Source organism: Rhinopithecus roxellana, chromosome 12 (assembly GCF_007565055.1).
Source record: "Rhinopithecus roxellana isolate Shanxi Qingling chromosome 12, ASM756505v1, whole genome shotgun sequence".
In the NCBI taxonomy this organism is placed as follows: Eukaryota; Metazoa; Chordata; class Mammalia; order Primates; family Cercopithecidae; genus Rhinopithecus; species Rhinopithecus roxellana.
Genome location: NC_044560.1, coordinates 74,965,854 through 75,254,211, shown reverse-complemented (window position 1 = coordinate 75,254,211; position 288,358 = coordinate 74,965,854). Strand labels below are relative to the sequence as shown.

The window sequence follows — 288,358 nt, the reverse complement described above, 5'->3', positions numbered from 1 at the left end:
TTCCACCTCCTGGGTTCAAGCGATTCTCCTGCTTGAGCCTCCTGAGTAGTTGGGATTACAGGTGCCCGCAGCCATGCCCAGCTAATTTTGTATTTTTAGTATAGACAGGATTTCATCATTTTGGCCAGGCTGGTCTCAAACTCCTGACCTCAGGTGATCCACACGCTTCGGCCTCCCAAAGTGCTGGAATTACAGGTGTGAGCCAACGCATCTGGCCAAAAAAATTTTTTTAATTAACATCTGAATTAAATGGAAGATTCAAACTAAGATTATTTTTATGAATTCAGGGAAGTGCTAATAAAAAAGCATGATGATTAAAGCCAAAAATCTGAATTCAGGTCAATAATTTTGCCAATATTACTTTAGTAATATAGAAAAACATAATTCTGGTCATATATAGGTATTATTCTCTACAGTTATGTGCTTTTACTTCAGAAATGTATATATAGAATCAATTTCTTAGTAATAGAAATTATATTTTACAAATTATTATTACTTTATGGTATATTAAGGAAAGGATATGTTCTAACTGATGTAACTTTAGGTTTCTCATTAGATGTCATTGTGTGTCACACAAAAAAAACTAAAATTTTTTTCAGAAACATATTTGTGCATTTTAGAAAGAGATTATGCATTCTAAATCTTTATAAAATATTTTATATGCTAAAATCTTGAGAAAGTTACAGAAACCTTTAAAATGCTGAAAAACTACATATATTATTTATTTATTTATTTATTTTCTAGACAGTCTTGCTCTGTCACCCAGGCTGGAGTGCAGTGACAGATCTCAGCCCACTGTAACCTACGCCTCCTGAGTTCAAGCAATTCTCCTGCCTCAGCCTCCCACGTAGCTGTGATTACAGCTGCCCGCCAGTGCGCCTGGCTAATTTTTGTATTTTTAGTAGAGACGGGGTTTCACCATGTTGGCCAGGCTGGTCTCGAACTCCTGACTTCAGCTGATCTCCCCACCTCGTCCTCCCAAAGAGCTGGGATTACAGACGTGAGCCACCGTGCCTGGCCTGAGTAGAAATATATATTTTTTAGACAAGCTACTCAAGCACTCTTTATTATAAAATGAGAATACTAATAACACCTTGCTAGGTTGTTTAAGGATCAGAGAAAACATGCACAAAGCACCTGGAACACAGGAGGCACTCTTTAAATGGTAATACTTCTTATTACAACTTAAAATGTCACACAACAAATAGGGTACTTGTCACAGACATACATTCAAATGTTAATGTTATGCAGTAATAGTAATATTGAATAAGCAATTTTATTTCCATGATCTATTTACACTGTACAAATACTGTTGAAAAGCACCCTACAAGTTCACAGGACATTATAATATATTTACTTTAAAAATATATTCCTTTATAATAGGTTTATGGAACATTGGCATGTCAACATGTGACAAAACTCTCAAAAGCATGTCACCAATTCTGTGAGAGCAAGAATGCATCCAAGTGTTATCAATTTCACAATCACAAGTCACCAGTTGAGTTTTAAATACATACATGTTTTAAAAGAAAAAGAATTCTACAGTGGAAAGTTCTTGAGGCAATACTTATTAGTTCATTAACATATGCACTTTCATGGAGATGTGGTATAATAACCCACAATATAAACTTAATCTGTCCAAAGAAACATTTCAACAGGTTTAGCAGTCCAGAAATTCTGGTCATTTGTTTCTACTTTTTCTTCTTTGCTGGTTCTCCTGACTCTACTTTGCGCTTTTTAGAAGTATGCTCATCTTTTTCATCATCTGATTCCAACGTCTCCTCCCCTTCGGTAGAAGCCTAGCTTTCTTAGCATTCTGTGGGGCATCATCACCATTGTCCTCATATATGTTAGACCATTTTACTGCCATGTCAAGCTCTGGAGGAGGAGGTTTCTTCTCAGTGGTGTAGGCCTCAGGAGGTGGTACATAATTTGACTTCCGTATTTTGCATTCCTTTGGAGGCTCCTCAGGCGCCTTGACGACGTGCCTCTCCCAGTCTATCTACTTGTTGAGTGGATTGTAGAGAAAGGCCAGGCGAGTCACGCTCCTAAACAGCTCGTCGGGTCCCGGGAGCCGCTTCTCTGCCTTGTTCCTACAGCCACCAGCTGACTTCGCCGGATCCGGGGTTCTGCTACTCGTCTCCTCCGGCTCGATGTTATCCTCCTCATCCGAGGAGCCTGAGCTGCTGCTCCCGTATGCCGCGAAATAGCTCAAAGGGTCCTTCTCCTCCGCTGCCATGACGGCTGCGAGCGATGACCCAGTACTCTGCCAGAAGCCCTAGAAATATTTTTTAAAAGTGAAAATTTTCAGGCCGGGTGCGGTGGCTTATGCCTGTAACCCCAGCACTTTGGGAGGCCAAGGCGGGCGGATCACGAGGTCAGGAGATCCAGACTAGCCAAGACCATCCTGGCTAACACGGTGAAACCCCGTCTCTACTAAAAATACAAAAACAAAAAATGAGCCGGGCGTGGTGGCGGGCGCCTGTAGTCCCAGCTACTCCAGAGGCTGAGGTGGGAGAATGGCGTGAACCCTGAAGGCGCAGTTTGCAGTCAGCCCGAATCACGCCACTGCACTCCAGCCTGGGCGACAGAGCGAGGCTCCAAAAAAAAGAAATTTCAGCCGGGAATGGTGACTCACGCTTGTAATCCCAGCACTTGGGAGGCCGAAGCGGCTGGATCACGAGGTCAAGAGATGGAAACCATCCTGGCCAACATGGTGAAACCCCCTCTCTACTAAAAAATGCAAAAAATTAGCTGGGCGTGGTGGCACACGCCTGTAATCCCAGCTACTCCGGAGGCAGAGGCAGGAGAATTGCTTGAACGGGTTGGGCAGCGAGGGGGAGGGGAGGGAGGTTGCAGGGAGCCCAGATCCTGCCATTGCACTCAAGCTTGGGCAACAAGAGAGAAACTCCATCTCAAAAAAAAATTAAAAAGAAAAAACAAAAAAAGAGAATTTTCTAGGTACAGAAGAAAACCAAAGGAAGAATGCAGGATGTAATTAAACTAAGAAGGAAATGCTCTTCTTAGATATGAGTGAACAAATAAAAAATTTCCGGCCGGGCACGGTGGCTCAAGCCTGTAATCCCAGCACTTTGGGAGGCCGAGGTGGGCGGATCACGAGGTCAGGAGATCGAGACCATCCTGGCTAACACGGTGAAACCCCGTCTCTACTAAAAAAATACAAAAAACTAGCCGGGCGAGGTGGCGGGCGCCTGTAGTCCCAGCTACTCGGGAGGCTGAGGCAGGAGAATGGCGTGAACCCGGGAGGCGGAGCTTGCAGTGAGCTGAGATCTGGCCACTGCACTCCAGCCTGGGTGACAGAGCGAGACTCCTTCTCAAAAAAAAAAAAAAAAAAAAATTTCCATGGGTTGTCCAACTTTTCATAAAAATAATGAAAAAAAGACAACAAATTAACTGCAGACATTTCAAATGTGGTATCTTTCGTAAGTGAAAAGAAAATTGCAACTCATGTTACCCTCAGTTATAGGACTTAAGTTTAAAATGTTTAACCCAAGACAATGGGAAAAATAGAAAATATACTAATAATGTGGAATGAATAAGAAGCTATAAGGATGACAAGGCTGGGCACAGTGGCTCACACCTGTAATCCCAGCACTTTGGGAGGCCAAGGTAGGTGGATCATGAGGTCAAGAAATCGAGACCATCCTGGCTAACATGGTGAAACCCCGTCTTTACTAAAAATACAAAAATTAGCTGGGTGTGGTGGTGCACGCCTGTAGTCCCAGCTACTCGGGAGGCTGAGACAGAAGAATAATAGCCTGAACCCAGGAGGCAGAGGTTGCCATGAGCCCAGATCGCTCCATTTCACTCCAGCCTGGGTGACAAGAGCAAAACTCTAAAAAAAAAAAAAAGAAGAAGAAGAAAATAAAAGAACAAAGTGTAAATTGAAATATTTTCAAAAGAAAACCCACTAATTTGAATATGAACAGAATCCTCTTATATGCATACCTCGAAAAAATATTTTACATACCTAAAAAAAAAAAAAAAAGAAAGATTTTAAGACCTGATTTGGGAACTGACATGTCCTTTCCTCAGGGATTTCAGTAACTGGCCATCTTTCACTCACATACAACACTACAGAATTTACAAAATATTCCTGTACCCATCTTTTCTTTTGATCTCTATACCCTATGAGGCTGTGCAAAATAGGTGCTTGGTTCCCATTTTGCAGATGAAAAGGCTGAGGCTCAGACAAAGGTCACACAGAAAGTTTGGGATAGAATTAGAGCTAGAACCCATGTGGGCGAAGAAGAATGGAAGGTTACAATGGCTGGGCCCCAGCCAAGGCTTTGACGTCACATTACTATGAGGATGAACTAGGTGGATAGTGTGCCCTACTCCTTTCAATCCTGGGAGGCAGGGTACGATTCTGCAGTCAAAAGATAGGAGAATGCTGCTGGAGGATTCTGGACCCTGGCATTTCAGAGTCCAGAATTTCAGTATCTTTTCTTTTTTTGTTTTGAGAGGAAGTCTCGCTGCAACGCCCAGGCTAGAGTGCAAAGCCGTGAAGCTATCTCGGCTCACTGCAGCCTCCACCTCCTGGGTTCAAGTGATTCTCCTCCTTCAGCCTCCCAAGCAGCTGGGATTACAGGTGCCCGCCACCACACCTGGCTAATTTTTGTATTTTTAGTAGAGATGGGGTTTCACCATATTGGTCAGGCTAGTCTTGAACTCCTGACCTTAAGTGATCCACCTGCTTTGGCCTCTTAAAGTGCTGGGATTACAGGTAGGAGCCACTGCACCTGGCCTAATTTCAGAATCTTAAGAAACATGTCCATCTAGAGTTCAGACATAGTAGACTGTATTTACTAGACGGTAACCATGTGCATGGTGCTGTTTAAACATGTTGCAGCTATTAACTCATTTAAGGAATTCCACAGGTGGGTACTACTATCCCCACTTTACAGGGGACATTGAGCACAGAAAAGTAACTTTCCCACAGTCACACAGCTGGAAATAGCAGAGCAGCTGAGATGTGAACCCTAAGTTAGTGTACCTAGCCACAGTAGAATCCTGCTTCAGTGCAGTATGCAGTTATGACTTTAAGCTCTGATGGTGAGGCAGGCTGCCTGAATTTGAATCCTGGCTCCTCTACTCTGGGATAGTATAATCGTAAACAAGTTACTTGCCTTTTTTTTTTCCAGTTTACTCCAATGTAGAATGAACATAATAATAGTACGTTCAGGGATTAAAGCTGTCTCCAGACCCAGGCTCCCTGGTTTCCTCTGTCCCCTTTATACGCTGTGCACCATCCAGACCTGCTTATAATGAGCTCCTTTCATTCTTCACCAAGGCTCTGGTGAATTAATGTCCCTTCAGTGTGTGAATGACTGATAGCAACTTTCTCAATATCCTTGTAGCCTATTCCAGGAAGATTCCATTATAAGAATGGCAATCAACTGTGTGATTTTATTCCTGGGGACAGACTGATGGGAGAAATCAGATTCTTTCACAAGATTACTGAAAAATGAGAACTACCAGTATCTTTTTTTTTTTTTTTTTTTTTTTTTTTGAGACATAGTCTAACTCTCTCACCCAGTCTGGAGTGCATGTGATCTTGGCTCTTTGAAACCTCCGACTCCCAGGTTCAAGCAATTCTCCTGCCTCAGTCTCCCAAGTAGCTGGGATTATAGGCACCCACCACCATGCCTAGCTAATTTTTGTATTTTTAGTAGAGACAAGGTTTCACCATGTTGGCCGGGTTGGTCTCGAACTCCTGACCTCAGGTGATCCACCTGCCTCCACCTCCCAAAGTGCTGAGATTACAGGTGTGAGCCAGTATCCTTAAAAGAGAATGTTCTCTTGGAGTGTTCATGAAGTTAAATGGCGAGTGCAGGACAAAAGACTTTTATTTAGCGCCTTGACTTGCTGGGTTTGCAAATTTTTCTGTTCATGGTCATCACCTTCTCTCTTCTGCCCAGCATGGCTGTCCTTTCTTCCTAACTCTACACTGTTCTTATACTAGAACCTCTGCCTGGTAGTTCTGCCCACAGGCCTTTTTTTTTTTTTTTTTCCTTTAGACAATTAAGCTCAGAGTGACTTTTTTTTTTTTTTTTGAGATGGAGTTTCACTCTTGTTGCCCAGGTTGAAGTGCATTGGCAGGATCTTGGCTCACCGCAACCTCCGCCTCCTGGATTCAAGCAACTCTCCTGCTTCAGCCTCCCGAGTAGCTGGGATTACAGGCATGCGCTGCCATGCCCAACTAATTTTGTACTTTTAGTAGAGACGGGGTTTCTCCATGTTGGTCAGGCTGGTCTCGAACTCCCAACCTCAGGTGATCAGCTCACCTGACCTCCCAAAGTGCTGGATTATAGGTGTGAGGCACCGTGACCGGCTAGAGTGACTTTTAATATGACAATCAGTGTTAATCAAACAGAAGTGAAAGACAGGTGCAAACACCTTCTAGATGAAAATTAATGATAAAAAAAAAATCTACCATCATAATCCAAAACTTTCCCTGGACCCCTCCTCTCTTCAACATTGTACATCTCTTATTATAAATTCTATGAACATAGTGAAAGACAGTGAAAATATTTATTCACCGAGTTTTGTTTTGTTTTATTTTTTGAGACACTCTGTTGTCCAGGCTGGAGCCTTGCAGCTTGTCACCTGAGCTCAGGTGCCCACCTCCTGAGCCAGCCATGCTGGAGCATCTGAGCTTGCCACCCACACAGATGGATTACAAGGGCCAGAAGAGCTGAACAGATGTTTCAGGGAATTAATCTTTTTTCTGCAAGAGTTGGATTTATCTATGTGTACATGGCTCAACAGTTCGGGTGGACTGTCTATATAGTTATGGCCAGATTTGCTTTTTCATGTTTGCTGACACTTCCACCATGGCCCATCTATCCCTGACATCCTCTTAAATGGTTACCTGTTCAAGACTCAAGCATAGAAGACAAGAAACCAGAGGAACGAAAAATTAAGAGGCATGCTAAAAATAATTGAGGTTTTCATGATTTAGCTCCTGTCTTTGTTTCCTGTGAGATGAGCTAAATTGCTTTCAGACCCCAAATATGAGCTAACACCATGTAATGCTCTTATGGCACAGTTGTTTATATATTTAGTTCTTTTTATATTTCATTTCTAGCCAAGTTGGGTTTTGATTTATATAAGTAGTTTAGATCTTCTCTTCATAGTCTTCCTCTGAAATGGGGAACAGAACACACAAGTATGCAGTTTCTTTCAGGTGTAAATAATGAAGAATAAATGCCTCATAAATGATAGTACAATGTAACTACCAAGTTTCATAATTCATTATGAATTGTTAAATCATTTTATTGTTTCCAATTAAAATTCAGAGGAAAAAAAAAAAACTGGTACCAACTCTACTGAAACTATTCCAAAAAATAGAGAAAGAGGGAATTCTTCCTAAATCATTTCATGGAGCTATTATCACCCTAATACCAAAACGAGGAAAGAACATGACAACAACAAAAAACTACACATCAATATTCCTGATGAACATAGATGCAAAAATTCTCAACAAAATACTAGCTAACCAAATACAATAGCATATCAACAAGAGAATACACAATGATCAAATGCATCTCATGCCAGAGAAGCAGGAATGGTTTAACATACATAAGTAAATAAATGTGATATACCACATAAACAGAATTTAAAACAAAAATCACAAGATTTTCTCAATAGATGCAGAAAAAGCATTTGAAAAATGCTCAATAGATTTTCTCAATAGATGCAGAAAAAAGCATTGCTTTTTGATTAAAACCCTCAGCAAAACAGTGTTAGGGTCAACCCAACTAGACTGTTCCCCTCTTTTCCTGTAAGTTTCCCAGTACAGTCCTTTGTGACCCCCATGCAGCTCCCCCGAGGCTAGAAGTAGATCACTCTACCACTGACCCTTCCAGTAACTGTTTGATCAAAAGACTTCAGCTGAACTGGCAGACGGCTGAGGATGCTGTCAGAACACCTGTCCACCTTGCAAAACAAAGCTGGCAAAAAACATCTCCAGGATGCGGTTAGGACACCTGTACCCCTGACTCAGTCTCCACACCCCAACCCAGTTCCTTGCTCTACAAAGCCCTGCTGTAGTCTATAAGTGGGTCTGCCTCCTCTGCCTGTCAAGGAGCAGCCTGGCAGGACAATAAAACTTGCTTGCCTGACTTTGGGTCTACTCATTCTTTCTCTCAGCTAACCTTACATTTTGGTGCCAAAACCCAAGAAGATGGTAGAGTTTGGCCTCACTTTCTCCGTCTCTTCTTCCCTCTGCCCCCTTCCCCTGGCTGAACTCCCCCTTCCAGAACTTGCAGAGACCCAGGGGATTTCCTACTCCTCTCCATTGCTGGCAAACACATCCAACATCAGGGCTGCCTCAGGAGTGAGTAAAGGAGACTTCTGCCTTTTGCCTGGAACCGTTGTCCACTCTTCCTTTCCCAAAAGACCCAGCACTGGGCCAAGGATTTCCTTCTCCCGGCTTCCAGGCCCTCTATATCTCCCTTTCAGGGATGGCTGAATGGGGGATTATTGCTCCTCTCCAACTTGAATCATGAGATGGGGGACGCCTTCTCCCACAATTCTAGTCTCTGGCCATGTCTCCCGTTTCTACCCCTCCCTCACTCATTCCACCATGGGAGTCTCTCAGTCCACTCCCTCAAAGACATCCCCCCTCGGATGTCTCCTCTGCAACCATAACACCGTTGGCTTCCATTCCAAAATTTATCCAAAAAGGCTCATCTTTTATTGTAACACAGCCTGGCTTCAATATAAACTGGACAATGGCTCCCAATGGCCTGAAAATGGCACTTTCGATTCTAACATCCTCAGGGACCTAGACAACTTCTGCCATTGCAATGGAGAGTGGTCATAGATCCCTTATATTCAGGCTTTTTTATTGTTTTTGCCCTCTGTAGCCATCCCTCTCTCTGTCAGTCCTGTTCTGCTTTCCAGATCCTCCTTGCCTGTTCCAAGTCTGACCCACCCTCAGCCACCCCCCTCACTGCTCCTTCTGACAATTCCTCTTCCTTTGACCCTGTCAACTTTCCTCCTCACTGACAACATCATAATCCTCTGCTAGATCATCATGATCCTCCACCATATGTTCCCGCTCCTGCCTTACCTCTTTCCCCCCCGGCTCTCCAACCACCCAGCTTCTGATTCTGATTTCTCCCCATCTCCACCTCATACACGCTCTCCAACTCAGCACCCTCAACAACTAGCCCGCATACTTCCCCCACCAAGAGGTGGCCAGGGCTGAAGGAATTGTTCACATCCATGTTCCCTTCTCCCTCTCCCACTTTTCCCAAATTGAAAAACATCTCGGGTCCTTTTCCTCTGATCCCGACACTTGTATTAAGGAGTTCAAATACCTTACCCAATCTTACGAATTCACTTGGCTTGATCTCTATATTATCCTCTCTTGTACTCTCCTCCCAGAAGAGAAGGAAAGAGTGTAGCTCACAGCTGAGGTGTATGCTGACAATCTTCATCGGCAAGACCCTACTAAGCTGGTAGGAGCTGCTGCAGTTCCCCGGGAAGAACCCCGCTAGGAGTACCAACCCACAGATCCTGGCAAGGCATCTCATAATCATATGATCACTTGCCTCATCACAGGCCTTAACAAAGCTGCCCATAAGGCCGTAAATTTTGAAAAACTCAAAGAAATTTTCCAAAGAGCTGACGAAAACCCTGCCAAATTTCTTTCCTGCCTTACAGAGGCCCTCCAAAAATATACCCACGTTGGCTGGGCGCAGTGGCTCAAGCCTGTAATCCCAGCACTTTGGGAGGCCGAGACGGGCGGATCACGAGGTCAGGAGATTGAGACCATCCTGGCTAACACGGTGAAACCTCGTCTCTACTTAAAAAATACAAAAAACTAGCCGGATGAGGTGGCGGGTGCCTGTAGTCCCAGCTACTCAGGAGGCTGAGGCAGGAGAATAGCGTGAACCCAGGAGGCAGAGCTTGCAGTGAGCTGAGATCCGGCCACTGCACTCCAGCCTGGGTGACAGAGTGAGACTCCATCTCAAAAAAAAAAAAAAAAAAAAAAAAAAAAAAAAAAAAATATATATATATATATATATATATATATACACACACACACACACACACACACACACACACACACCCACGTTGACCCCACCTCCCGGGAAGGAACTATTGTTCTTAATACCCATTTCATCTCTCAATCTGCTCCTGACATACAGTGCAAACTAAAAAAGGTGGAAGACAGCCCTCAGACCCCACAAGACCTCCTTAACCTGGCTTTCAAAGTCTTCAATAACACAGATGAGCTAAATAAATTAGTTAAAGCCCAAAGAGGTCGTGCTAAATACCAGCTTCTAGCAGCAGCTATCTGCCAACCTAGCCATAGCACCCAACGGTACAAAAGACCCGAGAGCAGTAATCCCCCGGGCCTTGTTTTAAGTGTGGCAAAGAAGGCCATCGGGGTGGGCATGTCCTAACCCATGAGTTCCAAAAACTCCTTTCCCAGCCTGCCAACAAAATGGCCACTGGAAATCTGATTGTCCTCTTAAGCAGACTAACAGGTCGACTCCTCAAAGCCCTGGCAAAGCAAAGAGTGAAGAATCACTCACACTCCCACAGTTCCTTGGCCTGGCTGCTGAAGACGGATGGAGCCCAGGGCCCCTGGCCCCATCTGCCATCACTGTATTGGAGCCCAGGGTAACTCTGCTAGTAGCAGGTAAGCCGATCTCCTTTTTAGTCGATACCAGGGCCACCTACTTGGCTTTGCCTGAATTTTCAGGACACACTCGTCCCTCCCAGGTTTCTGTCGTGGGGGTTGATGGACTCATCTCACATCCACGTGCCACTGAATCCCTTACTTGTTCCCTGTTTAATACTATTTTTTCACACTCCCTCCTTATCATGCCTCACTGCCCTAACCCCATTCTAGGCCAGGATCTTTTAGCCAAATTTAAGGCTTCTATCACCTTTTCCTGCCTCCCTCAACCAGAGTCCCTCCTGCTCCCAGCCCCTGACCCCACTCCCCCGTAGCCACTTCCCACCTCTCTGGTTAACCCAGTAGTGTGGGATACCGCCACCCTTTCCACAGCTGCTTACCATGACCCCATCAAAACCAAATTAAAAGACCCCTCCAAGGCCAAGCGTGGTGGCTCAAGCCTATAATCCTAGCACTTTGGGAGGTTAAGGTGTGCAGATCACTTGAGGTCAGGGGTTTGAAACCAGCCTGACCAACATGGTGAAACCCCGTTTCTACTAAAAATACAAAATTAGCCAGGCATGATGGTGCACGCCTGTGATCCCAGCTACTTGGGAGGCTCAGGCAGGAGAATTGCTTGAACTCAGGAGGCGGAGTTTGCAGTGAGCTGAGATCATGCCATTGCAGTCCAGCCTGGGCAACAAGAGCAAAACTCGGTCAAAGAAAAAAAAAAAATCCAAATTTCCCAAATTCTCCAATATCCCATCTCCCTAACCCACCAAAAGGGCCTCCAGCCCATCATAAACAAGCTCTGCTCACACGGTCTTCTTAGACCAACACATTCTCCATATAACACCCCCATCCTCCCTGTTAAAAAATCTGATGGCTTATACTGACTTGTTCAAGACCTCCAAGCCATCGATCAGGCTGTCCTCCCTATCCATCCTGTAGTCCCTAGCCCCTATACACTTCTCTCTCTTGTCCCCTCAAACACCACCCACTACATTGCAATTGACCTAAAACATGCCTTCTTCACCATTCTTCTACATCCTGATTCCCAAAACCTCTTTGCTTTCACCAGGACTGACCCCAACACCCTCCAGTCACAACAACTCATATAGACTATTCTCCCTTAAGTCTTCAGGGATAGCCCTCATTTCTTCAGGCAAGCCCTAGCTCAAGACCTCACCTCCTTAAACCTTTCCCCCAGCCATCTTCTTCAATATGTAGGTGATCTCCTCCTCTGTAGCCCCTCCCTAAAAGACTCCCAAACCCACACTACCAACCTTCTCAATTTCCTTGCTGATAAAAGCTATAGACTCTTTCCCTCCAAAGCACAGCTTTCCACCCCTAGAAATCACCCACAGGTTTCTACACCTAAGGTAGGAACCCTTAGGTGACCTACCTAAGAGTTCAACTCTCCTCCAGGTCCTGAGTCATGACCCTGGCATGGGCAGCCTTAATAGACAACCTATCTTCACCTTCCTCAAAAAGTGAAAGTCTTTCATTCCTAAGGCTAGCAGACTTTTTCAGAATATGGATCCCCAACTTCACCCTCTTAGCCCACTCCCTCTATGAAGCAGCCAAAGGCACCCTAATGAGCCCCTAAATCCCTCCCACAACATAGTCCTTAGCTTCCACAAACTTAAAACTGCTCCAGCCCTATGTTTGACTAATATTTCCTGGCCTTTCACCTTCTACACAACTGAAAACCAAGGAATAGCCCTTGGTGTCCTTGGCCAACTAAAAGGAAGTCCTCCATCCTTTGCCCCCATAGCCTACCTCTCCAAACAGCTAGACAATACTTCTGAAGGATGGCCAACCTGCCTCAGAGCTCTAGCGGCAGCTGCCACCCTGGCCTTAGAAAGTAAAAAGCTAACATTTGGTCAAGACATCACCATCCACAGTCCATATAACCTACAGGACCTCCTTTCCTCCCCAGTGTTAAGCGTTCTCTCCCCGTCCCTCATCCAGCTTCTTCATGCCCGATTTCTCAACAACCCCGAGTTCCATCTTGCCAAAAGTTCCCCCCGAACCCTGCATCTCTAATTCCAATATCTTCCTTGCCTCCCTCCCACTCCTGTACTGAAATTCTAGACCACCTGCAACCACACTTCCCTAACATCTCCTCCAGGCCTCTCACTAATCCAGATGACAAACTATTCATAGATGGCTCCTCTTCCGGAGCTGCCAACTCTCTCAAAATTGCTGGGTATGCAGTAGTTACCTTAAACCAAGTAATTGAGGTTAAGCCCCTACCCTTAAGCCCCTACCCTCAGGAACCTCCTCCCAAAAAGCAGAACTCATAGCTCTCACCAGAGCCCTAACCCTCTCCAAAGGCAAACAAGTCAACATTTACACAGACTCCAAATATGCCTATCACATTCTTCATTCCCATTCTGCCATCTGACAAGAGAGAGGATTCCTTCCTGCCAAAGGAACCCCCATCACTAACGGCCCCCAACTCCTTCAGGCCACACACCTCCCAAGTAAAGCAGGAGTTATACACTGTCAAGGACGTCAAACAGGATCAAGACAAAATCTCAAAAGGGAACAGAAAGGCCGATGAGGCAGCAAAATAAACCTCCCTTTCTTCTGTCCTTGCCTCTCTCCTCCTTGTTACGCCAGCAGTCCAACCCAAGTACTCTCCCACCAAAAAGTCTTCACTACTACAGCAAGGAGCCTCCCTTCAAGGGGACTGGATAATCAAAAATCAAAAGCTTGTCCTCCCCCAAGAGCAAACTAAGGAAATTCTGACATCTTTTCACCAATCCTTCCATATCAGTGCATGCCCCCTGTACCTGCTCCTTTGCTCTTATTTCTCCTCCCCCCATCTATTCACCTCACTAAAAGACATAACCTCAAACTCTCATATATGATCTATTACTTCCTCCCAATGGGCCCTCCACTGTCTCCTCATCCCTACACAGTAGCTCAGAGGAACACTCCCAAGGGAGAACTGGCAAGTAGACTTCACCCACATGCCTCCCATCAAAAAAGCTAAATATCTTCTTACCCTCATAGACACCTTCTCAGGTGGGGTAGAAGCACTTCCTACCCTTCAGAAAAAGCTGCAGAAGTCTCTCAAATTCTTTTTTTTTTTTTTTTTTTTTTTTTGAGACGGAGTCTTGCTCTGTCACCCAGGCTGGAGTGCAGTGGCCAGATCTCAGCTCACTGCAAGCTCCGCCTCCCGGGTTCACGCCATTCTCCTGCCTCAGCCTCCGGGTAGCTGGGACTACAGGCGCCCGCCACCGCGCCCGGCTAGTTTTTTGTATTTTTTTTTTTTTCTTTTTTTTCTTTTTTTTTTTGAGACGGAGTCTCGCTCTGTCACCCGGGCTGGAGTGCTGTGGCCGGATCTCAGCTCACTGCAAGCTCCGCCTCCCGGGTTCACGCCATTCTCCTGCCTCAGCCTCCTGGGTAGCTGGGACTACAGGCGCCGCTACCTCGCCCGGCTAGTTTTTTTTTTGTAGTTTTTAGTGGAGACGGGGTTTCACCGTGTTAGCCAGGATGGTCTCGATCTACTGACCTCGTGATCCGCCCGCCTCGGCCTCCCAAAGTGCTGGGATTACAGGCTTGAGCCACCGCGCCCGGCAGTTTTTTGTATTTTTTAGTAGAGACGGGGTTTCACCCTGTTAGCCAGGATGGTCTCGATCTCCTGACCTCGTGATCCGCCCATCTCGGCCTCCCAAAGTGCTGGGATTACAGGCTTGAGCCACCGCGCCCGGCCTCAAATTCTTATAACAGAAGTCATCCCTAGATTTTGTCTCCCTCACTCCATACAATCAGACAATGGCCCTAGCTTCATCTCCCAAATCACCCAACAAGTCTCTCTCTCCCTTGGTGTTCAGTGGCACCTCCATATCCCATACCAGCCCCAGTCATCTGGAAAAGTCAAAACGGCAAATGAGATTCTCAAGACTCAGTTAACCAAACTCACTGTTGAAGTCAAAAAACCATGGACCTCCCTTTTACCTATAGCACTGGCCCGCATCAGAGCCAGTTCAAAAGCCCCTCCTTCCTCAGTCCATTCAAGTTAATGTATGGACGCCCTTTCCTCTTACAAAACAGACCCCCTCCTAACTCTCATTTAGGAGAATACCTCCCAACACTCTCCCTCATCTGTCATCTCCTCTGCGAACAAGCAGACCAGGCCCTCCCAAAACCCCACCAAGGCCCCGCCGCCCAAACCCTTTTTCCAGAAGAGTATGTCTTCCTAAAAACCCTCACTCCAATGAGCCTTAAACCAAAGTGGGAAGCCCCTTTCCAAGTTCTTCTCATTACTCCCCTGCAGCCAAACTTTCAGGACAACTCCTGGTACCATCTTTCCAGATTAAAAAGGGCCCCTGCAACTGACCTGCCACCAACTAACCAACCAGCTGTTCCCTGCAAATACTCCAGCACTCTCCTCGGACCAACCCAATTCCGCCTTAAACCCATCCCAGAAGACCCCACTCTCCCCGCCATGAATCATAACAGATAAGTTACCACCCTTTACTGTTAAATATCCGAACCCTCATTAATGGAAATCATTTACTGCACTGCCCTTACAGGAATTGCCTTACTTACTCTGCTCTTTGCCACAGGAATATATCTGTAACACCCCCAGGGTGGAACTTCAAACAGAAAATCTCAATTTCTATAGCCTTTTGCCTCATAATCTTCCTTATTATAGGAATAAAGACCACCAACAAGTAACTATCCCTCCTAAATGTCCTGCCTTTGCCTGTCCTGCCATTTCACCCTCTTCCTTCACTGCCTCATAGAAGACATTTCATGGTTTTACCCAGAACAACCTAACCTCCCTGCATTCCTTGACTGGATAACTGACCTCACCTTCCAAGGTAACTTGTGTAACTTTATCCAAGATGAAACCCATTTCTTCACTTTCATAGTTACCCTTTGCCTGTTTACTCCTCCCGCCCCTCCTGCTCCCTCACACTGTAGCTCTCCTTCCTCCACCAATACCTAACTACCTTCACAAAACCCTCAATCTTACACACTCTCTATTAAAAGAAGCTAACCCCACTCTAGCAGGCAACTGCTAGCTTTGTTTTTACCTATCAACTACAGCTTACACCACAATTCCTGCTTCAGCTCAGGACTGGGTTTTTACCCAAGTAGCCTTCCACCCCCATTATGAACTAGGTGCCCCCCTCCAATTCCCAGACTTAAAAGCCTGAATAGACCATTCTAACTCCTTTTCTAGCTCAAACAAGCCTCTCACTGCAACAGGACAAGCAGCTCTATTATTATGTACCTATTTCAATTATCTGGCCCCCTATACTAACCATACAAAGCCCATCCTAGGTCCCATAACCACTAATACCTTTCTAACTCTTCAAGTCCCTTTATACATTCAATGCCACCTATCCTCTGGACAACCACCTACCTTCAAGCCACTCTACTTTTACCCTACGACTCCAGGGCCCAGTTGACCATACCAATCCCCAGATCTTCAGGGTTACCTTATGCTTTTTAGGCACTACCCTCCCCTTGCCCCACCACCAAATTAACATCACCCTCCTACAGAACATAAACTTTGGATACTGTAAGGGAAGACACCCTGCCTACCCCTCCAAACCTGGACCCCATCCCCCGTGAAGCTCATCCCCCCACTACAGATGAATACCTCCTCATCCCATGCTTTAAAGACAACCCCTCTAACCAGCTCTTAACAGACACAAAATGCTTCCTCTTCTGCTGGGAAAGTAAAGGCAAAAACTCTGCCCAAAAAACTCCAAACACACCCTTACAACCACTCACCTCAGCTGCCTTAGCTAGCACCCTAGGGGCATGGATGTACAAAGACAACAAACTTACACATCTTTTTAACATACACAACCAATTCTGCTTACCTAGCCAAGGCATATTCTTCCTATGTGGCACCTCAATTTATCTCTGCCTCCCCACCAATTGGACCGGCACCTGCACCCTGGTATTTCTTAGTCCCAAAATTGACATTGCACCAGGAAACCAATCCCTGCCTATCCCAATTCAGGACTCAGTTCGGCATCGTTGAGCCATACAACTCATACGCTTACTTGCCTGACTAGGAATTGCCACTCCCGCAGGAACTGGAGTAGGAGGACTATTCACTTCCCTCACCTACTATCACTCACTCTCGAAAGACCTTACATACAATACAGAGGACATAGCTAACACCATCTCAAACCTCCAATCACAATTAGATTCATTGCAGTAGTAGTCCTCCAAAACCGCAGAGGTCTTGACTTAATGCCAAAAAAGGAGGTCTCTGCATTGTCTTAGATAAGCTGTTCTGTTTGTATCTCAGCCAATCAGGTTTGGTACAAGATGCAGTTAAAAAACTCAAAGATCAAGCCCAAAAAATAAAAGAAAACAGCTTCTCTGCCTGGCTGTCTTGGCCCCCTTTTTCTCTCAGTTCTTGAGATCTTGGGACCCCTGGCTACTCCCCCTCTTTGGCCCTGTTATAACTATCCTCCTTCTCCTGGCCTTTGGGCCCTGCCCCTTGCGCCTGTTCCTCAGTTTTTACAGAACCGCTTCCGGGCCTTCACCCACGGAACCATACAGGACATGATGTCACTCCAAGAACACTAACAATTTCAAAACCAGAACCAAAACCAATCCCTACCTTCCAGCCTCTTCTAACCACTGCTCCCACTCAGCTTGAAGCAACCTGACAAGAACAATGCCCCTTTTCCATCATCTATTAAAAGGCTAGAATGTTAGGGTCAACCCAACTAGACTGTTCCCCTCCTTTCCCATAAGTCTTCCAATACAATCCTTTGTGACCCCCATGCAGCTCCCCTGAGGCTAGAAGTAGACCCCCCCACCACTGACACTTCCAGTAACTTTGTGATCAAAGGACTTCAGCTGAACTGGCCAATGCGTTCAGGATGCGTTCAGAACACCTGTCCACTTTGCATAACAAAGCTGGCAAAAAACATCTCCAGGATGTGGTTAGGACACCTGTACCCCAGACTCAGTCCCCACACCCCAACCCAGTTCCTTGCCCTATAAAGCCCCGCTGTAGTCTGTAAGCGGGGTTGCCTCCTCTGCCTGTCAAGGAGCAGCCTGGCAGGACAATAAAACTTGCTTGCCTGACTTTGGGTCTACTCATCCTTTCTCTCAGCTATCCTTACAATCAGCATAAAGGGGACATACCTTAAGGTAATAAAATCCATCTATGACACACCCACAGCCAGCAATATTCTGAACAGGGAAAAGTTGAAAACGTTTCCTCTGAGAAGTGGAACAAGACGAGAATGGGCACTTTCACCACTTGTATTCAACATAGTACTGGAAGTCCTAGCCAGAACAAGCACACGAGAGAAAGAAATAAAGGGCATCGGCCGGGCACGGTGGCTCAAGCCTGTAATCCCAGCACTTTGGGAGGCCGAGACGGGCGGATCACGAGGTCAGGAGATCGAGACCATCCTGGCTAACACGGTGAAACCCCGTCTCTACTAAAAAATACCAAAAAAAAAAAAAAAAAAACTAGCCGGGTGAGGTGGCGGGCGCCTGTAGTCCCAGCTACTCGGGAGGCTGAGGCAGGAGAATGGCATGAACCTGGGAGGCGGAGCTTGTAGTGAGCTGAGATCTGGCCACTGCACTCCAGCCTGGGCGACAGAGCAAGACTCCGTCTCAAAAAAAAAAAAAAAAAAAAAAAAAAAAGAAATAAAGGGCATCTAAATTGGTAAAGAGGAAGTCAAAATGTCACTGTTCACTGATGATAAAATCAAATATGTAGAAAACCCTAAGGACTCACCCAAAAGCTTATAGATCTGATAAATGAATTCAGTAAAGTTTCATGATGCAAAATCAATTTACACAAATCAGTAGCACTGCTACACACCAACAGCCACCAAGCTGGGAATCAAATCAAGAACTCAACTTCTTTAACAACAGCTGCGAAAACAAAATATTTAGAAATATAGCTAACCAAGGAAGTGAAAGATCTCTAAAAGAAAATCTACAAAACACTGCTGAAAGAAATCATAGATAACACAAAGGGAAAAACATCCATGTTCATGGATAGGTAGAGACAATATTGTGAAAGTAACCATACTGCCAGAAGCAATCTACAAATTCAAGGTAATTCTTACCTGAATAAAATTATTATTTTTCATAGAACTTGAATAAACAATCCTAAAATTTAGATGGAACCAAAAATGAGCACGCATAGCCAAAGCAAAACTAATCAGAAAGAATAAATCTAGAAGCATCACATTACCCAACTTAAAACTATACTACAAGGCTATAGCTACCAAAACAGCATGGTACTGGTATAAAAATAGGCACATGGACCAATGGAACAGAATAGGAAACCCAGAAATAAAGCCAAATACTAACAGCCAATTGATCTTTGAAAAAGTAAACAAAAACATAAAGTAGAGACAGGGTTTCACCATGTTGGCCAGGATAGTCTCGATCTCTTGACCTCGTGATCCACCTGCCTCGGCCTCCCAAAGTGTTGGGATTACAGGTGTGAGCCACCACGCCTGGCCACTAAATTGTTTAGTTATGCCATTTGAATAAACTTTGTTGTGCAAGTCAAATTACCTGTGATAGCCCCTCAGTTATGAGTGCTATGCTCCCAAATTGGAGAAAGAAACCTGATATTTAAGACGACATAAATTTAATGTTAAGTGTGGACTCATGGAGAACATAGACAGCCAAGAGCCACTTGTTCATTCCTGAGTTCTTAAATCTTCCATTATTAAAAGTGCTGTGTTCCATTCTTAATCAAAGAAGAGATAAAATAATCTAATTTAAATATATATTAAATGTGTGTGTTTGTATGTGTGTGGTGACTACTCTAAATTACTAGAATAGATTACGACAATTTGTGTGTCAAACATACAATCATCAGAAGACAAGCAAAACTTCATGTTTTCTGCTACCTGATGGGCCATTTAAACATTTATACAGAAATTTTATTCATTTGTCATTTATAATGCATGTTTGCTGGTAGCATAAAAGCTTTCTTGGCTGGGCACGGTGGCTCACACCTGTAATCCCAGCATTTTGGGAGGCTGAGGTGGGAGGATCACCTGAAGTTGGAAGTAAGACCAGCCTGATCAACATGGAAAAGCCTTATCTCTACTAAAAATACAAAATTAGCTGGGTGTGGTGGCACATGCGTGTAATCCCAGCTACTGGGGAGGCTGAGGCAGGAGAATCGCTTGAACCCGGGAGGTGGAGGTTGCAGTGAACCAAGATCGCACCATTGCACTCCAGCCTGGGCAACAAGAGCGTAACTCCGTTTCAAACAAACAAACAAACAAACAAACAAACAACTTTCTTATGTAAGAAGGCTGATGTTAAAAGATATTAGGAAACAGGTTTTCCTCATGGGACATTTCTGAAAAAGTCTCCAAAGATAAAGATACTTATTTCATTAGACAAGTTGTGAAACTGTTAAATAAGGTGTTACAGATAAAATAGTATTGAGAAAAGCTAGCTAAAGTGACTGGATTGCTTTTGTAATTGCAGATTGATGAAAATCAGATCTACTTAGAGTGAAAAAAAATGTGTTGATCCTTATAAAATAGTCATTGGAGGCCCAAAGCATCTCATAATAGAACCTCACGTATCCTCTGCTACTGAAGTCTAATATTACTAAATGCAGCAAGGCTTTAATGTATTATGGCAAAGCATATTTTCACCAGGTAAAGAATGCTTTTAGTTGTCTACTGACTGAGTATGGTAAAACCCTTTATAATCTAGAACCCAGAGATTGAGTCTGCCTGCCATCTCTACTGCAGCAAGACTTCAGGACCTTAAATCCTGGGTTCATAATCTCACAACTCAGAAGGGTACCCTCAAACTCTTGCAATTTTAAACACATAGGCGATCTTAAAGTAAAGCTAACCAGGGATGTTTCTCCTCAAAAGCAGATGGCAACTTTGTTGTAGATAGTTTTTTTCCCCACAAGATAAAAAAATAAGACATCTCTGCTATCATGACACCCTAGTTCACCATTATTTTCTTATGGCTCTCCAAATGACAGAAATAAAAAAGGGGTCTCTTGTGTGCACTCATGGGATATAATTTTATATGTGGAAGATTTTGCAGCGAACCTTATATATGAAAATACTTGTATCTTGATAGGTAAAAGATGAAAGGCTCATGTGGGTGATAATTTCTAAAAGGACATTTGTTGCCTCATAATATCAGAAAGAGAATATTAGTCCATTTCTCCTAACCTACTTTATAAATTAAATGGAATTTATCCAGGGTAGGTTTTGGATCATTGCCAGGAGGCCATTACTCTTCTAAATGAGCCTGATTTGTTAGGTCTTTTTTTCCTGTGGTTTAGAGTAAATGAGGCAATGGTTAGAAATTTATCTCCCATAATAGGTTCTATAGCAGATTCTACAGTGATTTTTTTTTTTTTTTTTTTTTTTTTTTGAGACAAAGTTTTGTTCTTGATGTCCAGGTTGGAGTACAATGGCATGATCTCAGCTCACTGCAACCTCTGCCTCCTGGGTTCAAGCGATTCTCCCGCCTCAGCCTCCCAAGTAGCTGGGATTACAGGCATGCGCCACCATGCCGAGCTACTTTTGTATTTTTAGTAGATGGGGTTTCTCCATGTTGGTCAGCCTGGTCTCGAACTCCTGACCTCAGGTGATCTGCCTGCCTCAGCCCCCCAAAGTGCTGGGATTACAGGTGTGAGCCACTGCACCTGGCCAGCAGATTCTATTGTAAAATCTATGGTTACACTACAGACTTTAAATTTTCTTACTAAAGTTATGCTAAATAATAGAATTTCTCCAAATTACTTACCAGGTGGACAGAGAAGTGTCTGTGTAGTTGCTAATACTTGTAGTTGCACGTGGAGAAATACATCAGTTATGATCAGAGATTCAGTTGTAGGGGATTAATGAACAGGCTCCTGGGTTGAAATGAGCAGACTATTTATCTAACTAATTATTTGATCTACTTAATTTTAGTTGATTGGTTCATGGGGACCCTGGCTTATAAGCATACTTGAAACTTTTGGTATTATCCTCTTGAAAGTCAAAAGAGTGTCTCTCTACTGCACTGTATTCTTTCAAAAGTTATGTGTTCACATCTAGTCATCTCTAGAATATCAACTGGTTTCTCTTTAACTGGAATGAGAAAAACTCAAAGATTTATGTGACCATCGGAACACCATAACCTATGAATAACCTAATAGGACAAAAACTCAAAATAATAAAAATTGAGAGTGGCACTAAGACCCTGAATTTTGGTCACACTGTGACCTATGTGAGAACTTAACCAAAAGGGAGGAATTTTTATTTTTATTTTTTATTTTTTTGAGACGGAGTCTCACTCTGTCACCAGGCTGGAGTGCAGTGGCATGATCTTGGCTCACTACAACCTCTGCCTCCCAGGTTCGAGCAATTCTCCTGCTTCAGCCTCCCGGGTATCTGGGACTAGAGGCGCACACCACCATGCCCGGCTAATTTTCTTTTGTATTTTTAGTAGAGACGGGGTTTCACCATGTTGGCCAGGATGGTCTTGATCTCTTGACCTCGTGATCCGCCCACCTCGGCCTCCCAAAGTGCTGGGATTACAGGCATGAGCCACCACGCCTGGCCGAAGAAGGAATTTTTAAAACAAAATTATTGGAGGCCATTGTTCTGGACTGAGCTCGTGCACTAGGCCCAAACAGACCCAACTCAACCAAAATGGAGTCACTCATGCTAAATGTGACATAATCAAGCTGAAAATTCAATTCCTGACCTCAAGTGATTGCCCGCCTTGGCCTCCCAAAGTGCTAGGATTACAGGCGTGAGCCACTGCACCCGGCCTACAGTGTGTAATTTTTTTTTTTTTTTTTGAGATAGAGTTTTGCTCTTGTTGCCCAGGCTGGAGTGCAATGGCACAATCTCAGCTTACCGTCATCTCCACCATCTCTGCCTCCCGGGTTCAAGCAATTCTCCTTCCTCAGCCTCCCAAGTAGCTGGGATTATAGGCATGTGCCACCACGCCTGGCTAATTTTGTATTTTGAGTAGAGACGGGGTTTCTCCATGTTGGTCAGGCTGGTCTTGAACTCCTGACCTCAGATGATCTGCCTGCCTTGGTCTCCCAAAATGCTGGCATTGCAGGCATGAGCCACTGAGCCCAGCAAGCTTGTTTTTTTTTTTTTCCTTTTTTTTTTTTAACAATATAGATGAGAGGTTTCTGTGTTCCCCAGCCTGGCCTCGAACACTTAGCCTTGCTTCCTTAGGCACCAGGACAACAGGCCTGACCAACACAGCTCCCTAATTTTGATCAATAGGTTGTTTCTTTTTTTGTACATGGTAAACTCAAACCTAACTAGATATGTAAATACAGTGTAACCTATTCCTGTACCAATCACTGCGTTTTTGCCAATAAAAGGATATCAGCTGTTCAAACCATGTTCAAATGAGGCAAATTCCAGGCTGTAATCAATATGGCTATTTTTGTACCTCACTTTCATTTTCTGTATGTCACTTTGCTTTTTCTGTTCATTAATCTTCCACCATAGGATTGTGCTGGAGTCCCTCTGGGCCTACTCTGAATTCACAGGGTACCTGATTTGCAGGTCAGTCTTTGCTTGATTAAACTCTGTTAAATTTGATTTCTCTAAAGTTTTTTTTTTTCCTTTTTCTTTTTTGTTTTTGTTTTTGTTTTTGTTTTTTTTGAGACGGAGTCTCGCTCTGTCACCCAGACTGGAGTGCAATGGCGCAATCTTGGCTCACCGCCATCTCTGCCTCCCAGGTTCAAGCGATTCTTCTGCCTCAGCCTCCTGAGTAGCTGGGACTACAGGTGCCTGCCACCACGCCAGGCTAATTTTTGTATTTTTAGTAGAGACGGGGTTTCTCGTGTTGGTCAGGCTGGTCTTGAACTCCTGACCTCAGGTGATCCACCCGCCTTGGCCTCTCAAAGTGCTGGGATTAGAGGCGTGAGCCACCATGACCCGCAAGTTTTTTTTCTTTTAAAAGTTTTCATTTTTTTTTTCTGTGATTAAAAATACATAATGTGTCATTGGACTTTGGTTTTGTAAACTTGTCCCTAACCTGTTTTCCCAAAGTATTCTATGTCTTTTAAAATTGTGTCTGCAATTTCTTTTCTTTTTTTTTCTTTTTTTTGAGACAGAGTCTCATTCTATCAACCTGACTGGAGTGCAGTGGTATAACTCCTCATGGCTCACTGCAGCCTCCACCTTCCAGGGCCCAGCAATCCTCCTGTTCCATTCACCTGAGTAACTGGAACTACAGTAATGCACTATTATGTCTGGCTAATTTTTAAATTTTTTTTCGTGGAGACAGGATCTTACTATGTTGTGCAGGCTGCACTTGAACTCCTGAGCTCATGTGATTTTCCTATCTCAACCTCCCGAAGTGTTAGGATTACAGGTGTGAGCCACCGTGTGCTTCTGCAATTTCTTAGGAGGATTATTCCCAATAATAAACAGTATTATATAGTCACAAATCTTAAGGGATCTTGATTCTATTATTAAAGTGTCACTATTCAGGATTTCAAGGATCTGTGGCAGCTACTTTAGCATTGTAGTGTGATCTATGGAGGTGAATGCGCTTTGGAGTCAGACACAGTTGATCCTGAGTCTCAGCCCAGCCACTTAGTAACTGTGGGTCTTTGGACAAGTTTCTTGATGTGGAAGAGTTCTATAAACAACATACACAAAAAAGGGCAGAATGATACTGATTGCAAAAATGGTAGCAATTTTTCATTTCTCCTATATCCATGTCTATTGCCAGGTGCTTTTACAGCTGTTCCCATCGAGGTCCAGAACCTGTTTTCTGAACACTGGAGCTGGCTGGCCTTGTTTACTCAGGACAGTGGAAACTTGTGAACATGACGGTGGGCTAGTTTGGGGCCTAGACTCAAATGGTCTTGAATGCTTCTATTTTTATTTCATAATGCTGTCATCTCCATAAAAAAAGCCCATGTTAGCCAACTGGAGGATAAGGTGCCATGGGGTGGAGAAACAAGTTGCCCCTGTTGACAGTCACAGAATCAGAAGTGCACTCCCAGAAACACAGCTGCCCAGTCAACAAGCAGCTGATGATACATGTGTGAAGGAGCTCAGCTGAGACCAGAAGGATGGCCCCGTTGAGACCAGCCTAAATGACTATCTCAATTATGACCTACTAAGTTTGGATGTTTTGTTATGCTGCAGTAGCTAACTAATACATGCACCCAGTGCAGTTAGGATGCTGGGATTTAATGACAGGTTGATTACCAGTTACCTTCTAATAGTAGACAGCCTAAAGCTACTGAGTTTTCCCTGATTTGAAGTTGGATGTCTTGTAAGACAATACTGAATAATGCAGGAGTACATGTGGGCATGTATATATGTGGTTGGCACTTATACTCACAAGCATCTCACATCACAGGAGAAAACAGATAACCACAGCCTGACCATTAGGGCCAAGGTCACGTAGCAGAATAAGTTTGCCTTTAATCTATTTTCTTCATATCTAATAATTGGAGGTCAAGACTGTGGACAGATCTGAAGACAGAGGTTTTTCGCCTGTGGGCCCATCAGCCTTTGTTCACTGTCTGATCTCTGGAAGAGGGGTGGCAACAGATGGCAAACAGTGGTTATTTTATTCCTGCTGCCCTCTGCTTTTTCTATGGTCACTCTTTTCTGTTTCATCCTCGGAATTAAAAAGAGATGTTGGTAAAGAGAGGCTGTCACCTTACCTCTGGCAGAAAGGGGATGTTCAGGCCCTTCAGCCCGCTGATGTCAGAGCTTCACTTCAATGTGACAGCTACTAGCCATGTGTGGCTGCTGGGTGTCTAAAATGTGACTGGTCTGAATTGCGATGTGCTAGAAAGGTACAATACAGAGTTAGTTTCAGTGATTTCGCTCCAAATATATGTACTTACTTCATTCATAATTACACATTGTTCACATATTAAAATTATAATATTTTGGATATATTGTGTTACTTAAATTATTACAACCGAGTCCACCTGCTTCTTGTTTCTTTTTAAAGTTTGGTTACTAGGAAACTTAAAATTCACATGTGGTTTACATTTTATTTATTTTACATTTTATTTATTTTATTTCAGAGGATTGCCTCCTTTTTAAAAACTCAAGCTCCCTGCTCAAAGGACCAGAAGCCAGGAAGGTCATAAAAGTTGAAATTTAAAAATAATTATTATATCCTTTTCATTTGTGACTAGCCATACAATAAATTATTTATAAATGCATATAACCTTACGCACAAGTTTAAATGCAAATACCCTCTGGGATGGACCCGGCTCAGCTCAGGGAGGAACCCCTGCCGGAAAAAGGTGCAGCCTAACCTGGCGCTCAGCCTAGATCATTTAGCCCAGCATCTTCAGGGCCTGAGGGGGCGGGTCTTAAACATTATCCAATCAGAAACGCTGGGCTGGAACGGCTTCCGGGTGCGCTGCGGCGTTTGTTTCTCGCTGCAGCGGGAGCTCCAGGTCTCGTCTTGACTTCCGTGTATCCTCTGCTCCTACAGGTCAAGCCTCTGTGGCCCTGTGACCTGCAGATATTGGGAGATCCACAGCTAAGACGCCAGGAGTCCCTGGAAGCCTAGAAATGGTGAGAGTGCTGGGTCCGACATCCCAAGAGGGGAAGAAGCTGGTTGGAACCGGTGGGAAGTGACTGTGGCGGGACTCAGGTCTCACCTCAGTCAGCTCCACAATCTGCCCCCCGAGTTCTCCTTGCCCAGCTCGGCCTCAGTCCCCTTCGGCCATAGGATGGCGGCTACGCTGACAGCCGGGCCCCGGGAGTTCTGTCTTCTCCCTGCGTAGTGACTGTGCCCGGGCCTAGAACCTCTGCATCAGCAGCGCCTCGTCTCTCCCAGATTGTGCGGGGACCAGGGAGGGGCGTCAGGGGAGAATCCTGACTCAGGATGCAGGTTCATGAATGGGAAGAGCTTTGGTCTGTGGAGTTCCCAATTCCTGTTTTCTCCTATTGAAAATGTTTGGGAGTCACCGCAAAAATATTAAAGATTAATCAAAGAGCGATTCAAAAGTTATAAAGCACCCAGCTATGGTTTGTAGTTTGTGGTTCGTGGGAGGGGCTTGAAGGAAAGACTTTTATAAGGTGCGTGATGAAGAAAACCAAATCTAATAATTGGTTAGGTACAGTTACATACTTTCTTAATTTGTACAATCAAGGTGGAAATTTCCTGGTTATGTAATCAGAGGTTAATTGGTTAAGCCTGGATTTTGTTTCTTTCAATGTAGTAGTTTACAAAAAAATGCATTTGAGTAAGATTTTTTAAAAAGTAGGAACCCTGGGACTACAGCCACCTCAGTCCAATTGCCTGCCACTTAATTATTCTCACACTCCACAGGGAACTGCTTTTCCCCTGGATTTTTCACGTGTTCCGAGCCTACCCCCATGTGTCTCAAGCCTACCCTCTACCCCTCATTCCTTCAGCCTAACTCTGGCTTGCAGTAAAGTACCAGATTTCCAGTTTCTTCTGACAGTCCCGATGACAACTTTCCTTTCCTGATTCACATTGTCAACTATTTTTCCTTTGGTGTACATTTCTGATACTGTATTTTGATTAATCATTTTTTGACAAAGCATTGGATGGCACTTTAAAAAAAATTGTTTTGTTTGGAAATATTTCCCATGAGAATAAAGCAAAGAATAATTCCCTGACACTATTGTAAAAACTCTTTTTGCCTTTTCTTTCTTTTAATCTGCCCTAGGCACAGAGATCTTATCAGAAAGTTTTCAGATCAAGGTTTTCCTTTGGAAACTTTATGGAGTGATGTGTCCTCAGCCAACCTTCAGTTTTTTTCTGGTCCTGGGTTTCAGTACTGTCTGGAGATAAACCAAGATGCCCACCATGGCTTTGTCTACTAGAGTGTCTAGTGAATATCAGCTCCCGGGTTATTTTCTCCCTGAGGACAACCTGAGGTATAGAGTGTATCCTCAAGGGAGTAGGTGGATGCCCCGGGGCTGAGAGGGATCTCCTGGCATACTCTTCCTTTGAAAAGCTAACCCCTTCAGACATTAAGATTGTCTTCACCCAATCCAGCTTCCCTTTCTTGGAGACACATTGCTGGTCAGCCAATCAGTTGCTGAAATCGAGGGGGAAACACAGAAATCATTTTTGCCCCTTGGATTCTCTAAGTTTTGTGAAAAAAATAGTATCCCAAAGACAAAAAAAAACAACTTATGTAAGCGAGATGGTGCAAGAACTTACAAAGTAAAATGCACGTGGGACAGTACTGGGGCATAATGCATTGTCTCCTGAGTGAGTGGTTATCGAGCACAGGAGCAGGATTCGGTGGATGAATCTCTGAAGTGATTGGCTGGCCTGACTTGACAAATGAGTCAGACACATCTGTTTCCTAATCAGCACTGACACTCCCTTGGTTTGTCGCCTGGAAAAGATTTGTTTTCACTTATTTTGACTGCCTTTTTTTTTTTTTTTTTTAAGTAGAGACGGGGTTTCTTCATGTTGGTCAGGCTGGTCTCGAACTCCTGACCTCAGGTGATCCACCCGCCTCGGCCACCTAAAGTGCTGGGATTATAGGCGTGAGCCACCACACCCGGCCTTCGACTTCCATTTTTTAATGGTAAATTGCATTTTATTAGTAGGACTTGAAAGGCAAGAAAATATATATAAAGGGCATAAAAGCTGGGTTTCAGAAAAAAATTAGTGTCTAATAATATATTTCATTTGTTAAAAATTCTCATTTACCTATTTCATTCTTAGAGTGAGTTTAGGAATTTTCTCAGGTGTATTTTTTTTTTTTTTTTTTTGAGAGGGAGTCTCACTCTGTCCCCCAGGCTGGAGTGCAGTGGCTCGATCTGGGCTCACTGCAAGCTCCGCCTCCTGGGTTTACGCCATTCTCCTGCCTCAGCCTCCCAAGTAGCTGGGACTACAGGCGCGCGCCACCACGCCCGGCTAATTTTTGTATTTTTAATAGAGACGGTGTTTTGCCATGTTGGTCAGGCTGGTCTCGAACTCCTGACCTCGTGATCTGCCCACCTCGGCCCCCCCAAAGTGCTGGGATTACAGGCGTGAGCCACCGCGCCTGGCCCTTTTAACTTCTATTTTTGGTCTCAGAGTACATGTGCAGGTTTGTTACATAGGTAAAATTGTGTCATGAGGGTTTGGTGTGCAGATTATTATTTCACTGAAGTACTAAGCATAGCACCAGACAGGTATTTTTTCTGATTGTCTTTTTTTTTTTTTTTCCTTGACAGTATCTCACTGTGTTGCCCTGGTTAAAGTGCATTGGCACACTCTCAGCTCACTGCAACCTCTACTTCCTGAGGTCAAGCGCTTCTTGTGCCTCAGCCTCCCATGTAGCTGGTACTATTGGCATAGGCCATTATGCCCAGCTAATTTCTGTATTTTTAGTAGAGACGAGGTTTCACCATGTTGGCCAGGCTTGTCTTGAACTACTGACCTCAGGTGATCCACCCGGCTTTACCTCCCAATGTGGTGGGATTACAGGCATGAGCCACCACTTCTGGCTCCTTTTTGTCTTTTCATCTTCCCCCCTCAACTAGGCCTCAGTGCTTCTTTTCCCTTCTTTGTGTCCATGTGTTCTTAACATTTAACTTATAAATGAGAACATGCAATTGTTTTTCTGTTTCTGCATTAGTTTTCTAAGGATAATAGTTGTCAGCTCCCTCCATGCTGTTGCACAGAGCATGATCCTGTTCTTTTTTTTATGGCGACATAGTATCCTGTGATTTATATGTGCCATATTTTGTTTTTATTAAATGTTTTATTTTGTTTAATTATTTTTCAGTGACAGGTCTCATTCTGTCACTCAGACTGGAGTGCAGTGGTGTTATGTCTCCTCACTGCAGTCTCAACCTGGGCTTGAGCAATCGTCCTACCTCAGCCCCCCAAGTAGCTGAGACTACAGGTGTGCACCACCATGCCCAGCTAATTTTTCTTTTTGTATTTTTTGGAGAGACGAAGTTTTACCATTTTGCCCAGGCTGGTCTTGAACTCCTGAGCTCTGGCAGTCTACCTGCTTTGGCCTCCCAAAGTGTTGGATTACAGGCATGAGCCACCATTCCTGCCCATACCATATTTTCTTTATCCAGTTGTCCACTGATAGGCATTTAAGTTGGTTCCATGTCTTTGCTATTGCGAACAGTGCTGCAATTAGCATGCATGTGCATCATGTGTTTTTTGATAGAATAGCTTATATTTCTTTGGGTATATACCCAATTGTGAGGTTGCTAAATGGCAAATTCTGTTTTTAGTTCTGTGAGGAATCACCACACTGCTTTTCACAATGGTTGAATTAATTTACACTTTGACCAGCAGGGTATAAGCATTTTCTTTTCTCTGCAACCTTGCCAGCATCTGTTACTGACTTTTTAAACATACCCCTTCTGACTGGTGTGAGATGGTATCTCTTTGTGATTTTTGAAAACATTTCTCTAATGATTAGTATGGAGCATTTTAAAACTATGGTTGTTAGCCACATGTAAGTCTTGTTTTGAAAAGCATCTGGGCTGGGCATGGTGGCTCACGCCTGTAATCCCAGCACTTTGGGAGGCCGAAGTGGACAGATCACCTGAGGTCAGGAGTTCGAGACTTGCCTGACCAACATGGAGAAACCCCATCCCTACTAAAAATACAAAAAAATTAGCCGTGTGTGGGGGCACATGCCTGTAATCCCAGCTACTTGGGAGACTGAGGCAGGAGAATCACTTGAACCCAGAAGGTGGAGGTTGTAGTGTGCTGAGATCGTACCACACTGCACTCCAGCCTGGGCAACAAGAGTGAAACTTTGTCTCGAAAGAAAGAAAGAAAAAGAGGAAAAAGCAAGCAAGCAAGCAAGACAGAAAGAAAAGAAAAGAAAGAAGAGGAGGAGGAGGGGGGAGGAGAAGGGGGGAAGAGGAGGGGGAAGGAGAGGGGGGAGGGAGGAAGGAAGAAGGGAAGGAAGGGAAGGAAGGAAAAGCAAGAAAAGCATCTGTTTGGCCAGGTGCAGTGGATCACGGCGTAATCCCAGAATTTTGGGAGGCTGAGGGAGGTGGATCATTTGAGGTCAGCTCTAGACCAGCCTAATCAACATGGCAAAATTCTGTCTCTACTGAAAATACAAAAATTAGCTGAGTGTGGTGCTGCACACCTGTAGTCCTAGCTACTCTGAGGCACGAGAATTGCTTGAACCTTGAGCCAGAGGTTGCAGTGAGCTGAGATCATTCCACTGCACTCCAGCCTGGGCAACAGAGCGAGACTCATTCTCCAAAGGAACAAAACAAACAAAAAGCATCTATTTATATCCTTTGCCTACTTTTTAGTGAGGTTGTTTTTTTCTTGTAAACTTAAGTTCCTAATGGATTCTGGATATTAGACCTTTGTCAGAAGCATGGTTTGCAAATATTTTCTTTTTTCGGTAGGTTGTCTGTTTACTATGTTAATAGTTTCCTTTGCTGTAAAGAGCTCTTTAGTTAGGTCTCATTTGTCAATTTTTGCTTTTGTTGCAATTGCTTTTGGTGTCTTCATTATAAAATATTTGCCAGTTCCTACGTCTAGTTCCTATTTCTTAGGTTATTTATCTTCCAGGGTTTAAAAAAATACTAATTTTGGCCGGGCGCAGTGGCTCATGCCTGTAATTCCAGCACTTTGGGAGGTTGAGGCAGGTGGATCATCTGAGGTCAGGAGTTCGAGACCAACTTGACCAACATGGTGGTCAACACCATCTCTACTAAAAATACAAAATTAGCCAGGCATGGTGACGCATGCCTGTGATTCCAGCTACTCGGGAGGCTGAAGCAGGAGAATTGCTTGAACCCAGGAGGCGGAGGTTGCAGTGAGCCGAGACTGTGCCATTGCACTCCAGCCTGGGCAACAGAGTGAAACTCCATCTCAAAAAAGAATAATAATAATAATAATTTTAAGTTTTACATTTAAGTCTTTAATTCATCTTGAGTTGATTTTTATATATGGTTTAAGGAAGGGGTCCAGTTTCTGTCTCCTACATAGTCCTCGCTAGTTATTCCAGCACCATCTATTAAATAAAAAATTCTTCCCACTTTCCTCTTGTCAGCTTTGTTGAAGTTCAGATGGTTGTAGATGTGTGGCATAAGGAAGGGGTCCAGGTTCAGTCTTCTACGTAGGGGTAGCTAGTTACACCAGCACCATTTATGGAATTCTTCCCACATTCCTCTTGTCAGTTTTGTCGAAGATCAGATAGTTGTAATGTTATGACATTATTTCTGGGCTCTCTGTTTTGTTGCATTTGTCTATCAATCTGTTTTTGTATTAATATCATGGTGCTTTGGTTACTGTAGCCCTGTTGTATAGTTTGAAGTGGGGTAATGTAATGCCTCCCGCTTTGTTCTTTTTGGTTAGGATTGCCTTGGCTATTTGGGTTCTTTTTCAGTTTCGTATAAATTGTAAACTAGTGTTTTTTGTTTTTTGTTTTTTTTTTAGAATGTTATTTTGTAGTTTGATAGAAATAGTAACAAATTGTTAAATTTATTTTGGCAGTATGGCCACTTTAATGATACTGATCTTTTCTATCCATGAGCATAAAATGGTTTTTTATTTGCTTGTGTCACCTCTGACTTTTTTTTTTTTTGGATGGAGTCTCACTCTGTCACCCAAGGCTGGAGTGCAGTGGCGCGATCTCGGATCACTGCATCCTTCACCTCCTGGGTTCCAGCAATTCTCTGCCTCAGCCTCCCGAGTAGCTGGGATTACAGGCGCCCACCACCATGCCCGGCTAATTTTTGTATTTTTAGTAGAGATAGGGTTTTGCCATATTGGCCAGGCTGGTCTTGAACTCCTGACCTCAGGTGATCTGCCTGCCTCGGCCTCTTAAAACTGAAAATCGTGTTTAGTATGTTGGGAGGCAGTACTTATGAACACCAGTCACATTGCCCTTTTGAGTATATGGTTGAAGGACATGTTTAAAGAAAAATTATTACAGCATGCCAGTTTTTAATTTTTCCAAGGAATTATAATCCCAGAATGTTCAGTATTGGTCTTCTATCTTTTCTAGCTTGTAGGATTTCTGTTTAGAGTTCCACTGTTAGTCTGATGGGCTTCTCTTTGTAGATTACCTGGCCTTTCTCTCCAGCTGCCCTTATCATTTTTTCCTGAATTTCAGCCTTGAAGAATCTGATGATTCTGTGTCTTGGGGTTGGTTTTCTCATGGAGTATCTTACTGGGTTCTCTGGACTTTCTGAATTTAAATGTTGGACTCTCTTGTTAGGTTAGAAAAGTTCTTCTGGGTGATATCCTAAAGTATATTTTTCAAGTTGGTTCCATTCTCCCCATCTCTTTAAGGTATCCCAGTCAGATGTAGGTTGTCTTTTTACATAATCACATAGTTCTCAGAGATTTTTTTCATTTCTTTTTATTCTTTTTGCTTCAGCCTTGTCTGCATGTCTCATTTCAGCAAGATAGTCTTCAAGCTCTGAATTCTTTCGTCTGCTTGGTCTGCTCAATTATTGAGGAACCAAAAAACACAGTTCAGTTCATTTATGTTCCTCTCTAAACTGGTTATTCAGGTTAACAGCTCCTGTAATGTTTTTCATGGTTCTTAGTATCTTTTCATTGGGTTAGGACATGCTGTCTTAGCTCAGCAAAGTTCATTGTTACCCACCTTCTGAAGCCTACTTCTGTTAATTCATCTATCTCAGCTTCTGCCAGTTCTGTTTCATTACTGGAGAGGTGTTGCAATCATTTGGAAAAGAAGAGACATGCTGGCTTTTTAAGTCTTCAGCATTCTTGTGTGGATTCTTTCTCATCTTTGTGAGTTTACCTAGCTTCAATCTTTGAGAATGCTGAAATTCGGATAAGGTTTTTTGGGAACTTTTTTTGTTGATGCTGTTGTTGTTATTGCTTTCTGTTTGTTTTTCTTTTAACAGTCAGGGCCATCGTCTGTAGGGCTGCTGAAATTTGCTTGGGGTTTACTCCAGACCGTATTTGCCTGAGTTCATCCCACACCTGGAGATGTCACCAGTGGAGGCTGCAGAACAGCAGAGATGACTAGTCGCCTGCTTCTTCCTCTGGAATCTTTGTTGCAGAGAAGCACCGACCTGATGACAGTGGGAACACTCCTGTATATGTTGTCTGATGATGTCTGTTGGGAGGTCTCCCTGTCAGGATGCATGGGATCGGGGAACCACTTAGCAGAGCACTCTGGCTGCCCTTTGGTGGAAAGGGTTTGAAAAACTGGGAAGAATTCCACACATCAAAAGTGCCTAGATTCCTCAGAGTCAGCTTGGGAAAAGACTAAGTCCTCAGAAACCATCTCATTTTTACTGTTTTATGTGTTTCTTGTAGATATGTTTTTTTCTCATTTCCTGTTTCACTGCCTTAATTTTTGTTTATTGTAATTTTTTTGTGATATGCTTTATTTTTTCATTTTGTTTTCCTTACTATCCATAAATATAATGTAATCATCTTGACATCTAATGTAACCATGTTGAAAAATGGAGATTAAATATCTTAAAGTTAAAACAATATATTTTAATCTCATACACCTTCAGTTAAATACAAAACCTATACTGTTATGTTTTCCAGTTTGTTATTAATATTACAAATCATATTATCTTACATCGTGTGCCCATTAACAGATTTATGATGATTCATATTTTGTTTTTTATATCTAGAAGAACTTTTAAGGATTTTATCTAGCATCATTATAATAGTAAAAAATTCTATGTCTGTGTATTTAAATTTAATAGAGAGCTTTATATTTATTTATGTTTTCATGATACTATTCAGCATGATTTTATTTTTCAGCATAATGGACTCATTTTAGTATTTCTGTGTGTTTATATGCAGTCGCACTATGTTTCTCAGGCTGATCTTGAACTACTGGTCTCAGGTGATCTGACTGCCTTGGCTTCCTAAAGCTGTAGAATTTCAGGCGCGAGCCACTGTGCCTGGCCACCATGTAACAATTTTTTTTTAGGACTATGCTAGTTTTAATGAACACCCACAATTTTTATTTTGGAAAGTCTTTATTTTTATCTTGTTTTTGAAGTAAAATAATTTTGAATTAAGTATTATTGTTTAGAATTTTTTTGTTACATAAAATTTGGGAAGTCCTCAGCCCTTTTTGGCTTTAAGTAACCTTTGTGTTACTTTTTCCCTATATTGTTTGTCTAAGATACCTTTCATGAATATGTTGATATACTTGATGGTGTCCGATAAGTTTTACAATCCATATTTTAATTTTGTTTTGCAATTTTTTTGTGTGTGTTACATATTTTAGGGCATGCCCCTTCACACCAGTTACTTGTGTTTTGATATTTTCATTTATATTATAATTGTATATGGCAGTGTTTAACTGTACATTTTTAGTGTGAAGCAAAATCACATATGGATCAGTCATATGTCTACAGCCAGTATAGTTACCTCTATGCTTGTCTGCCTTTATAAATATTATTTCTGTATTTTTTAATAACTTGTATATTTATTATGTAGGTTTGTTGTGAATGGTTGTTTAATCTTGTCTAGGTAAGCAATCATAAAAATTCTCCTGATTTCAATATCTATTGTGAATCTGTATTATTTTTGTGTGGGAGAAATGCTTTTGGATTTGAAAATAATACTAAAACTATCTGTATCTTTTAAAGATATTATTGTTTATTTTTACTTGTCAAAAACACATAAAATTTATTAAATATTTTTAAATATTCTATTTAGTCATATTAATTATATTGATAGTGCTATGCAACATATCCCTAGAATGTTTTTATCTTGCAAAGCTAAATCTCAATATAAATTAAACAACGATCAATTTTTCTGATTTTCTGGCTCTTTGCAGACACCACCGTGTGTGTGTGTGTGTTTTTTAACTGATTCATGTATCTCATACAACCTCTGTCTTTTTGTGGCTGGCTCATTTCATTTTGCATAATATCATCAAGCTTTATATTTATAGTTAGAATATTTCCTCTCTTTAAAATCCTGGCTTATATTTCAGTATTTTTATATTTCAAATTATATCTACTGAATGATTTGGTGACAGAAATTTTCATTGCTCTACTGACCGGCTTTCAGTAACAATGCTGCAATAGTTATGGGTATGCAAATAACTCTTTATGTGACTATATATGTGAAAGTTTATAAATATGCAGCATTCCATTTTGTTAGTCCACTTTTTAGCCATTATTCTCGTGCCAAATTGTTTTAAATCTGTAGCTTTATAATATGTTTTGAAATCAGGAACTGTAATGCCTTCAACAGTGTATTTTTTTTTTTTTTTTAAGACTGGAACTTCATTGTCTCTTGAGATTTTATATACTTTTGGGGTTGCTGTTTCTATTTCTTCAAAAGTGCAATGAGAAATTATAAAAAACATAACATTAAATCTGTAGATTTCATTAAGCAGTATGGACATCTTCAACATATTAATTATTTCAACCTTTGAACAGGAGCTTGCTCAATTGTGTATTTAATTTCCATATATGTAAATTTTAAATTTTTGTCTATACTCAGTTTGGTAGTAGAATATAATCCATAAAATTTCAGTTTTAACAAATTTAAAAAAAATAATTAACAAATAATTCTTTTTTGGCCTAACAGGTGGTCTATCAAGGAGAATATTGTATTAGCTATTGAGAAGGTTGTGTATCCTGATATTTTTGCGGAGTCTTCTCTAAACCTGTTTTAGAAATAATGGTTTTACACTGCCTTCAAGTCTTCTTTTCACTTAGTAATATTCTGTCTTGTTTTATACAGAAAGTGAAGCATTAAAATGTCCTACTATACTTTTACTGTTGTGTAGGTGTTTCTTCCATTCTGTCAAATATTTGCTTTATATACTTGGAAACTTCATGTGAGATACAAACACACACACACACACACACACACACACACACATCTGTCGTAAGTTCCCAGTAAATAAATCTATTATTGTTTAATGTCCTTCTTTGTGTCCTTGCACTTTTGACTTAAAGTACGTTTTATAAAATATGACTATCTTTGACTTAAGATGTAGCTTGTGTGCTCTTCTGGCCCAGACTGGAGTGCAATGGCATGATCACGGCTGACTGCAACCTGTGTCTCCTGGGTTCAAGCAGTTCTCCTGACTCAGCCTCCCGAGTATCTGGGATTATAGGCACATGCCACCATGCCCGGCTAATTTTTGTATTTTTTAGTAGAGATGGGGTTTCCACATGTTGGTCACACTGGTTTCAATCTTCTGACCTCAACTGATCTGTCTGCCTCGGCCTCCCAAAGTACTGTGATTACAGGCATGAGCCACCACACCTGGTCATTTTAAAAATTTTTTATATTGATATACTTTTAGTTCCTTCTTATTTTGTTTTGTGTATCTACACTGATATATTCTTTGTGGTACCTTGGGGATTACATAAAACCTCTAAAAGATACAATACTATATTTAAATCTGGTAAAAAAGGAACTGCAGTTGCATGCAAAAAAAAATTTCTCATTATATGTCTGCCCTAAAATTTGTGATTGATATTGCTAATTATATCTTTTTATATGGTATATTTATTAACAGGTGTATATAATGATTTTTGTGATTTTCTCTTTCAAATTTTAGAGAATAATTAGAAATGTTTTCTGCACCATTATGATAATATTATGAAATTCAGTTTTTGCATATGCGTATATCTTTCCCAGAAAATAATGTATTTAATGTGATTATTGTTTTGTTGAATTTTGTTATTTTCAGTAGAAGCAGCTGCTTTTAGCGTATGTAGGGCATATGGAATGCCAATATACTTTTTCAGAATTTGGTTATTTTTGAAGGTTTTTATCTTTCTATTTGGCAGAGAGATGTGCTGATGGTATTGTACTTACTTGATTACTGTTTTTTTCAGGACTTTGACTATATTACACAGTTCCTTTCTGGCCTGAAAAATTTTTGTTGACAATTTACTGGCTATCTAATAAGACTATGCTTGCAAATGACACATCACTTTTATCTTGCAGCTCCTGAGAGTCTCTTCTTGTCTGTGACTTTGAAATTGTGCTTTTATATCTGTTTGTTATAAATATATCTTTGTGTGTATCTTAGTGTTTTTGTTGAGCTTCTTCATTTCTATATCAATTTTTCTTTCAAGAGTTTTCAGTTATTCTTTTTTTTTTTTTTTTTTTTTCCCGAGACGGAGTCTCGCTGTGTCGCCCAGGCTGGAGTGCAGTGGCCGGATCTCAGCTCACTGCAAGCTCCGCCTCCCGGGTTCACGCCATTCTCCTGCCTCAGCCTCCCGAGTAGCTGGGACTACAGGCGCCTGCCACGTCGCCCGGCTAGTTTTTTGTATTTTTTTTTTTAGTAGAGACGGGGTTTCACCGTGTTAGCCAGGATGGTCTCGATCTCCTGACCTCGTGATCCACCCGTCTCGGCCTCCCAAAGTGCTGGGATTACAGGCTTGAGCCACCGCGCCCGGCCTTCAGTTATTCTTTGTTGTATTTTTTTTTACATCCAGTTCCCATTTTTTTGATATTTTAAATATTTTTGTTCTTCCCATGTTTTGATTTTTATGGTTCTCATTGTTTCTCTTTCACCCATTGAGTATTATTCAATTTATTTTCCTTTTTTAACATAAATGTATACATTTCTTTTATGAGGTTTTTCTGAAAATGTTGTAATTTTTTGGTGGAACCACATTGCCCTATTTTTTAATACATTGTAGTCTTCAAATGAAATTTGTACATTAGAAAAAGTTACCTGTCACAATCTTTATAAGGTAGCTCTGTCCTGGTATAGTCTGAAAAGCGTTGTCTTGGTTAGAGATTGTGGGAGTCTCTCAAACGTGTTCTTAGAATGAGTCTTGTCAATAATTTTGTGTTTATTTTTTAGTTAAAGGCATTTATTCATGTTTCTTCTTAATAGTAATCACTTGCTACACTTCTTTTCTGTCTGTGGTACTGCAGTCTCTCTGCTGCTTTAAAATTTAACTGTAGTTTCAGCAGACTTAAACTGTCATTCCAAAGTATACCACCATTTCTTTCAGCACTATGTGTTATAGAAAACAGAAACCAGTGTCTGAAAAGGCCTCTAAAAGCAAGTAATGAAGATATATGAGCCGGTATTTATCTTTATTAAAAAAGCCAAAAGTTGGCAGTTTTCTTCTAAGGGCACTGTGTTATATTGGGGACCAGAAAGAGCAGTTTTAGGTAAACTTAAGAGACTTTTCTTTTTCTTCTATGTCACTCTTTGCACTGTACTCACCTGGGTCACTTCACAAACTTAACTCATTTATAAAATTTCCTCAGACGTATTTTGGTTAGTGTTTTTGTTACATTTATATGTCTATAAAGAAATTAGAGCTTTTAGTATTTTGCTTTGCCATCTTGTTTATTTAGTTTGTATAATTTTATAGGTGAGATTTGTAAACTGTGTTAATCTGAGTCTAGTAAGTGATTTGTCATTTTTATTTCTTTCAGTTATATGTTCTCATTTTGCTCAAGACCTTAGGCCAGAACGAGACATAAAAAATTCTTTCCAAAAAGTGATACTGAGAAGATATGGAAAATGTGGACATGAGAATTTACAATTAACAAGAGGCCGTAAGAGTGCAGATGAGTGTAATGTGCACAAAGAAGGTTGTGATAGACTAAAGCAGTGTTTGACAACTACCAAGAGCAACATATTTCAATGTCCTAAATATGTGAAAGTCATTCATAAATTTTCAAACTCATATGGAAATAAGACATACTGGAAAGAAACCTTTCAAATGTAAAAAATGTGACAAATCATTTTGTATGCTTTTACACCTAACTCAACATAGAAGATTTTTCTAGTAGAGAGAATTCCTACCAATGTGAAGAATGTGGCAAAGGCTTTAACTGGTTCTCACCCCTTACTAGACACAGGGGAATTCATACTGGAGAGAAACCCTTCAAATGTGAAGAATGTGGCAAAGCTTTCAAGCAGTCCTCAACCCTTACTACACATGAGATAGTTTATACAAGAGAGAAACGCTACAGATGTGAAGAATGTGGCAAAGCCTTTCACTGGTCCTCACACCTTACTACACATAAGGAGAATTCATACTGGAGAGAAACCCTACAGATGTGAAGAATGTGGCAGAGCTTTTAACCAGTCTTCAACCCTTACTACACATAAGTTCATTCATGCTGGAGAGAAACCCTACAAATGTGAAGAATGTGGCAAAGGCTTTAACTGTTCTTCAATTCTTACTAAACATAAGAGAATTCATACTGGAGATAAACCCTACAGATGTGAATAATGTGGCAAAAGCTGTAACTGGTCCTCAACTCTTACTAAACATAAGAAAATTCATACTGGAGAGAAATTCGTCAAATGTGAAGAATGTGGCAAAGCTTTTAGTAAGTCCTCAACTCTTGCTAAACATAAGATAATTCATACTAAAGAGAAACCCTTCAAATATGAAGAATGTGGCAAAGCTTTTAACCAATCTTCAACCCTCACTACACATAAAATCATGCTGGAGAGAAACCCTACAAATGTGAAAAATATGGCAAAGGCTTTAACTGGTCCTCAACCCTTACTAAATAGAATTCATACCAGAGAGAAACCCTACAAATGTGGCCAAGCATTTAATAAGTCCTCAAATCTTACTATGAATAATATAATTCATACTAAAGAGAAACCCTTCAAATGTGAAGAATGTGGCAAAGCCTTTAACCAGTCCTTACAACTTAACTGCACATAAGGCAATTCATACTGGAGAGAAACCTCGCAAATGTGAAAAATGTGGCAACACTTTTAGCTGAACCTCAATCCTTACTACTAATAAGAAAATTCATACTGGAGAGAAACCCTACAAGTGTGAAGAATGTGGCAAAGCCTTTTAACAAGTCCTCAATTCTTCATATACATAAGATAATTCATACTGGATTGAAACTACAAACAAGAAAAAGGTGACAATGCTTTTGACAACACCTCAAACTTTTCTAAACCAGAAAGTTCATACGGGATAGAAACCATACAAATGTGCAGAATGTGGAAAAGCCTTTAACCAGTCCTCAATTCTTTTTTTTTTTTTTGAGACATAGTCTTGCTCTGTTATCCAGGCTGGAGTGCAGTGGCGCAATCTCGGCCCACTGCAACCTCTGCCTTCTGGGTTCTGGCGATTCTCCTGCCTCAGCCTCCTGAGTAGCTGGGATTACAGGTGCCTGCCACCACACCCAGGTAATTTTTTTGTATTTTTAGTAGAGACGGAGTTTCACCTTGTTGACCAGGATGGTCTCAATCTCTTGACCTTGTGATCTGCCTGTCTCAGCCTGCCAAAGTGCTGGGATTAAAGGCATGAGCCACCGTGCCTGGCCCCCTTTAGGTTCCTTTGGTGTACCCATTCTGTCTCCAGTTAGAACAGTACTGAGGAGATTTTAAGTCTGGAAGTTAATTGGAACCATTTTCTAAGGTGAAATGTTTTAGCATGGGTCATAATAGCAGGATATAGAGCTCCAACCAGCACATTTCCTCCATTAACAAGGAAGATGTAATCATTGCCCACATGCTACCATTACAGTTTTTCCAGAGATCCATTCTTTGGGAGCCAGGCAGGTCACACAAGTTTAGAAAGTCAAAGTGGAGTCGCAAGTAGCTAACTAAGGCTGTGTGGGTAATTGTGGTTAAATCCCATCACTTCGTTTATCCAGTTCCATGGCTTGGACGGCTGCACCTACAACTGTGGGTGCCACATTTAACATGCTGCTGGGAGCCAGGAACAAAGGAGAAAAAACAGTTGAGGAGATGCTTCAGCTGTTTTTTCCTCCACCCTGGGTCACACTGAAAGGAGGGAGACTAAAAAGACGCTTTTATTATCACTACTTTTGCTTTCTTTTTTTTTTTTTTTTTTTTTTTTTTTCTGTGATGGTGTCTCACTCTGTTGCCTAGGCTGGGGTGCAGTAGCATGATCTCAGCTCTCTGCAGCTACTGCCTCCTTCAAGCGATTCTCCTGCCTCAGCCTCCCAAGTAGCTGGGATTACAGGCACGTGCCACCACACCTGGCTAATTCTTGTATTTTTAGTAAAGATGGGGTTTTGCCATGTTGGCCAGGCTGGTCTTGAACTCCTAACCTCAGGTGATCCACCCTCCTTGGCCTCCCAAAGTACTGGGATTACAGGTGTGAGCTGCTGAGCCTGACCTATTTTCACTTCTTTTTCTAGGTTGGTAACAGATCAACTTCAGCAGCCCTCTAAAGTGCACTCTGAAACACTGGAACTCCTTTAACTTCAGGACTTTTAAAAGTGACTTTTCTTTTTTTTTTTTTTTAATAAGGGGATGACATTTATAGTAAACTTTTTTAAGTGTTGTAAGACCCACCCAGCTTTTTTTGTTTTTCTTTTTCTTTTTTTTTAAGACTAAGTTTCACTCTTGTTGCCCAGGCTGCAGTGTAATGGTGTAACCTCACCTCACTTCAACTTCTGCCTCCCAGGTTGAAGTTTTGCCTCGGTCTCCCCAGTAGCTGGGATTACAGGCACCCATCACCACGCCCAACTAATTTTTCTATTTTTTCATAGAGACAGGGTTTCATCATGTTGACCAGGCTCTCTTGAACTTGTGACCTCAGGTGATCCACCCACCTTGGTCTCCCAAAGTGCTGGGATTACAGGCGTGAGCCGCTGTGCCTGACCCAACCCAGCCTTTTTAACAGTCATATCAGGAAGGCCTATAGAGAATAACTCCCCAAAATTAGAAAGCAACTTCTGGTGGAACCATCCAATAATCCCCCTTATTTGGGGCCACCTCAATTTCCCTTCTCATTACAAGACCTTAGGCAAGTAAAAGAAGACAGGCTGATTTTCTGACAACCCCAATAGGTATATAGAAGCATTCCTGAATTTAACTCAGGTGGTTTACCTCCCATGAGAGGATGTTATGCTGCTTCTAAAACAAACCCTAACCACAGCTGAAAAGTAGGCAGCTCTGCAGACAGCAGAGGATTTTGGAGATGAGCAACATATCTCCTATTATACACCAAAAAGGAAAAAAGGAGATAGGGAAAGTGAAGAAATAGCAGAAACACCATTCCAAATAGGAAGCAAAGCAAAGCAGGAACTGTTTTTTTGTTTGTTTGTTTGTTTGTTTGTTTTTGAGGTGGAGTCTAGATTGGTCCCCAGGTTGGAGTGCAGTGGCGCGATCTCATCTCACTGCAACCTCTGCCTCCCAGGTTCAAGCAATTATCCTGCCTCAGCCTCCCGAGTAGCTGGGATTATAGGCATGCCCCACCACACCCAGCTAATTTTGTATTTTTAGTAGAGATGAGGTTTCTCTATGTTGGTCAGGCTGGTGTTGAACTCCCAACCTCAGGTGATCCACCTGCCTCAGCCTCCCAAAGTGCTAAGATTACAGACATGAGCCACCATGCCTGGCCAGAAGCAGTTCCTCTTAACAACCCTGATTGGAACTCCAATACCTCTGCAGAGGAATAAAAAAAAAAAAAAAAAAAACACTTCTTGATATGCATATTAGAGGGCCTACATAAAACTAAGGCCAAACCTCTCAATTTTTCTAAATTGCCTATAATAGATGAAAAGCCAGTTGAGAATCCTGCAATCTTTATGGAAAGGCTGAGAGAGGCACTAATTCTGGCCAGGAGCGGTGGCTCACGCCTGTAATCCCAGCACTTTGGGAGGCTGACGTGGGTGCATCACCTGAGGTCAGGAGTTCAAGACAAGCCCGGCCAACGTGGTGAAACCCTGTCTCTACTAAACATATACAAGAATTAGCCAGGCATAGTGGTGGCACTTGTAATCCCAGCTACTCAGGAGGCTGAGGCAGGAGAATCGCTTGAACCCAGAAGGTGGAGGTTGCAGTGAGTCAAAATCGTGCTACTGCACTTCAGCCTGGGTGACAAGAGCAAAACTATGTCTAAACAAACAAACAAAAAATAGAGCACACCTCCTTATCCCCTGATTGAGTCATCCAACAGCTTATTCTAAAGAACAAGTTTCTTACACAGACAGCTCCCGATATAGAAGGAAACTACAGAAACAAGCTATAGGACCAGATAGCACCTTATAGAGAACCTTCTGAAGGTGGCCACTTTGGTCTTTTATAATAGGTACCAGGAGGTGGCTCAAGAGAAAGAGAGAAAGCTCAGGAGAAGGACAAAGGCTCTAGTAGCTGCTTTGCAAGCTTGCAAAGTCCAGGATCCCTAAGGTACATCTGCTAGTTGCCATTGGTTGGTAAATCAGGGCATTTTAAGAAGGCATGCCCAAACAGCAAGAAGAAGCCACCTTGACTCTGTCCAACCTGTGATGAAGACCACTGGAAATCAAACTGCCCCCAGAGACAAAGGTTGCTGGGTTTGTGACTAGTCTCACAGATGGTCCAGCATGACTGATGGGTCCCAGGGTTCAAACCCCTGTCTCCAGCAGCTCAAACTGCCATTACAGCCCAGAAGCCCTGGGTGGTTCTGGAAATTGAAGGAAAGAAAATAGACCTCCTTTTAAACACTACAGCCAGTCTGTCTTTCTTTACCTTTCAAATCTAGGCCTCCCCTCTTCCCGTAGCATGACTGTAAAGGGGCATCTCAGGAAAACCTTAATATTTTTCTCAACCTCTTAGTTGCAGTTAGGAGCATGTGTTATTTACACATGCCTCTAAGGCATTGCTACAGTAGTTCTAGTCAGAAAAGCCTCTAAATTAACCCTAGGAAATAACTGTTTACAGCCCATGTAACATGGCAGAATTACTGTCTTCTAGGTGGAGCCCTTAGCTAACAACCAGTATAGCAAGAAATAAATAAGCCAGGTTAAGCTATAGTCACTCTAAATAATGTGTCTCTCCAGACATAAGTGCTCAGCTAACTGGACTAATAACTCTTACAAGAATACTTGAATTAAGCAAGGGAAAGGTAGCTAACATTTCCACTGACTCCAAGCATGCTTTCTTAGTTCTCCATGCTCATGCTGCCATTTAAAGGGAAAGACATTTTCTTACCACCAATGGATCTTCTATAAAATAGCACCAGGAAATTAACAGGTTATTATCCTTGGTTTTCATTCCATGAGAAATGGCAGTGATGCATTGTAGGGGACATCAAAAGGAACAAATAAATAGCCAAAGGAAATAGGTAGCTAAGTCAGTGGAAAGGAAGCTCCTCCAAGGCATCAACACACTTCAAGCCCTTCTAATCTAGGAAGGCCCTGTAAGAGAAATTAAACCTCAGTACTTTTCTGCAGAAATAAAATAGGCCACTTCTCAAGGGCATACATTCCAGTTCTCGGGATGGCTACAGTCAGAGGATGGCAAACTCTATTTGCCAGCCTCCAGCCCATGGAAAGTCATTAAAATCCTTCGCCAAGCTTTTCATTTGGAACTTCCAACAGTAATTAACACAACTAGAAAAAGCCCAACCCCAGGAAATAGAACCACCTCTTTTTAACCCAGATTTGGTATTGCTGAAAACTCTCCCCTCTCTCCTTCTCTAAGCCAAGCTAGGAAGGACCCTACACTGTTCTCCCTCAGCAGTAAAAGTTACAGGTATCAACTTCTGACTAAATGACACAAAGCCTGAAGAGCTGAGGGAGCAACACTTGATGGCCCAGAGGAGTGTCCTAAATATCAGTGTGAAAAAATAGAGGAACTTAAACTGAAAACCATAAAGGATAAGTGAGAGCTACTCATCTTACTCAATCTCACTTCCACCTCACCAAATAATTTTTTAAATTTCTACCCTTTTCTCTCAAAATTTACTGCCAAATATTAGAACTTTTAAAAACGCATATATGCAGGGAGATTTTAATTATACATGAGATTGTATTTGTAATTTCATAGATCCCCAAAGGAAAATGTTGTATCTTGGCAAGTAAAATTTTAAACAAAAATTATTGCTAGGTGCAGTGGCTCGGGCCTGTAATCCCAGCACTTTGGGAGGCTGAGGCAGGTGGATCAACTGAGGTCGGGAGTTTGAGACCAGCCTGACCAACATGGAGAAACCCTGTCTTTACTAAAAATACAAAATTAGCTGAGCGTGGTGGCACATGTCTGTAATTCCAACTCTTCAGGAGACTGAGGGGAGAGAATCGCTTGAACCCGGGAGGCTGAGGTGGTGGTGAGCTGAGATTGCACTTTTGCACTCCAGCCTGGGCAACAAGAGCAAAACTTCATCTCTAAAACAACAAAAATTATCTATTACGCAGCTGTTGCAGGAAATGTTATACTCACTCTACTGTTGGCAATAGAACTATACACTTTGGCACCTTTAATGTGTAATTCTGGTTGCAACATTCTAATTGCTATGATACTTTGCCTAATTACCTCCTTAAAACAGTGTTAATAGTTGCAGGAAAGATTTAGTCAAGGTTGTTTTGCTTAATTATCCTTGTATCAGGGGCAATAGTTACAGACAAGAAGTAAACATGAAAGTTTTATTTCACTGAGTTTGGTGGGATTTTTAATTAAAAACTGGTAATATGGTGCACTCTAAACTATAGAAAGTTACAAAGAGATTTTATATAGGGAAGAATCTTGTATGGTAAATTCTTGTTCTAAAAGGAAATGACTGGTTGTTTAAAGAATGGATGTTGGCCGGGCGCGGTGGCTCAAGCCTGTAATCCTAGCACTTTGGGAGGCCGAGACGGGTGGATCATGAGGTCAGGAGATCGAGACCATCCTGGCTAACACGGTGAAACCCCCTCTCTACTAAAAAAAAAAAAATACAAAAAACTAGCCGGGCGACGTGGCAGGCGCCTGTAGTCCCAGAGGCTGAGGCAGGAGAATGGCGTGAACCTGGGAGGCGGAGCTTGCGGTGAGCTGAGATCCGGCCACTGCACTCCAGCCTGGACGACAGAGTGAGACTCCGTCTCAAAAAAAAAAAAAAAAAAAAAAAAAAAAAAAAAAAAAGAATGGATGTTTAGGACAAATCAGAAAGTTTAAGTATGTTATAAGATGGTCTGTGGAAATAAAGAGTTTAATAATTAAAGGAAAGGCGTTGCCAAGATTAACACTAAAGTTACTTTAGCCCTCAGATGATGTGTTTCTCCCAATCATATTGAAAGTTATAAAAATGGCCTAAACCTAAAAGTTTTCCCTAATGGCAAGTCAAGGGGAAATGTATATTTTTCTTAAATAAAATGTTACTTTTATATTAACGTTTCTGGTAATGTACAGCAACATCTAGCGGAGGCACACCAGTGTTGCAATTCATTGGGACAACTGACAGGTATAAAACTCTACTATTATACTATAAGATTATATTACCTAACTAACAGCGGTCATCTTAATATGCATATTCTAATCCTATATTTTAACCCTTCTGGTAAAAATTATCTTATTTTACCTAGAAGCAATCAAACACCAAATGGTGTTGCAAACAGAGCCACACATGGACACACCATTCTTTTGTTTGTTTGTTTTGCGATGAAGTCTCTGGCACCCAGGCTAGAGTGCAGTGGTGCGATCTTGACTGACTGCAACTTCCGCCTCCTGGGGTTCAAGCAGTTATCTTGCCTCAGCCTCCCTGGTAGCTTGGATTACAGGCACACAACACCACGCCTGGCTAATTTTTGTATTTTTATAAGAGACTAGGTTTCACCATGTTGGCTAGGCTAGTCTTGAACTCCTGACCTCAGGTAATTCACCTGCCTCGGCCTCCCAAGGTGCTGGGATTACAGGTATGAGCCTGTACACACAGGTGGCCTGGACCCACCATTCTTTCAAGAACTCTTAGATCAACCTCAGCAGGAGCCCCACTGCTGTTTGCCAACATGATGCCCCTTTTCAGCAGGAAGTATCCAGAAAGATGCATCATCTGACACCCCATGACAGCAATTAGGGATACTTCTCCTGAGGAGGGAATAATACAGGAGTTATTAAGAAATTGTTTTAGGCATTTAGAGAGGGTAAAGACGCTCTCTCACTGGAATTTTTCTTTACTAAAAAGCAGCCCCCAAACCATTTCTTTTCTAACAGAAAACAGCCTGAAAAGTCAAGCTGCAAGCTGGTAAGCAAGCTGGAGGCTTGCATATGTAAACGCAGGTGGCTTATTAAAAAGCAGGTACATTTTAACAGAGGTGAATTCCTCCTCTTTTCTTTGACACCACGTGTGCAGGTGGATCACAAGGTCAAGAGATCGAGACCATCCTGGCCAACATGGTGTCACCCCGTCTCTACTAAAATACAAAAATTACCTGGGCGTGGTGGCGCATGCCTATAACCACAGCTACTTGGGAGTCTGAGGCAGGAGAATGACTTGAACCTGGGAGGCGGAGGTTGCAGTGAGCCAAGATTGCGCCATTGCACTCCAGCCTGATGACAGAGCCAGACTCCATCTCAATAAATAAATAAATAAATAAATAGCTGGAAATACTATGGCTTGACCTTGGTAGGAAGGAGTCTCTGGACTTACAAACGGTTGTGCAAAAAGGATTGAACCAGAATGACATGTATCTAAGGATTATTAAGGAGGAATGTTTATAAGCATATAAGTATTTGTTCCAAAACTTATTACAGCAGCAGTATCCTTTTCTGTAATTAAAGTTTTTGCACGGTAGGGTTGCCATAGACAAAGTAAGACAACAGACTAATGTGTTGAAGGCAATTAGTTTCTAATTTTTAAAAACTTGCAATAATTTTTTTTTTATTTTTTTTGAGATCTGACCTCAGGTGATCCACCTGCCTCAGGCTCCCAGAGTGCTGGGATTACAGGCATGCGCCACTGAGCCTGGCCAAAAAAGCTTGCAATAACTTTATAAATTTTATTGAACTCTGTTTCATGTATAAATCACAGAAAGGCACTATCCAGTAACTATTTCCCTCAGCCTTTTCTGGGAATTTCTGTTGCTTGATTCCAAATCAACCTTATTTGAATCCTAGTCATTTTTAAAGCACCAGATATAAAAAAAAGAAAGAGGGCAGAAATGAAGCCAAGTTTCCCCAGTCAAGGTCAAATACATTTTGTTCCCCAAAATGACCCCAAAAACCACACAGTGGATTTGAAATTTAACCTAAATCTGACAATAGCAGTCAAAACCATATGTGAAAATTAGCAAAGTCATAACTTAGAAACAGTCTATTATTCCACACACACACAAATTATTATTTTGGCATTTTTTAAAAAAGAAAAAATACACTAAATATGACAAAATATACCAACTCACATATATTTGAAAAATGAATGACTTTCTTTCTCTTAAATGTTTAATATTTGGACAAGACTTTCATGTATTCTAGCTACCATGCATGAATTAAAATAGTCTTGGGGAAAAATAATTTTTATTAATATTGAGGCTCCAAAAATGTGAAATAATTTCTCTTGGATACACAGCTAGTGACCCAAATCAAGCTCAAATATATTTGATTTAAAATTTTTAATTTTCGGCTGGGCGTGGTGGCTCAAGCCTGTAATCCCAGCACTTTGGGAGGCCGAGACGTGCGGATCACGAGGTCAGGAGATCGAGACCATCCTGGCTAACACGGTGAAACCCCGTCTCTACTAAAAAATACAAAAAACTAGCCGGGCAAGGTGGTGGGCGCCTGTAGTCCCAGCTACTTGGGAGGCTGAGGCAGGAGAATGGCGTAAACCCGGGAGGCAGAGCTTGCAGTGAGCTGAGATCTGGCCACTGCACTCCAGCCTGGGAGACAGAGCGAGACTCTGTCTCAAAAAAAAAAAAAAAAAAAATTTAATTTTCCCCCTGTTGACAGTGTTGACAGAACAGCTTAATCTGAGTCTCAGAGTTGATAGATGGGAATAAATCAAGACAAATACTATTGGGTCAGACTAGGTAGTCAAGAGAGTGGCTGTGTTTTGGGGATGCAGCAACCATGGCAATTGCATGACGACTGCAGACTGCCAACACAATAAGCACCGGCATTTACATTGGATTTCAGCTCATTCAAGAAAATCTCTCTCCAGTAGGGAAATTCCCCTGCAGAGAGCACATTTTGATTTTACTTGTCCTCTAACTGACCTTTTACTCATTATAATAGTAAAAAAAAAACACGTGTGTGGAGATTTAAGATGCTAATGAGATGTGACATATAAAGAAACATGTACAGGTACTGTGTCTGTGTACCAAGAGGACCACCCAGAACATGCTTATTAGTAACATCTCTTCCCACCTCCTTATGAATAATTATGTAAGACTCCCATAAATGGAATGTCCCTAGTTCCAGTCTTTGCTGTCTTATTCTTTCTTTCTTTTTCTTTTTTTTTTTTTAAATTTGAGATGAAGTTTTGGTCTTGTTGCCCAGGCTGGAGTGCAATGGTGTAATCTTGGCTCACTGCAACCTCTGCCACCTGGGTTCAAGCAGTTCTCCTGCCTCAGCCTCCCGAGTAGCTGGGATTACAGGTGCCTGCCACGAAGCCAGCTAATTTTGTGTATTTTTAGTGGAGACAGTGTTTTACCATGTTGGCCAGGCTGGTCTCGAATTCCTGACCTCAGGTGATCCTCCCACCTCAGCCTCTCAAAGTGCTGGGATTACAGGTGTGAGCCACCACGCGCGGCCTGCTGTCTCATGCTACCCTGAATCTTTTTTTCTCTCAGGGAGTACTGGCTATTCTTCACCCTGTTTTTTTCTTTTTTCTTCTTCTTCATTTTTTTTTGTTTTTTAACAGAGTCTCTGTTGCCAGACTGCAGTGCAGTGGCATGACCTCTGCTCACTGCAACCTCCAACTACCTGGTTCAACTGATTCTCCTGCCTCAGTCTCCCGAGTAGCTGGTATTACAGGCACGTGCCACCATGCCCAGCTAATTTTTGTATTTTTAGTAGATACAGGGTTTCACCATGTTGACCAGGATGGTCTCAATCTCTTGACCTCATGATCCACCTGCCTCAGCCTCTCAAAGTGCTGGGATTACAGGCATGAGCCACCATGCCTGGCCTCTTCACCTAACTTTTAAAATAGCATTTCTACTTTGCAATAAATTACTCCATGTTGCATCTTCTTTGTTTTGTGTCTCTTGTTTAAATGTTTTAAAACTAAGAAGACAAGAACCAAGGTCTCATAACAGCCATCAACATTATCACGCTTTGTTTTGTATTTTTTATTATCAACATTTTTTTTTGAGTTCGAGTCTTAACTCCTTTTCCTGGAAGGCAGTGATTCATCTTTTATTTTATTACAACTATTCCACATTGCTGTGATAATGCTATTAAAGTGCACCCTCTTTCACCAGAAGATTACTTGCGCGAATTTCTATAGCTTGACACTTGTGTAAGTTTCAACAGATTGTGCAGCTTGGCACACTCACTTGAACTGTCCTTTTGCTTTTCAGGCAGCTAAAATGCCTTTGAAGAGTGAAATAAAGTGTCTTAAGTAGAGAGTTTGACATGGAAAAAGGTTGGTCAATTGTTTGAAAATTACATTGCATGGACTACAACTTTTAAAATGTGAAATGCATAACATAGATACTACACAACAAAATAGGGTACAAATGACAGTTGGCCACAAAGGACAGCCAAAGCTCCATTATAGCAATATTGAAAAATACATATCTACTGTCAGAGGAAGGTAACTTGAAGTATTTGAGAGATGTTCTCTAAAAATTTGGAATTATTTTCAGTTTTAGTTTCTACAAAAATGTGTCTTAAGCATTTTTAATTTTCAAAAAAGTTAAATGTTTGCTTTGTCAGTTTAGTTTTTCTAAAAATTTAAATAGAATAGCATAACATAATACATATCAAAAGATCAACTTCTCTGGTAATAGATTAATTCTCAGACCAAATATGTTAAATTTTACAAAATTTTATGCTGATCAATTTGCTCAGAAACCTCTTTCTTAGAAGTGGGAGAGATGACACCAAGATGCTGCTTTCATGTTGGTGGGAGAGGAAATGATTCCCAGGGGCTAGATCATAGTTGCTTCACTAATCGATGTTGATTTTCATTGCTATTTTGTCTCAAATTATGTTAATGATGAAGTAATGGCCTTGATCCAAAACAGTTTTTAAGAACTTATGTTTTCAATTAGTCAAATTATTAACCAAAAAAGGTATAGAAATGAAGGTATTTAACAGTCATAATTTATATATTAAAATTAAAATACATCTAGAAATAAAAAAGGAAGGAATGAAGAGATATAAAAACAAATGAAAGAAAAGAAAGTGGATTATGCACAATAGCTAAGGTGTGAAATCAACCTAAGTGTCCATCAACATGTGAATGGATAAAGAAAATGCAACAACATTAATAAACCTGGAAGAATTATTCTAAGTAAAATAAACCAGCACAGAAAAAAAATACCACGTATTCATTTCTACATAGAATATAAAAAAATCAAACTCATAATAGCAGAGAGTGGAATGATGATTGTCTGGGGCTGGGGGTGAAGAAGTTGATCAAAAGTAATGGGTCTTTTCTACATCTATTACCTTAAGGAGTTATTCTCCTTTCAATTTTGATTCACTAGGGAATTGAATCATCTTCTGAAGAATCAAAACTAAAGGAATAATATATTTATTATAGCAATGCAGGTTGTATACTGAAATTTATTCCCCAAAGATTAGAGTAACAAATTAACTCTATAGTCTAATGTACAGATAATAAATAAAAAACAAATATTTAGAGTCATTTATTTTGGCTGCATACACGGGAAGAAAACACTTCTTGGGCAATAGATCAAGAGCTTTCAGAGATGTTAGCTCATAAAATGTGGGGAGACCTGGCATAGAAACATTCACCACGTGCCCAAAGGAAACATACTTCTGTGTCTTTCACCCCAAATTCCAACTATTAACCAAGAACTAGAAAAATGTAACATGTTATTATAGCACAAAGCATTTTATGATTTTTATTTAGATTCGGGGGTACATGTGCTGAGTTGTATCACAGGTATACTCCATGACGCTGACATTTAGGCACTTAATAATCCCATTGCCCAAATAATGTACGTTATACCTAACAAGTAGTTTTTCAATGCTTGTCTCTCTTTTTTTAAGAATTCCCAGTGTTCATTGTTTGTCTCTTTGTTTCCATGTGCCCCCAATGTTTACGTTCCACATGTATGTGAGAACATGTGGCATTTGTTTTACTGATCAGGGTTAATTTGCTTATAATAATGGCCTTCTGCTGCATTCACGTTGCTGCAAAAAACATCATTCTTTTCTGTGGCTGAATAGTATTACATAGTATAAGTACCTCATTTTCCTTCTTCAGTCTAAGATTCAGAGGTACCTTGTTTAACTCTGTCTTTGCTCCTGTGAATAATGCTGCAATAAACATGTAACTGCAGGGTTTTTTGGCAAAATAGAAGAAATTTTTCAATGTCAAGTATTATCATCGAAAGGCAAGCTAAAAAAACTATCAGTTATACACTCACTCCTGATAGAATGACTTATTAAAAAGAAAAAATGTTGGTAAAGATGTGAAGAATAAAGAATGCTTGCACACTGTTGGTTTGAATGTAAATGAGGACAGCCATTATGAAAGGTAGATTTCTTTAAAAACTTAAACTACCATGTAAAACAGCAATTGTACTATTGGATATATATCCACAACAAATGAAATCAGAATGAAGAAATATTTTTACTTCTATGTTGTTTGCAGCACTCTTCACAATAGCCAAAATACAGAATCTTCACTTCAACATCTAATGAGTAAATAAAGACAATGTGGTATATATACACAATGGAATGCTATTTATTATTTTAAAAAGAATTTTTGTTGTTGTTTTTGAAACCAAGTCTCTCTCTGTCTCCCAGGCCACAGTGCAGTGGCACGATCTTGTCTCATTGCTACCTTGGCATTCTTGGTTCAAGAGATGCCCATTTCTCAACCTCCAAAGTAGCTGGAATTACAGGTGTGCACCACCATGCCCAGCTGACTTTTTTATTTTTTCGTATTTTTTTCTAGAGATGAGATTTCACCACGTTACCCAGGCTAGTCTGAAACTCTTTGGCTGAAGCAATTCACCTGCCTCAGACTCCCAGAGTACTGAGATTACAGGTGTAAGCCACCACTCCTGGCCTAAAAAAAAATAAAATTCTATTATTTTCAATAGCATGGATTAAGCTGGAGGACATTACATTAGTTGAGATAAACCAGGCACAGAAAGATTAATATCTCATTATTTTACTTACATATGGATTTCAAATAATTTAAATCTCAAGGATGTAGAGAGTAAAATGGTGACTATCAGGTGACAAGGTATTTAGAAGAAATGGAGGGCTGGAAATATGTTTGTCAAAAATAGATGATTATAGTTGGATAGGAGGAAAAGTTCAAGAGATTTCTTGTACAACATGGTGACTATAGTTCATAATGTGTTTGTTTTTTTGAAAAATAATAAGACAATGTCATATGGTCTCACCATAAAAATGTTCACTATGGAGGTAAAGCATTACTTAGAACTAATCATTTGACAATATATATACTTCCAAATATTATGTGCTACAGAAAACATACACATTTTATCTGTCAAAGAATATATTTTTAAAACATCATAGAAGGATGACAGTGTGTGAAATATTGTCAGTGCCTTTGTCAGAATCTTGGCTGAATATTATCAAAAATATGTAATTTTGGGGTGTTTTTGTCATTTATTTTGTCAGTCATAACCTATTGGGGGAACCAGCCCCCAATATTTTAATGTAGGTTATTTTCTATTTTCCCTAAGTGTCAGCTGGTCTGAGAAATAAAGAGTACAAAAGAGAGAAATTTTACAGCTGGGTCTCTGGGGGTTGCATCACATCAGCAGGTTCCATGATGCCCCACTGAGCCACAAAACCAGTCAGTTTTTATTAGGGATTTCAAAAGGGGAGGCAGGTATGAATAGGGAGTGGGTCACAGAGATCATATGCTTCAGAGATCAATAAAAGATCACAAGGGCAGGGAGGCAGAGTGAGATCACAAGGCCAGGGTGAAACTAGAATTACTGATGAAGGTCCATGTCCCACTGGGCACACATTGTCATTGATAAACATCTTAACAGGAAACAGGGTTTGAGAGCAGACAACTGGTCTGACTAGAATTCACCAGGCTGGAATTTCCTAATCCTTGCAAGCCTGAGGGCACTACAGGAGACCAGGGTGTATTTCATCCCTTATCTTCAACTGCATAAGACAGACACTCTTAGAGTGACCGTTTTCGAGACCTCCCCCTGGGAATGCATTCTTTTCCCAGGGCTATTCCTTGCTGAGGAAAAGAATTCAGCGATATTTCTCCTATTCGCTTTTTGTAAGAAGAGAAATATGACTCTGTTCTGCCCGGCCTCGCAGACTGTCAGACCTTATGGTTATCTCCCTTGTTCCCTGAAAATCACTGTTATTCTGTTCTTTTCAAGGTGCCCAGATTTCTTATTGTTCAAACACATGCTTTACAAACAATTTGTGCAGATAACGCAATCATCACAGGGTCCTGAGACGACATACATCCTCAGCTTATGAAGATGACAGGATTGCAAGATTAAAGTAAAGACAGGCATAGGAAATTATAAGAGTATTGATTGGGGAAGTGATAAATGTCCATGAAGTCTTCACAATTTACGTTCAGAGATTGCAATAAAGACAGGCATAAGAAATTATAAAAGTCTTAATTTGGGGAACTAACCAATGTCCATGAAATCTTCACAATTTATGTTCTTCTGCCATGGCTTCAGCAGGTCCCTCCGTTCGGGGTCCCTGACTTCCCACAACAATAACCATACAAACTCTGATATTTGACAGCATGTTCTGGACCCAGCACATTGCAAGGGAGGAGCCAATGTACTTTAGGATTTTTACTTTAAGATTGGGGCACCTGGAGTTTCTGGTGCTCATAGTAATGGTATGAAAGACATGAAGGGGGCAGGTGTTGCTTATAGTCCGATGACTGGCCACTCTGTGAACACAGTAAACTAGTTTGCATACAAAATAACAGGAAATGTTTTAATCCAAAAGCTGTCATAATCTCTGAAGCTTTTCCAGAGAAAATGACCAAGAAGTTGGCTACAGTTTGGTGACTAAAAACTGTAGACTGAACTTGTAACACTAAAAAAAATTATATAAAATGAGAGTGAGACATTCCTCCAAATTATAATATCAATATGGAAAAGAAACATGTTTCTATATTTCAAATCACAGAAGTTATTTCATTATTCTCCAGCATTTCATATTCAAACTTAAAAATAGAAGATCCTGCATGGAAATGTACATTGTGCTATAAGTATATCATAGAAAATTAAATTTAAAATTATTCACTTACCATTAGCTCTCTTAAAATTATTTCTAAGGTACATTTTCTAGCACATGGCTGGAGTGCAATTGTGTGATCTTGGCTCACCACAACATCTGCCTCCCAGGCTCAAGTGATTCTCCTGCCTCAGCCTCCCAAGTAGCTGGGAATATAGGCATGTGCCACCAGGCATGCTTAATTTTGTATTTTTAGTAGAGACAGGGTTTCTCCATGTTGATCAAACTGGTCATGAACTGCTGATCTCAGGTATCTGCTCAGCTTGGCATCCCAAAGTGTTGGGATTTACAGGCTTGAGCCACCATGCCCAGCCAAGATTTTTCTTTTACAAAGAAAAACAATGTTGATTTAATCCTGTTACCTGTGGATAGTGTATGCTTTTCATCTTAATTAAATGATCTGAAATTTATATTGATAAGCAAACTCATCAGTTAAAAATACTTTTTCAGTGTATTAAAAATAGCAACTTACTCATCAAAACCTACAAAGTACCATTTGAAATGACATGGCATGAAGACAACAGTGAATAAACTGTAGCTATAACACAGAAAAGAAGAAGCGCTGTGATGCATACATAGTTAGAATACACATAATGAGACAAACAAAACTGAAGATAATTAGGAAATAATACATGCAGAATTTCTCCATTATCCATTTATGCCTAGTGTTCCATTATTGGATCGCTAAGCATGTGGGAGTTATTTATATCCTATGGCTCAAGGTCATCACCAAAAATCTGATCGCAAAAATTCAAAAAATTGTAACCTCAGGCATAAATGGGTTGAATTCAGCAAGATTCAGCCTTGCAGCCTGGAAATAATGTCCTCTCCCCATGAAGAATCAGTTTTATTTCTTCACCATTGATATTTTCCATCACTGACTTGAAATTACAAACTAACTTTAGCAGAAATATTTGTGACTTATTATGGAGCATCTGTTACATAGCAAAAACTGACAGGTGTGTTTCCTACATTTATATATAAAAACATTCTCATAACTTACTAAGCTTCCCTAATACTTACCTAAACATTGCTCAATATATCAATTATAAAAACAGAAAGGAGCAATAAAGAAAAGTAAGCTTATATAGGATTCTCCAATTAAAAGAACCAAGCGGGCCGGGCGCGGTGGCTCAAGCCTGTAATCCCAGCACTTTGGGAGGCCGAGACGGGTGGATCACGAGGTCAGGAGATCGAGACCATCCTGGCTAACACGGTGAAACCCCGTCTCTACTAAAAAATACAAAAAAATAGCCGGGCGAGGTGGCAGGCGCCTGTAGTCCCAGCTACTCGGGAGGCTGAGGCAGGAGAATGGCGTGAACCCGGGAGGCGGAGCTTGCAGTGAGCCGAGATCCAGCCACTGCACTCCAGCCTGGGCGACAGAGCAAGACTCCGTCTCAAAAAAAAAAAAAAAAAAAAAAAAAAAAAAAAGAACCAAGCGGAGTGTTGTAACTAAATAAAATGTAATTTAATACACTAATTATGGAATTACATCAAAATTATTTTGTCTGCACTACTAAATTTTATAAAATTCTTTTAATTACAGGCTAGCTCATGTCATGAATAATTTATTAACTAAAATATATACATACATGTATGTATATATTTATATATAATGAATTATTCACATAATGAATAATTCATTAACTATAATATATACATACGTGTGTGTGTGTGTGTGTGTGTGTGTGTGTGTATAAATAAAATATGGTTTGGCTCTGTGTCTTCACCCAAATCTTGAATTGTACTCCCATAATTCCCACTTGTGGGAGGGACCCAGTGGGAGATAATTTGAATTCTGGTGGCAGTTTCCCCCATACTGTTCTCGTGGTAGTGAATAAGTCTCATGAGACCTGATGGTTTTAGGGGTTTCTGCTTTTGCATCTTTCTCCTCTTCTCTTGCTGCTGCCATGTAAGATGTGCCTTTTGCCTCTCACTATGATTCTGAGGCCTCCCCAGCCATGTAAAACTATAAGTCCAATTAAACCTCTTTGTCTTCCCAGTCTCGAGTAGTCTTTATCAGCAGTGTGAAAACAGACTAATGCAGTAAATTGGTACCAGTAGAGTGGGGTGTTGCTGTAAAGATACCCAAAATGTGGAAGCGCCTTTGGAATTGGGTAACAGGCAGAGGTTGAAATGGATGTTCTGAGAGATTCAAGACAGCTGCTGCAGAAATTTGCAAAAGTAACAAGGGACCAAATGTTAATTCCCAAGACAATGGGGAAAATGCTTCTGGGGCACATCAGAGGTCTTCGCAGCAATCTCTCCCATCACAGGCCTGCAGGCCTAGGAGAAAATGATGCCCTGCATCCCAGCCACTCCAGCTGTGGTTGAAAGAGGCCAATGTAGAGGTTAGGCCACGGCTTTAGAGGGTGCAAGCCTCAAGCCTTAGCAGCTTCCATGTGGTGTTAAGCCTGTGAGTGCACAGAAGTCGAGAATTAAAGTGTGGGAACCTCTACTTAGATTTCAGAAGATGCATGATATGCCTGGATACCCAGGCAGAAGTTTGCTGCAGGGGTGGGGTGTTCATGGAGAACCTCTGTTAGGGCAGTGCAGAAGGGAAATGTGGGGTCAGAGTCTCCACACAGAGTCCCTGCTGGGGCACCACTTAGTAAAACTATGAGGACAGGGTCACTGTCCTCCAGACCCCAGAATGGTAGAGGCACCAACAACCCACAGACACTCAATGCCAGCCCATGAATGCAGCTGGAAGGGAGGTTGTACCCTGCAAAGCCACAGGGGCAAAGGTGCCCAAGACCATGGGAACCCACCTCTTGCATCAGCTTGACACAGATGTGAGACTTGTCATCAAAGATCATTTTGGAGTTTTGACTGCACTGCTTGATTTTGAACTTGCATAGGGCCAGTAGCCCCTTTGTTTTGGCCAATTGTCCCCATTTGGAATGGCTGTATTTACCAAATGCCTTTACCTCCATTGTATCTAGGAGGTAACTAACTTTCTTTTGATTATACAGGCTCATAGGTGGAAGGGACTTGCCTTGTCTTAGATAAGACTTTGGACTGTGGACCTTTGAGTTAGTGCTGAAATGAGTTAAGACTTTGGAGGACTGTTGGGAAGGCAGGATTGGTTTGGAAATGTGCAGACATGAGATTTGGAGGGAGCAGAGGCAGAATGATATGGTTTGGCTCTGTCTCCACCCAAATCTGAACTTGAATTATACTCCCATAAATCCCACATGTTGTGGGAGGGACTCGATGGGAAATAACTTGAACTATGGGGGTGGTTTCTCCCATACTATTCTCATGGTAGTATGTCTAACAAGATCTGATGGTTTTGTCAGGGGTTTCCACTTTTGCATCTTTTTCCTTTTCCTTGCCACTGCCATGTAAGAAGTGCATTTTGGCTCCCACCATGATTGTGAGGCCTCGCCAGTCTTGTGGAATTGTAAGTCCAGTTAAATTTCTTTTTCTTCCCAATCTTGGATATGTCTTCATCAGCAGCATGAAAATGGACTAATATATACAAACAAAAATATTAGGGGTGTAGGATGAGTGTCAGGCAAGTAAATACAGAGAATTTGCATGGGGAGATTCAGAACTATAAGCCACAGATTGTATAGTAATCAATTCAATACAAGGCAGACAGTATACATTTGGTTTAGGCATTTTTGAAGTTTTAAATTTTCTGGTAGTCACCATGTTAAAATTATTTGTTTTGTTCCAATATTGCCCTTTTCTTCTGAAAATAAGTACAAACTCATACACAAACACACTTAATTACTTCATAATTTTCTTTCAGCAAATGCTCATATTTAGACTAACCTATTTAACTGTATGTAAATCAAAACTAAAAGTCTGTATGTGTTTGCAGGCAGACAGGCCACATGTTCAAAGAGAAATACATAAGAAATTTTAAAAATATGGCCGAGACGGGCGGATCACGAGGTCAGGAGATCGAGACCATCCTGGCTAACACGGTGAAACCCCGTCTCTACTAAAAATACAAAAACTAGCCGGGCGAAGTGGCGGGTGCCTGTAGTCCCAGCTACTTGGGAGGCTGAGGCAGGAGAATGGCGTAAACCCGGGAGGCGGAGCTTGCAGTGAGCTGAGATCCGGCCACTGCACTCCAGCCCCGGCGACAGAGTGAGACTCTGCCTCAAAAAAAAAAAAAAAAAAAAAAAAAAAAAAATATATATATATATATATATATATATATACATTTATTCAGGACTCAAAAATATATGGATTTATACAGGTATATATTTTTTATTAGTACCACAAAAATAGGCCTGTAATCAATAACAATTTAATTGTTATTTTAAAATAACTAAAAGTGTAGAACTGGATTGTTTGTAATACAAAAGATAAATGCTACAGGTGACAGATACCTTATTTACCCGGATGTGAGTATGCTATATTGTATTCTTGTATCAAAATATACCATATATGCTTGGGCGCAGTGACTCACACCTGTAATCCCAGCACTTTGGGGGGCCGAGGCAAGTGGATCACCTGAGGTCGCGAGTTCGAGACCAGCCTAACCAACATGGAGAAACACCGTCTCTACTAAAAATGCAAAATTAGCCAGGCATGGTGGTACATGCCTGTAATCCCAGCTACTCAGGAGGCTGAGGCAGGAGAATTGCTTGAACCTGGGAGATGGAGGTTGTGGTGAGCTGAGATCATACCATTGCACTCTTGTTGTCTGGGCAACAAGAGCAAAACTCTGTCTCAAAAAAAAAATTTATGTACCAAAATAATTAAGAAAAATAAAGATAAATAATATAAAAAATAATAAAGATTTAACCTATAGAAACAATATTTTAAAACTTATTTGCAGTTTAAAGCCACTGTCAAAATAGATTACTAGAGATATTATTCCATTATATTACCAAATACAATATTTTTACCAACTTTTACCTATACTGTTGAATAAGGTGGACTAGATTTAAGTTAGTGATGTAACACTTCATTGAATGCACAACAGTATTTAACATGTTAAAAATATTGAATTGAAGTATTAACTTCATACATAATCTAACATTATTATATGTACTGTATTTTATTATACAGAAGTATAGTTAGTAAAATACACTACCCATTTATTTAATTTTAAAGAAAATTAAAAACATTTTCTTCTAATGATAATGCAGAATACTACCCAGAACACTTACCTCAACAAAATAAAGAAAAAATAAAAAGAAACAGAACACCTACCTCATGCATCACTCAATATTATAAGTCAACCACAAAGAACCTCTCCACTTAGATTTTCATCATGCATCTTACATTTTAATGTCCTTATTCTTTCATGAAAAAGGTCATAACAATGCCCACCTAGTAAATAAGACTCTCTCATATCTTTGATGCAGCAACAGTTGATCACAGCCTTTTACATGTGAATCCAATAGCAATGAAGAAACAGCAGAAAATAATTTGAGAGTTGTATTATGGAATTAATCACTTTTCAGAAAATATAATTTTTTCAAGGAATGAAGTATACTTTGAATGTAATTTTAACTCTGCAAAAACCTCTCCTTTTAAAGTTATATAAAAAATTTTTCCACTAACTTTAGTTTTATTTTCTGTACTTAACATTTTGATTTAGTGTAATATCTGAAATGCCAGTGACATATGTTTCTATAGTGAATTCTCTAATATTTACAAAGACATAATTTTGGATTAAGTATGTTTTAACTTTTACTGGATCTGCAAAACTATATATTAGCATAACTCTCTGGTGTTTTCTAAGCTGTAGATTTTTAAAGTCTTTTTTCAAAGTTATTACATTTGCAAGTTTTTTTTTCCAATATAAATTCCCTGATGTTGAATGAAGTTTGAACAACTGCTTCAGAGGTTTCCTCTAGTACAAAATGTATACAGTAAGATCTGTGATACAAGTAAAGGTACTACAACCCTCTTTACATTTGTAATGTTCATCTTCACAATAAATATTATTCTTCATTGTACAGGCTTATATTTTTTGAAAGATCCTTTGACATTAATAAATACAATGCTTTTATTAAGTACGAACTCTCTGATGTTGAGTAATACGTGAGCAGATATTAGTGGCTTTCAGAGTCTTCATATTTGTACAGTTTTTCTCAGGTATAAATGTTTTCCTATGCAATATAAGGTGTTAGTGTTGGTTAAAAGTTCTTCCACATTGTTCACAAATGTCGTTTTCTCCAGTATAAATTACCTACCATCCTGTCACACTTACCTACAATCAAGTGTGACAACTATTTAGAGGTTTATCACATTCTTCACATTTCTAGGATTTCTCACCACCATGATTTCTTTTATGTTTAGAAAATTTTGAGGTTTTCTCAAAAGTATGGTCAAATATTTCTGGTTTGTAGAGTTTATCCACAGTATGAATTATCTTAGGTTTGTTAAAAATGGAGGACTGGTTAAAGGCTTTGCCATATTTTTCACATTCATAGGGTTTTTCTCCAGTATGAATTTTCTTATGTTTAGTAAGAGTTGAGGACTGGTTAAAGGCTTTTCCACAGTCTGCACATTTATATGGTTTCTCTCCAGTATGAATTTCTTTGCTTAGAAAAATTTGAGGTGTTGTCAAAAGCACTGTCACCTTTTTCTGTTTTGTAGACTTTCAATCCAGTATGAATTATTTTATGTCTGTGAAGAATTGAGGACTTGTTAAAAGACTTTCCCACATTCTTCACACTTGTAGGGTTTCTCTCCAGTATAGATTTTCTTATGTTTAGTAAGGTTTGATGATCAGTTAAAGGCTTTGCCACATTCTTCATATTTGTAGGGTTTCTCTCCAGCATGAATTATCTTATTTGTAGTAAGGATTGAGGATCAGCTAAAAGCATTGCCACATTTTTCACATTTGTAGTGTTTCTCTCCAATATGAATTACCTTATGTGTAGGAAGTTGTAAGGACTGGCTAAAGGCTTTGCCACATTCTTCACATTTGAAGGGTTTCTCTTTAGTATGAATTAACTTATTCATAGTAAGATTTGAGGATTCATTAAATGCTTTGCCACATTTGTAGGGTTTCTCTCTGGTATGAATTCTCTGAGGTTTGTAAGAGTTGAGGACCAGTTAAAGCCTTTGCCACATTCTTCACATTTGTAGGGCTTCTCTCCAGTATGAATTCTCCTGTGTGTAGTAAGGGTTAAGGAACACTTAAAAGCTTTGCCACATTCTTTACATATGTAGGGTTTCTCTCCAGCATGATTTTATGTATAGTAAGGGTTGAGGATTGGTTAAAAGCTTTGCCACATTCTTCATATTTGAAGGGTTTCTCTCCAGTATGAATTCTCTTTATGTGTAGTAAGGTGTGAGGACCAGTGAAAGGCTTTGCCACATTCTTCACATCTGTAGGGTTTCTCTCTTGTATAAACTATCTCATGTGTAGTAAGGGTTGAAGACTGCTTGAAAGCTTTGCCACATTCTTCACATTTGTAGGATTTCTCTCCAGTATGAATTCCCCTGTGTCTAGTAAGGGGTGAGAACCAGTTAAAGCCTTTGCCACATTCTTCACATTGGTAGGAATTCTCTCTACTAGAAAAATCTTCTATGCTGAGTTAGGTGTAAAAGCATACAAAATGATTTGTCACATTTTTTACATTTGAAAGGTTTCTTTCCAGTATGTCTTATTTCTATTTGAATTTGAAAATTTATGAATGACTTTCACATATTTAGGACATTGAAATATGTTGCTCTTGGTAGTTGTCAAACACTGCTTTAGTCTATCACAACCTTCTTTGTGCACATTACACTCATCTATGCTCTTATGGCTTTTTGTTAATTGTAAATTCTCATGTCCACATTTTCCATGTCTTCTCAGTACCACTTTTTGGAAAGAATTTTTTATGTCTTGCTCTGGCCTAAGGTCTTGGGCAAAATGAGAACATATAACTGAAAGAAATAAAAACAGATTACTTCACTTACTAGACTCAGATGAATATAGTTTACAAATGTCACCTATAAAATTATACAAACTACAAACAAGATGGCAAAGCAAAATACCAAAAGCCCTAATTTCTTTATAGACATACAAATGTAACAAAAACACTAACCAAAATACGTCTGAGGAAATTTTATAAATAAGTTAAGTTTGTGAAGTGACCCAGGTGAGCACAATGCAAAGAGTGACATAGAAGTTTGCCTAACACAGCTCTTTCTGGTCCCCAATATAACATATGGCCTTTAGAAGAAAATTGCCAACTTTTGACTTTTTTTATAAAAGGAAAATACTGATTCATGCATCTTCATTACTTGCTTCTAGAAACCTTTTCAGACACTGGTTTCTGCCTATTATAATACATAGTGCTGAAAGAAATGGTGGCATACTTTGGAATGACGATTTAAGTCTGCTGGAACTACAGTTAAATTTTAAAGCATCAGAGAGACTGCAGTACCACAGACAGAAAGCAATTGTAGCAAGTGATTACTATTAAGAAGAAACATGACTAAATGCCTTTAACTAAAAAATAAACACAAAATTACTGACAGGACACATTCTAAGGACATGTTTGAGAGACTCCCAGAATCTCTAACCAAGACAATGGTTTTCAGACTATGCCAGGACAAAGCTATCTTATAAAGATTATGACAAGTAACATTTTTTAATGTCCAAATTTCAATCAAAGACTACAATGTATAAAAATTAGGACAATATAGTGCCACCAAAAATATTACAACATTTTCAGAAACACATCATAAAAGAGACGTATACATTTATTTTAGAAAAGAAAAAGAAATTGAATAATGCTCAGTGGGTGAAATAGAAACACAGGGAACCATAGAAAACCAAAAAAATGGGAACAAGAAAAAAATATTTAAAAATATCAAAAAAACAGAAACTGGATGAAAAATACAACAAAGAATAACTGAAAACTCTTGAAAGAGAAGTTGACATAGAAATGAAGAAGCTCAGGCCGGGTGCAGTGGCTCACATCTGTAATCCCAGCACTTTGGGAGGCCGAGGCGGGCGAATCACGAGGTCAGGAGTTTGAGACCATCCTAGCTAACATGGTGAAACCCTGTCTCTACTAAAAATACAAAAAAATTAGCCGGGTGTGGCGGCGTGCACCTGTAATCCCAGCTACTTGGGAGGCTGAGGCAGGAGAATGGCGGGAACCCAGGAGGCTGAGCTTGCAGTGAGCCGAGATTGTGCCACTGCACTCCAGCCTGGGAGACAGACCAAGACTCCGTCTCAAAAAAAAAAAAAAAAGAAAAGAAAAGAAATGAAGAAGCTCAACAAAAAAACTAAGATACAAAGATATATTTATAACAAACATATATAAAAGCACCATTTCAAAGTCACAGACGAGAAGAGAATCTTGGAAACTGCAAGATGAAAGTGATGTGTCATTTGCAAGCATAGTCTTATGAGATGGCCAGTAAATTGTCAACAAAACTTTTGCAGGCCAGAAGGGAACTGTGTAATATAGTCAAAGTCCTGAAAAAAAACAGCAATCCAGTAAGTATAATACCATCAGCACGTCTGTCCTGCCAAATAGATAAAAACCTTCAAAAATAACCAAATTCTGACAAAGTATATTGGCATTCCATACGCCCTACATATGCTGAAAGCAGCTGCTTCTACTGAAAATAACACGATTCAACAAAACAACAAATAATCATATTAAATACATTATTTTCTGGGAAAGATATGCACATATGCAAAAATTGAATTTCGTAGCATTATAATGTACAAAAAACATTTCTAATTATTCTCTAAAATTTGAAAGAGAAAATCACAGAAGTCATTATATATACCTATTAATAAATATACCACATAAAAAGATACAATTAGCATTATCAATCAGGCCGGGTGCGGTGGCTCATGCCTGTAATCCCAGAACTTTGGGAGGCTGAGATGGGCGGATCACGAGGTCAGAAGAATGAGACCATCCTGGCTAACACGATGAAACCCTGTCTCTACTAAAAATACAAAAAATCAGCCCGGTGAGGTGGTGATGGGTGCTTGTAGTCCCAGCTCCTCAGGAGGCTGAGGCAGGAGAATGGTGTGAACCCGGGAGGCAGAGCTTGCAGTGAGCTGTGATCGTACCACTGCACTCCAGCCTGGGTGGGTGACAGAATGGGATTCAATCTCAAAAAAAAAAAAAAAAAAAAAAAAAGCAATATCAATCACAAATTTAAGGGCAGATGTAATAAGAATTTTTTTTTTTTGAATGCATGCATGCAACTCAAGTTCCTTTTTTAACAGATTTATATATATTATTGTATCTTTTAGAGGTTTTATGTAATTCCTAAGGTACCACAAAGAACATGGCAGTGTAGATACACAAAGCAAAATACGAGGAACTAAAAGCATATCAATATAAAAATAAACAAGACGACCAGGTGCAGTGGCTCATGCCTGCAATCCCAGCATTTTGGGAGACTGAGGCAGACAGATCACCTGAGGTCAGGAGTTCGAGACCAGCGTGACTAACATGCGGAAACCCCATCTTCACTAAAAATACAAAAATTAGCTGGGCGTGCTGTTGGGTGCCTGTAATCCCAGCTACTTGGGATGCTGAAGCAGGAGAATCACTTGCACCTGGGAGGCAGTTTGCAGTGAACCAAGATCATGCCATTGCACTCCAGCCTGGGTGACAAGAGTAAGACTCCATCTCAAAAAAAAATTAAAAATTAAAAAGACACAAAAAATAGAAAAAGAGAAAATAAGGGACAAAGATAAAATAATGAAATAAAACAATATAGTAACATCAGCATGTCTTTCTGCTTTAAAAATTATATAGAATTTTCTAATAAAGAGACTTTCAATAAAGGGATTGATTTAAAAAATTTAAAAAGTGATATCCAACTTACCTTTATACAAGGGTAATCTGAGATCTAGTGATTAAAAAAAGACTAAAACTGACAAGATGGATGTAGAAATTGCATGCAAGTATTAATTAAATGAGAGCAAAAGAGGTCCAAGTGTATTACACAAGCTACATCTTAAATAAAAAATGGTCATATTTTATAAAATGTACTCTAAGTTAAAACTGCAAGAAGACAAAGAAGGACATTAATCAATAATATATTTATTTACTGGGAACCTATGACAAATTTATGTGTGTGTGTGTGTGTATCTCACACGAAGTTTCCAAATATATAAAGCAAATATTTGACAGAATGGAAGAAACACCTAGATACCAGTAAAAGTACAGTAGGACATTTTGATGTTCCACTTTCTGTATAAAAATAAAACAAAACAGCATATTAGTAAGTGAAGAGAAGACTTGAAAGCAGTGTAAAACCATTATTTCTAAGAGAGGTATAGGGAAGACTCCTCAACAATATCAGGATACACAACCTTCTCAATAGCTCATACAACATTCTCCTTGATAGACCACCTGTTAGGCCAAAAAAGTTTACAAATTTGTTAAAACTGAAATTTTAAGGATTCTATTGCCAAAATAAAATGAGTATAGAGAAAAATTAAAATTTTACATATATGGAAATTAAGCAACACACACCAGTATGCTCCTGTTCAAAAGTTGAAATGATTAATATTTTGAGGATATCCATACTGCTTAATGTAGTCTACAGATTTAATGTTATATTTTTTCTAATTTTTATTGCATTTTTGAAGAAATAGAAACAGCAGCCCCAAAAGTATATAAAATCTCAAGAGACAATAAAGTTCAAAACAATATTCAAAAAAAAAAAAAAAATACAATGTGGAAAGCATTACAGTTCCTGATTTCAAAACACATTATAAAGCTAAAGAATTAAAACAATTTGGCATGAGAATAATGGCTAAAAAGTGGACTAATAAAATGGAATTTTGCATATATATAAACTTTCACATATATAGTCACATAAAGAGTTATTTGTATACCATTACTATTGCAGCATTGTTACTGAAAGCCGGTAGGCAGAGCAATGAAAATTTCTGTCACCAAATCATTCAGTAGATACAATTTGAAATAGAAAAATACTGAAATATAAGCCAGGATTTTAAAGAGAGGAAATATTCTAACAACTATAAATATAAAGCTTGATGATATTATGCAAAATGAAATGAGCCAGCCACAAAAAGACAGAGGTTGTATGAGATATATGAATCAATTATACTCTTTTTTTTTTTTTCTTTATTATACTTTAAGTTCTAGGGTACATGTGCACAACATGCAGGTTTGTTACATATGTATACATGTGCCATCTTGGTGTGCTGCACCCCAGTTATACTCTTAAAAATAAAACAAACAGTGGTGTTTGCAAAGTGCCAGGAAATCAGAAAAATTGGTAGTTGTTTAATTTATATTGAGATTTAGCCTTGCAAAACAAAAACATTCTAGGGATATGTTGCATAACATTGTCAATATAATTAATATGTCTAAACAAAATATTTTAAAATATTTGAAATTTTGTTATGTGTTTTTTTGACAAGTAAAAATAAACAATAATACCTTAAAAGATGCAGATAGTTTTAGTATTATTTTCAAATCCAAAAGCATCTCTTCCACACAAAAATAATATAGATTCACAATAGATATTGAAATTATGAGAATTTTTATGATTGCTCACCTAGACAAGATTGAACAACCATTCACAACAAACCTACGTAACAAATATACAAATCATAAAAAATACAGAAATAATATTTATACAGGCAGACAAGCATAGAGGTAATTATATTGGCAGAAGACATTTGGCTGATTCACATTTGATTTTGCTTGACACTATCTTAAATTTTACAGAGTCAAACATTGTCATATACAATCATAATATCAACTAAAACATCAAAACACAAGTAACTGGTGTGAAGGGACATGCTCTAAAATACATAACATACAAAAAAAATTGCAAAACAAAATTAAAATATGGATTACAAAACTTATCAGACACCATCAAGTAGACTGATATATTCATGAAAGGCATCTTAGATGACCAATATAGGGAAAAAAGTAATACAAAGGTTATTTGAAGCCAAAAAAGGCTGACGACTTCCCCAATGTTTATGTAATAAAAAAATTCTAACCAATAATACTTAATTCAAAATTATTTTATGTCAAAAACAAGATAAAAATAAAGACTTTCCAAAATAAAAATTCAAGGTGTTCATTAAAACTAGCACAGTCCTAAGAAAAATTGTTACGTGGTGGCCAGGCACAGTGACTCATGCCTGTAATTCTACAGCTTTAGGAAGAAGTCAAGACAATCAGATCACTTGAGACCAGTAGTTAAAGATCTCCCTGAGAAACATAGTGAGACTCTGCATATAAACAGACAGAAATGCTAAAATGAGTCCATTATGTTGAAAAACAAAATGATGCTTAATGGCATCATGAAGCCACATATAAATATAAAGCTCTCTATGAAATGTAAATATACAGACACATATAGAAATTTTTCCTATCATAACGATGCTACAAAAAAATCCTTAAAATTCTTCTAGATATAAAAAACAAGATATAAATCTCCACAAATCAGTTAATAGACACACAATGTAAGATATTATGAACTGTAATATCAACAAACTGGAAAATAGAGCAGTATAGGTTTTGTATTTAACCGAAGGTGTATAAGATTAAAATATATTGTTTTAACTTTAAGATACTTACTGTAATCTCCATTTTTCAACATGGTTACATTAGATGTCAAGATGATCACATTATATTTGTGGATAGTATGCAAAACAAAATGAAAAAATAATTGAAGCATGTCACAACAAAATTAAACAAAAATTAAGGCAGTGAAACAGGAAATGAGAAACAAACACATAAAACAGTAACAATGAGGTGGTTTCTGCAGACTTAGTCTTTCCCCAAGCTGGCTCTGAGGAATCTAGGCACTTTAGATGGGTGGAATTCTTCCCAGTGAAGCACACTCTTTCCACCAAGGGGCGCCAGAGTGCTTTGTTAAGTGGTTCCCTGATCTCATGCATCCTGAGAGGTGGAGACCTCCCAAGAGACATCATCAGACAACATATACAGGAGTGTTCCCACTGTCATCAGGCCGGTGCTTTTCTGCAACAAAGATTCCAGAGGAAAAAGCAGATGACTAGTCATCTCTGCTGTTCTGCAGCCTCCACTGGTGACATCGCCAGGTGTGGGATGGACCCAGGCTAATACTGTCTGGAGCAAACCCCAGGCAAATTGCAGAAGTCCTACAGAAGAGGGCCCTGACTATTAAAAGAAAAACAAACAAACAGAAAGCAATAACAACAACAGCATCAACAAAAAGGTTCCCAAAAAAACCTTATCCAAATTTTGACATTCTCAAAGACTAGGTATACTCACAAAGGTGAGAAAGAGTCCACAAAAGAATGCTGAAGACTTAAAAAGGCAGAATGTCTCTTCTTTTCCAAATGATTGCAACACCTCTCCAGCAATGAAACAGAACTGGGCAGAAGCTGAGATAGATGAATTAACAGAAGTAGGCTTTAGAAGGTGGGTAACAATGAACTTTGCTGAGCTAAGATAGCATGTCCTAATCCAATGAAAAGATGCTAAGAACCATGAAAAACATTACAGGAGCTGTTAACCTGATTTACCAGTTTAGAGGGAACATAAATGAACTGAATTGTGTTTTTTGGTTCCTCAATAATTGAGTAGACCAAGCAGAGGAAAGAATTTCAGAGCTTGAAGACCACCTTGCTGAAATGAGACATGCAGACAAGATTTAAGTAAAAAGAATAAAAGAAATGAAAAAATCTCTGAGAACTATGTGATTACGTAAAAAGACAACCTACATCTGACTGGGATACCTTAAAGAGATGGGAAGAATGGAACCAAGTTGAAAAATATACTTCAGGATATCATCCAGAAGAACTTTTCACCTAACAAGAGAGTCCAACATTTAAATTCAGAAAGTCCAGAGAACCCAGTAAGATAGTCCATGAGAAAACCAATCCCAAGACATGGAATCATCAGATTCTTCAAGGTTGAAATTCAGGAGGATAGGAAGAATCAATATTGTGAAAATGGCCATACTGCCCAAGGTAATTTATAGATTCAATGCCATCCCCATTAAGCTACCAATGGCTTTCTTCACAGAATTGGAAAAAACTGCTTTAAAGTTCATATGGAACCAAAAAAGACCCTGCATTGCCAAGACAATCCTAAGCCAAAAGAACAAAGCTGGAGGCCTCACGCTACCTGACTTCAAACTATACTACAATGCTACAGTAACCAAAACAGCATGGTACTGGTACCAAAACAAAGATATAGACCAATGGAATAGAACAGAGCCCTCAGAAATAATACCACACATCTACAGCCATCTGATCTTTGACAAACCTGACAAAAGCAAGAAATGGGAAAAGGATTCCCTATTTAATAAATGGTGCTGGGAAAATTGGCTAGCCATAAGTAGAAAGCTGAAACTGGATCCTTTCCTTACTCCTTATACGAAGATTAATTCAAGATGGATTAGAGACTTAAATGTTAGACCTAAAATCATAAAAACCCTAGAAGAAAACCTAGGTAATACCTTTCAGGATAGAGGCATAGGCAAGGACTTCATGTCTAAGACACCAAAAGCAATGGCAACAAAAGCCAAAATTGACAAATGGGATCTAATTAAACTAAGGAGCTTCTGCCACAGCAAAAGAAACTACCATCAGAGTGAACAGGCAACCTACAGAATGGGAGAAAACTTGCAGTCTACTCATCTGACAAAGGGCTAATATCCAGAACCTACAAAGAACTCAAACAAATTTACAAGAAAAAAAAAAAAAACAACCCCATCAAAAAGTGGGCAAAGGATATGAACAGACACTTCTCAAAAGAAGACATTCATACAGCCAACAGACACATGAAAAAATGCTCATCATCACTCACCATCAGAGAAATGCAAATCAAAACCACAGTAAGATACCATCTCACACCAGTTAGAATGGCAATCATTAAAAAATCAGGAAACAACAGGTGCTGGAGAGGATGTGGAGAAATAGGAACACTTTTACACTGTTGGTAGGATTGTAAACTAGTTCAACAATTGTGGAAAACAGTGGACGATTCCTCAAGGATCTAGAACTAGAAATACCATTTGACCCAGCAACCCCATTACTGGGTACATACCCAAAGGATTATAAGTCATGCTGCTATAAAGACACATGCACACATATGTTTATTGCAGCACTATTCACAATAGCAAAGACTTGGAATCAACCCAAATGTCCATCAGTGACAGACTGGATTAAGAAAATGCAGCAGATATACACCATGGAATACTATGCAGCCATAAAAAAGTATGAGTTCTTGTCATTTGTAGGGACACGGATGCAGCTGGAAACCATCACTCTCAGCAAACTATTGCAAGAACAGAAAACCAAACACCACATGTTCTCACTCATAGGTGGGAATTGAACAATGAGATCACTTGGACACAGGAAGGGGAACATCACACACTGGGGCCTATTGTAGGGAGGGGGGAGGGGGGAGGGATAGCATTAGGAGATATACCTAATGTAAATGATGAGTTAATGGGTGCAGCACACCAACATGGCACATGCATACATATGTAACAAACCTGCACGTTGTGCACATGTACCCTAGAACTTAAAGTATAATAATAATAATAATAAAGAAATTCAGGAAAAAATGATAAGGGCAGCCAGAGAGAAAGGCCAGGTAATCTACAAAGAGAAGCTCATCAGACTAACAGTGGAACTTCAAGCAGAAACTCTACAAGCCAGAAAAGATAGAAGGCCAATATTCAACATTCTTATAGAAAAGAATTTCCAACCCAGAATTATATATCCACCAAAACTAAACTTTATATGTGAAAGAGAAGTAAAATATTTTTCAGACAAGCAAATGCTGAAGGAAGTCATCATCATCAGGCTCACCTTGCAAGAGCTCCTGAAAAAAATCACTAAATATGGAAATGAAAAACTATTATCAGACACTGCAAAAACACACTGAAGTATGAACACCAATGACATTTTCAAACAACTACATCAACAAGTCTGCAAAACACCCAGCTAGCACTATGAGGAAAGGATCAAATTTACACACAACAATATTAAACTAACATGTAAATGGGCTAAATGCCTCAATTTAAAGACACAGAATGGCAAGCTGGATAAAGAGTCAAGACTTATTTGTCTGCTGTATTTAAAAGACTCATCTTACATGCAAAGACACATGTAGGCTCAAAATAAAGGAATAGGGGGAAATTTAGCAAACAAATGAAAGCAGAAAAAACCAAAGGTTGTAATAATAGTTTCTGACAAAACAGACTTTAAACCAGTAAAGATCAAAAAGGACAAAGAAGGGCATTACATCATGGTAAAGGGATCAATTCAAAGAGCACCCAGATTCATAAAACACATTCTTAGATACCTTAAAAGAGACTTAGAGTCCCACAAAATAATAGTGGGAGACTTTAAGATCCACTGTCAATACTAGACAGATCACTGAGACAGAAAACTAACAAGTCTACTTAGGACTTAAACTGAACTCTGGGTCAAGTGGACCTGATAGATATCTACAGAACTCTCCAGCTAAAACCAACACAGTACACATTCTTCTAAGTGCCACATGGCACTTACTCTAAAACTGATGACAAAACTGAAAGTAAAACACTCCTCAGCAAATGCAAAAGAAATAAAATTATAACAAAGTCTCTCAGGCCACAGTGCAATCAAATTAGAACTAAAAAGCAAGAAACTCACTTAAAACCACACAATTACATGGAAATTGAACAACTGCTCCTGAATGACTTCTAGGTAAATAATTAAATTAAAGCAGAAATCAAGAAATTCTTTGAAACCAATGACAACAAAGAGACAACATACCAGAATATCTGGGATGCAGCTAAAGCAGTGTTAAGGGGGACATTTGTAACACTAAATACCCACATCAAAAAGCTAGAAAGATCTTAAGTTGATACCCTAACATCACAATTAAAAGAATGAGAGCACCAAGAGCAAACAAACCCCAAAGTCAGCAGAAGACAAGAAATAACCAAGATCAGAGTGAAACTGAAGGAATGAGAGACACAAGAAAACTCTTCAAAAAGTCAATAAATCCAGGAGCTGGTTTTTTGACAAAATTAATAAAATAGATGGACTGCTAGCTATACTAATAAAAAAGAAAATAGAGAAGAAAAAAATGGACACAATAAAAAATAATAAAGGAAATATCATCACTGACCCCCACAGAAATACAAAAAACCATCAGCAGGTACTATAAACACCTCTATGCACATAAACTGGAAAATCTAGAAAAAACAGATAAAATCCTGGACACATCTACCCTTTCAAGACTGAACCAAAAAGAAGCTGAATTCCTGAATAAACCAATAACAAGTTCTGAAATTGAGGCAGTAATAATTAGCCTATCCACCAAGAAAAGCCCAGGACCAGATGGATTTACAGCTGAATTCTACTAGAGGGACAAAGAGAAGCTGGTATTATTTCTTCTGAAGCTATTCCAAATGATAGAAAAAGAGGGACTTCTCCTTAACTCATTCTATGAGGCAGCATCATCCTGATACCAAAACCTGGCAGAGATATAACAACAACAACAATAAAACTTCAAGCCAATATTCCCGAAAAACGTCAATGCAAAAATTCTCTATAAAATACTGGCAAACCAAATCCAGCAGCACATCAAAAAGCTTATCCACCATGATCAGGTGGGCTTCATCCCTGGGAATCAAGACTGGTTCAACATACACAAATCAAAAAACTGTAATTCATCACATAAACAGATCTAAAGGAAAAAATCACATGATTATTTCAATAGATGCAGAATAGGCATTCAATCAAATTCAACATCCCTTCATGTTAAAAAAAAAAAAAAAAGAAAAACTCTCAATAAACTAGGTATTCATGGAACATACCTCAAAATAATAAGAGCCATTTATGACAAACCCACAGCTAATATCATACTAAAAGGGCAAAAGCTTGAAAACTGGTACAAGACAAGAATACCTTCTCTCAACACTCCTATTTAACATAGTTTTGGAAGTTCTGCCCAGGGAAATTAGGCAAGATAAATAAATAAAAGGTATTCAAATAGGAAGAGAGGAAGTCAAATTTTCTGTTTGCAGATGACATAATCCTATACTCAGAAAGTCCCACTGTCTCAGCCCAAAAGCTTCTTTAGCTGATAAGCAACTTCAGCAGTTTCAGGATATAAAATCAATGTGCAAAAATCACAAGCATTTCAATACACCAACAATAGACAAGCAGATAACCAAATTATGAATGAAATCCCATTCACAATTGCTACAAAGAGAATAAAATACCTAGTAATAGGAATGCAGCTAACATGGGAAGTGAAGGACCTCTTCAAGAAGAACTACAAACCACCACTCAAGGAAATCAGAGGACATAAACAAATGGAAAAACATTCCATGCTCATGGATAGAATCAATATTGTGAAAATGGCCATCCTGCCCAATGTAATTTATAGATTCAATGCTATTCCAACTAAACTACTATTGACATTATTCACAGAATTAGAAAAAACTATTTAAGAATTCGTATGGAATCCCAAGAGACCTCATATAGCCAAGATAATCCCAGCCAAAAAGAACAAAGCTGGAGACATCATGATATCTGACTTCAAGCCATATTACAAGGCTGTAGTAACCAAAACAGCCAGGTACTGGTATAAAAACAGACACAGAGACCAATGGAATAGAACAGAGAACTCAGAAATAAGACTGCATGTCTACAACCATCTGATCTTAAAAAAAAAAAAAAAAAAAAAAAAAAAAAAACTAACCAAAACAAGCAACGGGGAAAGGATTCCCTATTTAATACATGGTGCTGGGGACCAGGTGCGGTGGATCGCCTGAGGTCAGGAGTTCAAGAACAGCCTGACCAGTATGGTGAAACCCCATCTCTACTGAAAATACAAAAATTAGCTGAGAGCTGGCATCATGGCTCAAGCCTATAATCCCAGCATTTTGGGAGACTGAGGTGAGTGGATTACCTGAAGTCAGGAGTTCAAGACCAGCCTGCCCGACATGGTGAAACCTTGTCTCTACTAAAAATACAAAAATTAGCTAAATGACATGGCAGGCACCTGTAATCCCAGCTATTCATGACACTAAGGCAGGAGAATCGCTAGAACCTGGGAGGCGGAGGTTGCAGTGAGCCCAGATTGCCCCATTGCACTCCAGCCTGGGGGACAGAGCGAGACTCCATCTCAAAAAAAAAATTAGCCGGGTGTGGTGGCATGTACCTCTAGTCCCAGCTACTTGGGAGACTGAGGCAGGAGAATTGCTTGAACCCAGGTGGCAGAGGTTGCAGTGAGCTGAGCTTGCACCACTGTACTCCAGCCTGGGTGACAGAGTGACCCTCCATCTCAAAATAAATAAATAAATAATAAATGGTGCTGGGAAAACTGGCTAACCATATGCAAAAAATTGAAAACTGGACCCCTTCCTTACAGCTATACAAAAATTAACTCAGGATGGATTAAAGACTTAAATGTGAAACCCAGAACTGTAAAAACCCTAGAAGAAAACCTAGGCAATACCATTTAGAACATTGGCACATGCAAAGATTTCATGATGAAAATGTCAAAAGCAATGGCAACAAAAGCAAAAATTGACAACTGGGATGTAATTAAACTAAAGAGCTTCTGAACAGCAAAAGAAACTATCATTAGAGTGAACAGGCAACCTAAAAAATGGGAATAAATTTGCAATATATCCATCTGACAAAAGTTAATATCCACAGTCTACAAGGAGCTTAAACTAATTAACAAGAACAGAATGAACAACCCCATTAAAAAGTGGGCAAAGAACACGAACAGGAACTTCTCAAAAGAAGACATTCAGGTGGCCAACAAACAAACAAAAGCTCAACTTCAGTGACAATTAGAGAAACGCAAATCAAAACCACAATGGGATATCATTTCATGGCAGTCAGAACGGTGTTTATTAAAGGGCCAAAAAAACAACAGATGCTGGTGAGAGTGTGAAGAAATAAAAATGCTTTTTCACTGTTGGTGGAAATGTAAATTAGTTTAACCATTATGGAAGATGGTATGGTGATTCCTCAAATCCCTAGAACCAGAAATACCATTTGACCCAGCAATCACATTACTGGGTATATACCCAAAAGAATATGAATCATTCTATTTTAAAGATTCATGGGTGTGTATGTTCACCACAGCACTATGCACAATAGCAAAGTCATGGAATTGACTCACAAGACCATCAATGATAGGCTGGATAAAGAAAATGTGGTACATATGCACCATGAAATGCTATGCAGTCACAAAAATGAATAAGATCATGTACTTTGCAAAGACAGGGATGGAGCTGGAAGCCATTATCCTCAGCAAAGTAACACTGGAACAGAAAACCAAACACCACATGTTTTCACTTATAAGGGGGAGCTGAACAATAAGAACACATGGACACATAGAGGTGAACAACACACACTGGGGCCTGTTTTGTGGGGGGAAGGTGAGCATCAGGATAAATACCTACTGCATGTAGGGCTTAATACGTAGGTGATGAGTTGATAGGCGCACCAAACCACCATGGCACAAGTTTACCTATGTAACAAACCTGTACGTTCTGCACATGTATCCCAGAACATAAAACAAAATAAAAAATTTTAAAAACCAGTAGCAATGAAACTGGTAATAGTTACTTCATATCTTTAAGCAATCATTTTAAATATAAATTAATTAAACTACTAAAAAAATGTAATTCTAGGACTTTGAGAGGCCGGGGATGCTGATCACTTTAACCCAAGAGTTTGAGACCAACCTGGACAACATGGCAAAACCTTGTTCTACAAAAAATATATATATATAATTTTGGGCATGATGGTACATATTTGCAACCCAGCTACTTGAGAAGCTGATATTATATCTGAGTTTGGGAGGTTGAGGTTGCAGTGAACTGTGATTACACCACTGCAAACCAGCCTCATGGACAGAGTGATACTCTATCTCAAAAATAAATAAATTCATAAAAAATATATAAGATGCCTGAGTGGCTTAAGTAAAAATGCATACAATATGCTGTCTATAAGAGACTCATTTTATCATTGAGCCAAATAGGCTGAAAGCAACAGAATGGAAAGAATCCATATTCCATGCTAGTAGTAACCACAATTGGGTGAGGTGGTAATAACTATATTGGATATAATATACTTTAAGTCAGGTACTAGAATAAGACAAACACAATATTATATAATGGTCAAATGGGTTGATTTATCAGAAATCTATAATTGTCATATCTATTTACATGTATATGTATATGTGACATCAAGGACCTAAAATATACAAAGCAAATTTTGACAAAGGTGATGTAAGAAACACATAGGCATGTAATTGTAGACATCAAGACCCTGTTTGCAATAACAAAGCAAAAATTCAGATTAAAGATCAATAATTGAACAGAAAACAGACAATATTATATACTGTATTAACTATTTTGCATATAGAGGAACATCTGGGAGTGAATAACTCATGAAGAAAAAAGGTTTATTTGGTTCAAAGTTCCACAGACTGTACAAGAAGGGTGTGAAAGCATCTGCTTTTGGTGAGGGTCTCAGGAAACTTACAATCATGGTGGAAGGCAAAGAATAATTAGACATATTACAGGGTAAGAGACAGAGCAAGTATGAGGTGAAGAAGCCAGTTTCTTTCAATGAACCAGCTCTCATTTGAATTAATGGATAGTAAACTTTCTGATTATCAAAAGGATGGTGCCAAGGCATTTGTGAGGAATTTGCCCCATGACACAAACACCTCCTATCAGGTTCCACATCCAACATTGAGGCTTACGTTGCAGCATGAGGTTTGCAGAACATGGACATCCAAACCATACCATAGACCAACTAGGCTTAACAGACATGTGCAATATTTTCCAGTTAAAAGCAAAATAATACACAATATTCTTATTTGCACCTGATTTATTCTGTTAGAACACATAACAAGTCTTATTAAAGAATACCAGCTGGGTGTAGGGGCTGATACATATAATTTCAACAATTCGGAAGACAAAAGTGAGAGGATCACTTGTGACCACAAGTATAAGTCAGTAACATAGTGTCAGTAACATAGTGAGACTCTGTCACTAAAAATAATTTTAAAAATTAGCCAGGCATAGTAGTGCATCTCTGTAGTCTCAGCTACTCACCAGGCTGAGGTGAAAAGATTACTTGAGTCAAGGAGACTGAGGCTGCAGTGACCCAAAATTATACCACTATACTTTAGCATGGGTGACAGAGTATGATCCTGTCTCAAAATGACAAAAATGAATAAATTTTAAAAGACCAAAATCACACACTGTATGTTATCTGACCAAAACGGAATGAAATTAGGAATTAAAAGCAAAACTGGCAAATTCAAGGATACATAAAAATAAAACACACAGGCCCAGTGCAGTGGCTTACGCCTGTAATACTAACATTTTGGAAGGCTGCAGCAGAAGCATTCCTTGAGCCTAGGAATTCAAAACTACCATGGGCGATATAGGAAGACCCTGTCTCTAAAAAAAAAAAAAAAAATACAATGAAATAAAAATAAAACACACTCTTCAACATATTCTTGCTCAAGGGTCAAAAATTTAATTTTGTTAAGATGTCAGCAAAACCTACAGTGAACAAATTCAATATAATCTCTATAAGAATCCCAATAGCACAGTTTTATTACAGAAAAAATGTTGAAAATTTTTAAATTTGATTATAAAATATAACTAGCCAAATACCCATGAAAAAACACAAAGAAGCATTATACTTCCTGATTTCAAAAGACATATTAAGGTACAATAATGAAAACAGTATGGTATTGACACAAAGGCAGATAACACACACTGATAAAATAAAATTGGATCATTTCTTTGAACCATATACAAAAAATATTTTCAATAAAATACTTAGACATAAAAAAAATCTAACAAACCTGTTAGAACAAAACAAAAAAAAAACATGACACGGATTTTGGCACCATTTTCTTAGATACAACATCAAATGCATAAGCAACAAAAAGAAGAACAGAAAAGCTTAACTACACTATACTTGCAACTTTATGCACATTAAAAAAAACATTCAATAGAGTAAAAATGCCTGCTAAAAAACAGGTGAAAATACTTGCAAATTGAATGTGATACAGAAGTTAATATTCAGACTACATAAACAACTCTTAGAACAATAAAGTTGAATGACTTGATTTAGAACAGCACAAATAATTGAACTAAACTTTCATCAAAAAAGACATACAGCAGGACATGGTGGCTCATGCCTGTAATCCCAGCACTTTGGGAGGCCAAGGCAGGTGGATTACTTGAGGTCAGGAGTTCAAGACCAGCCTGGCCAACATGATGAAACCCCATATCTACTAAAAATACGTTAAGTTGGCCTGGTGTGGTGGCAGGCTCCTGTAGTCACAGCTACTTGGGAGGGTGAGGCATGAATATCACTTGAACCCAGGAGGCAGAGGTTGCAGTGAGCCAAGATTCTGCCACTGCATTCCAGTCTAGGTGACAGAGTGAGATCCTGCCTCAAAAAAAAAAAAAAAAAAAAAAAGGCTGGGCGGGGTGGCTCACATCTGTAATCCTAGCACTTTGGGAGGCTGAGGTGGGCAGATCACAAGGTCAGGAGATCGAGACCATCCTCGCTAACATGGTGAAACTCCGTTTCTACTAAAAACACAAAAAAATTAGCTGGGCATGGCGGCGGGCGCCTGTAGTCCCAGCTACATGGGAAGCTGAGGCAGGAGAATGATGTGAACCCAGGAGGCGGAGCTTGCAGTGAGCTGAGATCGCGCCGCTGCACTCCAGCCTGGGTGACAGAGCAAGACTCCATCTCAAAAATTAATTAATTAATTTAATTAAATAAAAATATATACAAATGGAAGAAAGCATTTGAAATGATATGCAATATTAATAATTTGTAGAGAAACACAAATAAAAAATGAAATCATCTCACACTCATTACAATGGCCACTATAAATTTTTTTAAAACAACAAATCTGTTTATAATGCAATGAAAATGAAACCTCTCTTGATTGTTGGTAGAAAACAAGAATGCATTAATTTAAAAATGTTATGTTTCTCAAATAATTATAAATGGAATTATCATGAAATACAGCAATCCGATTTATAAATCTATATCCAAACTATACAACACAAGACCTAAAAGACATATTTGAATATCCATGTCTGTTGTACCAGTATTCAAAAAAGCCAAAAGACTGAAGCAACCTAGATTTCTTCTTGATTTATAAACACATCAAAAGTCTAACATATACGTAAAATGCCTGTAATCCCAGCTACTCAGGAATCTGAGGCAGGAGAACTGCTTGAACCAGGGACAAGGAGGTTGTAGTGAGCCAAGATCACGCTACTACAGTTCAGCCTGGGCAACAAGAGTGAAACTCCATCTATACACCAAGAACAGATGAACAGAGAGCCAGGTCATGGGTGAACTCCCATTTGCAATTATTACAAAGGGAATAAAATGCCTAGGAATCCAACTTACAGGGGATGTTGGGGACCTCTTCAGGGAGGGCTACAACCTACTGCTCAACGAGGTGGAAGAGGACACAAGCAGGTGGGAGAAGTTCCATGCTCATGAATGGGAGGAGTCGGTGTCATGGAGGTGGCCATGCTGTCCAGGGTAGTTTGTGGGTTCAACGCTGTCCCCATCATGCTGCTGTTGATTTTCTTCACAGAATTGGAAAAAAAACTACTTTAAATTTCATATGGAACCAAAGAAGAGCCCATATAACCAAGATAATCCTAAGCCAAAAGAACAAAGCTGGAGGCATCACATTACCTGACTTCAAACTGTACTACAAGGCTACAGTAACCAAAACAGCATGGTGCTGGTACCAAAACAGAGATATAGACCAATGGAACGGAACTGAGTCCTCAGAAATAATACCACACATCTACAGCCATCAGATCTTTGACAAACCTGACAAAAACAAGCAATGGGGAAAGGATTCTCAATTTAATAAATGGTGCTGGAAAACTGGCTAGCCATATGTAGAAAGCTGAAACTGGATCCTTCCTTACACCTTACACAAAAATTAACTCATGATGGATTAAAGACTTAAATGTTAGACCTAAAACCATAAAAACCCTAGAAGAAAACCTAGGCAATGCCATTCAGGACATAGGCATGGGCAAAGACTTCATGACTAAAACATCAAAACAGTAGCAACAAAAGCCAAAATAGACAAATGGGATCTAATTAAACTAAAGAGCTTCTACACAGCAAAAGAAACTATCAGCAGAGTGAACAGGCAACCTACAGAATGGGAGAAAATTTTTGCAATCTATCCAAAGGCTAGTATCCAGGATCTACAAAGAACTTAAATTTACAAGAAAAAAAAAACCACCCCATCAAAAAGTGGGCAAAGGATTTGAACAGACACTTCTCAAAAGAAGACATTTATGCAGCCAACAGACACATGAAAAAATGCTCATCATCACTAGTCATCAGAGAAATGCAAATCAAAACCACAATGAGATACCGTCTCATGACAGTTAGAATGGCAATCATTAAAAAGTCAGGAAACAACAAATGCTGGAGGGGATGTGGAGAAATAGGAATGCTTTTACACTGTTGGTGGGAGTGTAAACTACTTCAACCACCGTGGAAGACAGTGTGGCGATTCCTAAAGGATCTAGAACTCGAAATACTATTTGACCCAGCAATCCCACTACTGGGTATATACCCAAAGGATTATAAATCATACTGCTATAAAGACACATGCACATGTATATTTATTGAGGCACTATTCACAATAGCAAAGACTTGGGACCAACCCAAATGTCCATCAATACTAGACTTGATAAAGAAAATGTGGCACATATACACCATGGAATGCCATGCAGCCATAAAAAAGGATGAGTTCATGGGACATGGATGAAACTGGAAACCATCATTCTCAGCAAACTATCACAAGGATAGAAAACCGAACACCACGTGTTCTCACTCATAAGCGGGAGCTGAACAATGAGAACACATGGACACAGGGAGGGGAACATCACACACCAGGGCCTATTGGGGGGTGGGAGGGATGGGGGAGGGAGAGTGTTAGGAGAAATACCTAATGTAAATGACAAGTTGATGGGTGCAGCAAGTCAACATGGTACATGTATACCTACGTAACAAACCTGCACATTGTGCACATGTACCCTAGAACTTAAAGTATAGTATAATTAAATAAAGAAATAAATATGGAGTGTCTACCAATTATCTAATTTACTTCAGGCATAACATGTAAATTCTAGCATACTGTCCTACGTGTCTGAATCTAAAATTACAGATGTTTGAAATGAAAAATAGAAAGTAAAAATGTATAGAGAGAGTAATATCAGTAAGATAAATAAATGAAACATGCAGTATTTGCTTATCCCCATCCACAGCAAAAGAATTTGTCAGTCATCCCTTACCTGCCTTTATGAGAACTAGACATCACAACTCACACTTCTAATGACAGCTACCTGGCATATTGAGGTTGGGGAACTGTTTCAGGCCAGGATTTCAAGACTGGTCTGAGTTATGTAACAAGACCCCCTCTTCAAAATAAGTGCTTTTAAGAGAGCTATGAGATCCAGGTGGGGAAGCTGTGAAACTCTGCTAAAGCCCAAGATTGAGGAGTGTTCCTTTTCAGAGGGCAGGTCTTCATTCAAGTGGGAAACTACAGGACCCCTGTTATTGGTTACAGACCAAGAAATGGCCCACCCAACTTGGTCCCACTGAGAATTCTGAAATTACTCTGTAGCCATCCCAAACTCCCACTCACAGTCTGGGAGAGGTCCTGACCTTCCAGAGACCTAGAGGAAGACACCCATTTGTAGAAATGCAGGCAGGTCTGCAAACCTTGGCCTTTACTATGGCCCCTGAAATAGTTCAATGACTCAGTTCCAACTCCATAAGCCACAGTTCATGACCAGTTTTTCCTACATAGAAACCCACAGTGACCTGTGAAAATCCTCTCTGGTACTCAGTGAAAGCCATGCTCATTTATATCCTGATATAAGGACCATTATGTATGAAGCCGACTGCAGGCACCTGTCCTAGAGTCTGCTCTACAGATCAAAGTCCTGAAAAATATTCAATCTTTCCAAAAATAAAATGGGAATTTCAATTGCTCAAGCCTCTTGTAACAAGACAGCTAAAGGTTGCCGAGACCAGCTCGATCAGGGAGACCCTAACTCAGTGGCGCTAGAGGAATTAAAGACACATACACACAAATATAGAGGTGTGTAGTGGGGAATCAGGGGTCTCACAGCCTTCAGAGCTGAGAGCCCCAAACAGAGATTTACCCACATATTTATTAACAGCAAATCAGCCGTTAGCATTGTCCAAGTTCATCTCCAGCTCCAGAAGAACCTGGGAGATGCCTTACTCCAACTCGTCCGGCTTTTCGCTACTGGCCTTCACGATCTTGGCACTTGAACTGAATATGGCCTTCTCCTGGGAGAACTTGCTGAGCGCTGGCTTAGGTTCTACAGATACTAAATTAACTAAAAGTATCCTTTAAGGGAAATGAAGGGATGGGCCAAATTAAATGAATAGTTTGGGCTAGTTAATTGCAGCAGGACCATGCCCTTAAGACACAGTTTGCTCATGCTACTATTTGTAGTTTGAGAATGCCTTTAAGCGGTTTTCCACCCTGGGCAGGCCAGGTGTTCCTTGCCCTCATTTCTGTAAACCCAGAAACTTCCAGCTTGGGCGTTAGGGCCATTATGGACATATCGCAGTGCTGCAGAGATTTTATTTATGGCCAGTTTGGGGGCCAGTTTATGGCCAGATTTTGGGGGACTTGCTCTCAACAAAAGGTGGACCCTACTGCAGACCCAGCAGCCTTGTGACCAAGCTATAACTCCTCCACTACAAATTCAGAGAACATTCTATCACTCTGAGGACCCAACAAAAGAAGATATTTACCTCCTGGAACCAGTTTATAAAAGCTTGAGGAGTTGATTCTTTAAATTCACAGAAACCAATACAAAACTGTATTGTGTCCATTGTCAATGCTTCTGTTTTAACATTAGGACTAGAACTGTGCAGCAGAAGAATTAGTCAAAAGCATTTTTAAAAAGCCATTGAGCCTGGGCATGGTGGCTCATGCCAGTAATCCCAACACTTTGGAAGGCCAAGACAGGTGGATCACCTGAGGTCAGGAGTTTGAGACCAGCCTGGCCAACATGGTAAAACCCCATCTCTACTAAAAATACAAAATTAGCCGGGTGTGGTGGCATGCGCCTGTAATCCCAGCTACTTGGGAGGCTGAGGCAGGAGAATTCCTTAGAGCTGGGGAGGTGGAGGTTACAGTGAGCTGAGATCACACCACTGCACTCCAGCCTGGGTGACAGAGCGAGACTCTGTCATTTAAAAAAAAAAAAAAAAATTGAAACTGAAGACAAGCAAAAAGTTGCTGTTTGTGGATATGATCTTATTCTAAAAAAAAAAAAACAGTACATTAAAATTTGTCTAAACTGCCAGGTGCAGTGACTCATGCCGGTAATCCCAGCACTTTGGGAGGCCAAGGTGGGTGGATCATTTGAGGTCAGGAATTTGAGACCAGCCTGCCCAACGTGGTGAAACCCCATCTCTACAGAAAATACAAAAACTAGCTGGGTGTGGTGGTGCACACCTGTAATCCCAGCTACTCGGGAGGCTGAGATGAGAGAATCACTTGAGCCCAGGGTGAGGGATTGGGCAGAGGTTGCAGCAAACTGAGATCACACCACTGCACGACAGAGTGAGACTCTGTCCCAAAAATATGCAACTTATCTAAACTAATACAGTCAATAAATTAGCAATTATAAAATTAACATACAAGTTATGATTCCATACACTTAAACCATCTAATACAACAGAAAAAAATCTTATTTATAATAGCATTAAAATAATAAATTTCTGAGAACAAATTTAAGCAAGGAGGTAAGAAATCTGTGCAATTAAACATATAAAATATCAATGAAAGAAACTAGAGAAAACACAAATAAATTTAAAAATATTTTATGTCTATTAATCAAAAGAATAAATATTGTTAAAGTGCCATATTATCTAAAGTAATCTATGGATTTAATAAACTTCCTATCAACATTCCAGTGACATTTTTTCACAGTAATGGAAAATAAAAATTTAAAATTTACAAAAACTACAATCAACTTTGGATAGCCAAAGCAATATTGAGGAAAAAGAACAAAGCAGAGGAACATCATACATTAAGACCACAGTAATAAAAACAGTATGGAATATGCAGAAAAGTTAACCAAAAATCCAATGAAACAGAAACCACTACGCTCACACATTTCAGATATGATGCAAAAAGAGAATGATGATACTTCTCTGGATAAAAAATAGTTCAACATAGAGTCTCTCATACTTATGCAGATATTGGTATGTTCCCTAAAACAATGAAAAAGCAGTCAGATTGTGCAGTCTCATATATGCCATGAAGAGGACTTTGGTTCTCACTGTAAACTTCAAGGAAGGTTACCCAAGGAAAAGTAGAATCCTTAGAGAATTTAAAAGCATAAGACAGAAGATGCTCCTATGTGAGAGAAAAATTAGAAAACAAAAACAAAAAAAACAAAAAACCTCAGGCTTCCTGGAAACTATTTGCTCTGGAACACAGCTTTTCAAATCACATTTCAAGGACAGCCTTTCTTTTTGACCTTTGGCTGCTCATTGGTGTCATCTGTTTTATTTACTTTCACCTACCTGGGGGTTTGGCTACCATCTCAAGCCTCTTCATATTGCAGGGCTCTTTGCCTCACTCCAGACAGGTGATCAGGTCTGGGTTAGTGAGAACAATAACTGTTTTATTAAAAATAAATAACATGTATCATTCTTATATTCTCCAATTACTAATCTACTACTGTGCTCATTCAAAAGGATGTAATAGAATATCCTAGAAAATTAACCCCAAAATACTAATTAATGAAAGAAAGTTCTAGTTGGGTGTGGTGCCTCACGCCTGTAATCCCAGCACTTTCAGAGGCTGAGGCGGGTGGATCATGAGGTCATGAATTCAAAACCAGCTGGGCCAATATGGTGAAATCCCATCTCTACCAAAAATACAAAAATTAGCCAAGCATGGTGGTGCACACATGTAGTCCCAGCTACTCAGGAGGCAGAGGCAGAAGAATCGCTTGAACCCGGGAGGTGGAGGTTGCAGTGAGCTTAGATCATGCCACTGAACTTCAGCCTGGGCAAGAGAGCAAGACCCCATCTCAAAAAAATTTTTATAAATATTTAGAAAATATTTTAAATTTGTAGGTACTTAATTTTACCACCCAGTACTCATGAATCAAATATTGGTGGTGGCAAATAGATCTTATGATATGGGCAACAATATTTTACGTAACTAAATTTCTGGAATTACCACTAATCTGAGTGAGGGATACAGATCAGCTCAGAAATGTGGAAAGTTCAGGTCAAGATGAAACATCTTGAAGAAATTCTTTTCTACACAGACCAATCCTCAAGATTTCCTTGAAAATATGGATCAGAAACTCATTTATGCAAAGCATAAATTACCAAAAATTGTTCTATGAAAAAAGAGAAATGAAACTTTTAGGGTATATTAGGAATTGTGTATTAATGTTATTCTCATCCAAGAAGACCAGGTTTCTGTAGTTCTCTAACATCACTTTCCTATACAAATCCTGCTGAGCAGTGTCCAGGCATTGCCACTCCACCAGAGAGAATTCTATGGCCACATCCCTAAATGTCAGCAGCCCCTGAAGCACACACACACGCACTCAGACACACAGACACACACATACACATACACACACACACAGACACGCATATATTTACCAAGTGACCATGGGCTGAATTTATCCTTTGAATTAAAGTGAAATAAGAGAGTAAAAAGAAATGATTCTGACTTATAGGAGGGATTAAAATTATCCAATAATTTTCAACACAAACATACTCTCTAATGTATTCTCTAACTCTGAGAAAAGACAACAGCTTAAGATCCACAACATCAGTGTATATGATACTTTTCTGGATAACAAAGTATAAAATTAAGGGCATAAACAGCAACATGTACCCTTCAGAGTGCTGTATTTACATCATAAAGAATAAGACGTGTATATTTTTCAGACAAAAAAAGACATGTTGAGTTAGAAGGTACCTCTCAGATTTAAATATGTACAATAAACAGAAGATGTTGATATGCAAGTTTTTATTTATCAGAAGATCTGGAATAAAGTCTGAGCTTTTGAATTTCTAACAAGGTCACTAGTAATGCCAATGTTTTTGGGCCAAGAAGACTATTTTATCAAACATCCAGTAAGTGGAAGAGCCTGCATTTTACCCAATTTTTCTGACCTGTAAAAAAAGATAAGAGCCGTCATTTGCTTTATTGAGACAGAGTCTCGCTAAGCCACCAAGGCTGGAGTACAGTGGCACAATCTCGGCTCACTGCAACCACTGTTTCCCGGGTTCAAGTGATTCTCCCCTCTCAACCTCCCAAGTAGCTGGGATTCCAGGCACCTGACATCATGCCTGGCTAATGTTTGTATTTTAGTAGAGACACTGTTTCACCAGGTTGGCCAGACTGGTCTTGAACTCCTGACCTAGGGTGGTCAGCCTGCCTCCCAAAGTGCATGACTCACTATGTCTGGCTGTGCCTTCCTTTTGCAAAGACAGATTTATGTAAAGTAAACCAAAGAAAAAAGGGCAGCTGCCAGATTAAATATGATGCTTTATGTACATCAGCTGAATAAAGATAATAATAAAGAGAAAAATAATTAATTCCATGGATTAAAAAAAAGTCAGAGCTCTTTAACAAAGTAAATCATTAACATCAACTGCATTAGAACAAATTTTTACGATGTGCTGATGCACAGAGAAGAACATACCATCACTGCCAAAATATTGCCCCTCAAAAAGTAAATTATAGGCTGAATTTAACCATATAAAAACATCAGTTTTAAGCGAAGTTCAAGATACAGCTATATCCCATGTTCTGTAATTTTTAATGTAATTTTAAGTAGTCTTTCTTTAGCACCCTAGAGAGTGGGTGTCTCTTAATAATTTATTTCAGAACTTTCGTGGTAATAAATGCCATCCTGTTTAAATAAGCATTTTATTAATCCTGTTCTTCATAGAGCTAGTGGAGAACATAGATGGAACCTCAACATTACATGTTCTTTATCTTTACTAAAAATCCCAGCTTTCCCCCAATAGAAATCTTGAGTATCCACATCTTCCCATGTTCAACAGCTACAAAGGAAACATGTAAAATATTGCAGATAATACATTCATGGTAGGTATTCTGTAGGAAATATAAGAAGCCATGATGTAGAGAATGTAGAGAAGGCTCTGGTATATAGGAATGAAATGCAGAGATCCTTTGGCAAGCACAACACTTTTTTAAAGTAGTTAAAACAAACTCATTAGGGGAAAAGAAGCACAAGCAGAGGAGTAGAGGTTTGCAAGGACTAAACGTATGGCGCTCCAGGAGGCAGAGTGGACACAGCCCTTCATCTGAGACTTTCAGGTGAAGAATGTCATGAAATGCTAATCATGAGCCCATGGGGAGCAACATCAGCATTGACAGGGGACTTGTTTAAAATACTTATTCATGGACCATTCCCAAACGTTCAGATTCACATTACATAGAGCGGGACCGACATTACCAAGTGATTCCTGAGTTCATTAAAGCTTGAGAGTCAGTGCCTAACTTTGAATCTGAAGAAGAAAAAAAAAAAAAGGCATTTCCCCTCTTTCTCTCTTTCTCCTCCTCTGGGAATCCTTTTCAGAGGACTTTCTCTGGACAAGTTACAGCTGCATCTTGAGAAAAAGTTTTTAAAGGTGTCGGCACCACCTGTTTACCTGTGAGCCTCAAACACACAGAAAAAAGAACTAAGTCCTGCAAAAAAAAAGCCCACCCATTTCTATCCTTTATAACAGAGGAGATTCAGAAGCAGTGAGCTGCTCCTTAGATATAAAAATACATTTCTCTTCTTCTGTCCTCAATTTCCCTTCCCTGCCACAAAAAGCAGCCATTTCTGCTACAGTAATGGAAATAAATGCCACACTGACCTCTTCCTATCAAACCCAAACAGAACAGGCCGTGTGACCACATTTCAGTGCAAAGGTGGAACTTAACTCTCATGAATGTATTCTGAACCCCCCCACTTAATTCTGGCCCCACCTTACAGTCACATGAGGCACTTCATTACAACATGAATGCTTTCACCTAGACCAATAAACGGAACCTGTGGAAAGGGCACAAGTAAAATGATTTCTGCAAAGTGGCCATGGAATCCTAATGAGAAGTCTGGGCTGATAACCACTTAGCTAGACACTGACTCTCAAGCTTTAATGAGCTCAGAAATCACGTGGTAATGTCAGTCCTGCTCTATGTAATGTGAATCTGAACGTTTGGAAAGGGTTCATGAATGAGTGTTTTAAACAAGTCCCCTGTCAATGCTGATGTTGTTTCCCCTGGGCTCATGATTAGCATTAGAGAAAGCAGGCACAGCACAGTGTCCCTTACACTCCACACTCTTGTCAGAAAACACATACTTCTCATACAAATGAATACAACAAATCTCTATCTTAACGTTTTACATTATTTGCTGGCTCTTTAAAGTTTACAGAGGAAACAGAAGGGAGCAATGTTGGAATAAGTCTGTATTTGGAAAACAACATGTACACATGTACTAATGCAATGTTTATTGAGCAGGTACTATGTGCTCAAGAGGATGTTATAGAGCCCTGTGCTGGGAACAACACATTATGTAATATAATCCTCATAACACCTTTGAAGTTGATACTCAGTGTTCAATAATTCTCAGGATTTAGATGAAGGGTCCAGCATTATGATTTCTTCCTCTGCTTCTCTGTCATTAATTTTCTTTTTTTGAGATGGAATTTGGCCCTTGTTGCCCAGGTTGGAGTGCAATGGCGCCATCTCAGCTCATAGCAACATCCACCTCCCTGGTTTAAGTGATTCTCCTGCCTCAGCCTCCTGAGTAGCTGGGATTACAGGCATGGGCAAACACACATGGCTAATTTTGTATTTTTAGTAGAGATGGGGTTTCTCCATGTTGGTCAGGCTGGTCACGAACTCCTGACCTCAAGTGGTCCGCCTGCCTCGGCCTCCCAAATTGCTGGGATTACAGGCATGAGCCACCATGCCTGGCCCTCTGTCACTGATTTTTTGTTGTTGTTGTTGAGATGGGGTCTCACTCTGTTGCCCAGGCTGGAGTGCAGTGGCCGGATCTCAGCTCACTGCAAGCTCCACCTCCCGGGTTTATGCCACTCTCCTGCCTCAGCCTCCCCAGGAGCTGGGACTACAGGTGCCCGCCACCTCGCCTGCCTAGTTTTTTGTATTTTTTTTTTTAGTAGAGATGGGGTTCCACTGTGTTAGCCAGGATGGTCTCAATCTCCTGACCTCGTGATCCACCCGTCTCGGCCTCCCAAAGTGCTGGGATTGCAGGCTTGAATACAGACAGATAAGAGGGACATAAGAGTTTAATGTAGTTTATTTTTTGTGTTTATATTTACTTGTTTGGCTGGCCCTCTGTCATTGATTTTTTAAAAATATATAGGATACAAACTAAATATAGACAGGTAAGAGGGACATAAGAGTTTAATGTAGTTTATTTTTTGTGTTTATATTTACTTGTTTGGAACTTGGGGAACTACTGGATCTGCAGGAATAGAAAACAAATTGCTAAATAGAATGTTTCTGTAAGCACTTGTTTTAATACAAAATTTAAAAATTATGATCTTAAAATCTATACAATATAAAACCATACAATATAAAGATGTATAGTTTATTTTTTCTTATTTATCTGCTTTTCAGTTTCAGGAAATTGTGAGCACCAGCTCTGGAAAGGCAGCAGGATTTACCAGCTAAAACTCTGATCTTTATAATTCAGTTTTGTAAGACAAGACTCTAGAGTGTGTCCAGACCTAAATAAGGCCTCCAAAAAGAGTGAATCTGAACAGAACTGGGGCAGTGAGAGGACCCTATGTAGAATTCTGTTCACCGTGTCACTGGGGTATTTCTAGTTCTGTTTTTCCTAAGCTTACCTAAGAAAAACTTAAATTCCAGAGTTTATGTAACTTTAATCTATTTTTGCCATGACTCTGTCAATTTTGTAACTTATACTAATTAGTTTTTTAAATGAATCTTTTAAAGTTTTCTGGAATAATTTTTTTTTTTTTTTTTTTTTTGAGGCAGAGTCTCGCTCTCTCGCCCGGACTGGAGTGCAGTGACCGGATCTCAGCTCACTGCAAGCTCCGCCTCCTGGGTTTACGCCATTCTCCTGCCTCAGCCTCCCGAGTAGCTGGGACTACAGGCGCCCGCCACCTCGCCCGGCTAGTTTTTTTTGTATTTTTAGTAGAGACGGGGTTTCACTGTGTTAGCCAGGATGGTCTCGATCTCCTGACCTCGTGATCCGCCCGTCTCGGCCTCCCAAAGTGCTGGGATTACAGGCTTGAGCCACCGCGCCCGGCCTCTGGAATAATTTTATTAGAAGATATATATATATATTCTTAGCAAAGTAAAAGGAATGCAAATAATAAAAGCAACTCTTCAATCCATAAATATTTCTTCAGGTGATAACATCAGAAGCCACACCCAAGTTTTTTTTTTTTTTTGGCACACATCTATTCACTGTACCAACTATATGATGTTTAATTCAACCTTGTATCCGGGTGCTAGTCTAGACTAAAAGTTTCTGGATGGTAAGGACTGTAACTGCTTCATCTATTTTGTGAATGACCATATAAAATGAAAGCAATTAGTTTATCTTTTGAGTCACCAGACCTCCTCTTTGTCTTTCACCAAAGTACCAGGAAACTACAGAAACTCTCATCTGGGTATGAACCAAATTTATCTCTTGTATGAGGGGAAAACCCCACAGGATGACTCCTTTCTCTTACACTGAGACAGAAGCAGAATTAGCCACTCTTGTCAGCCTGACACAGTTCTGACCTGGACATCCTCAAAGATGTCTAGGTGACTAAGAAAGGGTTCTTAGTGTCCCTGGGCTGATGGCCCAATGATAATCCAGGCTAGAGAGATTCATCCAGATTCTAGACAGAAAATGGAACTGCCTCAGTGAAGCTCCACAACCAGGATCACCTGTCTGGATCTGCCAGCTTTTCAGTAAGAATAAAGACAAGAATACTCCAGTATCACATTTAACAGGTAGGTATAGTTGTGATCATGGCTCTGGATACTTTGTGGCCTCAATCTCTCACTCCTAAGATGCTTGTTTATACTTACAGATTCTGTCATGAGATTCTATTTGCTCCTGGAGCCTCTCACATTAACTGTAGCAGGTCACTAAACAAGATCTAAAAAGCTTAAAGAGCCACACTCTCAAAGGGGGGCTTTAAGATTTCTATGTTGACATCTCACAATGCAGAAAATGCCTCCTGTTGGTTCTCTGTACATTCTCAATCCAAAGTTTGGCACTGTCTTGTATATCCCAGGCAGAGGCCAGACCTTATGCTCAGATTCCAGGTGGGATTAACCTGACTCTGCATCCTTGAGTGTTATAGCAAGTGGAGTACAATCAAAGTAGAGACCCCTTCATAGAGGCTGCTGTAGCACATTCTAACTAATATGTCTACCTAAACGGAAAAAAATGAGGCAACATGAATATAAGCAGAGAGTTCATCTGGGCCAAGCTTGAGAACTGTAACCTTGGAGCAAAGATACATCCACCAAAGACTGAACAAATAAGAAAACAAATCCCTGAAGAGACCAATAATAAGCTCCAAAATTGAGTTAGTAATAAATAGCCTACCAATTAAAGGACCAGACAAATTTATAGCTGAATTCTACTAGATGTACAAAGAAGAGCTGGTACCATTTCTACTAAAATTATTTCAAAATATTGAATAAAAAGGGACTTCTTTCCAACTCATTATATAAAAATAGCATCATTCTGATACAAAAACTTGGCAAAGATAAAACAAAAAATAGAAAACTTCAGGCCAATATCCTTGATGAACATTGATGAAAATATCCTCAACAAAATACTGGCAAATGAAATCCAGGAGAATATCAAAAAACCAATCAACTATGATCAAGTAGGCTGTATCTCTGAGGTAAAAAGCTGGTTCAACATACAATTAATAAATGTTACTCATCACATGAATAGAACTAGAGACAAAACCACAAGATTATTTCAGTAGATGCTAAAAAAGGTTTCTGTCCCGACCTGCAGGACAGTCGAACGGACCCTGGAAGGGGGAGTGGGAATGGAGGAGACAAGAAAACAGGAGAAATGGAGACAAGAAAAATAGCCTGATCAAGTCTCGTTTAATGGTGGCAGTGCAATGCCTTATATAGGCTGGCAGAGGAAGAGGTTGGGCCAGGGCGGTGACAGGAGGCTGGGCTTACTCAAATTACAATTGTGCATGCGCCATGGGTTTGTAATTTTCCCGGGCGCGGGATCGCGCCTGCGCCATAGGCTGCATATCTTCCTGGGCGGGAAAAAGTTTGCACGCACGCGGGAAAGGCTTGCCCGCGCGGGAACAGTTTAGGTGCGCGCGGGAAAGGTTAGCGCACGCGCGGGAAAGTTAGTAATGGAGAACCCAGAAATGTGCCATCTTGTCTCCGCTTTGCGGAGATCAAGCAACAGAGGTCGGCTAATTCCGGGCCTCATGGCTCTGGACAGGTCCCCCTTTTTTATATATAATTACGGCTAGAAGATTGTCCCTCGGGAACTGCGCCTGTCTTAGGTTGGAGTAATGCATCTCATCACTGGTACCCGTCATGGGATTAGGCAGTAGCTTATGACGGCCCTCCTGTCTTAGGTTAGTGAGAGATGACACTCTCTTACCCGTCATTGGCTGTCCAGTTCAGCGCATAGGGAAGGTGGTCATAATGGGTGTGAGTATGAACCACCGCGATCTTCTTGTTCTAGGCGATGATAATGGACCTGTATAGGCTTCGCTTGGATAGCCTCGACTTGTTGCTTAATGAATGTCATGAGCTTATTGAAGACCAAAGGTCCTACAGAGAGTAAGAGCAATAGGCAAAGCAGGGGGCCCAGGAATGGCATAAGATAGGGAAGGAGTCCATGGAACCCAGTCCAAAACGGGTTATCGGTTGTTTCTTTTCATCGTTTTTCTAGGTCTTCTTGTAGACGCCTGATTTTATCTCTGACGATCCCGGATTTGTTGGCATAGAAACAGCACTTTTCCTGTAAAGCCAAGCAGATGCCTCCCTGTTCTGCAGTTAGTAAATCTAGGCCTCTTCTATTTTGGGGTACTACTTCTGCCAGAGAATCTACCTGATCTTATAAATCTTGTATAGTACTTGAGATGGCCTGCATATCTGAGATTAATTGGTGAGACAATTTGGTGTATTGAGTAACAGAAACCCCTAGGCCTGTAGCCCCAGTTGCTACGGCAGTAGTTATGCCTAATCCTGCAAGTAAGGGGATAAATTGTATTGCCCTTTTGTTTCTTCCTAAAAAGTGATCTATAGCTGGGATAGGTACAGGTTCATCTCCAGGGATAATGTCTATGTCTGGCAAAAGTGTGGCTAAGACACAGCGTCCTGTCCAGTTAGTAGGTAAATAGGTATAAGCCCTATTATTGCCACATATAAAAACTGAGCTGTTTGGGGCACACAGCGATTGGGAAATATTTACTATGGTGGAACAATTATTGAACTCATTGAATCCTACATCAAGGTCGTAAGTGTTATTAAGGGGAGGGGAGTAGATGCAAGAGGAACTAGGAAATTCTAAAGGTTGTACTTTAAGGGGAGGAATTATGGTGCAAAGGGTATTGGATGTATAATTTAAGTCATTGCTGGGTATAGCAAGAGGAACGGGATCTCCTGATTGCAGACACAGCCAACAGTCATTAGCTAGACTAGAGTTGGAATTGTTAAGCAGGTTATGAGTAGCAGTGAGGAGGTCAAAGGTCTGGGCATCAATTTTCTCTTTCCCTCGGGCTTTAGGCAAGGCCAAGGGGTGGTAGTGAATTTCTGGGTACAGGGACCTTTGCAACTCCTCAAGTTTTTTGTATACCATAATTTCTCGGACCTTGTCTTGTGGTCCTCCTCTGTCAGAGATATGAAGAGGGGGGCGAATATTCCAGCAGACAGGCTGTCCTACAATTCCAGTACAGCCAGCTGATATAAGGTTATTGGTATTTCCTAAAACTGTAGGGACATTGCTGGCCCCTATAGTGGGATTTCTAGTTCTTGTTAAGATAGCAGTATAGTATGTTTTACCGCCAGAGGTACATTCTTGATAAGTAGTGTAGCAGGAACTATGCATAGCAGCCTTAAATGCGTCACAAGGGCAGGTTGTGGTACCCCCTCTGCTAGATATTCTTGGGGTTGACACACACCTCCACTTAAGGGAGTTACAAGGCAGGTATGCTGTGTAAGCAGAGCAGGACACAGTTGAGAGGTACTTAATTGGAGGGGAGGTCACATATCCCCCATAACAATCATAGGGCTTACCGTATCATTGTTGTATATATGTACGGGCCTCATGGGCATTACCAAAGCTGGCATGAACCTGGAATGCTTGGCAGATCAGCACCATGGTCCAGGGGGGCTTGTAGTTGGAGTTCATCTCTGCAATAGAGGAAAAGAGTACTCTCAGGGAGAAAATTACTCCCTGGATTGGCTATTGTTAGGTACCTGTCTCACCAGTCACTCTGGTAGCCATCTGGATGCATCATGAGTTTGAGAAAAAACACAAACTGAGCCTCTTCCCCAGATTAACACTGGGTCTGGACCATGCCATGTGTTGTCTAAGGGGTCTTTCCATTTAACCGTGGAAAATTGTTTTTTGGACTCGGAATGCCAAAATCGATCAGCTGCTGATCTGTTCAGGTTGTCCAAATTTAAAAAATTTAAAATAAAAAGTGTGTGATTAAGGATATTTCTAGGGGTGCCCTTAGTAGGGTACCATTCTCCCTTTTTTATTTTGTCAATGGTGGTTTTTAAGGATAGGTGTGCTCTTTCAACTATTCCTTGTCCTTGAGGGTTATATGGAATTCCAGTAATGTGTTTTATTTGTAATTTAAGACAGAAGTCTTGAAAGGCTTTGGATGTATAGCCAGGACCATTGGCTGTTTTTAGTTGTTTAGGCTTTCCAACTATGGAAAAACAGTGTAGTAAATGAGCTATAACATGTTTGGTAGCTTCTCCTGTTTGTAAGGTGGCTAGTATAAATCCACTAAATGTATCTATACATACATGGACGTATTTTAAGTTACCGAATTCTGAATAATGAGTGACATCCATTTGCCAGATCATGTTGGGAACTAGTCCTCTTGGGTTAATTCCTAAGTGAGGGACTGGCAGGTATGTTACACAGGTCTGACATTGTTTAACTATTTGTCTTGCTTGTTCTCTAGTTATTTTAAACATCAGTCTCAAAGTTTGAGCATTAAGATGGTGTAAGGCATGAGTAGCCTGTGCTTGAGCTAGGTTTGTATTTGTAGCTATGGCTACGGTCTTGGTTGCCATATCAGCCAGTTGGTTGCCCTGGCATAGAGGTCCTGGTAATCCTGAATGAGCTCTAATGTGTCCAAGAAAGAAGGGTGTTGTTCTATTATGTATTAATTGTTGGCATTGTAAAAATAACTCGGCTATATGTGACACATGCTTAATTTGTGCTACTGTCTCAAGTAGAGGTATTGAGTGAACTAAGTATGCACTGTCGGTATAAATATTAAGAGCCTGATTAGGGAAGGCTGACAGCACCGCGATTAGGGCCTGTAATTCTACTAACTGAGCCGAGGTATGGCTGGTTTTGAATTTAACAGTGGTGTCAGCAAAGGTATATGTAGCAGTTCCTGTGGATGACCCATCAGTGAATACTAATAAGGCATTGTCTAAAGGTGTTTTACTGATGACATGAGGGAAGACAAAAGCATGTAGCTTACAAAATTGGACAAGCTTGTTTGGCGAGTAATGGTTATCTAAGTTACCGGCATAAGAGGCGCAAGCAATCAGCCACGTTTCAGTGTTTTGCATTAGCCAATGGATTTGCGGCTTAGAATAAGGTTGTATGATCATAGAGGGTTCAATTCCAAAGTATTTTTTGCTATTGTCTCTCCTGAGGAAAGACAAAAGCATGTAGCTTACAAAATTGGACAAGCTTGTTTGGCGAGTAATGGTTACCTAAGTTACCGGCATAAGAGGCGCAAGCAATCGGCCACGTTTCAGTGTTTTGCATTAGCCAATGGATTTGTGGCTTAGAATAAGGTTGTGTGATCGTAAAGGGTTCAATTCCAAAATATTTTTTGCTATTGTCTCTCCCTAAAATAATTAAATCTGCTATGGCATCATAATAGGGGAGTAATACCTTTTTGGGTGATGAAGGCAAGTGGACCCACATAATAGAGTTATTTTGCCAGAATAAACCAGTAGGCGTCAGTGTTGTGTTAAATATTAAAAAGGTTAATGGCTGTGAATAGTCTATGTTAGTAACAAATTGCTCAGCAATGGCTGCCTCTACTTTATTAAGTGATAAAAGAGCTTCTTTTGATAACGACCTAAGGGACTTAGGGTTGGGGTCACCTCTCAGGGTGTCGAATAAAGGTTTTAAGTCTCCCGTGGTGAGTTTTAAGTATGGCCGGAGCCAATTTATGTCTCCAAGGAGCCTTTGGAAATCATTAAGTGTTTGTAACTGATCTTTACGGATAACGGCTTTTTGATTGGTAATTTTAGGTCCATTTATTTGAAAACCTAAATATGTATAAGGGTCTTGTAGTTGTATTTTTTCTGGAGCTATTTGTAACCCCACTGTGGTTAGTTCTTGCTTGAGTTGAGCAAAACACTGTAAAACTTGTTCTCCCATTTTTCCTGCTATGAGGATATCATCCATGTAATGTATAATGCATATTTGTTTCCATGTCTCTCTAACTGAGTGTATGGCTGTAGCCACATATTTTTGACACAAGGTGGGACTGTTGGCCATACCTTGAGGTAACACTTTCCATTGGTATCGCTTCATTGGTTCTTTAAAATTTATAGATGGTAAGCTAAAGGCGAATCGTTTTTGGTCAGTAGGATGAAGGGGAATTGTAAAAAAGTAATCTTTAAGGTCTATGATAATTTTAAAATATCCTTGAGGGATTGCTACCGGAGAGGGTAGTCCAGGCTGCAGAGCACCCATAAGTATCATGGTAGTATTTATTGCTCTTAGATCTTGTAAGAGTCTCCACTTTCCGGATTTCTTTTTTATGACAAATATGGGGGTGTTCCAAGGAGAGTTGCTTTCTATAATGTGTCCTGCCTCTAATTGTTCCTGCACTAACTGTTGGGCAGCGGCAAGCTTCTCATTGGTTAGTGGTCATTGATCAACCCAAATGGGTTCATCTGACTTCCAAGTGATTGGGTCAGCACTTTTTTGGGGTGCAGGCATGTCAATGGCCACGGTTAAAAATTTCCAAGCCCCCTTTTATCCAATTTTCCTATGGCTGGGATTGGCTGTAAAATGCCATCTTCTCTTTTTCCTAACCCTTTCCCAGGGTGGTAGCCCTGAGCCAACATTTGTGCAGTGACTATATCATTTGGGCTACACATCATGACCCTCATTTGGGAGAGAAGATCTCTACCCCAAAGGTTAACAGGCAAATCAGGGATAACAAATGGCTTAATGAGACCGGAATTACTTTCTTGATCTCTCCAGGTGAGATATTTGGAACTTTGTCTAGGGTTATTACTTTGCCCGATTCCTCGTAAATTTGTTAAGGTCTCTGAAGTGGGCCAACTGGCGGGCCAATCTTGTTGTTTAATAATTGTTACATTGGCCCCTGTGTCTATCAGTCCTGTAAATAAGTTTCCGTCTAGCCATAAGGTGAGAGAGGGTTTTTGATTAGTAATGGGCTGTACCCAGTAGATGTCTGAGGATCCGAATCCTCCCTTTCCCCTTAGGGGCGATTGGACTTTATTAGCTGTTTTTAGCAATGGTAACAGGAGTAACTGCGCTATTCTATCCCCTTGAGGAATAATAATGATGTTGTCAATAGCCTTGGCCATGATTTTGATTTCTCCTATATAATCACTATCAACTATTCCCGGAAAGACCTGTAGGCCTTTCATGGTGACGCTGCTTCTCCCTAGGATTAATCCAAACATGTTTGAGGGTAGGGGTCCATATACCCTAGTACCTAAGGCTTGGGGTCCCATTTCAGGGGTTAATACTGTGTGGGAGGCAGAACAGAGGTCCAATCCTGCACTTCCTGGGGTTGCTCTACTAAGTTGTGAAACGGATTGTTGTTGGTTGGTACAAAACTGACCACCCCATAAGCTTGTTTCGGGGCCTGGGGCCGGCCCCTCAATCCGTTTCCCTGTTGAGGTGCTAGGGGATTTCCTTGATTGTCAATTTTAGATTTACATTCGTTGGACCAATGTTTTCCTCTTTTACACCTAGGGCAGAGGCCTGGAGCTTTTGCCTCTAAGGTCTTAGCTAGCTCTCCCTTACAATCCCTAGTGAAGTGTCCCATTTTTCCACACTTGAAGCACCCCTTGCTATTCTTATTTTTACTGGCGAGGAAGTCTTTTACGGTTTGTCCACTAAAGGCAGCAGCCATAGCCAAACCCTGTTGATATGAGGGCCCTATGTCTGAACAGAGGCGGATGTAACCTGTTAAGTCTGTTTTCTTTCTATAAGTTCTGATTGCTGCCTGACAAGCTGGGTTAGCGTTTTCGTAAGCTAGCTGTTTTACATAATCCACCCCTGCCTCGGCATTTCCAAATATTCTGCTGGCCGTGGTTAAAAGTCTATGTACAAAGTCTGCAAAAGGCTCATCAGGCCCCTGTTTGACCCCCATGAGTGAGGCTCCTGGATCCCCCTTAACAGGAAGTTTTCTCCAGGCTTTGGTAACCGCTACTTGGATTTGAGAAAACAGTCCAGGATCGTACTGCATCTGAGCATCGGTTTCTGTGCAATTACCCGAGCCAGTTAGCATATCAAAATCCCAACCATTTCCGGCTTGTTGGTTTCTCTTGGCCGTAGCTCTACAATTTTCATAAAATTCTGACTTCCAAATCAGATGGTCGCCTCCGGAAAGAACTGCTCTAACTAAGGTATTCCAATCTATGGGAGTGAGCCAATTTTCAGCCACAGATTCGACTATGGCCAGGGTGTATGGGGCAGTAGCTCCGTATTGCGAGACAGCAGTTTTTAGTTCTTTTATTACAGTAAATTCAACCCATTGTGGTGTCTCCAGGCTCGGCCCTGCGCATCTGTAGTTTCCGTTACTGGAAAAACATCTCAAGGAGAGGAATCCTCACTATCCCTACTACCAAGCGACCTTCCTTTTGGGACATGCTGTCTGGGTCTCTGAGGGTGAGAGTGTTTCTCTATTCCTTTAGGGTATTGAACGCTCTCACTTCCTGTCCTTAATTTCTGCAATCTAGTGATTAAAGACTGATGTAGTTCTTTGAGCTTTATTTGCTCTTCAAGCTGTGCAATTTTTTCTCTAAGCTCCTCTTTTGGTCTATTACTGCCATAACTGTGGGGGCAGAAGCCTTATTATAGGGAGGGGGATAAGTAAGAGTTTGTGGCCAGTCAGAATTATGATATTTTGCTGCCTCTTCCTCTAAATTATCCCAGTCTACTTCTGAAGGGTTAAGGTTATTTTTACTTTTGTTTTCATTAGTTGTAGGTAAAACTGGGTATTTTTTGGCCTTTTCCTTATTTGATGTTTCTATATTTGTTATCGAGGGGACCCCAGCCTCTTCCTCATCGCTTTGTAGCAATATAAGGTCTATTTCTTTGTTAGGTATGGATTTTTCGAGGTCGGTTTGGGAACTGCCTCTTAATATTTCCTCAGTTTGAGTAACCACCGCCATTACCTCAGGATCTTTTTCTTTTTCCTTTTTATCTATTATATCTTTGATTAGATTCCAATAAGAAAAGGCTGTTATCGGAACCTTTTCTGGTCCAAAAGTACTATAGTAATCTTGAAAACAATCTCCCACCCTACGCCACCTCTTTATGTTAATGGTTCCCTCTTGTGGAAACCAAGGGCAGGTATCTTTTATGAAATCAAAAAACTTAAATAAATCATTACTTTTAACCTTTACTCCTTGTGTTTTTAAGGCCTCTTTTAATTGTCCTACATAAATTTGATGTTGGCTCAATTCTTGTCCCCTAATCAGACACTGTTACTCACCTCTGGTTCCAACGCGGCAGGCTCCCGCGACGTCCGGAGGAATTTCTTCCACTTTTACTTTCGGCCGACTTTACTGCCTTCTTCCTCACTTCTTCCCCCGTGTCCAGGTCCCTGTTCGGGCGCCAGGTGTCTCGACCTGCAGGACAGTCGAACGGACCCTGGAAGGGGGAGTGGGAATGGAGGAGACAAGAAAACAAGAGAAATGGAGACAAGACAAATAGCCTGATCAAGTCTCGTTTAATGGTGGCAGTGCAATGCCTTATATAGGCTGGCAGAGGAAGAGGTTGGGCCAGGGCGGTGACAGGAGGCTGGGCTTACTCAAATTACAATTGCACATGCGCCATGGGTTTGTAATTTTCCCGGGCGCGGGATCGCACCTGCACCGTAGGCTGCATATCTTCCTGGGTGGGAAAAGGTTTGCGCGTGCGCGGGAAAGGCTTGCGCGCACGGGAACAGTTTAGGCGAGCGCGGGAAAGGTTAGCGTGCGTGCGGGAAAGGTTAGTAATGAAGAACCCAGAAATGTGCCATCTTGTATCCGCTTTGCGGGGATCAAGCAACAGAGGTTGGCTAATTCCGGGCCTCATGGCTCTGGACAGGTTTCAATATAGTTACCATCCTTCATGTTTAAAACCCTCAACAAACTAGGTATTCAAGGTACACACATCATCTATGACAAACTTAGAGCCAACATACTAAATGGACACAAGCTGGAAGCATTCCTCCTTGAAAACTGGCACAAGACAAGAATGCCTTCCCTCAAAACTCCTATTCAACACAGAACTGGAAGTCCTGGCCAGAGCAATTAGAGGAAGTCTAACTATCCCTGTATGCAGATGACATGATTATATATCTTCAAAACCCTGCAGTCTCAGCAGAAAAGCTTTTTAAACTGGCAGACAACTTCAGCAAAGTTTCAGGATACAAAATCAGTAGCATCCCTGTACATCAGCAACATCCAAACCAAAAGCCAAATCAAAAACATAATCCCATTCTCAATTACCACAAAAAAAAAAAAAAACCAGAATATCTAGGAATACAACTAAAGAGGGAGGTGAAAGATGTCTATGACAAGAACGACAAAGCCCTGCTTAAAGAAGTCAGAGATGACACAAACAAAAGGAAAACCATCTTATGCTCATGAATAGAAAAGATTAGTATCATTAAAGCGGCCAAACTGCCCATTGAAATTTACTGATTTAATGCTATTCCTATCAAACTACCAGAAACATTAACAGACCCCCCAAAAAAACTGTTTTAAAATTTATGTAAAACTCAAATGAGCCCGAATAGCTAAGGTAATTTTAAGCAAAAAAAAAAAAAAAAAAAAATGAAGGTCTTACATTACCCGACTTCAAACTGCACTACAGGGCTACAGTAACCAAAGCAGCATGGTACTGGTACAAAAACAGAATCATAGAAGAATGCAAAAGAACAGACAACCCAGAAATAATGCCTCACAGCTCCAACTATGTGATCTTTGACAAAGCTGAAAGCTGACAAAAGGAAAGTGGGAAGCATTCCCTATTTAATAAATGGTGCTGGAATAACTAACTAGCACTATGTTGAAGATCGAAACTGGTCTCTGTCCTTACACTATATATAAAAATCTAGTCAAGATGAATTAAAGACTTAAATGCAAAACTTAAAATTAAAACAAAAAACACTGGAAGGCAAATAACCTAGAAAATACCATTCTAGGCATAAAAACTAGCAAAGATTTCATGATGAAGATACGAAAAGCAATAGCAACAAAAGCAAAAATTCACAAATGGGACCTAATTAAACTAAAGAGCTTCTTCACAACAAAGGAAACTATCGACAGACTAAACAACCTACAGATTTTTTTTAAAAAAGGAAAACTATGCTTCTGACTAAGATTTGATATCCAGAATCCATAAAAAACTTAAGCAAGTTTATGAGAAAAAAAAAAAAAACCTCATTAAAAAGTAGACAACAACCATGAACAGATGTTTTTCAAAAGACAAAAATGTGGCTAACAAGTATATTTTTAAAATGCTCAGGCTGGGTGTGGTGGCTCACACCTGTAATCCCAGCACTTTGGGAGGCCAAGGCAGGTGGATCACGAGGTCAAGAGATCGAGAACTTCCTGGCCAACATGGTGAAACCCCGTCTCTACCAAAAAATAAAAAAAAATTAGCCGGCATGGTGGCACGCACTTGTAGTCCCAGCTACTCAGGAGGCTGAGGCAGAAGAATTGCCTGAACCCAGGAGGCGGAGGTTACAGCGAGCCAAGATGACGCCATTGCAATCCAGCCTGGGCAAGAGAGACACCATCTCAAAAAAAAAAAAAAAGAAAGAAAGAAAAAAACACAACAACAAAAAATGCTCATCACTAATCATTAGAGAAATGAAAAAAAAAAATTACAGTGAGATACAATCTCACACCAGTCAGAATGGCTGTTGTTAAAAAGCGAGTAACAGGCTGGATTAGTTGGCTCAAATCTGTAATCATGACACTTTGAGTGGCTGAGGCAGGCAGATCACTTGAGGTCAGGAGTTCCAGGCCAGCCTGGCCAACATGCTAAAACTTCATTCTAATAAAATACAAGAATTAGCGGGGCATGGTGGTGCATGTCTATAGTTTCAGGCACTCAAGAGGCTGAGACATGAGAATCACTTGAACTGGGGAGGCGGAGGTGGCAATGAGTTATCACACCACTGCACTCAAGCCTGGGTGACAGAGTAACACTCTGTCTAAAAAAAAAGTCAATAACAGATGTTGGCAAGGTTGCAGAAAACATGGAATGCTTATACACTGTTGGTGGGAGTGTAAATTAGTTCAACCGTTTGTGACAAGCAGTGTGCCAATTTTTCACAGAACTAAAAACAGAATTACCATTTGACTCAGCAACCTCTGAATTGGGTATATATCCAGAGAAATATAAATTATTCTACCATTAAGACATATACACATGCATGTTCTCTGCAGCACTGTTCACAATAACAAAGACATGGAATAAACCTAAATGCCTATCAATATAGCCTAGATTGAAAAAAATATGGTATGGTTGGGTGAGGTGGCTCACCCTTGCAATCCCAGCACTTTGGGAAGCCTAAGCAGGTGGATTGCCTTAGCTCAAGAGATCAAGACAAGCCTGGGCAACATGGCAAAACCCCATCTCAACAAAAAAGAAAAATGAGTCAGGCATGGTGGTGTGTGCCTGTAGTCCCAGTTACTTAAGGGGCTGAGGTAGGAGGATTCCTTGAGTCTTGGAAGTTGAGGCTGAAGTGAGCCAAGATTACACCACTGCACTTCAGCCTGTGTGACAGAGTGAGACACTGTCTCCAAAGAAATAAGTGAATTAAATGAAAGATTTAATAAAAATAAAACATGGTACATAAACATCATGGAAGACTATGTGGCCATAAACAAAACAAAACAAGATTAAGTTCTTTGCAGCAACATGGATGGAGCTGGAGACCATTATCCTTAGAAAACTAATGCAGAAACACAAAACCAAATGCATGTCATCATTTATAAGTAAGAGCTAAAATACAGAAACACATGGACATAAAGAAGGAACAGTCACAAAGGCCTAGTTGAATATGGAGGATGACAGGACAGAGGATCAATTACAAAAAATACCTGTTTGTGGTGCTACGCTTAGTACCTCATTGACAAAATAATCTACACCAAATCCTCATGACACAATTATACCCATATAACAAACATGGGAATTATTACGAAGATGGCCGAATAGGAACAGCTCCAGTCTCCAACTCCCAGCGCCAGCGACACAGAAGACCGGTGATTTCTGCATTTTCAACTGAGGTACTGGGGTCATCTCACTAGGGAGTGCCGGACAATCAGTGCTGGTCAGCTGCTGCAGCCTGACCAGCGAGAGCTGAAGCAGGGCGAGGCATCGCCTCACCTGGGAAGCGCAAGGGGGAAGGGAATCTCTTTTCCTAGCCAGGGGAACTGAGACACACAACACCTGGAAAATTGGGTAACTCCCACCCCAATACCGCGCTTTAAGCAAACGGGCACACCAGAAGAATATATCCCTCACCTGGCCGGGAGGGTCCCACACCCACGGAGCCTCCCTCATTGTTAACACAGCAGTCTGCGGTGATCTAACCGCAAGGCAGCAGCGAGGCTGGGGGAGGGGCGCCCGCCATTGCTGAGGCTTAAGTAGGTAAACAAAGCTGCTGGGAAGCTCGAACTGGGTGGAGCTCACAGCAGCTCAAGGAAACCTGCCTGTCTCTATAGACTCCACCTCTGGGGACAGGGCACAGCTAAAAAAACAACAGGGGAAGCAGCAGAGGCCTGAGCGGACGTGAACAACTCTGTCTGACAGCTTTGAAGAGAGCAGGGGATCTCCCAACATGGAGGTTGAAATCTGAGAACGGACAGACTTCTCAAGTGGGTCCCTGACCCCTGAGTAGCCTAACTGGGAGACATCCCCCACTAGGGGCAGTCTGACACCCCACACCTCACAGGGTGGAGTACACCCCTGAGAGGAAGCTTCCAAAGTAAGAATCAGACAGGTACACTCGCTGTTCAGCAATATTCTATCTTCTGCAACCTCTGCTGCTGATACCCAGGCAAACAGGGTCTGGAGTGGACCTCAGGCAATCTCCAACAGACCTATAGCTGAGGGTCCTGACTCTCAGAAGGAAAACTATCAAACAGGAAGGACACCTATACCAAAACCCCATCAGTACGTCACCATCATCAAAGACCAGAGGCAGATAAAACCACAAAGAGGGGGAAAAAGCAGGGCAGAAAAGCTGGAAATTCCAAAAATAAGAGCGCATCTCCCCCTGCAAAGGAGCGCAGCCCATCGCCAGCAATGGATCGAAGCTGGTCAGAGAATGACTTTGACGAGATGAGAGAAGAAGGCTTCAGTCCATCAAACTTCTCAGAGCTAAAGGAGGAATTATGTACCCAGTGCAAAGAAACTAAAAATCTTGAAAAAAGAGTGGAAGAATTGACAGCTAGACTATGCAGTCAGACAATGCAGAGAAGGTCATAAACGAAATGACAGAGATGAAAACCATGACACGAGAAATATGTGACAAATGCACAAGCTTCAGTAACCAACTCGATCAACTGGAAGAAAGAGTATCAGCGATTGAGGATCAAATGAATGAAATGAAGCGAGAAGAGAAACCAAATGAAAAAAGAAGAAAAAGAAATGAACAAAGCCTGCAAGAAGTATGGGATTATGTAAAAAGACCAAATCTACGTCTGATTGGGGTGCCTGAAAGTGAGGGGGAAAATGGAACCAAGTTGGAAAACACTCTTCAGGATATCATCCAGGAGAACTTCCCCAACCTAGTAGGGCAGGCCAACATTCAAATTCAGGAAATACAGAGAAGGCCACAAAGATACTCCTCGAGAAGAGCAACTTCAAGACACATAATTGCCAGATTCACCAAAGTTGAAATGAAGGAAAAAATCTTAAGGGCAGCCAGAGAGAAAGGTCGGGTTACCCACAAAGGGAAGCCCATCAGACTAACAGCAGATCTCTCGGCAGAAACTCTACAAGCCAGAAGAGAGTGGGGGCCAATATTCAACATTCTTAAAGAAAAGAATTTTCAACCCAGAATTTCATATCCAGCCAAACTAAGTTTCATAAGTGAAGGAGAAATAAAATCCTTTACAGATAAGCAAATGCTTAGAGATTTTGTCACCACCAGGCCTGCCTTACAAGAGACCCTGAAGGAAGCCCTAAACATGGAAAGGAACAACCGGTACCAGCCATTGCAAAAACATGCCAAAATGTAAAGATCATCGAGGCTAGGAAGAAACTGCATCAACTAACGAGCAAAATAACCAATTAATATCACAATGGCAGGATCAAGTTCACACATAACAATATTAACCTTAAATGTTAATGGACTAAATGCTCCAATTCAAAGACACAGACTGGCAAACTGGATAAGGAGTCAAGACCCATCAGTCTGCTGTATTCAGGAGACCCATCTCACATGCAGAGACATACATAGGCTCAAAATAAAGGGATGGAGGAAGATCTACCAAGCAAATGGAGAACAAAAAAAAGCAGGGGTTGCAATCCTAGTCTCTGATAAAACAGACTTTAAACCATCAAAGATCAAAAGAGACAAAGAAGGCCATTACATAATGGTAAAGGGATCAATTCAACAGGAAGAGCTAACTATCCTAAATATATATGCACCCAATACAGGAGCACCCAGATGCATAAAGCAAGTCCTTAGAGACTTACAAAGAGACTTAGACTCCCATACAATAATAATGGGAGATTTCAACACTCCGCTGTCAACATTAGACAGATCAACGAGACAGAAAGTTAACAAGGATATCCAGAAATTGAACTCATCTCTGCACCAAGCAGACCTAATAGACATCTATAGAACTCTCCATCCCAAATCAACAGAATATACATTCTTCTCAGCACCACATCACACTTATTCCAAAATTGACCACATAATTGGAAGTAAAGCACTCCTCAGCAAATGTAAAAGAACAGAAATTATAACAAACTGTCTCTCAGACCACAGTGCAATCAAACTAGAACTCAGGACTAAGAAACTCAATCAAAACCGCTCAACTACATGGAAACTGAATAACCTGCTCCTGAATGACTACTGGGTACATAACGAAATGAAGGCAGAAATAAAGATGTTCTTTGAAACCAATGAGAACAAAGATACAACATACCAGAATCTCTGGGACACATTTAAAGCAGTGTGTAGAGGGAAATTTATAGCACTAAATGCCCACAAGAGAAAGCTGGAAAGATCTAAAATTGACACTCTAACATCACAATTAAAAGAACTAGAGAGGCAAGAGCAAAAACATTCAAAAGCTAGCAGAAGGCAAGAAATAACTAAGATCAGAGCAGAACTGAAGGAGTTAGAGACACAAAAAACCCTCCAAAAAATCAATGAATCCAGGAGTTGGTTTTTTGAAAAGATCAACAAAATTGACAGACTGCTAGCAAGACTAATAAAGAAGAAAAGAGAGAGGAATCAAATAGATGCAATAAAAAATGATAAAGGGGATATCACCACCGACCCCACAGAAATACAAACTACCATCAGAGAATACTATAAACACCTCTACGCAAATCAACTAGAAAATCTAGAAGAAATGGATAATTTCCTGGACACTTACACTCTTCCAAGACTAAACCAGGAAGAAGTTGAATCCCTGAATAGACCAATAGCAGGCTCTGAAATTGAGGCAACAATTAATAGCCTACCAACCAAAAAAAGTCCAGGACCAGATGGATTCACAGCTGAATTCTACCAGAGGTACAAGGAGGAGCTGGTACCATTCCTTCTGAAACTGTTCCAATCAATAGAAAAAGAGGGAATCCTCCCTAACTCATTTAATGAGGCCAACATCATCCTGATACCAAAGCCTGGCAGAGACAAAACAAAAAAAGAGAATTTTAGACCAATATCCCTGATGAACATCGATGCAAAAATCCTCAGTAAAATACTGGCAAACCGGATTCAGCAGCACATCAAAAAGCTTATCCACCATGATCAAGTGGGCTTCATCCCTGGGATGCAAGACTGGTTCAACATTCACAAATCAATAAACATAATCCAGCATATAAACAGAACCAAAGTCAAGAACCACATGATTATCTCAATAGATGCAGAAAAGGCTTTTGACAAAATTCAACAGCCCTTCATGCTAAAAACGCTCAATAAATTCGGTATTGATGGAACGTACCTCAAAATAATAAGAGCTATTTATGACAAACCCACAGCCAATATCATACTGAATGGGCAAAAACTGGAAAAATTCCCTTTGAAAACTGGCACAAGACAGGGATGCCCTCTCTCACCACTCTTATTCAACATAGTGTTGGAAGTTCTGGCTAGGGCAATCAGGCAAGAGAAAGAAATCAAGGGTATTCAGTTAGGAAAAGAAGAAGTCAAATTGTCCCTGTTTGCAGATGACATGATTGTATATTTAGAAAACCCCGTCGTCTCAGCCCAAAATCTCCTTAAGCTGATAAGCAACTTCAGCAAAGTCTCAGGATACAAAATTAATGTGCAAAAATCACAAGCATTCTTATACACCAGTAACAGACAAGCAGAGAGCCAAATCATGAATGAACTTCCATTCACAATTGCTTCAAAGAGAATAAAATACCTAGGAATCCAACTTACAAGGGATGTCAAGGACCTCTTCAAGGAGAACTACAAACCACTGCTCAGTGAAATCAAAGAGGACACAAACAAATGGAAGAACATACCATGCTCATGGATAGGAAGAATCAATATCGTGAAAATGGCCATACTGCCCAAGGTTATTTATAGATTCAATGCCATCCCCATCAAGCTACCAATGACTTTCTTCACAGAATTGGAAAAAACTGCTTTAAAGTTCATATGGAACCAAAAAAGAGCCTGCATTGCCAAGACAATCCTAAATCAAAAGGACAAAGCTGGAGGCGTCACGCTACCTGACTTCAAACTATACTACAAGGCTACAGTAACCAAAACAGCATGGTACTGGTACCAAAACAGAGCTATAGACCAATGGAACAGAACAGAGTCCTCAGAAATAATACCACACATCTACAGCCATCTGATCTTTGACAAACCTGAGAGAAACAAGAAATGGGGAAAGGATTCCCTATTTAATAAATGGTGCTGGGAAAATTGGCTAGCCATAAGTAGAGAGCTGAAACTGGATCCTTTCCTTACTCCTTATACGAAGATTAATTCAAGATGGATTAGAGACTTAAATGTTAGACCTAATACCATAAAAACCCTAGAAGAAAATCTAGGTAGTACCATTCAGGACATAGGCATGGGCAAGGACTTCATGTCTAAAACACCAAAAGCAATGGCAGCAAAAGCCAAAATTAACAAATGGGATCTAATTAAACTAAAGAGCTTCTGCACAGCAAAAGAAACTACCAGCAGAGTGAACAGGCAACCTACAGAATGGGAGAACATTTTTGCAATCTACTCATCTGACAAAGGGCTAATATCCAGAATCTACAAAGAACTCAGACAAATATACAAGAAAAAAACAAACAACCCCATCAACAAGTGGGGAAAGGATATGAACAGACATTTCTCAAAAGACGACATTCATACAGCCAACAGACACATGAAAAAATGCTCATCATCACTCGCCATCAGAGAAATGCAAATCAAAACCACAATGAGATACCATCTCACACCAGTTAGAATGGCAATCATTAAAAAATCAGGAATCAACAGTTGTTGGAGAGGATGTGGAGAAATAGGAACACTTTTACACTGTTGGTGGGATTGTAAACTAGTTCAACCATTATGGAAAACAGTATGGCAATTCCTCAAGGATCTAGAACTAGATGTACCATATGACCCAGCCATCCCACTACTGGGTATATACCCAAAGGATTATAAATTATGCTGCTATAAAGACACATGCCCACGTATGTTTATTGCGGCCCTATTCACAATAGCAAAGACTTGGAATCAACCCAAATGTCCATCTGTGACAGACTGGATTAAGAAAATGTGGCACATATACACCATGGAGTATTTTGCAGCCATAAAAAAGGATGAGTTTGCGTCCTTTGTAGGGACATGGATGCAGCTGGAAACCATCATTCTTAGCAAACTATCACAAGAACAGAAAACCAAACACCGCATGTTCTCACTCATAGGTGGGAACTGAACAATGAGATCACTTGGACTCGGGAAGGGGAACATCACACACTGGGGCCTATTATGGGGAGGGGGGAGGGGGAAGGGATTGCATTGGGAGTTATACATGATATAAATGACGAATTGATGGGTGCTGACGAGTTGATGGGTGCAGCACACCAACATGTCACAAATATACATATGTAACAAACCTGCACGTTATGCACATGTACCCTAGAACTTAAAGTATAATAAAAACAAAACAAAACAAAAAAAAAACATGGACATGTATGCCTGAACCGGAAAAAAAGTTAAAAGAAAAAAAATCCATGGGTGGGGAAGAATGCAATGTAGCTAGAAGGAATTGTTTATTGCTACAGATAGTGGCCCAGGTGGGGCTCTACTCTGATTTATTTCTGTGCTCATGCAAGCAGATGAGATTATAAACAAGAATAATGTTTATAATGGCACAGAACCCTAGGTTGTTGGAGAAAACAGGCTGCTACTATAGATGCACTGTCTGGGGGTTGGGATATGCCAGGAGACTTGCAGACACTTTTGTGGGTTTTTGGCAAGAAACACTATAATCAAAAGTGCTGTGGTGAAATTCCTGAGGGTAATGACTAGTCCCGGGAGGGGTGTGGACATGTCAATGTCTCTGGGGTGTGTTTGTGAGTGGTGGGAATCCTGTGGTGACAGCTGTGGGAAGAGGGGGTCTGCCATCAGAGTTCCTTTCCTTTAAGTTTTCATCCTCTCTTGCCCTAGGAGGAGACCTGGAATCACAGGACAAAGGACAGCGTGACAGACTGTGTACAGGAGAGCAGAGCCTCCCATTCCCAGACTGAAGAGTTCCATTCTAGGCCAGGCCTCTGTGATATCTTTCTTCTGGCAGCAAATCTGTAGTTTTCTTAACACTAAGCAATTCTCTAACACCAACTCAATGTCTAACATTTGAATTCTGACACCACCCAGGGTCAGCAAAGATCCTGATTCAGGGCTCAGTCTCACAAAACTGTTCTTACTGCAGTTGCCAGTCAGAAACCCCATAGGTCCATCTATGCTTCTGAGCTACTGTTTGAAAATTGGGGACTCCTGGGACCTTCCTCAAGTTCAATAATTTGATGGAGCTACTCATAGAACTCAACAAAACACTGGAGTTATGTTTACTGGTTTATTATAAAACATACAACTCAGGAAAAGTCAAATCGAAGAAATGTATGGAACAGAAAAAGAGGTAGGGGAAAGATGAAACATATAGATAACCCTGGTAAATAACTGTGATTAATAAAATTCTTCATACTCTGTTCTTCAGGAACAGTTTATGGAAAGAAACACCCTTCCGTTATGACTTAGACGGTGCTCTCTTTTCTTACCTGCTACAGCCAGTCACAGACTCTGTCAGAGGTGTATTGAACTAGAGCAACTCCATTTTGAACAGGCGAGGAGTAAAATAAGGCTGAGACCCACTGCTCTGCATTCCCAGATAGTTAGACATTGTAAATCACAGGATAAGAGGTAGGAGGTCAGCTCAAGATACAGGTCATAAAGAGCTGGCTAATAAAACAGCTTGCAGTAAAGAAGCAGAATAAAAGTCACCGAAACCAACATGGTGAAGAGAATGACCTCTGGTCATCCTAACTGCTACACTCCCACCAGTGCCATGACAGTTTATAAATGCCTTGACAGTTTATAAATGCCTTGGCAATGCCAGGAAGTTACAATATAATGGTCTAAAAAGGAGAGTTATAAATAATCCACCCCTTGTTTAGCATATTGTTAAGAAATAACCATAAAAACGGGCACTCAGCCTATGGAGAAAGCCATTCTTTTTTTTCTTTACTTTCTTAATAAATTTGCTTTCACTTTATTCTATAGATTCGCCCTGAATTGTTTCTTGATCAAGATCCAAGATCCAGATCCCTCTGGGGATCTGAAATCGGACTTCTTTCTGGTAACTTTTTCCTGGCAACCACAAAGGGACTATACTGAAGAGACCTCTGACCCAAAGGAAAACCATCTGTGTGCACTAATGGCTAACTCCGAGTGAGTAGGGTGCATACACCTGGGTAAAGGATGGGATTGGGTTAGGGGCCCGACTTAGGGGAATTACAGTCTCTCCTAATGCAGAGTGGGTTAAAGGCTCCTCTTTTTTTTTTTTTTTTTTTTATCTGGAATATATTTTAAAGTTAGAGTTCATGTTACCTGTTAAGGCTCCTCTTAATAAAAGGCAAGGATGCTTGACTGAACTTGGATTTGAGACCCAACTTAGGAAGACTACAGTCCTTCCTAAGATTTAGGTTAGACACCCCTCTCTGTAAAATCCCTCTCAACTAAGAACTGGGTTTGGCACTAGGGGATGTTAATTGCTATTTTTTTTTTTGGATAAATCTGTCTTGCACTCTTTGCTGGTAGATATGGGTGACAGAATTAGGCATCTACAGGACCACAGAACATGGGGAGCTTTTTCCTCTCCAAAAGGGAAAACTTGAGAGCTGACGGGACTGCTGGAAAGATCCTTTTCCTACCGACAAGCAGCCGCCTGAACTTTTCATTGTTGCTGCAATTGGTGGGTCTTTCTTTTTTTTTTTTTTTTTTTTTTTTTTATTATACTTTAAGTTCTAGGGTACATGTGCATAACGTGCAGGTTTGTTACATATGTATACTTATGCCATGTTGGTGTGCTGCACCCATCAACTCCTCAGCACCCATCAATTCATCATTTATATCTTGTATAACTCCCCAATGCAAGCCCTCCCTCCTCCCCCCTCCCCCCTCCCCATGATAGGCCCCAGTGCGTGATGTTCCCCTTCCCGAGTCCAAGTGATCTCATTGTTCAGTTCCCACCTATGAGTGAGAACATGCGGTGTTTGGTTTTCTGTTCTTGTGATAGTTTGCTAAGAATGATGGTTTCCAGCTGCATCCATGTCCCTACAAAGGACGCAAACTCATCCTTTTTTATGGCTGCATAGTATTCCATGGTGTATATGTGCCACATTTTCTTAATCCAGTCTGTCACAGATGGACATTTGGGTTGATTCCAAGTCTTTGCTATTGTGAATAGTGCCGCAATAAACATACGTGTACATGTGTCTTTGTAGTAGAATAATTTATAATCCTTTGGGTATATACCCAGTAGTGGGATGGCTGGGTCATATGGTACATCTAGTTCTAGATCCTTGAGGAATTGCCATACTGTTTTCCATAATGGTTGAATCCCCCTGAGCTCTTTGTCTTCCCTACCCCACCACAGGCAATGCGTTTTTCTCTCCTTTCCCTTTATTATCTTTTCCATTACTCAGGGTGACCGTCTTGCCCAGAGGCGACAAGTTGAAACTCCTGATTGGAGGTTGAATTAACGATAACAGGGTCCAACCGGGGCAAGTTTGAGGCTTGTCAGTTTGATATTGATTGCTAAGTAGAGAGGCTAATGTCCCCCCAAGTGGCTGAGATTACAGGTGCCTGTCACCATGCCTGGCTAATTTTTGTATTTTTAGTAGACACACGATTTTGCCATGTTGGTCAGGCTGGTTTGAACTCCTGACCTTAGGTGATCTGTCTGCCTTGGCATCTTAGAGTGCTGAGATTACAGGCATGAGCCACCATGCCCGGCCAAGAGTGTACAAATTTTAACAATCAGACTTCTGGTTTCTCTATGCAAGCTGGTTAAATAAATGGTAAAATTTACTGTTTATTTCCTCTGTGAAGTTTTTGTTTAGTTTAGTTTAGTTTAGTTTTGTTTTGTTTTGTTTGAGATGGAGCTCACCCTGTTGCCCAGGCTGGAGTGCAGTGGCGTGATCTTGGCTCACGACAACCTCCGCCTCCCAGGTTCAAGCGATTCTGCTGTCTCAGTCTCCTGGGTAGATGGGACTACAGGCATGCACCACCACAATTGGCTAATTTTTATATTTTTAGTAGAGACAGAGTTTCATTATATTGGCGAGGCTGGTCTCAAACTCCAGACCTCGTGATCTGTCTGCCTTGGCCTCCCAAAGTACTGGGTGAGATTACTAGTGTGTGTCACCACACCCAGTCTCTCTGTGAAATTTTAATTAATTGAAACATGCATTTGTGAGGCTAGTCTGAAGGTGTAATAAAGTTGTTGTACTTTGTGCTATAAATGTCTTTCCATAGTGTTCTGTCATTAAGAGTGGTAACTTAGAATAGAATGCTGGCCTAGGACCTTGTAGGCCTGCCGTTCAAGATGGCCCAGAAAACTGGTCAGGCACATCCTTGGGAGCTTCACCTTGTAACCATGTTGCAGTATTTTCTCCTGATCTCCACCATTACAGTGGTGGCCTGGATTGAGGATTCAATTGTCAGCTCACAGAATGAGTAGTTTCTTGTTTGATATTTCAGTGATATTTTGATATTGGATAATTTGTTGATTCTTTTCCCCTCCAGGAACCATCTTGAATTTTCCTTTCTCAGAAAACCTGTGAAGTTACTTTTGGTAAAGTTCAAAAGCCAGAGATACTGGCTATTTGGCCTGACTAATGTCTGGTAATAAGAAATTTAAAAGGACTTTTTAAAAAGACATTATGGTTAAAAGTCAGCTTAATTAAAAGCAGATATTCAAGCTCTAATAGCCTGGGACTCTTTGGGAAAAACAAAAGGTGGCATAGACCCTGTTTTGGGAAACACCCCTTTTTCCTAATGAAAGCCCAGGAATTGAAAGTGGATAGATACTTCTCAAAATCTAAGGTTCCATTCTGTTTTGCATTGCACTATCCAATGTTTTTGGCTTTTGGAGGTGTCAGAAATTATTCCATATTATGAAAAAAATTTGGTAAATTTTTTACCTATGAAACTAGGTAAGAAATATGCTTTTGAGGATGGCTAATAGCAGTTATGGGGAAATACTCAGCTCTTCACATTTGGATTAGAGAAACATACTCTTGACTGCCTAGGAAGTATGGAGATGTCCCCAATCCCCACTGAGAATTAAGACTTCCATGGGGAGAAACTGATTCTCTCTTTTTTAGATCCAAGATCTGATGTGAAAATGAGACCCTTAATTTTGAGGGATCTATTTTGCCTTCCAGCTGTGTTTACTCACTAGGCCATAAAAACTAAAAACTACATGCTTTCCTGGTCCTGATCTCCACCCTGAAGCTAATAATCCAATTAAGAATATTACTAAGACCAGGTGTGGTGGCTCACACCTGTAATCCCAGCACTTTCGGAGGCCAAGGTGGGCGGATTATGAGGTCAGGAGTTCAAGACCAGCTTGACCAATATGGTGAAATCATGTTTCTACTAAAAATACAAAAATTAGCCAGGTGTAGTGGCACACACCTGTAGTACCCGTTACTTGAGAGACTGAGGCAGGAGAATCACTTGAACCCAGGAGGCAGAGGCTGCAGTGAGCTGAGATTGCACCACTGTACTCCAGCCTGGGTGACAGAGTGAGACTCTGTTTCAAAAAAAAAAAAAAAAAAAAAAAAAAAAAAATAGAGGGAGGTTTAGGACAAATCAGGAAGTCCAAATATGTTGTAGATGGTCTGTATAAGTCATGATAGAATTCATAAAAAGGAATTTACACAAGAAATGTTGTATAATTTAAAGGTGACTAGGCTGGGCATGGTGGCTCATGCATGTAATCCTAGCACTTTGGGAGGCCGGGGTGGGTGGATCACCTGACGTCAAGAGCTTGGGAGCAGCCTGACCAACATGATGAAACCCCATCTGTACAAAAAATACAAAAATTAGCCAGGCATGGTGGCATGTGCCTGTAATCCCAGCTAGTTGATAGGCTGAGGCAGGAGAATCACTTGAACCCAGGGGGCAGAGGTTGCAGTGAGCTGAGATTGTGCCACTTCACTCCAGCCTGGGTGAAACAGAAAAATTCAGTCGAGTGCAGTGGCTCACACCTGAAATCCTAGCACTTTGGGAGGCCAAGGTGGCTAGATCACAAGGTCAGGAGTTCAAGACCAGCCTGGCTGAAATGATGAAAACCCATCTCGGCTGGGTGTGGTGGCTCACGCCTGTAATCCCAGCACTTTGGGAGGCCGAGGTGGGCGGATCACAAGGTCAGGAGATCGAGACCACAGTAAAACCCTGTCTCTACTAAAAATACAAAAAATTAGCCGGGCGCAGTGGTGGGCGCCTGTAGTCCCAGCTACTGGGGAGGCTGAGGCAGGAGAATGGCGTGAACCCGGGAGGTGGAGCTTGCAGTGAGCCAAGATCGTGCCACTGCACTCCAGCCTGGGCAACAGAGCGAGACTCCGTCTCAAAAAAAAAAAAAAAAAAAAGAAAAGAAAACCCATCTCTACTATAAAACTACAAAAAAATTAACCAGGCATGGTGGTGGGCACCTGTAATCCCAGCTACTCAGGAGGCTGAGGCACAAAATTGCTTGATCCCAAGAGGTGGAGGTTTCAGTGAGCCAAGATCATGCCACTGCACTCTGGCCTGGGTGATAGAGTGAAACTTGTACCAAAATTTAAAAAAAATTAAAAAATTAAAAAAAAAAAGCAAAACTCTGTTTCCAAAAAAAAAAGAAAAAAGAAAAGAAAAAGAAAAGGTGATTAGGCCTCCTAAATACTTCATAAAATGCCACTATGACTCTTTTTTTTTTTTTTTTTTTTTTGAGACGAAGTTTTGCTTTTGTCACCCCGGCTGCAGTGAGTGCAATGGCACCATCTTGACTCACTGCAACCTCTGTCTCCCAGATTCAAGTGATTCTCCTGCCTCAGCCTCCCAAGTAGCTGGGACTACAGGCACCTACCACCATGCCAAGCTAATTTTTGTATTTTTGGCACAGACAGGGTTTCACCATGTTGTCCAGGCTGGTCCCAAACTCCTGACCTCAGGTGATCCACCCACCTCAGCCTCCCAAAGTGCTGGGATCACAGACATGAGCCACTGCGCCCAGCCACTATGACTTAACCGTACAACTTGCTTGCCTTACAGCTAGGTAAGGCCTGGGACACAGAGCTAGCTACATGCCCTAATACACTGAAAAGAGTCAGGCCTTATCTACACTTGTGCCTGGGTCCTAAACTCCACACCTAGTATATAATTAAAATCCCTTATTTACCAAGGTTTACACCAAAAGTAAAAGTTGCTAAGAGTTAACATTGTAACATGTAATTTCGACCACTAACAAAGTTTTACATCCAACGTATACAAAGAAAGTGAAATGTTTTTGATAAAAGATTGTAAGAAGATATACAAATGTGGATTACTTCACCTAGATTAAAAGGTTGTTTTATATTACAATCAAATTAAAGGTTTAAATATATTTGGGGAAATTTGGGAAAATTTAATTGTGAAATAGATTCTGTGTGTGAGCATATGGACTAAAGCTAAAGGGGTATTATTCAGTTTTTCTAAAAATTTAACATTGAAAGAAAAATGACAAGCTTCTCTTAGAGCACTGTTCTACTCTTTAACAACAAAAAAGTTGTAAAGAGATAAAAGGTTTATGAGAATATTATCTTATGGTCAAACACTAAAATTAGATAAATTTGTCTGTAAAGATTTATTAAGAATTGTCTTTGAAATCAATCATACACATAATGATGAAATTTGACTAATTTAGTATAAAAATCATATAGGAAACATTGTCAAATGTGAAATCTCACACCACTGCACTCCAGCCTGCCCAACAGAGCAAGACTCCATCTCAAAAAAACAAAAAGCAAACAAAAAGAATCGTGTTTTTTTGTTGTTGTTGCTTTGTTTTGTTTTTTTGTTTTTGTTGTTGTTGTTGTTTTTGAGACAGTCTTGCTTGTCACCCAGGCGGGAGTGCAGTGGCAAGATCTCAGTTCATTGCAACCTCCGCCTTCTGGGTTGGGCCATTCTCCTGCTTCAGCCTCCCCAGTAGCTGGGATTACAGGTGCGCACCCCCATACCCCGCTAGTTTTTTTGTTGCCCAGGTTGGAGTGCAATGGCGCGATTTCAGCTCACTGCAACCTCTGCCTCCTGGGTTCAAGCAATTCTCATACCTCAGCCTCCCGAGTAGCTGGGATTACAGGCATGTGTCACCACGTCTGACTGATTTTTTGTATTTTTAGTAGATATGGGGTTTCTCCATGTTGGTCAGGCTGGTCTCGAACTCCCGACGTCAGGTGATCTGTCCACCTCAGCCTCCCAAAGTGCTGGGATTACAGGTGTGAGCCACCGCACCTGGCCTGCAGATGACATAATCTTAAGCATGGAAAAGCCTAAGACTTTACTAAGAACTACTAGAACTAATAAGCAAATTCATTAAACTTTCAGAATACAAAATCAACATAACAAAGTTAGTAACATTTCTATACACTAACAATTAACTATTTCAAAATAAAATTTAAAAAGCATCCCATCTACCATAATGTAGTAAGTATATTTTGAAATAAATTTAAGCAAAATGATGAAGTATCTTACATTATAAACTAAAGAACATAAAGTAAAAATTTAAGCAATACATGAATGGAAAAAATTACCCATGTATTAATTAGTATTACTAATATTGCTAAATATGTTACACAAAATGACCTACACATATAATGTAACCTCTATCAAAATACCAGTGACATATTTCATAGAAATTTTTTTAAAATGTACCTAAAATTTATGTGGTACCACAAAAGACCCTGAATACCCTAAGCAATCAAGCAAAAAAGAAAGACTGAAGGTATCACACTATCTGACTTTGAAATATACTATAAAGCTATAGTAAGCAAAGTAGTATGATACTTAAATAAAAACAAACACATAGGCCAATGCAGCAGAAAAGAGAGACCAGAAATATAACCATGTATTCACAGTTAACTGATTTTGAATATAGGTGACAATTTCATAGGGAAAGGACAGTGTCTTCAATAAATGGTGTTTAGAAAACCTTATGGCCACATGCAGAGCAATGAGACCCTCATTTCACACCATGTACAAAAATCACTCAAAATAAATTAGAAACTTAGAGGTAAATTAGAAACTAATAGAAAAAATAGAGTGAAAACACCATAACATTGGTCTGGGCAGTGACTTTTTAAATTTAACTTCAAAATTGCAGACAACCAATTCCAAACTCCTCCAGATGAGTCAGATTACTTCAAATTAAAAAGCTGCTGCACCCAATCTGATACAATCAACAAGGTGAGGCAACTAAAAAATGGCAGAAAATATGTGCAAATCATACATGTGACAAGGGGTTAATATAAAAATAAAGCATTCAGCATCTAATGAGTAAATAAAGACAACGTGGTAGATATACATAATGGAATACTATTCATCTAAAAAAATTCTATTATTTTCAATCACATGGATTAATCTAGAGGGCATTATATTAGTTGAAATAAGCCAGGCACAGAAAAATGAATATTTCATGATTTCACTTACACATGGATTCTAAATAACTTAATCTTATCCAAGTAGAAAGTAAAATGGTGACCACCAGATGCCAAGGTATTCAGAAACAAGGGAGGTTTGGAAAGATGTCTGTTGTCAATTTATACATAATTATAGTTATGTAGGAGGAATAAGTTCAAGATATTTTTGTACAACATGGTGATTATAGTAGTGTATTTGTATTTTTGAAAAGTGATGACAATGTTATGTGCTCTCACCACAAAAATGTTAGCTATGTGAGGTAAAGCATTAATTACCTCGAGTTAAGCATTTGACAATGTATATGTACTCCAAAATGTCATGTTTTACAGAATACACATTGTGTCTGTCAAATTAAAAAAATATCTATTTTTAGGGCCGGGCATGGTGGCTCAGACCTGCAATCCCAGCACTTTGGGAGGCCAAGACACGTGCATCACCTGAGGTCAGGAGTTCAAGACCAGCCTGACCAACATGGTGAAACCCCATCTCTACTAAAAACACAAAAAATAGCCAGGTGTGGTGATGGGCAGCTATAATCCCAGCTACTCGGGAGGCTGAGGCAGGAGAATCGCTTGAACCCGGGAGGTGGAGGTTGCAGTGAGCCAAGATCGTGCCAGTGCACTCCAGTCTGGGCCACAGAGCAAGACAAAATATATATAAATATTATATCTAAAATATATATTTATATATATATTTATATCTAAAAGATATAATTATATATAATTATATATTTTAACATATAATTTTGTATATAATTAAATATATATTTTACATATATTATAAATATATATTTAATTTTATAAAAGGATAACAATGTTTGAAATGTCTTTGTTATAAACTTGACTGAATAGTATGAAAAATATATAGTTTTGTGCTTTTTTTTCATTTTTGCAAGACCATGAACCCACCAGCAGGAACCAACTCTGGACACAGCTTGTCTTGCAGGTCTGGGTGTGACCCAATGTTCCCAAACCTCCAGTGTCTCCACCACCACCTTCTCCACATCTCACCCACAAATGCCCCATAGCAATAGGAGAAATTATGAAACATCCCCCGAAACCCCTATTCCAGGATTCTTTCCCCTCCTGGACTCTGAATAGTTAACACAAACCCAACTTCCAGGGTCTGAGACTTCAAAGTTTAGATTCCAGCTCAGGCCATACACGTGCATTCTGAGTGGATGCATCATTTGTCTGACAGTATCCTGTAATCCTTTATGAGCTTCAGGCCTTAAGGGATATTGCCTTCAATAAGGAAAAGTAGTGGAGCCTTTTAGCCTGATTTGAACCAGGCAGGCCTTTTTTGCCCTTATGAATTGTCCTTCCAATGCCCAGACTTCAGGGTTGATTCCCTCCTCAAGTAGGGGACAATAAATGGGTAACTTGTTCCCCATATTCATATAGATAGTAGCTCCAGCTTTGGCTAATGCGTCCCTCCCTAATAAGGGTGTGGGACTTTCAGGCATAACAAGAAAGGCATGTGAAAAGAGCAAAGTCTCCCAATTACAACTGAGGAGGTGGGAGAAATACCTGGTTACAGGCTGTCCCAGGATTCCTCAGAAGGTAATGAACCTTGAGGACAGCCATACAGGGCAGGAGATTAACACTGAGAAGGCCGCACCAGTGTCCAGGAGGAAGTCAATTTCCTGGCCCCCAGTGGTTAAACTTACCCGCTGCTCAATGGGGTGATGACACGAGCTGGCGCTTGCCCTGGGCACCTTCAGTCCTGTTGTTGGATCATCTGGTGGGGGCTTCTGAACCAGAGAACCTTCATCCTCTGGGCAGTGTGCCTTTCAGTGATTGCCTTGGCATAGTGGACATGGGCGAGGGGCCGGCTTGTTTCTCATTGGACAATCTTTTCTAAAGTGTCCTTGCAAACCACACTGATAACAAGCCCTACCAGATGATTGGCCTGCTCCATTTTCTGTCCTCTCTGAACCACCAAAGTTTGTCTGTCTGAGGGCCATGACTAAGACTGTGGCCTTTCTCTTATCTCACTTCTCCTTTCAGCCTGTTCCTTTTGGTCCCTGTTATAGAACATCAAGGTTTCCAGGTTTAATAATGCCTCGAAATATTGTTCAGGGCCTAGGGCTGGCTTTTGGAGCTTTTTCCTGATATCTGTGGCTGATTGGGTAATAAACTTATCTTTGAGGATCAGTTGACCCTCGAGGGAGTTGAGTGACAGGGGACTATATTTTTGTAACGTCTCCCATAGCCGCTCAAGGAAGGCACAAGGATTTTCTTCCTTTCCCTGAGTTATGGTGGACATCATTGAATAATTCATGGGCTTTTTCCTCATTTTCTTTAGTCCTTCTAGAACACAGGTCAACAGATGTTTACGACTCCAGTCCCCATGATCTGAGTCAAGGTCCCAGTGGGGAGCCATACTGGGGATGGCTTGCTGACCAGTAGGGAATTTGTCCCTTTCTTCAACTGTCATTCTATCATTTACTTGTCTAAGAAATCAGGTATCTCCAAACTCTCGGGCTGCAGCTAAAGCTGCATTCTTTTCATTAAAGGCTAGGGTTTGATCTAACAATAGTATGACATTGCTACAAGTGAGGTCGAAGGTTTACCTTAGACCCTGTAGGACATCTATATTCCTATCAGGAACATCTGAAAACTTCCCCAGGTCTAGCCTAATCTGCTTTAAATCAGAGAGGGAGAAGGGGACATTTACCTGGGTTGGGCCAAATTCCCCTCCCCCTACAGCTTGAAGGGGACATAATTGATAGCCCGGGGCAGGTTTTGTGGTCCCTTGGAGATTTTTGCTTGTTTCCATCTAGGTCAGGGAGATTAGAGGAGGCTCATCATTAATAGGAAGGGGAGCTGTAGGAAGGCTAGGATATGGAGGTAAGCTGAGAGGTTCTCCTATGGGATGTAGACTGCAAGTTTTGCATAGTTGTGGATTCTCCTTCAATGAAGAGAAAGCTTGGACATAAGATATTTCACTCCATTTGCCTTCCCTCTTACAGGAAAGGTCAAGCTGCAGGATAGTATTGTAATTTATACTTCCCTTAGGTGGCCATTTTTCCCCATCAGAGAGAAAATATTGGGGTCAAGCCGTAACGCAGAAAAAAAATGAGCCACCTCTTTTTCAGGGTTTGCAGGTCAAATTGGTCCCAATGGCTTATGATGCATTTCAAGGGTGAGTCTGTTGATGCCTGAGTGTTTCCCATCCAAAAGAAAAAAACACCCGCGTTTTTTTTTTTTTTTTTTTTTTTTTTTTCCTTCCCAAGAACCCACAATGGTCCCCGGACCCTGCTGTTCGGAACACTTTCACTCCCCACCGAAGCAGCAGCAGAAACACTAGCTTTCCTCCTAGACTACAAAGAGGACCGAGGAAGGTCGGATTTAGTGGCCCTTACTGACACATTCTCGAAAACCCACACCCTTGCCTTTATTCTTAGACAACAAAGAGAACCAAGAAAAATCAGATTTAGTGGCCCTTACCGATACATTCTCGAAAACCTGTTACTTAGAAAGCCCCGTGTTTCTGGACTCAGTTCTTCACTCTCGGGTGAGCCTCCTCAGGATCTTCTTCCTGTAATTATCACAATCTCATTCAGGGCACTAGGGTTTTGCCATTTCCCAGAAAGATTTAATTAGTACTGTTGGCTCCACATAACTTGAGACCTCCTTCAATTTTCTTTAATTATTGTCAGCTTTGAAGTTCCTTTTAAATTAACACCCTCAAAAGTATAAAACTTGGCCGGGCAAGATGGCTGACATCTGTAACCCCAGTACTTTGGGAGGCCAAGGCTGGTGGATCACCTGAGGTCAGGAGGTCGAGACCAGCCTGACCAACATGGTGAAATACCATCTCCACCAAAAAAAAAAAAAAAAAAAAAAAAAAAAATTAGCCAGGCATGGTAGTGGATGCCTGTAATCACAGCTACTTGGGAGGCTGAGGCAGGATAATGGCTTGAACCCAGAAGCTGGAGGTTGCAATGAGCCGAGATTGTGCCATTGCATTCCAGCCTGGGCAACAATAGCAAAACTCTAACCATGCTGAAATAAATAACACATTTGAATGTAACATTCCTAATTGCCTCTTAGGATTTATTTTATACTTACCAAGGTCTTCCCAATTATTCACATAAAGTTCTCAGGCTTTATTTTGGTGTTTTTATACAGTCATTTTTGCTGTATAAACAACTCTTTTATTACAGATATATTTTTAAATGCAGCATTTATTAACTGATTTGATTTTTATAACATGATATATTTTATCACTTTTTATTTTTGGACCTGTATTTTTTGTCTATTGCTATACCTAAAATTGACAGTTTTACTTTTTAAAATTGTGTCAAAATGCACATTTTATTTATTTTTAAGTGATGTTGATCATATTAATGTTGTAAAACCATTACCACCATCTATCTCTAGGATCTTTCCTATCTTGCAAAAGTAAAATGCTGTACTATTAATTAATTTTGATTAGTGGAAGCTATTAATCAAAAGCTTCTCATTGCCCCTTTCCCCAGTCCTTGGTGAACACCATTCTGCTTTCTTTATGCATTTGACTACTCTATAAATGGAATCAGAGAGTGTTTTGCATGTGTGCTGGTTTATTTCACTTGAAATAATATGGGCCGGGCTCGGCGGCTCATGCCTGTAATCCCGGCACTTTGGGAGGCTGAGGCGGGTGGATCATGAGATCAGAAGATTGAGACCATCCTGGGCCAACATGGTAAAACCCCATCTCTACTAAAATACAAAAAATTAGCCGGACGTGGTGGCACACGCCTGTAGCACCAGCCACTCGGGAGGCTGAGGCAGGAGAATCGCTTGAACACGGGAGGCAGAGGTTGCAGTGACCCGAGATCTTGCCATTGCACTCCAGCCTGGTGACAGAGCAAGACTCCATCTCAAAAATAAATAAATAAAAAATAAAAAAAAGATTCATCTATGTTGAAGCATTTGCCAGAATTTTTATATTTTTGAGGATAAATTGTATTTTGCTGTATGTATTTTTGACATTTTGTGTATCCTTTTATATTCATCAGTGGATAAATGGGTTGCTTTTGTCTTTGGGTAATGTAAATAATCCTGTTATCAGTATAACATGGGCGTATTAATTATCTCTTCCAGACCACACATTTCAATCATTTAGGGTACGCATCTGTAAGAGACACTGCTAGATTATAAGACAATTTAACTTTAAATTTTTTCTTTTTCTTTTTTTATTGAGACAGAGTTGCTCTGTCACCCAGGCTGGAGTGCAGTGGCACGATCTTGGCTCACTGCAACCTCTGCCTCCCGGATTCAAGTGATTCTCCTGCCTCAGCCTCCCAAGTAGCTGGGATTACATGTGCCTACAGCCATGCCTGGCTAATTTTTGTATTTTAGTAGAGACAGGGTTTTGTCATGTTGGTCAGGCTGGTCTCAACTCTTGACCTCAGGTGATCAGCCTGCCTCAGCCTCCCAAAGCGCTGGGATTACAGGGGTGAGCCACGGCTCCTGGTCAAAATAATTTAACTTTAATTTACTTTGAAGGAAGTGCTGTGCCGTTTTTCGTGTGGTCTGTACCATTTGACACTCCTGCTCACAGTGCACAATGTTTCCAATTTCATTACACTGTAATCAATGTTTGTTAATCTCTGATTTTAAAAATGTTTTTATATGTGTTAAGGCACATCTGACAAATATAATTTTCTAATTTTAAGGTATATTTTATGTAAATAGAAATAATGACTGTCTGTACAAATTACCATTTTAACCAGTCTTAAGTGTACACCGTTTAGTGGCACAAAGTAAAATTACATTGTTAAGCAACAGTCATCTTTACTCATACTGAATATTATACACCTTAAAATTATGTATGAGGAGACCATTTATGTAGCTAATTATTTGATCTATTTAATTTTAGTTGGTGGGTTCATGGGACCCTGGCTGAAAAGCATACTTGAAACTTTTGATATTATCCCCCAGATAGTCAAAATAGTATCTCCCTACTGCATTGTATTCTCTCAGAAGTTATTGAAGTTTGCATGCAGTTATCTCTAGAATGTCAAATGAACTCTCTTTAATTGGAACCACAAAAAGTCAAATACATAAGTGACCATGAGGACACCATAACCCATGAAGGACCTGATAAAAACAAAAACCAACAATAATGGAAACTGAGAGAGACACTAAGACCCTGAGTTTTACTCACACACTGACCTATTTGAGAACTTAACCATAAGGGGGAAATTTTTTAAACAAAAGTATTACAGGCCATTATTCTGGACTGACCTTGTGCACTAGACCCAAACAGACCAAATCAAAGTAAATGGAGTCATTCACGTTAAACGTGAAATAATCAAATTAAAAATTTAAATAAATAGGTAGATCTTAAAACAGGCCAGATTTTATTTTTGTTTTGGAAACAGCAGATTTCAATACAAGATGGTCCCCTCGACTGTAACCCTAAAAAACAAATAACGTGAAGTCCTTGTTTCCACTTTTGAAACCCACAGTTCTGCTATTTCACAATGGGATTTGAGACTAAGTAAGTACACTTTTGATGGTGACAGAGTATATCAATGTCTAAAGTTTTGGTCTGTCTCTCAAAATTGAGAACATGACCAAAAGGGAGAAATTGTTCAATTAAGATCTCTAAAGCCCCCTTTCCTGTTTAACTCCGGTCACTAGGTTTTTCGTACATAGTAAACTGAAACCTAACTGGATATATAAATGGACTGTAACCCATTATTGTACCAACCACTGTGCTTTTGCCAATAAAAGAACATCAGGTGTTTAAATTGTGATTAAATAAGGCAAATCCCAACCTGTAATCAATCTGGCTGTTTCTGTACCTCACTTACATTTTCCGTATGTCACTTTGCTTTTGCTGTCTATAAATCTGTTTTCATCAGGTGGTTGTGCTAGAGTCTGTCTGCACCTACCCTGGATCCACAGGCTACCCAGTTTGCAAATCATTCCATGCTCAATTGAACTCTGTTGCTCACGCCTGTAATCCCAGCACTTGGGGAGGACGAGGCAGGCAGATCACGAGGTCAGGAATTTAAGAGCAGCCTGACCAACATGGTAAAACCCCGTCTCTACTAAAAATACAAAAATTAGCTGGTTGTGGTGGCGCATGCCTGTAATTCAGGTACTCAGGAGGCTGAGGCAGGAAAATTGCTTGAACTGGGGAGGTGGAGGTGGCAGTGAGCTGAGATCGCACTGTTGCACTCCAGCCTGGGTGACAGAGCGAGACTCCATCTCAAAAATAAAAAATAAATTTAAAAAATTAATTTCTCTAAAGATTTTTTCTTTTAATGAATTTCAAATATTTTCTATGATGAAAAGTAAATAATGTGCCGTTGCGCTGTGATTTTCTAAACTCATCCCTCAGCTATTTCCCCAAATTATTTGATGTCTTTTCAAAATGCTTCTCCAATTTTTTTCTTTTTTTTTTTTTTTTTGAGACTGGGTCTCACTCTGTCACCCAGTCTTGATTGCAGTGGTGTAACTACTTACAGCTCACTGCAACCTTGACATTCCAGGCTTAAGCAATCCTCCTTCCTCTGCCACCTAAGTAGCTGGGACTATAGGCATGCACCACCATTGGTGGCTAATTTCTTCATTTTTGTCATGGAAATAGAATCTTATTATGTTGCTCAGGCTGCATTGGAACTCCTGAGCTCACATAAATCTCCCATCTCAGCCTCCCAAAGTGCTAAAAATACAGGTGTGATCCACCGTGTGCTTCTGCAATTTCTTGTGAGGACTATTCCCAATGATAAAAAAGTACTCTCTGAGCACAAATCTAAAAGGAATCTGACTTCTTCTATGGAAGTGTCACTCTCCAGGATTTCAAGGGTCTAGGGAAGGGCAACTACTTGAGTAGTGTGATCTGTGGAGGTGCATGGGCTTTGGAGTCAGATAAAGTTGATGCTGAGTCTCAGCCCAGCCACTTTGTAGCTGTAGGTCTTTGCACAAGTTTCTTGATGTGGAAGAGTTCTATATACCACATATGCAAAAAAGGTAGAATGATACTTATTGCAAAATGGTATTTTTTCATCCCTCTTGTATCTATGCCCATAGCCAGGTGCTTTTATAGTTGCTCCCATCAAGATCTGGAATCTGTTTTCAAAACCCTATATCTGGCTGGCCTTATTTGCTCAGGCCAATAGAAATCTGTGAACAAGACAGGCCAGTTTGGGACCTACGCTCAAATGGTATTGACTGCTTCTGTTTTTCTTTTAGAATGCTGCCATCTCCATGTATAATGCCCATATTAGCCAGCTGGAAAATAAGATACCACGGTGAGGAGAAGCAAGATGCCCCTGTTGACAGACCCAGAAGCAGAAGCTCACCCCCAGAAGCACAGCTGTCTAGTCACCGAGCAGTGATGATACATGTCTGAAGGAGCTCAGCTGAGACTAGAAGAATGGCCCCACTTGGCTTGGCCTAAATGGCTGATCATTTGAATTATAAACTAATAAGTTTTGGATGGTTTGTTATGCTGCAATAGCTAACTAATACATGTACCCAGTGCAGACAGGATGGCAGGATTCATTGACAGCTTGACTACGAGTTGGCTTCTAACAGTGGGCACCTTCTAGGTACTGATTTCTTCCCCTGATTTAAAGTTGGATGTTTTGTAAGAGAATTTTGGGTAATGCAGAAATACTTGTAGACATGTATGCATGTGATTGGTGCTTAGACTCACATAGTCCCCCACACGACAGGAGAAAACAGATAAACACAGTCTGACCATTAGGGCCAAGACCAAATAGCAAAATACGTTTGCTTTTCATCTATTTTCTCCATCTCTAAATATTGGAGTTCAAGTGTGTGGACAGAACTGAAGACATAGTTTTTTTTTTTTCTCCTGTGGCTCCATCATCCTTTGTTCACTATCTGGTCTCTAAAAGAAAGGCGGGCAACAGGTGGCCAGCAGTTGTTTACCTGTGGCTATTTTATTCCTGCTGCCCTCAACTCTTTCTGTGGGCACTATCTGGTCCACCCTCAGAACCAAAGAGAGATGTTTGTAGGGAGAGTCTCTTCTTTCACTCTGGCAGACAAGAGATGTTCAGGCCCTTCACACCGCTTACATCAGAGCTGCACTTCAGTGTGACAGCTATGGTCCATGTGTGGCTACTGGGTTCCTATGATGTGCCTGGTCTGAAATGCGATATGCTAGAAAGGTAAAATACAAAGTCAGTTTCAAAGATTTAGTTCCATATATTTATATACTTCATCAATAATTACATATTTCTCACACATTAAAATGATAATATTTTGAATATAATGGGTTAATTACATTGTTAACAATCAGTTCAACTTGTTTCTTTTTAAAGTTTGGCTACTAGAAAATTTAAAATCCGCATGTGGCTGTGGATTTTCTAAAATGAAATTTTAGAATTTCTGAAATTTTTCTAAATTTTAGAATTTCATTTTCTAAAATGAAATTTTTCTAAAGTGAAAATCATTCATTTTAGATGATTTTCTCTTTTCTACAATCTCAGGCTGCCTGCTCAAAGGGCCGGGCCAGAAACCAGGAAGGTCATAAAAGCTGAAATTTTAAAATAATTGTCATTATATTCTTTTCATTTGTGTATAGCTTTATAATGTATTATTTATTTATTCATATGACCTTAAACACAAGTTTAAAGGCAAATACTCTCTGGCATGGGCCTGGCTCAGCTCAGAGAGGAAGCCCTATCAGAAGTGGGGATAGCCTAGGCTGTCACTCTTTCTTCATTCAGTCCAGCATCTGATCACATCTTCTGTCACTCAAAGCCTGACGGGGCGGGGATTTAAGCATTATCCAACCAGGGACGCTGCGCTGGAAACCGTCCAATCAGGCATGCAGCTGGAGCGGACTGGACGGCTTCCGGGTTTGGCGGGGCCTTTGTCTCTTGCTGTAGCCGGAGCTCCAGGTTTCGTCCTCATTGCTCTGTGTCTTCTGCTCCTGGGGGCCCATCCTCTGTGGCCCTGTGACCTGCAGATATTGGGAGATCCATCGCTAAGACGCCAGGACCCCCTGGAAGCCTAGAAATGGTGAGAGTGCCCGGTCCGACCTCCCGAGAGAAGGGGAAGGGGCTGTTTGAAACTGGTGGGAAGTAGCTGTGGCAGAACTCAGGCCTCTCCGCAGTCAGCTCCACAGTCTGCGTCCCGAATTCTCCTTGCCCAGCTTGCCTCAGTGCCCTTCAGCTATAAGATGGCGGCTGCGCTGACAGCCGGGACCCCAGGCGTCTTGTCTCTTCCCTGCCCTAGTGACTGTGATCTGGCCTGGGGCCCTCTCTGGGCAGCCTGCACCCGCAGCGCCGCGTCTCTCAGATTGTGCAGGGACCACGGGAGGGTCATCAGGGGAGAATCCTGACTCGGGGTGCGGGTTCATGAATGGGAAGAGCTTTGGTCCGTGGCTTTCCCAGTTCCTCTTTCCTCTTATTAAAAATGTGTGGGAGTCACTGCAAAAATATTTAAAAAAATTTTTTTTTTTTGAGACGGAGTCTGGCTCTGTCGCCCAGGCTAGGGTTCAGTGGCGCGATCTGGGCTCACTGCAGCCTCCGCCTGCCGGGTTCTGGCGATTCTCCTGGCTCAGCCTCCCGAGTAGCTGGGATTACAGGCGCCTGTCACCGGGCCCGGCTAATTTTTTTTCTATTTTTAGTAGAGACGGGGTTTCACCTCGTTGGCCAGGCTGGTCTGAACCCCTGACCTCGTGATCTGCCCTCCTTGGCCTCCTAAAGTGGTGGGATTACTGGCGTGAGCCACCGCGCCTGGCTTAAATAATTTAATCAAACAGTGATTCAAGAATCGTAGAGCTCCCAGTTATGGTTTGTAGTTTGTTTTCTATGGGAGAGGCTTGAAGGAAAGTCATTTATAAAATGCATTATGAAGAAAACTAAATTTAGTAATTGGTAGGTACAGTAACGTAGTTTCTTAATTTGTACAATATCGGTGAAGATTTCCTGGTTGTGTAATCAGAGGTTAATTAGCAGTTTATATTTGTTTAAGCCTACGTTTTCTCTGAATGTAGTAATTAAAAAAAATGCACCTGAGTTAGATTTTTTTTTTTTTTTAAGTAGGAACCCAGGGGCTAGAGACACCTCAGTCTAATTGCCTGTCACTTAATTATTTTCACACTCCACGGGGATCTGATTTTCTGCTGCATTTTTCACCTGTGTCCCAAGCAGGGTCTTAAATCGAACCCCTGTCCCCCATTTCTCCAGCCTCACGCTGGCTTGCCGTAAGATATTAAATTTCCAATTTCTTCTGGTGTTCCCAAATGCCAACTTTTCCTCCCTAATTCACATTATCACCTATTTGTCCTTTGGTGTACTTGTTTATACCATATTTTAATTGTTTTTGACAAAGCATTAAATGGTGCTTCTAAGATTTGTTATCCGTTTGTAAATATTTCCCATGAAAAGGAAACAGAGACTAATCCTCTGACACTGTATTGTAGAAAATCTCTGTGTCTCTTTTCCTTTTATCTTCTCTAGGCACAGAGATCTTATCAGAGTGTTTTGGGTCAAGGTTTTGGTTTGGAAAAATCTATGGGGTGATGTGTCCCAGTGCAGACAGGATGCCAGGATTCAGTGACAGGTTGACTACGAGTTGGCTTCTAACAGTGGGCACCCTCTAGGTACTGATTTCTTCCCCTGATTTAAAGGGGTCCTCAGCCACCCTTTAGTTTTTTCCTGGTCCTGGGTTTCAGTACTATCTGGGGATAAACCAAGATATCCACCATGGTTCTGTCAGCTAAAGTGCCTAGTGATTGTCAGCTTCTGGTTTATTTTCTCCCGTAGGATGACCTGAGGTATGGAATGTGTCCTTTCAAGGGAGCAAGTGGATGCCCTGGGGCTGAGAGGAATCTTCTGGGGCACTCTTATTTTGAAAAGGTAACCCCTTGAGACATTAAAATTGTCTTCACCCAACTCAGCTTTCATTTCTTGGAGGCACATTGCTGGTCAGCCAATCAGATGCTGGTATTGAGGGGAAAACGCAAAAATAATTTCTGCTCCCTGGATTATCTAAGGGGGCAGAAAAATAGTGAAATAAATATAGTTAAGGAAAAATACTGGGAAAAAAAAGTGAAAATTTTGTTACTGAAAAGTATTCCAAAAGACAAACAACAACAACAGAACTAACCCCAGTGAGATGGTGTAAGAGCTTGCAAAGTAAAATGCACCTGGGGCAGTCACTGAGGCATACTGCAGTGTCTCCTGAATGGGTGGTTCTTGAGCACATAAGTGAGCAGGAGTGGGTGAAAGAGTCTCTCCCGTGATTGAATGACCTGACCTGAAACATGAGTCAGACACATCTATTATTTAATCAGCACTGCCACTACCTGGATTTGTCACCACAAAGAGATTTGTCACTTATTTTGACCTCAGTTTTTTAGCTGTAAATTGCATTATATTAGTAGGGCTTGAAAGGTAGAAAAATATTTACAAAGGACATAAAAGAGGTGGGTTTCTGAAAAAAATATCTAATTATATATTTCATTTGTTAAAAATTTGTTAAAAATTCTCATTTACCTTTATCTTTCCCAGAGTGAGTTTAGGAATTTTCTCAGATGTGTAGAAAATGAATACATTTCCACAAGAAAATGTGGTGGGTAATTGGTGAGTTACATAGATTCATTAAAACATCAGTTTCTTTTTTTTTCAGGGTAAATTTGTGACAGCGAATATCTGTGTTCAAATCCTGTTCTATTGATTTTTGAGTTTCATGCTGAATATTATGAGATGAAACTTGGTACTGTCTAGAAGTGCTCCCATATGACTAATTGTTTACGACATAATTTGAAATGGAATTAATAAAGTAGTATATTTATTGTCTGGAAGAAAGAAATAGATACTTTTGCTTTTCTTTCTTTCTTTTTTTTTTTTTTTCTTTTTGACACTGCGTCTAGTTCTGTCACCCAGGCTGGAGTGCAATGGCACCATCTTGGCTCACTGCAACCTCCGCTTCCTGGGTTCAAGTGATTCTCCTGCCTCAGCCTCCTGAGTAGCTGGGATTACAGGCATGCCTCTACACTCGGCTAATTTTTGTACTTTTAGTATGGGTGACAGAGTGCGACTCCATCTCAAAAAAAAAGAAAGAAAGAACTTCCTCTATTCTAATGTCAAATTTCTAATGTTATCAGAAACTTGCATTTAAGAACCTCTGTGAGTGTCTTATAGTTGACTACAAATCATCTTTTGAAGAGGATCGACACAAGATGATTGTCTGGATGGCAAAGTCTTAGGGCAGTTACAGGAAAAAAAGAACATGATTGACAAGGAAATTTGGTTAGCTCTGTGGCATACAATGATTTTAGGTAACAATTGTAATTATTATTATTATTATTTTTTGAGATTGAGTCTTGCTGTGTCTCCTAGGCTGGAGTATGGTGGCGCAATCTTGGCTCACTGCAATCTCTGCCTCCCGGGTTCAAGCGATTCTCCCGCCTCAGCCTCACAACTAGCTAAGATTACAGGCACCTGCTATCATGCCCAGCTAAGTTTTGTATTTTTAATAGAGACGGGTTTCACCATGTTGGACAGGCTGGTCTTGAACTCCTGACCTCAGGTGACCCGCTCGCCTCAGCCTCCCAAAGTGTAATTATTAATAACATACACTTAGTCATATTAGAATTATAGCGATTTCCCTTTTTTTTTTTTTTTTTTTTTGAGACGGAGTCTCACTCTTTTGCTCAGGCTGGAGTGTGGTGGTGCGATCTTGGCTCACTTCAACCTCTGCCTCCTGGGTTCCAGCGATTGTCCTGCCTCACCCTCCTGAGTAACTGAGACTACAGGTGCATGCTACTATGCCTGGTAATTTTTGTATTTTTAGTAGAGACGGGGGTTTCACCAAGTTGACCAGACTGGTCTTGAACTCTTGACCTCAAGCTATCTGCTCATCTTGGCATCCCAAAGTGCTGGGATTACAAACATCAGCCATGTTGCCCAGCTGTATAATTTTGAAACACATACTAATAGCATATTTATACAAATATAGTCCAAAAAGAGTAAAACATGATTTCACATTTGACAGTGTTTCCTGTATGATTTTTTACTAAATGATCCAAATTTCACCATTATATTTGTGTATTAGTGATGTCAAACCCAATGGCTTGATCTCGGCTCACTGGACCTCTGCCACCCAGGTTCAAGTGATTTTCCTGCCTGAGCCTCCTGAGTAGCTGGGATTACAGGTGCCTGCCACTGTGCCTGGCTAATTTTTGTGTTTTTAGTAGAAACGGGAGTTTCACCATCTTGGCCAGGCTGGTCTTGAACTCCTGACCTCGTGATCCACCTGCCTCGGCTTCCCAAAGTGCTGGGATTACAAATGTGAGCCACTGCGCCTGGCCTTAATGAATCTTTAGACAAATTTATCCAGTTTTAATGTTTGACCATAAGGTATTATTCTCATAAAACTTTTATAACTACACATTTTTTTTTTGTTAAAGAGTTGATCATAGCTTTAAGAGAAACTTGTCATTTTTATCACAGTGTTCAATATATATTAAAACTGGATAATACCCCTGTAACTTTAGTCAATGTGCTCACAGAATCTCTTTTACAATTAAGTGTTCAAAAATTATCCACAATTGGTTAAAACTTTCAGGTTTATTCTAATTTAAAACAACCTTTTAATCTAGACAAATCTACATTTCTATTTTTTATAAATTTTTATCAAAAACACATTTCATTTTCTTTGCGTACCTTGCATATAAAACTGTTTCATAGTAGTCAAAATTCCATGTTACAGTGTTAATTCTTAGTAACTTTTACCTATGGTGAAAACCGTGGTAAGTGGGATTTTAGTTATATACTAGGTGTGGAGTCTAGGACCCAGGCACAAGTGTAGATAAGGTCTGACTCTTTCCAGTGTGTTAATAGTTAGAGGGTATAGCTGATTCCATGTGCCCCAGGCCCTACCTAGCTGTAAAGCTGGCAAATTGTACAGTAAGAGCCTTAGTGGCATTTTATGAAGTATTCAGAAAGTCTAATTACCTTTAAATTGTATAACATTTCTTGTATAAAATCCCTTTCATGAATACTTTCATTTCTTATACAGACTATCTACAATATGTTTGGACTTTCTGATTTGTCATAAACATCCCTCTTTTTAAATAATCAGTCATTTTATTTTAGGAAAAGAATTTGCTATACAAGATTTTTTCTTTAATATAAAACCTTTTTTCTTTATATAAAACCTTTTTTCTTTATAACCTTCTTTGTATAGTAAGGGGACATGACTAATTCCATATGTCCCCAGGCCTTATTTAGAAGCTAATGGCTTCAAGATAGGAAAATTGAACAATTTTTAAAAGTCAAAGAAGCAGTTTGTGACCTTTAAGTAGTTGGTAAACCTAATATCGGACCTGTATAATTTTGATCAAATGTTTATATTTTGAAGACATTTTATTTTTCCAATAATCTTTAAAACTGTTTAATTCCCAAAAGATTATTTGTCACATCTGCTAAAAGGCATTACACTTTTTACTTTTCTGACAAAATATTTGATTTAAGCTCTTATTGTTTTTAAACCAATTAATCAGAGCTCTTTTATATCACACACACAACACAGAAATATACAGACAGAAGATTCAGTAGTTGTAAGGTTTTTCCTTTGTCAGTTTCTTAATTGAATTACTAGCTTCAGGGTAGATCCCAGGACCAGGAAAACATGTAGTTCTTACAGCCTAAAAAGTAAGGCAGCTGGAAGGTAAAACAGATCCTCCAAAAAAACTAAAGGTTGCATTTTAAAATCAGATCCATTTTTAAATGGATCCAAAAAACAATCAGTTCATTCCCATGGAAATCTTATTTCTCAGTTGGGTGTGGGGACATCCCCATACTTTTTATGTGGTCAAGGGTATGTTTCTCTGATCCAAATGTGAAGAGCTATTTCCCCATAACTGCTATTAGCCATCCTCAAAAGTATATTTCTTATCCAATTATTACATACCAAAATTCTTTCATATGTGAAATAATTTCTGATAACCCCAAAAGTAAAAAAAGGTCAGATAATGAATGCAAAACAGAACAGAACCTCAGATTTTGAGAGAGACTTATCCACTTGCAATTCATGGGGTTTCCTGAGGAGAAAAGGGTGTTTCCCAAACAGGGTCTGTGGTACCTCCTTTGTTTTTCCCAAGGAGTGTTAGGTCAGCACAATAAAATGGAAGATATTCAATCTGTTTGACATTTTACTGCATAATAAAATTATGCAGTAAAAAGGACTTTTGGGGGGTGTGCAGTTCTATGAATTCTAACATATCTCTAGGTTTGTGTAACCCACAATATAATTAGGATGCTCAACAGTTCCAACACTCCCTCAGCCATTCCCCCTCAGCCATTCCATCTTGCCATGCTCCCCCTACACACAGGCTGTTAGAGCTTGAATATCTGTTTTAAATTAAGGCTGACTTTTAAGCATAGTGCTCTTTTAAATTTCTTATTACCAGACTTTAGTCAGGTCAAACGGCCAATATCTCTGGCTTTTGAACTTTACCAAAAGCAACCTCACAGGTGTTCTGAGAAAGGAAAACTTAACACGGTTCCTAGAGGGGAAGAGAATCAAAAAATGATTAAAGGTCACCGAAATACCAAACAAGAAAGTACTCATTCCCTAAGCTGGAAATTGAACCCTGAACCTGGGCCACCATTGTGATGGTGGAGACCAAGAGAAAGTACTGTCACGTGGTTACAAGGTCACTCTTCCAAGGACATGACTGACCAGCTTGCTGGGCCATCTTGAACCTTTGAGGTCCTAGGCCAGCATTCTATCCTGAGGTACCCCCTCTTGATGACAGAACAATACAGAAAGACATTTATAGCACAAAGTACAACAGATTTGTTATATCTTAAGACTAGTATCACAAATTCATTTTCCAATTAAAACTTCACAGAGGAGATCAACAGTGATTTTTTCCATTCATTCAATGAGTTTGCATATATAGAGAGAGGCCAGAATTCTGTTTGGTAAGAAATTTGTACCCTTCTGCCAGCATGTCAAGCTTCTGGGTTCCTTTTCCCTGAGTGGCCCTAGTGACATGGCTGGCTGCCCCACAGCACTGGGGGCCAAGCCACAACACAGAGGAAAATTATCTTTTTTCATTTTGGCCAGAGCAAAATATGTGTGACAAAACACATATTTTTTGACATTGATTACCTCTCTACTTGGCAATCAATAACAAACTGGCAAGCCTCAAACTTGCCCCCAGTTGGGCCCAATTATCATTAATTCAACCTCCAATCAGGAGTTTCAACTTGTGGCCTCTGGGCAAGATGGTGACCCTGAGTAATGGAAAAGATAATAAAGGGAAAGGAGAGAAAAAAGCATTGCCTGTGGCGGAATAGGGAAGGCAAAGAGCTCAGGGAGGCTGGAGAAAGACCCACCAACTGCAGCGACAGTGAAAAGCTCAGGTGGCTGCTTGTCGGTAGGAAAAGGATCTTTCCAGCAGTCCTGTCAGCTCTCAAGTTGTCCCTTATGGAGAGGAAAAAGCTCCCCATGTTCCGTGGTCCTGTAGATGCCTCATTCTGTCACCCATATCTACCAGCAAAGGGTGCAAGACCGCTTAATCAAGAAACAATAGCAATTAACATCCCATAGTACCAAACCAGTTCTTAGCTGAGAGGGACTTTACTGAGAGTGGTGTCTAACCTTCTAAATCTTAGCAAGGACTATAACCTTCCTAAGTTGGGCCTTGAATCCAAGTTCAGCCAAGCATCCTTGCTTTTTATTAAGAGGAGCCTTTAATCCACTCTGCTTTAGGAGAGACTGTAATTCCCCTAAGTCGGGCCCCTAACCCAATCCCATGCTTTACTCAGGTATATGCACCCTACTCACTCGGAGTCAGCCATTAGTGCACACAGATGGTTTTCTTTTGGGTCAGAGGTCTCTTCAATATAGTCCCTTTGTGGTTGCCAGAAAAATGTTACCCGAAGAAGTCCTGACCCATACCCCAAGAGAGGGTTCTTGGATCTTACTCAAGAAAGAATTCAGGGCGAGTCTATAGAGTAAAGTGAAAGCAAATTTATTTATTTATTTATTTTTTGAGATGGAGGTTCGCTCTTGTTGCCCGGGCCGGAGTGCAATGGCGCGATCTCGGCTCACCGCAACCTCTGCCTCCCGAGTTCAAGTGATTCTCCTGCCTCAGCCTCCCGAGTAGCTGGGATTACAGGCATGGGCCACCACGCCCAGCTAATTTTGTATTTTTAGTAGAGACCGGGTTTCTCCATGTTGGTCAGGCTGGTCTCAAACTCCCAACCTCAGGTGATCCACCCATCTCAGCCTCCCAAAGTGCTGGGATTACAGGTGTAAGCCACTGCACCCGGCCTGTAAATTTGTTAAGAAAGTGAAGAAATAAGAGAATGGCTTTCTCCATAGGCTGGTTGCCCATTTTTATAGTTACTTCTTAGATTTATGGTAAACAAGGGGTGGAATATTTATGCCTCTCCTGTTTAGACCATTATGATGTAACTTCCTGATGTTGCCATGGCATTTGTAAACTGTCGTTGCACTGGTGGGAGTGTAGCAGTGAGGATGACCAGAGGACACTCTCGTCAACATCTTGGTTTTGGTGACTTTTATCCCACTTCTTTACTGAAGCTGTTTTATCATCTAGCTGTTTATGACCTGTATCTTGTGCTGACCTCCTATCTCATCTTGTGACTTAGAATGCCTAACCATCTGGGAATGCAGCCTGGTGGGTTGCAGCCATATTTTACTCAGCCCCTATTCAAAATCGAGTTGCTTTAGTTCAATATATCATTGACAGAGTCTGTGTCTGGCTATGCGATAAAAAAGAAAAGAGAGCACCATGTAATTCATAATGGAAGAGTGTTTCCATAAGCTGTTCCTGGAGAACACAAAGGATGAAAAATTTTATTAGTCACAGCTATTTACCAGGGTTATTGATATGTTTCATCTTTCCCCACCTCTTCTTTTTGTTCCATACATTTGTTCTATTTGGTTTTTCCTGAGTTGTATCTTTTAGAATTGGTAAACATAACTCCAGTGTTTTGCTGAGTTCTGTGAATAGTTCCATCAAATTATTAAACTTGAGGAAGGTCACAGGAGTCCTCAGTTTTTAAACAGTAGCTCAGAAGCATAGATGGGCCTATGGGGTTTGTGACTGGCAACTGCAATGAGGGCAGTGTTATGAGACTAAGCCCTGAATCAGGGTCTTTGCTGACTCTGCGTGGTGTCAGAATTCAAATGTTAGACATTGAATTGGTGCTAGAGAATTGCTTGGTGTTCAGCAAACTACAGATTTGGTGCTAGTAGAAAGATATCACGGAGACCTGGCCTGGAATGGAACTCTTGGTGTCTTGCAATGGGAGGCTCTGTTCTCTGTGTAAAGGAAGACAGAGCCTTTCATTGTCGTGTGATTCCAGGTCTCCTCGTAGGGTAAGAGAGGATGAAAACTTAGAGGAAAGGAACTCTGATGATAGACCCCCTTTTCCCACAGCTGTCACCACAGGATTCTGACCCACTCACAAACATACCCACTAGACATTGACATGTCCACACACCTCCCAGGACTAGTCATCACCCTTGGGAATTTCACCACAGCATTGCGGATCCTAGTACTTCTTGCCCAAAACCCACAAAAGTCAAGTCTCCTGGCATATCCCAACCCCCAGACAGTGAATCTGCAGCAGCAACCTGTTTTCTCCACCAGCCTAGGGTCCTGGACCACCTGTTCTTAATCTCATTTGCCTGCATGGACCCAGAAGTAAATCAGAGTACAGCCCCACCTGGGCCACTATCTGCAGAACAAACAATCCAGTTACATTGCATTCTTCCCCACCCATGGGTTTTCTTTTTCTACACATGTGCAGGGTTGTTTATGGGTAAAATTGTGTCATGGGGGTTTGGTGTAGATGATTTGGTCACTGAGGTACTAAGCATAGCAGCAAAGAGGTATTTTTTCTGATCCTCTTTGTCCTTTCATCCTCCATTCTCAACTAGGCCCCTGTGACTGTTCCTCCTTTGTGTCCATGTGTTCCTGTTATTTAGCTCTTACTTACAAATGATAACATGGATTTGGTTTTGTGTTTCTGCATTAGTTTTCTAAGGCTAATGGTCTCCAGCACCATCTATGTTGCTGCAGAGATCTTAATCTTGGTGGTATTTTATGGCCACATAATCTTCCATGATGTTTATATACCATATTTTGTTTTTATTCTTTATTTTTTTTGAAGACAGTGTCTCACTGTGTCACACAGGCTGAAGTGCAGTGGTGCAGTCGTGGCTCACTTCAGCCTCAACCTCCAAGGCTCAAGGGGTCTTCCTACCTCAGCCCATTAAGTAACTGGGATGACAGGCACACACTACCACGTCTGACTAATTTTTTTCATATTTTGTAGAGATGAGGTTTTGCCATGCTGCCCAGGCTCGTCTTGAACTCTTGAGCTAAGGTAATCCACCTGCCTCAGCCTCCCAAAGTGCTGGGATTACAAGAATGAGCTCTGTTGTCTGACCACACCATATTTTTTTCAATCTAGGCTACCACTGATAGACATTTAGGTTTATTCCATGTCTTTGTTATTGTGAACAGTGCTGAAATGAACATGCATGTGGATGTGACTTTATGGTAGAATAATTTATATTTCTTTGAATATATACCCAATTAAGAGGTTGCTGGGTCCAGTGGTAATTCTGTTTTTAGTTCTGTGAGGAATCGCCACACTGCTTTTCACAATGGTTGAACTAATTTACACTCCCACCAACAGTGTATAAGCATTCCCTTTTGTCTTCAACCTTGCCAGTATCTGTTAATGACTATTTTTTTCTTTTGAGACAGAGTCTCACTCTGTGACCCAGGCTGGAGTTCAGTGGCATGATCTTGACTCACTGCAACCTCTGCCTCATGGGTTCAAGCAATTCTCATGCCTCAGCCTCTTGAGCAGCTGAAACTACAGACATGCACCACCACGCCCTGCTAATTCTTGTATTCTCAGTAGAGATGAAGTTTTCCTGTATTGGCCAGGCTGGCCTGGAACTCCTGACCTCAAGTGGTCCACCTGCCTTGGACTCCCAAAGTGCTAGAATTACAGGCATGTGCCACCACACCCAGCTAATTTTTGTATTTTTAGTAGAGGCAGGGTTTCACCACATTGGCCAGGCTGGTATTGACCTTCTTACCTCAGGTGATCCACCCGACTCAGCCTCCCAAAATGCTGGGATTACAGATATGAGCCACCGCTCCCAGCTTATTCCAGCACCATTTATTAAATAGGGAATTCTTCCCACGTTCCTCTTGTCAGCTTTGTCAAAGATCAGATAGTTGGAGGTGTGTGGCATTATTTCTGGGCTCTCTATTCTGTTGCATTTTTGTATGCATCTCTTTTTGTATCAGTATTATGCTGCTTTGATTACTGTAGCCCTTTAGTGTAGTTTGAAGAGGGGTAATGTAATGCTTCCAGCTTTCTCCTTTTTCCTTAAAATTGCCTTGGCTATTTGGGCTCATTTTAGTTCCATATAAGTTAATTTTTAGTTCTGTTAACAATGTTTTTGGTAATTTGTTAGGAATAGCATTAAGTCAGTAAATTTCTTTGGGTAGTTTTGACATTTTAATGATACTAATCTTTTCTATCCATGAGCCTAAAATGGTTTCTCATTAGTTTGTGTCATCTCTCCCTTCTTTAAGCAGTGTTTGGTCATCTTGTCATAGAGATCTTTCACATTCCTGGTTAGCTGCATTCCTAGATATTTATGTGTGTGTATGTGGCAATTGTGAATGGCATTATGTTTTTGATTTGACTTTTGGCTTGGATGTTGATGTACAGCGATGCTACTGATTTAGTATCCTGAAACTTTGCTGAAGTTGCTTATCAGTTTAGAGAGGTTTTCTGCTGAGACTGTACCAATTCTATGTCGAATAGGAGTTTTGAGGGAAGGCATCCTTGTCTTGTGCCAGTTTTCAAGGAGGAATGCTTCCCACTTGTGTCCATTTAGTATGTTGGCTGTAAGTTTGTCAAAGATGACTCATTATTTTGAAGTATGTGCCTTCAGTGCCTAGTTTGTTGAGGGTTTGAACATGAAGGATAGTAAATTATATTGAAGGCTTTTTTAGCATCTATTGAAATAATCCTGTGGTTTTTGTCTTTAGTTTTGGTTTATGTGATGAGTAACATTTTTTTACTGTTTTAAAAAATTTCTTCTAAAAAAGCAGGGGGATACACGTGCAGAACATGCAGGTTTGTTACATAGGTATGTGTGCCATGGTGATTTGGTGTGCCTATTCACCCATCCTCTAAATTCTGTCTCCTCACCATTCACCCCTCAACAGCTCCTGGTGTGTGTAGTTTCACTCTCTGTGTCCATGTGTTCTCATTTTTCAGCTCCCACTTATGAATGAGAGCATGCAATGTTTGGTTTTCTGTTCCTGTGTTAGTTTGCTGAGGATGCTGGCTTTTAGCTTCATTCATGTTCCTGCAGAGGACATGATCTCATTCCTTTTGATGGCTGCATAGTATTCCATGGCATATATGTACCACATTTTCTTTATCCACTCTATCATTGATGGACATTTGGGTTGGTTCCATGTCTTTGTTATTGTAACTAGTGCTGCAGTAAACATGCGTGTGCATGTGTCTTTATAGTAGAATGGTTTATATTCCTTTGGGTATATACTTAGTAATGGGATTGCTGGATCAAATGGCATTTCTGGTCTCGATCCTTGAGGAATGACCATACTGTCTTCCACAATGGTTAATTTGCCTTCCCACCAACAGTGTAAATGTGTTCTATTTCTCCACAGCCTCACCAGCATCTGCTTCTCGACTTTTTATTATTTACCATTCTGACTGGTGTGAGATGTATCTCATTGTGGTTTTGATTTGCATTTCCCTGATGATCAGTGATGTTGAGATTTTTTTCTTTCTTTCTTTCTTTTTTTTTTTTTTTTTTTTTTTTTTGAGATGGAGTTTCGCTCTTTTGCCCAGGCTGGAGTGCAATAGCGTGATCTTGGCTCACTGCAACCGCCACCTCCTGGGTTCAAGTGAATCTCCTGCCTCAGCCTCCCGAGTAGCTGGGATTACAGGCATCCGCCACCACGCCTGGCTAATTTTGTATTTTTAGTAGAGACAGGTTTCTCCATGTTGGCCAAGCTGGTCTCAAACTCCTAACCTCAGGTGATCCAGCTGCCTTGGCTTCCCAAAGTACTGAGATTACAGGCATTAGCCACCATGCCCAGCTGAGTGTTTTTTCATATATTTTTTGGCCACGTAAACGTCTTCTTTTGAGAAGTGTCTTTTCACGTTTTGCCCACTTTGTGATGGAGTTCTTTTTTCTTTTAAATTTATATAAGTTTTTTTCTGGATATTAGACTTTGTCAGATGGGTAGATTGCAAAAATTTTCTCCTGTTCTCTCGGTTGCCTGTTCACTGTGATGATAGTTTCTTTTGCTGTGCAGAAGCTCTTTAGTTTAATTAGATCCCATTTGTCAAATTTTGGCTTTTGTTGCAATTGCTTTTGGTTTTTTTGTCATGAAGTCTTTCCCATGCTTTTGTCCTGAATGGTATTGCCTAGGTTTTCATTTAGGGTTTTTATGGTTAAACATTTAAGTGTTTAACCCATCTTCAGTTAATTTTTGTGTAAGTTAATTTTTGTATAATTTTATAAGGAAGGGGTCCAGTTTCAGTTTTCTGCATATGGCTAGCCAGTTTCCCCAGCACCACTTACTTAATAGAAGATCCTTTCCCCATTGCTTTTGTCAGGTTTGTCGAAGGTCAGATGGTTGTAAATGTGTGGTGTTAATTTCTGAGGTCTCTGTTCTGTTCCACTGGTTTTTAACATGAAGGGATGCTGAATTTTATCAAAGGCTTTTTTTCTATTGAGATAATTATGTTTTTTTTTTTAAATTAAAAGAGTTTATTAGCTTTTAATATAAGCATGAGAAATAAAAACCACATAAATTGTAACATTCTTTTTAAAATAAAATGGCTATTAATACTTGAATCTCCAAGCTCTGAACTCCATAAACAATGTTTCGTTTTTTGTTTTTTGTTTTTTTTGAGGTGGTAGATTGTAATATTTTTATATCATTATTTAACATGTATTTATCTGTCCTTTAAAAATGATGGAAATTGCAGCACAATATAATGTGAAGCATTGCTATAGTGGAGGAAGTAGTCCTGGCCCAGAAATGCTTTGTTTATGAGCAAGGTTCCTAGGATTAGATTTGAGAAAGTAGGAGAAATAGATTTCACATAGTTGAGAACACTAATCTCCTTTTAGTTTTTCAGATTTAGATCACATTATCAGTCTCCTAAAATTACTTTTTCCTTTCCTTTTAAAGTCTGAAATAAGTGTTCCTAAGGGTTATGTGAGTTATCTCTTAAATAGCAGGATTTAATGGCACATCTACAGCTTGGTAGCATGTAGGATGATAAAACAGCTGTTCATATCACCTTCTATCATTAGGGTCCATTTGTTTTTATCACATATTAATTAACACTGCTCTTCAAAATCTTCCTTTACATTAAAGAAACTTCAGTGATCAATGCATATAGAGCACAGCTCTGCAAGTAACTCCTTTTAAAAAGAGAAGGACATTTTATGGAGATACAAGATATTCCAAATGTTTAATGTAATTGTAAGCTTTGATACTTGTAGAAGTATAAATGCTACAAACTTTCACAAAACCTTGCCTGAATGTTTTTCTTTCCCTTCTTTTGAAATGGGATCTGGATGTCACCCAGGCTGGAGTGCAGTGGCATGACCATGGTCCACTGCAGCCTTGACCCCCGAGGCCCAAGTGATCCTCCCACCTCAGTCTCCAGAGTAGCTTGGACTACAGACACATGCCACCATATCCAGCTAATTATTTTTATTTATTATTATTAATTATTATTTTACAGACAGGATTTCACTGTGTTGAGTAGACTGTTCTCGAACTGCTGCGCTCAAGTAATCCTCCCACCTCAGCCTCCCAAAGTACTGAGATAATAGGCATGAATCACTATGCCCAGCACATTTCTTTTACATTTAATTTTGCATTTTTCTAAGAGATGGGGTCCTGATATGTTGTCCAGGTTGAAGTGCAGTAGCTATTTCTATAGGCACCATCACGGTACACTGCAGCCTCCAATACCTGACCCCAAGCAATCCTCTAGCCCCAGCCCCCAAGTAGCTGGAACCTCAGGCATGCACCACCACACCCAGCTTCATTTTGAGAATTTTGAATATAAAGCTTTTAATTTTTTGCTTCAGTCAATGTCTGCTATCTTCAAGAGTGACTGAAACAAAAAATCAAATGCCTAACATTCAGGAGACAAATGCCGGGTGCACCTGCAGTCTCAGTCACTCGTGTGGCCAAGGCTAGAGGATGGCCCGAAGCCAGGAAGTTCTAGGCTGCAGTGCACCATGACTGCACCCATGAATAGCCACTGCATTCCAGCCTGGACAACACAGCAAGACCCCCATCTCATAAAGAAAAAAAACAAAACAAAACTCTCAAACGATGTTTTTCAAAGGTTTATAGCATTTATACTCATGCTGCAGTGCCTTGGAGGGCCCAAACTATATTAAAGTTTAAAACTGCTATACTTTTTTTTCACTGTCACTGAACCACCATGTTGGTTGGCATTATGAAAATATCTTTTAATACGTTTATTTAACAAGATAAAAATTATCAGAAAATGAGAAGCACCATTTATAGTTCACAAGAAATGCAACATGGACCCCAATAGAAGTAGATATGAATAACCAATACTTCCTCTGTTTATGACCCCAAACATGCTAAAATGCTAAAGTAATGCTTGCAAAGAATATGAATGACAAATGTTATCCATCAGCTTTTTGGTTTAAAATGATTGCCAATGACTAGCAGCTTCAGTGGTAACAGTAGGGAGGAAGAACCCTTGAATCCCTAACGATGCTGCAGTCTGCTCCTAAGTGGCTTTAGTTAGAGTCCCTTGTTTTAATGGTAACACTGCATTGATTCTAAACACATATGCAGCAAAATGTGCAGGGGGAGAAAAACTGGAAAAAACATAAAAGTTATATGGTTAGTGTCTTTAAAGTCTAAAAATTTAAACTATTGTTTAAAAAAACCTTACATAGGTCACAGCTGTCGGCCCACACCGTAAGCAAATATCTGTGTGTGGGATGGGAGCCTTCACTTTGGAGTGGTTTTTTTGAAACATTAAAAAGGACAGAAGAGTGTTTTGTTGCATTGACAAGGTCCCATTCTTTTCTATGGAGTATGATCCTTGTTGTCCATGAGTCTCTTGAATTTGAGCTTTTTTTTTTTTTTTTTTTTTTTTTTGAGACGGAGTCTCGCTCTGTTGCCCAGGCTGGAGTGCAGTGGCCGGATCTCAGCTCACTGCAAGCTCCATCTCCCGGGTTTATGCCATTCTCCTGCCTCAACCTCCCGAGTAGCTGGGACTACAGGAGCCCGCCACCTCGCCCGGCTAGTTTTTTGTATTTTTTTTTTAGTAGAGACGGAGTTTCACTGTGTTAGCCAGGATGGTCTCGATCTCCTGACCTCGTGATCCGCCCGTCTCGGCCTCCCAAAGTGCTGGGATTACAGGCTTGAGCCACCGCGCCCGGCCTTTTCTTTTGATGAAAACACTAATTTTGCTGGTTTTTGAGCAGGAAAGGTGATATTTCTCCAATGTTTGTAGATGAAGGTCGCATGACATTATAACCCCTCATTTCTCCCTTTAAGAGAGGATGGCTTTAGAGTGCTGAATACCAATGAAGTTATCAGCGCTGAAAGACCTTCGTGTAGCTGCTGCACACCAGTCTTTGTCTTCACATAATCTAGAAATATCCTCTAGGTTCCGTGCTCTTTCTTTGCTAAGAGGAGAAAATAGAAAATTCAGGTTGTTGTCATCTGCTTAGGAGAGAAGGTCAAAGTAGTGTTTGGCACAAACCTGGCAGGAACATTAATATTAAACTGAAGAAGCTCCGAAAAATGCCTTTCCATTTCATTCATGTCCTCAACTGTAGTGTCCTTGAGGATCTGGCAGTAGTCCCTATTCCATACAACCTGATCATCCAAAACCTTGGAGGCAAGAAGAACGGCTCCCAGAACAATCCTTTTCCAGTTAATGGGACAAGTGTCGATTTCAGCATAAGTTAAAAACTTTTCCAAGTATACCAAAGTTACTGCTGTACATTCAGCTGTTAGCTGCGCAGCACTAAAAAGAATAGGAACAAATCTGTAAATAAATTTGTGCTCAGGATCATGCTTAAAGTATTCCTGTGGAACTTTTTCTCGTGTAAGGGGATGTGATCTCTCATCAGAAATATCCAGGGATCTATTTGCATCTCTGTTCTTTACGTGGTAATATATTTCTGAGGTCACACATTTTACTGCGGTTCTAAGATTAGGCTGGCTGACTGTTCTGTCATCTAGAAATATTGATGAGCATGAGCTATACTTTTTCGTAAGCTGCCCTGGAGATACATGATTTAAGTGGTTGCTTTTCCTCTTTTCTCGCACATCGGTTTGAGATTTGCTCAGGAAAATTGTGCTTGCCCTTGGATGGTCAGAAGGGTTTGACTCCAAAGCTAAATCTTCGGGCATCTCGCGGTGGCTGACGTGCTGCAGGTGGTGGCCCTCGCCCGCTCCCGTAATCCAACTTGGCAGGCTCCACAGCAGCCGGAGCTACCGCCACCGCATCCCCTCCCGGGATGCCCCCTCGTATATGTCGGATGCACAGTACACCTCAGACCCGGCGCACCTGCCCAGCTTGAGTCTGGTATTGGGGGACACGCAATAGGTCAGCGTGTTTCCCATGGGGCGCCTTCGCTCCTCTCCGCTGCCTCCGGCGCCTTCTCTAGCACCCTGCTCCGCGGCCCTATGCAGCACCACCCCCCCCCCCCAACAATGGCGCGGTCGGGGCTGCACCGTGCAAGCAGATGCCTCCTTGCCCTCAGTTCGCCCGCCCACCCCGCGACCTGCCCCGGGCAGGCCTTGGGCCTCCTCGCACCCTTGCGCCGCTGCGGCGGCCTCCCCAAGCTGACTCCTCTCCAGATAATTATGTGTTTTTGTCTTTTGTTCTCTTTATGTGATGGATTACATTTATTGATTTGCATATGTTGAACCAGCCCTGCATCCCAGGGATGAAGCCGACTTGATAGTGGTAGATAAGTTTTTTGATGTGCTGCTGGATTGGGTTCTCGAGTATTTTTTTGAAGTTTTTCACATCAGTGCTCCTCAGGGATATTGGCCTAAAGTTTTTGTGTATGTGTGTGTCTCTTAACGGTTTTGGTATCACAATGATGCTGTTTTTATATACTGAGTTGAAAAATAAGTCCCTTTTTCTCAATATTTTGAAATAATATTAGAGGTGGTACCAGCTTTTCTTTGTACATCTGGTAGAATTCATCTGCAAATTTGTCTGGTTCTTTTTTATTTGTGGTTGGCTGGCCATTTAAAACCAATTCAATTTTGGCACTTGTTATTGGTCTATTGAAGGATTCAATTTCTTATTTGTTCAGTCTTTGAAAGATATATTTTCGCTCCAAGGTTATAGTCCTCAAGCTTGGCCCAGATGAACTCTCTACTTATATTCATGTTGTCTCAGTTTTTTCTTTTAGTTAGACATATTATTTAGAATGTGTCAGAGCAGCCTCTATAGGGGAACTCTCCTTTGATTGTACTCTGTTTGCTGTAACACCCAAGGATGCAGAGCCAGGTTGATCCCACCTAGAATCTGCACATAAGGTCTGGCCTCTGCCTGGGATTTACAAGACAGGCCCAGACTTTGAATTGAGAATGTACCGAAAACCAACAGAAGGCATTTTCTGTATTGTGAGATGTCAGCGTAGAAATCTTAAAGCCCCCATTTGAGAGTGTGGCTCTAAGCTTTTCAGATCTTGTTCAGTGACCTGCTACAGTTATGTGAGAGACTCCAGGTGTAAATAGAATCTGATGACAGAATCTGTAAGTGTAAACAAGCATCTTAGGAGTGAGAGATCAAGGCCACAAAGTATCCAGAGCCATGACCACAACTATACCTACCTGTAAAATATGATACTGGCATAGAGTATTGTTGTTCTTACCCAAAAGCTAGCAAATCAGGATAGGTGATCCAGGTTCTGGAGCTCCACCAAGGCAGTTCCATTTTCTATTTAGAATCAGCATGAATTTCTCTCAGCCTGGCTTATCATTGAACCATCAGCCCAGGGTCACTAAGAACCTTCTCACAATCACCTAGATGTCTTTGAGACATTTGAGGATGTCCAGGGCAGAATTGTGTCAGGCTGACAAGAGTGGTTAATTCTGCTTCTGTCTCAGTGTAAGAGAAATGAATCATTCTGTGTTTTTTTTTCTCCCCTCATATAAGAGATAACTTTGGTTTGTACCCAGATGAGAGTTTCTCTAGTTTCCTGTTACTTTGGTGAAAGACAAAGAGGAGGTCTGGTGACTCAAAAGATAAACTAATTGCTTCCATTTCATAAGGTCATTCAAAAAATAGATGAAGCAGTCATGGTCCCTACCATCCAGAAACTTTTGGTCTAGACTAGCAATTGGACACATGGTTGAATTAAACAACATATGGTTGGTACGGTGAATGGATGTGTGCAGAGCAAAATAAAACTTTGGTCTCTTCAGACAGGCACGGTGGCTCATGCCTGTAATCCCAGCACTTCAGGAGGCTGAGGCGGGTGGATCACCTGAGGTCGGAAGTTCGAGATCAGCCTGAACAACATGGAGAAACCCCATCTCCGCTAAAAATACAAAAAAAAAAAGCTAGGCGTGGAGGTGCATGCCTGTAATTCCAGCTACTGAGGAGGAGAATCGCTTGAACCCAGGAGGCAGAGGTTGCGGTTAGCCAAGATCATGCTATTGCACTCCAGCCTAGGCAACAAGAACGAAACTCCGTCTCAAAAAAAAAAAAAACTTGGGCCACTTCTTTTCACATTATTGTGTCTTCTGAGGTTATCACCTGAAGGGATATTTATGGACTGAAGAGTTATTGTTATTTGTGTATCTTTTACTTTGTTGAGAATACATATTTATCTTCTAATAAAATTATTCCAGAAAACTTTTAAAAAGTCATTTAAATTGGTTGATAGTATAGTTATAAAATTGACAGCAGTGGCAAAAATAGATTAAAGTTACATAAACTCTGAGATTTAAGTTTTTCTTAGGTAAGCTTAGGAAAAACAGAACTGGAAATACCCCAGTGGCGTAGAGAACAGAATTCTACATAGGGTCCTTTCCCTGCCCCATTTCTGTTCAGATTCACCCTTTTTGAAGGCCTTCTTTAGGTCTGGCCCACTCTGGAGTCTTGCCTTTCAGAACTGTTGTATAAAGGTCAGAGTTTTGGCCGGTAAATCCTTCTGCCTTTCTAGAGCTGGTGCTTACAATTTCCTGCAACCCAAAAGCAGATAAATAAGAAAAACTATACATGTTAACATCTCATTTTTAAAAATTTTGTAATAAAACCAGTGCTTACAGAAACATTCCATTTAGCAACGTGTTTTCTATTCCTGCAGATCCAGTAGTTGCTCCACAAGTCACAGACAAGTAAATATAAATAGAAAAAAATTTCTTAAACTTTCTGTGCCCCCTCTTCTGTCTATATTTATCCTTATTCTATACATTTTTTAAAAAATCAATGACAGAGAACCAGAGGAAGAAGTAGTAATGCTGGGTCCTTTATCTAAATCCTGAGACTTATTGAACACTTAGTATCAACTTCCAATGTGTTAGGCCCAGCACAGTGCTCTGTATTATACTCTTGAGCACATAGTACCTGCTTAATAATTATTGCATTACTACATATGTACATGTTGTTTTCCAAATGCAGACTTATTCCAACATTGCTGCCTTCTGTTTCCTCTGTAAACTTTAAAGAGCCAGCAAATAATATAAAACTTCAAGATAGAGTGTAGTTGTCTTCATTTGTACCTGAAGTATTTGTGTTGTGACAAGAGTGCTGAGTGTAAGGGACAATGTGCTGTGCCCGCTTTCTCTAACTAATGCTAATGATGAGCCCGGGGGAGCAACATCAGGATTGACAGGGGACTTGTTTGAAACACCCATCCATGGACCCTTTCCAAACTGGCAGAATCACATTATGTAGAGTGGGACCAACATTACCATGTGATTTTTAGGTTCATTAAAGCTTGAGAGGCAATGCTTAGCTTAGTAGTTATCAGCCCAGGCTTCTCATTAGTATCACACGGCCAGTTGGCAGAAATCTCTTGTGCCCTCCCCACAGCTCCTGTTTATTGTGGGTGGAAGCATCCATGTTGTTTTAATGAAGGGCCTCATGTGACTCTAACGTGAGGCCAGAATCAAGTATGAGGGCTTCAAGATACATTCATGAGAGCCTTGCACTAAAGGGTGGTTACAGGACCTGTTCTGTTTGGGTTTGGTAGGGACAGGACAGTGTGGCCCATATTTTCATTACTGTAGCAGAAATTGCTGGTGTTTGTGGCAGGGGAGGGCGCCTGAGGACAGGAAAGGAGAAACATATTTTTACATCCATGGAGCAGTACATTGTTCTTGAATCTCTTCTGTTATAAAGGAAAGAAATGGGTGGACTTTTTGGTCTTGGTCCTTCTGTCTGTGGGTGTGATGCTAGCAGGTAAGAAGGTGGTGCTGACGTGTTTAAGGCAGTTTTCTCAAGATGCAAGTGTTAACTTGTTTAGAGAATTTCATCTGAAAAGGATTCCAAGAGAAGGAGGAGAAAGAGGAATTTTTTTTTTTTTTTTTTTTTTTTTTTTTTTTAGCTACACATGTCTCAGATCAAGAGTTTTGTCTACTCTTTCTTCTGGAGTCTCACGCATTTAGTATTTGCAAAGCTTTACTTCTCTACTTGTGTTTTTCCTTTACTAATGAGTTTAACTACTTTTTAAAATTCTAATGATAGTCAAAGGTCTATGCAGAATATTTCTTTCCTATGTACTAGAGCCTTCTCTACATTCTCAATATCATGGCTTCTTATATGCCATGCAGAATTCTTACCACGAATTTATGATCTGCACTATTAAAAATGTTCCCATTGTGGCTGTTGAACATGGAAGGATGTGGATACTCAAGCTTCCTATTGGGGAAAGCTGGGGTTTACATGGAGAATATGTAATGTTGAGGTTCCATCTGTGTTCTCCATTACCTCTATGCAGAATAGGATTAAGAAAATACTTATTTAAATAGGGTGGCATTTATTACCCAGAAAGTTCTGAAAAAAAACCTGAGAGATACCTGCTCTGTAGGGTGCTAAAGAAAGACTACTTAAAATCATTATTGGGGCTGGGCGTGGTGGCTCACGCCTGTAATCCCAGCACTTTGGGAGGCCGAGGCCGGCGGATCACGAAGTCAGGAGATCGAGACCATCCTGGCTAACGTGGTGAAACCAAATCTCTACTAAAAATATAAAAAATCAGCCAGGTGTTGTGGTGGGTGCCTGTAGTCCCAGCTACTTGGAAGGCTGAGGTAGAAGAATGGTGTGAACCCAGGAGGCGGAGCTTACAGTGAGATGAGATCGCGCCACTGCACTCCAGCCTGGGCGACAGAGCGAGACTCCGTCTCAAAAAAATAAATAAATAAATAAATAAATAAATAAATAAATAAATAGATAGATAAATAAAATCATTATTGAAAATTACAGAACATTGGAGATACCTGTATCTTGAACTTTGCATAAAACTGATGTTTCTGTATGATTGAATTCAGACTATAATTTACTTTTTGAGGGGCAATATCTAGACGATGATGCTGTGTTCTTCTATGTGCATCAGCACACCATAAAAGTTTGTCCTAGTGTTGTTAATATTAATAATTTACTTAGTTAAAAAGCGCTCTGATATTTCTTTCACTACAGAGTTAACTATTTTTCTTGTCATTATTAGGTGTCTTTATGCAGCTGATGTGCATAAGCCATCACATTTAATGTGGCAGGTGCCCTTTCTTCTTAGGTTTTCTTTGCATATATCTGTCTTTGGAAAATGAAGTCTCTTTGTTTACAGGCCAGAAAAATCAGGCAAAACACAGGCTCTTCCAGCTACTGGATGTTTCACAGAATTTTCTTTTGGGGCTAAAAACATTGGCATTACTAGTGAGCTCATTAGAAATTCAGAAACTCAGACTTCATTCCAGATCTTCTGAAAAACAGTCTGCACAAGATTTCCAGTTTATTGTACACATTAAAATTCAAGAGATGCCTTCTAACTCAACATCTCTTTTTTATCTTAAAAATATACACAGCTCATTCTTTATGATGTAAATATTGCACTCAAAAATGTATATGTTTGTGTTTATGCTCTTAATTTTATACTTTATTTTCTAAAAAGTATCATATATACACTGGTGTTGTGGATCTTATGCCATTCTCTTCTCTCAGAGTTAGAGGATATTTTAGAGAATATTTCTGTGTTAAAAATTACTGCAAATTTTCAGTTATTTCTGTTAATCAGAACCAATTCTCTTTACTCTGTTGTTTCATTATAATTAAAATGATAACTTCTGCTCATGGCCACTTGGTAAATATATGTGTGTCTGTGTGCTTATGTTTTTCAGGAGCCATTGACATTTAGGGATGTGGCCATAGAATTCTCTCTGGAGGAGTGGCAATGCCTGGACACTGCTCAGCAGGGTTTGTATAGGAAAGTGATGTTAGAGAACTACAGAAACCTAGTCTTCTTGGGTAAGAATACCTTTAATACACAATTTCTAATATACCCTAAAGGTTTCCTTTTTCTTTTTTTGTGGAATGATTTTTGGTAATTTATGCTTTGCATAAATGAGTTTCTGATCCATTTTTTTCAAGAAAATCTTGAGACTTTATGTGGAAAAGAATGTCTTCAAGATGTTTCATCTTGACCTGAACTTCCCACATTCCAAAGCTGATCTGTACCCTTCACGCTAGATCAGTGGTAATTCCAGAAATTTAGTGTCATAAAATATTGTTGCCCATGATTTTAGATCACTCCTGTAATCTCAGCACTTTGGGAGGCTGAGGCAGGTGGGTCATGAGGTCAGGAGTTTGAGACCAGCTTGGCCAACAAAGTGAAAATACAAAAATTAGCCAGGCATGGTGGCACGTGCCTGTAGTCCCAGCTACTCAGGAAGCTGAGGCAGGAGAATCGCTTGAACCCAGGAGAACGGAGGTTGTAGTGAGCCAAGATCATGCCACTGCACTCCAGCCTTGGCAACAGAGCGAGACTCCATCACAAAAATAAATAAATGTGTATATATATTTGCCCATATTTTAAAATCTGTTCGTCACCACCAATTGTTTGATTCATGAGTACTGGATAGTGAAATTAAGGACCTACAAGTTTTAAATATTTTCTAAATATTTAGAAATTTATCTCATTAATTAGTATTTTGGGATTATTCTAGAATATTCTATCACTTCCTCTTTACTAAGCATACTACTAGGATGGTAATTGGAGAATATGAGAAAGATTCATGTTATTTATTTCTAATAAAGCAGGTATTGCTGTCACGAAGCCAGACCTGATCACCTGTCTGGAGCAAGGAAAAGAGCCCTGGAATATAAAGAGTCATGAGATGGTAGCCAAACCCTCAGGTAGGTGAGAGTGAACACAACAGATGACACAGATGAGAATTCCAAAGGTCAAAAAGAAAACTGGTCATTAAAATGTGATTTGGGAAGCCGTGTTCCAAAGGAAATAGTTTCTGGGACGTCTGAGTGTTTTTGTTTTTTGGGTTTTTAAATTTTTTTATTTACTTTATTTTTTATTTATTTTTTTTTTGCTGTCATGTAGGGGCATCTTCTGTCTTATGCTTTTAAATTCTTTAAAGATTCTACTTTCCTTTTGGTGATCTTCCTTCAAGTTTACAGTGAGAGCCAGAGTCCTTTTCATGGAGTGTAAAAGACTGTACAGTCTGCCTGCTTTTCCATTACTTTGGGGTACACACAGATATCTGCATAATTTTGGGAAACTCCGTGTTAAACTATTTTTTAGTTCTCTTTTTTCATCATGTCTGAAACATATGAAAGTAGTGGTTTCTGTTCCATTGATTTGTTTGTTAATCTTTCTGCACATTCCATCCTGTTTTTACTACTATATTCTTGAAATACAGTTAGAAATTATAAAGTATAATACCCCTCTGCTTTGTTCTTTTGCCTCAAGATTGCTTTGGCTTTTCGAAGTTTATTGCAGTTTCTTGTAAATTTTAGAATTGTATTTTTTATTACTGTGAAAAAAATGTCACTGGAATTTTAATAGGAAGTTTATTGAAGCTGTAGACTAGATAATATGACACTTTAACAATATTTATTCCTTCAATCCATGGACATGAAATATTTTAAAATTTGTGTCTTCAATAATTTATTTCATTGGTATCTTACATCTTTTTTGTTTTGTTTTGTCTTTTGAGAAGGAGTCTCGCTCTTTTGCCAGGTTGGAGTGCAGTGGTGTGATCTTGACTCACTGCAACTTCCGCCTCCTGGGTTCAAGCAATCTTCCTGCCTCAGACTCCTGGATAGCTGGGACTACAGGCCCATGCCACCACACCCAGCTAATTTTTTGTATTTTTGGTAGAGACAGGGTTTCACCATGTTGGTCAGATTGTCTTGATCTCTTGACCTCGTGATCTGCCTGCCTCGGCCTCCCAAAGTGTTGGGATTACAGGCATGAGCCACTGTGCCGGTCTAGCTTATATCTTTTAATGTAAAGATTTTTTTTACCTTCTTGGTTAAATTTGCTCTCAGAAGTTTATTATTTTAATGCTATTGTAAATAAGATTGTTTTCTTAATTGTATCAGATGGTTTAAATTTATGGAACAATAATTTATACTTGTAGGTTAATTTTATATTTTGCTAATTTACCGAGTGTATTTATTACTTTAGACAAATTTCAATGTAGTGTTTATTTTTTATATATATAAGATCATATGATGCACAAATAGTAACTTTTACTTACTTATCTTCATTTTCAGTGGCTTTTTACACTTGATCTTAGCCAAAAGGCCGAGAAGCGATTCAGTGGCTTTTTAAAAATGTTTTTGACTCATCATTCTGCCACTTACTTCCAGTCCTACGTTAAAATAGAAGCATTGACAGTGAGCACAATACAATTTTGCGTGGGTGTCTGTGAATTTGACAGAGCAGACACCTCTTCACCTTTTTGTTTGTTTGTTTTTGTGTTTTTTTTTTTGAGACGGCGTTTGGCTGCTGTTGCCCAGGCAGGAGTGCAGTGGCGCGATCTCTGGCTCACTGCAACCTCCGCCTCCCGGGTTCAAGCAATTCTCTGTCTCAAAAAAAAAAAAAAGAAAAAAAGAAGAAAAAGAAAAATTAATGGTTTCAAAAACACGTAACATAAAATTTACCATCTTAAATCTTTTCTTTTCTTTTTTTTTTTTTTTTTTTTGAGACAGAGTCTCGCTCTGTCGCCCAGGCTGGAGTGCAATAGCGTGATCTCAGCTCACTGCAACCTCCACTTTCTGGGTTCAAGCAGTTCTTCTGCCTCAGCCTCCTGGGTAGGTGGGATTATAGGTGCCCGACACCACGCCTGGGTAATTTTTTCGATTGTTAGTAGAGACAGGGTTTCACCATGTTCACCAGGCTAGTTTTGTATTCCTGGCCTCAAGTGATCCCTCCGCCTCAGCTTTCCAAAGTGCTGGGATTACAGGCATGAACCACTGCGCCCAGCCTACCAAAAATTTCTTTAAGTGTACATTTCAGGGCCAGACGTGGTGGTGGCTCACAACTGTAGTCCCAGGATTTCGGGAGGTCAAGAAAGGAGGATCACTTGAGCCCAAAAGTTTGTGACCAGCCAGGGCAACACGGGGAGATTCCTTCTCCACAAAATTATTTTAAAAATTGCCAGGCATGGTGGTATGCACCTGTGGTTTCAGCTACTTGGGAAATTGAGAGAAGAGAATTACTTGAGCCTGGAAGTTTGAGGCTGAAGTGAGTTGTGCCACTGCACTCCAGCTTGGGTGACAGAGTGAGACTGTCTCAAAAACAAAAAAAAAGTCTTACAGGCGAGGCGTGGTGGCTCATGTCTGTAATCCCAGCACTTTGGGAGGCTGAGGCGGGCAGACTACCTGAGGTCAGGAGTTCAAGACCAGCCTGACCAGCATAGTGAAACCCCATCTCTACTAAAAATACAAAAATTAGCGGGGACTTGTGACAGGTGCCTGTAATCCCAGCTACTGGAGAGGCTGAGGCAGGAGAATTGCTTGAACCCGGGAGCCAGAGGTTGCAGTAGCCAAGATTGCCCCATTACCCTTCAGCCTGGGCAACAAGAGTGAAATATCATCTCAAAAAAATAAAATAAAATAATAATAATAATAATAATAATTACATTTTAACCATGTTAAGTAGATTCACATTGGTATGCCAAAGACTTATAGAAATTTTACATCTTATGAAACTAAAAATACCCAATAGGTAACAATAACCCATTTTGCCCTCTCCTCAGCCCTTGACAAGCACCCTTCCATTTTCTGTTTTTATGAGTGTGACTATTTAAGATCTCTCATGTAAGTGGAATAATACAGTGTCCATCATTTTGTTTCTGGCTTATTTCAGGTGACATAATATTCTCAAAGTTTATCTTAAAATGTGACAAGATTTTCTTCTTTCAGTCTGAATAATATTCCATTTTATGTATATGTTACATTTTTGATGTGTTCATAAATCAAGAGACACCTGGGTTGCCTCAGCCTTTTGACTTTTGTGAGTACTGGTACAATAATCATAGATGTTCAAATATGTCTTCTAGGTCTTCTGTTGCATATTTTGAATATAGATTCATTAATGGAGTTGCTGTATTTGATAATTCCATTTTTAATTATTTGAGAAACGTAACATTTTAAAATGATGACTGCATCTTTGTTTTCTACCAACATCAACAGAGGTTTCATTTTCATTGCATCATCAACAGATTTGGCATCTTTAAATAATTTATAGTGGCCATTGTAATGGATGTGAGGTGATTTCGTTTTTCATTTTTATTTTTATGCGTTTCTCTACAAATTATTAATTTGTAATTTGGTCAGGCTGGTCTTGAACTTGTGACCTCAGGTGATCCACCCACCTCGGCCTCCAAAGTACTAGGATTACAGGTGTGAACCACTGCGCCTGGCCTGAATATTAACTCTTATCACATGTGACTTGCAAATATTTTCACCCATTTCTTATGAGGCATTTTCACACAATTGAAGGTTTTTTTTTCTAATGTGGAGAAATTTTGAAGTAGAGTGTAGTTAAATTTTTCTGGTTTTTTTGTTATTGTTCATGCATTTAATGTTGTAGCTAAGAAAATGATGCCAAGACCCATGTCATGATTTTTTTCTATTTTGTTCTAAGAGATTTTTTTTTATGTGTGTAAGTGTTTTATTGAAAACTTTTTTTATATATGGTTCAAGGAAATGATCCAACTTTATCTTAACAGTGTTGATATTTAGTTCTTAACATTATTTTTTGAAAAAATTACATTTTCTCTATTGTATGTTCATGGCGGCTTTGTGGAAGTTCATCTAATCATATACGCAAGGGTTCATTTCTGAACTCTATTCCGCTCTTTCATCTGTTTATCTGTCTTTGTATTAGTACCATACTGTTATTGTTATTGTAGCTTTTAATGTTTTAAAATCAGGAAGTATAATGCCTCTGTTCTTTTCATGGGTGTTTGGTTAGTTATAGTTCACAATCAAATATTTTAAAGAATATTTCTGTAATAACTGTGCTATTGAGCTTTTTATAGAGATTGTACTGAATTTGTTCACCTCTGTAGGTTATGTTGGTATCTCAACAAAATTAAAATTTTTGATCCTTGGCAGGAATATGTTGAAGAATGTGTTTTAATTTTATTTTATTTTATTTATTAGAGACAGAATCTTCCTATGTTGCCTAGGATAGTTTCTAACTCATGGGCTCAAGCAGTTTTCTTGCCTCAGCCTCCCAAAATGATAGTATTACAGGTGTGAGCCATTGCACTCAGCTCATCTGTTTTATATTTAGAGATTGTTGGATTTGCCAATTTTACTTTTGCTTTTAATTCCTAGTTTTATTCAGTTCTGGTCAGTTACCATGCAGTGCATGATTTTAGTCTTCTTAAATTTATTTGTTGTCGTTTTCAGACAGGATCCTACTCTGTCACCCAGGCTGGAGTATAGTGTCATAATTTTGGCTCACTGTAACCTCAGCCTCCTTGACTCAAGTAATCTTTACACCTCAGCCTCCTGAGTAGCTGAGACTATGGACATGCACTACCATGTCTGGCCAATTTTTTGATTATTTGTAGGGACGGGGTCTCACTATGTTACTGACACTGGTCTTTTTTTTTTTTTTTTTTTTTTTTGAGACGGAGTCTCGCTCTGTTGCCCAGCCTGGAGTGCAGTGGCTGGATCTCAGCTCACTGCAAGCTCCGCCCCCTGGGTTTACGCCATTCTCCTGCCTCAGCCTCCCGCGTAGCTGGGACTACAGGCGCCCGCCACCTCGCCCAGCTAGTTTTTTTTTTTGTATTTTTTGGTAGAGACGGGGTTTCACCGGGTTAGCCAGGATGTTCTCAATCTCCTGACCTCGTGATCCGCCCGTCTCGGCCTCCCAAAGTGCTGGGATTACAGGTTTGAGCCACCGCACCCGGCCGACACTGGTCTTATACTTGTGGTCCCAAGGGATCCTCTCACTTTTGTCTTCCAAATTGTTGAAATTATACATATCTGCCACTACACCCAGCTGGTATTCTTTAATAAGACTTGTTATGTGTTCTAACAGAATACATCAAGTACAAATAAGAATATTGTGTATTATTTTGCTTTTAACTGAAAAATTTTCTACGTGTCTGTTAAGCCTAGTTTGTCTGTGATATGGTTTGGATGTCCATGTTCTGCAAACCTCATGCTGCATTGTAATCCTCCATGTTGGATGTGGAACTAGGTAGGGAGGTTTTTTGGTCATGGGGGCAAATTTCTCATAAATGCCTTAGCACCAGCCTTTTGATAATCAGAAAGTTTACACTTCATTAATTCAAATGAGAGCAGTTCATTAAAAGAAGCTGGCTTTTTTAATTTTTTCGAGACGGAGTTTCACTCTGTAGTCTAGGCTGGAGTGCAATGGCACCATCATGGCTCACTGCAACCTCTGCCTCCCTGGTTCAAGGGATTCCCTTGCTTCAGCCTCCCAAATAGCTGGGATTACAGGCACCCGCCACCATGCCTAGCTAATTTTTGTAGTTTTTTAGTAGAGATGGGATTTCACCATGTTGGTCAGGCTGGTCTCAAACTCCTGACCTCATTGACCTCCCAAAGTGCTTGGATTACAGGCGTGAGTCTCTGTGCCTGGCCTGAACCTGGCTTTTTCACCTCACACTTGTTCTTTTTCTTACCACATCCAGTTTCCATTCTCTGCATATGGCGAGTCAGTTCTCCCAGAACCATTTATTAAATAGGGAGTTCTTTCCTTATGGCTTGTTTTTGTCAGGTTTTTCAAAGATCAGGTGATTGTAGATATACAGTCTTATTTCCGAGTTCTTTATTCTGTTTCACGGGTCTATGTGTCTGTTTTTATACCAGTGCCAGGCTGTTTTGGTTACTACAACCTTGTAGCATAGTTTTAATTGGATAGCATGATGAATCCAGCTTTGTTCTTTTTGCTTAAGATTGTCTTGGCTATATGGGGCCTTTTGGGGTTCCATATTAATTTTAAAATAGTTTTCTCATTCTCCATCAATTTTTTTTTTTTTTTTTTTTGACAGAGTGTCACTCTGTCGCCCAGGCTGGAGTGCAGTGGTGCAATCTCGGCTCATTGCAACCTCCACCTCCTGGGTTCAAGCAGTTCTCCTGACTCAGTTTCCTGAGTAGCTGGGATCACAGGCGTGCACCACCACACCCAGCTAATTTTTGTATTTTTAGTAGAGATGGGGTTTCACCATGCTGGCCAGGCTGGTCTTGAACTCCTAACCTCAACTGATCTGCCTGCCTCGACCTCTCAAAGTGCTGGGATTACAGGTGAGAGCCACCATGCCCGGCCTGCATCAGTGTTTATCAGGGATATTGGTTTTAAGTTTTTGTTGTTGTTGTTTTTATATCTCTGCCAGGTTGAGTATCAGAATGATGCTGATCTTATAAAATGAGTTACGGAGGAGTTCCTCTTTTTCTTTCATTTAAAATGGTTTCAGAAGAGATAGTACCAGCTCTTCTTTGTACCTCTGGTAGAATCCAGCTGTAAATCCATCTGGTCCTGGGGTTTTTTTGGTTGGTAGCCTATTTATTACTGTCTCAATTTCAGAACTTGTTGTTGGTCTATTCAGTGATTCAACTTCTTTCTGATTCAGTCTTGGGAGGGTTATGTGTCCAGTAACTTATCCATTTCTTCTAGATTTTCCAGTTTATGTACATAGAGGTGTTGATAGTATTTTCTGATGACTGTATTTCTTTTTTCTTCTTCTTTTTTTTTTTTTTTTTTTTTTTGAGATGAAGTCTTGCTCTTGTCCCCCAGCCTGGAGTGTGATGGTGTGATCTCGGCTCACTGCAACCTCCGCCTCCTGGGTTCAAATGATTCTCCTGCCTCAGCCTCCTGAGTAGCTGAGATGATAAGCGCCAGCCACCATGCCTGGCTAATTTTTTTTTATTTTTTTTATTTTTAGTAGAGACAGGTTTCACTTTGTTGGCCAGGCCGCTCTATAACTCCTGACCTCAGGTGATCCACCCACTTTGGCCTCCCAAAGTGCTGGGATTACAGGCATGATCCACCACGCCCAGCCCTGATGATTGTATTAATGTAGGGTCACTGCTGATATCTGCTTTATCATTTTTTATTGTGTCTATTTCATTCTTCCCTCTTTTCTTTATTAATCTAGCTAGTGGTCTATCTCTTTTATTTTTTTTAAAAACAGCTCCTGGATTTATTACTTTTTTTGGAAGGGTTTTTTTTTGTGTCTCTGTCTCGTATGGTTCCACTCTGATCCTGGTTATTTTTTGTCTTCTGCTGGCTTTGGGGTTTGTTTGCTCTTGGTTCTTTTTCTTTTAGTAGTGATGTTAGGGAGTCAATTTGAGATCTTTCTAGCTTTTTGATGTGGGTACTTAGTGCTATTTTTTCCCCCTTAACACTACTTTAGCTGCATTCCAGAGATTCTGGTATATTGCCTCTTTGTTCTCATTGGTTTCAAATAATTTTTTGATTTCTGACTTAATTTTATTATTTACTCAGAAGTCATTCAGGAGTATGTTGTTAAATTTCCATGTAGTTGTGTGGTTTTGAGTGAGTTTCTTACTCTTGAGTTCTAATTTGATTGCACTGTGGTCTGAGAAACTGTTATGATTTCAGTTCTTTTGAATTTGCTAAGGAATGTTTTACTTCCAATTATATAATCAATTTTAGAGTAAGTGCCATGTGGCAATTAGAAGAATGTGTTGTGTGGTTTTTGGCTGGTGAGTTCTGTAAATATCTATCAGGTCCACTTGACCTATAGCTGAGTTCAAGTCCTGAATATCCTTGTTATTTTTCTTTCCCAAAGATCTGTCTAGTATTGGCAGTGGGGTGTTAAAGTCTCCCACTGTCATTTTTTGGGAGTCTAAGGCTCTTTGTAGGTATCTAAGTATGTTTTATAAATCTGAGTGCTGGCTGGACATGTGGCTCATGCCTGTAATGCCAGCACTTTGGGAGGCCAAGGCGGGCAGATCCCCTGAGTTCAGGAGTTTGAGACCAGCCTAGCCAACATGGTGAAACCCTGTCTCTATTAAAACAAATTAGCTGGGAATAGTGGTTGGTGCCTGTAATCCCACCTACTCAGGAAGCTGAGGCAGGAGAATCACTTGAAACTGCAAAGTGAAGGTTGCAGTGAGCCAAGATCGTGCCATTGCACTCTAGCCTGGGCAACAGAGTGAGATTCCATCTCAAAAAATAGATCAATAAGGCCTGTCATGGTGGCTCATGCCTGTAATGCCAGCACTTTTGGAGGCTGAGGCTGGCCGATCATGAGATAAGGAGATCAAGACCATCCTGGCTAACAAGGTGAAACCCTGTCTCTACTAAAAATACAAAATATTAGCCAAGCATGGTGGCGAGCGCCTGTAGTCCCAGCTACTCGGGAGGCTGAGGCAGGAGAATGGCATGAACCCGGGAGGTGGAGCTTATAGTGAGCCAAGATCATGCCACTGCACTCCAGCCTGGGTGACAGAGCGAGACTTGGTCTCAAAGAAAATCAATCAATCAGTAAAAACAAATCTGGGTGTTCCTTGAATTGACCCTTTACCATTATGTAGTGTCCTTCCTTGTCTTTTTTGATCTTTGTTGGTTTAAAGTCTGTTTTATCATAAACTACAATTGCCACCCCTGCTTATTTTCTGATTTTATTTGCTTGGTAAATTTTTCTCCCTTCATTTTCAGGCTATGTGTGTCTTTGCATGTGAGATGGGTCTCTTGAATACAGCACACCAGTGAGTCTTGACTCTTTAACCAGCTTGCCATTCTGTCTTTTTCTTTTCTTTTTTTTTTTTTTAGACAGAGTCTCACACTGTTGCCCAGGCTGGAGTCTGGAGTGCAGTGGCACGATCTTGGCTCACTGCCAGCTCTGCCCCCCAGGTTCACACCATTCTTCTGCCTCAGCCTCCCGAGTAGCTGGGATTACAGGCACCTGCCACCATGCCCGGCTAATTTTTTGTATTTTTAGTAGAGACGAGGGCTCACTGTGTTAGCTAGTGTGGTCTTGATCTCTTGACCTCATGATCCACCCGCCTTGGCCTCCAAAAGTGCTGGGATTAATTGGGGCATTTAGTCCATTAAATTTAAGGTTAATAATTGTTATGTGTGAATTTGATCCTGTTCTTGTGGTGCTAGCTGGTTATTTTGCAGACCTGTTGACGTAGTTGTTTCATAGTGTCACTGGTCTTTGTACTTCAGTGTGTTTTTCATTTGCTGGTAGTGGTTTCTTCTTTTCATATTTAGTGCTGCTTTTAGGAGCTCTTGCAAGGCAGGCCTAGTGGTGATGAATTCCCTTAGCATTTGTTTGTCTGAAAATGATTTCATTTCTCCTTCACTTATAAAGCTTAGTTTTGCTGGATATTCTGGGTTAGAAATTCATTTTTTTAAGAATGCTGAATATTGGCCCCCAATGTCTTCTGGCTTGTAGGGTGTCTTTTTAGAGGTCCAATTTTTAGTAGGCTACCTGGCCTTCCCTTTGGCTGCTCTTATCATTTTTTCCTGAAGTTTAACCTTGAAGAATCTGATAATTATGTGTCTTGAGGTTGATCTTCTCATGAAATATCTTACTGGAGTTCTCTGGATTTTCTGAATTTGATTGATGGCCTGTCTTGGAAAAGTTCTTCTGGATGATATCCTGAAGTATGTTTTCCAACTTGGTTCCATTCTTTCCATCTCTTCAGGGTACTGCAATCACTTGTAAGTTTGGTCTTTTTACATAATCCAATAGTTCTCGAAGATTTTTTTCATTCCTTTTTATTTTTTCAATCTTATCTGCCTTATTTCAGCAAGATACTCTTCAAGCTCTGAAATTCTTTTCCCTGCTTGGTCTACTCAGTTATTGATACTTGTGGTTGCATTGTGAAGTTCTCATCTTGTGTTTTTCAGTTGCATCAGGTCGGTCAAGTTCATCTCTGAACTAATTACTTGGGTTAACAGCTCCTGTAATGTTTTTCATGGTTCTTAGCTTCTTTGCATTGGGTTAGAACATGCTTCATTAGCTCATTGAAGTTCATTATTGCCCACCTTCTGAAGCCTGCTTCTCTCAATTTATCCATCTCAGCTTTCTCCCAGGTCTGTGCTCTTGTTGGAGATACGTTGTGATTATTTGGAGGAGTAGAGACACTCTGGCTTTTTGAGTTTACAGCATTTTTTTATTGATTCTTCTCATTGTCATGAGTTTATCTAGCTTTGGTCTTTGAGGCTGCTGACCTTTGGATGGGGTTTTTGTGGCGACATCTTTGTTGGTGCTGCTGTTGTTGCTTTCTGTTTTTCCTTTAACAGTCAGGCCCCTCTTCAGTAGGGCCTCTGTGATTTGCTTGGGATCTACTTCAGATCCTATTTGCCTGGGTTTCTCCCACACCTGGAGGTGTCACCAGTGGAGTCTGTAGAACAGCAGAGAGAACTGCCTGCTCCTTCATCTGTAAGCTTTATCCCAGATGGGCACTGAACTGATGACAATGGGAATGCTTCTTTATAAGTTGTCTTACAATGCCTGTTGGGGAGTCCCACCTAGTCAGGATGCACAGGATTTAGGAACCACTTAACAAAGCACTCTGGCTGCTTCTTGGTGAAGGGGGTGTGCTTCAATGGGGGAAATTCCATACATCTGGACTGTCCAGATTCCTCAGAGCAGCAGGGGGAAAGACTAAGTCTGCTGATCTGCAGAAACCACCTCATTGTTACTATTTTATGTGTTTCTTGTAGATACGTCTTTTCTCATTTCCTGTGTTACTCCCTTAATTTTTGTTTGTTTTAATTTTGTTGTGACATGTACTTTGATTATTTTTTATTTTGTTCTGCATACTTTCCATAAGTATAATGTAATCATCTTGAAATATAATGTAGCCATATTGAAAAATAGATTACATAAAACATCTTTTTTTTTTTTTTGAGACCGAGTCTCACTGTGTCGCCCAGGCTGGAGTGCAGTGGCCCGATCTTGGCTCGCTACAACCTCCGCCTCCCGGGTTCAAACGATTCTCCTGCCTCAGCCTCCCGAGCAGCTGGGACTACAGGCGTCCGCCACCACTCCCAGCTAATTTTTGTATTTTTAGTAGAGATGGAGTTTCACCATATTGGCCAGGCTGGTTTCGAACTCCTGACCTTGTGATTCGCCCACCTTGGCCTCCCAAAGTGCTGGGATTACAGGCTTGAGCCACCGCGCCCAGCCTATAAAACATCTTAAAGTTAAAACAATGTATTTTAATCTCATCACACCTTCAATTAAATACAAAACCTGTACTGTTATATTTTCCAATTTGTTATTAATATTAAAAGCCATATTATCTTACATTGTGTATCTACTAACAGATTTATGCAGATTTGTATCTTGTTTGTTATATCTAAATAAGAACTGTAAGGGTTTTATGCCCATCATTGTGATAGTAAAAAATTCTGTATGTGTCTGTTATTTACATTTAATGGACAGCTTTGTATTTATATACGGTTTTGTGATACTTCTAGTATCATTTTGTTTTTCAACATAATGGACTCATTTTAGGATTTCTTTTTGTTTGTATGCAGAGGCTCACTATGTTTCTCTGGCTGATCTTGAACTACTAGTCTCAAGTGATCTATCTGCCTTGACTTCCTAAAGCTGTAAAATTATAGGCCTAGCCACTATGCCTGGCCACCATTTAACATTTTATGTAGGACTGTGGTAATTGTAATAAATGCCCTGAACTTTTATTTTGGAAAGTCTTTGTTTTTATCTTGTTTTCGAAGTAAAATAATTTTGAATTAAGTATTGGTTAGAAATTTTTTTATTACATCAAAATTTGGGAAGTTCTCAGCCTTTTTTTCTTCAAGTAACCTCTGTATTACTTTTGCCCTATATTCTTCTAAGATTCATTTCATGAAAATATTGATCTACTTGATGGTGTCCAATATGTTTGACATTCCATATTTTAATTTTGTGTTATATATTTTATATTATATGTATTTTTTATATTTATTTTATATTTTATATTGTGTTATATATTTTAAGGTATGACACCTAACACCAGCTGCTTGTGTTTCGGTGTTTTATTTTATATTACAATTGTGTATGACAGTGTTTAACTCTGTACAATTTAAGGCAGTGTCTAGCAAAATCAAATATAAATCAGCCATATGTCTACTGCCAATATAATTACTTCTGTGTTTGTTTGCCTCTATAAATATCTCTGTTTATTTTATGACTTGTATATTTGTTGTGTAGGTTTGTTGTAAATGGTCGTTCAGTCTTGGCCAGGTGACCAGTTATAAAAATTCTAATTCCAATATCTGTTGTGAATCTATATTACTTCTGTGTGGGAGAAACACTTTGGAATTTGAAGATGATATTGAAACTATTATAATTGGATCTTTTTAGGTATTGTTCATTTTTACTTGTCAAAAACACACAAAATATTATCTTTTTTTTTTTTTTTTTTTTTTTTGAGACAGAGTCTCACTCTGTTGCCCAGGCTGAGGTGAAGTGGTGGGATCTTGGCTCACTGCAACCTCTGCCTCCTGGCTTCAACCAATTCTTTTGCCTCACTCTGTTGCCCAGGCTGGTCTCAAAGTCCTGACCTTGTGATCCGCCCACCTTGGCCTCCCAGAGTCCTGGGATTACAGATGTGAGTTAGCGCACCTGCCTCATTACCAAATATTTTTTAATATTCTGTTTAGTCCTATTAATTATATTTATAATGTTATGCAACATACCCCTAGAATGTTTTATCTTGCAAAGCTCAATCTCAATGTACAACAACAACCAGTTTTTCTGATTTTCTGGCACTTTGCAAAAACCACTTTGTTTTCTATTTCTAAGAATGTGACTGCCTCATATGTCTCATACAATCTCTGTCTTATTGTGGCTAGCTCATTTTATTTTGCATAATGTCATCAAACTTTATTTTTAGAGTTGTTAGAATATTTCCTGCTTTTTAAATCCTGGGTGATATTCCAGTATTTTTATATTGCAAATTATATCTATTGGATAATTTGGTAACAGAAATTTCCATTTCTGCTGGGTGCAGTGGCTCATTGCTGTGATCCCAGCACTTCGAGAGTCTGAGGCAGGCACATAACAAGGTCAAGAGATCAAGACCATCCTGGCCAACATGGTGAAATCCTGTCTCTACTAAAAATACAAAAAATAGCCGGGCATGGTGGCACACACCTGTAGTCCCAGCTACTCAGGAGGCTGAGGCAGGAGAATCACTTGATCATGGGAGGCTGAGGTTGCAGTAAGCTGAGATCATGCCACTGCGCTCCAGTCTAGGCAACAGTGTAAGACTCCATCTTAAAAAAAAAAGAAAAAAAAGAAATTTGCATTGCTTTTACCTATTGCCTTTCAGTAAAAATGCTACAATAATTATGGATATGAAAATAACTCTTCATATAACCATATATGTGAAAGTTTCTATAGCTGCAGCATTCTATTTTATTAGTCTACTTTTTAACCATTATACTTATACCAAATTACTTTAATTCTGTAGCTTTGTAATGTGTTTTGAAATCAGGAACTATAATGCCTTCAACATTTTCTTTTTTTGAAGACTCTTGGGTACTTTATTGTCTCTTGACATTTTATATACTTTTGGGGTTGTTGTTTCTATTTCCTCAAAAATGCAATGAGAATTTTTTAACAACATTGCATTAAATCTGTAGATTACTTTGAGAAGTATGGACGTTTTCAAAATATCAATTATTTCTACCTTTGAACAGGAGCATGCTCAAGAGTGTGTTGTTTAATTTACATGTATTTGTAAATTTTTAATCTTTTTCTATTACTGTTTTATACTCTCATTCCATTTTGTTCATATAATATAATCCACACAATTTCAGTCTTAACAAATGTGTTAAGACTTCTTTTTTAGCCTACCATGTGGTCTATTAAGCAGAATGTTTATGAGCAATTAAGAAGCATGTGTATCCCGATATTGTTGAGGAGACTTCTCTATACCTCTGTTAGAAATAATAGTTTTATACTGCCTTCAAGTCCTCTCTTCACTTACAAATATTGTTTTTTTTTTTTTTATTTTTATTATGGAAAGTAAATTATTGAAATGTTCTACTATAATATTGCTGTCTAGGTGATTCTTCCATTCTGTCAATATTCGCTTTATGTATTTGGAACCTTAATGTGAGACACACACACACATTTGACTTACGTTATCAGTAAATGAATCTATTATTGTTTAATGTCCTTCTTTGTCTCTTTGCAGTTTTGACTTGTAGTACATTTTATAAAATGTGAAAGTTTTTCGCTTAAGATGTAGCTTATGTAATATTATTTTGACCTCTTCTTTCATTTGGTTAATATTTTTATGCAATATCTATATCCATCTTGCAACTTTCAGTTTTTTTTTATCAATATATCTCAGCTTACTCTCATAGAAAGACAAGTTGGATATCAGTTTTTAAAATATTTAAATAAATCTCTTTATTGAGAGTATGTCTCTTGATTGAAAAGTTAAAGATATATATTTAATTTTCTGAAGCAGAAAGACATAGTAATGTTATTTTATTCATTGCTTTATTTGATTCTTATATCTTGGTCACTCATTTTCTCTCTGTCTTTGTGTCTTTTTATTTTTATATTGATATGCTTTTACTTCTTTCTTATTTTGTTTCATTTATCTATACACATATGTTCTTCTTGGGACCTTGGGGATTATATAAACCTCCAAAAGATACAACAGTATATTTCAATCTAGTAAAAAGGAACTTCAGTTGCATGCACAGTTTTTTTCTCATTACATCTCTCCTCAAATTTGTTGTTCATTTTGCTAATCGTATCTTTTTATGTGGTGTATTTATTAACAGATGTTTATAATGATTTCTGCGATTTTCTCTTTCAAATTTTAGGAAATAATTAAAAATGTTTTCTGCACCATTATAATAATGCTAAGAAATTCCATTTTGGTGTATGTGCATATACTTAGAAGTAAAAGTATATATGTGCATATAATCTTTCCCAGAACGTAATGTAATTTTTTGTTATTGTGGTTTTTTGTGTTTGTTTGTTTTGTTTTTATTTCATTTTTTCTTTTATTATTATACTTTTAAGTTCTAAGGTACGTGTGCACAATGTGCGGGTTTGTTACATATGTATACATGGGCCTTGTTAGTTTGCTGCACCCATTAACTTGTCATTTACATTAGGTATTTCTCCTAATGCTATCCCTCCCCACTCCCAAAAGTAATGTATTTTTATTTGACTATTTGTTGTTTTTGTTGAATCATGTTATTTTCAATAGAAGCAACTGCTTTCAGTACTTTTTATATGTAAGGTTTATGGAGTTCCAATATACTTTTCAGAATTGTATTATTTTTGAAAATTTTTTTCTTTTTATTTGGCAGGACAGATTTGCTGACGGTATTATGCTTACTTGATCACTGTATTTTTCAGGAGTTTGACTTTATCACACACCTCCCTTCTGGCCTGCAAAATTTTTGTTGACAATTCACTGGCTGTCTCATAAGACTGCTTGCAAATGACGCATCACTTTTATCTTGCAGCTCCCAAGATTCTCTTCTGGTCTGTGACTTTTGAAATTGTGCTTATATATGTGTTTGTTATAAATATCTTTGTGTGTTTCCTAGTTTGTTTGTTGAGCTTCTTCATTTGTACATCATTGTTTCTTTCAAGATTTTTCAGTTATTTTTTATATTTATTACCTCCACAATTTCTGTTTTTTTGATATTCTAAATATTTATGTTCTTCATTTTTCTGATTTTCTATAGTTCTCTGTCTTCCGATTTCACTTATTGAGTATTCAATTTATTTTCAATTTTTAAAATCAATGTATATACTCTTTTTATGGTTTCTTTTAGAAAATTATATTTTTATGGAACCATATTGCCTTATTTTATATATGTTGTAATCTTTGATTGAAATTTGGACATTAAAAAAGGCTACCTGTTACAGTGTTCATAATGTAGCTTTGTCTGGCATGGTCTGAACAATTGTCTTGGTTAGAGATTCTGGGAGTCTCTCAAACATGTTCTTAGAATGTATCTTGTCTGAAATTTTGTCTTATTTTTTAGTTAAAGGAGTTATTCATGTTTCTTCTTAATAGTAATCACGTGCTGAAAGAGTTCAAATGAAAAAAACTAAAAGGCAGAAATGAAGTCCACAGGCAAACAGCCTGGGCGGCGCCCTGACAGCCTGGGCGGCGCCCTGAGCCTAGTTAAAGATCAACCCCGGACCTAACCGATTAGGTTATCTATAGACTCCAGACATTGTAAGGACAAACGTTGTGAAAGTCTCTGTCCTGCTCTAATTACCGGTGTCTGCCACATATCTTAGTTCTGGGCCCAGTACAAACACAATCCTCTATTTTGTCCCAACTTCCTGAGCCCAACACAAACACATCCCCCCCTCACACATCTCAGAAACACCACTGAGAGAGCCCCTGATAAGGTCACAACCGTTTGTAGTTTTACTAAATGCACGGGAACAAATAGAAAACTGTTAATTGTATTAACCAATTACCAGTTGTAATGCTGCAACCAAAAGAATTCCTTTGTACCTCTGTAACCTTACATATCCTGTATGCATCGGGCTATAAAAAGCGGGCACATACATCATTCGGGGCCCTCTTGTATGTTGTAGAACGGAGGGACCAAGTTCCAACTTGCATTAAAGATCCTTGCCCCTTGGCTTTGACTCTGGACTCTGGTGGTCTTCTTCGGGGAACTAACGGTCTGGGCATAACAGTGCTATGCCTGTTTTCTCTCTGTGGTACAGCAGTCTCTCTGTTGCTGAAACATTTACCTTTGGTCTCAGCAGACTTAAACTGTCACTCCAAAGTATACCACCATTTCTTTCAGCACTATATTTCATGAGAGACACACACCAGTGTCTGGAAAGGCTGCTAGAAGCAAGTAATAAAGATAAATGTGCCAGTGTTTTACTTGTCATTAAAAAGTTGGGAATTTACTTTTTTTTTTTTTTTTTTTTTGAGACGGAGTCTCACTCTGTCACCCAAGCTGGAGTTCACTGGCCAGATCTCAGCTCACTGCAAGATCCGCCTCCCGGGTTCACGCCATTCTCCTGCCTCAGCCTCCCGAGTAGCTAGGACTACAGGCGCCCACCACCTCGCCCAGCTAGTTTTTTGTATTTTTTAGTAGAGACGGGGTTTCACTGTGTTAGCCAGGATGGTCTGGATCTCCTGATCTTGTGATCCGCCCATCTCGGCCTCCCAAAGTGCTGGGATTACAGGCTTGAGCCACCGCGCCCGGCCGGGAATTTACTTCTAAAGACACTATGTTATATTGGGGAGCAGGAAGAGCTGTGTTGGGTAAATGTAACAGACTTTTACTTCTAAGTGGCTCTTTGCATTGTTCTCACCAGGGCACTTCACACACTTAACTCATTTGTAAATTTTTTTCAGATGTAATTTGGTTGGTATGTTTTTGTTTTTGTTTTTTTTTACATTTGTATGTCTATAAAGGAATGAGGGCCTTTGGTATTTTCCTATGCCATCTTATTTATATAGTTTGTATAATATAGGTTAGACTTGTAAACTGTATTTATCTGTGTCTAGTAAGTAATTTGTTATTTTTATTTCTTTCAGTTATATGTTCTCATTTTGCCCAAGACCTTTGGCCAGAGCGGGACATTAAAGATTGTTTTCAAGAAGCGATACTGAAAAAATATGGAAATTATGAACATGACAATTTACAGTTACAAAAAGGCTGTAAAAGTGTGGATGAGTGTGAGGTGCACAAAGAAGATGATAACAAATTAAACCAGTGTTTGATAACTACCCAGAGCAACATATTTCAATGTGATCCATATGCAAAAGTCTTTCATACATTTTCAAATTCAAACAGACATAAGACAAGACAACCTGGAAAGAAACTTTTCAAATGTAAAAAATGTGAGAAATCATTTTGCATGCTCTTACACCTAAGTCAACATAAAAGATTTCATATTACAGAGAATTCCTACCAATGTAAAGATTGTGGCAAAGCCTTTAACTGGTTCTCAACCCTTACTACACACAGGAGAATTCATACTGGAGAGAAACCCTACAAATGTGAAGAATGTGGGAAAGCATTTAACCGGTCCTCACACCTTACTACACATAAGATAATTCATACTGGAGAGAAACCATACAGATGTGAAGAATGTGGAAAAGCCTTTAACCGGTCTTCACACCTCACTACACATAAAAGAATTCATACTGGAGTGAAACCCTATAAATGTACAGAATGTGGCAAAGCTTTTAACCGGTCCTCACACCTTACTACACACAGAATAATTCATACTGGAGAGAAACCCTACAAATGTGAAGAATGTGGCAAAGCCTTTAACCAATCCTCAACCCTAACTACACATAAGATAACTCATGCTGGAGAGAAACCCTACAAATGTGAAGAATGTGGCAAAGCTTTTTACCGATTCTCATACCTTACTACACATAAGATAAGTCATACTGGAGAGAAATTCTACAAATGTGAAGAATGTGGCAAAGGCTTTAACTGGTCCTCAGCCCTCACTAAACATAAGAGAATTCATACTGGAGAGAAACCCTATAAATGTGAAGAATGTGGCAAAGCCTTTAATGAGTCCTCAAACCTTACTACACATAAGATGATTCATACTGGAGAGAAACCCTACAAATGTGAAGAATGTGGCAAAGCCTTTAACCGGTCCTCACAACTAACTGTACATAAGATGATTCACACTGGAGAGAAACCTTACAAATGTGAAGAATGTGGCAAAGCCTTTAACCGGTGCTCACAACTAACTGCACATAAGATAATTCATACTGGAGAGAAGCCCTACAAATGTGAGGAATGTGGCAAAGCTTTTAACCGATCCTCAAACCTTAGTAAACATAAGATAACTCATACTGGAGAGAAATCTTACAGATGGGAAGAATGTGGTAAAGCCTTTAACCAGTCCCTAAGCCTTATTAAACAAAATAACTCATACTGGAGAGAAACCCTACAAACGTGAAGAATGTGGCAAAGCCTTTAGTCCTCAACTCGTACTAAACATAAAAAAATTCATACTGGAGTGTGAAGAACATGGCAAAGCCTTTAATAAGTTCTCAATTCCAAACAGACATAAGATAATTCATACTAGAGATAATTCATACTAGAGAGAAATTCTACAAACCAGAAAGATATGACAGTGCTTTGAAAACACCTCAAACTTTTCTAAACATAAAAGAAATCATAGTGGTGAGAAATCCTAGAAATGTGAAGAATGTGATAAAGCTTTTAAATGGTTGTCACACTTGATTGTAGGTAAGATAATTTATACTGGAGAAAACTTCTACATGTGTGAACAATGTGGCAAAACTTTTAACCAATGCTCACACCTTACTTCAAATGAAAGCATTTATACTTGAGAAAAATTGTACAAATATAAAGACTGTGAAAAAGCCATTAATACATGCTCACATCTTACTCAACATCAGAGAGTTCCTACTTAATAAAAACATTATAAGGCCAATTACTGTCAAAATATCTTTAAGAAAATATAAGCCTTTAAGGTGAAGAGTATTTTGAAGAAGAACATTGTAGTAGGATTGTAATATGTTTACTTGTATCACAGATCTCACTGTATACATTTTGTATTAGAGGAAACCTCTGAAACAGTTGCTCAAACTTTGTTCAGTATCAGGGAATTTATATTGAAAAAAAACCCTGCAAATGTAATAAATTTGGAAAAATACTTTTTCAAAAACTACAGCTTAGAAAACACGAGAGAGTTCATACTAAAACATATTTTTGCAGATACAGTAAAAATGTTAAAATTTTTTAATCAAAAATTAAATTATGTAAATATCAGAATTTACAGTAGAAATATATAAGGCACTGACACTTCAGATATTGTACTAAATCAGAGTGCTGAGTATAGAAAATAATCTAAAACAAATTTGTAAAATAATTATTTGTATATAACTTTAAAAGTAGAAGTTTTGGCCAGGCGCGGTGGCTCAAGCCTGTAATCCCAGCACTTTGGGAGGCCGAGACGGGCGGATCACGAGGTCAGGAGATCGAGACCATCCTGGCTAACACGGTGAAACCCCGTCTCTACTAAAAAATACAAAAAACTAGCTGGGCGAGGTGGCGGGCACCTGTAGTCCCAGCTACTCGGAGGCTGAGGCAGGAGAATGGCATAAACCCTTCAGGCGGAGCTTGCAGTGAGCTGAGAACCGGCCACTGCACTCCAGCCCGGGCGACAGAGCGAGACTCCGTCTCAAAAAAAAAAAAAAAAAAAAAAAGTAGAAGTTTTTTTGCAGAGTTATTACATTCAAAGTATGCTTAACTTTTTGAAAAAATATTTTGAAAAGTGAATAATGATGTAATTCAGCTCTCAAATTATTTCCTGCTGTTTCTTCATTCCTATTTACATGTGAAAGCATGTGATCAATTGTTGCTGCATCAAAGATATGAGAGATTCTTTTTTATTAGGTGAGCATTATTTATAAACTTTTATGAAAGAGTAAGGACATTGCCGGGCGCGGTGGCTCAAGCCTGTAATCCCAGCACTTTGGGAGGCCGAGACGGGCGGATCACAAGGTCAGGAGATGGAGACCATCCTGGCTAACACGGTGAAACCCCGTCTCTACTAAAAATACAAAAAACTAGCCGGGCGAGGTGGCGGCGCCTGTAGTCCCAGCTACTCGGGAGGCTGAGGCAGGAGAAGGGCGTGAACCCAGGAGGCGGAGCTTGCAGTGAGCTGAGATCTGGCCACTGCACTCCAGCCTGGGTGACAGAGCGAGACTCCGTCTCAAAAAAAAAAAAAAAAGTAAGGACATTAAAATGTGAGATGTATGATGAAAATCTAAGTGAAGAGACTTTTGTGGTTAACTTATAATATTGAGTAATGTGTGCGTTAGGCATTCAGAGTAATGTTCTGCATTATGAGAAGGAAACATTTTAAATATCATTTATAAGTAAATTAAAATTAATTTAGTATATTGTACTAATTATACTTTTATTAAAAATGCAGTATATTTTTTTAAATTTCAGATTGTATGTGATGTTAATATATTCAACCTTTTTAACATATTAAATACTATTGTGCATTCAATGAAGTGTTATGTCACAAACGTTAACCTATTCCTCCTTACTCAAGGGTGCACATAAAACATGGTAACAATACATATACTGTTTGGTAACATAATGGATTAACATCTCTAGTAATTCCTTATGCCAGTGGCTTTGACTGCAAATAAGTTAAAGAATATTACTTCTGTAGGTTAAAATTTTGTTTTTATTTTATTTATTTATTTTTTTTGAGAGGGAGTCTTGCTCTGTCGTCCAGACTGGAGTGCAGTGGCGTAATCTTGGCTCACTGCAACCTCTGCCTCCTGGGTTCAAGCAATTCTGCTGCCTCAGCCTCCCAGTAGCTGGGATTACAGGCGCCCACCACCATGCCCAGCTAATTTTTGTGTTTTGGTAGAGATGGGGTTTCATAATGTAAGTCAAGCTGGTCTCGAACTTCTGACCTCAAATGATCCCCCACCTCGGCTTCCCAAAGTTCTGGGATTACAGGCATGAGCCACTGTGCCCAGCCAAATGTTTATTTTATTTAAATTTATTTTTCTTAATTATTTGGGGTACATAAAATGAGTATATATTCATGCAATATATGGCATATTTTGATACAAGAATACAGTATATAATAATCACATCAGGGTAAATGAGGTATCCATCACCTCTAGTGTTTATCTTTTGTGTTACAAACAATCCACTTTTATACTTTTAGTTATTTTAACATGTACAATTGTCATTGATTACAGTGTTATTTTTATGGTCATAATTATGTAGAAGTATAAATAAAATCCATACATTTCTGAATCCTGAATAAATATTTTTAAAGTTTTCTAATATTTATTTTTTGAGCATGTTTCCTGTCTGCCTGCAAACACATGCAGACTTTTAGTTTTCATTTACATAGAGTTAAATATATGTTAGTCTAAAGATAAACCTTAGGTGTAAGAAAATTATTGAGTGAGTTTGTGTGTATGAATTTATACCTGTTTTCAGAAGACAAAAGCTATATTGAACAAAACAAATCATTTTAACAAGATGACTACTAGAAAACTAAAAACCTCAAAAATGCTGAAAGCAAATGGATTCTCTTTATATTGAATTTATTACTGTACAATCTATGGCTTATAGTTCTGAATCTCCCCATGAAAATTGTTTATACTTGCCTGGCACTCATTATAGACCCCTAATTATTTTGTATTTTTTTATATAAATATTTTACAGATTACAAAGTATTCATTATGTGAGCTGGTCTGTGATTATAAGAATAATTGTTACAAAATTTAGTAATGCATACAAAATTTTTAAATGTAATTCCACAATGAGTGTGTTAAGTGGCATTTTATTTAGTTAGAACACTTCATTTTGTTTTTAGTTGGAGAACTCCATAGCTCTTTAGTTATTTTTCTTTTCACTTTTTATAATTCACATAAGTAAATTTATTTATTGAATCAATTTGTCCAGATAAGTATTAGGGAAGCTTTATAAGTCGTGAGGATGTTTTTATATTTAAATGTAGAAAACGTACATAAAAGTTCTTGCTGTGTAACAGATGCTCCATAATAAGCCGTAAGTATTCCTGCTAAAGTTAATTTGTAACTTCAATTCAGAGATGGAAAACATCAGTGGTGAAGAAATAAAATTGATTCTTCATGTGGAGAGGACATATTTTCCAGGCCACAATGCTGAATCCTGCTGAATTTAAAGAGAAGTTCTGCATCTTTTATTTCTTAATTATCTTCAGATTTGTCTGTATTATGTGTATCCCAGCTATGTATGGAGCACAGTCCTTCTCCTCCTTTTTCTGTGTTATGGCTTCAGTTTTCCCACTGTTGTCTTAATGCCATTTCATTTCACATGGTGCTTTGTAAATTTTGATGAGAAGTTCGGTGTTTTTTTTTTTTTTTTTTTTTTTTTTTTTTTTTTTTTTTTTTTTTTTTGAGATGGAGTCTCGCTCTTTCACCCAGGCTGGAGTGCAGTGGTGCAACGTGGGCTCACTGCATCCTCCGCCTTCCAGGTTCAAGCAATTATCCTGTCTCAGCCTCCCAAGTAGCTGGGATTACAGGCACCTGCCACCACATCTGGCTTTTTTTTTTTTTTTTTTTTTTGGTATTTTTAGTAGAGACAGAGTTTCACTATGTTGGCCAGGCTGGTTTCAAACTCCTGACCTCATATGATCCACCTGCCTCAGCCTCCCAAAGTGCTGGGATTACAGGTGTGAGCCACCACACCCAATTGAAAGTTGGTATTCTTTAATGCACTGAATAATTGTTTTAACTGGAGAGTTCAGTTATCAATATAACTTTCAGATTAGTTAAGATAAAAGCATTGTCCACAGGTGAGAGGATTAAATCAGCATGGTTGTTCTTTGTTTTAAAAAAAAAATAGATTCTTAAAGTGTGGCAAACATAAAATTTGCAAGAAAATATAGAAATTAAATTTTTAAGAGAGTTAATGATAAGCGAACAATTTTAAATTTACTTTTTTATTTATAGCACAACTTACATTTCCATGCAGAATTTTTAAGTGTAAATGTTAAAGGCTGCAAAATAATGAGCTCTGTGAATTTGAAACTTAAAAGAATATTGCTTTTCCATACTGATATTACAATTTGGAGGAATTTCTCACTCATACAATTTTTTAAGTGGGTGAAGTTTAGTCTACAGTTTTTCTGTCCCCAAAATGCAGCCAACTCCTGGGTCATTTTTTCTGGATAAATTTTGGACATCATGACAGCGTTTTGATTAAAACATTTTCCTGTTATTTTGCATGCAAACTAGTTTACTGTGCTCACAGGGTGGCCAGTCATGGGACCATAAGCAACACCTGCTCTTTCAGTGTCTTTCACACCATTACCATCTGCACCAGAAACTCCAAGTGTCCTAAGCTTAAAGTAAAATTCCTAAAGTACATTGGCTTCTCCCATGCAATGTACTGGGTCCAGAACGTGCTGTTAAATATCAGAGTTCCTATGGTTATGACTGACAAATGATAAAATCTATATGTCTTGATACTATTCAACCAAGAACAAAAACTATATATTTTGATACTATTCAACCAAGATTATGACAAAGACACGGACAGTATTTGACACATTGTTATCCTTGTATAAAGCTTTAAAACTTTTTAACTTGACAGATAAAATGTGTGCTTTTCTGTAGAACATAATATTTTGAAGTGTATATACATTGTCAGATGATTAGTTCTAGGTAATTAATACTTCACATAGTTAACATTTTTGTGGTGAGACCACATGACATTTTCTACTTTTCAAAAATACAAAAACAGCTATAGTCACCATGCTATACAATAAATATCTTGAACTTATTTCTTCTATTCAACTCTATGTATTATTTTACAGACATCATTCCAACCCTTTTTTTCTTTCTGTTTTTTTTTTTTTTTTTTTTTTTTTTTTTTTGAGACAGTCTCACTCTGTCGCCAGCTGGAGTGCAGTGACACAATCTCGGCTCACTGCAATTTCTACCTCCCCAGTTCAAGTGATTCTCCTGCCTCAGCCTCCCAAGTAGCTGGGATTACAGGCATGTGCCACCACACTCAGCTAATTTTTGTGTTTTTAGTAGAGACAGGGTTTCACTGTACTGGCCAGGATGATCTTGATCTCCTGACCTCGTGATCGGCATCCCAAAGTGCTGGGATTACAGGTGTGAGCCACCGTGCCCAGCCCATTTTTTTTTTTTTTAAATACATTGGCCTTGATGGTCACCATTTTACTCTACATCAATGAAATTAACTTTTTTGGAATCCATGTGTAAGTGAAATCATGAACTATTAACCTTATCTCAATATCATATTCTTCAGCTTAATCCATGTGATTAAAAATAATGGAATTTTTTTTTTTTTTTTTTTTTTTTTTTTTTTTTGGCCAGGTGTGGTGGCTCACACCTGTGATCCCAGCATTCTGGAAGGTCAAGGCAAGTGCATTGCATGAGCCCAGGAGTTTGAAACGAGCCTTGGCAACATGAAGAAACCCCATCTTTACTAAAAGCATAACAAAGAATTAACTGGGTATAGTGGTGCACACCTGTAATCTCAGCTACTCTGGTTGCTGAGGCATGAGAATCCCTTGAACCAGGAATGTGGAGGTTGCAGTGAGCCGAGATTGTGCCCCTGCACTCCAGCCTGGGCAATAGAGTGAGACTCGGTCTCAAAAAAAAAAATTCTGTTTTAAATAATAATATTCCACTGTGTATATCTACCACATTGTCTTTATTTACTCATTAGATGCTGAATTGATTTTTTTTGTTTGTTTGATGTGAAGTCTCTGTCACCCCGGCTGGAGTGCAATGGAGCAATCTTGGCTCACTGCAGCCTCCACCTCCTGGGTTTAAGCAATTCTCCCAACTCAGCCTCCAGAGTGACTGGGATTACAGGTGTCCGTCACCATGCGTGGCTAATTTTTATATTTTTTGTATATATGTTGACCAGACTGGTCTCGAACTCCTGACTTCAAGTGATCCACCTGACTTGCCCTCCCAAAGTGCTGGAATTACAGGCATGAGCCACCCCGCCCAGCCTGAACTGTTGATTCTATGTTTTGGTTATTGTGAAGAGTGCTGCAAATAACATAGAAGTGTAAGTGTTTCTTCATTCTGATTTCATTTGTTTTGGATATATACCCAATAGTGCAACAGCTGTATTACATGGTAGTTTAAGTTTTTTGAGAAATCTCTATTTTGTTTTTCATAACAGCCATCTTCATTTACATTCAAACCAACAGTGTGCATGCATTGCCTTCTCATCTTTCATAACGTTTTTCTTTTTCATTTTAATAAGAGTCATTCTAACAGGAGTGAATTGATATCTCATAGTTGTTTTTGGCTTGCCTTTCCCTGATTATAATTAACATTGGGCATATTTAAATATATCTGTTGGCCGTAAGTATGTCTTTTCTTGAAAAATATTTAAGCCTTTTGTTCATTTTAATAGTTACTTGTTTTTGTTGTATAGTTAATTGAGTTTCATATATATTATACATATATATATATATATATATTTTTTTTTTTTTTTTTTCTTTGAGACTGACTCTTGTTCTGTCTCCCCAGCTGGAGTGCAGTGATGTGATCTCAGCTCACTACAACCTCCGCCTCCTGGTTCAAGCAATTCTCCTGCCTCAGCCTCCATAGTAGCTGGGATTACAGGTACGTGCCACCACGCCTGGCTAATTTTTGTATTTTTAGTAGAGACGGGGTTTCACCATGTTGGCCAGGCTGGTCTGGAACTCCTGACCTCAGGTGATCTGCCCACCTCAGCCTCCCCACATGCTGGGATTACAGGTGTGAACCACCAGGCCCAGCAGAGTTTCTTACATATTTTTTATATTAACTCCTTGTCACATGTATAATTTGCAAATATTTTCTCTCATTTTTTTTAGTTGTCTCTTCCTGTTGATTGTATCAGATTCTGTGCAGCAGCTTTTTAATATGAAGTAATCTGACTCATCTATTTTTCCTTTTATTTCCTAAGATTTTGAGGTTAAAAAAAAAAAAAAAAAAAAAAAAAAAAAAAAAAAAAACTGGCCAGGCGTGGTGGTTCATGTCTGTAATACCAGCACTTTGAGAGGCTGAAGTGGGCGGATCACCTGAGGTAAGGAGTTCGAGACCAGCCTTCCCAACATGGTGAAACCCCATCTCTACTAAAAGTACAAAAACTAGCTGGGCATGGTGGCGGGTGCCTGTAATCCCAGCTACTTGGGAGGCTGAGGCAGAAGAATCACTTGAACTTGGGAGGCGGAGGTTGCAGTGAGCCAAGATCATGCCACTGCACTGCAGCCTGGGTGACAGAGTGAGACTGTCTCAAAAAAATATAAATAAAACAAACAAAAAAACCAACTTACTGCACAGAACAATTTTATGGGGCTTTTATTCTATTTTTCTGTAGTAGTTTCAGAGTTCCAAGCCTTACATTTATTTGTTATTATTACTTTTAAGATGGAGTCTCACTCTTGCTGCCCAGGCTGGAGTGCAATGGCGCACGATCTCAGCTCACTGCAACCTTTGCCTCCCAGGTTCAAGCGATTCTTCTGCCTCATCCTCTTGAGTAGCTGGGATTACAGGCGCCTGCAACCACGCCCAGCTAATTTTGTATATTTAGTAGAAACGGAGTTCCACTACCTTGGCCACGCTGATCCCAAACAGCTGACCTCAGGTAATCTGCCTACCTCCACCTCCCAAAGTGGTGGGATTACAGGTGTGAGCCACCAGGCTCATCTCAAGCCTTACATTTAAATGTCTAATTTATTTTGAATTGATTTTTATATAGTGAGATGAGGGTCTCATTTTATTTCTCTGCCTGTGGATGTAAAGTTTTCTCAACATAATTTACTGAAGATACTGTTCTTTTGGCTCATGCCTGTAATCCTAGCCCTTTGGGAGGCCGAGGAGGATGGATCATGAGGTCAGGAGATCAAGACCATCTTGGCCAACATGGTGAAACCGCATCTCTACTAAAATACAAAAAATTAGCCAGGCGTGGTGGCCCGTGCCTATAATCCCAGCTACTCAGGAGGCTGAGGCAGGGGAATCACCTGAACCTGGGAGGCGGAGGTTGCAGTGAGCTGAGACCATGCCACTGCACTCCAGCCTAGTGACAGAACAAGAGTCCATCTCAAAAATAAAAAAAGAAATTGTCACCTTTATTCCAAATCACTTAGCTATAAATACATGGATATATTTCTGGTCTCTTTTTTAATGCTCCATTGGCCTGTGTGTCAGTTTTTATTCAAGTACCATACTGTTTTAGTTACTATTGCTTTGTAGAATATTTTAAAGGTATGATAATACCTTTACTTTTTTTTTCTTAATTGCTTTGGCTATTCAGGCTCTTTTGTGGTACCATATAAATTAAATTTTCTATGAAGTATGCCACTGGTATTTTGATAGAGGTTGCATTATATCTGTAGATCACTTTGTGTAATATAGAAATTTATTAATGCAATTCATAAATGAGTAGTATTCCATTTGTGCATTACTTTATTTATTTAATGCTATTTACAGTATAATGTAAGGTGTTTCAACTTTTTGGTTAAGTTTATTTCAAAGTATAGTTACCACAGTTTTTGTAGATGGAATTATTTTTTAATTTCATTTTGAGATACTTGTTAGTGTACATAAAACCTACTGACTTTTGGATGTTCCTTTTGTATTCTGAAAGTTTAATAAATGTGTTTATTTTAATATTTTTCAGTAAAGTCTTAGGCTGTTCTACACTTCAGATTATGTACAGAGATAAAAGATAATTATACAGGGATAATGAAATTTCCTCCTAACCTAGATGCCTTTGGTTTTATTCTCTAATTTCTTTGTCATGGACATTTAGTACTATGTTTAGTAAGACTGATTACAGTGGGCATCCTTGTCTTGTTTTAGCTTTTAGAGTAAAAGCTTACAATATATCCCTGTTTAGTATGTTGTTAGCTCTGCATTTTTTGGTTATATGTGGCATTTATTGGCTGAGGTGCATTTGTTCTATACCTAATTTTTTCAGAGATTTATCATAAGGGTATGTCAACTTTTGTCAAACTTTTATTCTGCATCTGTTTTTTGTTGTTGTTCTCTGCATCTATTTAAATATTAGAGATGTGAAATTACAACTAATCCTACATAAATGCAAAAAATTGTCAGAGACTACTATGAACACCTTTATGCACGCAAACTAGAAAACTTGGAAAACATATGTTGGGCACGGTGACTTGCACCTGTAATCCCAACACTTTGGGAGACTGAGATTGGCGGATCACCTGAAGTCAGGAGTTCAAGACCAGCCTGGCCAACATGGTGAAAACTCATCTGTACTGAAAATACAAAAAATACAATTTAAAAAATTTAGCCAGTCATGGTGTCATGCACCTGCCACGCACCCAGCCTTCCAAATAGCTGGGATTACAGGCGCCCACCTCCATACCTAGCTAATTTTTGTATTTTTAGTAGAGATAGTGTTTCTCCATGTTGTTCAGGCTGGTCTCAAACTCCCAACCTCAAGTGATCTGCCTGCCTTGGCCTCCCAAAGTGTTGGGATTACAGGTGTGAGCCACTGCACCCGGCCATATGCATGCTTTTATGACAAATCATTTTGTGATCATTTAAATTTTTAATTTAGCGTTGTCATCTGAGTTGAAAATGTGAATGGTGACAGATCAGAGAAAGAAATAATAAAGAATACAAAACAAAGCATGATAGAGTTGATGGCTGTTGTGAGACCTCAATTCTTCTCACTTTCAAAAAATTTAAACAAGAGACAAAACAATGAAGATGCAGCATAGAGTGATTTATTGCAAGGTAGAAATACTATTTTAAAAGTTAGGTGAAGAATAGCCTTGTCTGTCGCTGAGAGACAAGGAATTCAGGACAGGCTGCTTAAGAATGAGACCATCTAGGGAGACTCCATTTATGGGAGTCTTACATAATTATTTACAAGGAGGTGGGAAGAGGTGTTAGTAGTAAGCATGTTCTGGGTGGTCCTTTTGGTGCACAGACACAGTGGCTGTACATGCTTGCTTATACGTCACATATCTCATTAACATCTTAAATCTTCACACACGTGTGTATTTTTTACTATTATAATGAGTAAAAGGTCAGTTAGAGGACAGGTAAAATCAAAATGTTCATGCTCTCTGCAGGGGAATTTCCCTGCTGAAGAGAGTTTTTCTTGAATGGCTGAAATACAGTGTAAATGCTGGGGCTTATCCTGTTGACAATATGCAGTCAGCATACAATTGTTGTGGTTGTTGCATCCCGAGGACATCATCACTTTCTTGACTACCTAGCCTGCCTCAATAGTACTTGTCTTGACGTATTCCAAATTATCAACTCTGAGACTCAGATTTAGCTGTTATGTCAACATTGTCAACAGTGGGAAAATTAAAAATTTTAAATCAAACATATTTGAGGGTCACTAGCTGTGTATCCATGAGAAATTATTTTACATCCCAGGAGCTTCAATCTTCATTATTAATATAAAATACTATTTCCCCTAAGGCTACTTTAGTTCATGAATTATAGCTATAATATGTGAAAGTCTTGTCTAAATATTAAATATTAAAAGTAAAAATAAAATTGTTGGTCGGGCGCAGTGGCTCAAGCCTGTAATCCCAGCACTTTGGGAGGCCGAGACGGGCGGATCACGAGGTCAGGAGATCAAGACCATCCTGGTTAACACGGTGAAACCCCGTCTCTACTAAAAACTACAAAAAACTAGCCGGGCGAGGTGGCGGCGCCTGTAGTCCCAGCTACTCAGGAGGCTGAGGCAGGAGAATGGCGTGAACCCAGGAGGTGGATCTTGCAGTGAGCTGAGATCTGGCCACAGCACTCCAGCCTGGGTGACAGAGCGAGACTCCGTCTCAAAAAAATAAATAAATAAAAAATAAAAATAGGGGGGGGAGCAAGATGGCCGAATAGGAACAGCTCCAGTCTCCAACTCCCAGCAGGAGCGACACAGAAGACCGGTGATTTCTGCATTTTCAACTGAGGTACTGGGGTCATCTCACTAGGGAGTGCTGGACAATCGGTGCTGGTCAGCTGCTGCAGCCTGACCAGCGAGAGCTGAAGCAGGGCGAGACATCGCCTCACCTGGAAGCGCAAGGGGGAAGGGAATCCGTTTTCCTAGCCAGGGGAACTGAGACACACAACACCTGGAAAATCGGGTAACTCCCACCCCAATACTGCGCTTTAAGCAAACAGGCACACCAGGAGAATATATCCCACACCTGGCCGGGAGGGTCCCACGCCCACGGAGCCTCCCTCACTGCTAACACAGCAGTCTGCAGCCATCTATCCGCAAGGCAGCAGCGAGGCTGGGGGAGGGGCGCCCGCCATTGCTGAGGCTTAAGTAGGTAAACAAAGCCGCTGGGAAGCTCGAAGTGGGTGGAGCTCACAGCAGCTCAAGGAAGCCTGCCTGTCTCTGTAGTCTCCACCTCTGGGGACAGCGCACAGCTGAAGACCAACAGCGGAAGCAGTGGGGGCCGGTGCAGACGCGAACGACTCTGTCTGACAGCTTTGGGGAGAGCCGTGGATCTCCCAACGCGGAGGTTGAGATCTGAGAACGGACAGACTGCCTGCTCAGGTGGGTCCCTGACCCCTGAGTAGCCTAGCTGGGAGACATTCCCCACTAGGGGCAGTCTGACACCCCACACCTCACAGGGTGGAGTACACCCCTGAGAGGAAACTTCCAAAGGAAGAATCAGACAGGTACACTCGCTGTTCAGCAATATTCTATCTTCGGCAACCTCTGCTGCTGATACCCAGGCAAACAGGGTCTGGACTGGACCTCACGCAATCTCCAACAGACCAACAGACAGTTCTTCTGACTGTCAGAAGGAAAACTATCAAACAGGAAGAACACCTATACCAAAACCCCATCAGTACGTCACCATCATCAAAGACCAGAGACAGATAAAACCACAAAGATGGGGAAGAAGCAGGGCAGAAAAGCTGGAAATTCAAGAAATAAGAGCGCATCTCCCCCTGCAAAGGAGCGCAGCTCATCGCCAGCAACGGATCAAAGCTGGTCAGAGAATGACTTTGACGAGATGAGAGAAGAAGGCTTCAGTCCATCAAACTTCTCAGAGCTAAAGGAGGAATTACGTACCCAGCGCAAAGAAACTAAAACTCTTGAAAAAAGAGTGGAAGAATTGACAGCTAGACTAATTAATGCAGAGAAGATCATAAACGAAATGACAGAGATGAAAACCATGACACGAGAAATACGTGACAAATGCACAAGCTTCAGTAACCGACTCGATCAACTGGAAGAAAGAGTATCAGCGATTGAGGATCAAATTAATGAAATGAAGCGAGAAGAGAAACCATGCCTGTAATCCTAACTACTTAGCAGACTGAGGCAGCAGAATCGCTTGAACCTGGGAGGCGAGGTTGTGGTGAGCCGACATGGCACCATTGCACTCCAGCCAGGACAACAAGAGTGAAACTCCGTCTGAAAAAAAAAATAAATAAATAAAATAAAATAAAATAAAATTAATGTATTTTACCCATGAGTGCTGGGTTAATATTAAACTTTCAATAGTGCTTTCTGAATTCTACACGTCATTATTTTCTATTTGATTTTATTAACTATAGAAAATAAAAATAATAAAGGCTTGATTTGCATAGTTTCACTGTTTACAAATAATATGTATTCATTCTTTTAACCAATAAATGTGTGTTGGTCACACATGATATGCCATCCTTTTGGTAGCCTTAGAAAATAAAATAGAGAAAAGAAAGTTTTGGTATCTACTCTCTTGAAACTTTAAGTCTGACTTCACAAATCCTCGTGCATTCCTGACAAATGGATACTTCTGAAGTTTCCTGTAAACCTCCTACCCCAATCTGACTTCAGGAGAGCACAATCTAAGAGGAAAAAGCAAAAAAAAAAAAAAAAAAGGAAAGAAAAAGAATGAAAATGTGACTGGGTCAGATATGCAAGTTCTACTCCATACTTTTGTTTAGGAAATAGTTTTCATCTCTACTGGTGCAGAGGGAGGCTGGCTGGGAAGCCTGGGCTTCTCTGTCCTCCCTGCAGTGGTAGTGGCTGATCTGATCTCTGCTCAGGTGTGAGAGGCACCACCATGCACTTGGCTGGAGGCTGCCTGGCCCAGCTCATCCTCACCCCCTGGACTCTTCCATGGTGACTCGGTGCTCCTGCGTCATCCTGAGCATCCCTCTGATGGTAGTAAGGAGGTAGCAGGAAGCTGGTGGGAGGGACTGGCTCCACAAACTAAGGAGGGCCCACCTAGCTGTGGGAAATGCTCTGGATGACCTTGGATTTCTATGCAGTTAGCTGGACCTCATTCCAGGGTTACAGCCAAGGCGTCCCTGAGCTGGGTGACCCCAGGTGTGGGTGCTCGGGCTGCTGCTGTTTTTTCTGTAGAATCAGCACCCACCAGAAGTGCAAGAGCCACCTTGTGGGTGGAACGAAGTGGTAGCTATGGTTCCTGAAAACCAGACCCTGCTGACAAATCTGAGATGTCACAAACAGAAGAACTGGGAGAAACTGCCCGAGAGCTTCAGCCAAATGAACGGACTGCTGGAGCAGCTGAGAGTGAAGCCACCTGAAATTCTCAAACTGGTACAGCAAAGCAACCACCAGAGATGGACAAGAATGATACAAAGTCAAAGAAAATTAGCAGAAGTTAAAAGGCAGATGCTAAAGCAGTGCAAAATCATTCATGCCACAATAGAAATGAAGTTAAGGAGGAGTTAATGCAGGAGTTATGAAGAAAATAACTTCATGACTTCGCTAATTTTTATATATGGTTTTGACTGCTACTGTCAAATGTAGGTTGAATTTCAAACCCACTGTTTTTAACTTGTGTGGTTTTGGGGTCATTTTGGGGAACAAAATATATTAGACACTGACTGGGGAAACTTGGCTTCATGTCTGCCCTCTTTCTTTTATTACAACTGCGGCTTTAAAAATGATTAGGATTCAAATAAGGTTGATTTGAAATCAAGCAACAGAAATTCCCAAAAAAGTCTGAGGGAAATAGCTACTGGATAGTGCCTTTCTGTGAGATTTATACATGAAACAGAGTTCAATAAAATTTGTAAAATTATTGCAAGTTTTTTGGCCAGGTGCAGTGGCTCACCCCCATAATCCCAGCTCTTTGGGAGCCCCAGGTGAGTGGATCACCTGAGGTCATGAGTTCAAGACCAGCCTGGCCAACATAATGAAACTCTGTTGCTACTAAAAATGCAAAAATTAGCTGGGCATGGTGGCAGACACCTGTAATCCCAGGTACTTGGAGGGGTGAGGTAGGAGACTTGCTTGAACCCAGGAGACAGAGCTTGCAGTGAGCCGAGATCATGCCACTGCACTCCAGCCTGAGTGACAGAGCGAGACTGCATCTCAAAAAAAAAAAAAACTATTGCAAGTTTTTTCAATTTAGAAATTAATTGCCTTCAACATATTAGTCACTTGTCTTAATTTGTCTATGGCAACCCTACCTTGAGGAAGCTGAAATTACAGAAAAGGATATTGCTACTGTAATAAGTTTTGGAAGAAATACTTATGTGCTTATGAACATTCCTCCTTAATAATCCTTAGATACATGTCATTCTGGCTCAATCCTTTTGGCAAGACTGTAATTCCAGAGACTTTTCCCCACCAAAGTGAAGCCATGGAGTTTTGAGATGGAGTCTCGCTCTGTCACCAGGTTGCAGTGCAGTGGCATGATCTCGGCTCACTGCAACTTTCACTTCCCAGGTTCAAGCCATTCTTGTGCCTCAGCCTCCTGAGTAGCTGGGATTAGAGGTGTGCGCCACTATGCCCAGCTAATTTTTGTGTTTTTAGTAGAGACGGGGGTTTCACCATGTTGGCCAGGATAGTCTTGATCTCTTGACCTTGTGATCTGCTTGCCTCAGCCTCCCAAAGTGCTGGGATTACAGGCGTGAGCCGCCGCACCCATCCTCAGCCTTTTATGTTTGTATTTACCTAGTAAGCTTCATAATTGACATCATTATATTGGGGTCCCCCAGGAAACCCTGAGCCTTAGAGCTGACCATCCTACCTCATCCCTCTTGCTTCTCATGCTCTGTTGTTGAGTCTCTTTTTTTTTTTTTTTTTTTTTTTTTTTTTGAGACGGAGTCTCGCTCTGTCGCCCAGGCTGGAGTGCAGTGGCCGGATCCCAGCTCACTGCAAGCTCTGCCTCCCGGGTTCACTGCCATTCTTCTGTCTCAGCCTCCCCAGTAGCTGGGACTACATGCACCCGCCACCTCGCCTGGCTAGTTTTTTGTATTTTTTAGTAGAGACGGGGTTTCACCATGTTAGCCAGGATGGTCTGGATCTCCTGACCTTGTGATCCGTCCATCTTGGCCTCCCAAAGTGCTGGGATTACAGGCGTGAGCCACCGCGCCCGGCCTGCTCACTCCATGTTTGAGCCTTCATGAAATTTAAGTTTGGAGAAACCAGAGAGATGGGTTGCCATATTTAAACATCGATCAGGATCCTCTTAAGGATAAAGACTTTACACTTATTATTCATGTTACAAAACAGTATTTTAAGATGTGAACATGTTTCAGTCAAATTAAATAAAATGATTTTATCAGCATGCCAATGTGATCAAAATAACTGTATCAAGTTCACCAAATGTTTTGCTTTAGACGTTCCTAAAACAAAGATCAAACAAAGATCAATATGTATGCACTTGTAGATGTTAGTTTTTTTGGTGTAGCTTTTTGTTTACATTTTAAAAGATTTTTTTCTACTTTATGCTGATGTTAAGCTACACAAAACTTACCAAAATCTTAATTTTGTCACATTTTTCAAATTAAAGGAGAAATACTTTATTCATTTATTTATTTTTTTGAGGCAGAATCTCACTCTGTAATTCAGGCTGGAATGCAGTGGTTCAGTCTCAGCTCACTGCAATCTCTGTCTCCTGGGTTCAAGCGATTCTGTTGCCTCAGCCTCCCGAGTAACTGGGATTACAGGTGCTTCCCACCATGCTTGATTTTTGTATCTTTAGTAGAGATCAGTTTTACCATGTTGGCCAGGCTAGTCTCGAACTCCTGACCTCAAGTGATTCACCCGCCTCAGTCTCCCAGTGCTGGGATTACAGGCGTGAGTCACCATGCCCAACCTAAATACTTACATATTGAAATTGACATTCTGGATTTTTCTTTTCCATGTTATGTCATCTGTAATTATTAGTACTGCAATGCAGTTTTTTCATGTGCAAGGTTATAAAAATATATCCAGTTGATTTCTTAGATAAGAGAAGAATCTGTTTTCTCAGGCAGAAGCATGAGAATTCTTGATATACTATCTTTAGAGATACTGAAAGCAACTGGATAAATTTGCTGAAATGTATCTTTATTCATAAGACCACTAGAGGCTAAGTCATAGCAACACATGCTGCCATAGTTCAATTCAAATTTTTTTGTCTAAAACCTTGTTGAGCCACATCCATCTGTGTATGTAACACTAACTTGGTGACAGCTTCTTTATAATAAGCCAGAACTCATTTTACCTGGTGGTTTTAAATGTGTGAGTTGTGTTATATGACATTCAAATAACTAATCAAAATTTAATTCATAGATTATGGAGAAAAAGTCATGCAGGCACGCTAAAAATGAATTGGAATCTGGCAGCTGACACTGATTAACAGGTTGAGCAGATTAGACCTAAATCCCTGTAAACAATATTAAAAGAAAGAATTTTTATTAATAACATCTTCAACAATGTAATAGGCCTATGAGATTTGAAAATAAATTGATTCGTTTACCCATCATCAATCCGTAATCAATTAAACTATAACATTTTGAACATATCATAAAAAATAAAATTAGTAAACTATTAGAGTTAATCTGATTAAAACAACACTTCTTGGTGGTATTTGAAACCACCAAGTTATTGATGAAAAATATCCATTTTGAACAAATTCTTGATCATACCATACATATATATTATACATCATACATATATAATGATGTGTATGTAAGATGTATGATATATATGATCAAGAATTTGTTCAAAATGGACATTTTTCATCAATAATTTGGTGCCTTCAAATACCCAGAAAATATATATATTTTTAATACCTAGAATATATATATATATATTACTACTAAGTAAAATCTAATACTAATAGCTTTGATTTATAAAATATTTGTGAATTTCTATCATTGTAGTGAAAAATCAAGAAATTATTTAAATCTGCTATCTAAATTTTGATTATAATATTTGGTATTTTAATGAAGTGCAAGTATTCATATATTATGGCAAACCACCTATTTCTTTACTATTCTGCCATTTTATAAAATAAACCTGAATTTGTGGAGACATTTGTAAAAAAAATTATTTCTAAAAAAACGTTTTTAGACATAAAAATAGAGATATTAATGTCACATTATAAATATAGTTTGCTGAACCCTACAGTAATCTGTAAAGTTTGTTTGTGTACAACAGTCTTAGATTGCCTAAAACAAAAAGTTTCTTTCTTATGTTTAACATGCAAAAGTCCAAAATATATCCAGACAGATGGAAACTGTGACTGCCACCTTAAGATACAAATGTTTCAGCACAATAACACCGTTCTGTGTATATACAGATAGAAAAACCAAACTTTGAAGTTTTCAAATCATAAATTACGGGAGTGTAATTTGTGATTCTAAACCTTAAATATAGAAAACAAATACAGTTTACTCTTCTTAATTTAAAATATACTGTTCTTTGAACAATTCAAGTAATGTTAGACTATCAAAAATTTCATAAGCCATACAAGTGTCAACTGCATTTTCAAAATTGTAAGAACTTAAGAATAAACTAAACTGATACAGTTCAGTTTAAAAAAGTAAACTACTTTTTATTTGCCTTTGTGATAAGAATCACCTTTATTTATTTTGGAACAAACAAAAAATTATATGTTGGTAACTTGCTGGGTGCTGACTGTGATGGTATTTACTTTCCTAGGGATAGGAAGATCCAGTGGACCAGAATCATAAGCACCTTGCCATGTTCACTGCTGTTCTTTCTTTCTGTGACTAAGATTCATTTCCCAGACTCTGAAATGGCTGCATTGTCTGGGGTAAATACCCAGGGATTGTTGTCTCACACGAGGAAAATTTAGAACACCAACACACACGAGGAGTGATTTTGGGGTGGAAAGTTTAATAGACAAAAATAACAGAGAGAGAGAAAGCTTCCTCGTGCTGAGAAACAGGGTCACCTAAAAAATTTCCTGGTTGTTGGTAGAACACAATTGATTTTGTAGAGAAGCTTGAGGAGTCAGTGATTGATTTACATAGGGCACAGGGGATTGGTTGACCAGGTGTGCCATTTACGTAGCCCATGAAAAGGCTGGCCCTCCCACCCTAGTCTTTCATTATGCAAATGCAGCTTCTACCTGTCACTATGATACCTGCTCACGTGGTTTTACCTGGCTGGTGCCATGACACCCACACAGGTCATGTCAAAGAAAAAATAGGAATTCGCCTCTGTTGAAATGTACTTGCCTTTTAATACAGCCACCTGCCTTTACATATGCAAGCCTCCAGATGGCTTATCAGCTTGCAGCTTGACTTTTCAGGCTGTTTTCTGTTAGAAAAGAAATGGCTTGGGGGCTGCTTTTTAGTAAAGAAAAATTCGAGTGAGAGAACTCTTTTACCCTCTCTAAATGCCTAAAATAATTTCTCAATAACTCCTATGTTATTTCCTCCTCAGAAGTATCCCTAACTGCTGTTAGGGAGTGTCAGATGATGAATTTTTCTGGATACTTCCTGCTGAAAAGGGGCATCATATTGGGGAACAGCATTTGGGGCTCCTGCTGAGGTTGATCTAAGAGTTCTTGAAAGAATAGTGTGTCCAGGCCAGATGCAGTGGCTCACGCCTGTAATCCCAGCACTTTGGGAGGCTGAGGCAGGTGAATCACCTGAGGTCAGGAATTCAAGACCAGTCTGGCCAACATGGTGAAACCGCGTCTCTAATAAAAATACAAAAATTAGCCAGGCGTGGTGTTGCGTGCCTGTAATCCCAGCTACTACGGAGGCTGAGGCAGGAGAATTGCTTGAACCTGGGAGGCGGAGGTTGCAGTGAGCCGAGATCTCATCACTGCACTCCAGCTTGGGCAACAGAGCGAGATTTTTGTCTCAAAACACAAACAACAACAAAAAAAGAATGGTGTGTCCATGTGTGGCTCTGTTTGCAGCACCTAGGCAAAAAGAAGTAATTTTTACCAGAAGGTTTTAAAGATAGGATTAGAATATTCATATTAAGATGACCACTGTTAGTGGGGTAATATAACCTTATGGTATAATAGCAGAGTTTTTACACCTGTTAGTTGTCCCAATGGATGGTAACACTGGTTTGCCTCCGCTAGATGTTGCTGTACATTACCACAAACGTTAATACAAAAGTAACATTTTCTTGGAGAAAAACATACATTTCCCCCTTGACTTACCATTAGGGAATAATTTTAGGTTTAGTCCATTTTTATAACTTTCAATATGATTGGGAGAAATACATCATCTGGTGGCTAAAGTAACTTTAGTATTAATCATGGCAATGCCTTTCCTTTAATTATTCAACTCTTTATTTCCACAGACCATCTTATAACATACTTAAACTTTCTGACTTGTCCTAAACTTCCCTTCTTTAAACATCCAGTCATTTCCTTTTAGAACAAGAATTTACCATACAAGATTCTTCCACATATAAAATCTTTCTTTAGCTTAGAGTCTTTCTATAGCTTAGAGTGCACAATATTACCAATTTTATTTATTTATTTATTTATTTTGAGACAAAGTCTCGCTCTTGCTCCCCAGGCTGGAGTACAATGGCACGATCTTGTGATACCCTACCTTGTTTTTACCTGATTGTCTCTCTTAGCTGAGAGAGCCGGACAGACTCCATTTTAGTTCCTTCACTTACAGCCCCTTTATCTCCCTCCCTTAAGGGCATAACTAGTGCAAGCTGGCTCCAAGCACGTCTGGGAATCACTTACTGAAAAGATATTGAGGCAAGCTAAACCAGCAGCTCCTGGGGATGCCCTCGGTGGATGGCACCTAAAACCCCTGCACTTATCTGTTTGTGATAGTTTAAGCCCCTGCACCCGGAATGGTTTATTTTTCTGCAACTGCTTCGGTAACCAATTAATTTTTTAACTTTCTGCCTGTTCTACTGCTGTAAAAATTGCTTCAGCTAAACTCCCCCTCCCATATTTAGACCACAATATAAAAAAAAAAATCTAGCCCCTTCTTCGGGGCCGAGAGAACTTTGAGCACTAGCCATCTCTCAGTCATTGGCAATAAAAGGACTCCTGAATTAGTCTCAGAGTGTGGCGTTTCTCTACAACTGGCTCGGTTACAACAATCTCAGCTCACTGCAACCTCTGCCTCCCGGGTTCAAGTGATTCTCCTGCCTCAGCCTCCCAAGTAGCTGGGATTACAGGTGCCTGCCACCACGCCACCATGCCCAGCTAGTTTCTGTATTTTTAGTAGAGACTGGTTTTCACCATGTTGGCCAGGCTGATCTCAAACTCCTGACCTCAGGTGATCCACCCACCTTGGCCTTCCAAAGTGCTGGGATTACAGGTGGGAGCCCCCACGTGCAGCCCATATTACCAATATTTAATGAAAAGTCCTGTCAAGCTCAGTGAAGTAAAACTTTCATGCTTACTTCTTGTCTGTAACTATTACCCTCATACAAGAATAATAATTAATCAAAACAACCTTGACTAAATCATTCCTGCAATTATTAATACAGTTATAAGGATGTAATTAGGAAAAGTATTACAGCAATTAGAATTTTACAACTAGAATTACACATTATGGGTACCAAAGTGTATACTTCTATTGCAAATAGTAGAGTGAGTATAACAATTCATGCAAGAGCTGCATGATAGATAATTTTTTTTTTTTTTGAGACAGGGTTTCACTCTTGTTGCCCAGGCAGGAATGCAATGGTGCGATCTCAGCTCACTGCAACCTCCACCTCCTGGGTTCAAGCGTTTCTCCTGCCTCAGCCTCCTGAGTAGCTGGGATTACAGGCATGCATCACCATGCCTGGCTAATTTTGTATTTTTAGTAGAGAGAGGATTTCTCCATGTTGATCAGGCTGGTGTTGAACTCCCAACCTCAGGTGATCCGCCTGCCTCAGCCTCCCAAAGTGCTGGGATTACAGGTCTGAGCCACCATGCCCAGCGATAATTTTTGTTTAAAATTTTACTTGCCAAGATATAACATTTTCCTTTGGGGATCTGTGAAATTACAAATGCAATCCCATGTATAATTAAAATTGCCTTCATGTATGCATTTTAAAATGTTATAATATTTTAAAATATTAAAGTAAATTTTGAGAGAAAAGGGAAGAAATTTAAAAAATTGGAGGCGGAGCAAGATGGCCGAATAGGAACAGCTCCAGTCTCCAACTCCCAGCGTGAGCGACACAGAAGACCGGTGATTTCTGCATTTTCAACTGAGGTACTGGGCTCATCTCACTAGGGAGTGCCGGACAATCGGTGCTGGTCAGCTGCTGCAGCCCGACCAGCAAGAGCTGAAGCAGGGTGAGGCATCGCCTCACCTGGGAAGCGCAAGGGGGAAGGGAATCCCTTTTCCAAGCCAGGGGAACTGAGACACACAACACCTGGAAAATCAGGTAACTCCCACCCCAATACTGTGCTTTAAGCAAACGGGCACACCAGGAGATTATACCCACCCCTGGCCGGGAGGGTCCCACGGCCACGGAGCCTCCCTCATTGCTAGCACAGCAGTCTGCGATCTAACTGCAAGGCAGCAGCGAGGCAGGGGGGGGCGCCCGCCATTGCTGAGGCTTAAGTAGGTAAACAAAGCCGCTGGGAAGCTCGAACTGGGTGGAGCTCACAGCAGCTCAAGGAAACCTGCCTGTCTCTGTAGACTCCACCTCTGGGGACAGGGCACAGCTAAACAACAACAATAAAAAAAGCAGCAGAAACCTGCCCAGACACAAACGACTCTGTCTGACAGCTTTGAAGAGAGCAGTGGATCTCCCAACACGGAGGTTGAGATCTGAGAACGGACAGACTGCCTGCTCAAGTGGGTCCCTGACCCCTGAGTAGCCTAACTGGGAGACATCCCCCACTAGGGGCAGTCTGACACCCCACACCTCACAGGGTGGAGTACACCCCTGAGAGGAAGCTTCCAAAGTAAGAATCAGACAGGTACACTCGCTGGTCAGCAATATTCTATCTTCTGCAACCTCTGCTGCTGATACCCAGGCAAACACGGTCTGGAGTGGACCTCAAGCAATCTCCAACAGACCTATAGCTGAGGGTCCTGACTATTAGAAGGAAAACTATCAAACAGGAAGCACACCTATACCAAAACCCCATCAGTACGTCACCATCATCAAAGACCAGAGGCAGATAAAACCACAAAGATGGGGAAGAAGCAGGGCAGAAAAGCTGGAAATTCAAGAAATAAGAGCGCATCTCCCGCTGCAAAGGAGCGCAGGTCATCGCCAGCAACGGATCAAAGCTGGTCAGAGAATGACTTTGACGAGATGAGAGAAGAAGACTTCAGTCCATCAAACTTCTCAGAGCTAAAGGAGGAATTACGTACTCAGTGCAAAGAAACTAAAAATCTTGAAAAAAGAGTGGAAGAATTGATAGCTAGAATAATTAATGCAGAGAAGGTCATAAATGAAATGACAGAGATGAAAACCATGACACAAGAAATACGTGACAAATCCACAAGCTTCAGTAACCGACTCGATCAACTGGAAGAAAGAGTATCAGCGATTGAGGATCAAATGAATGAAATGAAGCGAGAAGAGAAACCAAAAGAAAAAAGAAGAAAAAGAAATGAACAAAGCCTGCAAGAAGTACGGGATTATGTAAAAAGACCAAATCTACGTCTGATTGGGGTGCCTGAAAGTGAGGGGGAAAATGGAACCAAGTTGGAAAACACTCTTCAGGATATCATCCAGGAGAACTTCCCCAACCTAGTAGGGCAGGCCAACATTCAAATTCAGGAAATACAGAGAACGCCACAAAGATACTCCTCGAGAAGAGCAACTCCAAGACACATAATTGCCAGATTCACCAAAGTTGAAATGAAGGAAAAAATCTTAAGGGCAGCCAGAGAGAAAGGTCAGGTTACCCACAAAGGGAAGCCCATCAGACTAACAGCAGACCTCGTGGCAGAAACTCTACAAGCCAGAAGAGAGTGGGGGCCAATATTCAACGTTCTTAAAGAAAAGAATTTTAAACCCAGAATTTCATATCCAGCCAAACTAAGTTTCATAAGTGAAGGAGAAATAAAATCCTTTACAGATAAGCAAATGCTTAGAGATTTTGTCACCACCAGGCCTGCCTTACAAGAGACCTTGAAGGAAGCCCTAAACATGGAAAGGAATAACCGGTACCAGCCATTGCAAAAACATGCCAAAATGTAAAGACCATCGAGGCTAGGAAGAAACTGCATCAACTAACGAGCAAAATAACCAGTTAATATCATAATGGCAGGATCAAGTTCACACATAACAATATTAACCTAAAATGTAAATGGACTAAATGCTCCAATTAAAAGACACAGACTGGCAAACTGGATAAAGAGTCAAGACCCATCAGTCTGCTGTATTCAGGAGACCCATCTCACATGCAGAGACATACATAGGCTCAAAATAAAGGGATGGAGGAAGATCTACCAAGCAAATGGAGAACAAAAAAAAGCAGGGGTTGCAATCCTAGTCTCTGATAAAACAGACTTTAAACCATCAAAGATCAAAAGAGACAAAGAAGGCCATTACATAATGGTAAAGGGATCAATTCAACAGGAAGAGCTAGCTATCCTAAATATATATGCACCCAATACAGGAGCACCCAGATTCATAAAGCAAGTCCTTAGAGACTTACAAAGAGACTTAGACTCCCATACAATAATAATGGGAGACTTCAACACTCCACTGTCAACATTAGACAGATCAACGAGACAGAAAGTTAACAAGGATATCCAGGAATTGAACTCTTCTCTGCACCAAGCGGACCTAATAGACATCTATAGAACTCTCCACCCCAAATCAACAGAATATACATTCTTCTCAGCACCACATCGCACTTACTCCAAAATTGACCACATAATTGGAAGTAAAGCACTCCTCAGCAAATGTAAAAGAACAGAAATTATAACAAACTGTCTCTCAGACCACAGTGCAATCAAACTAGAACTCAGGACTAAGAAACTCAATCAAAACCGCTCAACTACATGGAAACTGAACAACCTGCTCCTGAATGACTACTGGGTACATAACAAAATGAAAGCAGAAATAAAGATGTTCTTTGAAACCAATGAGAACAAAGATACAACATACCAGAATCTCTGGGACACATTTAAAGCAGTGTGTAGAGGGAAATTTATAGCACTAAATGCCCACAAGAGAAAGCAGGAAAGATCTAAAATTGACACTCTCACATCACAATTAAAAGAACTAGAGAGGCAAGAGCAAACACATTCAAAAGCTAGCAGAAGGCAAGAAATAACTAAGATCAGAGCAGAACTGAAGGAGATAGAGACACAAAAAACCCTTCAAAAAATCAATGAATCCAGGAGTTGGTTTTTTGAAAAGATCAACAAAATTGACAGACCGCTAGCAAGACTAATAAAGAAGAAAAGAGAGAGGAATCAAATAGATGCAATAAAAAATGATAAAGGGGATATCACCACCGACCCCACAGAAATACAAACTACCATCAGAGAATACTATAAACACCTCTACGCAAATCAACTAGAAAATCTAGAAGAAGTGGATAATTTCCTGGATATTTACACTCTTCCAAGACTAAACCAAGAAGAAGTTGAATCCCTGAATAGACCAATAGCAGGCTCTGAAATTGAGGCAATAATTAATAGCCTACCAACCAAAAAAAGTCCAGGACCAGATGGATTCACAGCTGAATTCTACCAGAGGTACAAGGAGGAGCTGGTACCATTCCTTCTGAAACTATTCCAATCAATTGAAAAAGAGGGAATCCTCCCTAACTCATTTTATGAGGCCAACATCATCCTGATACCAAAGCCTGGCAGAGACAAAACAAAAAAAGAGAATTTTAGACCAATATCCCTGATGAACATCGATGCAAAAATCCTCAATAAAATACTGGCAAACTGGATTCAGCAGCACATCAAAAAGCTTATCCACCATGATCAAGTGGGCTTCATCCCTGGGATGCAAGTCTGGTTCAACATTCACAAATCAATAAACGTAATCCAGCATATAAACAGAACCAAAGTCAAGAACCACATGATTATCTCAATAGATGCAGAAAAGGCTTTTGACAAAATTCAATGGCCCTTCATGCTAAAAACGCTCAATAAATTCGGTATTGATGGAACATACCTCAAAATAATAAGAGCTATTTATGACAAACCCACAGCCAATATCATACTGAATGGGCAAAAACTGGAAAAATTCCCTTTGAAAACTGGCAGAAGACAGGGATGCCCTCTCTCACCACTCCTATTCAACATACTGTTGGAATTTCTGGCTAGGGCAATCAGGCAAGAGAAAGAAATCAAGGGTATTCAGTTAGGAAAAGAAGAAGTCAAACTGTCCCTGTTAGCAGATGACATGATTGCATATTTAGAAAACCCCATTGTCTCAGCCCAAAATCTCCTTAAGCTGATAAGCAACTTCAGCAAAGTCTCAGGATACAAAATTAATGTGCAAAAATCACAAGCATTCTTATACACCAGTGACAGACAAACAGAGAGCCAAATCATGAATGAACTTCCATTCACAATTGCTTCAAAGAGAATAAAATACCTAGGAATCCAACTTACAAGGGATGTAAAGGACCTCTTCAAGGAGAACTACAAACCACTGCTCAGTGAAATAAAAGAGGACACTAACAAATGGAAGAACATACCATGCTCATGGATAGGAAGAATCAATATCGTGAAAATGGCCATACTGCCCAAGGTTATTTATAGATTCAATGCCATCCCCATCAAGCTACCAATGAGTTTCTTCACAGAATTGGAAAAAACTGCTTTAAAGTTCATATGGAACCAAAAAAGAGCCCGCATTGCCAAGACAATCCTAAGTCAAAAGAACAAAGCTGGAGGCATCACGCTACCTGACTTCAAACTATACTACAAGGCTACAGTAACCAAAACAGCATGGTACTGGTACCAAAACAGAGATATAGACCAATGGAACAGAACAGAGTCCTCGGAAATAATACCACACATCTACAGCCATCTGATCTTTCACAAACCTGAGAGAAACAAGAAATGGGGAAAAGATTCCCTATTTAATAAATGGTGCTGGGAAAATTGGCTAGCCATAAGTAGAAAGCTGAAACTGGATCCTTTCCTTACTCCTTATATGAAAATTAATTCAAGATGGATTAGAGACTTAAATGTTAGACCTAATACCATAAAAACCCTAGAAGAAAACCTAGGTAGTACCATTCAGGACATAGGCATGGGCAAGGACTTCATGTCTAAAACACCAAAAGCAATGGCAGCAAAAGCCAAAATTGACAAATGGGATCTAATTAAACTAAAGAGCTTCTGCACAGCAAAAGAAACTACCATCAGAGTGAACAGGCAACCTACAGAATGGGAGAAAATTTTTGCAATCTACTCATCTGACAAAGGGCTAATATCCAGAACTTACAAAGAACTCAAAGAAATTTACAAAAAAAAAAAAAAAACAACCCCATCAAAAAGTGGGCAAAGGATATGAACAGACATTTCTCAAAAGAAGACACTCATACAGCCAACAGACACATGAAAAAATGCTCATCATCACTGGCCATCAGAGAAATGCAAATCAAAACCACAATGAGATACCATCTCACACCAGTTAGAATGGCAATCATTAAAAAGTCAGGAAATAACAGGTGCTGGAGAGGATGTGGAGAAATAGGAACACTTTTACACTGTTGGTGGGATTGTGAACTAGTTCAATCATTATGGAAAACAGTCTGGCGATTCCTCAAGGATCTAGAACTAGATGTACCATATGACCCAGCCATCCCACTACTGGGTATATACCCAAAGGATTATAAATCATGCTGCTATAAAGACACATGCCCACGTATGTTTATTGCGGCCCTATTCACAATAGCAAAGACTTGGAATCAACCCAAATGTCCATCTGTGACAGACTGGATTAAGAAAATGTGGCACATATACACCATGGAATATTATGCAGCCATAAAAAAGGATGAGTTTGCGTCCTTTGTAGGGACATGGATGCAGCTGGAAACCATCATTCTTAACAAACTATCACAAGAACAGAAAACCAAACACCGCATGTTCTCACTCATAGGTGGGAACTGAACAATGAGATCACTTGGACTCGGGAAGGGGAACATCACACATCGGGGCCTATCATGGGGAGGGGGAAGGGGGGAGGGATTGCATTGGGAGTTATACCTGATATAAATGACGAATTGATGGGTGCTGATGAGTTGATGGGTGCAGCACACCAACATGGCACAAGTATACATATGTAACAAACCTGCACGTTATGCACATGTACCCTAGAACTTAAAGTATAAAAAAAAAAAAATAAAGAACATCTTTCATTCTGAAATAAAAAAAAAAAAATTATTTGGTGAGGTGGAAGTGAGATTGAGTAAGATGAGTAGCCCTCACTTATCTTTTATGGTTTTCAGCTTAAGTTCTTCTATTTTTTCACATGGATATTTAGGACAGTCCTCTGGGCCATCAGGTGTTGCTCCCTCAGCTCTTCAAGCTTTGATTTCAGTATCATGTATTCAGAAGTTGATACCTGTAACTTTTACTGCTGAGGGAGAACAGTGTAGGGCCCTTCCTAGGTTGGCTTAGGGAAGGAGAGAGGGGAGAGTTTTCACTAATACCAAATCTGGGTTAAATAGAGGTGGTTCTCTTTCCTGGGGTTGGGTTTTTTCTAGTTGTGTTAATTACTGTTGGAAGTTCCTAAGTGAAAAGTTTGGTGAAGGATTTTAACGACTTTCCATTGGCTGGAGGCTGGCAAATGGAGCTTGCCATCCTCTGACTGTAGCCATCCTGAAGGCTGGAAAGTACGCCCTCAAGAAGTGGCCTATTTTGTTTCTGCAGAAAGGTACTGAGGTGTAATTCCTCTTATAGGGCCTTCCTAGATTAGAAGGTCTTGAAGTATGTTGATGCCTTTGGGCTTCTTTGCCACTGACTTAGCTGCCTGATTAGCTAACCTATTTCCTTTGGCTACTTTATTTGTTCCTTTTAATGTCCCTTAACTGCCATTTCTCACAGAAGGAAAACTGAGGATAATAACCTGTTAATTTCCTGGTGATATTTTATAGAAGATCCATTAGTGGTAAGAAGATATCACTGGGCGCCAGGGTTCACACCTGTAATCCCAGCACTTTGGGAGGCCAAGGCAGGCAGATCACCTGAGGTTGGTAGTTCGAGACCAGCCTGACCAAATTGGAGAAACCACGTCTCTACTAAAAATACAAAATTAGCCAGACGTGGTGGTGCCTGCCTTCAGTCCCACCTACTTAGGAGGCTGAGGCAGGAAAATTGCTTGAACTCAGGAGGCAGGGGTTGTGGTGAGTCGAGATCATGCCATTGCACTCCAGCCTGAGCAATAAGAGTGAAAGTTCATCTAAAAAAAAAAAAAAAAAAAAAAAAAAAAAAAAAAAAAAAAAAAAAAAAAAAAAACCGTTAAAATGCCTTTGAAGAGTGAAAATAAAGAACTGATTAAGCAGAGAGTTTGACATGGGAAAAAGCTGGTCAACTGTTTGAAAACTACATGCTGCTGGGCACGGTGGCTCAAGCTTGTAATCCCAGCACTTTGGGAGGTCAAGGCAGGCACATCACCTAAGGTCAAGAGTTCAAGACCAGCCTGACCAAGACGGCAAAACCCTGTCTCTACTAAAAATACAAAAATTAGCTGGGTGTGGTTGTGGGCGCCTGTAATTCCAGCTACTCAGGAGGCTGAGGCAGGAGAATCACTTGAACCTGAGTGGCAGAGGCTGCAGTGAGCTGAGATTGCATCACTGCACTCCAGCCTATGCAACAGAGCAAGATTTTGTCTCAAAAACAAAACAGGTGGGGCACAGTGGCTCACACCTATAATCCCAGAACTTTGGGAGGCCGAGGCAGGTGGATCACTTGCAGTCAGGAGTTCGAGACCAGCCTGGCCAACATGGTGAAACCCTGTTTCTACTAAAAATAGAAAAATTGGCTGGGTGCAGTGGTTCACGCCTGTAATCCCAACACTTTGGGAGGCAGAGGCAGGCGGATCACAAGATCAAGAGTTTGAGACCAGCCTGACCAACATGGTGAAACCCTGTCTCTACTAAAAGTACAAAAATTAGCCGGGCATGGTGGCGCGCACGCGTAATCCCAGCTACTCAGGAGGCTGAGGCAGGAGAATCACTTGAACCTGGGAGGCAGAGGTTGCTGTAAGCCAAGATCACACCACTGCAGTCCATCTTGGGTGACAGAACAGGACTCTATCTCCAAAAATAAATAAATAAATAAATAAATAAATAAATAAATAAATAAATAAATAAATTACATTGTATGCATGGACTACAACTTTTACAATGTAAAATGCATAACATAAACACCACACAACAAAATAGAATACAAATGATAGAGCTTGCCACAAAGGACAGTCAAAGCTCTATTATAGCAATAGGGAAAAATACATATCTACCATCAGAGAAAGGTAACTTGAAGTACTTGAGAAATGTTCTCTAAAAATCTAAAATTATTTTCAGTTTTAGTTTCTATAAAAAATGTTTCTTACACATTTTTAATTTACAAAAAAGTTAAATGCATGCTTTGTCAGTTTCACTTTTCTGAAGAATTTAAATAGAATAAAATATTACATATCAAAAGATAAACTTTTCTGATAATAAATTTTTAGACTAAAAGAGTTAAATTTTACAAATTTTAATGCTGATCAATTTGATCAGAAGCCTCTTTCTTAGAACTGGGAGAGATGACACAAAGATGCTGCTTTCATGTTGGGTGAGAGAGAAAATGATTACCAGGGGCTAGATCATATTTGTTTCATTAATCAAAGCTGATTTTCATTGCTATTATGTCTCAAATTATGTTAATAATGGCCTAAATTCAAGAAATGTTCTAACAACTTATATTTTCAATTAGCCTTAATATTAGCCAAAAAAGGTGTAGAAATGAAGATATTTAACAGCCATTATTTATATTTTAAAATTAAAATACTTCTGGAAATCTGTAGTTTTCTAGATAGAGCATTATATCAGTGTAGATAATTTAACTTGCTTTTTTTTCTGTTTTGATGCTTTTTATTTATTTTATTGGATTGCTCTGACTAGGACTTCTAGAATTATGCTGAATAGGAGTGTCAGAGTAGATATTCTTGTCTTATTTTTATTCTAATGAAGAATGCATGCAGCTCTCGCCTTTTCAGTATAATGTTGCTGAGGATTTGTCATAGATGGCACTTATCATTTTGAGGTATGTTTCATCAATGCTTTGTTTGTTGAGAATATTTTCATGAATGAATATTGGATTTTCTTCAATGCTTTTTCTGCATCTATTGTGTTAATCTTATAACTTTTGTCTTTTAATTATTTTTACATGGTGAATCGCACTTATAGACTTGCATATGATGAAACATCCTTGCATATGGGGAATAGAAATCACATGACTGTGGCAAAATAACTTTCTCATTTGCTTATTAACTCAGCTTGCCAGTATTTCATGCAGGATTTTTGTTTTAATGTTTATGAAAAATGTTGACCTGTAGTTTTCTTTTTCAGTTGTGCCTTCACTAGATTTTGGTAGCTAGAGAGTTAGGGTGGAATCTCACCTTGATTTTTTGTAGTACATTCAGCAGAATTAGTACCAGCTCATCTTTGTATGTGGGGTAAAATCTGGATGTGATTTCATTTGATCCAGGGCTTTTACCATTGGTAGTTTATTACTAATTTAATTTCATTATATATTTTGTACATTGTTGTTCTGTTCAAGACCTGTTTCTTTCTGGTTCAATCTTGGAAAGTTGTTTGTATCCAGGAGTTTATTTATTTTCTCCATTTTTTAATTTTTTATTTTTTTTGAGACAGAGTCTCACCCTGTCACCTAGACTGGAGTGCAGTGGTATGATCTCAGCTCACTTTCACTGCAACTTCTGCCTCCTGAGTTCAAGTGATTCTCCTGTCTCAGCCTCCTGAGTATCTGGGATTACAGGTGTGTGACACCATTTCTGGCTACTTATTTTTACTTTTTGTACTTTTAGTAGAGATGAGTTTTCACCATGTTGGCCAGGCTAGTCTCGAACTCCTGACCTCAAGTGATCCGCCCATCTCAGCCTCCCAAAGTGCTGGGATTACAGGTGTGAGCCACCTTGCCCAGCATATTTTTTCCAAATTTTCTAGTTTGCATGCATAGAGGGGTTCATAGTAGTCTCTGACAATTTTTTGCATTTATGTAGGATTAGCTGTGATTTCACATCTCTAGTATTTAAATAGATGCAGAGAACAAAAAGATAAAAACAGATGCAGAATAAAAGTTTGACAAAAGTTGACATTCCCTTATGATAAATCTCTGAAAAAAAGTGAGTATAGAACAAATGCACCTCAGCCAATAAATGCCACATGTAACCAAAAAATGCACAGCTAACAACATACTAAACAGTGATATATGGTAAGCTTTTACTCTAAAAGCTAAAACAAGACAAGGATACCCACTCTAATCAGTCTTACTAAACACAGTACTAAAAGTCCATGGCAAAGAAATTAGAGAATAAAACCAAAGGCACCTAGGTTAGGAAGAAATTTCATTATCCCTGTATAATTATCTTTTATCAGTGTACATAATCTGAAATACAGAAAAGCCTAAGACTTCACTATAAAATGTTAGAATAAACACATTAAACTTTCAGAATACAAAAGCAACATCCAAAAGTCAGTAGCATTTATGTACACTAACAACTATCTCAAGATGAAATTAAAAAAAAAATTCCATCTCAATAACTGTAGTATACTTTGAAATAAACCTGATGAAAAAGTTGAAACACCTTACATTACACTGTAAATAACATTGAATAAATTAAGTAATGCACAAATGAAATAATATTACTCATTTATGAATTCCATTAATAAGTTTCTGTATTACACAAAATGATCTACAGATATGATGCAACCTCTATCAAAATACCAGTGGCATACTTGATAGAAAATTTAATTTATATGGTACCACTAAAGACCCTGAATAGCCAAAGCAATCAAGAAAAAAAGTAAAGGTAACTTTAAAATATTCTGCAAAGCTATAGTAACTAAAACAGTACAGTACTTGAATAAAAACAGACACATAGACCAATGGAGCAGAAAAAAAGAGACCAGAAATATATCCATGTATTTAAGGCTAACTAATTTGGAATAAAGATAACAATTTCTTTTCTTTTCTTTTCTTTTCTTTTTTTTTTTTTTTTTGAGATGGAGTCTTATTCTGTCACCAGACTGGAGTGCAGTGGTGCAACCTCCATCTCCCCAGGTTCAAGTGATTCCCCTGCCTCAGCCTCTTGAGTAGCTAGGACTACAGGCACCCACACCTGGCTAATTTTTTGTATTTTAGTAGGGATGGGGTTTCACCATGTTGGCCAGGATGGTCTTGATCTCCTGACCTCATGATCCACCCGCCTTGGCATCCCAAAGTGCTGGGATTACAGGCGTGAGCCAAAATAACAGTATCTTCAATAAATGGTGTTGAGAAAACTTTACATCCACAGGCAGATAAAATGAGACCCTCATCTCACACCATATATAAAAATCAACTAAAAGTAAATTAGACACTTAAATGTAAGGCTTGGGATGAACCTAGTGGCTCACGCCTGTAATCCCAGCATTTTGGGAGGTGGAGGCGGGCAGATTACCTGAGGTCAGTTGTTTGAGACCTGCCTGGCCAAGGTAATGAAACCCTGTTTGTACTAAAAATACAAAATTAGCTGGGCATGATTGCAGCGCCTGTAATACCAGCTACTTGGAAGGCTGAGGCAGAAGAATCGCTTGAACTCAGGAGGCTAAGGTTGCAGTGAGCCGAGATCACGCCATTGCACTCCTGCCTGGGTAACAAGAGTGAGACTCCATCTCAAAAGTAATAGTAACAAATAAATGTAAGACCTGAATCTCTGAAACTACTACAGAAAAATAGAATGAAAACCCATAAAATTGCTTAGGGCAGGAAGTTGGTTTTTTGTTTTGTTTTGTTTTGTTTTGTTTTGTTTTGTTTTGTTTTGTTTGAGATGGAGTCTCACTCTGTTACCCAGGCTGGAGTGCAGTATCATGATCTCGGCTCACTGCAACATCCACCTCCCGAGCTCAAGTGATTCTTCTGCCTCAGACTCCCAAGTAGCTGGGATTACAGGCACCTGCCACAGCACCTGGCTAATTTTTGTATTTTTAGTAGAGACGAGATTTCACCATGTTGGCCAGGCTGGTCTCAAACTCTTGACCTTAGGTGATCTGCCCACCTCAGCCTCTCAAAGTGCTGGAATTACAGATGTAAACCACCGTGCCCAGCCAGTTTTAAAAAATTTAACCTCAAAATCTTAGGAAATTATCGGGAGAACCCACTCCTGATGGTTACGTGGGTTCTTTTCTATTTCTTAGGTGTCTCAGCTGGTTTGAAAAATAAAGAGAAAGAGTACGAGAGACAAACTTAAAGCTGGGTGTCCAGGGGAGACATCACATGTCGGCAGGATCCATGATGTTCTCCGAGCATTAAAACCAGCAAGTTTTTATTAGCGATTTTCAAAAGGGGAGGGAGTGCACGAATAGGGTGTGGGTCACAGAGATCACATATTCCACAAGGTAATAACATATCACAAAGCAAGTGGAGGCAGGGGGAGATCACAGGACCACAGGATAGGGCAAAATTAAAATTGCTAATTGTCATTGATAACATCTTATCAGGAAACAGAGTTTGAGAGCAGACAACCGCAAAATTTATTAGGCGGGAATTTCCTCATCCTAATAAGCCTTGGAGCGCTACAGGAGACCGGGGCTTATTTCATCCCTTCCGCTTCGACCATAAAAGATAGCATGCTTCCAAGGGGGGGGCGTTCATAGGCCTGCCCTCAGGGGCGCATTCTCTTTCTCAGGGATGTTCCTTGCTGAGAAAAAGAATTCAGCAATATTTCTCCTATTTGCTTTTGAAAGAGAAATATGGCTCTGTTCCATCTGGCTCACCAGTGGCCAGAAATCTTATCTATGGTGTTCCCTGAACATGGCTGTTATCCTGTTCTTTTTTCAAGATGCCCAGATTTCATATTGTTCAAACACATACGCTCTACAAACATTTGTGCAGTTGATGTAATCATCACAGGATCCTGAGGTGACATTTATCCTCCTCAGCTTACAAAGAAGATGACAGGATTAAGAGATTAAAGACAGGCATAGGAAATCACAACAGTATTGATTGGGGAAGTGATAGGTGTCCATGAACGCTTCACAATTTATGTTCAGAGATTGCAGTAAAGACAGGCTTAAGAAATTATAAAAGTATTAATTTGGGGAACTAATAAATGTCCATGAAATCTTCACAATATATCTGGTCCCTCTGTTCAGGGTCCCTGACTTCCCGCAAAAGGAAATAAGAGGAAAAATAGATGAGTCAGATTACTTCATATTAAAAAGTTGCTGCACAGAATGTGATACAATCAACAGGATGAGACAACTAAAAAATGAGAGAAAACATTTGCGAATTATACATGTGACAAGGAGTTAATATCAAAAATATGTAAGAAACTCTGCCAGGTGCAGTGGCTCACACCCATAATCCCTGCAATTGGGGAGGCTGAGGTGGGCAGATCACTTGAGGTCAGGAGTTCGAGACCAGCCTGGCCAACATGGTGAAACCCCGTCTCTACTTTAAAAATACAAAAATTAGCTGAGTATGGTAGCACGTGCCTGTAATCCCAGCTAATAGAGAGACTGAGGCAGGAGAATTGCTTGAACCCAGGAGGTGGAGGTTGTAGTGAGCTGAGATCACACCACTGCACTCCAGCTGGGGTGACAGAGCAAGAGTTAGTCTCAAAGAAAAAAAATATATATGTATATGTATGTCCAATGTCAATTGTGATCAGGGAAAGCCAAGCCAAACATAACTATCAGATATCAATTCACTCCTGTTAGAATGACTCTTATTAAAACGAAAAAGAAAAAAATGTTGTGAAAAATCTAAAGGCAATGCATGCACACTGTTGGTTTGAATGCAAATGAAGATGGCCATTATGAGAAACAAAATAGAGATTTCTCAAAAATCTTAAAACCAAACTACCATGTAACACAGCTGTTGCACTATTGGGTATATATCCAAAACAAATGAAATCAGAATGAAGAAACATTTACACTTCTATTATTTAAAACAACTTTTTTGTGAGACCAAGTCTCATTCTATCACCCAGGCTGGAGTGCAGTGGCCCACAATCTCAGCTCACTGCAACCTCCCCATCCCTGGTTCATGGGATTCTCATGCCTCAGCATCCAGAGTAGCTGAGATTACAGGTGTGCACCACCATGCCCAGTTAATTTGTTGTTGTATTTTTTGTGAAAATGGAGTTTCTCCATGTTGCTCAGGCTGGTTTCAAACTCCTGGACTCAAGTAATGCACCTGCCTTGGCCTTCCAGCATGCTGGGATTACAGATATTAGCCATCACACCCGGCCTAAAAAAAAAAAAAAAAATTCCACTATTTTTAATCACATGGATTAAGCTGGAGAACATTATATTGAGATAAGCCAGGCACAGAAAGATTAATAGTTCATGATTTCACTTACACATGGATTCCAAAAAACTTAATCTCATTGATGTAGAGTAAAATGGTGACCATCAGAGGCCAATGTATTTAAAAAAAAAAATGGACTGGGCACGGTGGCTCACTCCTCTAATACCAGCACTTTGAGATGCTGATCACGCGGTCAGGAGATCAAGACCATCCTGGCCAATAAGGTGAAACCCTGTCTCTACTAAAAACACAAACATAAGCTGAGTGTGGTGGCACATGCCCATAATCCCAGCTACTTGGGAGGCTGAGGCAGGAGAATCACTTCAACTGGGGAAGTGGAGATTGCAGTGAGCTGAGATTGTGTCACTGCACTCCAGCTGGCAACAGAGTGAGACTGTCTCAAAAAAAAAAAAAAAAAAAAAAAAAGAAAGAAAGAAAGAAAGAAAAAAGGAGGATTGGAATGATGTCTGTCAAATAATACATGGAGTTGAATAGGAGAAATAAGTTCAAGAGATTTATTGTACAGCATGGTGACTATAGCTCATGTTTTTGTATTTTAAGACAATGTCATGTGGTCTCACCACAAAAATGTTAACTATGTGAGGTAAAGTATTAATTACCAAGAACTAATCATCTGACAATGTATATACACTTCAAAATATTATGTTCTACAGAAAAGTACACATTTTATCTGTCAAGTTAAAAAGTTTTAAAGCTTTATACAAGGATAACAATGTGTCAAATACTGTCCGTGTCTTTGTCATAATCTTGGTTGAAAAGTATCAAAATATATAGTTTTTGTTCTTGGTTGAATAGTATCAAGATATATAGTTTTTGTGTTTTTATCATTTATCAGTCATAACCATAGGAACTCTGATATTTAACAGCATGTTCTGAACCCAGCATAGGAGAAGCTTATGTATTTTAGGATTTTTACTTTAAGCTTTGGGTACCTGGAGTTTCTGGTGCTGATGGTAATGGTGTGAAAGACACTCAACAAGCAGGTGTTGCTTATGGTCCCACGACTGGCCACCCTGTGAGGACAGTAAACTAGTTTGCATGCAAAATAACAGGAAAATGTTTTAATCCAAACGTTGTAATGATGTCCAAAATTTATCCAGAAAAAATGACATAGGAGTTGGCTGCAGTTCGGGGACAGAAAATAAAAACTGTAGACTAAACTTCACCCACTTAAAAAATTATGTAAGCGTGAGAAATTCCTCCAAATTGTAATATCAATGTGGAAAAGCAATATTCTTTCAAGTTTCAAATTCACAGAGCTCATTATTTTCAAACTTTAACATTCACACTTAAAAACAGAAGATTCTGCATGGAAATGTAAGTTGTGCTATGTAATAAAAAAGTGTTCACTTACCATTAACTCTTTTAAAAATTTCTCTATTTCATAGCAAATTTTATATTTGCCACACTTTCTGGAAGAATCTAATTTTTGTTTTGTTTTGTTTTTACAAAGAAAAACCATGCTGATTTAATCCTCTCACCTGTGGATAGTGTATGCTTTTGTCTTAACTGATCTGAAAGTTATATTGATAACCAAACTCTTCAGTTAAAACCAATTTTTCAGTGCATTAAAAAATACCAACTTTCAGTCAGGCACAGTGGCTCACACCTGTAATCCCAGCACTTTGGGAAGCCAAGGCAGGTGGATTACATGAGGTCAGGAGTTTGAAACCAGCCTGGCCAACATGGTGAAACCCTGTCTCTACTAAAAATACAAACAACAACAACAACAACAACAACAAAACAAAACAAAAAAAAAATATATATATATCAGCCAGGTGTAGTGGCAGGCACCTGTAATCCCAGCTACTTGGGAGGCTGAGGCAGGATGATTGCTTGAACCTGGAAGGCAGAGGTTGCAGTGAGCCAACATTGTGCCACTGCACTCCAGCCTGGGCAACAGAGTGAGACTCTGTCCCAAAAAAAAAAAAAAAAAAAAAAAAAGCCAACTTTCTCATCAACATGTACAAAGTACCATGTGAAATGAAATGGCATTAAGACAACAATGAGAAAACTGAAGCCATAACACAGAAAATAGCTGGGATATACTTAATAAATACAGACAAATACACTAATTGTGGAATTATATTTAAAAATTTTGTATGATGTACTGAATTTTATAAAATTATTCTTAGAAACACAGACCAGCTCACATAATGAATACTTCATCAACTATAAAAATATATATATAGAAAAGATACAAAATAATTAGGGGTCTATCAAAAGTACCAGACAAGTATAAATAAAATTTGCATGGGGAGATTCAGAACTAAAAGCCATAGATTGTACAGTAATAAATTCAATACAAAGCAGAGAATACATTTGCTTTCAGCATTTTTAAGGTTTTTAGTTTTCTAGTAGTCATCTTGTTAAAATGATTTGCCTTGTTCAATATTTTCTTTTGAAAATAGTTATAAATTCATACTTACACAAACTCACTCTATAATTTTCTTACACCTAAGGTTTATCTTTAGACTAACATATATTTAACTCTATGTAAATCAAAACTAAATGTCTGCATGTGTTTGCAGGCAGACAGGAAACATGCTCAAAAAATAAATATCAGAAAACTTTAAAAATATTTATTCAGGACCCAGAAATGTATGGATTTTATTTATACTTCTACATAACTTTTATTATGACTATAAAAATAACCCTGTAATCAATAACAATTTAATTGTACATTTTTAAATAACTAGAAGTATACAATTGGATTGTTTGTTATACGAAGGATAAACGCTAAGCCAGGCACAGTGGCTCACACCTGTAATCCCAGCACTTTGGGAGGCTGAGGCAGGCAGATAACGAGGTCAGGAGTTCGAGACCAGCCTGACCAACATGGTGAAACCCTGTCTCTACTAAAAATGCAAAAATGAGCTGGGCGTGGTGGCACAAACCTGTAATCCCAGCTACTCGGGAGGCTGAGGGAGAATAATTTGAGCCCAGGAGGCGGAGTTTGCAGTGAGCTGAGATTGTGCCACTGCACTCCAGCCTGGGCGGCAGAGTGAGAGTCCGTCTACAAAAAAAAAAAAAAAATACTAGAGGGGATGGATACCTCATTTACCCTGATGTGATTATTATATACCGTATTCTTGTATCAAAATATGCCATATATTGCATGAATACATACTCATATTAGGTACCCCAAATAATTAAGAAAAATAAATTTAAATAAAATAAATTTGTCTGGGCACAGTGGGCTCATGCCTGTAATCCCACCGCTTTGGGAGGCCGAGACAGGCAGATCATTTGAGGTCAGGAGTTTGAGACCAGCTTGACCTGCAGAGTGAAACCCTGTCTCTATTAAAATACAAAAATTAGCTGGGTGTGGTGCCAGGTGCCTGTAATCCCAGCTACTTGGGAGACTGAGGCAGAAGAATTGCTTGAACCCAGGAGGTGAGGTTGCAGTGAGCTGAGATCACGCCACTGCACTCCAGCCTGGGTGACAGAGCAAGACTTCCTCTCAAAAAAAATAAAATAAAATAGAAAAAAATTTAATTTACAAAAATAGTATTGTTTAACTTATTTGCCATCAAGGCACTGGCAAAGGAGATTACTAGAGACGTTAATCCATTGTTACCAAATAGTATATTGTTACCATATTTTATGTACAACCTTGAGTAAGGTGGAATTAACGTTTGTGGCATAACACGTCATTGAATGCACAATAGTATTTAACATGTTAAAACTGTTGAATATATTAACATCACATATAATCTGAAATTTTCAAAATATAATGCATTTTATATAAAAGTATAATTAGTACAATATACTAAATTTTAATTTATTTATGAAATTAAAAGTTTTCTTCCCATAATGCAGAAGAATATTACTCTGAACACCTAACTCACACATTACTCAATATTATAAGTTAACCACAAAGGTCTCTTTACTTAGATTTTCATCATGCATCTTACATTTTAATGTTCTTACTTTTTCATAACAAAGTTTATAAATAATGCTCACCTAATAAAAAAGAATCTCTCATATCTTTGATGCAGCAACAATTGATCACATGCTTTCACATGTAAATAGGAATGAAGAAACAGCAGGACATAATTTGAGAGTTGAATTACATCATTATTCACTTTTCAAAAAATCTGTTTTCAAAAAGTTAAGCATACTTTGAATGTAATTATAACTCTGCCAAAAAAAAAAAACTTCTTTTAAACTTATATACAAATAATTTTTCTACCAACTTTAGTTTTAGATTATTTTCTATAACCAGCACTCTGATTTAGTATAATATCTGAAGCATCAGTGCCTTACATGTTTCTACTATAAATTATCTGATATTTGCCTAGACTTAATTCTGGATTAAAATTTCTTTAAATTTTTACTGCATCTGAGGGAAGAGAGAGAGACCCTCTCATATTGTTTTATACTCAGTACCTGTTTTAAGAAAAAAAACAAAGTAAGTAAAACCAAAAAGACAGGCAGCCTGGTGCCAGGCCCAAAACCAGGCCTGGGCCTGCCTGGCCTAAACCCAGTAGTTAAAAATCAACTCATAACCTAAAAACCAATGTTATTCATAGATTCCAGACATTGTATAGAAGAACACTGTGAAACTCCCTTCCCTGTTCTGTTTCTATCAGTGCATGAAACCTGTCACATATCCCCTAGATTGCTCAATCAATCATGACCCTTTCATGTGAAATCTTTAGTGTCATGAGCCCTTGAAAGGGACAGAAAGTGTGCACTCGGGGAGCTCAGATTTTAAGGCAGTAGCTTACCGATGCTCCCAGCTGAATAAAGCCCTTCCTTGCGTCTGAGAGGTTTTGTCTGTGGCTCGTCCGGCTACATTTCTTGGTTCCCTGACCAGGAAGCGAGGTGACTGATGGACGGATGACCGAGGCAGCCCCTTAGGTGGCTTAGGCCTGCGCTGTAGAGCATCCCTGTGAGGGACTCTGGCCAGCCTGAGTGACGGGATCCAAAGAGCGCTCCCAGGTTGGCAATTGTCCCGGTGGAATGCCTTGCCAGAGCAGCGCGTAGCAGGAGGATTAACACAGTGGCTGAACACCAGGAAGGAATTGGCACTAGGAGTACGGACATCTGAAACTTGGAAAGACTAGTCTTTGGAACTTACCCACTCCATCTGAGTGGAAGCATGACCTGATCACTCACAGTGTGCCTGTATGGTACTCTGGTTTTTGTTTTTGACTTGACTTGGATTGCTTGATACTTTGGTTTTGGTTTTGACCTGGCTTAGGTTTCTGGATACTCTGATTTTGGTTTGGTGTAAACTGCAGAAGTGTGTGTGTGCCCTTTTTACCTGTTTTTTGTTTTGTGGTGTGTGTGTGGTGTCAGCATGGTGTTTTGTCTTGAAGAAGCATGGGTCAGGCACAAATAACCCCAACCCACTAGGAACTATGCTGAAAAATTTCAAAAAAGGAAAAAAGAAAGGGGGAGGCAAAATTTATATTTAAAAAGTTATATGGTAAATTCTTGTCCTGAAATAAATTAACCAGTTGTTTAAAAAAAAAGTTATAAAAAAATTTTATGCAAAAAGGTTGTATAATTTAAAAGTAATAAGGCCTCCTGAGTACTACTGAAGAAACAGTTTATGTGCAAGGTGTATAAGAAAAGTAAAATACACCTTTGGTAAAAACATTATAAGGAGGCATAAGAATGTGGATTTACCTACACTAAAAGGTTAAAAAATTATTGTTTTGAAAGTTTAAGCAAGTTTTAAAACATTAATCATAAAGAAAATTCTGTGTGTAAACATATTAGCTAAAGTTAAAAAGGTATCATCCAGCTTTTCTGTGAACTGGACATTAAAGTAAAAATGCAACAGGTTTTTCTTAAAGCATCAACCTGCTCTTTAACAAAAATTATAAAAGGTTGAAAGAGTCTATAAAATCTTACCTTATGGTCAAACATGAAAAATTGGATATGTCTATAAGGTTTTATTAAAATTAAGTTTAACATTAATAACACACTAATATAGAGGTAAAATTTAGCTTATCTGGTACAAAAATCATACAAGAAGCATTATTAAATATACAATGGTGTTTAGCTTTCTTTGGTCCAAAAACTAATTAATAAAGATAGGTGCTAAAGGAAACATTCATTTTACTAGAGGATCACAGAAGTTAAAGACTTAAAACAAACTTTGGCAATTAAGACAACATACCAAGTTGTAAATGCCTGGTTGAAATGGATCAAATATTCCATCTGCACATTAAACAAAAGCAACTGTTATGCTTGTGCACATGGCAGGCCAGAGGCCCTGATTGTCCCCCTTCTACTAAGGTGGTCCTCCAGTCGACCAAGCATGGGCTGCATGGTAGCTCTTTTCCAGGATTCTACAGCCTGGAGTAATAAGTCACGCCAAGCTTTCTCTGCTACATCCCAAAGTCCCTGTGGGTCATCCCCCAAGGGCCATCCAGCTTCTGTCTCCCAACACTAAGTTCGCTTCATGTCTCATGGCAGGGAGGAGACTTAGCATTCTTTAGAGACCTGAAGGGACACAGTGAGCTTAAGAATTTTCAAGAGCTAATCAGTCAGCCCTTGTTCATCCCCAAGCAGATGTGTTGTGGTATTGTGGTGGACCTTTACTGGGCACTCTGCCAAATAACTAGAGTGGCACTTGTGCTTTAGTCCATTTGGCTATCCCTTTCACCCTGGCATTTCATCAACTGGAAAAAGAAAATAATAAGACATCATAAAGTGAGAGAAGTCCCTTACAGGTCTTTCAACTCTCACATCTATTTAAATGCAATTGGAGCCCCATAAGGAATACCAGATCAATTTAAAGCTTGAAATCAAATAGTTACAGGATTTAAGTCAATATTTTGGTAGATGACAGTCAATAAAGATGTAGATTAAATAAACTACGTCTATTACAACCAACAGCAATGAGCTTTTCATAAGTTAAAAAGAAAAACCCGTGTAGGCACCAGTCGTGAGGCTACCTGACTGGACAAAACTCTTTACACTGTATGTGTCAAAAAGAGAAAAAATAGCAGTTGGAGTTTTCACCCAGACTGTAAGGCCCTGGCCAAGGCCAGTGGCCTATCTCTCAAAACAAGTAGACGGGGTTTCCAAAGACTGGCCCCTACGTCCAAGGGCCCTGGCAGCAACAGCCCTGTTAGCACAAGAAGCAGATAAGCTAACTCTTAGGCAAAACCTAAACATAAAGTCCCCCATGCTGTGGTAATTTTAATAAATATCAAAGGACACCATTAACTAATGAATGCTAGACTAACTAGATACCAAAGCTTGCTCTGTGAAAATCCCCGCATAACCATTGAAGTTTGCAACACCCTAAACACTGCCACCTTGCTGCTGGTATCAGAGAGCCCAGTTAAACATAACTGGGTAAAAGTATTGAACTCAGTTTATTCTAGTGGGCACAACCTCCAAGACCATCCTTAAACATCAGTAGAGTGGGGGCTGTACATGGATGGGAGCAGCTTCGCCAGCCCCTGCAAAGTGACTCTGAAGAAAACGATAAGCCCTGCTCCAGTCACACCCGGAAGGTGAGTGGTCCACACACGGCTGAAACATGAGGAAACTCATCATGGGACTCATTTTCCTTAAAATTTGGATTTCTACAGTAAGGACTTCAACTGACCTTCCTCAGACTGAGGGCTGTTCCCAGTATATACATCAAGTCACTGAGGTAGGACAAAAGACTGCTACGGTCCTATGATTTTATGGTTACTATAAGTGTACCAGGACTCTTAAACAAAACAAAATAAAACAAAACTTGTTTGTATAATGCTATTCTATCCAAGGTATGTAGCCCAGGAAATAACCAACCAACCTGATGTGCGTTATGACCCATTTTAAGCCTCCCATGATCATAGTTTTTAAAATAAAATTAAGGACTGGTCCTTTTCTAGGCGACACAAGTAATAGCTAGGACAGAAGAAAAGAAGGTCTCCAAGCATATAACCCTAAAATTTAATGCTTGTGCCACTATCAATAGCAATCGATATAAAATAAGATGTAATTATTTATATTAAAGAAAAGTTACACAGCAAAAAATAAGCATATCTGCCATAAATTAAGCTCATGTGCAAATGTGTGTAATTACTGGTCTTGTGTCATCTAGACTTTATAAAAAGGATGAAAAAGATCCTGTTTAGCTCCAAAAATGAGAAGGCAGCCCCTCCTGTATGAGTGGAAGCTGCAACCCCTTGAAATTAATAATTACAAATCCCTTAAACCCAAGGGAGAAAAAAAGGAGAACACATATCTCTGGGCATCAATAGGAAAAGACTAGGTCCCACAGTAAATATCTTAGTAAAAGAAGAGGTTAGTAAACACTCTCCAAAACCAGTATTTCAGACTTTCTATGACAAACTAAATGTGCCAATATCAGAGACTCCAAGAAAAACCAGAAATTTGTTTTTGCAATTAGCCAAGCACGTAGCCCAGTCTCTAAACGTCACTTCATGTTATGTTTGTAGAAAAACTGTAATAGGAGATCAATGGCCATAAGAAGACTGAGAATTAGTGCCTACAGACCCAGTTTCTGATGAATTCCCAGCCCAAAAGAATCACCCTGATCATCTCTAGGTTCTAAAAGTCTCCATTATTAGACAATATTGTATAGCTAGAAAAAAAGAAAAAATTAACTCATTCTGTAAGATGACTTAGTTGTCTAGAAAAAAAAGAAAAAATTAACTCATTCTGTAAGATGACTTAGTTGTCCGGGACAAAAACTATATAATGGTACTGAAAAAAACAGTTACATGGTAGAGTTCCAATTATACTGAAAGAGATCCATTCAGTAAATTCCCAAGGTTGCAGCCTGGGGCCCACCCTGAATTCCACTGGGACTGAACTGCCCCCACCAGGTTACACTGAATATGTAGACATAGAGCGTATGCTGAACTGCCTGACCAGTGGACAGGTAGTTGTGTTATTGGCACTATTAAACCATCTTTCTTCCTACTGCCCATAAAAACAAGTGAACTCCTGAGCTTCCCTGTCTATGCTTCCTGTAAAAAACCAAGCATAGCCATAGGTGATTTAAAAGATAATAAATGACCTCCTAAAAAAATTATATAATACTATAGGCCTGCCACTTAAGACACAAGATGGTTCATGGGACACTGGGCCCCCATTTACATGCTCAACTAAATCATATGGTTGCAAGCTGTTTTAGAAATCATCACTAATAAAACCAGTCAAGCATTGACTATTCTGGACTGACAAGAAACTCAGATACAAAAAAAAATGCTATCAAAATAGATAGGTTCTCAACTACTTGTTAGCAGCTGAAAGAGAGATCTATAAGAAATTTAACCTTACTAATTACTGTCTACACATAGATAATCAAAGGCAAGTAGTTAAAGACACAGTTAAAAATACGGCAAAACTGACACATGTGCCCATACAAGTGTAGCACAAACTCGACCCTGAAGCCATGTTTAAAAATTCATTCCCAGCACTAAAAGGATTTAAAACTCTTATAATAAAAGTTATAATAGTAATAAGAACCTGCTTACTGTTCCCTTGTTTACTGTCTGTACTTCTTCAAATGATAAAAAGCTTCATCACTATCTTAGTTCACCAAAATGCTTCAGCACAAGTGCACTATATAAATCACTATCAACCTATTACACAAAAAGACATAAGTAGCAAAAATAAGAGTGAGAACTCCCACTAATAAAAAGTGAGAGTCCCAAAAGGGGGGGAAATGAGGGAAGAGAGAGAGACCCTCTCATATTGTTTTATATTGTTTTATACTCAGTACCAGTTTTTTAAGGAAAAAAACAAGGAAGTAAAACCAAAGGCAGGCAGCCAGGCGCCAGGCCTGAAACCAGGCCTGGGCCTACCTGCCTGGTCTAAACTCAGTAGTTAAAAATCAACTCATAACTTAAAAACTGATGTTACTCATAGATTCCAGACATTGTATAGAAGAACACTATGAAACTCCCTGCCCTATTCTGTTTCTATCATTGCATGAAACCCCTGTCATGTATATCCCCTAGATTGCTCAATCAATCATGACCCTTTCATGTGAAATCTTTAGTGTTGTGAGCCCTTAAAAGGGACAGAAATTGTGCACTCAGGGAGCTCAGATTTTAAGGCAGTAGCTTGCCAATGCTCCCAGCTGAAGAAAGCCCTTCCTTCTACAACTCGGTGTCTAAGAGGTTTTGTCTGCAGCTCGTCCTGCTACACATCTGCAAAAATATGTTTTAGTATGAACTCTCTGGTATTTTCTAAGCTGTAGTTTTTGAAAAAGTATTTTTCCATATTTATTACATTTGCATGGTTTTTTTTTTCAATATAAATTCCTTGATATTGAACAAAGTTTAAGCAATTGCTTCAGAGGTTTCCTCTAATACAAAATGCGTACAATAAGATCTGTGATACAAGCAAACATATTACAACCCTACTACAATCTTCTTCTTCACTTTAAAGTCTTTCATTTTCTTAAAGATATTTTGACAGTAGTTGCATGTATAATGTTTTTATTAAGTATGAACTCTCTGATGCTGAGTAAGTTGTAAGCATATATTAACGGCTTTTTCACAGTGTTTATATTTGTACAATTTTTCTCAAGTATAAATGCTTTCCTGTGAAATAAGGTGTGAGCGTTGGTTAAAAGTTTTGCGACACTGTTCACACACGTAGACGTTTTCTCCAGTATAACTTATCTTACCTACAATCAAGTGTGACAACCATTTAAAAGCTTTATCACATTCTTCACATTTCTAGGATTTCTCACCACTATGATTTCTTTTATGTTTAGAAAAGTTTGAGGTGTTTTCAAAAGTACTGTCACATCTTTCTGGTTTGTAGAATTTCTCTCCAGTATGAATTATCTTATATCTGTTAAGAATTGAGAACTTATTAAAGGCTTTGCCATATTTTTCACACTAACAGGGGTTCTCTGCAGTATGAATTTTTTTATGTTTAGAAAGAATTGAGGACTGGTTAAACGCTTTGCCACATTTTTCACATTTGTAGGGTTTCTCTCCAGTATGAATTCTCTTATGTGCAGTAAGAGTTGAGGAGTGGTTAAAGGCTTTGCCACAATCTTCACATTTGTAGGGCTTCTCTCCAGTATGAGTTATCTTATGTGCAGTCAGTTGTGAGGACAAGTTAAAGTCTTTGCCACATTCTTCACATTTGTAGGGTTTCTCTCCAGTATGATTTTTTTTTATGTTTAGTAAGAGCTGAGGACCAGTTAAAGGTTTTGCCACAATCTTCACATTTGTAGGGTTTCTCTCCAGCATGAGTTTTCTTATGGGCAGTTAGGTTTGAGGATTTGTGAAAATCTTTGCCACGTTCTTCACATTTGTAGGGTTTCTCTCCAGTATGAATTCTTTTATGTGTAGTGAGGTTTGAAGACTGGTTAAAGGCTTTCCCACATTCTTCACATCTGTACGGTTTCTCTCCAGTATGAATTATCTTATGTGTAGTAAGTTGTGAGGACCATTTAAATTCTTTCCCACATTCTTCACATTTGTAGGGTTTCTCTCCAGTATGAATTTTCTTATGTTTAGTAAGAGTTGAGGACTGGTAAAAGGCTTTGCCACAATCTTCACAGTTGTAGGGCTTCTCCCCAGTATGAATTATCTGATGTGCAATTAGGTATGAGGGCCAGTTAAAGCCTTTGCCACATTCTTCACATTTGTAGAATTTCTCTCCAGTATGACTTATCTTATGTTTCTTAAGGTATGAGAATTGGTCAAAAGCTTTGTCACATTCTTCACACTTGTAGGGTTTCTCTCCAGCATGAGTTATCTTATGGGCAGTTAGGGTTGAGGATTGATGAAAAGCTTTGTCACATTCTTCGTATTTGTAGGGTTTCTCTCCAGTATGAATTCTCCTGTGTTCAGTAAGAATTGAGAACCAGTTGAAGGCTTTGCCACAATCTTTACATTGGTAGGAATTTTCTGCAATATGAAATCTTTTATGTTGACTTAGGTGTAAGAGCATGCAAAATGATTTCTCACACTTTTTACATTTGATAGGTTTCTTTCCCATATGTCTTATCTTATATCTGTTCGAATTTGAAAGTTTATGAAAGAATTTTGCATATGGATCACATTGAAATATGTTTCTCTGGGTAGTTATCAAACACTGGTTTAATTTGTTATCATCTTCTTTGTGCACCTCACACTCACCCACAGTTTTATAGCCTTTTTGTAACTGTAAATTCTCATGTCCACATTTTCCACATTTTTTCAGTATCACTTCTTGAAAAGGATTTTTAATGTACTGCTCTGGCCAAAGGTCTTGGGCAAAATGAGAACATATAACTGAAAGAAATAAAAATAACAAATTACTTACTAGACACAGAGAAATAAAGTTTACAAATCTAACCTATAATATTACACAAACTACAAAAACAAGATGGCATAGGAAAATATCAAAGGCCCTCATTCCTTTATAGACATGTAAATGTAACAAAAACATACCAACCAAATTACATCTGAAAAAAATTTATAAATGAGCTAAGTGTGTGAAGTGCCCGTGGTGAGAACAATGCAAAGAGCCACCTAGAAGTGAAAGTCTGTTACATGTACCCAACACAGCTCTTCCTGCTCCCCAGTATAACATAGTGTCTTTAGAAGTAAATTGCCAACATTTTTTTAGCGACAAGTAAAATACTGGCACATTCATCTTATTACTTGCTTCTAGGAGCCTTTCCAGACACTGGTGTGTGTCTCTCATGAAATACAATGCTGAAAGAAACAGTGGTATACTTTGGAGTGACAGCTTCAGTTTGCTGAGACTAAAGGTAAATGTTGCAGCTCCAGAGAGACTGCAGTACCACAGAGAGAAAACAGACGTATCACGTGATTACTATTAAGAAGAAACATGAATAAACTCTTTTAACTAAAAAATAAAGACAACATTTCAGACAAGACACATCCTAAGAACATGTTTGAGAGACTCCCAGAATCTCTAACCAAGACAATTTGTTCAGATCATGCCAGGACAAAGCTACATTATGAAGACTGTAAGAGGTAGCCTTTTTTAATGTCCAAATTTCAATCAAAGATTACAAAGTATACAAAATAAGGCAATATGTTTCCATAAAAATATAAAATTTTCAAAAAGAAACCACAAAAAAGATGTATCTACGTTGATTTCAAAATCTGAAAATAAATTAAATACTCAATGAGTGAAAAATAGGAAGACAGAGAACTATAGAAAATCAGAAAAATGAAGATAAGAACATAAATATTTAGAATATCAAAAAACAGAAATTGTAGAGGTAATAAATACAAAAAAGAATAACTGAAAAATCTTGAAAGAAACGATGTAAAAATGAAGAAGCTCAACAAACTAGGAAACACACAAAGATATTTATAACAAACACATATATAAGCACAATTTCAAAAGTCACAGACAAGATGTGAATCTTTTGAGCTGCAAGATAAAAGTGATGCGTCATTTGCAAGCATAGTCTTACAAGACAGCCAGTGAATTGTCAACAAAAATTTTGCAGGCCAGAAGGGAAGTGTGTGATAAAGTCAAACTCCTGAAAAATACAGCGATCAAGTAAGACTAATACCATCAGCAAATCTGTCCTGACAAATAAAAAGAAAAAAACTTTCAAAAATAACAGAAATTCTGAAAAGTATATTGGAACTCCAGAAACCCTACATATAAAAAGTGCTGAAATCAGTTGCTTCTTTTGAAAATAATTGATTATTTTCAAAAACATGATTCAACGAAAACAACACATAATCATATAAAAATACAGTATTTTCTAGGAAAGATTATATACACATATATACTTTTAATTATAAGTCTATGCACATACACCAAAATGGAATTTCTTAGCATTATCATACTGCTGCAGAAAACATTTTTAATTATTCCCTAAAATTTGAAAGAGAAAATCACAGAAATCATTATAAACATCTGTTAATAAACATACAACAAAAAAGATATAATTAGCAAAATCAATGAAAAATTTGAGGGAAGATGTAATGAGAAAAAAATTATGCATGCAACTGCAGTTGCTTTTTACCATATTGAAATATGCTGTTGTATCTTTTACAGGTTTATGTAATCCCCAAGGTACCACAAAGAACATATGTGTATGGATACACAAAACAAATTAAGAAATAAAAATAAACAGACACAAAGACAAAAAGAAAATGAGTGACCAAGATATAAAAATCAAATAAAACAATAAAATAACATTAGTACGTCTGTTTCAGAAAATTATTTAAATATATATCTTTAACTTTCCAATCAAGAGACATATTTTTAATAAAGAGATTTACTTAAATATTTTAAAAGCTGAGATCCAATTTGCCTTTCTACCAGAGTAAGCTGAGATCTACCAATTAAAAAAAAACTGAAAGTGGCACGATGGATGTAGATATTGCATGTAAATATTAACCAAATGACAGAAGAGGTCAAAATAATATTACATAAGCTACATCTTTTTTTTTTTTTTTTTTTTTTTTGAGACGGAGTCTCACTCAGCCCAGGCTGGAGTGCAGTGGCTGGATCTCAGCTCACTGCAAGCTCCGCCTCCTGGGTTTATGCCATTCTCCTGCCTCAGCCTCCCGAGTAGCTGGGAATACAGGTGCCCGCCACCTCGCCCGGCTAGTTTTTGTATTTTTTTTCTTAGTAGAGACAGGGTTTCACCGTGTTAGCCAGGATGGTCTCAATCTCCTGACCTCGTGATCCGCCCGTCTCGGCCTCCCAAAGTGCTGGGATTACAGGCTTGAGCCACCGCGCCCGGCCATAAGCTACGTCTTACGTGAAAAACTTCCATATTTTATAAAATGTACAAGTCAAAACTGCAAAGAGACAAAGAAGAACATTAAACAATAATAGATTCATTTACTGATAACATAAATCAAATGTGTGTGTGTGTGTGTATCTCACATTAAGTTTCCAAATATATAAAGCAAATATTGACAGAGTGGAAGAAATACCAACACAGCAATATAATTATAGTAGGACATTGCAATACCGTACTTTCCGTAATAAAAGTGAAACCAAACAGAATATTAGTAAGTGAAGAGAGGACTTGAAGGCAGTATACAACTATTATTTCTAACAGAGGTATAGAGAAGACTCCTCAACAATATCGGGATACACATGCTTCTCAATTGCTCATACAACATTCTCCTTGATAGACCACATGTTAGGCCAAAAAGGAAGTCTTAACACATTCGTTAAGACTGAAATTGTGTGGATTATATTATATGAACAAAATGGAATGAGAGTATAAAACAATAATAGAAAAAGAATTTAAAATTTACAAATACATAGAAATTAAACAACACACTCTTGAGCATGCTTCTGTTCAAAGGTAGAAATAATTGATATTTTGAAAACGTCCAGACTTCTCAATGTAATCTACAGATTTAATGCAATGTTTTAAAAAATTTCTCATTGAATTTTTGAGGAAATAGAAACAACAACCCCAAAAATATATGAAGTGTCAAGAGACAATAAAGTACCCAAGAGTCTTCAAAAAAAAGAAAATGTTGAAGGGATTATATATAGTGCCTGATTTCAAAACACATTACGAAGCTACAGAATTAAAACAATTTGGTATGAATATAATGGGTAAAAAGTACACTAATAGAATGCAGCACCTATATAAACTTTCACATATATGGTTATATGAAGAGTTATTTTCATATCCATAATTATTGCAGCAATTTTACTGAAAGCCAATAGATAAAAGCAATGCAAACTTCTTTCTATTTTTTGTTTGTTTGTTTGTTTTGAGATGGAGTCTTGCACTGTTGTGCAAGCTAGAGTGCAGTGGCACTTGGCTCACTGCAACCTCCACCTCCTGGGTTCAAGCTATTCTCCTGCCTCAGCCTCCCTAGTAGCTGGGACTACCGGTGCATGCCACCATGCCCAGCTAAATTTTGTATTTTTAGTAGAGATGGGGTTTCACCATGTTGGCCAGGATGGTCTCCACCAATTGACCTTGTTATCTGCCTGCCTCAGCCTCTCAAAGTGCTGGGATTACAGGTGTGAGCCACTGCACCCCCAGCAGCAATGCAACTTTCTGTCACCAAAGTATCCAATAGATATAATTTGCAATATAAAAATACTGGAATATCACCCAGGATTTTAAAAGCAGGAAATAATCTAACAACTCTACAAATAAAGCTTGATGACATTATCCAAAATAAAACGACCTAGCCAAAATAAGGCAGAGATTGTATAAGACATATGAGGCAGTTATACTCTTAGAAAAAGAAAACAAAGTAATGTTTGCAAAGTGCCAGAAAATCAGAAAAATTGGTTGTTGTTTAATGTACACTGAGATTTAGCTTTGCAAGATAAAAACATTGTAAGGGTATGTTGCATAACATTATCACTATAATTAATATTAATATCACTAAACAGAATATTTAAAAATATTTGATAATGGGCCAGGTGCGGCGACTCACGTCTGTAATCCCAGCACTTTGGAAGGTCGAGGTGGGTGGATCATGAGATCAGGAGTTGGATACCAGCCTGGCCAACACGGTGAAACCCCGTCTCTACTAAAAATACAAAAATTAGCAGGGCGTGGAGTCATGTGCCTGTAATCAAAGCTACTCAGGAGGCTGAGGCAAAAGAATAGCTTGATCCAGGAGGTGGAGCTTGCAGTGAGCCAAGATGCCACCACTGCACCCCAGCCTGGGCAACAGAGTGAGATGCCATCTCAAGGAAAACAAAACAAAAAAAAGATAATATTTTATGTGTTTTTGACAAGTAAAAATGAACAATAATACATAAAAAGATATAGTTATAATAGTTTCAATTTTATCTTCAAATCCCAAAGTGTTTCTCCCACACAGAAGTAATGTAGATTCACAACAGATACTGAAATTAGGAGAATTTTTATAACTGGTCACCTAGCCAAGACTGAACGACCATTTACAACAAACCTACACAACAAATATACAAGTCATAAAATAAACAGAGATGATATTTATAGAGGCAAACAAACACAGAGGTAATTATATTGACAGTAGACATATGGCTGATTTATATTTGATTCTGCTAGACACTGTCTTAAATTGTACAGAGTTAAACACTGTCATACACAATTATAACATAAAACACCAAAACACAAATAAATGGTGTGAGGTGGCATACCTTAAAATATATAACACAAAAATATAATATTGCAAAACAAAATTAAAATATGGAATGTAAAATGTATTGGACATCATCAAGTAGATCAATATTTTCATGAAAGGAATCTTAGGAGAATATAGGGAAAAAGTGATACTGAGGTTACTTGAAGACAAAAAAGGCTGAGAACTTTCCAAATTTTGATGTAATAAAAAAATTTTGAGCTAATACTTAATTCAAAATTATTTTACTTCAAAAACAAGATAAAAATAAAGACTTTCCAAAATAAAAGTTCAGGGCATTTATTACAACTACCACAGTCCTACACAAAATGTTAAATGGTGGCCAGGCACAGTGGTTCAGGCCTGGAATTCTATAGCTTTAGGAAGCCAAGGCCGATAGATCACTTGAGACCAGTAGTTCAAGATCAGCCAGAGAAACATAGTGAGACTCTGCATAAAAACAAAAAGAAACGCTAAAATGAGTCCATTATGCTGAAAAACAAAATGATACTAGTTAGCATCATAAAACATATATAAATATAAAGCTCTCTATTAAATGTAAATACAGACACATGTAGAATTTTTTTACTATCATAATGATCCTGCATAAAACCCTTAAAGTTCTTTTATAGATATAAAAAACAAGATACAAATCTGCGTAAATCTGTTAATAGATACACAATGTAAGATAATATAGTTTTTAATATTAATAACAAACTGGAAAATTTAACAGTATAGGTTTTCTATTTAATTGAAGGTGTGATGAGATTAAAATGCATTGTTTTAATTTTAAGATGTTTTATGTAATCTGTTTTTCAATATGGTCACATTATATTTCAAGATGATTACATTATACTTATGGAAAGCATGCAAAACAAAATAAAAAACAATCAAAGCATGTCACAACAAAATTAAACAAAAATGAAGGCAGTAAAAAATGAGAAAAGACATATCTACAAGAAATGCATAAAATTGTAACAATGAAGTGGTTTCTGCAGATCAGCAGACTTAGTCTTTCCCCCTGCTGGCTCTGAGGAATCTGGGCAGTCCAGATATACAGAATTTCCCCCAGTGAAGCACACCCCCTTCACCAAGAAGCAACTAGAGTGCCTTGTTAAGTGGTTCCTGAATCCTGTGCATCCTGACTGGGTGAGACTCCCCAACAGGCATTGTAAGACAACTTATAAAGAAGCATTCCCATTGTCATCAGTTCAGTGCCCATCTGGGATAAAGCTTACAGATGAAGGAGCAGGCAGTTCTCTCTGCTGTTCTACACACTTCACTGGTGACACCTCCAGGTGTGGGAGAAACCCAGGCAAATAGGATCTGAAGTGGATCCCAAGCAAATCACAGTGGCCCTACAGAAGAGGGGCCTATTAAAGGAAAAACAGAAATAGGATCTGAAGTGGATCCCAAGCAAATCACAGTGGCCCTACAGAAGAGGGGCCTGACTGTTAAAGGAAAAACAGAAAGCAACAACAGCAGCACCAACAAAGATGACGCCACAAAAACCCCATCGAAAGGTCAGCAGCCTCAAAGACCAAAGCTAGATAAACTCATGACGATGAGAAGAATCAATTTAAAAATGCTGTAAACTCAAAAAGCCAGAGTGTCTCTACTCCTCCAAATAATCACAACATATCTCCAGTAAGAGCACACAGAACTGGGAGCAGGCTGAGATGGATAAATTGAGAGAAGCAGGCTTCAGAAGGTGGGTAATAATTAACTTTGGTGAGCTAATGAATCATGTTCTAACCCAAGGCAAAGAAGCTAAGAGCCATGAAAAACATTACAGGAGCTGTTAACCTGAATAACTAGTTCAGAGAGGAACATAAACGACCTGATGCAACTGAAAAACACAAGATGAGAACTTCACAATGCAACCACAAGTATCAATAACTGAGTAGACCAAGCAGGGAAAAGAATTTCAGAGCTTGAAGACTATCTTGCTGAAATAAGGCAGATAAGATTGAAAAAATAAAAATAAAAAGGAATGAAAAAAATCTTTGAGAACTATTGGGTTACGTAAAAAGACCAAACTTAAAACTGATTGCAGTACTCTAAAGAGATGGAAAGAATGGCCAGGCGCGGTGGCTCAAGCCTGTAATCCCAGCACTTTGGGAGGCCGAGGCGGGTGGATCACGAGGTCAGGAGATCAAGATCATCCTGGCTAACATGGTGAAACCCTGTCTCTACTAAAAATACAAAAAACTAGCCAGGCGAGGTGGTGGGCGCCTGTAGTCCCAGCTACGCGGAGGCTGAGGTGGGAGAATGGCGTGAACCCAGGAGGCAGAGCTTGCAGTGAGCCAAGATCGTACCACTGCACTCCAGCTGGGGCCACACAGCGAGACTCCGTCTCAAAAAAAAAAAAAAAAGAAAGAGATGGAAAGAATGGAACCAAGTTGGAAAACATACATCAGGATATCACCCAGAACTTTTCCAACCTAAAAAGACAGGCCAACATCCAAATTTGAAAAATTCAGAGAACCCCAGTAAGCTATTTCATAAGAAGATCAACCTCAAGACACATAATTATCAGATTCTTCAAGGTTAAACTTCAGGAAAAAATAAGAGCAGTCAAAGGGAAGGCCAGGTCACCTACTAAAAATTGGACCTCTACAAAGACACCCTACAAGTCAGAAGACATTGGGGGCCAATATTCAGCATTCTTAAAAAAATGAATTTCTAACCCAGAATATCCAGTGAAACTAAGCTTCATAAGTGAAGGAGAAATGAAATCACTTTCAGACAAATACTGAAGGAATTCATCAGCACTAGGCCTGCCTTGCAAGAGCTCCTAAAAGAAGCACTAAATATGAAAAGATAAAAGCACTAAAATATGAAACCACTACCAGCAAATGAAAAACACACTGAAGTACAAAGACCAGTGACACTATGAAACAACTACGTCAACAGGTCTGCAAAATAACCAGCTAGCACCACGAGAACAGGATCAAATTCACACATAACAATATTAACCTTAAATTTAAATGGGCTAAATGCCCCAATTAAAATACACAGAATGGCAAGCTGGTTAAAGAGTCAAGACCCACTGGTGTGCTGTATTCAAGAGACCCATCTCACATGCAAAGACACCCATAGCCTCAAAATAAAGAAAGGGAGAAAAATTTACCAAGCAAATAAAAGCAGGGGTTGCAATAGTAGTTTTTGACAAAACAGACTTTAAACCAACAAAGATCAAAAAAGACAAGGAAGAACACTACAAAATGGTTAAGGGATCAATTCAAGGAGCACCTAGATTTGTTTTTATTTATTGATTTATTTTTTGAGATGGAATCTCACTCTGTCACCCAGGCTAGAGTGCAATGGCGAGACCTTGACTCACTACAAACTCCACCTCACAGGTTCAAGCCTCAGATTCCTGAATAGCTGGGATTACAGGCACCCACCACTATGCCTAGCTAATTTTTGTGTTTTTAATAGAGACTGTGTTTCACCATGTTGGCTAGGCTAGTCTCAAACTCCTGACCTCAGGGTACCTGCCTACCTTGGCCTCCCAAAGTGCTGGCATTACAGGCATGAGCCACCACACCCAGCCAGCACCCAGATTTATAAAATATACTTAGTTCCTACAAAGAGACTTAGACTCCCAAACAATGACAGTGTAAGACTTTAACACCCCACTGCCAATATTAGACAGATCACTGGGAAAGAAAAATAATGAGGATATTCAGGACTTGAACTCAGCTGTAGGTCAAGTAGAACTGATAGATATTTACAGAACTCACTAGCCAAAAACAACACAATACACATTATTTTAATTGCCACATGGCACTTACTCTAAAACTGATTATATAATTGGAAGTAAAACACTCCTTAGCAAATTCCAAAGAACTGAAATCATAACAGTTTCTCAGACCACAGTGCAACCAAATTAGAACTCAAAAGAAAGAAACTCACTCAAAATCACACAACTGCATGGAAACTCACTCAAAACTACACAATTGCATGGAAAACGTACTCCTGAATAACTTCTGAGTAAATAATAAAGTCAGAAATCAAAAACTTATTTGAAACCAATGAGAACAAAGAGACAATACAGCAGAATCCCTGGAATGCAGCTAAAGCAGTGTTAAGGGGAAAAAAATAGCACTAAATACCTACATCAAAAGCTTAGAAAGACCTCAAATTGACTTCCTAACAACACAACTAAAAGAAAAAGAGAGCCAAAAGCAAACAAACCCCAAAGCCAGCAGAAGACAAAAAATAACGAGGATCAGAGTGGAACCACAGGAGATAGACACAAAAAAACCCTTCAAAAAACCCTATGAATCCAGGAGCTGTTTAAAAAAATAAAATAAAATAGATAGACCATGAGCTAGATTAATAAAGAAAAGAGAAGAATGAAATAGACACAATAAAAAATGATAAAGCAGGTATCCGCACTGACCCTATTTAAATACAATCATCAGGGCAGGGCGTGGTGGCTCATGCCTGTAATCCCAGCATCTTGGGAGGCCGAGGTGGGTGGATCACCTGAGGTCAGGAGTTCTAGACCAGCCTGACCAAAAAAGTGAAACCCTGTCTCTACTAAAAATAAAAAAAAATAAAAAAATTTAAAAAAAATTAGCCGGGCATGGTGGCAGGCACCTGTAATCCCAGCTACTCAGGGGGCCAAGGCAGGAGAATCACTTGAACCCAGGAGGCAGAGGTTGCAGTGAGCCAAGATTGTGCCATCGAACTCCAGTCTGAAGGACAAGAGCGAGACTTAGTCTCAAAAAAAAAAAAAAAAAAAACACCAGAAAATACTATAAACACCTCTGTGCACATAAACTGGAAAATCTAGAAGAAATGGATTAATTACTGAACACATACACCCTCCCAAGACTGAACCAGGAAGAAGTTGAATCCCTGAATAGACCAACAACAGGTTCTGAAATTGAGACAGTAATAAATAGGCTACCAACCAAAAAAGAGCCCAGGACCAGATGGATTTATAGCCGAATTCTACTAGAGGTACAAAGAAGAGCTGGTACCATCCCTTCTGAAACTATTTTAAGTGAAAGAAAAGGAGGAACTCCTCCCTAACTCATTTTGTAAGATCAGCATCATTCTGATACCCAACCTGGCAGAGATATAAAAAGAACAACAAAAACTTAAAACCAATATCCCTGATAAACATGGATGCAGACCAGGCACGGTGGCTCTCGCCCCTAATCCCAGCACTTTGGGAGGCCAACGCTGGCAGATCAGTTGAGGTTAGGAGTTCAAGACCAGCCTGGCCAACATGGTGAAAACCCATCTCTGCTAAAAATACAAAAATTAGCTGGGTGTGGTACTGCATCTCTGTGATCCCAGCTACTCAGGAAACTGAGTCAGGAGAATCGCTTGAACCTGGGAGGTGGAGGTTGCAGTGAGCCAAGATTGTGCCACTGTACTCCAACCTGGGAGATAGAGTGACACTCTGTCAAAAAAAAAGAAGAAAAAAAAAAAAAGCTGGATGGAGAATCAGAAAACTATTTTAAAATTAATATGGAACCCAAAAAGGCCCCATATAGCCAAGACAATCTTAAGCAAAAAGAACAAAGCTGGAGGCATCATGCTATCCAACTTCAAACTATACTACAAGGCTGTAGTAATCAAAACAGCCTGGCACTGGTAAAACAGACACATAGACCCATGAAACAAAATAGAGAACTCAGAAATAAGACTGTATATCTACAACAACCTGATCTTTGAAAAACCTGACAAAAACAAGCAATAAGGAAAGAACTCCCTATTTAATAAATGGTTCTGGGAGAACTGGCTAGGCATATGCAGAGAATGGAAACAGGACGTGGTAAGAAAAAGACTTAGTGTGAGGTGAAAAAGCCAGGTTTAGGCTGGGCATGGTGGCTCACACCTGTAATTCCAGCACTTTGGGAAGTCAATGAGGTCAGGAGTTTGAGACCAGCCTGATCAACGTGGTGAAATCCTGTCTCTAATAACAAACTGCAAAAAGTAGCTGGGCATGGTGGTGGGTGCCTGTAATACCAGCTTCTTGGGAGGCTGAGGCAGAAGAATTGCTTGAACCAGGGAGGTGGAGGTTGCAGTGAGCTGTGATTGCACCATTGCACTCCAGCCTAGACTACAGAGTGAAACTCCATCACAAAAAAGGAAAAAAAGCCACGTTATTTTAATGAACCAGCTCTCATTTGAATTAATGGAGTATAAATTTCTGATTATCAAAAGGATGGTCCCAAGACATTATGAGAAATTTAGCCCCATGATATAAACACCTCCCCACCAGCTTCCACATCCAACATTGAGAATTACATTGCAGCATGAGGTTTGCAGAACACGGACATCCAAACTATACCACAAACAAACTAGGCTTAACACACATGTACAAAACTTTTCAGTTAAAAGCAAAATAACACACAATATTCTTATTTGCACCTGATGTATTCTGTTAGAACACGTAACAAGTCTTATTAAAGAATACCAGCTGGGTGTAGTGGCTGATATGTGTAATTTCAACAATTTGGAAGACAAAAGTGAGAGGATCCCTTGGGACCACAAGTATAAGACCAGTGTCAGTAACATAGTGAGACCCTGTCCCTACAAATAATCAAAACATTAGCCAGGCATGGCAGTGCATGTCCATAGTCTCAGCTACTCAGGAGGCTGAGGTGTAAAGATCACTTGAGTCGAGGAGGCTGAGGTTGCAGTGAGCCAAAATTATGACACTATACTCCAGCCTGGGTGACAGAGTATGATCCTGTCTGAAAACAACAACAAATAAATTTAAGAAGACCAAAATCATGCACTGCATGGTAACTGATCAAAACTGAATAAAACTAGGAATTAAAGGCTGGGTGCGGTGGCTCATGCCTGTAATCCCAGTACTTTGGGAGGCTGAGTCAGGCGGATGACCTGAGCTGAGGAGTTTGAGACCAGCCTCAACATGGAGAAACCCCATCTCTACCAAAAATACCAAATTAGTCGGGTATGGTGGTGCTTGCCTGCAATCTCAGCTACTCAGGAGGCTGAGGCAGGAGAATTGCTTGAACCTGGGAGGCAGAGGTTGCGGTGAGCCGAGATTGTGCCATTACACTCCAGCCTGGGCAATAAGAACAAAGCAAAAGCAAAAAGAACAAAGCTGGGATTACAGGTCCATCTCAAAAAAAATTAAAAACTAGGAATTAAAAACAAAAGTAAAACTGGCAAATCCAACAATACCTAAAAATAAAACACATGGGCTGAGTGCAATGGTTCACACCTGTAATACTACCATTTTGGGTGACTGAGGCAAGACTGCTTGAGCCCAGGAGCTGGAAACTAGCCAAGGCAACATAGGAAGACTCTGTCTCTAATAAATTACATTACATTACATTACATTACATTACATTACATTACATCACATCACATCACATCACATCACATCACATCACATTACATTACATTACATCACATTAAAATAAAACACATTCTTCAACACATTCCTGCTCAAGGGTCAAAAATTTTATTTTTGTTAAGATGCCAATATAACTTACAGAGGTGAACAAATTCAATGCAGTCTAGATAAAAATCTCAATAGCACAGTTATTACAGAAATATTCTTTAAATTTTTTTAATTTGATCGTGAACTATAATTAAACAAACACCCACGAAAAGAACAAAGAGGCATTATACTTCCTGATTTTAAAACATTAAAAGCTACAATAACAAAACAGTATGGTACTGATACAAAGACAGATAAACAGATGAAAGAGGAGAATAGAGAGTTCAGAAATGAACCCTTGTGTATATGATTAAATGATCTTCTGCAAAGCTGCTGTGAACACACAATAGAGAAAAGATAATCTTTTCAAAAAATAATGTTAAAAACTAAATATCAACACTGATAAAGTTGGATCATTTCCTTGAACCACATACAAAAAATGTTTTCAATAAAATACACTCATAAAAAAAAAACAAGTGTCTTAAAACAAAATAGAAAAAAGTCATGAAATGGGTCTTGGCACTATTTTCTTAGATACAACATTAAATGCATGAGCAACAACAGAAAAAGAACAGGAAAATTTACACTCTACTTCAAAATTTCTCCACATTAGAAACAAAAAACATTCAATTGAGTGAAAATGCCTCATAAGAAATGGGAGAAAATATTTGCAAGTCACATGTGATAAGAGTTAATATTCGGGCCAGTCACAGTGGTTCAATCCCAGCACTTTGGAAGGCCAAGGTGGGTGGATAACCTGAGGTCAGGAGTTCAAGACAAGCCTGACCAACATGATGAAACCCCATTTCAACTAGAAAGACAATATTAGCCGGGCATGGTGGTGCACGCTTATAATCCCAGATATTTGGGAGGCTGAGGCAGGAGAATCACTTAAAATGGGGAGGTGGAGGCTGCATCAAGCCAAGGTCACACCATTGCACTCAGACTGGGCAAGAGCAAAACTCTGTCTCAAAAAAAAAAAAAAAAAAAAACCGGAATATATAGACAACTCTTAAAACGGAACAATAAACTTGAATAACTTGATTTAGAAATGAACATATAATTGAACTAAATTTTTATCAAAAAAGATACACAAGACCAGGCACAGTGCCTCATGCCTGAAATCCCAGCACTTTGGGAGGCCAAGGCGGATGGATCACCTGAAGTCAGGAGTTTGAGACCAGCCTGGCCAAGGTGGTGAAACCCTGTCTCTACTAAAAATACAAAATTGGATGGGCATGGTGGCGCACGCCTGTAATCCCAGCTACTCAGGAGTCTCAAAAAATAAAAAAATAAATAAAAGCACAAATTGGAAAAAGCATTTGAAATGGCACACAAAATTAATAATTTGTAGAGAAAACACGTAAAAATAAAAATGAAAAACGAAATCACCTCACATCCATTACAATGGCCACTATAAATTGTTTAAAGATGCCAAATCTGTTAATGATGCAATGAAAATGAAACCTCTGTTGATTGTTGGTAGAAAGCAAAGATGTAGTCATTATTTTTAAATGTTACATTTCTCAAATAATTAAAAATGGAATTATCAAATACAGCAACTCCATTAATGAATCTATATTCAAAACATGCAACAAAAGACCTAGAAGACATATTTGAACATCTATGATTATTGTACCAGTACTCACAAAAGTCAAAAGGCTGAGGCAACCCGGGTGTCTCTTGATTTATGAACACATCAAAAATGTAACATATACATACAATGGAATATTATTCAGTCTTAAAGAAGAAAATCTTGTCACATTTTAAGATAAACTTTGAGAATACTACGTCACCTGAAATAAGCCAGAGACAAAATGATGGACTTAATTCTACTTATATGAGATATCTTAAATAGTCACACTTATAATAACGGAAAGTGGAAGGGTGTTTGTCAAAGGCTAGGGAGAGGGTAAAATGGGTAGTTGTTACTTAATGGGTATTTAGTTTTAGTTTCACAAGAAAAATTTCCAGAAGTCTTTTGCATAACAATGTGAATACACTTAACATGGCTAAAATGCGATTATTTTTATTATTATTATTTTTTGAGATGGTGTTTCACTCTTGTTACCCAGGTTGGAGTGCAATGGAGCAATCTCAGCTCACTGCAACCTCTGGCTCCTAGGTTCAAGCAATTCTCCTGCCTCAGCCTCCCGAGTAGCTGGGATTATTACAGGCACCTGTCACAGGCCCAGCTAATTTTTGTATTTTTAGTAGACATAGGGTTTCACCATGTTGGTCAGGCTGGTCTTGAATTCCTGACCTCAGGTGGTCTGCCCACCTCAGCCTCCCAAAGTGCTGGAATTACAGGAATGAGCCACCGCACCTGGTCTGTAAGACTTTTTTTTTTCTTTTTTTTGAGACATTCTCATTCCGTCACCCAAGCTGGAGTGCAGTGGCACAATTATGGCTCACTTCAGCCTCAAACTTCCAGGCTCAAGTAATTCTCTTCTCTCAATTTCCCAAGTAGCTGAAACCACATGTGCATACCACCATGCCCAGCAATTTTTAAAATAATTTTGTGGAGAGGGAATCTCCCTGTGTTGCCCTGGCTGGTCTCAAACTTTTGGGCTCAAGTGATCCTCCTTTCTAGATCTCCCAAAATCCTGGGTTTACAGTTGTGAGCACCACCATGCCTGGCCCTGAAATGTACACTTAAAGAAATTTAAGATGGTAGGGTGGGCATGGTGGCTGATGCTGTAATCCCAGCACTTTGGAAGCCGAGGTGGAAGGATCACTTGAGGGTCAGGAATTCAAGACTAGTCTGGCAAACATGGGAAAATCCTGTCTCTACTAAAAATACAAAAAAATTACCCTGGCACAGTGGTGGGCACCTATAATCCCAGCTACTCGGGAGGCTGAGGCAGGAGAACTGCTTGAACCCAGGAGGAGGAGGTTGCAGTGAGCCGCGATTACGCTATTGCACTCCAGTCTGGGTGACAGAGGGAGCCTCTGTCTCAAAAAAGAAAAAAAAAAAATAGATTTAAGATGGTAAATTTTATGTTATGTGTTTTTTACAACCATTAATTTTTCTTCTCCTTTTCTTTTCTTTTCTTTTTTTTTTTTTTTTTTTGAGAGAGAGCATCGCTTGAACCCAGGAGGCAGAGGTTGCTGTGAGCCAAGATCAGGCCACTGCACTCCAACCTGGGCAACAAGAGCAAAATGCCATCTCAAAAAACAAAAACAAAACAAACAAACAAAAAAAAACTTGAAGAGATGTTTGCTCCATCAAATTCACAGACACCAATGCAAAACTATATTGTGCCCATTGTCAATGCCTCTATTTTAACATACTACTGGAAGTAAGTGGCACAATGATGAGTCAAAAACATTTTTGAAAAGCCACTGAAATTGAAGGCAAATAAGTAAAAAGTTGCTCTTTGTGGATATGATCTTATACATAAAAAAAACCATAAACACTGCATTGAAAGTTGTCTAAACTAATAAATACACTCAGTACATTAGCAAAATATTAACATACAAGTATAAATTATTGTTCCATACACTTAAACCATCTGATACAATAAAAAAAATCTTATTTACAATAGCATTAAAATAATAAATTTCTGAGAGCAAATTTAACCAAAAAGGTAAAAAGTCTTTACAATAAAACATATAAGATGGGCCAGGCATGGTGGCTTATGCCTGTTATCTCAGCACTTTGGGAGGCCAAGGCGGACAAATCACAAGGTCAAGAGATCGAGACCATCCTGGCCAACATGGTGAAACCCTGTCTCTACTAAAAACACAAAACATTAGCTTGGCATGGTGGCATGCACCTGTAGTCCCAGCTACTCAGGAGACTGAGGCAGGAAGATTGCTTGAAACCAGGAGGCGCAGGTTGCAGTGAGCCAAGATCGCGCCACTGCACTCCAACTTGGCAAAAGAGCGAGATTCCTTCTCAAAAAACAAAACAAAACAAAAAAGATGTAAGACACCAATGAAATAAATTATTGAAGACACAAATTTTAAAATATTTCATGTCCATGGATTGAAAGAATAAATATTGTTAGTGTCATATTATCTAAAGTAATCTGCAGATTCAATAAACTTCCTATTAAAATTCCAGTGACATTTTTTCACAGTAATAAAAAATACAATTCTAAAATTTACAAGAAACTGCAATAAACTTCGAAAAGCCAAAGCAATCTTGAGGCAAAAGAACAAAGCAGAGGGGTATTATACTTTATAATTTAACTATATTTCAAGAACATAGTAATTAAAAACAGATGAAATGTGCAGAAAGATTACCAAACAAAACAATGGAACAGAAACCACTACTTTCACACATTTCAGACATGACGAAAAAAGAGAACTAAAAAAACAGTTTAATACAGAGTTTCCCAAAATTATGCAGATATCTGTCTGTACCCCAAAAATAATGGAAAAGCAGGCAGATTATACAGTATTTTATATGCCATGAAAAGAACTTTGGCTCTCACTGTAAACTTGAAGGAAGATCACCAAAGAGAAAGTAGAATCTTTAAAGAATTTAAAAGCATAAGACAGAAGATACTCCTACGTAACAGCAAAAAAAAATTCCCAAAAAACAAAAAACTCAGGTGTCCCAGAAACTATTTCCTTTGGAACACGGCTTCCCAAATCACATTTTAATGACCAGCTTTCTTTTTGACCTTTGGAATTCTCATCTGTGTCATCTGTTGTGTTCACTCTCACCTACCTGGGGGTTTGGCTACCATCTCATGACTCTTTATATTCCAGGACTCTTTTCCTTGCTCCAGACAGGTGACCAGGTCTGGCTTCGTGACAGCAATACCTGCTTTATTAGAAATAAATAACTTGAATCTTTCTCATATTCTCCAATTACCAACCTAGCAGTATGCTTAGTAAAGAAGAGGTAATAGAATATTCTCAAAAATTAATCTCAAAATACTAATTAATGAGAGAAATTTCTAAATATTTAGAAAATATTTTAAATTTGTAGGTCCTTAATTTCACTACCTGGTATTCATGAATCAAAAAATTGGGGGTGAAGAATAGATTTTAAAATATGGGCAAATATATATATAGTTATATATATTTTTTGGGGGGGGGGGCGGGGGCACGGAGTTTCACTCTGTTGCCCAGGCTGGAGTGCAGTGGCAAGATCTCGGTTCACTACAACCTCTGCTTCCCGGGTTCAAGCAATTCTCCCTCAGCCTCGTGAGTAGCTGGGAATACAGGCGTGTGCCACCATGCCCAGCTAATTTTTGTATTTTTAGTAGAGACAGGGTTTCACTTTGTTGGCCAGGCTGGTCTCAAACTCCTGACCTTGTGATCTGCCCACCTCGGCCTCCCAAAGTGCTGGGATTACAGGAGTGAGCCACCACGCCTGGCCTAAAAACACGGGCTACAGTATTTTATGCCACTAAATTTCTGGAATTACCACTAATCTAGAGTGAAAGATACAGATTAGCTCAGGAATGTGGAAAGTTCAGGTCAAGATGAGACATCTTGAAGACATTCTTTTCTGCACGAAAGCTCAAGATTTTCTTGAAAAAAATGGATCAGAAACTCATTTATGCAAAGTGTAAATTACCAAAAATCATTCCACAAAAAAAGAGAAAGGAAACCTTTAGGGTATATTAGAAATTGTGCATTAACGTTATTCTTACCCAAGAAGGACAGGTTTCTGTAGTTCTCTAACATCACTTTCCTATACAAATCCCACTGAGCAGTGTCCAGGCATTGCCTCTCCTCCAGAGAGAATTCTATGGCCACATCCCTAAATGTCAATGGCCCCTGAAACACACACACACACACACACACACACACACACACACACACACACATATATTTACCAAGTGGCCATGGGCAGAAGTTATCATTTGAATTAAAATAAAATGACAGAGTAAAGATAATTGGTTCTGATTACTAGAAGTGACTGAAATTCTCCAATAATTTCTAACACAGAAATATTCTCTAAAATATTCTCTAACTCTGAGAGAAGAGAATGGAATAAGGTCCACAATACCACTATATATATATGATACTTTTTAGATAAAGTATAAAATTAAGAGCATATATATACACACATACACATTTTTTAGTGCTATATTTACATAATAAAGAATGAGCTATGTGTATTTTTCAGACAAAAAAGAGATGTTGAGTTAGAAGGCACCTCTTGAATTTTAATGTGTACAATAAACTGGAAATCTTGTGCAGACTTTTTTTCAGAAGATCTGGAATGAAGTCTGAGTTTCTGAATTTCTAATGAGCTCACTAGTAATGCCAATGTTTTTGGCCCCAAAAGAAAATTCTCTGAAAGATCCGGTAACTGGAAGAGCCTGTGTTTTACCTGATTTTTCTGTCCTATAAACAAAGAGCCTTCATTTTCCGAAGACAGATATATGCAAAGAAAACCTAAGAAAAAAGGGCACCTGCCACATTAAATGTGATGGCTTATGCACATTAGCTGCATAAAGATACCTAATAATGACAAGAAAAATAGTTAATTCTATAGTGAAAGAAATATCAGAGCGCTTTTTAACCAATTAAATTATTAATATTAACAACACTAGGACAAACTTTTATGGTGTGCTGATGCACGTAGAAGAACACAGCATCACTGCCTAGATATTGCACTTCAAAAAGTAAATTATAGTCTGAATTCAATCATACAGAAACATCAGTTTTATACAAAGTTCAAGATACAGCTATCTCCAATGTTCTGTAATTTTCAGTAATGATTTTAAGTAGTCTTTCTTCAGCATCCTATAGAGCAGTATCTCTCAATTTTTTTTCAGAACTTGCTGAGTAATAAATGCCATCCTATTTAAATAAGTATTTCCTTAATGCTGCTGTGCATAGAGCTAATGGAGGACACAGATGGAACCTCAAAATTACATATTCTCCATGTAAACCCCAGCTTTCTACAACAAGAATCTTGAGTATTCACATCCTTCATGTTCAACAGTCACAATGGGAACATTTTTAATAGTGCAGATCATAAATTCGTGGTAAGAATTCTGCATGGCATAAGAAGCCATGATATTGAGAATGTAGAGAAGGCTCTAGTACACAGGAAAGAAATATTTTGCATAGACCCTTGACTGTAATGAGAATTTTAAAAAGTAGTTAAACTCATTAGTAAAGGAAAAACACAAGTAGAGAAGTAAAGCTTTGCAAATACTAAATGCGTGAGACTCCAGAAGAAAGAGTGGACAAAACTCTTGATCTGAGACATGTGTAGCTAAAAAAAAAAAAAAAAAAAAAAAAAAACAATCCTGTTTCTCCTCCTTCTCTTGCAATCCTTTTCAGATGAAATTCTCTAAACAAGTTAACACTTGCATCTTGAGAAAACTGCCTTAAACACGTCAGCACCACATTCTTACCTGCTAGCATCACACCCACAGACAGAAGGACCAAGACCAAAAAGTCCACCCATTTCTTTCCTTTATAACAGAAGAGATTCAGGAACAACGTGCTGCTCCATGGATGTAAAAATATGTTTCTCCTTTCCTGTCCTCAGGCGCCCTCCCCTGCCACAAACACCAGCAATTTCTGCTACAGTAATGAAAATATGGGCCACACTGTCCTGTCCCTACCAAACCCAAACAGAACAGGTCCTGTAACCACCTTTGCACTTAACTCTCATGAATGTATCTTGAAGCCCTCATACTTGACTCTGGCCTCACATTAGAGTCACATGAGGCCCTTCATTTAAACAACATGGATGCTTCCACCCAAAACAATAAACAGGAGCTGTGAGGAGGGCACAAGAGGTTTCTGCCAATTGGCCATGTGATACTAATGAGAAGCCTGGGCTGATAACCACTAAGCTAAGCATTGCCTTTCAAGCTTTAATGAACTTAAAAATCACTTGGTAATGTTGGTCCCACTCTACATAATGTGATTCTGCCGGTTTGAAAAGGGTCCATGGATGGGTGTTTCAAGCAAGTCCCCTGTCAATCCTGATGTTGCTCCCTCGGGCTCATCATTAGCATTAGTTAGAGAAAGCAGGCACAGCACAGAGTCCCTTACACTCAGCACTCTTGTCACAACACAAATACTTCTGGTACAAATGAAGACAACCACACTCCATCCTGAAGTTTTATATTATTTGCTGGCTCTTTAGTTTACAGAGGAAACAGAAGGCAGCAATGTTGGAATAAGTCTGCATTTGGAAAACAACATGTACATATGTAGTAATGCATAATTATTAAGCAGGTACTATGTGCTCAAGAGTACAATACAGAGCACTATGCTGGGCCTAACACATTGGAAGTTGATACTAGTGTTCAATAAGTCTCAGGATTTAGATAAAGGACCCAGCATTATTACTTCTTCCTCTGGTTCTCTGTCATGGATTTTTTAAAAAATGTATAGAATAAGGATAAATATAGACAGAAGAGGGGGCACAGAAAGTTTAAGAAATTTTTTTCTATTTATATTTACTTGTCTGTGACTTGTGGAGCAACTACTGGATCTGCAGGAATAGAAAACACGTTGCTAAATGGAATGTTTCTGTAAGCACTGGTTTTATTACAAAATTTTTAAAAATGAGATGTTAACATGTATAGTTTATTTTTCTTATTTATCTGCTTTTGGGTTGCAGGAAATTGTAAGCACCAGCTCTAGAAAGGCAGAAGGATTTACCGGCCAAAACTCTGACCTTTATAAAACAGTTCTGAAAGGCAAGACTCCAGAGTGGGCCAGACCTAAAGAAGGCCTTCAAAAAGGGTGAATCTGAACAGAAATGGGGCAGGGAAAGGACCCTATGTAGAATTCTGTTCTCTACGCCACTGGGGTATTTCCAGTTCTGTTTTTCCTAAGCTTACCTAAGAAAAACGTAAATCCTAGAGTTTATGTAACTTTAATCTATTTTTGCCACTGCTCTGTCAATTTTATAACTATACTAACAAGCAATTTAAGTGACTCTTTTAAAGTTTTCTGGAATAATTTTATTAGAAGATAAATATGCATTCTCAACAAAGTAAAAAATACACAAATAATAATAACAACTCTTCAGTCCATAAATATCCCTTCAGGTGATAATCTCAGAAGATACAACAATATAAAAAAAAGTGGCCCAAGGTTTTTTTTTTTTTTTTTTTTTTTTTTGAGACGGAGTTTCATCTTGTTCCCCAGGCTGGAGTGCAATGGCACAATCTTGGCTCACTGCAACCTCCGCCTCCTGGGTTCAAGCAATTCTCCTGCCTCAGCCTCCTGAGTAGCTGGAATTACAGGCAGGCACCACCAGGCCTAGCTAATTTTTTTTTTGTATTTTTAGTAGACATGGGGTTTTTCTATGTTGTTCAGGCTGATCTCAAACTCCTGACCTGAGGTGATCCACCCGCCTCAGCCTCCCAAAGTGCTGGGATTACAGGTGTGAGCCACCACAGCTGGCTGAAGAGGCCAAAGTTTTGTTTTGCTTTGCACACATCTATTCACTGTACCAACCATATGATGTTTAATTCAACCATGTATCCAGTTGCTAGTCCTGACCAAAAGTTTCTGGATGGTAGGGACCATGACTGCTTCATCTATTTTTTGAATGACCTTATGAAATGGAAGCAATTAGTTTATCTTTTGAGTCACCAGACCTCCTCTTTGTCTTTCACCAAAGTAACAGGAAACTAGAGAAACTCTCATCTGGGTACAAACCAAAATTATCTCTTGTATGAGGGGAAAAAAAAAAAAAACACACACAGAATGACCCATTTCTCTTACACTGAGACAGAAGCAGAATTAACCACTCTTGTCAGCCTGACACAATTCTGCCCTGGACATCCTCAAATGTCTCAAAGACATCTAGGTGATTGTGAGAAGGTTCTTAGTGACCCTGGGCTGATGGTCCAATGATAAGCCAGGCTGAGAGAAATTCATGCTGATTCTAAATAGAAAATGGAACTGCCTTGGTGGAGCTCCAGAACCTGGATCACCTATCCTGATTTGCTAGCTTTTGGGTAAGAACAACAACAATACTCTATGCCAGTATCATATTTTACAGGTAGGTATAGTTGTGGTCATGGCTCTGGATACTTTGTGGCCTTGATCTCTCACTAAGATGCTTGTTTACACTTACAGATTCTGTCATCAGATTCTATTTACACCTGGAGTCTCTCATGTAACTGTAGCAGGTCACTGAACAAGATCTGAAAAGCTTAAAGAGCCACACTCTCAAATGGGGGCTTTAAGATTTCTACGCTGACATCTCACAATACAAAAAATGCCTTCTATTGGTTTTCGGTACATTCTCAGTCCAAAATCTTCTGGCCCTGTCTTGTAAATCCCAGGCAGAGGCCAGACCTTATGTGCAGATTCCAGGTGGGATCAACCTGACTCTGCATCCTTGGGTGTTACAGCAAACAGAGTACAATCAAAGGAGAGCTCCTCTATAGAGGCTGCTCTGACACATTCTAAACAATATGTCTAACTAAAAGAAAAAACTGAAGCAACATGAATATAAGTAGAGAGTTTATCTGGGCCAAGCTTGAGGACTATAACCTTGGAGCAAAAATACGTCTTCCAAAGACTGAACAAATAAGAAGTTGAATCCCTCAATAGACCAATAACAAGTGCCAAAACTGAATTGGTTTTAAATGGCCAAACAACCACAAATAAAAAAGAACCAGACTAATTTACAGATGAATTCTACCAGATGTACAAAGAAGAGCTGGTAGCACTTCTAGTATTATTTCAAAATATTGAGAAAAAGGGACTTCTTTTTCAACTCATTATATAGAAATAGCATCATTCTGATACCAAAACCGGGAAGAGACAAAACAAAAAAAGAAAACTTCAAGCCAATATCCCTGAGGAGCATTGACGTGGAAAACCTCAATAAAATACTGGAGAACTGAATCCAGCAGCATATCAAAAAACGTATCCACCACTATCAAGTCGGCTTCATCCCTGGGATGCAAGGCTGGTTCAACATATGCAAATCAATAAATGTAATCCATCATATGAAGAGAACAAAAGACAAAAACACATAATTATTTCGAGACCAGTCAACTTTAGGAGGGGCGGCAGCACGGCGAGGGTGCGGGGAGGCCTGAGCCCTGCCTGGGGCGGGTTGCAGGGTTGGCAGGTGAGGAGGCATCTGCTTGGGAGGTGTAGCCGGGCCGCGCCATTGTTGGCGGAGGGTCGGCTGCTGAGGACTGCGGAGTAGGTGGCTAGAGAAGGCGCCTGCAGCGGCCGAGAGGAGCTAAGGCGCCCCATGGGGACAATAGGGGACCCATGGGGACAAGCTGACCCATTGCGTGTCCCCCAATACCAGGCTCAAGTTGGGCAGGTGCGCGGGGTCTGAGGTGTACTGCGCATCCGACATCTATGAGGCGGCATCCAGGGATGCGGTGGCGGTAGCTCCGGCTGCTGTGGAGCCTGCCAAGTTGGATTTCCGAGCGGGCGAGGGCCACCACCTGCAGCACGTCAGCCACCGCGAGATGCCCGAAGATTTAGCTTTGGAGTCAAACCCTTCTGACCATCCAAGGGCAAGCACAATTTTCCTGAGCAAATCTCAAACCGATGTGCGAGAAAAGAGGAAAAGCAACCACTTAAATCATGTTATCTCCAGGGCAGCTTACGAAAAAGTATAGCTCATGCTCAATATTTCTAGATGACAGAACAGTCAGCCAGCCTAATCTTAGAACCGCAGTAAAATGTGTGACCTCAGAAATATATTACCACTTAAAGAACAGAGATGCAAATAGATCCCTGGATATTTCTGATGAGAGATCACATCCCCTTACACGAGAAAAAGTTTCACAGGAATACTTTAAGCATGATCCTGAGCACAAATTTATTTACAGATTTGTTCGTACTCTTTTTAGTGCTGCGCAGCTAACAGCTGAATGTGCAACAGTAACTTTGGTTTACTTAGAAGGGCTTTTAACTTATGCTGAAATCGACATTTGTCCCACTAACTGGAAAAGGATTGTTCTGGGAGCCGTTCTTCTTGCCTCCAAGGTTTTGGATGATCAGGCTGTATGGACTGTGGACTACTGCCAGATCCTCAAGGACATTACAGTTGAGGACATGAATGAAATGGAAAGGCATTTTTCGGAGCTTCTTCAGTTTAATATTAATGTTCCTGCCAGTGTTTATGCCAAACACTACTTTGACTCCTTAGCAGAGGACAACAACCTGAATTTTCTATTTTCTCCTCTTAGCAAAGAAAGAGCACGGAACCTAGAGGCTATTTCTAGATTATGTGAAGAGAAAGACTTGTGTGGAGCAGCTACATGAAGGTCTTTCAGCACTGATAAGTTCATTGGTATTCAGCACTCTAAAGCCATCCTCTCTTAAAGGGAGAAATGAGGGGTTATAATGTCACGGGACCTTCATCTACAAACACTGGAAAAATATCACCTTTCCTGCTCAAAAACCAGCAAAATTAGTGTTTTCATCAAAAGGAAAGATCTCAAATTCAAGAGACTCATGAACAAGGATCATACTCCATAGAAAAGAATGGGACCTTGTCAATGCAACAAAACACTCTTCTGTCCTTTTTAATGTTTCAAAAAACCACTCCAAAGTGAAGGCTCCCATCTCACACAGATATTTGCTTATGGTGTGGGCCGATAGCTGTGAACTATGTTAGGTTTTTTTAAACAATAGTTTAAATTTTTAGACATTAAAGACACTAACCACTAACTTTTATGTTTCTTGCAGTTTAAAGACACTAACCACTAACTTTTATGTTTCTTCCAGTTTTTCTCCCCCTGCTCATTTGGCTGCATATGCCTTTAGAATCAGTGCAGTGTTACATTAGAACAAGGGATTCTAACTAAAGCCACTTAGGAGCTGACTGCAGCATTGTTAGGTATTGAAGGGTTCTTCCTCCCTACTGTTACCACTGAAGCTGCTAGTCATTGGCAATCATTTTAAACCAAAAAGCTGACGGATAACATTTGTCATTCATATTCTTTGCAAGCATTACTTTAGCATTTTAGCATGTTTGGGGTCATAAACAGAGGAAGTATCAGTTATTAATATCTACTTCTATTGGGGTCCAAGTTGCATTTCTTGTGAACTATAAATGGTGCTTCTCGTTTTCTGATAATTTTTATCTTGTTAAATAAGTGTATTAAAAGATATTTTCATAATGCCAACCAACATGGTAGTTCAGTGACAGTTAAAGAAAAGTGAAGCAGTTTTAAGCTTTAATATAGTTTGGGCCCTCCAAGGCACTGCAGCATGAGTATAAATGCTATAAACCTTTAAAAAACATTGTTTGAGAGTTTTGTTTTGTTTTTTTTCTTTATGAGATGGGGGTCTTGCTGTGTTGTCCAGGCTGGAATGCAGTGGCTATTCATGGGTGCAGTCATGGTGCACTGCAGCCTAGAACTTCCTGGCTTTGGGCCATCCTCTAGCCTTGGCCACACGAGTGACTGAGACTGCAGGTGCACCCGGCATTTGCCTCCTGAATGTTAGGCATTTGATTTTTTGTTTCAGTCACTCTTGAAGATAGCAGACATTGACTGAAGCAAAAAATTAAAAGCTTTATATTCAAAATTCTCAAAATGAAGCTGGGTGTGATGGTGCATGCCTGAGGTTCCAGATACCTGGGGACTGGGGCTGGAGGATTGCTTGGGGTCAGGTACTGGAGGCTGCAGTGTACCGTGATGGTGCCTATAGAAATAGCTACTGCACTTCAACCTGGACAACATATCGGGACCCCCATCTCTTAGAAAAATGCAAAATTAAATGTAAAAGAAATGCGCTGGGCATAGTGATTCATGCCTATTGTCTCAGTACTTTGGGAGGCTGAGGTGGGAGGATTACTTGAGCGCAGCAGTTCAAGACCAGTCTAGTCAACACAGTGAGACCCTGTCTGTAAAATAATAATAAAATAAAAGTAAATAATAATAAAATAATAAATAATAATATAATAATAATATAATAAATAATAAAATAATAAAAGTAAATAAATAATAAAATAAAAATAAAAGTAATCAGCTGGGTATGGTGGCATGTGTCGGTAGTCCCAGCTACTCTGGAGACTGAGGTGGGAGGATCACTTGGGCCTGGGAGATCAATGCTGCAGTGGACCATGATCATGCCACTGCACTCCAGCCTGGGCGACATCGAGACCCTATCTCAGAAGAAGGAAAAGAAAAACATTCAGGCAAGGTTTTGTGAAGGTTTGTAGCATTTATACTTCTACAAGTATCAAAGCTTAAAATTACATTAAACATTTGGAATATCTTGTATCTCCATAAAATGCCCTTCTCTTTTTAAAAGGAGTTACTTGCAGAGCTGTGCTCTATATGCATTGATCACCAAAGTTTCTTTAATGTAAAGGAAGATTTTGAAGAGCAGTGTTAATTAACAGGTAATAAAAGGAATTGGACCCTAATGATAAAAGGCAATATGAATAGCTATTTTATCATCCTACATGCTATCAACCTGTAGGTGTCCCATTAAGTCCTGCTGCTTAAGAAGTAACTTACCAAGTATACATATGTAACAAACCTGCACGTTATGCACATGTACCCTAGAACTTAAAGTATAATAAAATAAATAAATAAATAAATAAATAAGAATTAGAATTGGCACCAAAAAAAAAAAAAAAAAGTAACTTACATAACCCTTAAGAACACTTACTTCAGGCTTTAACAGGCAAGGAACAAATAATTTTAGGAGACTGATAATGTCATCTAAATTTGAAAAACTAAAAGGAGATTAGTGTTCTCAACTATGTGAAATCCATTTCTCCTACTTTCTCAAATCTAACCCTAGGAACCTTGCTCATAAACAAAGCATTTCTGGGCCAGGACTACTTCCTCCACTATAGCAATGCTTCACATCATATTGTGCTGCAATTTCCATCATTTTTAAAGGACAGATAAATACATGATAAATAATGGAATAAAAATATCACAATCTACCACTTCAAAAAAAAATTGTTTCTGGAGTTCAGAGCTTGGAGATTCAAGTATTGATAGCCATTTTATTTTTAAAAGAATGTTACAATTTATGTGGTTATTTCTCATGTTTATATTGAATGCTAATAAATGCTTCTAATTTTTTTTAAAGAAACAAACATAATTATCTCAATAGAAAAAAGCCTTTGATAAAATTCAGCATCCCTTCATGTTAAAAACCAATGAACAGAACAGAGACCTCAGAAATACCACCACACATTTACAACCATCTGACCTTCGACAAACCTGACAAAAGCAATGGGGAAAGGATCTTCTATTAAGTAAGTGGTGCTGGGGAAACTGGCTAGCCATATGCAGAAAACTGAAACTGGACCCCTTCCTTACAAAATTATACAAAAATTAACTTACACAAAAATTAACTGAAGATGGGTTAAACACTTAAATGTTTAACCATAAAAGCCCTAAATGAAAACCTAGGCAATACCATTCAGGACAAAGGCATGGGAAAGACTTCATGACAAAAACACCAAAAGCAATTGCAACAAAAGCCAAAGTTTGACAAATGGGATCTAATTAAACTAAAGAGCCTCTGCACAGCAAAAGAAACTATCATCAGGTCCCGGCCCCCCCGGGTTCCCTCAGCCCAGCCCGGTCCAGCCCGGTTCCCGGGAGGATGAAGTTCGTGTACAAAGAAGAGCATCCGTTCGAGAAACGCCGCTCTGAGGGCGAGAAAATCCGAAAGAAATACCCGGACCGGGTGCCGGTGATAGTAGAAAAGGCTCCCAAAGCTCGGATAGGAGACCTGGACAAAAAGAAATACCTGGTGCCTTCTGATCTCACAGTTGGTCAGTTCTACTTCTTGATCCGGAAGCGAATTCATCTCCGAGCTGAGGATGCCTTGTTTTTCTTTGTCAACAATGTCATTCCACCCACCAGTGCCACAATGGGTCAGCTCTACCAGGAACACCATGAAGAAGACTTCTTTCTCTACATTGCCTACAGTGATGAAAGTGTCTACGGTCTGTGAAGCTGCTGTCCCTGAGCTGGAGGGGGGCCTTGTTCTACAAAGAGAGAGGTGGCCCCCTTTTCTTGACCTCCTCCTCCTTCAAGCTCAAACACCACCTCCATTATTCAGGACGGGCACTTCTTAATGTTTGAGGCTTTCTCTCCAGCCTCTCTTAGGAGGGGTAATGGTGGAGTTGGCATCTTGTACCTCTCCTTTCTCCTTTCTTCCCCTTTCTCTGCCTGCCTTTCCCATCCTGCTTTAGACTTCTTGATTGTCAGTCTCTGTCACATCCAGTGATTGTTTTGGTTTCTGTTCCCTTTCTGACTGCCCAGGGGGCTCAGAACCCCAGCAATCCCTTCCTTTCACTACCTTCTTTTTTGGGGGTAGTTGGAAGGGACTGAAATTGTGGGGGGAAAGGTAGGAGGCACATCAATAAAGAGGAAACCACCAAAAAAAAAAAAAAAAAAAAAAAAAAAAAACTATCATCAGAGTGAACAGGCAACTAACAGAACAGGAGAAAATGTTTGCAATCTACCCATCTGACAAAGGTCCAATATACAGAATTTATAAGGAACTTATACAAATTTAAAAGAAAAAAATAGTCGGGCGCGGTGGCTCAAGCCTGTAATCCCAGCACTTTGGGAGGCCGAGGCAGGCAGATCATGAGGTCAGGAGATCAAGACCATCCTGGCTAACATGGTGAAACCCCGTCTCTACTAAAAATACAAAAAATTAGCTGGGCGTGGTGGTGGGCACCTGTAGTCCTAGTTACTCGGAAGGCTGAGGCAGGAGAATGGCGTGAACCCGGCAGGCGGAGGTTGCAGTGAGCCGAGATCGTGCCACTGCACTCCAGCCTGGGTGACAGAGCAAGACTCCGTCTCAAAAAAATAAATAAATAAATAAACAACCCCATCAAAAAGTGGACAAAACATGAACAGATGCTTCTCAAAAGAAGACATTTACGTGGCCAAGAAATATATGAAAAAACACTCAGCCGGGCACAGAGGCTTATGCCTGTAATCTCAGGACTTTGGGAGGCCAAGGCGACTGGATCACCTGAGGTCGGGAGTTTGAGACCAGCCTGGCCAAAATGGAGAAACCTGTCTCTACTAAAAATACAAAATTAGTCAGGCGTGGTGGCGCATGCCTGTAATCCAGGCTACTTGGGAGGCTGAGGCAGAAGATTCACTTGAACCCAGGAGGTGGAGGTTGCAGTGAGCCAAGATCTCACCATTGCACTCCAGTCTGGGCAATAACAGTGAAACTCCATCTCAGAAAAAAAAAAAAGGTTCAACATCACCGACCATCAGGGAAATGCAAATCAAAACCACAATGAGATACATCTCACACCAGTCAGAATGGTAAATAATAAAAAGTCGAGAAGCAGATGCTGGTGAGGCTGTGGAGAAATAGAACACTTTTACACTGTTGGTGGGAAGGCAAATTAACCATTGTGGAAGACAGTATGGTCATTCCTCAAGGATCTAGACCAGAAACACCATTTGATCCAGCAATCCCATTACTGGGTATATACCCAAAGGAATATAAAATATTCTGCTATAAAGACACATGCACATGCATGTTTACTGCAACACTAGTTACAATAACAAAGACATGGAACCAACCCAAATGCCCATCAATGACAGACTGAATAAAGAAAATGTGGTACATATATGCCATGGAATACTATGCAGCCATCAAAAGGAATGAGATCATGTCCTCTGCAAGAACATGAATGAAGCTGGAAGCCAGCATCCTCAGCAAACTAACACAGGAACAGAAAACCAAGCATTGCATATTCTCACTCATAAGTGGGAGCTAAACAAGAAGAGCACATGGACACAGAGGCGAAACTACACACACCAGAGCCTGTTGAGGGGTGAATGGTGAGGAGACAGAACTTAAGAGGATGGGTGACTAGATGCACCAAATCACCATGGCACACATACCTACATAACAAACCTGCATGTTCTGCACGTGTATCCCCCTGCTTTTTTAGAGGAAAGAGTAAACAAATGTTACTCATCACATAAACCGAAACTTAAGACAAAAACCACAGGATTATTTCAATAGATGCTAAAAAAAGCCTTCAATATAATTTACTATCCTTCATGTTCAAACCCTCAACAAACTAGGCACTGTAGGTACATACTTCAAAATGAGTCATCTTTGACAAACTTACAGCCAACATACTAAATGGACACAAATGGGAAGCATTCCTCCTTGAAAACCGGCACAGACAAGGATGCCTTCCCTCAAAACTCCTATTCGACATAGAATTGGTACAGTCTCAGCAGAAAACCTCTCTAAACTGATAAGCAACTTCAGCAAAGTTTCAGGATACTAAATCAGTAGCATCGCTGTACATCAACATCCAAGCCAAAAGTCAAATCAAAAACATAATGCCATTCACAATTGACACACACACACACACACATAAATATCTAGGAATGCAGCTAACCAGGAATGTGAAAGTTCTCTATGACAAGATGACCAAACACTGCTTAAAGAAGGGAGAGATGACACAAACTAATGAGAAACCATTTTAGGCTCATGGATAGAAAAGATTAGTATCATTAAAATGTCAAAACTACCCAAAGAAATTTACTGACTTAATGCTATTCCTAACAAATTACCAAAAACATTGTTAACAGACCTAAAAATTAACTATTTTAAAATTTATATGGAACTAAAGTGAGCCTGAATAGCCAAGATAATTTTAAGCAAAAATAACAAAGCTGGAGGCATTACATTACCCCTCTTCAAACTACAGTACAGGGCTACAGTAACCAAAGCAGCATAATACTGATACAAAAAGAGATGTTTAATAAATGGTGCTGGAATAAGCTGGGAGCAGTGGCTCACACCTGTAATCCCAGCATTTTGGGAGGTGGAGGTGAGTGGATCACTTGAGGTAAAGAGTTTGATACCAGCCTGGCCAACATGGTGAAACCCTGTCTCCACTAAAAATACAAAAATTAGCTGGGCGTGGTGGCACATGCCTGTAATTCTAGCACTTTGGGAGCCCAAGGCAGGTGGATCACTTGAGGTCAGGAGTTCCAAGCTAGCCTGGCCAATACAGTGAAACTTCATCTCTACTAAAAATACAAGAATTAGCAGGGCGTGGTGGTGCATGTCTGCAGTTCCAGCTGCTCAAGAGGCTGAGGCATGAGAATTGCTTGAACCCATGAGGCAGAGGTTGCAGTGAGCCAAGATTGTGCCATTGAACTCCAGCCTGGGTCACAGAGTGGGACTGTCTCAAAAGAAAAAAATAGTCACTAACAGATACTGGTAAAGTTGCAGACAAAAGGGAATGCTTATACACTGTTGGTGGGAGTGTAAATTAGTTCAACCATTGTGAAAAGCAGTGTGGCGATTCCTCACAGAACTAAAAACAGAATTACCATCAACCCAGTAACCTCTTAATTGGGTATATATTCAAAGAAATACAAATTATTCTACCATAAAGTCACATCCACATGCATGTTCATTTCAGCACTGTTCACAATAACAAAGACATGGAATAAACCTAAATGCCTATCAATGGTAGCCTAGATTGGAAAAAATATGGTGTGGTCAGACAACAGAGCTCATTCTCATAATCCCAGCACTTTGGGAGGCCAAGGCAGGTGGATTACCTTAGCTCAAGAGTTCAAGATGAGCCTGGGCAGCATGGCAAAACCCCATTTCTACAAAAAATAAAAAAAATTAGTCGGACGTGGTAGTGTGTGCCTGTCGTCCCAGTTACTTAACGGGCTGAGGTAGGAGGACCCCTTGAGGCTTGAAGGTTGAGGCTGAAGTGAGCCACGACTGCACCACTGCACTTCAGCCTGTGTGACACAGTGAGACACTGTCTTCAAAAAAAATAAAGAAAAGATTTAATAAAAACAAAATATGGTACACAAACATCATGGAAGACTATATGGCCATAAAACAAACAACACCAAGATTAAGATCTCTGCAGCAACATAGATGGTGCTGGAGACCATTAGCCTTAGAAAACTAATGCAGAAACACAAAACCAAATCCATGTTATCATTTGTAAGTAAGAGCTAAATAACAGGAACACATGGACACAAAGGAGGAACAGTCACAGGGGCCTAGTTGAGAATGGAGGATGAAAGGACAAAGAGGATCAGAAAAAATACCTCTTTGCTGCTATGCTTAGTACCTCAGTGACCAAATCATCTACACCAAACCCCCATGACACAATTTTACCCATAAACAACCCTGCACATGTGTAGAAAAAGAAAACCCATGGGTGGGGAAGAATGCAATGTAACTGGATTGTTTGTTCTGCAGATAGTGGCCCAGGTGGGGCTGTACTCTGATTTATTTCTGGGTCCATGCAGGCAAATGAGATTAAGAACAGGTGGTCCAGGACCCTAGGCTGGTGGAGAAAACAGGTTGCTGCTGCAGATTCACTGTCTGGGGGTTGGGATATGCCAGGAGACTTGTAGACACTTTTGTGGGTTTTGGGCAAGAAGTACTAGGATCCGCAATGCTGTGGTGAAATTCCCAAGGGTGATGACTAGTCCTGGGAGGTGTGTGGACATGTCAATGTCTAGTGGGTATGTTTGTGAGTGGGTCAGAATCCTGTGGTGACAGCTGTGGGAAAAGGGGTTCTGTCATCAGAGTTCCTTTCCTCTAAGTTTTCATCCTCTCTTACCCTAGGAGGAGACCTGGAATCACACAACAATGAAAGGCTCTGTTCTCCTTTACACAAAGGAGAGGTCTCGGTGATATCTTTCTACTAGCACCAAATCTGTAGAGTTTGCTGAACACCAAGCAATTCCCTAGCACCAATTCAATGTCTAACATTTGAATTCTGACACCACGCAGAGTCAGCAAAGACCCTGATTCAGGGCTTAGTCTCATAACATTGCCCTCATTGCAGTTGCCAGTCACAAACCCCATAGGCCCATCTACACTTCTGAGCTACTGTTTAAAAATTAAGGACTCCTTCAATCTTCCTCAAGTTCAACAATTCAATGGAGCTACTCACAGAACTCAGCAAAACACTGGAGTTATGTTTACCGATTATAAGAGATACAACTCAGGAAAAATCAAATAGAAGAAATATATGGAACAAAAAGAAGAGGTGGGGAAAGATGGAACATATAGATAACCCTGGAAATAGCTGTGACTAATAAAATTTTTCATCCTTTGTGTTCTCCAGGAACAGCTTATGGAAAGAAACACTCTTCCATTATGAATTACATGGTGCTCTTTTTCTATCACATAACCAGACACAGACTCTGTCAGAGATATACTGAACTAGAGCAACTCGATTTTGAATAGGGGCTGAGTAAAATAAGGCTGCCACCCACTGGGCTGCATTCCCAGATGGTCAGGCATTCTAAGTCACAAGATGATTAGGAGGTCAGCACAAGATACAGGTCATAAACAGCTAGCTGATAATATAGCTTGCAGTAAAGAAGTGGGATAAAACCCAGCAAAACCAAGATGGTGATGAGTGTCCTTTGGTCATCCTCACTGCTACACTCCCACCCGTGCCACAACAGTTTACAAATGCCATGGCAACATCAGGAAGTTACACCATAATGGTCTAAACAGGAGAGGCATAAATATTTCACCCCTTGCTTACCATAAAATTAAGAAATAACCATAAAAATGGGCAACCAGCCTATGGAGAAAGCCATTCTCTTATTTCTTCACTTTCTTAATAAATTTACAGGCCGGGTGCAGTGGTTCACACCTGTAATCTCAGCAATTTGGGAGGCCGAGATGGGTGGATCACCTGAGGTAGGGAGTTCAAGACCAGCCTGACCAACATGGAGAAACCCCGTCTCTACTAAAAATACAAAATTAGCTGGGCATGGTGGCCCATGCCTGTAATGCTAGCTACTCGGGAGGCTGAGGTAGGAGAATCGCTTGAACCTGGGAGGCAGAGGTTGCAGTGAGCCGAGATCGCACCATTGCACTCCGGCCTAGGCAACAAGAGCAAAACTCCGTCTCAAAAATAAATAAATTTGCTTTCACTTTACTCTATAGACTCACCCTGAATTCTTTCTTAAGATCCAAGAACCCTCTCTTGGGGTATGGGTCAGGACTTCTTTCCGGTAACATTTTTCTGGCAACCACAAAGGGACTATATTGAAGAGACCTCTGACCCAAAGGAAAACCACCTATGCCCACTAATGGCTGACACTGAGTGAGTAGGGTACATACAGCTGGGTAAAGGATGGGATTGGGTTAGGGGCCCGACTTAGGGGAGTTACAGTCTCTCCTAAAGCAGAGTGGGTCAAAGACACCTCTTAATAAAAAGCAAGGATGCTTGACTGAACTTGGATTCGAGGCCCAACTTAGGAAGGTTATAGTCCTTCCTAAGATTTAGGTTAGACACCACTCTCAGTAAAGTCCCTCTCAGCTAAGAACTGGTTTGGTACTATGAGATGTTAATTGCAATTCTTTTATGATTAAGCTGTCTTGTACTCTTTGCTGGTAGCTATAGGTGACAGAATGAGGCATCTACAGGACCACAGAACATGGGGAGCTTTCTCCTCTCCAAAAGGGACAACTTGAGAGCTGACAGGACTGCTGGAAAGATCCTTTTCCTACCGACAAGCAGCCACCTGAGCTTTTCATTGTCACTGCAGCTGGTGGGTCTTTCTCCAGCCTCCCTGAGCTCTCTGCCTTCCGTACTCTGCCACAGGCAATGCTTTTTTCTCTCCTTTCCCTTTATTATCTTTTCTGTTACTCGGGATGACCGTCTTGCCCAGAGGCCTCAAGCTGAAATTCCTGATTGGAGGTCGAATTAATGATAATGGGCCCAACTGGGGCCGTTTGAGGCTTGCCAGTTTGATATTGATTGCTAAATAGAGAGGTAATCAATATCAAAAAATATGTGTTTTGTCACACATATTTTGCTCTGGCCAAAATGAAAAAAGATAACTTTCCTTTGTGTTGTGGCTTGGCCCCCAGTGCTGTGGGGCAGCCAGCCATGTCACTAGGACCACTCAGGGAAAAGGAACCCAGAAGCTTGGCATGCTGGCAGAAGGGTACAAATTTCTTACCAAACAGAATTCTGGCCTCTCTCTATATATGCAAACTCATTGAATGAATGGAAAAAAAATCACTGTTTATCTCCTCTGTAAAGTTTTAATTGGAAAATGCATTTGTGATACTAGTCTTAAGATATAACAAATCTGTTGTACTTTGTGCTATAAATGTCTTTCTGTATTGTTCTGTCATTAAGAGGGGGTACCTCAGGATAGAATGCTGGCCTAGGACCTCACAGGTTCAAGATGGCCCAGCAAGCTGGTCAGTCATGTCCTTGGAAGATTGACCTTGTAACCACGTGACAGTACTTTCTCTTGGTCTCCACCATCACAATGGTGGCCCAGGTTCAGGGTTCAATTTCCAGCTTAGGGGATGAGTACTTTCTTGTTTGATATTTCGGTGACCTTTACCATTTGTCGATTCTCTTTCCCTCTAGGAACCTGAAGTTTTCCTTTCTCAGAATACCTGTGAAGTTGCCTTTGGCAAAGTTCAGAAGCCAGAGATATTGGCCGTTTAACCTGACTAAAGTCTGGTAATAAGAAATTTAAAAGAGCACTTGTGGGCGGAAAGACACCCAGGTGCCGAGGCAAGAGATCGAGGGCACGAGCTGTTCCAGTATCATAAAATATATAAAATAAGAATAGTTATACTAAATATAGATAATAGATATGATTATATATGAATATCATTAATCATTAGTTTGTAGCAATTACCTTCATTCTGATGTTATAATAATCCTTGCTGTACAATCATAACCTAGCAAAAACCAGACCATACAAAGATAGGAGCTGAAGGGACACAGTGAGAAGTGACCAGAAGACGAGTGTGAGTCCTATTATACCCGGAGAGGGACACCAGAGGACTCCTTGGTCTAGCGGTGACGCCAGTGTCTGGGAAGACGCCCATTGCCAAGCAGATCGTGGTCTAGTGGTAGCATCAGTGTCAAGGAAAAGCACCCGCTATGTAACAGACTGGGAAAGAGAGTCCCCCTTTCCCAGAGGAGTTTAAAGAAGACTGTACTCCTCCACCTCTTGTGGAGGGCCTGACATCAGTCAGGCCTGCCCACAGTTATCTGGAGGCCTAACCGTCTGCCTGTGATGCTGTGCTTCAGTGGTCACACTCCTAGTCCTCTTTCATGTTCCATCCTGTACACCTGGCTCTGCCTTCTAAATAACAGTAGCAAAATTAGTGAAAGTACTAAAAACCTCTAATATGAGGAAATAATGGCATAGACTGTGACCTCTGTCTCTGTCACTCCACCTCGGCTGCCAAACAGGGAAGGGCCCCCTGTCCAGTAGACATGTGACTCATGTGACGTTGTCAATCATTGGAGATGACTCACACTACTTACTCTGCCCTTTTTACCTTGTATCCAATAAATACCAGCACAGCCAGGCATTCGGGGCCACTACAGGTCTCCACGTCTTGGTGGTAGTGGTCCCCTGGGCCCAGCTGTCTTTTATCTCTTTGTCTTGTGTCTTTATTTCTACAATCTCTCGTCTCTCCATAGAGAGAGAAAAACCCACCAACCCTGTGGGGCTGGACCCTACATCACTAAGCTTAGAAGTCAGCCTTAATTAAAAGCAGATATTCAAGCTCTAACAGCCTGTGTGCAGGGGGAGCGTGGCAAGATGGGATGGCTGAGGGGGCTGTGGGGAGTGTTGGAACTGTTGAGCATCCTGATTATATTGTGGGTTACACAAACCTGTAGATATGTCAGAATTCATAGAACTGTACACCCCCCAAAAGTCCACTTTTTACTGTAAAACGTCAAGAACATTGAATATCTTCCATTTTACTGTGTTTGACCTAACAATCCTTGAGAAAAACAGAGGAGGTACCACAGGCCCTGTCTAGGAAACACCCTTTTCTCCTCATGAAACCTCAGGAATTGAAAGTGGATAGATCTCTCTCAAAATCTGAGGTTCTGTTCTGTTTTGCATTCATTATCTGACATTTTTTACTTCTGGGTTTATCAGAAATTATTTCACATATGAAAGAATTTTGGTATGTAATAACTGAGTAAGAAATATACTTTTGAGGATGGCTAATAGCAGTTATGGGAAAATAGCTCTTCACATTTGGATCAGAGAAACATACCCTTGACCACATAAAAAGTATGGGGATGTCCCCACACCCAACTGAGAAATAAGATTACCATGGGAATGGACTGATTGTTTCTTAGATCCATGATCTGATTTTAAAATGGAACCCTTAGTTTTGGAGGATCTGTTTTGCCTTCCAGCTGTGTTTACTGTTTAGGCTGTAAGAACTACGTGTTTTCCTGGCCCTGGGATCCATCCTGAAGGTAGGAATTCAATTAAGAAACTGACAAAGGAAAAACCTTACAACTACTGAAACTTTTGTCTGTATATTTCTGTGTTGTGTGTGTGATATAAAAGAGCTCTGATTAACTGGTTTAAAAACAATAACAGCTTAAATCATATATTTTGTCAGAAAAGTAAAAAGTGTAATGCCTTTTAGTAGATGTGACAAGTAATCTTTTGGCAATTAAACAGTTGTAAAGATTATTGGAAAAATAAAATGTCTTCAAAATATAAACATTTGATCAAAATTATACAGGTCAGATATTAGGTTTACCAAATATTTTAAGGTCATAAACTGCTTCTTTGACTTTTAAAAATTGTTCAATTTTCCTACCTTGAAGCCATTAGATTCTAAATAAGGCCTGGGGACATATGGAATTCATCATGCCCCCTTACTATACAAAGAAGGTTATAAAGAAAAAGGGTTTTATATTTTAAAAAATCTTGTATAGCAAATTCTTTTCCTAAAATAAAATGACTGGTTATTTAAAAAGAGGGATGTTGAGGACAAATCAGAAAGTCCAAACATATTGTCGATAGTCTGTATAAGAAACGAAAGCATTCATGAAAGGGATTTTATACAAGAAATGTTATACAATTAAAGGTGATTAGATCTTCTGAATGCTTCATAAAATGCCACGAAGACTCTTACTGTACAACTTGCCAGCTTTACAGCTAGGTAAGGCCTGAGGCACAAGGAATTAGTTACACCCTCTAACTATTAATACACTGGAAAGAGTCAGACCTTATCTACAGTTGTGCCTGGGTCCTAGACTCCACACCTAGTACACAACTAAAATCCCACTTACCACGGTTTTCACCATAGGTAAAAGTTACTAAGAATTAACATTGTAACATGGAATTTTGACTACTATAAAACAGTTTTACATGCAAGGTATGCAAAGAAAATGAAATATGTTTTTGATAGTTTATAAAAAATAGAAATGTAGATTTGTCTAGATTAAAAGGTTGTTTCAAATTAGATAGAATAAAACTGAAAGTTTTAACAAATTGTGGATAATTTTTGAACATTTAATTGTAAAAGAGATTCTGTGAGCATATTGACTAAAGTTAAAGGGGTATTATCCAGTTTTAATATATAATGAACACTGAGATAAAAATGACAAGTTTCTCTTAAAGCTCTGATCAACTCTTTAACAACAAAAAATGTGTAAATAGTTATAAAAGTTTTATGAGAATAATACCTTATGGTCAAACATTAAAACTGGATAAATTTGTCTAAAGATTCATTAAGGCCAGGCACAGTGGCTCACATCTGTAATTCCAGCACTCTGGGAGGCCGAGGTGAGTGGATCACGAGGTCAGGAATTCAAGACCAGCCTGGCCAAGATGTTGAAACCCCATCTGTACTAAAAATACAAAAATTAGCCAGGCACAGTGGCAGGCACCTGTAATCCCAGCTACTCAGGAGGCTGAGGCAGGAGAATCACTTAAACCTCGGTGGCAGAGGTCCAGTGAGCCGAGATCAAGCCATTGGGTTTGATATCACAAATACACAAATATAATGGTGAAATCTGGATCATTTAGTATAAAAATGATACAGGAAACATTGTCAAATGTGAAATCATGTTTTACTCTTTTTGGACTATATTTGTATAAATATGCCATTGGTATGTGCTTCAAAATTATAGGGCTGGGCAACATGGCTGACATCTGTAATCCCAGCACTTTGGGATGCCAAGATGGGCGGATCGCTTGAGGTCAAGAGTTCAAGACCAACCTGGCCAACAAGGTGAAACCCCCGTCTCTACTAAAAACACAAAAATTACCAGGCCTGTAGCGTGGTAGCATGCACCCAGCTGCTCAGCTCTGGTGGCTGAGGCAGGAGAATCGCTGGAACCCAGGAGGCAGAGGTTGCAGTGAGCCAAGATCACACCACTGCACTCCAGCCTGAGCAAAAGAGTAAGACTCCAACTCAAAAAAAAAAAAAAAAAAAAAAAAAGGAAATTGTTATAATTCTAATATGACTAAGTGTATATTATTAATAATTACACTTTGGGAGGCTGAGGCGAGCGGGTCACCTGAGATCAGGAGTTCAAGACCAGCATGTCCAACATGGTGAAACCCCATCTCTACTAAAAATACAAAACTTAGCCGGGCATGATGGCAGGTGCCTGTAATCCTAGCTATTTGGAAGGCTGAGGCGGGAGAGTCGCTTGAACCTGGGAGGCAGAGATTGCAGTGAGACAAGATTGCGCCACTACACTCCAGCCTAGGGGACAGAGCAAGACTCCGTCTCAAAAAAAAATAATAATAATAATTACAATTGTTACCCAAAATCATTGTATGCCACAGAGCTAACCAAATTTCCTTGTCAATCATGTTCTTTTTCTACTGTAACTGCCCTAAGACTTGGCCATCCGGACAATCATCTTGTGTTGATCCTCTTCAAAAGATGATTTGTAGTCAACTATAAGACATTGGCAGATGTTCCTAAATGCAAGTTTTTGATAACATTAGAAATTGTGACATTAGAATAGAGGAAGAGCTTTTTCTTTTCTTTTTTTGAGATGGAGTCTCACTCTGTCACCCAGGCTGGAGTGCAGTGGCTCGATCTCAGCTCACTGCAAGCTCCACTTCCCAGGTTCACGCCATTCTCCTGCCTCAGCCTCCCAACTAGCTGGGACTACAGGTGCCTGCAAGCACGCCCAGCTGTTTCTTTTTGTATTTTTAGTAGACACGAGGTTTCTCCACGTTAGCCAGCATAGTCTCGATCTCCTGACCTCGTGATCCACCCTCTTTGGCCTCCCAAAATGCTGGGATTACAGGGGTGAGCCATTGTGCCCGGCCTGAGGAAGAACTTTCAATACTAATGGAGAACTAAAATGGTCATGACTATCAAACAGAACAGGAATTAACTGAGTGGACTAAACTAATAGAAGACTGAAGTAATATTTTTTGACTTTGCCTAAAACATCATTGATCCTTTGTTTTGTTTTTCAGAGTCAAAGAAACTATTCTTTTGAACTATTCACACCTTTTAACAATTGAGTAAAGTATACACCTGTGAAAAAAAATTGGAAAATATTTCTGAGTATTCTGAACTTATGACAATTTACTTATTTATATAAGTGCAATAAGAAACTGTTTTCTTTTACAACAGGACACAATTAAAGAAACTTGTTATTTTACCAAGGCTATGACTAGAATGACATGTTATGCTTTAATGAACTAAACTTGACTTGTAGAACCAATAAAAGCTCCATGGGAAAACTGGTATCATACCTTGTCTACACAGCCCCTGTACAGGGTTCCTGGCTTGTGGTAAATAAAAAAAAATTCTTATCTGAGATTCCTTTTATAAAACAAGGTTCCATCAAAGCCAATTTAAAAGGCCTACGTAAAAAGAAATAATCAGGCCAAGTATAAGACTAAAACTTATTTTACAAGTAAATTGGCCCTATTATAATTCATCTTTAATAAAAATGGGAAACTGGAAAGAGAAATTATATTTCAAATACTATGGTACACTTTTTGTTAGATTCTATTCTCATCAGTTGTTTTCGAGTTTCTTTCTACAATTTTAGCTAACCTTACTAATTTCTGTGAACAAACCAGTAATCTCTGGCTACAGCTCAGAAGAAACAAGCAAGAGGGATGGGTAATGTAAAAATCTGGATCACTGTTTGAATTCTGAAGACATTACAATCAGCCACCAACTTCATAACAGCTTCGTTCCAACAAATGCCCAGTTCATGAAATCTTTCTTAAGTTTACTTGGAATAATTTTGCTTATTTTGCTTTACTGTGAATATATTGATATATTGCCATTGTACTCCTTGTGTAGAAATGCAGAATAAACTTCCTGGGTGTTTTCTTAAAGTGAACACTTATTAATCTTCCAGATATCACCTATTGTTGGAACTCAGAATTAGGAATGGCCCTCATCATACTGATGCTTTCTGATTGAGCTCCTCTCTACCTCAAATACAAAAGACCCTAAAAGTTAGGCAAGAATATCATCACCTCTATTCAGCATGAAGTAGTAGCAGAAGATCGATTTTCATTCCTCTACAACCCTTAGGGTTAAGGGTTTCCTTGTTTAAAAAAAAAGGGGGGGGGGGGAATGTCAGAGGCATATTGAACCAGAGCAAATCTATTTTGAATAGGGCCTGGGTAAAATAGGGCTGACATCTACTGGCCTGCATTCCCAGATGGTTAGGCATTCTAAGTCACAGGATGAGACAAAAGGTCAGCACAAAATACAGGTCATAAAGACCTGGCTGATAAAACAACTTGCAGTAAAGAAGTGGGATAAAACCCACCAAAACCAAGATGGTGGTGAGTGTGACCTCTGGTCATCCTCACTGCTCCACTCCCACCAGTGCTATGACAGTTCACAAATGCCATGGAAACATCAGGAAGCTACCCTTTAGGATCTAAAATGGGGAGGCATATATACTCCACCGCTTGATTAGCAAATAATCAAGAAATAACCATAAAAACGGGCAACCAGCAGCCCTCAGGGCTGCTCTGCCTTATAGAGTAAGCCATTCTTTTATTTCTTATTAATAAGCTTGCTTTCACTTTACGGACTCACCTTGATTCTTGAGCGAAATCCAAGGACCCTCTTTTGGGGTTTGGATTGGGACCCTTTTCGGTAAAATCTCTGCACATATCTTTTCTTCTTTTTCTCATGAAAAAAAATCGGCTAAGGCTGGGCGTGGTGGCTCATGCCTGTAATTCCAGCACTTTGGGAGACAGAGGTGGGCAGATCATGAGAAGATTGAGACCATCCTGGCTAATATAGTGAAACCCCGCCTCTACTAAAAACACAAAAATTAGCTGGGCTTGGTGGCACGTGCCTGTACTCCCAGCTACTTGGGAGGCTGAGGCAAGAGAACCGTTTGAACCTGGGACGCACAGGTTGCAGTGAGCCGAGATCACGTCACTGCACTTCAGCCCGGCCACAGAGTGAGACTCTGTCTTACGGCGGGGGGTGGGGGAGATCAGCTACATGTGTCTTCAGTGGTCTAAATAAAATTTCACATGGGCTCATGTTTCAAGTCAGGTCATTCAATCACGGGAGAGATTCTTCCACCCACTCCTGCTCACTTATGTGCTCAAGAACCACCCACTCAGAAGACATTGCATTATGCCCCAGTGACTGCGCCAGGTGCATTTTACTTTGCAAGCTCTTACACCATGTCACTGGGGTCAATTCTGTTGTTATTGGTCTTTTGGAATACTTTTTGGTAACAAAATTTTCACTTTTTTTCCCACTATTTTTCTTTATATTTATTTCACTATTTTTCTGCCCCCTTAGATAATCCAGGGAGCAGAAATTATTTTTGTGTTTTCCCCTCAATACCAGCATCTGATTGGCTGACCAGCAATGTGTTTCCAAGAAATGAAAGCTAGGTTGGGTGAGGACAATTTTAATGTCTCCAGGGGTTACCTTTTCAAAATAAGAGTGCACCAGAAGATTCCTCTCAGCCCCAGGGCATCCACTTGCTTCCTTGAGAGGACACATTCCATACCTCAGGTCATCCTACGGAGAAAATAAACCAGAAGCTGACATTCACTAGGCACTTTAGCTGACAGAACCATGGTAGATATCTTGGTTTATTCCCAGATAGTACTGAAACCCAGGACCAGGAAGAAACTAAAAGGTGCCTGAGGACACATCACCCCATAGATTTTTCCAAACCAAAAGCTTGACCCAAAAACATTCTGATAAGATCTCTGTGTCTGGCTGGGTGCAGTGGCTCATGCCTGTAATCCCAGCACTTTGGGGGGCCGAGACGGGCGGATCATGAGGTCAGGAGATCAAGACCATCCTGGCTAACACGGTGAAACCCCATCTCTACTAAAATACAAAAAAAATTAGCCAAGCGCGGTGGCGGGCGCCTGTAGTCCCAGCTACTCAGGAGGCTGAGGCAGGAGAATTGCTTGAGCCCAGGAGGCAGAGGTTGCAGTGACCCGAGATCGTGCCATTGCACTCCAGCCTAGGTGACAGAGCAAGACTCCATCTCAAAAAAATAAAAAATAAAAGAGTATTATGACATATCTTTTATATTCATCACCTAGATGATGTGACTCTTCTTCAGTCTATGCCCTGTCAAAAAAAGAATTGTGATGGATCCCCCTGGACCCAGCACCTAGATGATGTAACTCTCACCTTTTGCCTGGACCTTGTATATTTTGGGTATTGTCACATATCACTACGTCTGACATTAGGGGATGGGAGCCTCTTGCCTCAGCCCTGCCTACAGGGGGACTTGTGACATATTTTGGCATACATCACCCGTGAAATATGACTTTCCTCACCTACATGCACCATGCCCAAAGAAAATATTGTAACATATCACTGGGATCAGCCACCAGGTATTGTATCTCACCTCTCAGGGTGCTGCTTATGGACAGCGTTATGACATATCACTGGGCCCAGCAGCCAGGTGATGTGACTTGCTGCCTTCCTGCCTGTGCCTATCTTACAGGAAGAGTTTTTTGGGTTTTTTTTTTTTTTTAAGGAATCTCGCTCTATTGCCCAGACTGGAGTACAGTGGCACAATCTTGGCTCACTGCAACCTCTGCTTCCCAGGTTCAAGTGATTCTCCTGCCTCAGCCTCCTGAGTAGCTGGGATTACAGGTGTGCACCACTATGCCCAGCTAATTTTTGTATTTTCAGTATAGATGGGGTTTCAGCATATCGGCCAGTCTGGTCTCAAACTCCTGACCTCAAGTGATCTACCTGCCTTGGCCTTTCAAAGTGCTGGGATTACAGGCATGAGCCACTGTGCCCAGCTAGGAAGAGATTTTAATGCATCCCTGGCCAAGCACCTAGGCGATGTGACTCTCCTGCCTGGTCCTTGCCCTCAAAAAAGATTGTGGCATATCTCTGGACCAGCCCCAGGTGATATGACTCTCCTGCTCACTCTCTACACACAGGTGTAATTGTGACATATATCTTGCCCCAGCTTACAATTGCTATGGTGATTCTCACACGTCGAACCAGACAACAAAAGAGATATACTCTCTCCTAGCTAGGCTTAGGTAAACAAATACAGTCCTGAGTCTCCTCTTTTTGCAAAGGTCATAGAAAATTACTAGTCTCAGGCCAGGCGCGGTGGCTCAAGCCTGTAATCCCAGCACTTTGGGAGGCCGAGGCAGGCGGATCACGAGATCAGGAGATCGAGACCATCCTGGCTAACATGGTGAAACCCCGTCTCTACTAAAAAATACAAAAAACTAGCCGGGCGAGGTGGCGGGCGCCTGTAGTCCCAGTTACTGGGGAGGCTGAGGCAGGAGAATGGCGTGAACCCGGGAGGCGGAGCTTGCAGTGAGCTGAGATCCGGCCACTGCACTCCAGCCCGGGCCACAGAGTGAGACTCCGTCTCAAAAAAAAAAAAAAAAAGAAAGAAAATTACTAGTCTCTCGAATATTGTAAAAAGCATCTCGGGTGGCACAGAGTATCATCACAAGGCAAAAACACAGATGAGACTGTGTTTCTTAAATGAACACCCTGCCAACCATTATAATTGTAACCTCACCATGGAGAGAGCCCACTGTTGAGGTCCTGACTCTCACATGCAGATGCAGTCCATAGTTGGAATTATGGCTTGTTTTTGTTTCCGTTTTTGTTTTGAGATGGAGTCTTGCTCTGTTGCCCAGGCTGGATTGTGGTGGTGTGATCTCTGCTCACTGCAACCTCTGCCTTCCAGCCTCAAGTGATCCTCCCATCTCAGCCTCCTGAGTAGCTGGGACTACAGGCATCCACCACCACACCTGACAAATTTTTGTATTTTTTAGTAGAGATGGGGTTTCACCTTGTTCGCCAGGCTGGTCTCAGACTTGAACTCCTGACCTCAGATGATCCACCCACCTCAGCCTCCCAAAGTGCTGGGATTATAGGCATGAGCCACCGTGTCCAGCCCATAGTTGGAATTTTGACTGTGATATGCAAACATCCAGTCAAAGTAGGAATAATGACTCATTTCTAAATGTAATTCATAGGCAGGCAAGGACTCTCATATATGGATCAGCCAATTGGAGAGATGTTGACTCTCATTCCTGGGCTTAGAGCCATGGGTCCAACATGGGTTCATACCACCACAAAGGTGTTAAATTGTGACTCTCATGCATATTGTATAAAGCCCTTGGGTAATACATTGAGTGCCCTTACATGGCCCAGTACACAGGTGACATTGTGACACTCATATGCACAACCATGCCAACAGTAAATACTTTCATCCTTTTACATAAACACAACTTACTTCTTTACCTAGAGGCAGTGGAAAGTTGCAAAATTGACTCTCATATGTGGATCTGGCCCATGAGTGGGTTGGTGACTCTCAGATCAAGATTCAGTACACCTGTGAGACTATGATTTTACTGAGGCGACACAGTCTGCAGGAGACATTGAGGTTCTCATGCACGGATCTATCCACATTGAGATTATGACTTGTGTAGTTAGACCCAACATTCTAATGGTGTTGACTTTTTTTCTTTAGATAGAGACAGGCTCTGTCACCCTGTAGTGGCACGATCTCAGCTCACTACAACCTCTGCTTCCCAGGTTCAAGTGATTCTCCTGCCTCAGCCTCCTAAGCAGCTGGGACTACAGGCACCTGCCACTGCACCTAATTTTTGTATTTTTAGTAGAGACCAGATTTCGTCATGTTGGCCAGGCTGGTCTCAAACTCCTGACCTCAGGTGATCGGCTCGCCTCGGCCTCCCAAAGTGCTGGGATTACAGATCTAAGTCACCGCATCTGGCATGATGTTGACTTTCATACCTAGAATGGGGACATGTGAGAAATTGTTCTTCTCATCCTTGGGACTTTCTGGAAGTGTGATTGTGATACATGCCTCTGCTCAGAACCTGAGTGATTTGACTCTCCTGCCTGGGCCCAGCACACAGATGGGATTGTGACACATCGTTGGACCCAGCATGTAGATGATGTGACCCTATGCTCTTGCCTTGGTGCTGCCAGAGAGGGCATTGTGACATATCACTGGTCCCCACACCCAGGTAATGTGTTTCTCTTTTCTGTGCCCTGCCCACATGGGATATTGTAACATATTGCTGGGTCTAACACCCAGATGATGTGAATATCTCACCTACACTGTCTATAGGGAGCATTTTGCCATATTTCTGAACCTATTGTCTATTTGATGTTACTCCCCACTTTTCCATGAGTTTTTCTCTAGGAGACATTGTAACATATCTGTGCCAAGCATCTCGGTGATGTTACTCTTCTCTCCTGCCTGGGCCCTGACCACAGAAGGGACAGTGGCTAATCCCTAGGCCCAGTACACAGGTGATGTAATTTTTCTGCCTGGTCCCTGGCCACAGGGGACATTATGGCAGCTCCCTGGGACCATAAACTAGATGATATGACTCTCCTTTCGTCTCTGAGAGCTGTCCACCGTGGGGATTGTGACATATAACTTGTCTCAGCACCTACATAATGAGACTTGATTGTGACATATAACCAGGCCCAGTTCCTAGGTTATGTTTATTTTTATTTTTATTTTTTATTTTTTATTTCTTGAGACGGAGTCTCGCTGTCGCCCAGGCTGGAGTGCAGTGGCCGGATCTCAGCTCACTGCAAGCTCCGCCTCCCGGGTTCACGCCATTCTCCTGCCTCAGCCTCCCGAGTAGTTGGGACTACAGGCGCCCGCCACCTCGCCCAGCTAGTTTTTTGTATTTTTTAGTAGAGACGGGGTTTCACCATGTTAGCCAGGATGGTCTCGATCTCCTGACCTTGTGATCCGCCCGTCTCGGCCTCCCAAAGTGCTGGGATTACAGGCTTGAGCCACCGCGCCCGGCCAGTTCCTAGGTTATGTGACTCTTCTCTTCTTCATGAGCCGTGCCCACATAGGGCATTTTGACATATCTCTGGAGCCCTCTCAGGTGATGTGACTCTGCTGCATGAGCCCCCTTTTTTTAGGGGATATTGTGCCATATCTTTTGACCTAGCATCAAGGTGATGTGACTCTCCTTTACTACTTGGACCCTGTATACATTGTGTGTATTAAAATTTGGCTCATCCAGCACCTAGGTAATGTGACTCTCCTGCATGGGCCCTGCTAATAGGGAAATTACGGTATTTTTTTAAAACTCACCTATATGATGTGACTCTCCTTTTTTACCTGAACCCTGAAAAAAGGGGGATTGTGACATATCATTGCACCTAGCATCTAGGTGATACCACTCTCCTGTTTTTTATTGTTGTTTTTCTTTTTGTTTTTTTTCGAGACCGAGTTTTGCTCTGGTCACCCAGTGCAGTGGCATAATCTCAGCTCACTGCAATCTCTGCCTCCCAGGTTCAATCGATTATCCTGCCTCAGCCTCCCAAGTAGCTGGGATTACAAGTGTGCACCACCACGCTAGGCTAATTTTTGTATTTGTTAGTGGAGACGGGGTTTCACCACGTTGGCCAGGCTGGTCTCAATCTCCTATGTTGCTGTGTCACACCAAATGGGTGAAAAGCCCTGCCCAGAGGAGCCCTTGTGACATATCTCTGCATCCATTACTTTGGAGGTGTGACTCTCATCTTCCATGTGCACCATGCCCACACAGAAGACTGGGACATATTTCTGAGTTCAGCAACCATGTGGTGTGTGTTTTGTACGCAGGCCTTGCCTGCAGAGAGAGTTATGACATATAGCTAGGCCTGGTACCCAAGGGATGTTACTTTGCTGTCTGTGCCTTGCTTTCAGGAGAGAATTGTAAAAGAACACTGGTCAGGCAATTAGGTGATATCACTCTCTTGCCTGGTCCCTGCTCTGGAAAAATTGTGACATATTCCTAACCCAGGAGTCAGGTGATGTTACTCTCCTGTTTGCTTTCTTTATATTATTATTATTATTATTATTATTATTATTATTATTATTATACTTTAAGTTTGAGGGTACATGTGAACAATGTGCAGGTTTGCTACATAGGTATACATGTGCCATGTTGGTTTCCTGAACCCATCAACTCATCATTTACACTATGTATTTCTCCTAATGCTATCCCTCCCCCAACCCCCCACCCCACAACAGGCCCCAGTGTATGATGTTCCTCACCCTGTGTCCAAGTGTTCTCATTGTTCAATTCCCACCTATGAGTGAGAACATGAAGTGTTTGGTTTTCTGTCCTTGTGATAGTTTGCTGAGAATTATGGTTTCCAGCTTCATCCATGTCCCTGCAAAGGACATAAACTCATCCTTTTTTATGGCTGCATAGTATTCCATGGTGTATATGTGCCACATTTTCTTAATCCAGTCTATCATTGATGGACATTTGGGTTGGTTCCAAGTCTTTGCTATTGCGAATAGTGCTGCAATAAACATACATGTGCATGTCTTTAGACTAGCATAATTTATAATCCTTTGGGTATATACCCGGTAATGGGATTGCTGGCTAAAGTTCTAGATCTAGTTCTAGATCACTGAGGAATCACCACACTATCTTCCACAATAGTTGAACTAATTAACAGTCCCACCAACAGTGTAAAAGCGATCCTATTTCTCCACATCCTCTCCAGCATCTGTTGTTTCCTGACTTTTTAATGATCGCCATTCTAACTGGTATGAGATGGCATCTCATTGTGGTTTTGATTTGCATTTCTCTGATGACCAGTGCTGATGAGCATTTTTTCATGTGTCTGTTGGCTGCATAAATGTCTTCTTTTGAGAAGTGTCTGTTCATATCCTTTGCCCACTTTTTGTTGGGGTTGTTTGTTTTTTTCTTGTAAATTTGTTCAAGTTCTTTGTAGATTCTAGATATTAACCCTTTGTCAGATGGGTAGATTGCAAAAATTTTCTCCCATTCTGTAGGTTGCCCGTTCACTCTGACAGTAGCTTCTTTTGCTGTGCAGAAGCTCTTTAGTTTAATTAGAACCCATTTGTCTATTTTGGATTTTGTTGCCATTGCTTCTGGTGTTTTAGTCATGAAGTCCTCGCCCATGCCTATGTCCTGAATGGTATTGCCTAGGTTTACTTCTAAGGTTTTCATAGTTTTAGGTCTAACATTTAAGTCTTCCATCCATCTTGAATTAATTTTTGTATAAGGTGTAAGGAAGGGATCCAGTTTCAGCTTTCTACATATGGCTAGCCAGTTTTTCCAGCACCATTTTTAAAATAGGGAATACTTTCCCCGTGTCTTGCTTTTATCAGGTTTGTCACAGATCAGATGGTTGTAGATGTGTGGTGTTATTTCTGAGGCCTCTGTTCTGTTCTATTGGTCTATATCTCTGTTTTGGTACCAGTATCATGCTGTTTTGGTTACTGTAGCCTTGCAGTATAGTTTGAAGTCAGGTAGTGTGATGCCTTCGGCTTTGTTCTTTTGGCTTAGTATTGTCTTGGCAATGTGGGCTCCTTTTTGGTTCCATGGGAACTTTAAAGTAGTTTTTCCAATTCTGTGAAGAAAGTCATTGGTAGCTTGATGGGGATGGCATTGAATCTATAAATTACCTTGGGCAGTATGGCCATTTTCAAGATATTGATTCTTCCATTCATTTGTGTCCTCTTCTATTTCATTGAATAGTGGTTTGTAGTTCTCCTTGAAGAGGTCCTTCACATCCCTTATAAGTTGGATTCTTAGGTATTTTATTCTTTTTGTAGCCATTGTGAATGGAAGTTCACTCATGATTTGACTCTCTGTTTGTTTATTATTGGTGTATAACAATGCTTGTGATTTTTGCACATTGATTTTGTATCCTGAGACTTTACTGAAGTTGCTTATCAGCTTAAGGAGATTTTGGGCTGAGACAATGGAGTTTTCTAAATATACAATCATGTCATCTGCAAACAGGGACAATTTGACTTCCTCTTTTCCTAATTGAATACCCTTTATTTCTTTCTTTTTTCTGATTGCCCTGGCCAACACTATGTTGAATAGGAGTGGTGAGAGAGGGCATCTCTGTCTTGTGCCAGTTTTCAAAGGGAATGCTTCCAGTTTTTGCCCATTCAGTATGATATTGGCTGTGGGTTTGTCATAAATAGCTCTTATTATTTTGAAACACGTTCCATCAATACCTAGTTTTTGAGAGTTTTTAGCATGAAGTGCTGTTGAATTTTGTCGAAGGCCTTTTCTGCATCTATTGAGATAATCATGTGGTTTTTGTCGTTGGTTCTGTTTTGTGATGGATTATGTTTATTGGTTTGCATATGTTGAACCAGCCTTGCCTCCCAGGGGTGAAGCCAACTTGATCTTGGTGGATAAACTTTTGATGTGCTGCTGGATTCGGTTTGCCAGCATTTCATTGAGGATTTTTGCATTGATGTTCATCAGGGATATTGTTCTAAAGTTCTTTGTTGTTGTTGTTGTTGTTGTTGTTATGTCTCTGCCAGGCTTTGGTATCAGGATGATGCTGGCCTCATAAAATGAGTTAGGGAGGATTTCTTCCTTTTCTATTGATTGGAATAGTTTCAGAAGGAATGGTACCAGTCCCTCTTTGTAACTCTAGTAGAATTCGATTGTGAATCCATCTGGTACTGGATTTTTTTTTTTGGTTGGTAGCCTATTAATTATTGCCTCAATTTCAGAGCCTGTTATTGGTCTATCCAGCGATTCAACTTCTTCCTGGTTTAGTCTTGGGAGGGCGTATGTGTCCAAGAATGTATCCATTTCTTCTAGATTTTCTAGTTTACTTGTGTAGAGGTGTTTATAGTATTCTCTGATGGTAGTTTCTATTTCTGTGGGATCCGTGGTGATATCCCCTTTATCATTTTTTATTGCATCTATTTGATTCTTCTCTCTTTTCTTCTTTATTACTCTTGCTAGCAGTCTATCAATTTTGTTGATCTTTTCCAAAAACCAGCTCCTGGATTCATTGATTTTTTGAAGGGTTTTTTGTGTCTCTATCTCCTTCAGTTCTGCTCTGATCTTAGTTATTTCTTGCCTTCTGCTAGCTTTTGAATTTGTTTGCTCTTACTTCTCTAGTTCTTTTCATTGTGATATTAGGGTGTTGATTTTCAGATCTTCCCTGCTTTCTTTTATGGGCACTTAGTGCTATAAATTTCCCTCTACACACTGCTTTAAATGTGTCCCAGAGATTCCAGTACGTGTGTCTTTGTTCTCATTGGTTTCAAAGAACATCTTTATTTCTGCCTTCATTCTGTTATTTACCTAGTAGTCATTCAGGAGCAAGTTGTTCAGTTTCCTTGTAGTTGTGTGTTTTTGAGTGAGTTTCTTAGTCCTGAGTTCTAATATCATTGCACTGTAGTCTGAGAGGCAGTTTGTTGTGATTTCTGTTCTTCTACATTTGCTGAGGAGTGCTTTACTTCCAACTATGTGGTCAATTTTAGAATAAGTGAGATGTGGTGCTGAGAAGAATGTATATTCTGTTGATTTGGGGTGGAGAGTTCTGTAGATGTCTGTTAGGTCTGCTTGGTGCAGAGCTGAGTTCAAGTCCTGGGTATCCTTGTTAATCTTCTGTCTCATTGATCTGTCTAATATTGACAGTGGGGTGTTAAAGTCTCCCAATATTATTGTGTGGGAGTCTAAGTCTCTTTGTAGGTCTCTAAGGACTTGCTTTATGAATCTGGGTGCTCCTTTGTTGGGTGCATGTATATTTAGGAGAGTTAGCTCTTCCTGTTGAATTGATGCCTTTATATGTAATGGCCTGCTTTGTCTCTTTTGATCTTTGTTGGTTTAAAGTCTGTTTTATCAGAGACTAAAATTGCATCCCCTGCTTTTTTTTTTTTTTTTTCCTTTACATTTGCTTGGTTGATCTTCCTCCATCCCTTTATTTTGAGCCTATGTGTGTCTCTGCACGTGAGATGGGTCTCCTAAATACAGCACACTGATGGGTCTTGTCTCTTTAAACAATTTGCCAGTCTGTGTCTTTTAATTGGGGCATTTAGCCCATTTACATTTAAGGTTAATATTGTTATGTGTGAATTTGATCCTGTCATTATGATGTTAGCTGGTTATTTTGCCCATTTATTGATGCAGTTTCTTTGTAGCATCGATGGTCTTTAAAATTTGGCATGTTTTTGCAGTGGCTGGTACTGGTTGTTCCTTTCCATGTTTAGTTCTTCTTTCAGGAGCTCTTGTAAGGCAGGCCTGGTGGTGACAAAATCTCTCAGCATTTGCTTGTCTGTAAAGGATTTTATTTCTCCTTCGCTTATGAAGCTTAGTTTGGCTGGATATGATATTCTGGTTTGAAAATTCTTTTCTTTAAGAATGTTGAATATTGGCCCCCACTCTCTTCTGGCTTGTAGAGTTTCTGCTGAGAGATCCGCTGTTAGTCTGATGGGCTTCCCTTTGTGGGTAACCCGACCTTTCTCTCTGGCTGCCCTTAACATTTTTTCCTTCATTTCAACCTTGGTGAATCTGACAATTATGTGTCTTGGGTTGGTCTTCTTGAGGAGTATCTTTGTGGTGTTCTCTGTATTTCCTGAATTTGAAAGTTGGCCTGCCTTGCTAGGTTGGGGAAGTTATCCTGGATAATATCCTGAAGAGAGTTTTCCAGCTTGGTTCCATTCTCCCCATCACTTTCAGGTACACCAATCAAACGTAGGTTTGGTCTTTTCACATAGTCCAGTATTTCTTGGAGGCTTTGTTTATTTCTTTTTACTCTTTTTCCTCTAAACTTCTCTTCTTGCTTCATTTCATTAACTTGTTCTTCAGTCACTGATACCCTTTCTTCCACTTGATCGAATAGGCTACTGAAACTTGTGCATGTGTCACGTAGTTCTCGTGCCATGGTTTTCAGCTCCCTCAGGTCATTTAAGGTATTTTCTACACTGTTTATTCTCGTTAGCCATTTGTGTAATCTTTTTTCAAAGTTTTTAGCTTCCTTGTGATGGGTTCGAACATCTTCCTTTACCTTGGAGAAGTTTGTTATTACCAACCTTCTACTTCTGCCCACTCGTCAAAGTCATTCTCCATCCAGCTTTGTTTTATTGCTGGTGAGGAGCTGCAATTCTCTGGAGAAGAGGCCCTCTGGTTTTTAGAGATTTTAGCTTTTCTGCTCTGGTTTCTCCCCATCTTTGGGGTTTTATCTACCTTTGGTCTTTGATGATGGTGACTTACAGATGGGGTTTTGGTGTGGGTGTCCTTTGTGTTGATATTGATGCTATTCCTTTCTGTCTGTTAGTTTTCCTTCTAACAGTCAGGTCCCTCAGCTGCAGGTCTGTTGGAGTTTGCTGGAGGTCCACTCCAGGTCCTGTTTGCCTGGGTATCACTAGCAGAGGCTGCAGAGCAGCAACTATTTCAGAACTGCAAATATTGATGCCTGGTCCTTCTTCTGGAAGCTTCATCTCAGAGGGACACCCGGCTGTATGAGGTGTCAGTCGGCCCCTACTGGGAGATGTCTCCCAGTTAGGCTACATGGGGGTCAGGGACCCACTTGAGGAGGCAGTCTGTCCATTCTCAGAGCTCAAACACCATGCAGGGAGAACCACTGGTCTCTTCAGAGCTGTCATACAGGGATGTTTAAGTCTGCAGAAGTTTCTGCTGCCTTTTGTTCAGGCATGCCCTGCCCCCAGAACTGGGGTCTACAGAGGCAGGACAGCCTTATTGAACTGCTGTGGGCTCACCCAGTTCGAGCTTCCCAGTCACTTTGTTTACCTACTCAAGCTTCAGCAATGGCAGACGCCCCTCCCCCAGCCAGGCTGCCTTCTAGCAGTTGGATCTCGGACTGCTGCACTAGCAGTGAGCAAGGCTCTGTGGGCATGGGACCTGCTTAACCAGGCATGGGATATAATCTCCTGGTGTGCCATTTGCTAAGATCATTGGAAAAGTGGAGTATTTAGGTGGCAATGTCCCGATTTTCCCGGTACAGTCTGTCACACCTTCCCTTGGGTAGGAAAGGGAAATCCCCAGACCCTTTGTGCTTCCTGGGTAAGGTGATGCCCTGCCCTGCTTTGGCTTGCCCTCCATGGGCTGCACCCACTGTCCAACCAGTCTCAATGAGATGAACCAGGTACCTCAGTTGGCAATGCAGAAGTCACCCGTCTTCTGTGTTAATCACACTGGGAGCTGCAGACCGGAGCTCTTCCGATTCGGCCATCTTGGAACGGACCCAGTGTACCTTCATTTTCAATAAATTTCTGCTTTTGTTGCTTTATTCTTTCCTTGCTTTGTTTGTGCATTTTGTCCAATTATTTGTTCAAGATGCTAAGAATCTGGACACCCTCAACTAGTAACAAGTAGACCATTTATCTAACAATTATCTATTTAACTTTAGTTATTTGTTCAAGGCTAAAAAGCATGCTTCGAACTCTTGGTATTATCCTCCTGATAGTCAAAATAGTAGTCTCTCTGCTGCACTGTATTCTCTCAAAAGTTACAAATGTTTGCATGAAGTCATCTGTAGAATGTCAAATGGTCTCCCTCTAACTGGAGTGACAGAAACTCAAAGACATATGTGACTATGAAGACTCCATAACCTATGAATAAAGTTATAAAGATAAAAATCCAAAATAATGGAAACTGAGAGTGGCACAGAGGCCCTGAAGTTTGGTCACACTCTGAGCTATGTGAAAACTTACTAAAAGAATTTCTTCAACATAATTATTGGAGGCCATCATTGTGGACTGAGTTTGTTCACTAGACCCAAACAGATCAAACTAAAATGAGTCACTCATGCTAAATGTGATATAATCAAACTGAAAATTTAAGCAAATATGCAGATCCTAAAACAGGCCAGGTTTTGGTTTCCTTCTGTAAACAGATTTCAACACAAGGAGGTCCCCTGTACTCTAACCCTTTAAAAAATAAATAATAAAAAATAATAACCTTGGCCGGGCGCGGTGGCTCAAGCCTGTAATCCCAGCACTTTGGGAGGCCAAGACGGGTGGATCACGAGGTCAGGAGATCGAGACCATCCTGGCTAACATGGTGAAACCCCGTCTCTACTAAAAATACAAAAACTAGCCAGGCGAGGTGGCGGGTGCCTGTAGTCCCAGCTACTCGGGAGGCTGAGGCAGGAGAATGGCGTAAACCCGGGAGGCGGAGCTTGCAGTGAGCTGAGATCTGGCCACTGCACTCCAGTCTGGGCGACAGAGCGAGACTCCGCCTCAAAAAAAAATAAAAAATAAAAAAATAATAACCTTAAGTTCTTGTTTCCATTTTATAAAACTCACAGTTCTGCTATTTCACAGTGGGATTTGAGACTAAATTAGTATATTTTTGATAGTAACAGAATTATTTTACTGTCTAAACTTTTGGTCTATATCTCAAAATTTAGAAGACGAGCAAAAGAGAGAAATTGTTAAATTAATTATACCCTAAAGCTGCCTCCTTTTATGTTTAATTTTGGATTTCGGCCAACAGTTTCTTTTCTTTTAATTTTTTTTCTTTGAGATGGAGTCTTGCTCTATTACCTGGGCTGGAGGGCAGTGGCAGGATCTCCGCTTACTGCAAGCTCTACCTCCCAGGTTCATGCCATTCTCCTGCCTCAGCCTCCTGAGTAGCTGGGACTACAGGTGCCTGCCACCACGCCTGGCTAATTTTTTGTATTTTTAGTAGGGACGGACTTTCACTGTGTTAGCCAGGATGGTCTCAATCTCCTGACCTCGTGAGATTGGCCTCCCAAGGTGCTGGGATTACAGGTGTGAGACACCACTCCTGGCCCCCTCTTTTTTTTTTTTTTTTTTTTACATAGTAAACTGACACCTAATTGGATATGTAAATAGACTAATCCATTCTTGTACCAACTGCTGTATTTTGGCCAATAAAAGGACATCAACTATTCAAAACATATTTTAATAAGACAAATCTCAAGCTGTAATCAATAGAGCTGTTTCTGTACATAACTTTCATTTTCTCTATATCACTTTGCATTTTCTGTCTACAAATCTTTTACCACCATGTGGCTTTGCTGGAGTCTCTCTGAGCGTACCCTGGATCCACAGTCTACCTGATGTGCAAATCACTCTTTGCTCAATTAAACTGCTAAATTTAATTTCTATAAAGTTTTTTCCTTTGAAAAGTTTTCAAATTTTTTCTATGATGAAAAATAATAACGTGTTGTTGCACTTTGATTTTCTAAACTCATTCCTCAGCTATTTTCCCAAATTATTCTATGTCCTTTCAAAATGCTTCTTTAATTTTTTTTAATTTTTTTTTTTTTGACAGTGTCTCACCCTATGACCCTGGCTGGAGAGTAGTGATGTAACCAATTATGGCTCACTGCAGCCCTAACTTTCCAGGCTTGAGCAATCTTTCTGCCTCAGCCACCCAATTAGCTGGGACTACCATGACATAAGCCTGGTTAATTTTTTATGAAGACAGCATTTTACTATATTGCCCAGGCTGCACTTGAACTTCTGGGCTCAAGTGATTCTCCCGTCTCAGTCTCCCAAAGTGCTAGGATTACAGGTGTGAGCCACTGTGTGCTTCTGCAATTTCTTGAGCGGATTCTTTCCTATAATAAACATACTGTATGGGCAAAAAATCTAAATAGGAATCTGGCTTCTATTTTAGAAGTGTCACTCTCCAGGATTTCAAGGGCCTCTGGCAGCTACTTTAGTATTATAGCTTGATCTCTAGAAGTGCATGGGCTTTGGAGTCAGACAGAGTTGATCCCGAGTCTCAGCCCAGCTATTTAGTAGCTGTGGGTCCTTGAACAAGTTTCTTGATGTGATGTGGAAGACATTTTCTTTCTTTCTTTTTTTTTTTTTTTTTGATATGGAGTTTTGCTCTTGTCCCCCAGGCTGGAGTGCAGTGGCGTGATCTCTGCTCACTGCAACCTCTGCCTCCCAGGTTCAAGCCATTCTCCTGTCTCAGGCTCCCGAGTAGCTGGGATTACAGGCACCTGCCACCATTCCCAGCTAATTTTTTTTTTTTTTTTTTTTTTTTTTTTTTTGTATTTTTAGTAGAGAAGGGTTTTGCCATGTTGGCCAGGCTAGTCTCAGACTCCTGACCTCAGCGATCCGCCTGCCTCGGCCTCCCAAAGTGCTAGGATTACAGGTGTGAACCACCATGCCCGGCCAATGTGGAAGACTTCTATCAACCACATATGCAAAAAAGGCAGACTGATTCTGATTGCAAAAACTGTAGCAATTTTTCATTCCTCCTATATCCATTGCCAGGTGCTTTTACAGCTGTTCCTATTGAGATACAGAATCTGTTTTTCAAGCCATAGATCTGGCTGATCTGATTTTCTTAGGACAGCAGAAACCTATGAACATGACAGTGTGCTAGTCTGGGGCTTGAGCTCAAATGGTATTGAATGCTTCTGTTTTTATTTCAGAATTCTGCCATCTCCATGGAAAAAGCCTCTGTTAGCCAGATGAAGGATAAGATATCATGAGAAAAAGCAAGGTGTCCCTGTTGACAGGCCCAGAAGCAGAAGCTCACCCCCAGAAGCACGGCTACTTAGTCAACAAGCAGCTGATGACATATGTCTGGAGGAGGTCAGCTGAGACCAGAAGAATGGCCCCACTGAGCCCAGCCTAAATGGCTGATCATTTCAATAATGAGCTAATCAGTTTCGGATAGTTTGTTATGCTGCAATAGCTAACTAATACACGCACCCAGTGCAGACAGGATGCCAGGATTTAATGACATGTTGATTACTAGTTACCTTCTAACAGTGGGCACCCTAAAGGTATTGATTTTTTTTCCCCTGATTTAAAGTCGGATGTCTGGTAAGATCATGTTGATTAATGCAGAAATACAGGTAGACATGTATGCATGTGATTGGTGCTTATGCTCATACAGTCACCCACACCACAGAAGAAATCAGATAACAGCCTGACCATTAGGGTCAAGGTTAAATAGCAAAATAAGTTTGCCTCCAATCTATTTTCTTCATATCTTATTTTCATTTGTGAATGGACATATAGCATATTATTTATAAATTTATATAACCTTATACACAAGATTAAAGGCAAATACCTCTGGGGTGGGCCTGGCTCAGTTCAGGGAGGAAGCCCTGTCTGAAAAGGCTGCAACCTAGGCCGTCACTCTTTCTTCATTCAGCCCAGCATCTAATGACGTCTTCTGTCAATCAGGGCCTGAAGGGACGGGTCCTAATCGTCATCCAATCAGGGACACGGGGCTAGAAACCGTCCAATCAGACACGTAGCTGGAGCGGAAAGGGCGGCTTCCGGAAGTGGCGGGGGCCTTTGTCTCTCGCTGCACCCAGAGCTCCAAGTCTCGTCCTCATTGCTCTGTGTCCTCTGCTCCTAGAGGCCCAGCTTCTGTGGCCCTGTGACCTGCAGGTATTTGGAGATTCACTGCTAAGACGCCAGGACCCCCCCGGAAGCCTAGAAATGGTAAGAGTGCAGGGTCCGACATCCCGAAAGAGGGGAAAGGCTGGTTGGAACAGGCGAGAAGAGGCTGTGGTGGGACTCAGGCTTCCCGGCAGTCAGTTCCACAATCTGAGCCACGAGTTTTAAATCAAGATATCAGCCATGGTTATGTCTGCTAGAGTGTCTAATGAATATTAGTTCTTGGGTCATTTTTTCTCATAGGATAACCTGAGGTATGAAGTGTGAGCTTCTCAAGGGAGCAGGTGGATGCCCAGGGGCTGAGATAAATTCCTGGTGTACTCTTCCTTTGAAAAGCTAACCCCTCGAGATGTTAAGATTGTCTTCACTCAACTCAGCTTTCATTTTTTGGAGACACTGCTGATCCGCCAATTATATGCTAATATTGAGGGAAAAACAGATAATTTCTGTTCCCTGAATTCTCTAATATATGTAGAAAAAAAAATAGTGTCCAAAAAGTAAAGGAAAAAAAGAAAACCTCACCCCAGAGAGATGGTGCAAGAACTTGCAAAGTAAAATGCACTTAGGGCACTCACTGGGGCATAGTGCATAATATCCTGAGAGGGTGGTCATGGAGTATTAAGGGAGCAGGATGGGGTGGGATAACCTCTAAAGTGATTGGATGGCCTGACTTGACACATGAATTAGACACATCATCTGTTTTCTAATCAGCACTGCCACTCCCTGGGTTTGTCACCTTGAAAAGATTAGTTCACTTATATGGACTTCAGTTTTTTAACTGTAAATTCATTTTTATTATTAGAGATTGAAAAGTGCAAAAATACTTACAAAGGGCATACAAGTGGTGGGTTTCAAAAAAAATCGAATCACATATTCCTTTGTTAAAAATTCTCATTTACCTTTTTTTTCAGAGTGAATTAGGGAATTTTCTCAGGTGTGGTTTTTATGGCTAGGTATTTTCAAACAGACTTCCAAGGCTTAGCTTTTAGAATGCTAAAGGAGAATAAGGAAAGATCTTCCATTTTGACTGTAGAAAATGAACACATTTCCACAATAAAATGTGGTAAATAATTGGTGAGTTGCATGGATTCATGAAAACATCAGTTCCTCTTCTTGCAGGGTAAATTTGTAACCGTGAATATTTCTGTTCCTTTTTTTTTTTTTTTTTTTTTTTGAGACAGTCTCACTCTGTCACCCAGGCTGGAGTGCAGTGTTGCGATCTCAGATCACTGCAACCTCTGCCTCCTGGGTTCAAGAGATTCTCATCCCTCAGCCTTCCAAGTAGCTGGGATTACGGGCACCCGCCACCACACTCAGCTAATATTTGTGTTTAGTAGAGATGGGGTTTGACCTCTTGACCTCAGGTGATTTACCCACCTCCGCCTCCTAAAAGTGCTGAGATTACAGGCATGAGCCACGGTGCCCGGCCTTTACTTCTGTTTTCTGTGTTAAATTTGTATGTAATTTTAGATTCAGACATTTAGGACAATATGCCTGAATTTACATGTTATGTTTGAAGTAAATTAGATAATTAGTAGGCACTCCATATTTACTAAAATAGCTACTTATAAATTTAAGTTTACTGCAGGCAAAAAGGAATTATAGGATTTTCACCCACATTCTTAAGCCTATATCTAAATAATAACCCAATATATTTCCAAATATGTGTTTTATATATCAGAGATTCTAACTGTATTCTGAGAGAGAGATACATATATAATTTTTATTTAGTAATGTAAGGCTGTTTGCTTCTTAAGTTGGATTACAGCAGTTTCATTTTGTATAAGTATAGCATATATGTAAAACATAAAAATTAATTCATTTTTAAAATGCTTACTTATTAAAAGTTTCTCATTAGAATCTTCTATTCATTTTACCGCGTTTTCTGTGAAATTTTACTTCCATACAGTGCATGCTAATGATTCAAAATACCTGCCTTTCCTGAGCACACAGTTCCAGTCAAATATTATAGTTAACTGTACAAGTTGTTTTTTAATGGTATAACAATGTTGCATACCAGATTTTACAAATAAACATTTCTCTTAGTATTGTTTGGCACTTACATGTTAGTGTGTTTTTCAGTGTAGTTTTTTTATATCAGTTTGTGTTTTTTGGTTTTACTTATATATTATAATTTTAGACAATTTGCAGTTCCACTTGTACACTTTAAGTCATTGTGAGGTTTTAATAGTAGGTAAGTCAACCATATGTCTCATCACAATCAGATTATATATGTGTGTGTGTGTGTTTATCTGTCAATATGACCTCAATTTTAGTTATGGCTTGTATATATTGTTTCTTAGCTGATTTGCAATGGTTGTTTATCTTGTCTGAGTAGTCATGGGAATAGTCTTATTTTCACCATGTGTTTAATGATGAATATGTTATTTCTTTTGTGTGAGCGAAACACTCTTGTGATTTGAGGTTAATTTTTGAAAAGACTTATAGTTCTCTATGTTTTTAGGGTTTTTTTTTAAATTGTTGTAAAAACATAACATAAAATTTATCATCTGAAATCCATTTAAGTGTACATTTCAGGCTCAGGTATGGTGATGACTCAAATATGTAATCCCAGGATTTTAAGGAGGCCAAGACAGGCAGATCACTTGAGCCCAAAATGTTAAGACCAGCCTAGGCAACATATAAAGACCCCCTCGGTAAAAAAATTTAAAAAAAATACCCAGCCTTGGTGGTTTGCACCTGTGGTCCCAGCTGCTTAGGAGGTTGAGGGGAGAGGATTACTTGAGCCTGGGAGTTTGAGGCTGCAGTGGAGCCATAGTTGTGCCACTGCACTCCAGCTTGGCTGACAGAGTGAGAGCCCCTCTCAAAAGAAAAACTGTACATTTCAGGCATGTTTAAGTGTGTTTTCATTGTTATGCAAAAGACTTGTAGACATTTTACATCTTATAAAACTAAAACTCAATACCCATTAAGTAACAACCCATTTTACATTCTCTGTAGCCCTTGACAAACACCCTTCCACTTTTTGTTTATATGAGTGTAACTACTTAAAATACCTCATATAAGTGAAATCATCCAGTATTCATCATTTTGTTACAGGATTATTTCAGGTGACATAATATTCTTTTTTTTTTTTTTTTTTTGAGACGGAGTCTCGCTCTGTCGCCTGGGCTGGAGTGCAGTGGCCCCATCTCAGCTCACTGCAAGCTCCGCCTCCCAGGTTTACGCCATTCTCCTGCCTCAGCCTCCCGAGTAGCTGGGACTACAGGCGCCGCCACCTCGCCCGGCTAGTTTTTTGTATTTTTTTTTTTAGTAGAGACGGGGTTTCACCGTGTTAGCCAGGATGGTCTCGATCTCCTGACCTCGTGATCCGCCCGTCTCGGCCTCCCAAAGTGCTGGGATTACAGGCTTGAGCCACCGTGCCCGGCAGGTGACATAATATTCTTAATGTTTAACTTAAAATGTGACAATTTTTTTAAGGTTGAATAATATTTTATTGTATACACGTTACATTTTTTCGTGTTTTTGTAAATTAAGAGAGATCTGGGTTGCTTCAGCCTTTCAGCCTTTGTGAGTACTGTAACAATAAACATGGATGTTCAAATATTTCTTCCATGTCCTATGTCGTATATTTCAGATACAGATTCATAAATGGGATTGCCGTATTTGATAATTTCATTTTTAGTTATTTGAGCAAGATTTATAACATTGTGAAATAATGGTTGCATTCTTGTTTTCCACCAACAATAAGCACAGGTTTCATTTTCATTGCATCGTAAACAGATTTGGTGTTTTTAAAAGATTTATAGTTTCATTATAATGGATATGAGGTGATTTTGTTTTTCATTGTAGTTTTTATGCATTTCTCTACAAGTTAGTAACTCTGCATGTCCTTTTAAATGCTTTTTCCCGTTTGTGTATCTTTTTTGATGAAAATTTAGTTCAATTATCTATTTCTAAAATTATTCAACTTTATTGTTCAGTTTTAAAGTTATTTATATATTCTGAATATTAACTCTTATCACATGATTTGCACATATTTTCACCCATTTCCTAGAAGGCATTATCACTCCATTGAATGTTTTCTTTGATGTGCAGTGATTTTGAAGTACAGTGCCGTTAAGTTTTACTGTTCTTTTCTTTGTTGCTGGTGCATTTAATGTCATATCTAAGAAAATGGTGCCAAGACCGGCTGGGCACGGTGGCTTATGCCCATAATCCCAGCACTTTGGGAGGCTGAGGCGGGTGGATCACGAGGTCAGGAGATCGAGACCATTCTGGCTAACACGACGAAACCTCATCTCTACTAAAAATACAAAAAATTAGCCAGGAGTGGTGACGGGCTCCTGTAGTCCCAGCTACTCCAGAGGCTGAGGCAGGAGAATGGCGTGAACCCAGGAGGCGGAGCTTGCAGTGAGCTGAGATCATGCCACTGCACTCCAGCCTGGGCGACAGAGAGACTCCGTCTGAAAAATAAAAAAGAAAGAAAGAAAGTGGTGCCAAGACCAATGTCATGTGTTTCCCCTATATTTTTTCTAAGAGATTTGTTAATTATTTTTTAAGATCTTAAGTATTTTATTTAAAGTATATTTTATATATTGTTCAAGGAAATATTCCAACTTTATTAGTGTTCATAATCCAATTTTCAACATTATTTTTTGAAGAAATTATATTCTGTCTATTGTGTGCTCGTGGCAGCTTCTCAGAAGATCATTTGATCAGATACCAAAGGGTTTATTTTTGAGCTCTCTATTCTTTCATCTGTTTATCTTTTTGTCCATACCAGATTGTTTTTCTTATTGTAGCTTTTAATGTGTTTTCAAACCGGAAAGCATAATGCCTCTTTGTTGTTTTTCATGGGTATTTGGCTATAGTTTACAATCTAATTTTAAAATTTTTAAAAATATTTCTGTGAAAAACTGTACTATTAGGATTGTTACAGAGATTGTTATAGAGATTATATTGAATTTGTTCAACACTGTAGGTTTTATTGACATCTTTGAAAAATTAAATGTTTTGAACCCTAAGCAAGAAAATGTTGAAGAGTGTTTTATTTTCATATGTTTTTGGATTTACCGGTTACACTTTTTCTTTTAATTTCTAGTTTCATTCAGTTTTGGTCAGAAAACACACAGTGTATAATTTTGGTCATCTTAAATTTGTTGTTTGAGACAGGGTCTTAGTCTGTCACCCAGGCTGGAGTGCAGTGGTATGATTTTGGCTGAACGCAGCCTCAACTTCCTGGGCTTACGTGATTCTTTCATCTCAGCCTCTCAAGCAGCTGGGAGTACAGACATGCGCTACCATGTCAGGCAAATTTTTTTATTATTTGTAGAAACAGGGTGTCACTATGTTGCCCAGGCTGGTTGCAAATATCTGACTCCAAGTGATCCTCTCACTGTGGCTGGATTATAGGAATGAACCCCTGCACCTAGCTGGTATTCTTAAATTTAGTGAGTTGGTATGTGTTTGAACAGAATACACCAGGTACAAATAAGAATAGTGTGGTTTTGACTGGAGAGAGTCTTGCTTTTGACTGGAAAGTTTTGTACAAGTCTATTAAGCCTAGTTGATCTGTAATGCAATTTGGTGTCTCTTCTCCAAACCCACGGCTGGCTCATTTTTTTGAAAAAGGTCATTGGGCTTTATTTTTAGTTTTTAGAATACTTTCTGCTTTTCAAAACCTGGATGATATTCCAGTACTTTTATATTTCAAATTATATCTACTGAATGATTTGCTGACAAAAATTTGCATTGTTTTTACCCATTGGCTTTTAGCAACAATGTTGCAAAAATTACGGGTATACAAATGAGCCTTCATATCACCATATGTATGAATGTTTACATATGTGCTGCATTATATTTGATTAGTCTACTTTTTCACCTTGACACTCATACCAACTTGTTTTAATTCTATAGCTTTGTAATGTGCTTTTTTTTTATTTTGAGATGGAGTCTCACTTGGTCACCCAGGCTGATATGCAATGGCACAATCTTGGCGCACTGCAACCTCTACCTCCTAGGTTCAAGGGATTCTCCTGCCTCAGCCCCCTGAGTAGCTGGGATTACAGGTACGCGCAACCACGCCTGGCTAATTTCTGTATTTTCGGTAAAGATGGGGTTTCACCATGTTGGTCAGGCTGGTCTTGAACTTATGACCTTGTGATCCATCCACCTCGGACTTCCAAAGTGCTGGGATTACAGATTGAGCCACTGAATCCGGCCTGTAATGTACTTTAAAATAAGGAACTGTAGGCTGGGCGCCATGGCTTATGCTTGTAATACCAGCACTTTGGGAAGCTGAGGCAGGTGGATCACTTGAGGACAGGAGTTTGTGACCAGCCTGGCCAACATAATGAAACCCTGTCTGTACTAAAAATACAAAAAAATTAGCCAGGCATGGTGGCAGGTACCTGTAATCCCAGCTACTTGGGAGGCTGAGGCAGGAGAATTGTTCAAATCCAGGAGGCAGAGGTGGCAGTGAGCCGAGATCACGCCATTGCAATTCAGCCTGGGCAACGAGATCAAAACTCTGGCTCAAAAAAAAAATAAAATAAGGAACTGTAATGCCACCAACATTGTGTCCTTTTTTGAAGATATGTTGAGTACTTTATTGTCTCTTTAGATTCCATATACTTTTGGGGGTTGCTGTTTCTCTCTTTTTTTTTTTTTTTTTGAGACAGAGTCTCGCTCTGTCGCCCAGGCTGGAGCGCAGTGGCCGGATCTCAGCTCACTGCAAGCTCCGCCTCCCGGATTTACGCCATTCTCCTGCCTCAGCCTCCCGAGTAGCTGGGACTACAGGCGCCCGCCACCTCGCCCGGCTAGTGTTTTGTATTTTTTTTAGTAGAGACGGGGTTTCACCGTGTTAGCCAGAATGGTCTCGATCTCCTGACCTCGTGATCCGCCCATCTCGGCCTCCCAAAGTGCTGGGATTACAGGCTTGAGCCACCGCGCCCGGCCATTGGGGGTTGCTGTTTCTGTTTCTTCAAAAATGCAATGAGAAATTTGAAAAACATTGCATTAAATCCTTAGATTACATTAAGCAGTATGAAAATCTTCACAATATTAATTATTTGAACCTTTTTTTCTTTTCTTTTTTTCTTTTTTCTTTTTTTTTTTTTTTTTTGAGATGGAGTCTCACTCTGTCGCCCAGGCTGGAGTGCAATGGTGCAGTCTGGGCTTACTGCAACCTCCACCCCCTGGGTTCAAGTAATTCTCCTGCCTCAGCCTCCCAAGCAGCTGGGATTACAGGTGTCCACCACCATGCCCAGCGA

At 39.8% G+C, this 288,358-nt stretch overlaps 4 protein-coding genes and 4 pseudogenes across 4 annotated transcripts; 4 read left to right on the top strand and 4 right to left on the bottom strand.

Moving 5' to 3' along the window:
• Positions 1-1,628: 1,628 nt before the first annotated feature.
• LOC104669301 lies at positions 1,629-2,239 on the bottom strand (annotated as a pseudogene).
• A 4,423-nt stretch (positions 2,240-6,662) lies between these two features.
• Positions 6,663-6,969, top strand: LOC115892158 (annotated as a pseudogene).
• Positions 6,970-62,578: 55,609 nt separating this feature from the next.
• LOC104669312 (putative zinc finger protein 56) lies at positions 62,579-130,463 on the bottom strand. The gene is made up of 4 exons (XM_030942329.1): positions 130,344-130,463; positions 87,118-87,242; positions 62,896-63,113; positions 62,579-62,814 (listed from the first exon to the last, which is right to left on the bottom strand). The coding sequence occupies exons 1-4, from the start codon at positions 130,461-130,463 to the stop codon at positions 62,579-62,581; spliced, it is 699 nt and encodes a 232-aa protein (XP_030798189.1).
• Positions 130,370-175,030, top strand: LOC104669305 (zinc finger protein 100-like). Its single transcript, XM_030912887.1, is given in 6 exon segments — positions 130,370-130,571; positions 132,323-132,415; positions 154,006-154,132; positions 154,925-155,020; positions 172,661-174,011; positions 174,013-175,030. Coding segments are annotated over 6 exon segments (1,854 nt in total). The 5' UTR covers positions 130,370-130,568; the 3' UTR covers positions 174,197-175,030.
• LOC104669304 lies at positions 147,188-148,269 on the bottom strand (annotated as a pseudogene).
• A 46,023-nt stretch (positions 175,031-221,053) lies between the features above and the next one.
• Positions 221,054-276,982, bottom strand: LOC104669314 (zinc finger protein 100-like). Its single transcript, XM_030942328.1, is given in 7 exon segments — positions 221,054-221,100; positions 221,187-221,436; positions 221,438-222,540; positions 239,469-239,564; positions 240,403-240,529; positions 265,400-265,492; positions 276,977-276,982. Coding segments are annotated over 7 exon segments (1,722 nt in total).
• On the top strand, positions 246,157-247,042 carry LOC104669307 (annotated as a pseudogene).
• On the top strand, positions 250,246-251,109 carry LOC104669306 (gamma-aminobutyric acid receptor-associated protein). Its single transcript, XM_010372252.2, has one exon. It carries the CDS (start codon positions 250,298-250,300, stop codon positions 250,649-250,651), a length of 354 nt encoding a protein of 117 aa, XP_010370554.1. The 5' UTR covers positions 250,246-250,297; the 3' UTR covers positions 250,652-251,109.
• Positions 276,983-288,358: the final 11,376 nt, after the last annotated feature.

Bases quoted from the DNA above. Each gene is read 5' to 3' on its own strand.
- LOC104669312 (XM_030942329.1), bottom strand. From the start codon at position 130,463: ATGAGGACGAAACCTGGAGCTCCGGCTACAGCAAGAGACAAAGGCCCC. The intron at 87,243-130,343 runs GTTGGATAATGC...TGTGTGCTTCAG, and splicing joins TTTCCAGCGCAGCGTCCCTG to GGGCTGCTGACATTTAGGGA. The intron at 63,114-87,117 runs GGATGAGAATAA...CTACCAATGTGA, and splicing joins TACAGAAACCTGGTCTTCTT to AGAATGTGGCAAAGGCTTTA.
- LOC104669306 (XM_010372252.2), top strand. From the start codon at position 250,298: ATGAAGTTCGTGTACAAAGAAGAGCATCCGTTCGAGAAACGCCGCTCT.